This window comes from Choloepus didactylus, chromosome X (genome assembly GCF_015220235.1).
Source record: "Choloepus didactylus isolate mChoDid1 chromosome X, mChoDid1.pri, whole genome shotgun sequence".
Lineage (NCBI taxonomy): Eukaryota > Metazoa > Chordata > Mammalia > Pilosa > Megalonychidae > Choloepus > Choloepus didactylus.
The window spans coordinates 97,398,028-97,686,385 of record NC_051334.1 but is presented as its reverse complement, the minus strand read 5'-3'; the positions used below and the strand labels follow the sequence as shown (position 1 = coordinate 97,686,385).

Below are 288,358 nucleotides of genomic sequence, written 5' to 3'. Positions count from 1 at the left end.
AGCTGGTGGAACCCTGAAACTGCTGTCTTGGATCACTTTCTTTCCTTTGTCTAGTGTTTTTCATGGAGGAGATATTTTCTATGTCTCTCCTAATCTTGCATCTTCTTGGGCTCCCCCCGTATATGTCTTGAACTGTGTCTCCTTGATGTTATTCTGTTTGATGTTTATTTGACTTCTTAGATTTGCATATTTATGACTTTTATAATGGTTGGGGAATTTTTAGTTCTTATTTCCTCAAATATTCTTCCTGTCCCTTTTCCCTTGTCTTTTCGTTCTGGGACATCTATGATCCGTATGTTTGTGTGTATTGTGTTGTCAATCATTTTCCTGAAACACTGCTCAAATTTTACCTTTTTCCTCTAGTTGTTCTTGTGTCTTTTTGAATTTGATTGCTTTGTCTTCTTACTTGATCATCCTTTCTTCTTCATTTTCAATTCTGCTGTTATGTTTTTCTAGTGTATTTTTAATTTCATTGAAAATGTCTTTCATTTCCATCAGATCTGTTACTTTTCTATGTATTCTTTAAAATCCTTCATGATCACCTGATGTATTTTAATATCCTTTATCTACTTTTCCATCTCATTCAATTTGTTCATGCAGTTTGTTTGCTAATCTGTGATGGTTAGTTTCATGTGTCAAATTGGCCAGGTGATAGTGCCCAGGTGTCTGGTCAAGCAAGCACTGGCTTAGCTGTTACTCCAGGGACATTTGTGATGAGTAATAAGCCAGAAGGCTGGTGTATTATAAGTCAGTTGACTGCATCAATTGTGGCTGATTATATCAATGAAGATATGTCTTCTGCATTGAGAGAATTCTGGATTTAATCCAATCAGTTGAGTACTTTTATCAGCCAGCCTCTCCTGGGGAGTTCATCAGGGACCTTCTTTGGAGTTGCCAGCTTACTGCCTGCCCTACAGAATTTGGACTCATGTGTTCTGACCTGCAGAGTTTGGACATGTGCATCCTGACTTGCAGTTTGGACTTGTGCATCCTGCCCTATGGAAATTGGACTCATGCATCCCCACAGTTGGATGAGATACTTTTATAAAATGTCACATTTACTGATATCTTCTGTTGGTTCTCCTTCCCTAGACAACCCTAGCTAATAAAACATCTTTGATTAGTTTGTCCAAGTTCTGTGTATCCTCTGACTCTAGTTTGTTCCTTTGTCTGGACTATATCTTTCTGCTTTTTAGTATGCATTGTGATTTTTCGCTGATATCTGGGTCATGTGATTATCTTGATGGATTTATTCTGAAGATTAGTTTCTCTACCTTGTCTAGGATTTTTTTGTTGCTTGGGTTTGTATTAGGACACTTCTTTGAAAGTTGAATCATCTGTATTTCCCAGCCAAAGAGGGCCAGGTACAGGTGCTGGGGGCCTAGATGAGCTCCACTGGTTCTGGGATAGGGTCTGTCAAGATTCCAAAAAGCTCTTTTATTCTTGCACTTTCCTGGCTGCACAGCAGGTGGCTATCTTCAGCTTCTTATTTCCCTTCTTGAGCACATGAAGCAGTGGTGCCTGTCAGCCTATGATCAGGTCGAACTGAAACTGCGGAGAACCTGTTTTCTCACTTTGCCAGCCAATATCTGCCTCAGTTTTGGGATGCATTCCTCTCTGAACTTGGGGCAGAAGACTTCCACAACCATCCCAGTCTGCATCTGCCCACCTGCAAGGATTGGTCTGCCCACAGCTGCTTCCCTCCTGGCTGGGGAATGGGCAACAGGAGTCATAGATGGAGTTACATCTCTTGCCCATGTTTTCTGTCTCTTCATCTTTTACTTCTCTTGGTGTTGTACTGTTCTGCCCTCTTCCCTGGATCACCAGTTGATTCACACAGTATAAGCCTGGCTGTTGCTGCTTTTGGGAAAGAAAAAGCCATTACCTCCCTAATCCTCCAGTGTATTAGTCAAGATTCTCTAGGGAAACAGAACCAGTGGGTGATATTTGTAAGTATTAGATTTATAAAAGTTTCTCATGCAACTGTGGAGATGCATGAATCCAAATTCTGAAGGGCAGGATACACGAGTCCAAAATCTGTAGGGCAGGGTGTGAGCTGGTAACTCTGATGAAGGTCTTTGATGAACTGCCCAGGAGAGGCTGGCTAGCTGAAGAAGTGAAAGTTCTCTCCTCCCATAAAATCTTCAGCTGATTGGATTAAATCCAATTGACTGTATTCTCTTACTGTGGAAGACACTCCCATAGTTGATTGTAGATGTAAACAGCATCAGATGCAATCAATTGATAATTTAATAAAACAGCTTTCTGGTTTATTAACTAGCCCCAAAATGTCCTTGCCTTAATGGTTAGGCCAGTGTTTGCTTGACCAGACAACTGGCCCCATCACCTGACCAAGTTGAAACATGAACCCAACCATCAGAAGGTTCCTCCTTGGGTCCCTATTGTATTCAGCACTCCTCAGTGGCTTCTGTTCTGTCCTGGGTTTCTGTTGTCTTGGGTCCCTGTATCTGTCTTTGAGGGGCTCTCTCTCACTGCTTTATAAGTTTTTTGTAGTTCATGCCCCCAGTGGGAGGTGGGAGAGATCCTGACTGCTGCCTCTGGGCACTTCCCAAGCTGTGTAGAACCAAGTGAGGGGAAGGAAAGAGGACTGGTCAGTCCTTTATGGAAGTTTCCTCCCTGGTATTTTTCTCTTTCTTTAGTTCAGTATTTGTGGAAACCTTCTCCAGTCTCTACCTTCCTCTTGAGTTCTAAGCAATGGAGATTTGTCTTTTTCTTTTCACTGAACCTCTGGGAAGAGTTTTTCAGTGGCTGTCTTACATTGCCATGTTGATGACATCACCCTGTCTTTTGTATTTTTGATCTCTGTTATTGTGCCTTTCATCTCCATAATTTCTAGCATTATTTCTTTTTATATATGTACAGGTTCTACTTTATGCTCACACATTGCCTTCTTAATATCCTTTATGTATTTATCCATATTTTTCTGTACATCTTTGAATTGATTTAGGAGATTTCTTTTGATGTCTTTGATTAGTTCCAAATTCTGTGTCTTCTCTGAAGTTTTAATTTTTTCCTTAACTGAGCCATATTTGCCTATTTGTTAGTATGACTTTTAATTTTTTCCTGATGTCTGAGCATCTGATTATATTCATGTGTTATCTCTGAAGGCGTTTCTCCCTCTTGTCTACGGTGTTATTGTTAACTGGCTTTGTGTTAAGGCTGTTCTTTAACATTTGTTCCAACTTATTCTAGACATTTAGAGTAGCTCATGTTTAATTGTTCAAATTTTCTCTGCTCTTCTTCATCTCATTCTTGCTCTGGATATGTGGTACAGCTTTCAAGATTGTACTTTTTGTGCAGTTTAACCTCCAGGAAAAAGTTTCCTTTCCTCTGTTCCTTCTTTGGGAATCTTTATCTGTTCTGTTTGTTTGTTGCATGGAATGTTCTCCCCAGCTCATCAGTGCCCCTTTTCCTTCCCTATTAGGGTATCCACCCCAGGGAGCCAGAGGGGTTCAATCCAGAATACATTGCTCACTGCAGAAAAGTCTATGTTGAATTTAGGTTGTCCAGCCAACAGAAATGATTTAGTAACCTTCCTCTTGCCCACCATTTTGCCATGGTCTCCCTGTCTTTTTTGTCCCCTGGGAACCTTTTTTATATAGCAATACTTAGTGGTATGTGTTCCATCCTTGGTCTCTGTGGACTTGGGTCCCTATGCCTGGATATGCATGGAGTTCTGTCTTGTTCCTGTGAGTGACTCTGTAGTCTGTGTCTTCCCTGGGAGGGTCCTAGGCCACTGCTTCTGTGGAACTCCCAAGATGTGTGGGACTGAGTGAGTGGAAGAGTGTATGGACCAGTGGGTCTGGGATGGAAATTTCCTACTCACTTTTGTAGATTTTTTTCTCTTTTTCTTTGATTTAGCATTTGTGGAGTCCTTCTACAGTCCCTGTTGTCCTCTGCAGTTCTCAGCAGGTGGAATTGTTATTTTATTAGCTGATTGTGAGGGAAAATCTTTTCAGGGGATGTCTTATGTCATGATGTTGATGATGTCAATCCTTAACTATTAAACATGCACAAATTTTATATTGCAAATTGTGCTCTGAAGGAAAGAAAATAGGAAGTATGCTATAGGGCAATAATAAGGGTGCTATTTAGATTTGGTGGTAGGAAGGCAGGGTGGGTGGGAGATGCCATAATAATCCATTGCTAACTTCTTATCATGCATATGGGACTCTGTGGATCTTTCAGAGCTAGCATCATTCCCCCTTAATTCTTTTATAGAAAGAGTTACTTGATTTCTTACTGGAGGCAAATTTGAGTGGCTTAATAAAGCTCTTCCTCATTTAGTCACCTCAGAAATTGCATCTGCAGTTGTCTTTCAGATCAATTTTATGGTATTTTTCTGCTGTATGTAATTAACTGTACATATTTAAAGTTAAGTGAAAAATTTAGATCTGAGAACTCTGCTTCTGCAATGAAAAGACAAATACTCTTTATAGATTTTCAAAGACTATTACCTTTTATAAAAAGAAGCCAGTATTGATTCACCAGCTAATCCTACTGTGAAGTTCCTCTTCATGAGGCTTTTAGTTTGTGGAAATTGAGATCTGCTTGTTTACATCTTATTTAGGGCAACAATAAAATAACATGACTCTCTTTAAGAAAATACACATATTTGTGAATAGTTATAAGGTAGCTCAAAGATTAGTATTTGAAAGGTTTTAGATTCAAGATTCCTATAAATGGATAGGGAAATAAAAGATTATGTAACCTCATTTGGGAAAAAATATTATCTTTTATCATGAGACAAAAGAAAATAGTAAGGATGGGAAAAGTATTTTTTAAAAAGTCAAAGAATCAAGTGTCATACTAGGTTTCTCCCTCCCTTATTCCCTCATGTTCAAGACAGATTTCATGATGTTGATGGCATCAATTTATGAGCTAAAATAATTTTCATTTGCTTAAGTTAATATAGTGTTCAATATTGTACCAGTTCAATGTATTATGTCCCCCAGAAGGCCATTATCTTTGATGAAATCTTGTGTGGGCTGACATATTAGTGTTGATTAGATTTTGGAATCCTTTGGGTGTTTCCATGGAGATGTGATTCAGTCAACTGTGAACAAGACCTTTGGTTGGATAGTTTCCATGGAGGTGTTGCCCCACCCATTCTGGCTGGGTCTGAATTTAATTACTGGAGCACTATATAAGCTCAGACAGAAGGAGTGAGCTTTGCCACAGCCAAGAGGGACACTTTGAAGAATGCACAGGAGCTGAGAGAGGAACTGCAGTTTACAGAGATGTTTTGGAGATGGCCTTTGAAAGCAGACTTTTGCTCCAGAGAAGCTAAGAGAAGACAAATGCCCCAAGAGCAACTGAGAGTGACATTTTGGAGAGAAGCTGAAGCCTAGAGAGTAACATCCTGGGAGAAAGCCATTTTGAAACCAGAATTCCAGGGCAGCTACCAGCCATATGCCTTACCAGCTAACAAAGGTTTTCCAGACACCATTGACCATCCTCCAGTGAATGTACCTGATTGTTGATGATTTACCTTGGACACTTTATGGCCTTAAGACTGTAACTGTGTAACCAAGTAAATCCCCTTTTATAAAATCCAATCCATTTCTGGTGTTTTGCATTCCAGCATTAGCAAACTAGAACAGATTTTGGTACCAGGAGTGGAGTGCTGGTGCTGCTGGCTTTGCAAATAACAAACATATTGGAATGGCTTTTTAAATGGATAAGGGGAAGATTCTGGAAGAATTGTAAGGAGCTTGATAGAAAAGGCCTAAACTGCTTTGAAGAGACTGTGGAAATATGGACTCTAAAGATACTTCTGATAAGGCCTTGAACAGAAATGATGCATGTTTTGTTGCAAACTGGAAGGAAGGTGACCCTTGTTTTAAAGTGGCAGAGAATTTGGCAAAATTGAGTCCTGGTGTTGGATGGAAGGCAGAATTTGAAAGCAACAACCTGGAATATTTAGCTGTTGAGAACTCCAAGCAAAATATAGAAGTAGTCCGGCCTCTACTTGCAGCTTATAGTAAAATGTGACAGGACAGAGATAAACTTAGAACTGAACTCGTGGGTACAAAGAAACCAGAAACTGGTAATTGGAGAATTCTGGATTTCCAAAGAGAGAGACCCCAGGAGCTACAGCCCAATGTGAGGATTTAACCAAACATGGAACCCAGCCACCATTTCAGTACAAGCCAGGAGTGGAGATGGAGTTATCAAGAAAGGATTTGTGGAAAGTCTTATTGTCTGATGGCTTTGACCCCTTTGTGCTTCATTTGAAGCCAACAGAATTTTTGTGAGATCTTTGTAGACAGAGCCACTGCTGGTCTGGACTGGAGGAGACAGGCAAGGAACAAATTGAAGGAAAAACTTTTTCAAAGTTGGAGCCATGGAGGTTGAGGTCTGGAGTCAAGAGGTCTCAGGCTCAGAGAGCGGAGTGGCCCACATGCATGGAAAGGATGAGTTTACCCTGGAGGTAGAGGAGAGACTGGCTGCCACCCCACTGTTCTGAAGGGGTTGAGTGTGTACCTTGGAGATGGAAGAGAATCTGGGTGCTGCCCCGATGTTTGAGGAGGGTGGGGCTGAGAAGGTGGTCTACCCAGTGTGTGGATATGTTGGAGCACTCACCCCAGCATTTGGAGAGGAAAGGGCTGCCAAAAAGGCCCTTAGGAAGGGTTAGACTCCCACTCTCTCAAGCCCCAAGGATAAAGTGTCCAAATGACTCTCAGACTTTGAAATCTAATGGAGTTTTCCCTACCGGTTTTAGGAACTGTTTTGGTCCTATTAACCCTGTTTTCCTTTCAGTTTCTCCTTATGGCAATGGGTATGTTTACCTTATTACTGTCCCTCCTTTGTATATTGGAAGTACATAACTTGTTCTAAGTTTCACAGTTCCACATCTAGAGGAGCATTATGCCTTAGAACAAATCAAGCCTGTGACTGAATTTGATGGCTTGTACTTAACTATTGTTACTGAAATTAAGTTTCTGTGATATTGTGATGGGATGAATGTATTTTGTATATGGAAAAATAATGCCATTTTGGGGCCCAGGGGGTGTAATGTGCTGGTTTGATGCATTGTGTACCCCCAAACACCATTATCCTTGATGCAGTCTTGTGTGGGCTGACATATTAGTGTTGATTAGATTTTGGAATCCTTTGGGTGTTCCCATGGAGATGTGATTCAGTCAACTGTGGACAAGACCTTTGGTTGGATAATTTCCGTGGAGGTGTTGCCCCACCCATTCTGAATGGGTCTGAATTTAATTACTGGAGCACTATATAAGCTCAGACAGAAGGAGCAAGCTTTGCCACAGCCAAGAGGGACACTTTGAAGAATGCACAGGAGCTGAGAGAGGAACTGCAGTTTACAGAGATGGTCTTTGAAAGCAGACTTTTGCTCTGGAGGAGCTAAGAGAGGACAAATGCCCCAAGGGCAACTGAGAGTGACATTTTGGAGAGAACCTGAAGCCTAGAGAGTAAAATCCTGGGAGAAAGCCATTTTGAAACCAGAACTCTGGAGTGGATGCCAGCCACGTGCCTGCCCAGCTAACAGAGGTTTTCTGGACACCATTGGCCATCCTCCAGTGAAGGTACCTGATTGTTAATGCATTACCTTGAACACTTTATGGCCTTAAGACAGTAACTGTGTAAACAAGTGTGCCGGTTTGAATGTATTGTGTCCCCCAAATGCCATTATCTTTGTAGTCTTGTGTGGGGCAGACGTTTTGGTGCTGGTTGGATTTGCTTGGAGTGTGCCCCACCCAGCTGTGGGTGATGATTTTGATGAGATGTTCCCATGGAGGCGTGGCCCCGCCCATTCGGGGTGGGCCTTGATCAGTGGAGCCATATAAATGAGCTGACTCAGAGAGAGGGAAGAGAGTGCAGCTGTGAGTGATGTTTTGAGGAGGAGCAAGCTTGCTGGAGAGGAACGTCCTGGGAGAAAGCCGTTTTGAGGCCAGAGCTTTGGAGCGGACGCTGGCTGCCTTCCTAGCTAGCAGAAGTTTTCCGGAGGCCATTGGCCATCCTCTGGTGAAGGTACCCGATTGCTGGTGTGTTACCTTGGACACTTTGTGGCCTTAAGACTGTAACTGTGTAGCGAAATAAATCCCCGTTTTATAAAAGCCTACCCATCTCTGGTGTTTTGCGTTCTGCAGCATTAGCAAACTAGAACAACAAGTAAACCTCCTTTTATAAAATCCAATCCATTTCTGGTGTTTTACATTCTGGCAGCATTAGCAAACTAGAACAAAGATGTTCTGTGCAATTAAAGACAACTTGATGTAAACATGATAGCTGTTTAACACATATTTGCTTTGTACTTTACATATTGTGCTGGTTTGGATGTATTATGTCCCCCAAAATGCCATTATCTTTGATGTAGTCAAAGATACATGTGGGCAAGAAACATATTGGTGTTGATTGGGTTGCAGACTTTTGATTGGATGTTTCTGTGGAGATGTGTTTCTGTGGGCAAAATCTTTCATTGGATAATTTCCATGGAGAAGTGGCCCCACCCATTCAGCATGGGCCTTGATTAGTTTACTGGAGCATTTTATAAGCTCAGACAGAAGGAGCAAGCTTGCTACAGCCAAGGGGGACACTTTGAAGAATGCACAGGAGCTAAGAGAGGAGCTGAAGCTTACAGAAACATTTTGAAGATGGTCTTTGAAAGCAGACTTTTGCTATAGACTTCTGCAGCCTAGAGAGGAACATCCTGGGAGAAAGCCATTTTGAAACCAGAACTCCAGAGCAGACACCAGCCACGTGCCTGCCCAGCTAACAGGGTTTTTCTGGACACCAATGGCCATCCTCCAGTGAAGGTACCCAATTGTTGATGTGTTACCTTGGACACTTTATGGCCTTAAGACTGTAACTGTGTAACCAAATATACCTCCTTTTATAAAAGCCAATCCATTGCTGATGTTTTGCATTCCAGCAGCATTAGCTAACTGGAAGGAATATGTTATATAATTCTTATTTCAGTCCTCTATAGGAGGTATTATTTTCTCCCTTTTATAAATGAGGAAATAAACTCTGAAATTGAAATGAATTTTCCAATGTTACATGTCTATTGAGGGGAATATCCAGGATTAAATTTAGTTCCATTTGACTGCAAAGCCTATGTTCGTTTCACTGAGAAGCTGTAGGGTCAGAAAATGAGCAAACCAGCAATTTCTGGGCTTAGTGGTCAAGAGACCTGGTTCAAATCATGACTTGGTCATGACTTGGTAACTGATTATTTATGTGATTTGCTTTGTTTTGCTCAACTGTAAATGGGTCAAGTGTACAACTTACCTTGAATAGTTATTTTGAATGTACAGTGGGATACACATAAAAATTTAAGGTGTGGCTGGCAATATTTGACAATAAATTGCAGAAGGTTCTCCACAAGCTTTTTCTTTGGAATCATCAGGAAAATTTTTTGTCTCTATTTGTGAGGGCATAGTTAAAAAAATTCTTTGAAGCAATTTATGAAATTTTATGGTTTTGAAAGATTAATGTCATTTTATCTTCAGGCCAGTGAATTCCAAGTGACAGGACCTTCATATGCAAACAAAAATTCTTGAAAGAGGAGGATTTTTCACCATAGAGATCCAACAAAGGCTAGATTGATTGAGACAGCTCTTTGGAGAAATCAGGGAGTATCAGCAGCTTCTCTAGATATTACTAACTTGCTCTTGTTTTATTCAGTGGGTTTGAATTGGGATAGCTTTCACATGAACTGAAAAATTACATGTAAAGATGTATTGAATCTGCATATGCATTTTGTCACCTGTTCTGATTGGAAACTGTTATGTACTCCAGAAATTCCATGTTCTTTTCATCCAATCTTTTGGTGACAGTCCTATTGTGGGTGGAACTTTTGATCTGGTTGTTTCCATGGAGATCTGACCCACTCAGTTATGGGTGGGAACTTTTGATTAGATTATTTTCATGGAGATGTGACCCCACCCATTCAAGGTAGGACTTAGTTTACTGGCACCCTATATGAGAGGATAAAAAGGCAGAGCCATTTTGAAGAGAGTTCAGAGACAGAGAGAAAATGCCCAGACATTTTGGAGACAGCCATTGAAACCGGAACCAGGAGAAAAGCTAAGATGTGAAGTCCAGAGTTTGCTCTGGGAAAGCTAAGAGAGAACCCCCAGTAAAACCCTAGATGCTTAGAGAGAAACACCCTGGGAGAAACAGGCAAGGATGTACAGGAGCTGCAAAGAGAAGGTAAGACAGAAGCCCAGACACATTTTATGAGAAAGCAATGGAAACCAGAAGCTAACCCCTGGAGAGTCCCAGCAGACTCCTGCCATGTGCCTTGCCATGTGACAAGTGAACCCCAGATGCCATCATCCTTTCTTCAGAGAAGGTATCATCATATTGATGCCATAATTGGGACATTTTCATGGCCTTAGAACTGAAACTTGTGAACTAATAAATCCCCTTTATAAAAGCCAATTCATTTCTGGTATATTGCATTTTGGTAGCTTTAGAAAACTGGAGCATCACCCTTAACCTTTCCCATTTCCCTCCACTTAAGCAAATTTTTACCATCCTCCCTCTTTTGAAAAGAAAAAGAGAAATGTTTTCCTCATATTTCCATGTTTGTTTTGTTTTTGTTTTTTTGTTTTTTTTACTTTGAAATGTCAACTATGGCTATCAGCTCTTTGGATATTTGAAGAATATCCATCTGCTTTATAGCCAGAAGTGGAGTGATGTACAGCAATAAGGCTTAAAGCATTTTCTTTTTTGTTTTTTGTTTTTTTTGTTTTTTTAATATTCATTTTATTGAGATATATTCACATACCATGCAGTCATACAAAACAAATCATACATTTGATTGTTCATAGTACCATTACATAGTTGTGCATTCATCACCAAAATCAATCCCTGACACCTTCATTACCACTCACACAAATATAACAAGAATAATAATTAAAGTGCAAAAGAGCAATTAAAGTAAAAAAGAACACTGGGTGCCTTTGTCTCTTTGTTTGTTTCCTTCCCCCATTTTTCTACTCATCCATCCACAAACTAGACAAAGGGGAGTGAGGTCCTTATGGCTTTCCCAATCCCACTGTCACCCATCATAAGCTACATTTTTATACCATCGTCTTCAAGATTCATGGGTCCTGGGTTGTAGTTTGATAGTTTCAGGTATCTACCACCAGCTACCCCAATTCATTAAAACTTAAAAAGGGTTGTCTATATTGTGCATAAGAGTGCCCACCAGAGTGACCTCTCGGCTCCTTTTGGAATCTCTCTGCCACTGAAGCTTATTTCATTTCCTTTCATTTCCCCCTTTTGGTCAAGAAGATATTCTCCATCCCATGATGCTGGGTCTACATTCCTCCCCAGGAGTCATATTCCACATTGCCAGGGAGATTCACTCCCCTGGGGGTCTGATCTCACATAGGGGGTAGGGCAGTGATTTCACCTTTCAAGTTGGCTTAGGTAGAGAGAGAGGGCCACATCTGAGCAACAAAGAGGCATTCGGGAGGAGGCTCTTAGGCACAATTATAGGGAGGCCTAGGCTCTCTTTAAGTCCTGTGGTAGAGGTTAAAGCATTTTCTTACCACTCTAATTCCCCCTTCCCTTTTTTCCATGTGTTAACTCTTCATTCATTATTATTTTTATTTCTGCTTAATTAATTCTTAGTTGTATTGTCTTGAGATCATAGAATTTTTTCTAATACAGTTTTATTGAGATAGATTCATGTACCCTACAATCATCCACAGTGTACAGTTATTCACAGTACCATCATATAGTTGTGCATTCATCACCAGAATCAATTTTTCAATATTTGCCTTGCTCCAAAAAAAATAAAAAGAAAACAAAAAAGAAAATCTAAAACATTCTATCCCGCATCCCACCCTGTTTTTCATTTAGTTTTTGTCCCATTTTTTCTACTCATCTTTCCATACAATAGATAAAGGGAGTGTGAGCCATGAGGTTTTCATGATCACACAGTCGCACCATGTAAGCTATGTAGTTTTGCAATCATTTTTGAGAATCTAGGCTACTGGTTGCTGTTCAACAGGTTCAGGTACTTCCATCTAGCTATTCCAATACATAAAAAACTAAAAAAGGATTTCTATTTATTACCTAATAATGCTCTCCAGAGTGACCTCTTGAGTCCATTTGAAATCTCTCAGCCTCTGAAACTTTATTTTGTTTCATTTTGCTTCCCTCTTTTAGTCAAAAAGATTTTCTCAATCCCACAATGCCAGGTCCAGGCTCATCCCTAGAAGTCATGTCCCACATTGCCAGGGAGATTCACACCCCTGGGAGTCATATCCCACGTGGGGGGAAGGCAGTGAGTTCACCTGCCACAAGGGCTTAGAGAGAGGGCCACATCTGTGCAAAAAAGAGGTACTCTGTGGGAGACCCTTAGGCACAATTATAAATAGGCTTATACTCTCCTGTGCAGTAAGTAGCTTCATAAGGGGAAGCCCCAAGATTGAGGGCTCATACTACTAAATTGTTATTCTTCAATGTTTCTGAGAATATCAGTAATAACCCAGGTGGGGAATTCCAAGATTTCTGCATTTTTCCCCAGTTCCTCAGGCAGGCCCGGCAAATATGTTTTTATTCTCTGCCTAAATTACTTTGGATGTATTGGGCTTTCACACTAACCTGTACAAACCTACCAGATCTCACTTCCTATTCAAAGTTCCATGTAATTATGGCATTTGAACTGACTGTACAAGGTAAATTATTTAGTGTGCTGCAGAAAATATAGATCCTGCACCAAATAAACATCATTTCCCTTCATTTCACATGGAAGTTGAAGTTTTAAAACACAGTCAGCATGGTCCTTTACTGTTTTGCCTGTTTTGCCTTAGTCCTGACTTATCTGCTTCATTCATATCTCTAATTGAAGTCTGAACTCCTTTTTAGCTTGTTTTAACAATTGCTGAATGAGGTAGTACTGTCATTCATAGCTTCTGAGTGCTAGCTCTGAGTTTCAGGTGTCAAACAGATACCCAAGTTCCAGAGACTGGCCAGGTTATACATGAAGAGATCAGCATCTTAGAATTTAGAGATAACCATTACAACTCAGGAGTAGATGTGACTGCTGTAAGAGCTTAAAATCTAGGGATCACTACACTAAACATTCCCCTGAACTCCTGTGTTCTAAGATTCAATTCTCAGAGTTTACATGTCATAGGTAGCCATATTAGTGAAGAATTATAATGCTTTTCTTTTTTTGTTTCTGGTGTATTTCAATCAAACTGCTCTCCAAAATATCCATTCACCTAGTTCTGTGTCTCACAGCTTCATTCCTTCTTGCAGCTGCTCAATATTCTGTTGTATGCATACACCACAGTTCACCATTCTGTTCATCATTAGATGTACACTTAGGCCACCTCCATCCATTGCAAATTGTGAATATTGTCACCTTAAACACCAGTGTGCAAATGTCCACTTGTGCCCCTGTACTCAAATATCCCAAGTATATACCCCATAATGAGGTTGCAGGGCCTTATGGCTCCACATACTTAGCTTCTTTTGGAACCACCACACTGTCCTCCAGATAGACTACACCATTCTACTTCCCCACCAACAGTAAATAGGTACATACCTCTCCATGTTTTCTACAGCACTTGTATCACTGTTTATATTTTCCCTGCAATTTTATAGAGATATATTCACATACCATACAATCAGTGACAGTGTCCACTCAGTTCACAGTATCATCATATAGTCTTAAATTCATCACCATATTCAGTACTTCAAAATATTCATTACTTTAACATTTAAAAAAAGAATAATGAAAATAATAAAAGAATTAAAATACCATACAATAAAATATAATAAAAAGATCAGACAACAACACCACTACCAAGAATTCCATACCCCTCCCTTATATCCCCCTCTCATAGACATTTAATTTTGGTATATTGCCTTTGTTACATTTAATGGAAGCATATTACAATGTTACTGTTAACCATAGACTCCAGTTTGCTTTCATGTTATTTTTCCCCTATACCATCCTTTTTCAGCACCTTGCTAGGTTGACATTAATTTATTCTCCCACATGTAAAAATATTTTTATATTTGTACATTTAGTCAGAATCATTCACCACTCTAGGTTTCACTGTTATACACCCCCAGTCTTTATCCTCTATCTTTCCTTCTGGTGTCATACTTGCTACTAGCCCTCCTCTTTCAGCTTTACTCACAGACATCTTTGTTCAGTGTACTTACAATATTGTGCTACCATCAGAATGTATTATGGTATCCATTTCTGGAAATATATAATCAATCCTGTTGAGCATTCTATACTTCTTCAGCCTCAAATGCCCAATCTTGACCTCTTTCTATCCCCTGATTACCTGTGTTCTCAGCATTTGACTTGCAAAGTTTGCTCATTAATGTTAGTTCATGTTATTGAGCCCATACAGTATTTGTCCTTTTGTTTCTGGCTATCTTTGCTCAACATAACATCCTCAAGGTTTATCTACTTTATTATATGTTCTGTGACTTTGTTCTGTCTTATAGCTTCATAATATTCCATTGTTTGTATATAGCACAGTTTGTTTTTCCATTGTCCATTGATGGACATTTGGACTGTTTCCATCTCTTGGCAATTGTGAATAGTGCTGCTATATACTTCAGTTTACAAACGTCTGTTCGTGTCTTAGCTTTCAGTTCCTCTGAGTATATAGCTACTAATGGAATAGCTGGATCATACAGCAGTTATATACTTAGGTTCCTGAGGAAATGCTGTGCTACCTTCTAGAGTGGCCACACCATTCTAAATTCCCACCAGCAGTGAATAAGTGTGCCTCTTTCTCCACATCCCCTCCAACACTAGTAATTTTCTGTTTTATTGATAATAGCCATTCTAGTAGGTGTGAGATGATATTTCATTGTGGTTTTGATTTGCATTTCCCTGATAGCTAGTGAAGTTGAACATCTTTTCATATGTTTTTCAGACATTTGTATTTCCTCTTCAGAAAAGTGTCTATCCATGTCTTTTACCCATTTTTAATTGAATTGTTTGTCTTTCTGTTGTTAAGTTGTAGTATTTCTTTATATATTGTGTATATTAAACCCTTATCTGATATGTGGTTTCAAAATTTTGTCTCCCATTATGTAGGCCGCTGTTTTACTTTCCTGACAAAGTCATTTTATGTTCAAAAGTACTTAATTTTTAGGGGATCCCATTTATCTATTTCTTCTGTCATTGTTCATGTGTTGGGTGTAAAGTCTAGTAAACCACCTCCTATCACTAGATGTTTCTGATATTTCCCTCCTTTTCTATTTTTTTTCTAGTTTTAGTATTAAATGTATTTATTTTTAAATTCAGTTTTACTGAGATATATTCACATACCATGGAGTCACACAAAGTGTACATTCAGTTCTTTACACTACCATTATATAGTTGTGCATTCATCACCAAAATTAATTTTTGAACACTTTCTTTGCCACACACACACAAATAATAAGAATAAAAATTAAAGTGAAAAAGAACAACTAAAGTAAAAAAGAACACTGGGTACCTTTTTTTGCCCCCATTTTTTCTACTCATCCATCCATACACTGGACAAAGGGGAGTGTGGCCCATATTGCTTTCCCAATCACATTGTCACCCCTCTTAAGCTACATTTTTATACAATTGTCTTCATGATTCAAGGGTTCTTTGACCCACCCCAAAATGATGATCAGGTATTTACTGCTAGCTATTCCAATTCATTAGAACCTAAAAAGGGCTGTCTATATTGTGCATAAGAGTGCCCACCAGAGTGACCTCTCAGCTCCTTTTCAAATCTCTCTGCCACTGAAGCTTATTTCATGTCATTTCACATCCCTCTTTTGGTCAAGAAGATGTTCTCCATCCCATGATGCCAGGTTTAGATTCCTCCCCGGGAGTCATATTCCATGATGCCAGGGAGATTTACTCCCCTGGGTGTCAGATTCCATGAAGGGGGGAGGGCAGTGATTTCACCTACCAAGTTGTCTTAGCTGGAGGGAGAGGGCTACATCCGAGCAACAAAGAGGCTTTCAGGAGGAGACTCTTAGGCACCATTATAGGCAGGCCTAGCCTCTCCTATGCAGCAACAGTCTTACCAAGGGAAAGTCCCATCAGCAACCATCGAGGTGGGGAAGCCCAACACCCTTGCATTCTGCACCAGCTCCTCAGGGGGGCTCTGCATATCTTTTTTTCATTTTGTTTTTTGTTTTCTTTTAAATTAAAAATTTTAAATTAATAATTAACTCGATAAAAATTAAAAAAAAAAACATACAATAAAAAACATTTCAAACAAACCATAACAAGGGAGTAAGAAAAAGATGACCAACCTAAAATAACTACTTTACTTCCAACATGCACATACTCTACCCCAGGAAAATAACCTAATATAGCAACATTTCTGTGAACTTATTCCTACCATACCCACCAGAAATTAACAAACCATATCTATTCCTGTGCATTCCCAGAATGTTAAATTTACCCACAGTAGCTTTTCTGTTCTTATTGGGTTATCATTCCCCTTCCATTAATTGCCCTCTATCACTAGTTCCCCTTCATTCTACATTAAAAACCAATTATTTTGCATTTTTCAATGTTTACATAAGTGGTAGCATATAATATTTCTCTTTTTGTGCCTGGATTATTTTGCTCAGCATTATGTCTTCAAGGTTCATCCGTGTTGTCATATGTTTCACAACATCATTCCTTCTTTCTGCTGCATAGTATTCCATCATGTGCATATACCCCATTTTATTTTTCCACTCATCTATTGAAGGACACTTGGGTTGTTTCCATCTCTTGGCAATTGTAAATAATGCTGCTATGAACATTGGCGTGCAGATATCTGTTCGTGTCACTGCTTTCAGATCTTCCCTGTATATACCGAGAAGTGCAATGGCTGGATTGAAGGGTAACTCTATATCTAGTTTTCTAAGTAACTGCCAGAATGACTTCCAGAGTGGCTGAACCATTACACAATCCCACCAACAATGAATAAGAGCTCCAATTTCTCCACATCCTCTCCAGCATTTGTAGTTTCCTGTTTGTTTAATGGCATCCATTCTAAATCATGTGATATGGTATCTCATTGTGGTCTTAATTTGCATCTCTCTAAAAGCTAGTGAAGCTGAACATTTTTTCATGTTTTTATTGGACATTTGTATTTCCCCTTCAGAGAACTGTCTTTTCATATCTTTTGCCCATTTTAAAATTGGACTGTCTGTACTATTTTCATTGAGTTGTAGGATTTCTTTATATATGCAAGATACGTGGTTTCCAAAATTTTTTTCCCATTGAGTTGGCTGCCTCTTCACCTTTTTGACAAATTCCTTTAAGGTACAGAGACTTCTAAGCTTGAGGAGTTCCCATTTATCTATTTTTTCTTTTGTTGCTTGTGCTTTGGATGTAAGGTCTAGGAAGCAAATGCCTAATACAAGGTCTTGAAGATGTTTCCCTACATTATCTTCTAGGTGTTTTATGGTACTGTCTTTTATATTGAGGTCTTTGATCCAGTTTGAGTTAATTTTTGTGTAGGGTGTGAAGTAGGGGTCTTCTTTCATTCTTTTGGATATGGATATCCAAGTCTCCCAGTCCCATTTGTTGAAAAGACTGTTATGTCTCAGTTTAGTGGCTTTGGGGGCCTTATCAAAGATCAGTCAGCCATAGATCTGGGGGTCTATTTATGAATTCTCAGTTCAATTCCATTGATCAATATATCTATCTTTGTGCCAGTACCATGCTGTTTTGACTACTGTGGCTTTATAATATGCTTCAAATTCAGGGAGTGTTAAGTCCTCCCACTCATTTTCCTTTTTTAAGCATTTTTTAAGCAATTTGAGGCATCTTCCCTTTCCAAATAAATTTGATAACTAGCAATTCCAAGTCTGCAAAGTAGGTTGTTGCAATTTTGATTGGGATTGCATTGAATCTGCAGATGAGTTTGGGTAGAATTGACATCTTAATGACATTTAGCCTTCCTATCCATGAACATGGAATATTTTTCCATCTTTTAAGTTCCATTTCTGTTTCTTTTAGTAGAGTTATGTAGTTTTCTTTTTATATGTCTTACATCTTTGGTTAAGTTTATTCCTAGGTACTTGATTTTTTTAGTTGCTATTGGAAATGGTATCTTTTTTTTCTTGAGAGTCTCTTCACTTTGTTCATTTATAGCATACAGAAACATTACTGACTTCTGTGCATCGATCTTGTATCCCACTACTTTGCTAAATTTGTTTATTAGCTCTAGTAGCTGTATCATCGATTTCTCAACATTTCCCAGATATAAGATCATATCATCTGCAAATAATGACAGTTTTGCTTCTTCCTTTCCAATTTGGATGCCTTTTATTTCTTTGTCTTGCCAAATTTCCCTGGCTAGCACTTCTAGCAGAATGATGAATAACAGTGGTGACAGTGGGCATCCTTTTCTCATTCCTGATCTTAGAGGGAAGGCTTTCAATCTCTTGCTGTTGAGTACTATGCTGGCTGTTGGTTTTTTATATATGCTCTTTATCATATTGAGGAACTTTCAATTCCTACCTTTTGAAGTGTTTTTATCAAAAAAAGTGATGTTGGATTTTGTCGAATGCTTTTTCAGCATCTATTTACATGATCATTTGATTTTTCTCTTTTGATTTGTTAATATGTTGTAATCCCTCCATTTTCTTCTTAAAGTCTTAGCATCTAAGCTGTAATGTTTAGGTCTTTTATCCCTTTTGAGTTTTTTTGTATAAGGTGTGAGATGGGGTCCTCTTTCATTCTTTTGTGTATGGTGATCCTGTTTTGCCAACATTTAATGAAGAGACTGCTCTGTCCAGGTTGCCTTGGCTTGACTGCCTTATTAAAGATCAATTTTCCATAGATGAGAGGGTCTATTTCTGAACACTTAACTTGATTCCATTGTTTGGTGTATCTGTCTTTATGCTAGTACCATGCTGTTTTGACCATTGTAGCTTTGTAGTATGTTTTAAAGTCACATATTATGAGACCTCCTACTTCAGTCCTCATTCTCAAGATATTTTTGGCTATTTTGGGCACTGTGCCCTTCCAGATAAATTTGGGTATTGTTTTTCTTTTATTTCTGCAAAGTATGTTGTTGGAATTTTAATTGGTATTGCTTTGAATCAATAAATCAGTTCATGTGGAATTGACATCTTAACTATATTTAATCTTTGAATGAATGAACACAGTTTGTTCTTCCAATTTTTTAAAAGTCCTGTTTGATTTCTTTTAGCAAATTCAATTTGCAAATTAATTTTGTTGTAGTTTCCTGTGTATAGACCTTTTTTGGCCTTGGTTAAGTTTATTCCTAAATACTTGATTCTTTTGGTTGCTATTGTAAATGGAGTTTTTTTTTTCTTAATTTCTTTTTCTTGTTGCTCATAACTTGTGTACAGGAACACTACTCATTTTTGCATGTTGATGTTGTGGCCTGCCACTTTACTGTACTCATTGATTAGCTCTAGTAGCTTTGCTGTGGATATTTCTAGATATTCTACATATAGGATCATGTCATCTACAAACAGTGAAAGTTTTGCTTCATATTCTCCAGTTTGGATGTCTTTTATTTCTTTTTCTTGCCTAATTGTTCTAGGTAGAGCTTCCAGCACAATGTTGATCAACAATGGTGGTAGTAGGCATCACTGTCTTGTTCCTGGTCATAGAGGGAAAGCTTTCAGTCTTTCCCCATTGAGTATGATGTTAGCTGTGGGTTTTTCATATATTGCCTTTATCATATTGAGAAAGTCCCCTTCTATTCCTATCCCTTGAAATGTTTTCATCAAGAAAGAATGTTTAATTTTGTCCAGTGATCTTTCTGCATTAATCAAGATGATCATGTGGTTCTTCAAATTTGATTGATGTGGTGTATTCCATTAATTGATTTTCTTTTGTTGAATCAGCCTTGTATACCTGGAAAAAATCCCACTTGGTCATGGTGTATAATTCTTTTAATGTGTTGCTGGATTCTATTTGCAAGAATTTGTTGAGGATTTTTGCATGTATATTCATTAAAGAGATTGGTCTATAATTTTCTTTTTTTTTGTAGTATCTTTGTCTGACTTTGATATTACAGAGATGTTGTCTTCATAGAATGATTTTTGTAGCTTTCCCTCCTCTTCAATTTTTTTGAACATTTTGAACAGGATTGGTCTGAATTCTTCCTTGAATGCTTGTAGAATTCTCATGTGACACCATCTGGTTCTCAGCTTTTCTTTTTTTTTTTTTTTGAGTACTTTTTGATGACTGACTCAGTCTCTTTACTTGAGAATCATTTTTTGAGGTCATCTATTTCTTCTTGAGTAATTGTTCTTTCTTTGTTCTTTCCTAGGTAGTTGTCCATTTCTTCTAAGTTATCTAGTTTATCAGCATATACTTGTTCTTAGCATCCTCTCATTACTTTATTTCTGTGGGGTCAGTAGTTATGTCCCCTTTCTCATTTCTAATTGTGTTTGTTTGCATCTGTTCTCTGCTGTCATTTTTTTTCTTTTTAATGCCTAGAAAAGAGTCCATTGATTTTATTGATTTTCTCAAAGAACCAAGTTTTGGTTTTGTTGATTCTCTCTATTGTTTTTTGTTCTCAATTTCATTTAATTTTGCTCTACTCTTTGTATTTCTTTCCTTCTATTTCTTTGGGTTGGTTTTCCTTTGTTTCTCTAGTTCCTCCAGGTAAGCAGTTAATTCCTTGATTGTTGCTCTTTCTTCTTTTTAAATATTTGCCTTTAGGACAGTAAATTTCTTTCTCAGCACTGCCTTTGCTGCATCCCATGAATTTTAATATGTTGTGGTTCCATTTTCATTTTCCTTGAGGAATTTACTTCTTTTTTAATTTCTTCCTTGAACCACTGGTTGTTTTAGAGTGTGTTGCTCAGCATCCATATATTTGTGGATTTTCCAACATTTTGCATGTTATTGATTTTCAAATTCATTCCATTGTGATCCAAGAAGTTGTTTTTTATAATATCAATTTTTTAGATTTGTTGATACTTGCTTTGTGACCCACATGTGGTCTGTCCTAGAGAATGATCCATGAGTACATTAGAAGAATTGCATTCCATTGTTGTTGGATGTTCTATAAGTGTCTGTCAAGTCTAGTTCTTCTATTGTACAATTCAGTATCTCTGTTTCTTTATTAATTCTGACTAGATGTTCTATCCATTGAGGTGAGTGGTGTATTGAAGTTTCCAACTATTATTGTAGATTTATCTGCTTCTTCCTTCAGTGTTTTCAGTGTTTGCCCCATGCATTTTGGGACACTTTGGCTCACCTCACTGCATAAATATTTATGATTGTTATAATTTCTTGGTGAATTGTCCTTTTTATTAACATATGGTATCGTCCTTTGTTTTTATTAATGGTTTTACATTTGATGGATAATTTGCCTGATATTAATATAGCTGGTCCCACTTTTTTTCTGGTTGGTGTTTACGTGAAATAATTTTTGCCAGTGTTTCACTTTTAGCTTATTTTTGTCCTTGTGTCCAAAGTGAGTTTCTTGTAAACAACATATACATCATTCTTGTTTTTATCCATTCTGTCATCTTATGTCTTTTTACTGGGGAGTTTATTCCATTAAATTTAGTGTTATTAGTATAATGACAGTAATTTCTTCTACCATTTTTTCTTTTGGATTTTATATGTCATATCTTTTTTTTCTTTCTCTCTCTTCTTTTACCTTTCCTGATAATCTTTATTTTTACACTATTATCCAAGCATTTCTCTTCTGTCTTTTCCTATCTGCCTGTAGTTCTCCCTTTAGTATTTCTTGTAGAGTAGGTATCTTGTTCACAAACTCTTGCAGTGTCTGTTTGTCTGAAAATATTTTAATCTCTCCCTCATTTTTAAATTTAATTTTATTGAGATTGTTCACATATTCAGATCTATTCAGATCTATTCTATTTGGGGTATGCTGCACTTCTTGGATCTGTAATTTTATGTCTTTCATAGTAGATGGGAAATTTTCATTGATTATTTCCTCTGTTATTGTTTCTGCCCCTTTTCCCTTCTCTTACTCCTGGGACACCCATGACACATACATTCATGCACTTCATGTTGTCATTCAATTCCCTGAGACATTGCTCATATTTTTCCATTCTTTTTCCTATCTGTTCTTTTGTGTGTCGGATTTCAGGTGTCTTGTTCTCCAATTCCTGAGTGTTTTCTTCTTCCTCTTGAGATCTGCTGTTGTATGTCTCCATTGTGCTTTTCATCTCTTACATCATGCTTTTCATTTCCATAGATTCTGCCAGTTGTTTTATCAAACTTCTGATTTCTACCTTATATTCTCCCAGTGTTTTTTTATAGCCTTCATCTCTTTTTCCGTATCTTCCTTGAACTCATTGATTTCATTTTTTATTTGATTTAGCATACTTCTTTGAAAATATTTAATAGGTTGTTTCATTAATGTGAAACAATATCTCAACTGTATCTTGATCGTGGTGTGAATTTGTTCCTTTGACTTGGCCATATCCTCATTTTTCCTAGTGTAGATTGTAGTTTTCTGTTGTCTAGGCATCTGGTTCTTTGGTTACCCCAGTAAGATTTTTCACACCAGAATGGGTTCAGATCTCGGAATGGGGTTATATTCAGTTCAAGTCTCCCTGCAGTCGTGGCTTAGAGATTGACAGACTTTCCTGTGAGGTCTCTAGCCACTGTGCTTTTCCTATCCTGCCTATCTCTTGGTGCCTGTCAGCCTGCTGCTCCTGATTGGTGTAAGGAGGTTTGCCCCCTTTAATTTCTGGTTTGGCTGTTTTCCCCAGGCTCTGGCATCTGGTTCTGAAGGGAAGACTGGTCATAGAGCTGGGCCCCATCTCTTTCCTCTCAGGGAAGATGCACCCCCTAGGGAGTTATCATCTGCATTTGAATAGCTCCTCTCTCTCTCTCTGTTATCTCCTCCCCGTACTGCAAACTGAAAATGGCTGTCTCTCCACTGAGCCCCTCAGGTTGAGAGAGAGAAAAAAAAGGACAGAATACTCCCTTTCAGAGCCAGTCCATTGCCCCCCAGTTTCACCTATTGGCCAGAGAGCACCTGGTCTTCTGGGGTCCCTCTCCCAGGACATAGGAGTCCTCTGGCTCTTTAAAGTCAGTCATCACTAAGAATCTCTTTCTGCTTGTTGGGGGTTTGTAACTTGTATTCTGCAGTCCACATTTCTTAATTAAAACTGCAGTTGGAGCTAGCCTGAGCTATCTTCACTTGCTCAGAGAGTGCTGCTTTCTACTACAGTAAGGTTTTGCAGCTCAGCCTGCTGGGGGGGGGGAGGGGGCTCCTGGCACAGTTCTGCATATTTTGCTTACAGATTTTATGCTGCAATTTCAGGTATTCCTCCCAATCCAAGTTGGTGTACAATGTGTGGACAGTCACAGTTTTCCCCCAGTCATTATTTCAAATTATTTACTAGTTGTGCCTGTTTGTTTAGTAGTTGCTTCAGGGGAAATAACTAAATTCCACTCCTCTCTATGCTGTCATCTTGCCCCCTCCTGACCCCTTGATCCACTTTTAGTTAATTTTTGTATAGGGTGTGAGGGTGGGGTCCTCTTACATTCTTTTTGCTATGAATATCCAGTTTTACCAACCCCTTTTGTTGAAGAGGATATTCTTTCCCAGTTCAGTGGATTTGGGGGCCTTATCTTATCAAAAGGCCACCATGTCTTTTTATCTGTTTTGGATCTCTCAATTTCATTCCATTGATCAGTATGTCTGAATTTGTGCCACTATCATGCTTTTTTTGAATACTGTAGATTTATAGAAGGCTTTAAAGTCAGGAACTGTAAGTCCTCTCACTTTCTTCTTTTTAGGCTGTTTTTAGCAATTCAGGGCCCCATACCATTCCATGTAAATTTGATAACTAGTGTTTCCACAACTGCAAAGTAGGTTGTTGGAATTTTCATTTAGTTTGCATTGAATCTGCAGATGAGTTTTTGTAGAATTGATATCTTAAGCATGTTTAGCTTTCATACCCATGAACATGGAATATCTTTCCACCTATGTAGGTCCTCTTTGATTTCTTTTAGCAAAGTTTTGTGGTTTTCTGTGTGGAGGTCCTTTACATCCTTGATTAAGGTTATTCCTAGATACTTGATTCTTTTAATTGCTATTGTGAATGGAATTTTTTTTGTTGATTGCCTCTTCAGTTAGGTCATTATTAGTATATAAAAACATTACTGATTTTTGCAAATTAATCCTGGATCCCACCACTTTGCTGTATTTGTTTATTAACTCAAGTTGGATTGTCATCAAATTCTCAGGATTTTCCAAATACAGTATCATATCATCTGCAAATAATGAAATTTTACTTCTTCCTTTACAATTTGAGTGCTTTTATTTCTTTTTCTTGCATAATTTTTATCACTAGAATTTCCAGCACAATGTTGAATAACAATGGTGCCAGTGGCATCCTTGTCTCATCCCCAATTTTAGGGGGAATGCTTTCTGTTTCTTGCCATTGAGTACTATGCTGCCTGTGGATTTTTCATATGTTCCCTTTGTCATATTGAGGAAGTTTCCTTCTATTCCTCTCTTTTAAAATGTTTTTAGCAAAAAAAGGATGCTGAATATTTTCAATTGCTTTTTCAGCATCTATCAAGATCACCATATGATTTTTCCCTTTTGATTTGTTAATGTGTTGTATTTCATTGATTGATTTTAAGTTAAACCACCTTTGCATGCTTGGAATGAAACCCACTTGTTTGTAGTGTATAATTCTTTTAATGTGTCTTTGGAATTCAGTTGCAAGTATTCTGTTGAGAATTTTTGCATATATATTCATTAGGGAGATTCCCTGTAGTTTCCTTTATTGTAGTACCTTTATCTGGTTTTGGTATCCAAGTGATATTGGCTTCAAAAAGCAAGTTTGGTAGCTTTCATTTTACATCAATTTTTGGAAAGAGCTTGAATAGGAATGGTGTTAGTTCTTTTGGAAAATTGAAAAATTTCCCTGTGAAGCCATTTGGCCCTGGGTTTTCCTTTGTAGGAATCTTTTTGATGACTGATTGGATCCCTTCAATTGTTTTATTTATTTATTTATTTTACTGAGTTCTTCTGTGTCTTCTCAAGTCTGTCTAGGTTGTTAATGTGTTTCCAGGAAATTGTCCATTTCCTCTAAGTTGTCTAGTTTTTTGGCATACAGTTGTTCATAGTATCCTCTTATGTTTTTTTTTTTTTTTATTCTTCAGATTCCATGGTAATAGCCCACTTTGCATCTCTGTTTTTGTTTATTTGGATTTTCTCCTTTTGTGATGTTTTCAGTCTAATTAAGAATTTGACAATCTTGATCTTTTCAAAGGACCAACTGTTGGTTTTATTTATTCTCTGCAGATCACTTACTTCTGCTTTAATCTTTGTTATTTTTGTTCTTCTACTTGCTTTAGGATTAGTTTGCTGTTCTTTCTCTAGCTTTTTCATTTGTTTAGTTAGGTTTTTGATTTTAGTTCTTTCTTTCTTTTTAATATATGCATTTTGAACTGTAAATTTCCCTCATAGTACTGCCTTCACTGTATCACATATTGTTTGATATGTTGTATTCTCATTTTCATTCATCTGCAAATATTTACCAATTTCTCTTGCAATTTATTCTTTGACCAACTGTTTAAGAGTGTGTTGTTTAACCCCCATATATTTGTGAAAGTTCTGGTTCTTTGGTGGTTATTGATTTCCAGCTGCATTCCATTTTGGTCAGAGAAAGTGCTTTGAATAATTTCAGTCTTTTTAAATTTATTGAGACTTGTTTTGTGCCCCAGTACATTATCTACCCTGGAGAACATTCCATGAGCATACAGAAGAATGTGCCCTGGTATTTTTTGGTGTAACAATCTACATATGTCTGTTATGTGAAATTTATCACATTAATACTATGAACAACTGGGTTTCAACAAATTAGAAAACTTAGATGAAATGCACAAATTCCTAGAAAAAATCTGCACTGATTCTAGAAAAAAAAGAACAAAATATCTGAAAATCAAATCCAACAGCACAATAAAAGTATTATATACCAAGATTAAGTGTATTTATTCCAGGAATGCAAGTATTGTTCAACAGAAGAATATCAATTAATGTAATATACCACATTAACAGATTGAAGGGGAAAAACTACATAATCATGTCAATTTATGAAGAAAAGGCATTTGACAAAACTCAGCATCCATTCTTGATAAAAACAGTTCAAAAGCTAGGAATAGAATGAAACTTCCTCAACATGATAAAGGAAATATATGAAAATATCCTGGCTAACATCATACCCAGTGGTGAAAAGCTGAAAACTGTCCTGTTGAGATAGAGAACAAGAGACAGATGTCCACTGTGCTGGTTTGGACATATTATATCCCCCCAAAAGCCATGTTTAATGCAATCTTGTGGGGGCAGATTTATTAATTGTTTTGATTACAGTGTGACCTCTTGATTGAATGTTTCCATGGAGATTTGACCCTACCCATTCAGGGTAGATATTGAAATATAAATTAAGAAATATAACGTAAAGCCAAGGTAGTAGCCATGTCTGAATGGGACAGAATCAGATGCAGAGAGCTATGGATAGAAAGATGCAGAAAGTAGAGTGAGGAAAATGCCTTGGGATATGCTAAGCTAATAGCTAGATGCCTGCTGATGCTTTGGAGATGCTCATGAGTATCTAAGAGAGAAAAGCCCAGAGACATTTGGAGAAAGCCATTTTGAAATCAGAACCCAGGAAGAAGGGAAAGCAGATGCCAGCCACATGCCTTCGCAGCTGAAAGAGGTGTTCTGGTTGTCATTGGTCATTCTTCAGTGAAGGTACCTTCTTGTTGATGCATTAGTTTGGACACTCTTATGGCCATAAAACTGTAACTTTGTAGCCAAGTAAGCCCATTTTTATAAAAGTGAATCCATTTTTGGTATTTTGCATAATGGCAGCATTAGCAAACTGGAACATCCACTGTCACCACTGTTAAACATTGTTCTAGAAATTCTAGCTAGAGCATTTAGACAAGAAAAAGTAAAAAAAGAATCATAATTGGAAAGGAAGAAGTAAAACATTCACTATTTCCAGATGACATGATCCTTTATATAGAGGTACTGAAAAATCTACAACAAATCTACTATTGCTAATAAACAAGTTCAGCAAAGTGACAGGTTACGAGATCAACATGCAAAACTCAGTAGTGTTTTTGTACACTATTAATGAGCAATCTGAGGATAATTCCATTTATAATAGTAACTGGATAATAAAATATCTTGGAATAAATTTAACCAAGGATGTAAAGGTCTTGTACACAGAAAACTAAAAAGCATTGCTCAAAGAAATCAAAGAACACCTATGTGCTGGTTTGGATTGCCCCAAAACACCATGTTCTTTCATGCAGTCTTGTGGGGGCTGAAATATTAGTGTTGATTAGGTTGGAATATTTAGATTAGGCTGCTTCCATGGACATGTGACCCACCCAACTGTGGGTAATACCTTTGATTAGATTATTTCCATGTATGTGTGGCCCTGCCCATTCAGTGTGGGTCTTGATTAGTTTACTGGAGCCCTTTAAAAGCTCACAAACAGAGGGACATCAGAGCTGCTGCAACTTAGAGAGACATTTTGGAGACAGCCACTGAAAGCAGACTTTTGCTGAATCTTTGGAGATGCTAGCCCAGAGTTTGCCGCAGAGAAGCTGAGAGGACAAATGCCCCAAGAGCAACATTTTGAAGAATGCACAGGAGATGAGAGAGGAACTGGAACACAGTCTGGAATGAGCAGATGCCAGCCACATGCCTTCCCCACTAACAGAAGTTTTCCACATGCCATTGGCCTTCCTTCTCCAGTGAAGGTACACTTGTGTGATGCTTTAATTTGAACATTTCATAGCCTCCAGGCTGTAAATTTATAACCAAATAAATCCCCTTTATGAAAGCCAATCTATTTCTGATATTTTGCATAATGGCAACATTAGCAAATCAGAACAACCTAAATAAATGGAAGGACATTCTGAGTTTATGGATTGGAAGACAAAATATCAGTAAGATGTCAGTTCTACCAAAAATGATTTACAGATTCAACACAATCCCACACAGAATTCCAACAGCCTACTTTGCAGAAATGGAAAATAGAATTGTCTAATTTATTTGGAAGTGTAAGGGGGTCTGAACAGCCATAAACATCTTGAAAATGAATAATGATTTTGGAAGACTCACAATTCCAAACACTGAAGCATATTACAAAGCTATAGCAGTCAAAACAGCATGGAATGGAAGACTATAGTTAAGATGTCAATTTTATCTAAACTGATTTGTACATTCAATGCAATACCAATTAAAATCAAAACAACTTACTCTGCAGAAACAGAAAAACCAATAACCAAATTTATTTCAAAGGGCGGGGTGCCCAGAATAGCCAAAAATATCTTGAGAAAGAGGAATGAAGTGTGATGTCTCACACTACCTGACTTTAAAACATACTATAAAGCTACAGTGATCAAAACAGCATGGTGCTGGCATAAAAGTAGATATGCTGACCAATGGAATTGAATTGATTCTTCAGAAATAAACCCTCTCATCTATGGGCAATTGATCTTTGAAAAGGCAGTCAAGCTAATGCCAATGGAACAGGGCAGCTTCTTCAATAAATGGTGTTTGGAGAACTGGATATCCATATCCAAAGGAGTGAAAGAGGACTCCTATCTCACACCTTATACAAAAATTAACTCAAAATGGATCAAAGACCTAAACATTAGCACTAAGACCTCAAAACTTGGAGGAGAAAGTGTAGGGAAATGTCTTAAAGATCTTGTGATAGAAGGGGATTTCCTAGACCTTACACCCAAAGTGTAAGCAATGAAATAAGAAATAGATAAATGAGATCTCCTCAAAATTAAACACTTTTGTCCATCAAAGAACTTTGTCAGAAAATTAAAAAGGCAGCCTATGCAATGGGAGACAATATTCAGAAACCACATATCACATAAGGGTTTAATATCCAGATTATATAAAGAGATCATTGAACTCAACAACAAAAAGACAAACAACTCAATTTAAAAATGGGAAAAAGATATGGAGAGAAACTTTTCTGAAGAGAAAATACAAAAGGCTCAAAAATATGAAAAAATGTTCAACCTCACTGGCTATTAGGGAAGTGCAAAGCAAAATCACTATGAGATATCTTCTCACACCTACTAGAAAGACCATTAACAAAACAAAACAAAACAAAAAACAAACAATGCTACAAGTGCTGGAGAGGATGTGGAGAAAGAGGTGCACTTATTCACTGTTGGTGGGAATGAAGAATGGTGTAGTGATTCTGAAAGGCAGTGTTGTGGTACCTCAGGAAGCTAACTATAGAATTGCCATATGATCCAACAATTCCATAACTAGGCGTATACTCAGAGGAGCTGAAAGCTAAGACACAAATGGACATTTGTAAACTGATGTTTATAGCAGCATTATTCATGATTGCCAAGAGATGGAAACAGCCCAAAGGTCCACAAGCAGGCAAGTGGATAAACAAACTGTGGTATATTCATACAATGGCATATTACACAGGTATAAGGCAGAACAAAGTCACTGAACATATAACAATTTGGATGAACCTTGAGGATGTTATGTTGAGTGAAATTAGCCCAAAACAAAAGGACAAATACTGTATAGTCTCACTAATATGAACTAACATTAATGAGTTAATTTTGAGAGTCAATGCTGAGAACACTGGTTATCAGGAGTTAGAAAAAGGGTGGAGATCATGCATTTAATGCTGAAGGTGTAACAGGATTTGTTGTGTCAATCCATGGACAGCACAATACTGTGTGATGGTTGCACAATATTGTAAGTACACTGAATAAAGATGTGTTTGAGTAAAGTTGAAAGAGGAAGGCCTGGGGCATGTGTGACACCAGAAGGAAAGATAGAAGATAAAGTCTGGAACTGGATAACAGGGAAACCTAGAGTGGTCAGTTATGCTGGTAAATGTACAAATATAAGAATGTTTTTACATGTGGGAAAACGAATGTCAACCTTTCAAGGGTTTGAAAAAGGGATGGTATTAGGGAAAATATATTCAATGCAAACTGGTTCTAGTTAGCAGTAACATTGTTATATGCTTCCATTAATTGTAACAAAGGCAATATACAAAGGCTAAATATCTATAAGAGGGGGATAAAAGTGAGAGGTAGGGGTTTCTTGGTGGTGATGGTGTCTGACTTTATTATTGTATTTTATTTTATCTTTTTTTATCCTTTTTATTATTTTTGATTTTTTTCTGCAGGAATGAATATGTTCAAGTGCTGATTGTGGTGACGAATGCACAACTATATGATGATAGTGTTATCAGGTTATTGTACATTGTGTATGATTGTATAGTATGGGAATATATCTCTATAAAATTGCAGGGGAAAATAAACAGGGATACAAGTGCTGGAGAAAACATGGAGAGAGGGATGTACCTATTCACTGTTGGTGGGGAAGTAGTAGCCCATCTGGAGGACAGTGTGGTGGTCCCACAAGATGCTAAGTATGTGTGTGCAATAAGATCCTGCAACATCATTGTTGGGTATATACTTTGAAGAACTGAGATGAAGGACATGAATGGACATTTTCACACTGCTGTTTATGGCAGCAGTATTCATGATTTGCAATGTATGGAGGTGGCCTAAGAGTACATTGACTGATGAACAGAAAGGTGTACTGTGATGAATGCATACAATAGATTATTTAGCAGCTGCAAGAAAGAATGAGGTTGTAAGACATACAGCTATGTGAATGGATCCTGAGGACAGCATTTTGAGTGAAATACACCAGAAACAAAACAAATTAACATTGTAACACCCCACTAATATGGACTAAACATAATACATAAACTCTGAGAATTGAATTTTAGAACACAGTTTATTAGGGGAAGGCTTATTGTTAAGATCCCTAGATTGTAAACTCTAACAGCAGTTACATCTATTCCTGAATTGTAATGATATCTCTAAATTCTGAGATACTGAGCTCTTTGTGTATAACCTGGTGTGTCCCTGGAATTTTGAGTATCACTGTAACACCTGAGACTCAGAGCTAGAGTCTGGAAGCTATGAATGTCAGTATTACCCCTACAGCAATTGTTTATAAAGCTGAAAAAGAGGTCAGAATTCAATTAGAGTTATGAGTGAAGCAGATCTGGTTAGGACTAAGGCAAATCAGGCCAGAGGATAAAGGACAATATTGACTGTGATTTAAAACTTCAAGTGCTGTGTGAGACCAAGGGAAGAGATGTTTATTTGGTGCAGGATCTATATTTTATGTAGCACACTAAATAATTTAACTTATAAGGTCAGTTTCTTCAAACACCATCAGTAGATGAAACTTTGAATAGGAAGTGATATCTGGTAAGTTTGTACAGGTTACTGTGAAATTCCAATACCTCCCAGAGTAATTTGGGCAGAGAATAAAAATATATTTGCAAAAAATGTATTTGCAGGGCTCCCCTGAGGAACTGGGTAAAACATGGAAATATTAAACCTCCCACATGATGAATTACTGAAACTCTCAAACATTGAGGACTACCAATTTAGTAGGCCAAGCCCTTGATCTTTGGCCTTGCCCTCATGAAGCTTGCTACTTCAAAGTAGAGGCTAAGCCTACTTATAATTATGCTTAAAGGTCTCCTCCAGAGAACCTCTTTTGTTGCTCAGCTGTGGCCTCCCTCTCTCAAAGTCCAGTTGACAGGTAAACTCACTGCCCCCCCCACATTGAACATGATTCCCAGGAGTGTAATTCTCCCTTGGAATGTGGACATGAACCCCAGGGATTTGCCTTGACCTGGCATCATGGGATTGAGAAAGTCTTGACCAATAGGAAAGTGAAATGAAACAAAATTGTTTCAATGGCTGAGATTTCAAATGGAGTCAAGAGCTTATTATGGAAGGTATTCTTATGCAGTTTATATGTATACTTTTTTAGGTTTTAATGTATTCGAATAGCTAGAAGGAAATACCTGAAACTGTCAAACTGCAACCCAGTCCCAGTGTGACTGTGTGATTGTGAAACCTTTGCAGCTCACACTCCCTTTATCCAGTGTATGGATAGATGAGAAGAAAAATGGGGACAAAAATTCAAGGAAAAATTGGGGGAAGAGGACAAGATGGTATATTTTAGTTTTTCTTTTTTTTTTTTACTTTTGTTTTTATTCTTATTTTTATATTTTGGGAATGATGAAAATGTTCAAAAATTGATTGTGGTGATAAATGCACATCTATATGATGGTACCCTGAAAATTGATTGTACACTGTGGATGTTTGTGAGGTATGTGATAATTTCTCACTAAAAATGAATTTAAAATGAAAAATATGGTTATGGCATAGAGAGAGATATATTGAAAAATGGAATCAAATTGAGCATTTAGAATTATACCCTCACATCCATAGCCAATTGTCCCCGTGCACTCTACTGGGACAGGATAGTCTCTTCAACAAATGATACTTGGGTAACTGGATATCCATATGTAAAAGAATAAAAGAAGAAATAAGATCTCACATCTTATTCAAAAATTAACTCAAAATAGAACAAACACCTATATATAAGACCAGGACCATAAGACTCCTAGAAGAAAGAATAGGGAAGCAATTTCAAGATCATGTGGTAGACAATGGTTTCTTAGACTTTACACCTAAAGTAGAAGCAATGAAAGAAGAAATAGATGAATGGGACCTCCTCAAAATTAAAAAAACATTTGTACTTCAAAGGCCCTTTCAAGAAAGTGAGAAGGCAGCCTACTCAATGGGAAAAAATATTTGGAAGCCACATAGCTGATAATTGCTTAATATACATGATATATAAAGAAATTCTACAACTCAGCAATAATAACACAATTAAAAAATATGCAAAAGACTTAAATAGACATTTTTCCAAAGAAGAATTGTAGTTGGATAAAAAGCACTTGAAAGGATGCTCAACATCCCTACCTATTAGGGAAATGCAAATGAAAATAAAAATGAGATATCATTTTCCACCCACTAGAATGACTACTACTAAAAAAACAAAACAAAACAGGAAACTACAAGTGTTGTTTGGGATGTAGAGAAGTAGGAATCTTCATTCACTGCTGGTAGGAATTTTAAATGGTGCACCAATTGTGGAAGATAGTTTGTTGATTCTTCAGGATGAAAACACAGGTGTTCATACTGGCATTATTCAGAGTTACCAAAAGATGGAGGCCACCCAAGTGTCCATCAAATGATGAATGGATAAACAAAATACTGTGTACATACATATGATGGAATATTATTCAGTTGTAAAAAGGAATGAAGTCCTGATGCACACGACAACATGGATGAATCCTGAGGACATTATGTTCAGTGAAATAAGCCAGATACAAAAGGGCAATATTAGCATTGATCATATTGGTAAGAAGTAATTATAATAAGCAAACTCATAGAGTTAGAATCTTAAATATAGGTTATCAGGAGATAGAATGGGTGTAGAGAAAGGGGTCTGATGCTTAATTTGTGCAGAATTTCTATTTATGTTGATAGAAAATGTTTCAAAAAAGATAGTGGTCATAGTGACATATTATTGGAAGTTTAACTGACAGTGTTGAATTATGTATGTGGATGTGGTTGAAAGGGGAAGTTTTGGGTCATGTATGTCACAATAAGGAAAGTTAAAGATAAAACATGGGACTGGGTAACACTGAATCCTTTTGTGGATGATAGACTGTGGTTAATAGTAATAGTACAAATATAAGATGTTCCTTCATGAATTATAACAAATGTATGGTAGTATTATAAGGTGTTAATATTTACATGACATATGAGAAAAATACACCTAATGTAAAGTAGGGACTGTAGTTAACAGGGATATTTTAATATTTTTTCATCAGTTGTAACAAACTTACCACACTAATGCAAAGAGTCAGTAGGGGGTTATATGGGAACTTATATTTTTTTACATGAGCTTTCTGTTAACCTATAACCTCTGAAATTAAAGAAAAAACAATTTTGAAAAGTACTACAGCAAAAGAAAATAGGGAGATAGATGAAAGGAGATCACTTCAGATGTCTTGGTGTAGCAGCTTCTTACCTGCCTGCACAGAACTATTTTAATAACTAGGGCATCCCAATTAATATAATTCTGTGGTACATGAGAATAAATTTATTATTCTCTGCTTTTTTTGCATGAAAAGCAAAATCATGATTCACATTGTATTGATAATTTTTTAATTTAGTGTGGTGAGTTCTGAGGGTTTCACTATACTGCTTTCTTATGTTGATATAAAATAAAAATAAAATAGTGATTTTCCCCCCAAAAACACATAATCTTATAGATTTCTTGAATAAAATCCTTTATGGTATTAGGCTACTTATACTTGAATAGATCAAAAACTTAAATTTTTGCAAACAGTTATAACTCACTTCTGTCTTCCAGGAAGATGACAGATTAGCAGAGGCAAAGCAAACTTCTCCTCCATGGAAAATACTAGATAAAGGGCAGAATGTACTCCAGAAAAGCAAGTCCAGTGTGCCACTGGCTGAAAAGGGACCTCTACACCACAAAGTGTGGATTTAGATGGAGAGGCAGAGAGACTGTGCTTCAAAGGACAGAGTGAGTGTTCAGCTGGGACTGCCACCGGGAACAGGCAGCTGTAGTGAGCTGCCATGCATGAGATGGAGCAGCTTTCCTTCCCCTGTGCACCCATCTCAGCAGTTGGCTGAGGAGATAACCCTTCACAGCTCCATGTCCAAGAGCTCCTGTAATAGAACTTGTGATTTGGTGGTCTTGTGGTGACTGCACTCAGTCTTCTTCTATGGAAGCCCATGGAATGCACAGCTGAGAGGCAAAGGCACCACACTGAAGCACCAGGAGCTCATCTCCAGAGGCTCTCAGGCACATGGTAGACAGGGACTGTGGTGCATTTGAGCTGGGGGAGTGAGACATGCAGACCCACAACCCCAGAGTGGTCCACTCGCAGCCCCAGAAACTGCTGGACCCACTGTGCCCCAGAGCAGACTTGCTGCCATACTGAAAGGGCCCACCATACCTCCACAGAGCTGGCAGTCCCCAGTACACACACAGAACTGTTGTATTGATTGGATTTCCACCCTTCTAAAAGACATAAATATGCAAATCAAAGAACCCCTACAAATTCCAGATAGAATAAATTCAAATAAACCCTCTCCAAGACATATGCTAATCAGATTTGTCAAATGCTGCAGAGAAGGACAAACTCCTGAAAGCAAGAGAGAAGCAATTCTCTTACAAGGAACACCAAATAAGACTAACACTGACTATTCACTGGGCAACATGGAGGTCAGAAAGCAGTGGTATGACATATTGAAGATTCTTAAAGAGAAAAATTGCCAGCCAAGAATTCTTTATCCAGAAAATTTCTCCTTGAAATTGAGGGAGAGTTTAAAACTTTCACAAACAAATGTTGAGAGAGTTTGTTAATAAGAGACATGCCATGCATGAAATATTAAATGGATTTCTACCAGCTGAGGAAAAAAATAAATGAGAGGGAGGTCTGGAGAAGGGCACAGCACTGAAAAGTATTATTAAGGGGAACTTAAAGGAAGAAAAGAGAGGTGGAAAACAGATCTGACAAATAAAAAGCAAAGGATAAGATGGTTGATTCAAGAACTGCCTTCACAGTAACAAAACTGAATGTGAATGGTTAAACTTCCCAATTAAAGATGCAAAAGGGAAGGATGGACTAAAACATATGAATCATGAATATACTGTTTACAAGATACTCATCTTAGACCATGTGACACAAAGAGTTTGAAAGTCAAAGGATGGAAAAAATTTCCATGCAAGTTATAGTGAAAAGAAAGCAGTGGTAACTGTACTAACATAGACAAAATAGACTTTAAATTCAAAGAGGCCATAAGAGAAAAAGAAGTAAACTATATATTAATAAAAGGGACTATTCACCAAGAAGAAATAATCCTAAATGTTTATGCACCCAATCAAGGTCCTGCAAAGTACATGAGAAAAACATTGGCAAAAATGAAGGAAGTAATAGATGTTTCTACAATAGTCAAAGACTTGAAAATACCACTGTTTTCTATAGATAGAGCAACCAAAGGAACAATAAAGAAGTTGAGAACTTAAACTGTATTATACATGAATTAGACTTAATAGACATATATAGAGTGTTACATCCCAAATTACCAGGATATACATTCTTCTGTAGTGCTCATGGAACATTCTCCAAGATAGATCATGTGATGGGGCACAGAACAAGCTTCAATACATTTAAAAATATTGAAATTATTCAAAATACATTCTCTTACCATGATGCAATGCAACTAGAAGTCAATAACCACCAAAGAACAAGAACATTCACAAATATATGGAGTTTAAACAACACACCCACAAACATTCAGTGGGTCAAAGAAGAAATTACAAGAGAAATTTGTAAATATCTGGAGATGAATGAAAAGAAGACAAAAACATCAAAACCTGTGGGATGCAGTGAAGATGGTGCTGAGAGGGGAATTTAAAACCTAAATGCATGTATTAAAAAGGAAATAGCTAAAATCAAAGACCTAAATGAACAACTAAAGAAGTTAGAGAATGATCAGCAAAATAATCCTAAATCAAGTAGTAGAAAAGTAGGAGAAAAATAAAACAATAGAGAGATAAATGAACCAAAAATTGGTTCTTTGAGAATATCAACGAGACTGGCAAACCCTTAGCTAGACTGTCAAAGTAAAAGACAAGACCCAAATAAATCAGAAATGAGAGGGGTTTCATTACTGTGGCCCCCAAAGAAATTAAAATCCTAAGAGGATAATTTGAAGAACTCTATGCCAACAAACTAGACAATTTAGAGGAAATGGATAATTTCCAGAAACTCATGAACAGCCTAGACTGACATGAGAATAAATAGAAGATGTCAACACACCAATCAAAATAAGGAGATCTGATCCAGTCAACAAAAAGCTTTCTACAAAAAATGTACAGGGCCAGATGGCAGACAGATGAATTTTACTAAACTTTTGAAAACTAACTGACACCATTCCTGCTCAAACTTTTTCATAAAATTGAATGAAAAAGAGCATAAACTTACTCATTTTATAAAGCTAGCATCACTCTAATACCAAAACAGATAAAGATACAAGAAACAAAACTAAAACCCAGTCTCCCTAATGAATATAGATGCAAAAACTCTCAACAAAATACTTGCAATTGTGATCCAAAGACACATTGAAAGAATCTCACACCATGACCAAATGGGATTCATTCCAGGCATGCAAGGGTGGTTCAACATAAGAAAATCAATCAGTGTTATACAACATGTTAGCAAATTGAAAGAGAAAAATAAAATGATCATCTCAATAGATGCTGAAAAATCATTTGACAAAATTCAGCATCCTTTTTTGATAAAATCACTTCAAAAGGTAGCAGTTGAAGAAAACTTCCTCAATATGATAAAGGGCATATATGAAAAATCAACAGCCAGCATAGTACTCAACATTGAGAAATGGAAAGCTTTCCATCTAAGATTGGGAACAAAACAGGAATGGCAGCTATCACTATTATTCAGCATTCTGCTAGAAGCTATAGCCAGAGCAATCCAGCAACACAAAGAAATAAAAGGCTTTCAGACTGGAAAGGAAGAAATAAAGCTCTCATTATTTGAAGATGATATGATTCTATATTTGGAAAACCCTGAGAAATCGACAACAAAGCTACTTTGGCTAATAAACAAATTCAGCAATGTGGGGGGATACAAGATTAATGCGTGAAAGTCAGTATTGTTCGCACACACTAGAAATGGACTACTTGAAGAGACACTCAAGAAAAAAATTACATTCACAGTAACAATTTAAAAAATCAAGTACCTAGGAATAAACTTAACCAAGGATGTGAAAGATTACTAAACAGAAGATTACATAGCATTACTACTGGAAATCAAAGGAGACCAAAACATGTGGAAAGATGTTCCATGTTCATGGATAGGAAGACTAATCATTAAGATGACAATTCTACCCAAACTGGTCTACAGATTCAATTCAATTCTGATCAAAATTCCAACAATGTAGTTTGCAGACTTGAAAAATCTAGTTACCATATTTATTTGGAAGGGGAAAGGCCCTCAAATTGCTAAAAACCTTCTACAATGGAAGCACAAAGTGGGAGGACTTAAACTTCCTGACTTTAACCAACTATAAGCTGCAGTAGTCAAAACAGTATGGTACTGTCAAAATATAAACATATTGTACAATTGAATTGAATCAAGAGTTTGGAAATAGAGCCCCAGATCTATGGTTGATTGATTTTTGTAAGGCCCCTGAAGCTACTGAACTGGAACAGAACAGTCTCTTCAATAAATGGGGCTGAGAGTTCTGGATATCCATATCCAAAAGAATGAAACAATACTCCTACCTTAGACCCTATGCAAAAATGAACTCAAAGTGAATCAAAGACCTCAGTATGAGAGGTCTTATATTTTAAGGTACTTCTAGGATATAGAGCACCTAAAATGTAATGTACCATAAGACTCCTAGAACATAATGTAGGGAAACATCTTCTCAACTTAGTATTAGGAGGTAGCAGGTTAGACTTTACACCCAAAGCACAAGCAATGAAAGAAAAAATAGATAAGTTGGAACTCCTCAAAATCAAAAGCTTCTGAACCTTAAAGGACTTTGTCAAAAAGGAATAGAGGTAGCCAACTGAATGGCAGACAATATTTGGAAACCATATATCTGATAAGAGACTGATATCCTGCATATATAAAGAAATCCTCCAACTCATTGACAATAGTAAAAACAGCCCATAAATAAAATGTGAAAAGGATATGAAAAGACATTTTTTATGTAGAAGAAATGCAAGTGGCTAAAACACACATGAAAAATGTTCATCTTTGCTAGTTTTTAAGGAAATGCAAATCAAAACCAGTGTGATATCATCTCTCACAAATAAGAATGGCTGCCATTAAACAAACAGGAAACTACAAATGCTGGAGAGGATGTGGAGAAATTGGAATTCTTATTCGTTGCTGGTGGGAGGGTATAATGGTACAACTGCTGTAGAATACACTTTGGCAGCTCCTCAGAAAACTGGATATCAAGTTACCCTACAATCTGGTATTTTCTTTTCTTGGTATATACCCAGAAGATCTGAAAGTGGTGACACAAACAGACATTTGCACACTGATATTCATAGCAGCATTGTTCACAATTGCCAAGAGTTGGAAACTGTCCCATTGTCCTTCAACAAAAGAGTGGATTAAAAAAATGTGTTATATACGTATGATGAAATACTATGCAACAGTAATAAGTAACAAGGTCCTGAAACATGACAGCATGGATGAACCTTGAAGACATAATGCTGAGTCAAATAGACACAAAAGGAGAGATATTGTATGTTACTGCTAATATGAACACCTAGAAAAAATGTAAAATAAGTGTCTTTTAATGTTGAGTATAGGGGTCCTAGATATATACAGAAGCTTTGAAGGGGGAATGATAACCTAATATGTACAGACAGGATAATGAGGGTGAACTTAAAGATATGGAAATGGACAGGGGTGATGATGGTTTGTTAATGGGATTATTAGTGTCAGTGCCACATTGAAGGTGAACATGATTGAAAATGGTTGTTTTAAAGGTATATATCCCATAGATTAGCACTACAAATATGAATAATTCTTACATGATACACTTCTAAGGTATGACAGTCATACAAAGAGTTAACAACAGAGTGTCATATGGAAAAACTACACATTGCATATTAATAAGAATATCTTACCAGTGCTATACTAGTATTAGGGTTGAATAATTAGTGGCTGATAAGAGCTTTGGGATGTTTTGTGTTATAATTGTACAAAATTGAGAGTGATGATGTTTGTACAACTAAGTGAAGATAATGTGAGATACTGATTCTTTATATTGGACAGAACATATGCTATGTGAAATTTGGAACCCCCTACATAATAAGTCAAGGCCTCAATCTTGAAGCTTGCTCTTTTGAAACTTATGGCTATAAATGGAGGCTAACCTTCCTATAATTATGCCTAAGAGGCACCTCCAGAGAACCTCTTTTGATGCTCAGATGTGGCCCTTCTCTCTCTAAACCCAATCTGGCAAGTAAATTCATTAACCTCCCCCTGCATAGGACATGACTTCCAGAGGAGTGAATCTCCCTGGCAGTATGGGACACTACTCCCAGGAATGAGCCTGTTCCTGGCATTGAGATTTTGAAAATGCTTTCTTGACCAAAAAGGGGAAAATAAGGGTGACAAAATAAGGTTACAGTGGCTAAGAGATTTCAAATAGAGTCAAGAGGCTATCCTGTTGGTTACTCTTATGCAACCTCCAGCTAGTTATCCCATATAAGCACAGTATACCAAGCCCAAACCAAGAGTAGTCCCAAAATACCTAGGTCCCTGAGACTCTATAAAATTTTACTAAGTATATGTTTCAGAAACTTAAATCCACCAGAGTATTCTTATGCCAGTCAAGTCCTAAAACCCAGAGGCAACAGCCTCTTTAAGAACATCAACCTGATGCAACCCCCTTCTCCATAATGTTGACACCCCTTTTCAATATGAACAAGTTAGGGTGGTCACTGCCTCTACACCCCTGAAGATCAAGAAAATGATTAAACAAGAGCAATGGGTAGCAACAGACAAGGTTGGATTAACAAAGGATTTCAAACACTGAGTCTTTATATAAATATATATATGTTTTTTTTAGGTGCTAGGGTATTAGGGTAGCTAGAAGGAGATAACTGAAATGTTGGATTTATGATGCATATTCTTTGAAATTTCCTCTATAGCTACTCATTGAGTTGTACTTTGAAAGTTATCACCTTTCTGTATATATCTTATATTTCACAGTAAGGAAATAACTGAATCACTGGAAATGTTAGCCCATAACATTCTTTGAAATTTCCCATATAACTACCTGCTAAATTTGATTTTAAGAGTTATCACCTTTCTTTATATATGTTATATATCACAATAAAGAAATGACTGAAATTTTGGTACTGTAACCCATAGCATTGTTTGAAATTTGCTCTCTACTTTTTGGATCATACTTTGAAAGTTATCTCCATTCTGTATGTATGTTAAATTTTACAATGAAAAACATACTTAAAAAAAGCTCATTTCTTAAAATGTTTATACCTTAATAATTATGTAACAAACATGCCAAGTGAAGCAGTTGTTAGTTACTAATTCTAGCTTCCATTTCTTTAATCAAATTGAAGTAATCTTTAAGCTTCTCACCACTGTGAAATTGCTGTTGTAGGTCACTTTGAGGTTGAAAAGGAGGCACAGGTTTAAATATGGTACACATTCATTATTTTTAATCTTCCAAAACAAAAGTGCAGCATAATTTCAAATCAAAGTTTTTTCACTCTTCTGTGATATCTTGAATGCATTATTTTTAAGCTGGAATATAAATTTCAAATGTTGTTAGCTTAAATTAACATGCATTTTTATATTTTATTAATGTTTTTAGAATTTTTATGACTATTCAGAGATCCTTCAATCCCTTGAGTTTAGTTTTAAGAAACTGAGATACTTGAAATAACTCCTTTTTAATTCTTACATAATTAGGGCTTGGGAATATATTCTTATAAATATGGGCTATTAGGTTGTGTAGTGTGTTAGGCAGAAGGTAATGAGGAAATGTGCCATATTTAGTCAGAGTAAGTAGATTTGTTTCAAAAAAGTCAATTTTGTTTTTTTCTACATAATGTTGAGCTAATATAATAGTTTATAAAAATTTACCTAAGTGATAATTATTTACCCAGATTGCCTACTGACCACTTGTTTGCTCAGACTAATGGTCTAGATTGATTTCTAAGCCTCTGTTTTCTTTGTAGTAAGGCTAATTTCATTCTTGTCTTTTTCTCCCTCATTTTATGTGTAACATTTTCATTTTCAATATTTATTGTGTCGTAAACATCTAATGATATCTTGATGTATGAACACTGAAATGCTGTAGCAGTGTCCATATGGCTAAATTTAAAATGTGCTATATAATACTCTATTTAAATTATTGTTTTTACCTCACTAAGATTAAAATCAATCAACTTCCATGTGAGACCAAGGGAAGAAATGTTTATTTGGTGTAGGATCTGTATTATCTAAACACTATAACTTCTACAATCATTTTGTTCAAACACCATAATTACATGGAACTTTGAATAGGAAGTGAGATATGATAGGTCTGTATAGGTTAGAGTGAAATAGCAACATATCCCAAAGTAATTTGGGTGGAGAATAAAAATATATATTTGGGGTCCCCCTGAGGAGCTGAGGGAGGATGCACAGTTGGACCTCACCTGGATTGTTGCTGATGTTCTCACAAACTCTGGGGACTGACAGCTTGACATGCTGAGCCCTCTCTCTTGGAGCTTGCCCCTATGAAGCTTGTTACTACAAAGGAGAGGCTAAACCTGCTTATAATTGTGCCTAAGAGTCTCCCCCTGAGTGCCTCTTTGTTGCTCAGATGTGGGCCCTCTCTCTCTAACTAATCCACCTTGGCAGGTGATCTTGCTGCCTTCCCCCCTACATGGGACCTGACTCCCAGGGGTGTAAATCTCCCTGGCAATGCAGGATATGGCTCCCGGGGATGAATCTGGACCTGGCCTCATGGGGTTGAGAACATCTTCTTGACCAAAAGGGGGATGCAAAATGAAACAAAATAAAGCTTCAGTGGCTGAGAGATTTCAAATGGAGTTGAGAGGTCACACTTACACACTATATAGATAACACATTTTAGGTTTTAATGTATTGGAATAGGTAGAAGTAAATACCTGAAACTACCAAACTCCAACCCAGTAGCCTTGACTCTTGAAGATGACTGTATAACAATGTGGATTACAAGGGGTGACAGTGTGATTGTGAAAACCTTGTGGATCACACTCCTTTTATCCAGTGTATGGATGGATGAGTAGATAAATGGGGACAAAAACTAAATGAAAAATAGGGTGGGATGTGGGGGATGATTTGGGTGTTCTTTTTTGTTTTTATTTTTTATTCTTATTCTGAATATTTCAGGTATAAAGAAAATGTTCAATCATAGATTGGGGTGATGAATGCACAACTACATGATGGTACTGTGAACAGTTGATTGTACACCATGGATGATTCTATGGTATGTGAATATATCTCAATAAAACTGAATTTAAAAAATCTATCCTTCATGTACATGTTGGCAATAACCATCATCCTCACTTCTTTGAGAGAAATATATTTCACATAATTATAGACCAATAGGATTACAGAGTGCAGAGGGAGGGACCCTATAATTTGACTGTTTTGGTAGAAATGTTTCATAAATCTTTTCCCTCTCTCCCTCCTTCTCTCTCTTCTTCTCTTTTATTTTTCTTTCCTATTATTTTTGGTTTTTTGGTGGGGAGTCTAGTGGGGCTGTTCTCTTTTTAATAAATAGCTACCTTTATGTAGGCCTAGAGTCCCTTATCCAAAACCTGTGGTTCCCAGTGTATTTTGTAATTCAGGTTTTTAAGAAATTTGAGAAAGTAATATAGTGCATTTGCTGATATGCTGTGTATTATATAATATTCTCACCATGGTCTGAAGAAACAATTTATAACAGAACATCAATATTTCTTCAGTGAAATTTATGAATATTCACATTACATGGGACAGAGACAGAAGAGACATACCAGTTTTGGTCAGGCTTTGTTGCCAAATAGGTTATGTATAAACTTGCATTCAAGAGTTGAATTTCAGATAATCAATTGTAAACCTGTAATCAATTATTATGTATTATATTATTTATTGATATAATGCTTTTTAAAAATTATTTAGGAGGTGGGGCAAGATGGCGGATTGGTGAGCTGTGTTTTATTTACTCCTCCAGGAAAGTAGGTAGAAAGCCAGGAACTGCGTGGACTGGACACCACAGAGCAATTTGACTTTGGGCATACTTCATACAACACTCATGAACACATTGAACTGCTGAGATCAGCGAAATCTGTAAGTTTTTGCAGCCAGGGGACCCATGCCCCTCCCTGTCAGGCTCAGCCCCGTGGGAAGAGGGGCCATCAGCGCTGGGAAGGAGAAGGGAGAACTGCAGTGGCAGCTCTTATCGGAAACTCATTCTACTGATCCAAATTCCAACCATAGATAGACTGAGACCAGACACCAGAGAATCTGAGAGCAGCCAGCCCAACACAGAGGAGATAGGCATAGCAAAAAACAGCAAGAAAAACTCCAAAATAAAAGCGGAGGCTTTTTGGAGTTCGGGGGAACATAGAAAGGGAAGGGCAGAGCACAGGCCCTGAGGCTCATATGCAAATCCCAAAGAAAAACTAATCTCTCTGCCCCCTGGATCTTTCCTTAATGGCCCAAATTGCTTTGTCTCTTAGCATTTCAATAACCCATTAGATCTGCACGGAGGGCGTTTTTTTCTTATCTTTTCTTTTTCTGTTTATAAAACAATTACTCTAAGAAGCCCAATACAGAAAGCCTCAAAGACTTGCAATTTGGGCAGGTCAAGACAAGAGCAGAACTAAAAGAGCTCTGAGACAAAAGGCAATAATCCAGTGGCTGAGAAAATTCACTAAACACCACAACTTCCCAAGAAAAAGGGGGTGTCCTCTCATAGCCATCATCCTGGTGGACAGGAAACACTCCTGCCCGTCACCAGCCCCATAGACCAGAGCTGCCCCAGACAACCCAGTGTGATGGAAGTGCTTCAAATAACATGCACACACCACAAAACTGGATGTGGACATTAGCCTTCCCTGCACCCTCAGCTGGTTGTCCCAGAGTTGGGAAGGTGGCTCAGTGTGAATTAACAAAGCCCCATTCAGCCATCATTTCAGCAGACTGGGAGCCTCCCTACACAGCCCAGGAGTCCAGAACTGCCCTGGGGGGATGGCACTCATGTGTGACATAGCACACTCATCCCTCAGCAGAGGACCAGGAGGTGCATGGCCTGGAAGAGGGACCCACACACAAGTCTCAGGGGCCATACGCCAATACCAAGGACTTGTGGGTCAGTGGCAGAGACAAACTGTGGCAGGACTGAAATGAAGGATTAGACTATTGCAGCAGCTTTACAACTCCAGGAACACCAGGGAGATTTGATTGTTAGAGCCACCCCCCCTCCCTGACTGCCCAGACACATGCCACATATACAGGGTGAGCAACACCAACTACACCTGCAAGCTTGGTACACCAATTGGACCCCACAAGAATCACTCCCCTACTCACCACTAAGGCAAAGAAGGGAAGAACTGCCTTGTGGAGAACAGGTGGCTCGTGGACGCCACCTGCTGTTTTCTTAGAGAAAGTGTACTCCACGAAGCTGTAGATCTGGCAAATTAGAGATAAGGATTTCAATTGGTCTACAAATCCTAAAAGAACCCTATCAAGTTAAGCAAATGCCAAGTGCCCAAAAACAACAGAAAATTATAAAGCATATGAAAAAACCAGATGATATGGATAACCCAAGCCCAAGCACCCAAATCAAAAGATCAGAAGAGACACAGCACCTAGGGCAACTAATCAAAGAACTAAAGATGAACAATGGGACCATAGTACAGGATACAAAGGATATCAAGAAGACCCTAGAAGAGGATAAAGAATACATTGCAAGACTAAATAAAAGAATAGGTGATCTTATGGAAATTAAAGAAACTGTTGATCAAATTAGAAAGATTCTGAATACTCATAGTACAAGACTAGAGGAAGCTGAACAATAAATCAGTGACCTGGAAGATGACAGAATGGAAAATGAAAGCACAAAAGAAAGAATGGGGAAAAAATCAAAAAAATCGAAATGGACCTTAGGGATATGATAGATAATATAAAACGTCCAAATATAAGACTAATTGGTGTTCCAGAAGGGGAAGAAAAGGGTAAAGGTCTAGGAAGAGTATTGAAAGAAATTGTTGGGGAAAATTTCCCAAATGTTCTAAACACTATAAATACACAAAACATAAATGCCCAGTGAGCTCCAAATAGAATAAATCCAAATAAACCCACTCTGAAACATATTCTGATCACACTGTCAAACACAGAAGAGAAGGAGCAAGTTCTGAAAACAGCAAGAGAAAAGCAATTCACCACATACAAAGGAAACAGCAGAAGACTAAGTAGTGACTACTCAGCAGCCACCATGGAGGCGAGAAGGCAGTGGCATAATATATTTAAAATTCTGAGTGAGAAAAATTTCCAACCAAGAATACTTTATCCAGCAAAGGTCTCCTTCAAATTTGAGGGAGAGCTTAAATTTTTCACAGACAAACAAATGATGAGAGAATTTGCTAACAAGAGAACTGCCCTACTGGAGATACTAAAGGGAGCCCTACAGACAGAGAAACAAAGAAAGGAGACAGAGACATGGAGGAAGGTTCAGTACTAGAGATTCAGTATGGTACATTAAAGGATATTAATAGGGAGAGGGGAAAAATATATATGACAAACATAAACCAAAGGGTAAGATGGCTGATTCAAGAAATGCCTTCACGGTTATAATGTTGAATCTAAATGGACTAAACTCCCCAATTGCAAGATATAGATTAGCAGAATGGATTAAAAAAAAATGAACCATCAATATGCTGCATACAAGAGACTCATCTTAGACACAGAGACACAAAGAAATTGAAAGTGAAAGGATGGAAAAAAATATTTCATGCCAGCTACAGCCAAAAGAAAGCAGGTGTAGCAATATTAATCTCAGATAAAATAGACTTCAAATGCAGGGATGTTTTGAGAGACAAAGAAGGCAACTACATACTAATAAAAGGGGCAATTCAACAAGAAGAAATAACAATCATAAATGTTTCTGCACCCAATCAAGGTGCCACAAAATACATGAGAGAAACACTGGCAAAACTAAAGGAAGCAATTGATGCTTCCACAATAATTGTGGGAGACTTCAACACATCACTCTGTCCTATAGATAGATCAACCAGACAGAAGACCAATAAGGAAATTGAAAACCTAAACAATCTGATATATGAATTAGATTTAACAGACATATATGGAACATTACATCCCAAATCATCAGGATACACATACTTCTCTAGTGCTCATGGAACTTTCTCCAGAATAGATCATATGCTGGGACATAAAACAAGGCTCAATAAATTTAAAAAGATTGAAATTATTCAAAGCACATTCTCTGACCACAATGGAATACAATTAGAAGTCAATAATCAGCAGAGACTTAGAAAATTCACAAATACCTGGAGGTTAAACAACACACTCCTAAACAATCAGTGGGTTAAAGAAGAAATAGCAAGAGAAATTGCAAAATATATAGAGATGAATGAAAATGAGAACACAACATACCGAAACCTATGGGATGCAGCAAAAGCAGTACTGAGGGGGAAATTTATAGCACTAAATGCATATATTAAAAAGGAAGAAAAAGCCAAAATCAAAGAACTAATGGATCAACTGAAGAAGCTAGAAAATGAACAGCAAACCAATCCTAAACCAAGTAGAAGAAAAGAAATAACAAGGATTAAAGCAGAAATAAATGACATAGAGAACAAAAAAACAATAGAGAGGATAAATATCACCAAAAGTTGGTTCATTGAGAAGATCAACAAGATTGACAAGCCCCTAGCTAGACTGACAAAATCAAAAAGAGGGAGGACCCATATAAACAAAATAATGAATGAAAAAGGTGACATAACTGCAGATCCTGAAGAAATTTAAAAAAATTATAAGAGGATACTATGAACAACTGTATGGCAACAAACTGGATAATGTAGAGGAAATGGACAATTTCCTGGAAACATATGAACAACCTAGACTGACCAGAGAAGAAATAGAAGACCTCAACCAACCCATCACAAGCAAAGAGATCCAATCAGTCATCAAAAATCTTCCCACAAATAAATGCCCAGGGCCAGATGGCTTCACAGGGGAATTCTACCAAACTTTCCAGAAAGAACCGACACCAATCTTACTTAAACTCTTTCAAAACATTGAAAAAATGGAACTACCTAACTGATTTTATTAAGCTAACATCAATCTAATACCAAAACCAGACAAAGATGCTACAAAAAAGGAAAACTACCGGCCAGTCTCCCTAATGAATATAGAAGCAAAATTCCTCAACAAAGTACTTGCAAATCGAATCCAAAGACACATTAAAAAACTCATACACCATGACCAAGTGGGGTTGATTCCAGGCATGCAAGGATGGTTCAAAATAAGAAAATCAATAAATGTATTATAACACATGAACAATTTGAAAGGGAAAAATCAAATGATCATCTCAATAGATGCTGAAAAAGCATTTGACAAAATCCAACATCCATTTTTGATAAAAACACTTCAAAAGGTAGGAATTGAAGGAAACTTCCTCAATATGATAAAGAACATATATGATAAATCCACAGCCAGCATAGTACTCAATGGTGAGAGACTGAAAGCCTTCCCTCTAAGATCAGGAACAAGACAAGGATGCCCGCTATCACCACTGTTATTCAACATTTTGCTGGAAGTGCTAGCCAGGGCAATCTGGGAAGACAAAGAAATAAAAGGCATCCAAATTGGAAAAGAAGAAATAAAACTGTCATTGTTTGCAGATGATATGATCTTATATCTGGAAAACCCTGAGAAATCGATGATACAGCTACTAGAGCTAATAAACAAATTTAGCAAAGTAGCGGGATACAAGATTAATGCACATAAGTCAGTAATGGTTCTATATGCTGGAAATGAGCAAACTGAAGAGACACTCAAGAAAAAGATACCATTTTCAATAGCAACTAAAAAAATCAAGTACCTAGGAATAAACTTAACCAAAGATGTAAAAGACCTATAGAAAGAAAACCACATAACTCTACTAAAAGAAAATAGAAGGGGACCTTAAAAGATGGAAAAATATTCCATGTTCATGGATAGGAAGGCTAAATGTCATTAAGATGTCAATTCTACCCAAACTCATCTACAGATTCAGTGCAATCCCAATCAAAATTCCAACAACCTACTTTGCAGACTTGGAAAAGCTAGTAATCAAATTTATTTTGAAAGGGAAGATGCCTTGAATTGCTAAAGACACTCTAAAAAAGAAAAACAAAGTGGGAGGACTTACACTCCCTGACTTTGAAGCTTATTATGAAGCCACAGTTGTCAAAACAGCATGGTACTGGCACAAAGATAGACATATAGATCAATGGAATCAAATTGAGAATTCAGAGATAGACCACCAGATCTATGGCTGACTGATCTTTGATAAGGCCCCCAAAGTCACTGAACTGGGTCATAATGGTCTTTTCAACAAATGGGGCTGGGAGAGTTGGGTGTCCATATCGAAAAGAATGAATGAGGACCCCTACCTCACACCCTACACAAAAATTAGCTCAAAATGGACCAAAGATCTCAATATAAAAGAAAGTACCATAAAACTCCTAGAAGATAATGTAGGAAAACATCTTCAAGACCTTGTATTAGGCGGCCACTTCCTAGACTTTACACCCAAAGCACAAGCAACAAAAGAAAAAATAGATAAATGGGAACTCCTCAAGCTTAGAAGTTTCTGCACCTCAAATGAGTTTCTCAAAAAGGTGAAGAGGCAGCCAACTCAATGGGAAAAAATTTTGGAAACCATGTATCTGACAAAAGACTGATGTCTTGCATATATAAAGAAATCCTACAACTCAATGACAAGAGTACAGACAGCCCAATTATAAAATGGGCAAAAGATATGAAAAGACAGTTCTCTGAAGAGGAAATACAAATGGCCAAGAAACACATGAAAAAATATTCAGCTTCACTAGCTATTAGAGAGGTGCAAATTAAGATCACAATGAGATACCATCTCACACCGATTAGAATGTCTGCCATTAAACAAACAGAAAACTACAAATGCTGGAGGGGATGTGGAGAAATTGAAACTCTTATTCATTGTTGGTGTGACTGTATAATGGTTCAGCCACTCTGGAAGTCAGTCTGGCATTTCCTTAGGAAACTAGATATAGAGTTACCGTTCGATCCAGCGATTGCACTTCTCGGTATATACCCGGAAGATGGGAAAGTGGTGACATGAACAGATATCTGCACGCCAATGTTCATAGCAGCATTATTCACAATTGCCAAGAGATGGAAACAACCCAAATGTCCTTCAACAGATGAGTGGATAAATAAAATGTGGTATATACACACGATGGAATACTACATGGCAGTAAGAAGGAACAATCTCGTGAAACATATGACAACATGGATGAACCTTGAAGACATAATGCTGAGTGAAATAAGCCAGGCACAAAAAGAGAAATATTATATGCTACCACTAATGTGAACTTTGAAAAATGTAAGACAAGTGGTTTATAATGTAGAATGTCGGGGATCTAGCAATAGAGCGCAATTAAGGAAGGGGGAACAATAATCCAAGAAGAACAGATAAGCTATCGTGGGTAAATTTAACATTCTGGGAATGCCCAGGAAAGACTATGGTCTGTTAATTTCTGATGGGTATAGTAGGAACAAGTTCACAGAAATGTTACTATATTAGGTAACTTTCTTGGGGTAGAGTAGGAACATGTTGTAAGTAAAGTAGTTATCTTAGGTTAGTTGTCTTTTTCTTACTCCCTTGTTGTTGTCTCTTTGAAATGTTCTTTTATTGTATATTTTTTTAATTTTTTTTAATTTTTTTATTTTTCATACAGTTGATTTAAAAAAAAAACAAAGAAAAAAATATGTAGAGCCCCCATGAGGAGCCTTTGGAGACTGCAGTGGTATTGCCCTATCCCACCTCAATGGTTTCTAACATGACCACAGACATAGGGGACTGGATATTTGATGGGTTGAGCCCTCTACCACAGAATTTACCCTTGGGAAGACTGTTGCTACAAAGGAGAGGCTAGGCCTCCCTATAATTGTGCCTAAGAGCCTCCTCCTGAACGCCTCTTTGTTGCTCAGATGTGGCCCTCTCTCTCTACCTAAGCGAACTTGAAAGGTGAAATCACTGCCCTCCCCCCATGTGGGATCAGACACCCAGGGGAGTGAATATTCCTGGCAACATGGAATATGACTCCTGGGGAGGAATGTAGACCCGGCATCATGGGATGGAGAACATCTTCTTGACCAAAAGGGGGATGTGAATGGAAATGAAATAAGCTTCAGTGGCAGAGAGATTCCAAAAGGAGCTGAGAGGTCACTCTGGTGGGCACTCTTATGCACAATTTAGACAACCCTTTTTAGGTTCTAATGAATTGGGGTAGCTGGTGATAGATACCTGAAACTATCAAAATACAACCCAGAACCCATGAATCTCAAAGACAATTGTATAAAAATGTAGCTTATAAGGGTGACAATGGGATTGGGAAAGCCATAAGGACCACACTCCCCTTTGTCTAGTTTATGGATGGATGAGTAGAAAAATACGGGAAGGCAACAAACAAACAGACAAAGGCACCCAGTGTTCTTTTTTACTTTAATTGCTCTTTTTCACTTTAATTACTATTCTTGTTATTTTTGTGTGTGTTAATGAAGGTGTCAGGGATTGATTTAGGTGATGAATGTACAACTATGTAATGGTACTGTGAACAATCGAATGTATGATTTGTTTTGTATGACTGCGTGGTATGTGAATATATCTCAATAAAATGAAGATTTAAAAAATTATTTAAAGTATATTAAGATTACATATCTGTATTTAACTTTTATCAACTTTTCCACTAATTTACTTTTTATTTCATCCTCTAAAATATTTTGTTTGTAAAGCTGCTGTGTTTTTGAGGATTGCTAATTGATCTTCTGATCAAATCAAATGTGATTGGATATGCAGAGTTCAAAAATATTACTAGGATTCTTGCATTTCAAGAAGAGTGGAACAGGCACTATACTCAACAAGTATTGTAACTGGGTATGAGCTTATGTTGTGGTTCATTTTGGAAGGATTAGCAAATAAGATTGCTATTCTTCTGTTAAGGCACTACATTCCATTCCTAGATGGTGATCTATAAATTTACATGGTAAGATTGCTTAAATAGAAACAGAAACATCAGCTAGAATGTGTTAATTTTCTCATGAGTTACTCAGCAGCATGATGTCAATGATGAGAAGCTTTTAGTTTCCAGGGGAATTGCTAGACTTGTGCTATCTTTTGTTCACAGTTGGGGGTAGGAAGGATGACATACCATTGCCTTTTTCATGGCATGACAAACAACCTGATACAATTAAGAGAACTCACAATTTTATGGGCACTGAAGTCAATATAGATGATAGAACTGATAGAGAGTAACATGAAACAGCCTGACTAGAATGGAACTAATAATCCTGCTGTCCTTAAATTGGGAGAATGTTATTTGAATACTTGAATCAATAGGAAGCAGTTGTTAACTTGAAGTCATAATTTGTTTTTAGGTTCCTTATTCCAGAGCAGATGACTTTAATAGTAAACAACTTACTGTGGTAGAAAAGTGAATGTTATTTAAGTGTATTACATTTTCTATGGAGTATGATGAACATCCTGATGAATATAAATGTATTGTCATTTCATTAAATTTTGTTGTTGGTGATTGTGGGAAGAGGCAGAGTAGGCAGCTCCAGGACTCAGTCCTTCCCCCAAAACTGATAAACAGGCAGGAACTGTCTTAAACAAGTATTTTGAAATTCTGATGGCCAGAAGAACACTGTATAGCATCCAGGGATGAGCAGGAGGAAGAGGCTGTTAAACTAGGATAAAGAAAATTTAGTTGCTGTCTTCATGTGGCAACTACTGGTGCCCATCCCCAACTCTCACAGCAAGCCACCTTTGGGTCCTGCACCTGAGTAGCTCACTGGTGACAGAAAGGGACATAAACATCCTCTTCTCCAAGACCAGGAGTGGGTTTGGCTGATCACTGATCATGGCTTTTCATTAACAAATTCAGATTGCTGGAGAACCAGCTCAGAGGCAGCCTTGGTTCAACCCTCCCCAGACTGGGGCAGTGGCAGTGGAGACATAAAAATGCTGCACTCCCTCAGGGCAGAGGGGTCAGTTAGGTGAAGGACTGCATTTGCTGGGTAGGCCAGGAAAGCTCAGATTTTGGGAGCCATTGGAAAAGCTCTTGGTGTCATTCCTGACTTCCTTCCCAGGGCATTTTGGAGTTGCTCTGCACCCCCTCCATGGGTCCTTGGCCCTGTTTTGGCTGGGAAAGATGAACTTGGGAAGTCCTCTCCAGTGTGCCACTCCTCCCAGAATTTGCCTTCCAGGCAAAAGCATCCTGAGACAGCATGAGGAGTGTAAGAAACTATAGAAGCAGACAGTCTGGGGCAAAGGCTTGCCAGCATTAAACACCCAGTAGTGGGAGGTCTGTCTCCTTGGAAACAGGTGGAACAACCAAACTCCTGTAAACAGGGTATCTCCAAAACAACACACAAGCAAAAACGCAGATAAGACACAGGCCCAGAAAGACAGGGAAAACACTGCACACTATTCATCTTGGGCAGACCTTCTGGATAGGAGGGATGAAGCACAAGAAAATACCTGTCTTTATAGCAGCTGATTAGAAAAAACAAGAAATAGACATCTCAGAGACTAAATCCCAGTGTTAACATTTTAAAATATAAAATTACATATGCAACGAGAGTATAAGACAAGATAAGAAATAGGAATTGATGTCCCTTCCAAAGCAAGGGGATAAAATCCAGAAAACATGAAGATGAGAATATGGATATACTGAACAAAGTCTTTAAAAAAATGTTCTTAACAATGCTCAAGGAGATGAAGGAAGATACAGAGAAAGAACTAAATGATATCAAAAACAATGGATGAACAGTATGAGAATCTTAGTAAAGAGATGGAAATTTTAAGAAGAATCATACAAAACTACTGGAGTTGAAGACCACAATAACTGAAATGAAATATTCCCAGGAGGGTTTCAAGAGCAGATTGGAGGTATCAGAAGAAAGAATCAATATTCTCTAGGATGAGACACTTGAAATGATTTTGGCTGAGTAGCAGAAATGAAAAAAGAATTTTTAAAAGTGAAAATAGGTTAAGATCCCTCTGGGACACAATCATGTGTACCAGTTTACCTTGGAGAAGGAGGAGAAGAAAGAAAGGTGCAAAAGGAATATTCAAAGAAATAATGTCAGAAAACTACCCAAACTTAGGAAAAGATGTAAATATGCAGATTCAAGAATGCCAGAGAACACCAAACAGGATAAAATTGAAGAAAATTACAGCCTGTCATATATTGATCATACTCTCAAATCCAAATAATAATGCAAGTTTCTAAAAAAAAGTAAGGGTAAATCTATGTTTTTGGTCATATAAATGAACAGCAATAAAAGTGGTAACAAGTACAAAAAGGGGGTGGCCTGCAGGGTATAGAAAAAGCATACATGTGTGCCATTAAAGTTAACTTGCTATAAAGCAAATAAGATTGTGTGTGTGTGTGTGTGTGTGTGTGTGTGTGTGTGTACATGTTAAATTTTAACCCCATGGTTACCACAAGGGAAATAGATGAAAAGTGTATCCAGATAAATGGGAGAAGGAACTCAATATTGTACAGTACAAAAATTCAAATAAATATAAAAGCAGTTATTAATGGAAGTGAGTGACAAAAAAGTTTGACATACAAAGATAAATATCAAAATGACAGAAGAAAGTCTCATATCATCAGAAGTGAGTTTTTTAAATGTAATTTTATTCAGATATATTCACACACCATATAATCCATCCAAAGTATACAGTCAGTGGCTCACAATATCATCATATAGTTGTGCATTCATTGCCCCAATCAACTTTAGAACATTTTCATTACTCCAAACTAAAGAAAAACATAAAAACAAAAAAGAACACCCAAAATATCCCATACTCATTATCCCCCCTATGATTTATATATCTTGTCTTTATTTTATTATCAATAGTTACTTTAAATTCAAATGGATGAAATTCTCCAGTTGAAACTTAGAGACAGCAAACAGATAAAAAAGCATGATGCAACTATATGCTATTTGCAATAGACTCACTTTAAATTCAAAGATACAATTAGGTTGAAAGTGTAAGAATGGAAAAAATATATATATACCATGCAAGTAGGAACCAAAAGATAACTGGTATAGGTATACTGATATCAGATAAAATTGACTTTACATCAAACACAATTATGAGGGTCAAAGGTGGTCATTGTTTACTGATAAAATAGACAATTCAACAAGTAGACATATCAGTTATAAATATATATGTACTTTACTGCAAAACTCCAAAATATATGCATCAAATACTGATAAATTTGAAGGCACAAATGGACAGTTCTACATTAATAGTAGGAGAATCTAGTACACCATTCTCCATAATGGATAGAACATCTAGTCAGGGGATCAATAAAGAAGTACAAGTTGTGAATGATACTCTAAACCAACTAGACCTAACAGGCATATATAGAATGCTTAACCCAACAAAAATAGAATTCATATTATTGAGTGCACATGGATCATTCTCCAGGACAGACTATATGGTAGGTCACTAAAAAATCTCAATAAACTTAAAATTACTGAAATCATACAATGTATCATCTTTGACAATACTATGATCAAATATACACCAAAACACTAGATAACCTTGATGAAATAGACAAATTATTAGAAACACACAAATTAACTACATCAACTCAGAATGAAATACAAGATTGCGACAAACAAACTTCTTGTAAAGAGATTGAATCAGCAATCAAAAATGTCCAAACAAAGAAATGCCCAGGACCCAATTGCTTCACAGGGGAATTTTACCAAGCAGAATTAACTCCAATCCTGTTCAAAGTCTTCCAAAAAAACAGAAGAGGAGGGATCACTCACTAATTCATTCCTTGAGGCCAACATCACCCTCATACCAAATCCAGATAAAGTTACCACAGGAAAAGAAAACTACAGATCAATGTCTCTTATGAATATAGGTGCAAAAATCCTCAACAAAATACTAGCAAACAGAATCAAAAAGCATATTAAAAGAATTATACACCATGATCAGGTGGGGCTTATCCATGGTTTGCAAGCTTGTTTCAACATAAGAACATCAGTTAAATAACTTACCACATTAACAGAATGGAGAAAAACCACATGATCATTTCAATTGGTGCAGAAAATGAATTTCACAAAATCCACCACCTCTTCTTAATAAAGACACTTAATGCATGATGAATAATAGAAAGAATCTCCCTTAATATGATAAAGGGCATATATGAAAAGCCCACAGCTAACATCCTACTTAATGTTGAAAGACTGAAAGCTTTCCCCCGAGATTAGAAACAAGACAAGGATGCCCACTGTCACCACTGTTATTCAACAGTGTATTGTAAGTTGTTGCCAGAGAAATTAGACAAGAAAAAGACATAAAAGGCATCCAAATTTGGAAGGAAGAAGTAAAACTTTCCATCTTTCCAGATGACATGATCCTATATTCAGAAGATCCTGAAAAATCCACAGCAAAGCTCCTAGAGCTAATAACTGAATTCATCAGTGTGGTTGAGTTCAAGGGCATCTCCCCCAAATCAGCAGTGTTTCTATGCACAAGTAATGAATAATTGGAAGAAGAAATTAAGAAATGAATTCCATTCACAGTAGCAACTAAGAGAAACAAATATCTAGGAATAAATCTAGCCAAGGATGCAAAGTGCATTTACACAGAAATCTACAAAACATTGCTAAAAGCTATCAAACAAGACCTAAATAAATGGAAATATATTCTGGGTTCATGTATCAGAAGACTAAATAGCATTAAGATGTCAGTCCTACCCAAAGCAATTTATGGATTCAATGCAATCCCAATCAAAACCCCAACAACATTCTTTGTAGTCATGGAAAAGTCAATCATCCAATATTTTTGGATGTGCAGTGGGCTCCAAATAGCTAAAACCATCTTGAAAAAGAATAATGAAGTTGGCACTCACACGTCTGATCTTAAAACTTATTAAAAAACCACAGTAATCAAAACAGCATGGTACTTGTACAAAGACAGACATATAGGCCAATGGAATTGAATTGAGAGCTCAGAAATTAACCCACACATTTATTGGCAACTGATTTTTGACATGGAGTCAAAGGCTACTCAATTGGGATATAATAGTCTCATAAAGAAATAGTGCTGGGAAAACAATCTTTATTTGAAAAAAAAGGAGGCCCCTACATCATACTTGATTAAAAATTAACTCAAAATGGCTCCAAGACATAAGTACAAGAGCCAGAACTTTTAAATTTATAGAAGAAACTTTAGAGAAGCATATTCAGTATGTTGTTAGTCAGTGGATTCTTAGAGTTTACACTGAAAACACAGGTGATGAAAGAAAAATGGATCAAAATTAAAAACTTTTTTCCTCAAAGGACTTTATCATGAAATTAAAACAACCTACACAATGAGAGAAAATATTTGGAAACCACATATCTGATAAGTGAACTCTAGGTCAAACCATGGACTATAGTTACTACAGTGATAAAAACCTGGTTTCATCAATTTTAACAAGTGTTCCATACCAATGCCAGGTTTTGGTTGTGGGATGTAGTACCTGAGTCCTGTATTTTTTGTGTGATTGTTCTGTAAACCCACAGATTCTCCAATAAAGAAAAATATGTTGTTTGTAATTAACTGAGCTTTTGTATTATTTTAATGTGCTTCCCCTGATTTTTTGATCCACTCCTTAATGTTTTAAAACATGTTCTATATTCTAAATTTGTGCTGATAGTTTAGCCATTAACTACATTTAACTATTTAAATTTAACTTAATAAAAATAAAAAAATAAATAAATTCATTTCCTCATCACTGCTACCCACATTTGAAGTAGCCATACATGGCTAGTGGCTTTTGTAATGGACAGTGTTTGTATAGAAAATTTTTTCATCATTACAGAAATATAATTCAAGGTGTTAATTTTTATTCTTGCTGATTAGATATTACTGACAACTGGTTCTTCAAAAATGCTACTCCCTTTTTATTATTTCATTAGTATTTCTTAGTAATAAAAGAAATTTGTATATTTTTTTCCTTTTTCTGTGATTACATTGATGCTTAACAGAAATAAAAGAAGGTAGATGGTATCCTGGAAATATCACTGGATTAGGTCAAGAGACAATTCCTGTCTTCACTTTGACCCATCTCACCATGTGACCTTGAATACACCACCTTAGTATCAGAGCTATACATGTTAAGGTCACTGTACTTGAAAAGTCAAGCAAAATTAGTATATGCTATTGACAGTCCATTTATAAAGATACTATGAGAAGTTCAATAGTATATTTTGTTTTTATTACCAGATGGAAATAATTATCTAGCTCCTGCCCTAGGAGCTTCAAGTCTACTAGGCACTGACAAATTGTTCTCCACAGTGGCTATATAAACTTAAATTCTCTCAGTAAATTTTTAAAATATTTGTCATAGAATTTATTTTCTAGTATTGGTAGTCCAAGTACATTTTTTTTGCCTTTTATTTTATTTATTTATTTTTTTTAATCTTCATTTTATTGAGATATATTCACATACCACGCAGTCATACAAAACAAATCGTACTTTCGATTGTTTACAGTACCATTACATAGTGGTACATTCATCACCCAAATCAATCCCTGACACCTTCATTAGCACACACACAAAAATAACAAGAATAATAATTAGAGTGAAAAAGAGCAATTGAAGTAAAAAAGAACACTGGGTACCTTTGTCTGTTTGTTTCCTTCCCCTATTTTTCTACTCATCCATCCATAAACTAGACAAAGTGGAGTGTGGTCCTTATGGCTTTCCCAATCCCATTGTCACCCCTCATAAGCTACATTTTTATACAACTGTCTTCGAGATTCATGGGTTCTGGGTTGTAGTTTGATAGTTTCAGGTATCCACCACCAGCTACCCCAATTCTTTAGAACCTAAAAAGGGTTGTCTAAAGTGTGCATAAGAGTGCCCACCAGAGTGACCTCTCGGCTCCTTTTGGAATCTCTCTGCCACTGAAGCTTATTTCATTTCCTTTCACATCCCCCTTTTGGTCAAGAAGATGTTCTCCGTCCCACGATGCCAGGTCTACGTTCCTCGCCGGGAGTCATATTCCACGTTGCCAGGGAGATTCACTCCCCTGGGTGTCTGATCCCATGTAGAGGGGAGGGCAGTGATTTCACCTTTCAAGTTGGCTTAGCCAGAGAGAGAGGGCCACATCTAAGCAACAAAGAGGCATTCGGGAGGAGGCTCTTAGGCACAACCATAGGGAGGCCTAGCCTCTCCTTTGCAGCAACCGTCTTCCCAAGGGTAAAACCTGTGGTAGAGGGCTCAACCCATCAAACCACCAGTCCCCTATGTCTGTGGTCATGTTAGCAACCATGGAGGTGGGTAGGCGAATACCCCTGCATTCTCCACAGGCTCCTCAAGGGGGCACTACATCTTTTTTTTTCCTTGTTTTTCTTTTTTTTTTTTTTTAACTTTCCCTTCTTTTTTAAATCAACTGTATGAAAAAAAAGTTAAAAAGAAAACAAACATACAATAAAAGAACATTTCAAAGAGACCATAACAAGGGAGTAAGAAAAAGACAACTAACCTAAGATAACTGCTTAACTTCCAACATGTTCCTACTTTACCCCAAGAAAGTTACCTAACATAGCAACATTTCTGTGAATTTGCTCCTACTATATCCATCAGAAATTAACAGACCATAGTCATTCCTGGGCATCCCCAGAAGGTTAAATAGCTTATCTGTTCTTCTTGGATTATTGTTCCCCCTTCCTTAATTGCTCTCTATTGCTAGTTCCCCTACATTCTACATTATAAACCATTTGTTTTACATTTTTCAAAGTTCACATTAGTGGTAGCATATAATATTTCTCTTTTTGTGCCTGGCTTATTTCGCTCAGCATTATGTCTTCAAGGTTCATCCATGTTGTCATATGTTTCACGAGATCGTTCCTTCTTACTGCCGCGTAGTATTCCATCGTGTGTATATACCACATTTTATTTATCCACTCATCTGTTGAAGGACATTTGGGTTGATTCCATCTCTTGGCAATTGTGAATAATGCTGCTATGAACATTGGCGTGCAGATATCTGTTCGTGTCACTGCTTTCCCATCTTCCGGGTATATACCGAGAAGTGCAATCGCTGGATCGAATGGTAACTCTATATCTAGTTTTCTAAGGAACTGCCAGACTGACTTCCAGAGTGGCTGAACCATTATGCAGTCCCACCAACAATGAATAAGAGTTCCAATTTCTCCACATCCCCTCCAGCATTTGTAGTTTCCTGTTTGTTTAATGGCAGCCATTCTAACCGGTGTTAGATGGTATCTCATTGTGATCTTAATTTGCATCTCTCTAATAGCTAGTGAAGCTGAACATTTTTTCATGTGTTTCTTGGCCATTTGTATTTCCTCTTCAGAGAACTGTCTTTTCATATCTTTTGCCCATTTTATAATTGGGCCGACTGTACTATTGTCATTGAGTTGTAGGATTTCTTTATATATGCAAGATATCAGTCTTTTGTCAGATACATGGTTTCCAAAAATTTTTTCCCATTGATTTGGCTGCCTCTTTACCTTTTTGAGAAATTCCTTTGAGGTGCAGAAACTTCTAAGCTTGAGGAGTTCCCATTTATCTATTTTCTCTTTTGTTGCTTGTGCTTGGGGTGTAAAGTCTAGGAAGTGGCCGCCTAATACAAGGTCTTGAAGATGTTTTCCTACATTATCTTCTAGGAGTTTTATGGTACTTTCTTTTATATTGAGATCTTTGGTCCATTTTGAGTTAATTTTTGTGTAGGCGGTGAAGTAGGGTTCCTCTTTCATTCTTTTGGATATGGATATCCAACTCTCCCAGCCCCATTTGTTTGAAAGACCATTATGACTCAGTTCAGTGACTTTGGGGGCCTTATCAAAGATCAGTCAGCCATAGATCTGAGGGTCTATCTCCGAATTCTCAATTCGATTCCATTGATCTATATGTCTATCTTTGTGCCAGTACCATGCTGTTTTGGCAACTGTGGCTTTATAATAAGCTTCAAAGTCAGGGAGTGTAAGTCCTCCCACTTCGTTTTTCTTTTTTAGAGTGTCTTTAGCAATTCGAGGCATCTTCCCTTTCCAAATAAATTTGATAACTAGCTTTTCCAAGTCTGCAAAGTTGGTTGTTGGTATTTTGATTGGGATTGCATTGAATCTGTAGATGAGTTTGGGTAGAATTGACATCTTAATGACATTTAGTCTTCCTATCCATGAACATGGAATATTTTTCCATCTTTTAAGGTCCCCTTCTATTTCTTTTAGTAGAGTTATGTAGTTTTCTTTGTATAGGTCTTTTACATCTTTGGTTAAGTTTATTCCTAGGTACTTGATTTTTTTAGTTGCTATTGAAAATGGTATCTTTTACTTGAGTGTCTCTTCAGTTTGTTCATTTCTAGCATATAGAAACATTACTGACTTATGTGCATTAATCTTGTATCCCGCTACTTTGCTAAATTTGTTTATTAGCTCTAGTAGCTGTATCGTCGATTTCTCAGGGTTTTCTAGATAGAAGATCATATCATCTGCAAACAATGACAGTTTTACTTCTTCTTTTCCAATTTGGATGCCTTTTATTTCTTTGTCTTCCCAGATTGCCCTGGCTAGCACTTCCAGCACAATGTTGAATAACAGTGGTGACAGCGGGCATCCTTATCTTGTTCCTGATCTTAGAGGGAAAGCTTTCGGTCTCTCAACATTGAGTACTATGCTGGCTGTGGGTTTTTCATATATGCTCTTTATCATGTTGAGGAAGTTTCCTTCAATTCCTACCTTTTGAAGTGTTTTTATCAAAAACGGATGTTGGATTTTGTCAAATGCTTTTTCAGCATCTATTGAGATGATCAATTGATTTTTCCCTTTTGACTTGTTAATGTGTTGTAATACATTGATTGATTTTCTTATGTTGAACCATCCTTGCATGCCTGGAATAAACCCCACTTGGTCATGGTGTATGATTTTTTTAATGTGTCTTTGGATTCAATTTGCAAGTATTTTGTTGAGGATTTTTGCATCTATATTCATTAGGGAGATTGGCCGGTAGTTTTCCTTTTTTGTAACATCTTTGCCTGGTTTTGGTATTAGATTGATGTTAGCTTCATAAAATGAGTTAGGTAGTGTTCCATTTTCTTCAATGTTTTGAAAGAGTTTGAGTAAGATTGGTGTCAGTTCTTTCTGGAAAGTTTGGTAGAATTCCCCTGTGAAGCCATCTGGCCCTGGGCATTTATTTGTGGGAAGATTTTTGATGACTGATTGGATCTCTTTGTTGTGATGGGTTGGTTGAGGTCTTCTATTTCTTCTCTGGTCAGTCTAGGTTGTTCATATGTTTCCAGGAAATTGTCCATTTCCTCTACATTATCCAGTTGGTTGCCATACAGTTGTTCATAGTATCCTCTTATAATTTTTTTAATTTCTTCAGGATCTGCAGTTATGTCACCTTTTTCATTCATTATTTTGTTTATATGGGTCTTCTCTCTTTTTGATTTTGTCAGTCTAGCTAGGGGCTTGTCAATCTTGTTGATCTTCTCAAAGAACCAACTTTTGTTGATATTTATCCTCTCTATTGTTTTTTTGTTCTCTATGTCATTTATTTCTGCTCTAAACCTTGTTATTTCTTTTCTTCTACTTGGTTTAGGATTGGTTTGCTGTTCATTTTCTAGCTTCTTCAGTTGATCCATTAGTTCTTTGATTTTGGCTCTTTCTTCCTTTTTAATATATGCGTTTAGTGCTATAAATTTCCCCCTTAGCACTGCTTTTGCTGCATCCCATAGGTTTTGGTATGTTGTGTTCTCATTTTCATTCGTCTCTATATATTTAGCAATTTCTCTTGCTATTTCTTCTTTAACCCACTGATTCTTTAGGAGTGTGCTGTTTAACCTCCAGGTATTTGTGAATTTTCTAAGTCTCTGATGGTTATTGACTTCTAATTGTATTCCATTGTGGTCAGAGAATGTGCTTTGAATAATTTCAATCTTTTTAAATTTATTGAGGCTTGTTTTATGTCCCAGCATATGATCTAATCTGGAGAAAGTTCCCTGAGCACTAGAAAAGTATGTGTATCCTGGTGCTTTGGGATGTAATGTCCTGTATATGTCTGTTAAATCTAATTCATTTATCAGATTGTTTAGGTTTTCAATTTCCTTATTGGTCTTCTGTCTGGTTGATCTATCTATAGGAGAGAGTGATGTGTTGAAGTCTCCCACAATTATTGTGGAAACATCAATTGCTTCCTTTAGTTTTGCCAGTGTTTCTCTCATGTATTTTGTGGCACCTTGATTTGGTGCATAGACATTTACGATTGTTATTTCTTCTTGCTGAATTGCCCCTTTTATTAGTATGTAGTGGCCTTCTTTGTCTCTCAAAACATCCCTGCATTTGAAGTCTATTTCATCTGAGATTAATATTGGTACACCTGCTTTCTTTTGGCTGTAGCTTGCATGAAATATTTTTTTCCATCCTTTCACTTTCAGTTTCTTTGTGTCCCTGTGTCTAAGATGAGTCTCTTGTATGCAACATATTGATGGTTCATTTTTTTTTGATCCATTCTGCGAATCTATATCTTTTAATTGGGGAGTTTAATCCATTTACATTCAATGTTATAACCATGAATGCATTTCATGAATCAGCCATCTTATCCTTTGGTTTATGTTTGTCATTTTTTTCCCCTCTGTCTATTAAAATCCTTTATTGTACCCATACCAAATCTCTTTAGTACTGAACCTTTCTCCATGTCTCTCTGTCCTTTCTTTGTTTCTCTGTCTGTAGGGCTCCCTTTAGTATCTCCAGTAGGGCAGTTCTCTTGTTAGCAAATTCTCTCAGCATTTGTTTGTCTGTGAAAAATTTAAGCTCTCCTTCAAATTTGAAGGAGAGCTTTGCTGGATAAAGTATTCTCGGCTGGAAATTTTTCTCACTCAGAATTTTAAATATATCGTGCCACTGCCTTCTCGCCTCCATGGTGGCTGCTGAGTAGTCACTACTTAGTCTTATGCTGTTTCCTTTGTAGGTGGTGAATTGCTTTTCTCTTGCTGCTTTCAGAACTTGCTCCTTCTCTTCTGTGTTTGACAGTGTGATCAGTATATGTCTCGGAGTGGGTTTATTTGGATTTATTCTATTTGGAGTTCGCTGAGCATTTATGATTTGTGTATTTATGTTGTTTAGAAGATTTGGGAAGTTTTCCCCAACAATTTCTTTGAATACTCTTCCTAGACCTTTACCCTTTTCTTCCCCTTCTGGGACCCCAATGAGTCTTATATTCAGACGTTTCATATCATCTATCATATCCTTGAGGTCCATTTCAATTTTTTCAATTTTTTTCCCTATTCTTTCTTTTATGCTTTCATTTTCCATTCTGTCATCTTCGAGGTCACTGATTCGTTGTTCAACTTCCTCTAGTCTTGTACTATGAGTGTCCAGAATCTTTTTAATTTGGTCAACAGTTTCTTTAATTTCCATAAGATCATCCATTTTTTTATTTAGTCTTGCAATGTCTTCTTTATGCTCTTCTAGGGTCTTCTTGATTTCCTTTGTATCCCATACTATGGTCTCATTGTTCATCTTTAGTTCTTTGAGTAGCTGCTCTAGGTGCTGTGTCTCTTCTGATATTTTGATTTGGGTGTTTGGGCTTGGGTTATCCATATCGTCTGGTTTTTTCATATGCTTTATAATTTTCTGTTGTTTTTGGCCTCGTGGCGTTTGCTGAACTTGATAGGGTTCTTTAGGATTTGTAGACCAATTGAATTCCTTATCTCTAATTTATCAGATCTACAGCTTTGTGGAGTACACTTTCTCTAACTAACCAGAAGGTGGCGTCCACGAGCCACCTGTTCTGCACAAGCCAGTTCTCCCCTGTTTAGCCTTTTTGGTGAGTGGGGGAGTGAGTCTTGTGGGGTTCAATTGGTGTACCAAGCTTGCGTGTGTAGTTGGTGTTGCCTGCCCTGTATATGGGGCGGGTTTCTGGGCAGTTAGGGAGGGGGGGTGGCTCTAACAATCAAATCTCCCTGGTGATCCTAGAGTTTTAAAGCTGCTGCAATAGTCTAATCCTTCAGTTCAGTCCTGCCACAGTTTGTCTCTGCCAGTGACCCACAAGTCCTTGGTATTGGCGTATGGCTCCTGAGACTTGCAAGTAGGCCCCTCTTCCAGGCTGTGCACCCCGGGTCCTCTGTTGAGGGATGACTGTGCTATGTCACAAGTGAGTGCCGTCCCCCCAGGGCAGTTCTGGGCTGCTGGGCTGTGTAGGGAGGCTCCCAGTCTGCTGAAATGATGGCTGAATGGGGCTTTGTTAATTCACACTGCTCTACCTTCCCAACTCTGTGACAATCAGCTGAGGTTGCAGGGAAGGCTAATGTCCATGCCCAGTTTTGTGGTGTGTGCCTATTATTTGAAGCACTTCCGTCACACTGGGTTGTCTGGGGCAGTTCTGGGCTATGGGGCTGGCGATGGGCAGGAGTGTTTCCTGTCCACCAGGATGATAGCTGTGAGCGGACACCCCCCTTTACTTGGGAAGTTGTGGTGTTTAGTGAATTTTCTCAGCCACTGGATTATTGCGTTTTGTCTCAGAGCTCTCTTAGTTCTGCTCTTGACTTGACCTGCCCAAATTGCAAGTCTTTGAAGCTTTCTGTATTGGGCTTCTTAGAGTAATTGTTTTAGAAAAAGAAAAAAGGATTTAAAAAAAAAAAAAAAGGGCCCTCCTCAGAGATCTAATGGGTTATTGAAATGCTAATAGACAAAGCAACCAGGGCCATTAAGGAAAGGTCCACAGGGCAGAGAGATCAGCTTTTCTTTGGGATTTGCATATGCGCCTCAGGGCCTGAGCTCGGGCCTGAGCTCTGCCCTTCCCCTTTCTATGTTCACCAGAACTCGAAAAATCCTCCGCTTTTATTTTGGAGTTTTTCGTGTTGTTTTTTTTCTCTATGCCTGTCTCCTCTCTGCTGGGCTGGCTGCTCTGAGATTCTCTGGTGTCTGGTCTCAGTCTATCTATGGTTGGAGTTTGGATCAGTAGAATGAGTTTCCGATAAGGGCTGCCACTGCAGTTCTCCCTTCTCCTTCCCGGAGCTGACAGCCCCTCCTCCCACGGGACTGAGCCTGGCAGAGAGGGGCGCGGGTCCCCTGGCCGCAAAAACTTACAGATTTCGCTGATCTCAGCAGTTCCACGTTTTCATGAGTCTTGTATGAAGTATGCCCAAAGTCAGATTGCTCTGTGGTGTCCAGTCCACGCAGTTCCTGGCTTTCTACCTACTTTCCTGGAGGAGTAACTAAAACATACAGCTCACCAGTCTGCCATCTTGCCCCGTCCTCACCCAAGTACATTTTTATCTGTTCTTGGTTTAAGGATTAGTTTTTAGTGGTCCCCTAATATTTTGAGGTGTGATTATAAGGCATTAATTCTGATTCTACTAGCCACACAGAAATTAGCTTCATTACTTTTTAGTTAGAGCTCATTATTCATTTTAGTAAGAAGTATATTTTTAAAAAATCAATTATTGTTTTACCATTGTTTTCACCAAGAAATTTCCATGTTGTCATATTTATTTGTTTTCAAATATAATTATTGGCATTGGCATTGAAACTCTGCAGTTTCAATGATAAAAAATGAAAGGAGAAGAACCTAAGATGGTGGCGAGGTGAAACAGGGCAAAAAAATACCTCTGTGAAAAATACTAGATAAAAGCCAGAAAGGGATGCAGAACACCAGTTCCAGTGATGCATGAGCCAGACAAGGTCTGCTAAATCCACAGGGACCATGCATTTGGTGAAACTGGGAGTCTGTGTTCTGAAACAAGTGAATGAGCCAGCTGAAAGACTGGCGGCCGCACTGTGGTGTGGGGAAACCATGGGTTGGCATTTGGAGACAGACTAGTTCTTTTTAAACAAACAAACAAACAAAAACAAAAAAAATAGAAAACCAGGAGCAGCTGTGGATATGGTGGCAAGAACCATGCAGTTAAGCACAGCAGGAGTGGGCCTGTGAATGCCTCAATATCTGGCATAGAAGATAGCCCTTCCTGCACCCTCTGCTAATTGTCTCAGAGCCAGGAAGGCAGAGGGGAGCCAAAAGGAGAAAGAAACCACACCCCTTGCAGCCATCTTCCCACTGGGATGGAGATGCTCCTGCCTGGGTCCAGAGCCAGAGCCCAGAGCCATGCCAAGGGTCCCAGTGTGATGGGGAGTGTTTCCCACAACACATGCACATGCCATGATAATGGCCATGGACAGTGGCCTTTAGTGCACCCACAGCTAATTGTCCCAGAGCTGGGAAGGTGGAGCTGTGCAATAAGGGGGAAATTAACATGTCCCATTCAGCCATCTTTACAGCAGGATGGGAATGCCCCTGCATGGCCTGGTGGCCCAGGGCTTCCCTGGAGGGCCAGTGCACGCTTGTGACATGGCACAGCCTTCCTTCAGCAAAGGTCCTGGAAGAGCATGACTGGGAAGGGGGACCCACACAGAAATCCCAGGGACCCTATGCCAATACCAAGGACTTGTGGGTCAGTGGCAGAGAAAATCTGTGGCAAGACTGAAATGAAGGTTTAGGTTCTTACAGCAGCCTTAAATCTTCAGAAACACCTGGGAGGTTTGATTATTAAAGCTTCCCTGCCTCCCTAACCACTCAGACACACACCTACATTCAGAGCAGACAGCACCAACAACACACCCAAACTTGGTGTATCAGTTGAACCCCACAATAATCAGACCCCTACACACCACAAAGTTGGGAAGAACTGACTTGAGGGGAATAGATGACTCATGGACGCCATCTGCTGGTTAGAGAAAGTGTACACCACCAAGCTGTAAATCTGACAAATTAGAAATTGGTGTTTTTCATATCTTGAAAGAACCCTATCAAGTAAAGCAAATGCCAAGAGGCCAAAAGCAACAGAAAGTTTTAAAGTGTATGATAAAACCAGACAATATGGAGAACCCAAACCCAAACACCCAAATCAAAAGATCAGAGGAGACATGGAACTTGGAGTAATTAATCAAATAACTAAAGATAAACAATGAGATCATGGCACAGGATATAAAGGACATGAAGAAGACCCTAGAAGAGCATAAAGAAGAACTTGCAAGAGTAATTAAACAAATAGATGATCTTATGGAAATAAAAGAAACTGTTGATCAAATTAAAAAGATTCTGGATACTCATAGTACAAGACTAGAGGAAGCTGAACAATGACTCAGCGTCCTCGAGGACCATGGAATGGAAAATGAAAGAACAAAAGAAAGAATGGGGAAAATAATCAAAAAAATTGAAATGGATCTCAGGGATATGACAGGGAAAATAAAATGTCCAAATTTAACACTCATTGGTGTCCCAGAAGGGGAAGAGAAGGGTAAAGGTCTAGAAAGAGTATTCAAAGAAATTGCTGGGGAAAACTTCCCAAACCTTCTACACAATATAAATACACAAAGCATAATTGCCCAGCGAACTCCAAATAGAATAAATTCAAATAAACCCACTCCAAGACATATTCTAATCAGACTGTCAAACACTGAAGAGAAGGAGCAAGTTCTGAAAGCAGCAAGAGGAAAGCAATTCATCACATACAAAGGAAATAACATAAGACTAAGTAGTGACTACTCAGCAGCCACCATGGAGGTGAGAAGGCAGTGGCATGACATATTTAAAATTCTGACAGAGAAAAATTTCCAACCAAGAATGCTTTATCCAGCAAAACTCTCCTTCAAATTTGAGGGAGAGCTTAAATTTTTCACAGACAAACAAATGCTGAGAGAGTTTGCCAATAAAAGACCTGCCCTACTTCAGATACCAAAGGGAGCCCTACCGACAAAGAATCAAGGAAAGGAGAGAGAGATATAGAGAAATTTAATAGACATGTATAGAACATTACATCCCAAATCACCAAGACACACATTTTTCTCTAGTGATCATGGATCTTTCTCCAGAATAGACCATAGGCTGGGACATAAAATAAGCCTCAATAAATTAAATAAATTGAATTTATTCAAAGCACATTCTCTGACCACAATGGAGTCCAAGTAGAAGTCAATAACCATCAGAGACTTAGAAAATTCACAAACACCTGGAGGTTAAAAATAAGGGGGAGATGAAAACATTCTCAGATAATCAAAAGCTGAGGGACTTCATCACCAGTAGATCAGCCCTATAAGAAATGCGAAAGGGAATTGTGCAGGCTGAAAGGAAGGGACACTAAACAATTGACTGAAAGCACATGAAGAAATAAAGATTTCCAGTAATTATAACATGGTAAATATAAATACCAATAATATTGTATTCTTCATTTGTAACTTCACTATTTACTTCCTACAGGATCTAAAATACACAAACTTTAATGATAAATCAGTGGTTTTTGACTCAATGTAAAATATGTAATTTTTGACAAGAACTACATAAAGGTGGGGGAATGGAGGAGTATAGGAACATAGTTTATGTGTCCTATTGAAGTCAAGTTGGTATCAAAGAAAAACAAGATTGTTATAGATTTATGAGGTTAAATTTAAGCCCCATGGTAAACACAAAGAAAGTGTCAGAAAATATGACCATAGAGATGAAAAGTAGAGTATGGGTTATGAGAAATGGGGGAAGGGGCAATGGGGAGTTTAGAAATGAGTGTAGGGTTTCTGTTTGGGGTGAAGGGAAGTTTCTAGTAATGGATGGTGGGAAGGTGATGGCATTGCAACATTGTGAATGTGATTAATCCTACTAATGGAATGCTAGGGAGGGGTTAGAATGGGAAGATTTAGGCTGTATATATATTTCCACAATTGAAAAAAAAGGCAGTCTAAATAGATAATGACAATTAAATGCCAAGGATGATCCTGGATGGGATCTGAGGATGGAGGAGAGGTGGCTCAAAGGGACACAGTTGGGACATAAGTAAAATAAAGGAAATATAGAATGTAAGCTTTGTATCAATGTTCAATTTCTTGAACTTCTTAACTGCACTTAATGTGATTGCATAAAAGAATGTTCTTTTTCATGGTAAATGTATATGTGAACTATATTGTTTGTTCAAGGACATGTGCAGCTTACTCATATGTTCAGAAGACAGAGCAATAGATGATGGATGATAGGGCGGGATGGAGGGAGAGCAGGAAAGAAAGAAATGGTGGTGTGACAGGAAGTTAAAGTTGGTGGATTGGGGTATCAGTGGAGGGGGTCCAGGGTATGCTGGAGTTCTGTGTATGGGGTTTGTATTGTTTTTGCAACTGTTCCTGTAAGTTTGAATTTATTTCAAAATAAAATTAAAAAAAATGAAAGGAGTCATGAGTTATGTAATTTTTTCTAGTTTTTTTAAATTCATAAAATATTAAAGTTTCATTTAAAACTTAAAAATATACTATCAACCTTCATAGGTTGGTCATATTTTTATAGATTTTTTTTTTCAAAATAATGTCTTTTCAAAATGTAAACATTTTTAGATCCCATGTTCTTTGTGAATGTGATTTAAACAGATTTGATTTATTTTTGTGGGGTAGTTTTAAATAAAAGTTTAGTTTTAATTTTAATTGATAAATTTTTCTTTCTTTTCATAGCCTATGTGGTGATTACATTTTCTGAATATCTAAAAACTCAAAAATTAACACCAAACCTCCAATATTTTTTCCTGCATTCAATTGCAGTGACATCAGAGGTAGCCAGCAGTACCTAGCTACTGCTGGTAGATGGTCTCCAAGCTATCAAAAATTTTCTTCACTGTCTTCGGCAGTAAGGAAACACTCCATTTTTGTTTCCTTTGTATGGCCAAGGAGAACTCTCTCAGTGTTTCTATAAGTTTGGCATTGTTTCTCTTATCTCATTTAACAGTGATGCTTGAATGAGAGATGAGAATTAGAACATGAGTCTTATTCAAGATTTAGTGTATGTGAACATATACTCTGTTCTTTTTTTGTAATAATCTATTTGCCTTTGTCTACCTACATATCTACCTACACGACATATTCAGTTTTGCATGTTTTTGAGCTTTACAAAAATAGAATCATAATGTAAATTCCTTTTTCACTCAATATTATGTTTCAGAGTCATACTTGTTCATAATTATTTTTCATTTCTTTACATTGTCATATAGTGTTCCATTGTGAATATACCACTATTTATTTTTTCCATTTTTCTGTTGATGGACACTTAGGATGTTTCCAATTTTTTGCTATTACCATCCTTATGCATGTTTCAGAATATGTATGTTCAAGAGTTTCTCTAAGATACATTTCTAGGAATGGAATTTCTGAGTCATTGGGTATATGAAGGTTCAACAACTTTACAAGATAGTGCCTAATTGTTTCTTCAGAAGTTGTACCAATTTACATCTGACCATCAATATGTAAGAGTTCCCATAAGTCTACATATTTCTCAACATTTAGTATTATTAGACTTCTAAATTTTTGTCTAATTCACACAAAATACTATCTCATCACATTTTTATTTTGAATTTCCCTGATTACTCATAAGGTTGTGTCTTCTCATATGTTTATTGGCCATTTATTTTTTCTCTTCTAAGAAATGCTTGTTCATGTCTTTTGCTCATTTGTTTGTTGTGTTGTTTCTCCATCTTAATTGATTTATAAGAGGTTTATATATTCTGAATACTAATTTTTCCAAAGTTATGTGTTGCATATTATCTTTTCCCATTTTGGAGCTTATTTCTACAATTATTTTATAGTGTCTGTGATGACTGGAAGTTATTAAAATTAATGTAGTCAAGTTCAGTAATCTTTTCTTTCATACTTAGCACTTCTGGGGACATAGTAGTTATGAACATGGACAATGGAGCCAGGCTGTCTGGATTTAAATCACATCTTCTCCATTCATTAACCATGTAAACTTGGGCAAGATATACTACCTTTTTATTATGTTTTCAAAGAATCAACTTTCAGATTTTTTTTATTCTCTCTATTATATCTTTGTGTCTCAGTTCATTAAACTCTATTATTTCCTTTATTTTGTGGGTTTTTTTTTTTTTGCATTTTTATCCCTCACTTCCCTACGCTTGTCAGTTCTCAGTGAGTTAAGTATTTATATTTTCTTATTTTCTAATACACAGATTTAAGTTTTAAAGTTCTCTCTAGTTAATCTTCTGTATCTTACATATTTCATTGCATATTATTGTCATTGTTCTTTAGTTTTAAATGTTTTAATTTCCATTTATATTTCTACACTGATCTATGAGTTATTATGAAGTGTTTTTAAATGCTTTAAATACCTAATTTGGTTGGTTCTTCTGTTGTTAGCATCTAGTTTAATTGCATTGTTATGAGATATGATTTCATTTTCATGATTCTTTGTACCTTACTGATATTTACTTTATGGCCTAATATGTCACCAGTTTTTGTAATTTTTCCATGTGTTCTCTAGAAGAGTTGTTTGTTTACTAGTTGAGTGCAGAGTTCTTTAATTGTTGTTCTCAGGATCTGATAATCAAAGTTCAAACTATAATTTTCAAACTGTTTTTATTGAGGATGTTCTGTTTTGCTAAATCTGTCAGAATGCAAAATACCAGAAATTGATTGACTGTTATAAAAGTTGTTTATTATGATACAAATTTATAGTTCTAAGGCCATAAAAGTGTCCAAACTAAGGCATCCAGAGAAAATTACCTTCCCTGAAGAAAGGCCAATGGCATCTGGAACACCTCTGTCAGCTGGGAAGGCACAGGGCTGGCCTCTGCTGGTCCTTTGCTCCTGTGTTCTGGTTTCAAAATGGCTTTCACCAAAATGGCTCTGGGCTTCTGTTTCCCTTAGCTTCTCTCTCTCAGCTCCTGTGCATCCATGCTTGTTCACCCAGGGCATTTCCCTCAAAGCATCTGGGGGTCCTCTCTTAGCTACTCTGGGGCAAACTCTGGGCCTCATCTTTTAGCTTGGCATCTTCAAACATCTTTTTGTTGGCATCTCCAAGTGTCTGGGTCTGTGTCAGCTCTTAGCTTCTCTCAGGGGCAAACTCTAGATTACATTTCTTAGCTTCTCTCCAAATGTCTCTCCCAGCTTTTCTGAGGGCTTTCTCTCTGTGAGCTCTCTTAAAGGACCCAGTGATATACTTAAGATCTGGAATGGATAGGGTTGCACCTCCATGGAAATGATCTAATCAAAAGGTCTCATGTACAGTTGGGAGGGTCACATTTCCATGGAAACAGCCTAATCAAAACATCCCACTGTAATCAAAAGATAATAAGTCTGCCCTCACAAGATTGCATTAAAGAACATGGTTTTTGTGGGGACATAGTAGATTCAAACCAGCACATTTTGCCTCCTGGACACCCAAAAGATATGTTCTTTCCAAATGCAAAAAATATATTCATTCCATCACAATATCACAAAAGCTTAAATGATTTCGGTAATAATAGGTAAGTAACAAAGACTTATCAAAATCAGTTATAGGTGTGGTTTGTCCAAAGTCAAAATTCTCCTCTGGCTCTGTGCAAAACTCAGAACAATTTAACTGCTGCCAATATACAAAGGAGGGGCACTCATAAGATAAATGTTCCCATTGCCATAGGGACAAATTGATAGGAAAACAGGATCCCTGGACCAAAACAATTTCCAAAACCTGCAGGGAAAACTTCATTAGATTTCAAAGTCTGAGTCCTCAGAGCTTGAGAGATCAGCAGTCCCATCCTTTCCAAAGCCTTATGCAGTGTTGTTGCTTTCTCCAAACAGTGGGGTGATTGCTCCAACATATCCAAGTATTGGGGAGACCACCTTGTTCTTGGCTCCACCCTCATCAAACATCTGGGTGGCACCCAAACTCTGTGCCATTTCCGGGGCACATGCTCAACCCTTCAGAATGGTGAGCTAGTGGCTAGGCTCTCCCCAATCCCCAGGGAATGTGCTCCACCCTCTCTGAAGCCTAGATGGCAGCACTCTTCCAGAACATCTAGGTGGAAGGCCCTCCTTCTGCCTCCTGGGAAAATTCACCCTCTCCATGTGCATGGGTAGGCCCACTCTCTTGGCCCGATTTCTTGGCTCCAGACCTTAGCTTCCATGGTTCTTTTTGCCTTTGAAGTCATCTTTCCTTCAATTTCTCACTTTTCTGTCCCTTTTATAGACAGGCAGTGGTTCCATTTATACAGATATCACAAAAAATTATTGCCTTGGCATGTAGCATACAGGGTTCAAAACCATCAGACAATAGGACTTTCCAAAAATTCTTTCTGGATAGTTCTATCTCCAATCCTGGCTTTCAGTGAAATGGCTGGCTAGTTCTAGGTTTAAATCTTCATGTGGGGTACTAGCTTCTGGGGTCTTCACTTTCTGGAAGCCCAGAATATTCCAGACCATCAATTTCTGGTTTCTTTGTAGCCAGGAGTACAGTTCTTAGCTTATCTCTTTCCTCTTGCATTTTACTATAAGCTGCAAGGAGAAGTCAGGCTGCCTTTTCTACTTTTAGTTTGGAGATCTCTTCAGCTAAATATCCCAGCTCATTGCTTTCAAATTCTGCCTTCCTTCCAGCACTAGAACTCAATTTTGCCCAATTCTCTGCCATGTTAAAACAAGGATCACCTTTCTTCAGTTTACAGTGACACATTCATTATTTCTGTTTGAAACCTTTCATGTATAGATGACTTATATTCTCTTTCCAGTAATTCTAATATTTCAAGGCTGTTGTGGTCTAAATGTGCCATGTGTCATTTCTGCTGATTGATGTTCGTAGGCTATTTCCTTGTGCAATTCTTATTTTGAATTAAGAGCTTATATTTGATTAATTTTAATTTATAGAAATTTGGGGACCCAAATTAGAGAGGCTTTCATTCAGTGATTATTTGTATTTGCTAGAGCCAGGGGGTACTACCCACTTGGGGTCATTTTAGCTCTCTTCAGAGGGTCCTTGCTTAACAATGGAGTACCCAGCTATAGCTACTTCACTGTGATACTGACACAAAGCTTGGTTTCCTTATTGCCATGTTTACTGCTCAAAACTTCAGTTTTAGCTCTGTGTTTGTATTATGTGTGTGGGTGGGGGGTGTTTTTCATTTGGACATTTCTCTTATTACCTCCAGTCTCCATAGTGCAATAAAATTTATGTTTAATGCAAGATCTAGATTTTTGGTAGTAGCAAAATATCCCTTCACATAATCCAGTCTAGTATACTGCTGAAAGTAGCTATTCTCAAATCTGCATTTCCCAAATATGGGATTTTAAGAGTTGGAGGTGAGAATGTTGTTTATTCCTGAAAGTAATTTATTTCTAAATATGATAGATCTGTGTATTTCCAGACAAGCTGTTCCTCCTCTGATTACTGGTTAAAGTAGGAATGAATAGGGAGTGTCTTGTCCTCTAGGACCATAGGTCCTCCTGTCATTTTAAAGGTAAGAGGAACATTCTCTGGTTGCCTTCACTCTTTTCCCCTTTGTTTGTCACTGTCTGACACAAAAGGATTCACACTCTTTCCTCCCATGGCACCACTTGCTACATACTCTTACAGGATTTGAGACAAGTCATAAGGACAGAATGAACCAATTACTGAGAAGTGAGCAGAAGCTCACTGGCTTCTTTGCCAGCACCTTATGAAAATGGGATATTCAAAGTCATTCCTATTTTCTCACTAAATCTATATTCCTTTATTTCCTTTCCTAAGTCATGTATTTTGTAAATATGTATTTGTTTGTGTGTCTTTTTTGTTTTTAAAGGAAAGAACATTTTAAAAATCTTTCTGTCCTGTAATGATATAAAATTTCAGGATGAGACTCAAGGATTAAATCCTAAACAAAGAAAACATTTTTCCCCAAAGATGATTGTAACCTCCTTACAGCAGACTTTATCAGGTCTTCAATGTGTTTTTATCCTCTGCAAAGTTAATCATAATATTGTACATGTGGTTCAGATTTAATTTTTTTTTTATAAAAATTATACCACACCCTCTCCAATTTGAAGTGCTAACTTTCAAGGAACACTGCAATTAAATGTGTATATAGAAAAAACAACAAAAATCTTTCTGTTGTGTATGAAGTATCATATTACACTTTTGGGTGGTTCTTTGATAATTAAGATAACTCTGAGTTCTTCCTACATTTTGTATGTGCAAGTCTATATACAACTTATAAAAATGCATTTACTTAGCCTAGGGATATTAACTTTTAATTTTATATTTGATTCCATGCATAATGCTTTTTAATTTCATATAAATACTGTTCTGTTTATATCCTAAAGTAGTAAAACTGCTAACATCTAAACACCGTAGCCTACACTTTTTATTACTAGGTTATCAGAATAAGGTGTCACCTATTCTGTGATTTCTAACCCCCCATTCTATGTGCTGTTTTAATATAAACCTCTTAAGCATTTCTCACAGCCAGTTACAGTGTGTTCTCTTCAAGGCTACTGTTATAAATGGCATACATACATATTTATGTGAATGGTTCAGTCATTTGTAAATCATATCCTTGCTTTCTAAATGAATTCTGTATAAACAATGTAACATTTTAACTACTAGAGATAACTTTTATGAATAAATGTCCTTTGAGGCTTTTATCAATTTAAATAGGTAGATTTTTTTAACAATGTAAATGAAGCTTATTTATTGTACTACCTAATACCCATTAATATGTCAGAATGCATAAATTTGGCCACATTAAACAAAAAGTCATTGACACCAATATATTTTTCTAGTCTAGCAAGGCAGGGAATTTTCCCTGTTATATATTAGTTGGGTAATATTTTTTCTGACACACTAAACAGGATATGTATGCGTATGTAGGTTTTTAAACTCTCACAACATATCTTCAAAACAGAAGTCCTTTTATGCCCTAACTGACAAATTTAATTCTGTTATCTGTGAGCTTGTTTACAAAGTAGCCTTTAGAATTACTTTCTAGTTCAGAATAGGTTTTATATACTGTACCATGTATTCATAACTTGTGAAAAGGAGTAGCACTAGTGGGAGCAAACAAACTTTACATTGTTCTATCAGCAGCCTTATGATGCTAAGTGATCCTTACTTTTTTTTGTGTAAAAAAGGGTATTTAACTAGTAGTTTACTAGGTAATTCAGTCTTCATTCTTTGGCAGTCTAGATTTGATCTTAGTTTTTTTTTTTTTTCCTTTAATGTAGTAAGATTTTTGAAAGGAAATACAGATAATGTAGATATTTGCTCATATAAGTTATCACCACCAATTTTCCAGGGTTCATATTCAAATGACATTTTCCTGAGTATTAAATATAAAATTGAATGGATGCTTGATCAACCTTGGGTAGTTGTTGCATAGAAGCTGATTTCTAACTAGTGGCTTTTAAAAAGTGAGAATGAGATAAGGCCAAAGGTCAAGAACATGTAAATGAATATATGTATTTTTAAGTAGCTTGCCCAAAATTATAAGAGTAGTATGGAGGTATTGGAAAGAAAATCATTCAGTGGATGCATTTATCCAGCAATGAAAGAACGGTGCCCAAAACAGGTCAAATAGATGCTACTGTGATTTTTGTCATAACCATTGAATTTGTTTTAATTAGAGAAGTTGTAGGTTTACTGAAAACTCATGCATAAAATACAGATTTCCCATATACCCCCTTATTACTAACATCTTGCATTAGTGTGGAATGTTCATTACAGTTAATAAAAACATTTTAATAAATGTATTAACAAGAGTCCATCCTTTACAGTAGGGTTCACTGTGTTGTACACTCCTATGTTTGCTTAAAATTTTTTTCTAGTAACATTTACAACCTAAATTTTCCCCTTTTAACCACATTCAATATGTAATTCAGTGATGTTAATTATGTTCACATTGTTGTGCTACCATCACCACCATCCATTCTAAAACTTTACATTACAGTCAACCTAAATGGAAACTGTACAATTTAAAATTAAACTCCCAATTCCCTACCACAATCCTGGCCCCTGTATTATAGATTCTGAATCTATGAGTTTGCTTATTCTAATTGTTTCATAACAGGGAAGCCATATAATATTTCTCCTTTTGTGTCGAGTTTATTTCCTGTAACATGATGTCTTCAAGGTTCATCCATGTTGTCACATTTATCAGAACTTAATTCCTTTTTAAAGTTGAATAATTTTCCATTGTATGTATATACCACATTTTATTTATCCACTAATTTGTTGACAGAAACTGGGTTGCTTCCATCTTTTGGCAATTGTGAATAATGCTATGAACATTGGTGTTCTAATATCTGTTCAAGTCCCTTATTTCAAAACTTTTGGGTATATGCCTAGAAGTGGAATTGCCAGGTCATATGGTAATTCTATCGTTAACTTTCTAAGGAAATGCCAAACTGTCTTCCAGAATGGCTGCACCATTTTGCATTTCCACCAACAGTGAATGAGTGTTTCTTTCCAACACTTGTAGTTTTCTCTTTTTAATTACTAGCCATTCTAGTTGGTGTGAAATGGTATCTCATTGTGGTTTTGATTTGCATTTCCATAGGGGCTAATAATATTGAGCATCTTTTTCATGTGCTTTCTGGCTATTTGTATACCTTCTATGGAGATGTTTATTCAAGCCTTTTGCCCATTTTTAAATGGGTTGTTTGTCTTTTCATTGTAGGATTTGGTTATATATTCTGATAGTAACCCTTTATATGGTACATGGTTTCCAAATATCTTCTCCCATTGACTAAGTTGTCTTTTCACTTTCATGATAAAGTTCTTTGTGCAAAAGTTTTTAATTTTGATGAGGTCCCATTTATCTATTTTTTCATTTGTTGCTAATGCTTTGGATATAAATTTTAAGAAGCCATTGCCTTAACACAAGTTCCTGAAGATGCTTCCCTACATTTTCTAGATTTATAATTCTGGTTCTAATGTTTAGGTTTTTGATCTATTCTGAGTTAATTTTTCTATATAGAGTGAGATAGGGATCTCCCATCATTCTTTTGTATATGGATATCCAGTTCTCCCAGCACCATTTGTTGAAGAGACTTTTCTTTCCCAAGTGAGTAGACTTGACACCCTGGTCAAAAACCTTTTGGCCATGGATGTGAGGGTCTATTTCTGAACTCTTAATTCAATTCTGTTGGTCTATGTATCTATCCTTGTTCCATACCATGCTGTTTTGACCCCTGTAACTTTGTAATAAGTTTTAAAGTTGGGAAGTATGACTCCTCCAACTTTGTTTTTTTCACTATCAAGGTGGTTTTGGCTATTTGTGGCCCCTTATCCTTCCAAACAAATTTGATGATTGGTTTTCCCATTTTTGCAAATTAGTCTGTTGGAATTTTGATTTTGGTTGTGTTGAATTCCTAAACCATTTCAATTAGAATTGACATATTGACAATATTTAGTCTTCCAATCCTGAGCATGGAATGTCCTTCTCTATATTTAGATTTTCTTTGATTTCTTTTAGCAAAGTTTTGTCATTTTACAGGTATAAGTCCTTTACCTTCTTCTTAAATTTATTTGTAGATATTGTAGGTACTATTGTAAATGGGATTTTTTTCTTGATTTCCTCCTCATATTCTTCATTATTGGTATATAGAAATACTACTGATATTTGCATGTTGATTTGTACCCTGCAACTTTGCTGAATTCTTTTATTACCTCTAGCAGTTTTGTTATAGATTGTTCAGGACTATAACATGCCATCTGTGAATAGTGAAAGTTTTATTTCTTCCATTCCAATTTGGAAGTCTTTTATTTCTTTTCCTTGCCTAATTGCTCTAGCTAGAGCTTCCAATACAGTATTGAATAATAGTGGTGACAGTGGGCATCCTTGTCTTGTTTCTGTTCCTGATCTTAGAGGGAAACTGCCAGTGTTTTATCATTGATTATGATGTTAGCACTGTTTTTTTCATGTATGGCTTTTATCATTGTGCCAGTTTGAATGTATTATGTCCCCTAAAATACCATTATCTTTGATGAAATCTTGTCTGGGCAGATGTATCAGTGTTGATTAGACTGTAATTCTTTGATTGTTTCCACGGAGATGCGACCCACGTAACTGTAGATGATAACTCTGATTAGATAATTTCCATGGAGGTGTGGCTCTGTCCATTCAGCTTGGGCCTTGATTAATTTATTAGAGCACTATATAAGTTCAGACAGAAGGAGCAAGCTTGCTACAGCCAAGAGGGACACTTTGAAGAATGCACAGGAGCTGAGGAGCTGCAGCTTACAGAGACATTTTGGAGATGGCCCTTGAAAGAAGTCTTTTGCTCCTGAGAAGCTAAGAGAGGACATATGCCCCAAAAGCAACTGAGAGTGACATTCTGAAGAGGAGCTGCAGCCTAGAGAGGAACGTCCTGGGAGAAAGCCATTTTGAAACCAGAAATCTAGAGCAGATGCCAGCCATGTGCCTTCCCAGCTAACAGAGGTTTTCCAGACACCATTGGCCATCCTCCAGTGAAGGTACCCAATTGTTGATGCATTACCTTGGACACTTTATGGCCTTAAGACTGTAACTGTGTAACCAAATAACCCCCCTTTATAAAAGCCAATCCATTTCTGGTATTTTGCATTCCAGCAGCATTAGCAAACTGGAACAATCATGTTGAGGAAGTTACCTTCTATTCCTATTTTTCTAAGTGTTTTTTATCAAGAAGGGGTGCTGGTTTTTTGTCAAATGCCTTTTCTGCACCAATTGAGATGGTCATGTGGGTTTTTACCTATATTCTGTTAATACGGTGTATTACTTTAATTGATTTTCTCATGTGGAACCACCCATGCATACCTGGGATAAATCCTAATGGTCATGGTGTATAATTCCTTTAATGTGCTGCTGGATTCTCTTTTCTAGTATTTTGTTTAGGATTTTTGCATCTCTATTCATAAGAGATATTGTATAATTCTCTATTCTTGTAGTATCTTTATCTGCTTTGGAATTAGGGTGATATTGGCCTCTTAGAATGAGTTAGGTAGTGTTCCAGCCTCTTCAATTATTTGGGAGAGTTTAAGCTGGATTGGGATTAATTTTTCTTGAAATGTCTTGAAGAATTCAGCTGAGAAGCCATCTGGTCTTGGACTTTTCTTTGTATGGAGACTTATGATTGGTGTGTTCAGGTCTTCTATTTCTTCTAGAGTCAGTGTAGGTTCTATGTTTCTAGGATTTTTTCCATTTCTTCTAGGTTGCTTAATTTGTTGGCATATGGTTCATAGTATTTCTTATGATCCTTTTTATTTCTGTGCTGTCTGTAGTAATGTTTCCCCTGATTTCTTTTTTGTTTGTTTATTATGCATCCTCCAACAGTAAGTTTATTTTATTTTTTTCAACATGAACACGTGTATTTTCTTTTTCAGGTTGCACCATGAGTAGCATTTTATTTGACTGTTCCCTGTATTTTTATTTTAATGCAATTTTATTGAGATATATTCATATACCATACAATCCATCCAAAGTATGCAGAATGGCTCACAGCATCATCACATTGTTGTGTATTCATCACCACAGTCAATTTTAGAACATTTTAATTACCCCCAAAAACAAAAATATAAAAGAAAACCCAAAACATCCCATACCCCTTAATCCCCACATTTTTGACCCCTAGTATTTGTGTGGTGCATTTGTTACTGCTGATGAAAGAATATTAAGATTTTACTCTTAACTATAGCCCGTAGTTTGCAGGAGGTACATTTTTCCACACATAAAACATTATTCTTTGCTCCTTGTAATAGTGTCATAAATTTGCTCTAGTTCATGCAAGGATGTTTTTATACTTGTACGGTTAATAGTAGTCATTGTCCACCACAAGATTCACTGTATTATACATTTCCATATTTTAACTTCTAGCTTTCCTTCTGATGACAGTCATGACTCTAAACTACCTTTTTCAACCAATATCATGGATTTAAACATATCTGGTCTATTTCAACTTATACTATTGTTTTAATGCTCAGATTTTCCCAAACTTATCCAGTGAAACTCTTTACCAAGGCTTGTGTGTGCTTCTTTTAAAACAGATTTATTCACACAGCTTACAATTCATCTAAGTGTACAGTCAATAGCTCCTGGTATAATCACAGAGTTTTGCATTCACCACTACAATCTGTATCAGAACATTCCCATTTCTTCCAAAAAGAAAGAGGAAAAAAGAAATCTTATATCCCCCTATTACTGATATTTAGCTTTGCTATGATGCCTTTGTTAAAATTATTTGAAAGAATACTACAGTGTTACCATTAAGTATAGACCTTTGCATTAATTGTGTTTTTATCATATATCATTTCATTTTTAGCACCTTGTAATAGGAACATACATTTTTTATAGTCCATGTAAAAACTTTCTTATACTTCTACAATTATCCACTCTCATTGACTATTCTATGTTTTGCTAAGGCATGCAGTCCCAGTTTTTATCCTCTAGCTTTATTTCTGGTGGCATACATGCCCCCTATCCTTCCTTTTTCAACCATACTCACACTCTGCTTTTTTTTCATTATGCTTACAATATTGTGCTACTGACACACAGTATTATAGTGTCCATTTCTGAACCTTTACAATCAACCTTATTAGACATTCTGTATTCCTTAAGCATCAATTTCCCTATCTCTGCCCTCTTTCTGTGTCCTAATAACCTGTGCTCTCAAATTTAATTCTCAGAGTTTGCTCATTATAGCTAGTTCATATTAGTCAGATCATGTAATATTTGTCCTTTTGTTTCCAGCTTATTTAAGTCAACATAATTGCATAACATCATCACATGCATCACAACTTCCTTCCTGCAACTGCACAATATTCCATTGTATGTGTACACCACAGTTCATCCTTTTGCTCATCAGTTGATGAACACTTGGGCCACTTCCATCCATTGGCAACTGTGACTCATGCTGCCAAAATATCAGTGTGCAAATGTCTGTTCATGTCCCTGCTTTCAGTTCTTCCAAGAATATACCTAGTAATGGGATTACTGGATCATATTGCAATTTTATACTTATCTTCTTGAGGAACTGCCGCACTGTCCTCCAGAGCAGGTGCACAGTTCTACCTCCCCACCAACAGTGAATAGGTAGATGTCTTTCTCCACATCTTCTCCACCACTTGTAGTTTTCTGTTTCTCTTAAGCAGTTTTATTCACACACCATATAATCCATCCTCAGTGTACAATCAGTGATTCCTGTTATAATCACATAGTTATTCATTCACCACCAAAATCCGTAAGAGAACATTCCCACTTCTTCCATTAAGAAAGAAGGAAAAAATCCCATACCCCTCCCTAATATACCCCTATTATTGACATTTAGCTTTTGTATAATGCCTTTGTTATAACTCATTTAATAGTATTACAATATTACTGTTAACTATAGACCTTAGTTGGCATTAATTATATTTTCTCCATACACCATCCCAATATTAGCAACTTGTAGTGACATACATTTGTTCTAGTTCATGTGAAAACTTCCTTATATTTGTACAATTAGCCACTATCACCAAGTACTCTAGGTTTCACTAAGGTATGCAGTCCCAGTTTTTATCCATTAGCTTTCCTTCTGGTGACATACATGATCCTGGTGTTCCTCTTTCAACCATATTCACACTCAGCTTTTTCCATTATACTTACAGTATTTTGCTATCATCACACAGTATTGTGCTATCCATTTCTGAACCTTTATAATCAACTGTATTAAACATCATGTGCTCCTTAAGCATCAAGGGCCCAATGCACAAAATCACTAGTGTTTCTATATACTAGTAATGAGCAATGTGAGGGGGAAATAAAAAACAATTCCATTTAGAATAGCAACCAAAAGAATCAAATATCTAGGATTAAATTTAACCAACAACATGAAGGACCTATACACAGAAAACTATAAAACATTGCTAAACATAATCAAGCAATACCTATATAAATGGAAGGATATACTGTGTTCATGGACTAGAAGACTAAATATAGGTTTCAAGTCTATGCAAAATGATGTATAGATTCAACACAATCCCAATCAAAATACATTAATTTTTTCTTCAACAGCATTCTTTCTCCTTAACCTATTTTCTTGTAAAATCTCCCTACTATCCTGGTAGTAATATAACAACACAAAATTAGAGTTGGAAGGACTCCTTTGTCCTGTTTTGACTGGTTGCCTAATTTTACAAGTGTTGCCAGTTAAGATAAAAAGAAGCTGCTTGTGAAAACCAGATTTCCTGGTACACATTTGTTCTGGTTAGCTAGTGCTGCCATTTTGCAAAATAACAGAAATGGATTGGCTTTTATAAAGGGAGGTTATTTGGTTACAAAATTACAGTCTTAAGGCCATAAAGTGTCCAAGGTAAGGCATCAGTAGGGTACCTTCACTGAAGGATGGCCATTGGCATCCAAAATCTCTGTTAGCTCAGAGGCATGTGGCTGGCATCTGCTTGCTCCCAGGTTGCATTTCAAAATGGCATTCTCCAAAATGTTGCTCTTGGGTCATTCTGTCCTCTCTTAGCTGCAGCTCCTCTTCAAAATGTCACTCTCAGTTGCTCTCCAGTGTCCCTCTGTTTGTGAGCCCTTTTTGTAAGACTCCAGTGAACTAATCAAGACCCATCCTGAAAGGGTGGGGCCACATTTCCATGGAAGCATTCAATCAAGAGGTCACACCCTAATCAAAGGTGTCACTTACATCTCCATGGAAAAACTAAATCAGAAGGTTCCAACATAATCAACACTAGTACTTCTGCCCCCACAAGATTGCATTAAATAATATGGCTTTTTCTGGGAGTCATAATATATACAAACCAGCACAACATCCTTCATAACCTTATGTTATTTTTCTGGTCTTTGTTATAATTGTTGTGTTTGTTAGTTTTCTTACTGAAAATTAATGATGTTTCAAAAAAAAAGGGATAGGATAGGGCCATTCTTATAGTACAATAGAAATATTCCAATTCTGCATCACCCTCTAGAGAATTCTGATACACATGCATATGAAAGCTTACGAAACACTGCCCTATACTTTCTGTAAAACACAATTTCTGAGTAATACTTAGTCTACTATTTGTTTGATTTTCCATCAAATAATTAGTGAATGACAAATATACACAAGGCATTACATTGAGGGATTCCTGTACAATATACCAATATCAGAATTTTTAAAATGTATTATATTTTTCAGGAACTGTGGTAAAACAAAAGGATTTTATTACAGGCAAAAGTTGGTTCAAATGATTAAACTGGGGTTAAATGATTAAATCTGCTTATTTTTGTAAATAATGATTTTTTGAAGCAAAGCCACAATAATTCTTTTTTGTTTTGCACATTTTTGGTCTTTTATTTAATAATTCAATTTTATTGAAATATATTCACATACTATGCAGTCATACAAAGCATACAATCTATTGTTCACAGTACCACCATATAGTTGTGCATCCATCACCAAAATTAATTTTTGAACATTTTCATTACCACACACAAAAAAGTAATAAGAATAAAAATTAAAGTGAAAAATAACAATTAAAGTAAAAAAGAACACTGGGTGCTTTTTTTTGCCTCCGTTTTTCTACTCATCCATCCACACACAGGACAAAGGGAAGTATGATCCATGTGGCTCTCCCAATCACATTGTCCCCCCCCCCATAAGCTACATTGTTATACAATCATCTTCAAGATTCAAGGGTTTTGAGTTGTAATTTGATAGTTTCAGGTATTTACTGCTAGCAATTCCAAGTTATCTATGTTGTGCATAAGAGTGCCCACCAGAGTGACCTCTCGGCTCCTTTTGGATTCTCTCAGCCACTGAAACATTTCATTTCCTTTCACATCCCCCTTTTGGTCAAGAAGATGTTCTCCATCCCATGATGCTGGGTCCATATTCCTCCCCAGGAGTCATATTCCATGTTGCCAGTGGGATTTACACCCCTGGGTGTCAGATCTCACATAGGGAGAGGGCAGTGATTTCATCTGCCAAGTTGGCTTAGGTAGAGAGAGAGGGCCACATCTGAGCAACAGAGGCATTCAGGAGGAGACAGGAACAATTATAAGCAGGCTTAGCCTTTCCTTTGCAGTAACAGTCTTCCCAAGGGCAAGTCCCATAATTGAGGGCCCAGCCCATCAAACCACCTGTCCCCAGTATCTGTGAGCGCATCAGCAACCATCAAGGTGGGGAAGACCAACACCCCTGCATTATCCCCCAGCAATGTTCACATTAGTGGTAGCATATAATATTTCTCTTTTTGTGCCTGGCTTATTTTGCTCAGCATTATGTTTTCAAGTTTCCTTCAAGCTGTCATATGTTTCATGACATTGTTCCTTCATACTGCCATGTAGTATTCTATTGTGTGTATATACCACATTTTATTTATCCACTCATCTGTTGAAGGACATTTGGGTTGTTTCCATCTCTTGGCAATTGTGAATAATGCTGCTATGAACATTGGTGTGCAGATATCTGTTCACATCACTGCTTTCATATTTCTGGGTATATACTGAGAAGTGCAAAGGCTGGATCAAAGGGTAACTCTATATCTAGTTTTCTAAGGAACTGCAGGATTGTCTTCCAGAGAGGCTGAACCATTATACCATCACACCAGCAATGAATAAGAGTTCCAATTCTGCCACATCCTCTCCAGCATTTGTCTTTTCCTGTTTGTTTAATGGCAGCCATTCTAATTGGTGTGAGATGGTATCTCATTGGGGTCTTAATTTGCATCTCTCTAATAGCTAGTGAAGATGAACATTTTTCATGTGTTTCTTGGCCATTTGTATTTCCTCTTCAGAGAACTGTCTCTTCATATCTTTTGGCCATTTGATAATTGGGCTGTCTGTACTATTGTCATTGAGTTGTAGGATTTCTTTATATATGCAAGATATCAGTCTTTTGTCAGATACATGGTTTCCAAAATTTTTTTCCCATTGAGTTGGCTACCACTTCACCTTTTTGACAAATTCCTTTGAGGTAAAACAGTGTGAATTTATTCACTCATGATTTTAGGCTGGGAAAAAGTCCAAATAAAGGCAGCATCAAGGCTATGCTTTCTTTCAGAAGACTGTGGCATTCTGAGGCTGGCTGCTGGTGATCCTTGGTCCTTAATTTGTCACATGGCAAGCCACATGGTAGCATCTCCTATTTTCTCCCTTCTCTTCCAGGTTCTAATTATGTTCAGCTTCTTGCATTCTATGGATTTCTCTCTTTGACAGAATTTCATTCCACTTACAAAGGACTCCAATAATAAAATTGAGACCCATCCTCATTGAGTTGGGCCATAACTTAACTGAAATAACCTATCAAAAGGTCCCATTTACAATGGGTTCACACCCACAAGAATGGATTGGATTTAAGAACATATTTTTTCTGGGGAATATACAGCTTCAAACCACAACAGACAGTAAATACTTTAGGCTTTGCACACCATGCTGTCTCTGTTGAAACTATTCAGTTCTGCAGTTTTGGCATGAAAACCAGCATAGAAAATATCTATAAGAATGGGGACTCCCAGAAGATGGTGGTTAGGAGAGTCAGGGCAAAAGAACACCTCCGTGAAAAATACTAGATAAAAGCCAGAAAGTGGCCCAGAACACCAGCTGGACAAGGTCTGCTAAATCCACAGGAACCATGTACTTGGTGAAAACCAGAGACTGCATTCTGAAATGAGTAAGCCTGCTGAATATCCAGCAGCCATGCTGTGGTGTGGGGAAACTGTGGGTTGGAATTTGGAGTTGGACTAGTACTTTTTTAAAAATCCAAAAGTGGCTGTGGATATGGCAGTAAGAACCACAGCTAAATGTACCAGAGCTTGGAAGGTGGAGCAGTTCAAAAAGGGGGAAATTAACATGCCCCATACAGCCATCATTTAAGCAGGCTGGGAACCCCCTACATAGCCCAGCTGCCCAGAACTTCCCTTGATGGATGGAACACACTTTTGATGTAGCACAACCTTCCCTCATCAGAAGCCCAAGAAGGGCACTGCTTGGAAGAGGGACCCACATGGAAGTACCAGAGACCATAAGCCAATACCAAGGACTTGTGGGTCAGTGGCAGAGACAACCTGTGATGAGACTGAACTGAAAGTTTAGACTCTTGCAACAGCCTTAAATCTACAGGAACACCTGGGAGGTTTGATTATCAAACCTGTCCTCCTTCCTTAACCACTCAGACATATGCTTCAAATTCAGGGCAGACAGCACCAACTACAAAAGCAAACATGGTGCAATTGGACCCCCACAAGAATCAGACCCCCACACACCACAAAGACAAAGTTGGGGAGAACTGGCTTAAGGGGAATAGGTCACTCACGGATGCTACCTGATGATTAGTTAGAGAAACTGTATGCCACCAAGCTGTAGATCTGACAAATTAGAGATAAACCCTTGAATTAGCCAACATATCCTAAAAGAATCCTATCAAGTTAAGCAAAAGCCAAGAGGCTAACAACAGAAAATTTTAAAGCACATGAAAAAAACAGGTGATGTGAATAACCCAAACCCAAACAACCAAATCAAAGGTCAGAGAAGATGCAGTACTTGGAGCAATTAATCAAAGAACTAAAGACAAACAATGAGAGCATGGCACAGGATATAAAGGACATGAAGAAGACACCAGAAGAGCATAAAGAAGAAGCTGCAAGAGTAAATAAAAAAATTGATGATCTTATGGAAATAAAAGAAATTCTTGACCAAATTATAAAGATTCTGGATACTCATAGTACAAGACTAGAGGAAGCTGAACAATGATTCAGTGACCTGTAGGATGACAAAATGGAAAATGAAAGAACAAAAGAAAGAATGAGGAAAAACTGAAAAAAATTGAAATGGACCTCAGGGATATGATAGATAATATAAAACATCCAAATATAAAGCTCATTGGTGTCTCAGAAGGGTAAGAGAAGGGTAAAAGTCTAGAAAGAGTATTCAAAGAAATTGTTGGGGAAAATTTCCCAAACTTTCTACACAACATAAATACACAAAGTATAAATGCCCAGAGAACTCCAAATAGAATAAATCCAAATAAACTCACTCCAAGACATATTCTGATCAGACTGTCAAATTCTGAAGAGAGGGAGCAAGTTCTGAAAGCAGCAAGAGAAAAGCAATTCGCCACATAGAAAGGAAACAACATAAGACTGAGTAGTGACTACTCAGCAGCCACCATGGAGGCAAGAAGGCAGTGCATGTCATATTTAAAATTCTGAGAGAGAAAAATTTCCAACCCAGAACACTTTATCCAGCAAAAGTCTCCTTCAAATTTGAGGGAGAGCTTAAATTTTCACAAACAAATGCTGAGAGATTTTGCTAATAAAAGCCCTGCCCTACTTGAGATGCTAAAGAGAGCCCTACTGACAAAGAAACAAAGAAAGGAGAGAGAGATATGGACAAAGGTTCAGTACTAAAGATAATCAATATTGGTTCATTAAAGGGCAATAAGAGAGAGAGGGATAAAATATATCTGACAAACCGAAACCAAAGGACAGGATGGCTGATTCAAGAAATGCCTTCACAGTAATAACATTGAATGTAAATGGGTTAAACTCCCCAATTAAAAGATATAGATTGGCAGAATGGATAAAATATATGAACCATCAATATGCTGCATACAAGAGACTCATCTGAGACACAGGGACAGAAAGAAATTGAAAGTGAAAGGATGAAAAATAATATTTCATGCAAGCTACAGTCAAAAGAAAGCAGGATTAGCAATATTAATCTCAGATAAAATAGACTTTAAATGCAAGGATGTTATGAGAGACAAAGAAGGCCACTACATACTAATAAAAGGGGCAATTCATCAAGAAGAAATAACAATCATAAATGTTTATGCATCCAATCAAGTTGCCACAAAATACATGAGACAACCACTGGCAAAACTAAAGGAAGCAACTGATGCTTTCAGAATAATTGTGGGAGAATTCAACACATCACTCTATCCTGTTGATAGATAAACCAGACAGAAATCCAATAAGCAAATTGAAAACCTAAACAACCTGATAAATGAATATGATTTAACAGACATATATAGAACATTACATCCCAAATCACCAGGATACATATTCTTCTCTAGTGCTCATGGAACTTTCTCCTGAATACATCATATGCTGGGACATAAAACAAGCCTCAATGAATTTAAAAAATTGAAATTATGCAAAGCACATTCTCTGACCACAATGAAATAAAATTAGACATCAATAACCACCAAAGATTTAGAAAATTCACAAACACATGGAGGTTAAACAACACACTCCTAAACAATCAGTGGGTTAAAAAGAAATAGCAAGAGAAATTGCTAAATATATAGAAACAAATGAAAATGAGAATGCAACATATCAAAACCTAAGGGATGCAACAAAACTCTTTCTGAGGGGAAAGTTTATAGCACTAAATGTATACATCAAAAAGGAAGAAAGAGCTAAAATCAAAGAACTAATGGAGCAACTGAAGTGGCTAGAAAATGAACAGCAAACTAATCCTAAACCAAGTAGAAGAAAAGAAATAAGGATTAAAGCAGAAATCAATGACATAGAGAACAAAAAACAATACAGAGAATATACAACACCAAGAGTTGGTTCTTTGAGAAGATCAACAAGTTTGACAAGCCCCAAGCTAGACTGACAAAATAAAAAAGAGAGAAGACCCATATAAACAAAATAATGAATGAGAATGGTGACATTACTGCAGATCCTGAAGAAATAAAATAATATATAAGCAGCTACTACGAAAAACTCTAGGCCAACAAACTGGATAATGTAGAGGAAATGGGCAATTTCCTGGAAACATATGAACAACCTAGGCTGACCAGAGAAGAAATACAAGACCTCAACCAACCAATCATAAGCCAAGAGATCCAATCAGACACCAAAAAGCTTCCCACAAATAAATGACCAGGGCCAGATGGCTTCACAAGAGAATTCCACCAAACTTTCTAAAAAGAAGTGGCACCAATCTTATTTAAACTCTTTCAAAACATTGAAGAAAATGGAACACTACCTAACATTTTATGAAGCTAACATCAATCTAATACCAAAAACAGGTAAAGATACCACAAAACAGGAAAACTGCAGGCCAATCTCCCTAATGAATATAGATGCAAAAACTCTCAGCAAAATAATTGAAAATCAAATCCAAAGACACATTAAAAAAATCATACACTGTGACCAAGTGGGGTTCATTCCAGTCATGCAAGGATGGTTCAACGTAAGAAAATCAATGCATTACAACACATTAACAAATCAAAAGAGAAAAATCAAAAGATCATTTCAATAGATGCTGAAAAAGCTTTCAACAAAATCCAACATCCCTTTAGGCTAAAAACAATTCAAAAGGTAGGAATTGAAGGAAACTTCTTAAATATGATAAGGAGCATATATGAAAAACCCACAGCCAGCATAGTACTCAATGATGAGAGACTGAAAGCCTTCCCTCTAAGATCAGGAACAAAACAAGGATGCCCACTGTCACCACTGTTATTCATCATTCTGCTAGAAGTGCTAGCCAGGGAAATCTGGCAAGACAAAGAAATAAAAGGGATCCAAATTGGAAAGGAAGAAGCAAAACTGTCATTATTTGCAGATGATATGATCTTATATCTGGAAAAGGCTGAGAAATTGATGATACAGCTACTAGAGCTATTAAATTTAGCAAAGTAGTGGGATACAAGATTGATGCACATATGTCAGTAATGTTTCTGTATGTTAGAAATGAACAAAGTGAAGAGACGCTCAAGAAAAAAAGATACCATTTTCAATAGCAACTAAAAAAAAATCAAGTACCTAGGAATAAACTTAACCAAAGATGTAAGACATATAAAAAGAAAACAACATAACTCTACTAAAAGAAATAGAAATGGAACTTAAAAGATGGAAAAATATTCCATGTTCATGGATAGGAAGGCTAAATGTCATTAAGATGTCAATTGTATCCGAACTCATCTACAGATTCATTGCAATCTCAATCAAAATTCCAACAACCTACTTTGCAGACCTGGAGAAGCTAGTTATAAAATTTATTTGGAAAGGGAAGATGCCTCAAATTGCTAAAAACACTCTAAAAAGAAAAACGAAGTGGGAGGACTTACACTCCCTGACTTTGAAGCTTATTATAAAGCCACAGTTGTCAAAACAGCATGGTATTGGTACAAATATAGATATATTGATCAATGGAGTTGAATTGTGAATTCAGAGATAGACCCCCAGATCTATGGCTGACTGATCTTTGATAAGGCCCCCAAAGCCACTGAACTGGGACATAACAGTCTTTTCAACAAATGGGCCTGGGAGAGTTGGATATCCATATCCAAAAGAGTGAAAGAGGACTACTATCACACACCCTACACAAAAATTAACTCAAAGTGGTTCAAATACCTCAATATAAAAGACAGTACCATAAAACTCCTAGAAGATAATGTAGGGAGACATCTTCAAGACCTTGTATTAGGAGCTCACTTCCTAGACCTTACATGCAAAGCACAAGCAACAAAGGAAACAATAGATAAATGGGAACTCCTGAAGCTTAGAAGTTTAACCTGACCCATTTCATGGTATTTGCTTGAGCAGCCAAAGGAACTAAAACACTATCTGATCCTTTACAGAAAAAGTTCTTCAATCCTTGTATTGTAACACTAAATCTGGCTCAGTCCTTAACTTTACCTCATACTACTGGCATTCTATAAAACAATAGCAGCAGCAGCAGAGGAAGCAAACTGAGGAAATACTTCTGTGGACCCCATTATAATCAAGATAAAAAAAGGATTTGCTTAAAGTAAAGTGACAGAAAACTCAGGAAGAAGCAGCCATGCCATTTGTTGTAAATTTGATTTTTTATTCATGTTTTTCTCATTCAATTCAACAAATAGTTTTTTTTTTTTACTAGAAATATTTGGTTCTTTTTAATCATCTATTGATGGTATAATAAAATAAATTTAAGTGGCACCTAATTTAAACATTTAAAATAGTTCATTGAAGGATAATCTACAACACAACATGTCAAGCCTAATTATCAAAACAACACCTCTGTTTTTCAAGAAAGGAGAAATAAAGGCATGATCAAAATTATGACCAACAATATGGGTTCATTTTGATGCTTACAGATGATTTTGTAGGCATATTGGCAGGCACAATGTTGAAAGAGCATCCATTAGATTTAGGAATAATGGTAAGATAAAAAAGGAAAGATATCCATTTCAGAGTTAATGTCTGAAATTAAAGATTATCCACCAAATATCACAACAGATCTTTTAATGACTTATTTTTTAACATTAAGGTTGCTTTGGGGACCACTTTTCCTCTTTTAACATTTAATTAAATGCTCAATTTATTAATTAACTTAGGGAGAAATAAGTTCTGTATTCTGTATAAATTAAAGGACCCTTGAATATCCCCCTCTCCCAATAGCTCGATTTTGCAATGGTCTCAGCAGAAAACAAACAGTTTACAATTTGAACAGAATTTATAGCATTACAAAAGTTTACAGAACCCCTGTCATTTCATTTTTCTAACAGTAAAGATTACAATGACAAGACTGAATGATCAAAATGTAAAAATACTTGTGCAAAACAGCATTAATTGTTCTTACTAATAGGGGTAAAACCTAATATACAATGACAATAATGAAGAAAAACTACATTGAAAATAATTCTACTTTAGATTTCAAATGACAGGAATTATACTATTACTAAACATTAAAAGAAAATGTGGCACCATGAGCAGCAGGAGCAACAAATGATTTGGCAATTATGCCAGCTAAGGAATGCTGACACCAGAACATGCCAAAGTTTATTTCTGCAACAGCCATCCATCATAAAGGACTGGAAACAACTGTGGGGCTTAAAACTCACTTCAATGTTTTTATTCTTGAATTTGCAGATCATAAATGAAATGTTTAAGAAAGTCTCATTTTTCCCCCTCTCAAGGAGTGTTTCTTGTGTCACTGGAAATCCTTAGAAGAGTTGAATCATAGACTCTCTGGATTTACCTACACCAATCCATTTCACTGGAATTTGAAGCTCTTCTTCAATAAATTGAACATAATTCTGTGCATTAACAGGGAGTTCTTTAAATGTCCTTGCATTTGATATGTCTGTATTCCATCCTGGAAGAGTCTTATATTGAACTTCAACTTTATTTAAGACTTCTTGGTTTGCTGGAAAATAAGGTATGATTTCTCCATCTAACTTATAAGCAACTCCAACTTTTATTTCCGTAAACATATCCAAAATATCCAGTTTGGTAAGTGCCAATGCAGTAAATCCATTGATCATGTGAGCATATTTGACCAAAACAAGGTCCAACCAGCCATATCTTCTTTTCCTTCCAGTAGTTACACCAAACTCTACCCCTTGTTTGTAATAATTCTCCAATTTCATTGTCTTGTTCTGTAGGAAAGGCACTGATACCAACTCTAGTTGTATAAGCTTTCACAACTCAATACACTTCTCCCACATTTTGAGGGGGCATACCCAGACCAGTACAAACGCCTCCAACAGTATAATTTGAAGAGGTTACAAAAGGATAAGTCCCAAAGTCAATATCTAGCAGTGCTGCATTTGCACCTTCTACTAAGATTTTCTTTGGTGGTCCATGTAGGGCCTCATATAGGAAATAAACTCCATCTTTTACCATTGGTTTAATCCTTTCCATATAACCCTTGAGTTTTTGTAATTCACCTTCAATATCTATTTCCAAAGTCAGGTATATAGATTTGTATTGGTTAGCCAGAACTTTGAACCTGTCAGAGAAGCCTTCAAAGCCAGAAATAAGATCGCACATCCTTAGTCCACTCCGAGCAGCTTTGGAAGAATAAACTGGGCCAATGCCCTTTTTTGTGGTACCCAAATTTTTTCCTGCTTGTTCTTGTCTCTGTTGTTCCTGGATACCATCGGCTACTTGATGAAAATCAAATACAATATGAGCTCTGTCAGATATGATAAGCCTTTTTTCCCAGCCTTCTAGACCTTTTCCTTTTTGAATATTTTTCTCTGCTTCCTCAAACAATCCAGGTAGATGAATTACCACACCATTTCCAATGAATGCAGTAACATTTGGGTTAATTATTCCACTGGGTAAAAGATGAAAGTCATATTCTACAGAATCAACAACTGTATGGCCAGCATTATTTCCTCCCTGGCAGCGGCAAACGATGTCGGCGTCCTGCGCCAAGAGATCCACCACCTTCCTTTTGCCTTCATCACCCCACTGCGCGCCGAGCACCACCGTCACTCGGTTCCCTCCCGGTCGCGCCCTGGGGAGGCCACAATTGCCGTTGGGAAGGGAAGATGCCGCCGGGTTGGTTTCGGCGAACGTCATGGCTCCGGTGACGCGCGGAGAGCCCGAAGAAGACGGCGAGGAAAAGTGTACGGACTGAACTGCTCTGCGGCCACAGAGCAAGCCACATGCGGAGGAAGACGGAGCCAGATGCCGACCCCGCCCCCGCCCGGACTACCACCCTTCAGCCAGGCCCCGCCCCGCTCTCCGCCACAGCCGACTCGATGGGCTGCCCCGCGCAGGCCTTGGCAGCACCGCCCGGAGGAACGGACCTGGTGGCAGCAACCGCCGCCACCCGGGACCCGAGGCCACGCCCCTTCCGCAGCCCGGCGCGCCGTTCAAGTGCGGACCCCGGGAGCGGAAGGGGCAGAGAGCAACAAATAGTTTTTAAAAACATCTGTTCTCTGCCTAATACTTTTCTGAGTATAGTGGGTATATGTGAAAAAGAATATGACATAGACCTTGATGCTAAGAAGCTTCTAATCTAGTTAAGGAAAGAAAACGGACACACCTGGAACAATTAGAGAATAAGAAAATGTTTAATCAGGTATCAAAATGTTTGATATAGGGATGAGTGCCAACAGTACTCAGTAATGATGGGAGTCTAAACAGATATGACATGGAATTAATTTAATGAAAGTAGTCTGATGACACTTTGATAAAAATATAAAAATAATCCCAGACTGCTGTTAACCAATCCATTTTCAGAAATGAAAAAGATTGGACTCATCTCTCAGCTGAGAACCATCAGTGGTCTGATCCTACCTGTCACTGAACATGGTTTAGACCTGGGCTTCTGAACCTCAGCCCTATTCAAATTTTAGGTCAGATAGTTTTTTTTTTTTTTTTTTTCTATATTGAGAAAAGTTCTAGCCTATGCATTGCAGGATATTTAGCAGCATCCCTGGCCTGTATCCACTAGATGCCGGTATGGTCCCTTCACCCACCCACTTGTAATAGCCAAAAATGTCTCTAGACATTGCCAACTGTCCCCTGGGGACAAAACCATCCCTTTGGGGCAAAACCATCCCTTTTTAAGAAATACTGATTTAGGCCAACTCAGTGTAGATTGAGATGTTGCAGTCTATACAAGAATATAATAAGCATATGTGATTTTTCTCCTTAAGTAGAGCCCCTAAGCTCTAGGCAAATATCCAGAGGAAAGGAGAATAAAATTATCTTGCAGTCCTTTTATAATCTTATTAGTCAATTTTTGGTTCATAATCTGGAGCTATTTAAAGATCATTTAAGGAGCAAAACAGTTTAAAATATTTTGGGATTTGAATCAATGAACTAATTCTTGGGGGTCATTAAAGCAAAGTGTCTGGCACATAGGAAATGGTAAGTAGCCTTTAAAAAGCAAATTTTTGAGTAGCATGTAACATCACTAATTAGAAAAATATTTGAAAAATACTGTAAAAAAGAAAATAAAACACACACTTTCAGTTACATAAATAAATATATGCCCCATTCTCCACTGTTGAATTCCACCCGTAGGTTTAACCATTGTCAAGTTTGCTGCATATCTTCCCTTGTTTCCTATGCTTATATGGACAACTACAGGCATACCTCTTTTTATTGTAGTTCTTAGTTATTGGGTTTTTTCTTTTTTACAAATTGAAGGTTTGTGGTTACGCTGCATCGAGCAAGTCTGTAGGCTCCATTTCTCCAATAGCATGTGCTCATTTCATGAATCTTTGGCAGTTTGGTGATTCTTGCAATATTTCAAACTTTTCCATTGTTATATCTGTTATGGTGACCTGTGACCAGTGATTTTTGATGTTAATATTGTAATTGTCTTTGGGCATCACAAACCACACCCACACAAGATGGTGAACTTAACTGATAAATGTTGTATGTGTTCTGACTGCTCAATGACCCACTGTTCCCCTGTTTCTCTCTTCTTGGGTCTCCCTATTTCCTGAGACACAATGATATTGAAATTATGCCAAATAATAACCCAACAATGACCAAAGTTCAAGTGGAAGAAAGAGTTACATGTTTCTCACTTTAAATCAAAAGCTAGAAACTATTAAGCTTAGTGGGGAAGTCATGTTGAGATAGGCCAAAAGCCAGGCAGGTCTTTTGCTCCAAACAGATATCCATGTTGTGAATGCAAAGGAAGAGTTCTTTAAGGAAATTAAAAGTGCTCCTTCAGTGAACACTTGAATGATAAGAAAGCAAAACAGCCTTGTTGCTGATATGGAGAAAGTTTCAAGAGTCTGGATAAAGGATCAAACCAGCCACAATATTTGCTTAAGCCAAAGGCTAATCTAGAGCAAGGTGCTAATTCTCTTCAATTTTATGAAGGCTGAGAGAGGTTAGGAAGCTGCAGAAGAAAAGTTTGAAGCTAGCAGAGTTGGGTTCATGATGTTTAAGGAAATAAATCATCTCCATAACATAAAAGTGCAAGGTGAAGCAGCAAGTGCTAATGTAGAAGCTGCAAGTTATCCAGAAGATCTAGCTATGATAATTGATGATAGCGGCTCCAAGAAACAACAAATTTTCAGTGCAGAATAAACAGCCTTGGATTGGAAAAAGATGCCATCTAGGACTTCATAGCTAGAGAGAAGAAGACAATGCCTGTCTTCAAAGCTTCAAAGGACAGGCTGAGTCTCTTCTTAGTGGCTAATGCAGCTGGTGACTTTAAGTTGAAGCCAGTGCTCACTTATCATTCTGAAAATCCTAGGGCTCTTAAGAATTATGCTGCATCTACTCTGCTAGTGCTCTATAAATGGAACAAAGCCTGGATGATAGCACATTTGTTTACAACATGGTTTCCTGAATAATTTAAGTCCACTGTGGAGACCTACTGCTCAGAAAAAAAAATTCCTTTCAAAATGTGACTGCTCATTGACTATGTACCTGATCATGCAAGAGCCCTGATGTGGCTATACAATGAGATTGATGTTGTTTTCATGCCTTCTAACACAACCAATCTCTGCCCATGAATCAAGGAGTCATTTTGCCTTTCAAGCCTCATTGTTTAAAAAATACATTCTGTAAAGCTACAGCTGCCATAGACAGTGAATCCTCTGATGGACCTGGGCAAAGCCAATTGAAAACCTTTTGGAAAGGATTGTCCATTCAAAATGCCATTAAGAATATTTATGATTCATGGGAGGAGGTCAAGATATCAACATGAACAGGAGTTTAGAAGAAGTTGATTCTAACCCTTATGGATGACTTTGAGGGGTTCAAAACTTCAGTGGAGGAAGTAACTGCCAATGAGTTCAAAATAGCAAGAGAAGTAGAATTAGAAGTGAAGCCTGAAGATGTGACTGAATTGCTGCAATCTCATGATAAAATTTTAATGGATGAGGAGTTGCTTCTTATGGCTGAGCAAAGAAAGTGACTTCTTGAGATGGAATCTATGCCTAGTGAAGATGCTGTGAACATTGTCAAAATGACAACAAAGGATTTATGATATTACATAAACTTGATAAGCAGCCACAGAGTTTGAAAGGATTAACTCTAATTTTGAAAGAAATTCTCTGGTGAATAAAATCTTATCAAACAGCATTGCATGATACAGAGAAGTCTTTTGTGAAAAGAATAGTCAATTGATGCAAGGAACGTCATTGTTGTCTTATTTTAAGAAATTTCCAGAGCCACCCCAGCCTCCAGGAACCACTACCCTGATCAGTCAGCAGCCATGAACTTTGAGAGAAGATCCTCCATCAGTGAAAAGATTACTAGTCATTAAACATTCAGATTATGTTTAGCATTTTTTAGCCATAAGATATTTTTTTCACAAAATATGTACATTGTTTTTTTTAGACATTATGCTATTGCACACTGAATAGATTACAGTATAATGTAAAAATAACTTTTACATGCACTGGGAAACCAAAAATTCATGTGACTCACTTTATTGAGATGGTCTGGAACTGAACCCATTATATCTCCAAGGTATGGCTGTAATATATATGTGTACATATATACATACTTTATAAAGCATTAAAATTGCTGAACAGTACCCAAATATATGGATGCATGTGACATAATTTATTTAACTATTTTTCTATTGTTTATGTCATCACTTCAAAATTTACTTCTTTACTTATTTAAGAAATATAATTTCATATTGAGAAAAATTGCAAAACAAGAACAGGAAAAATATTAACTTAAACCCCACTGGCTATTAGCAATATTTTCTTATTTTTATTTTCTCCTACTTTTTTTCAGTTCACACAATTTCAATAATATACAAGTTCAGTCTTCTTGTTTTTGTGCATTTGTAGATATTTTATTATATTATGAGCAAACTTATAGTCATCATTTTAAAAACAACTGTCTCAGCTTAAAGAATCCAATACCATGAAAGAATCACGTCATTTTCAGGAAATTAGGGGTTGAATACACTGAAATTGCAAGTGAAATATTGCATGTATAATGTGTACAGCTGTCTTTATCTAGGATGGCAGTCTATAGTTTCTCAGTGTCTCAAAGGAGACTGTGAACATTTTCCAGTGCAGAGCAGATTAGCCAAAAGCTTGTGTACCAAAAGTTTGAGAACTGCTATTTAAATGGAATTTTTATAAGCTGTGGAGTTCTGGATGGTAAAATTCTCACAGAGACATATGTCATTTTCTGAGTCACTTATAAATGATTATAAAGACAGTTCTCCCCATAGTTAATAGTTTATGTTGTCATAGAGTTGATAAATAAATTGCATGATTATGTGCGTATGTTTTTTTTTTTTTTTTCCTTGAGGAGAGAGTGTTGCATGGGATAAACAGCATGGTGGTGAGATAATCCATCATTTTGAAGCCTGTTCTCTGGTGATAGATGGATAGATTGGTAAAGTAACTCAATAATTTTCATTTTTTCCAGGTTATTCACAGATTATTGAACATTGTCATTAATAAACCAGTGGAATGCTTTGTGTCCTTGCCTACATTATTCCTCATGTAAAGACTTTTAATTTAAGAATAACCTTTTATTAAAATGTACATTATATGTAAGTTTATAGTATTGGAACATTTATTGTGACTCTCATGAATATATTAGAATTCCGTTGGCATCGCAAATTAAACATTTTGACTTCCTATGTTAGTAATAGCCCCCTTCAATGCCAAGTAATTCAAATACTTGATTCACCTCATAGGTAGGTACAAAAACCCATCCAATCCAGTTTTCTCCCCAGGTTACATATGTGTACTACCCCAGATTGAAAAATAATTCTAATAATTTTTATTAGTATGACAGGTGTCTCCTTATAAAGCAAGGCTGATCTTTGAATTAAGACCAGTGTTTGGAGCTGAAATATTTGTTTTATTGAAATGAAAGGTGACACTTTATTATTGCACAATCTAACATAGAAAATTCTTAAATATCTTTCAAAATATTTTTTTCTTTTTTTCACATTTTAATGCAATTTTTTAAGATATTCATGCAACAAATAATCCATCCAAAGTATAAAATCAATGGCTCTTGGTATCATCTTATAGTTGTGCGTTCATCACCATAAGAAATTTTAACATATTTTCATTACTCTAAGAAAAAAAAAAAAATAAAAAGAACACCCAAAATATCCCATATTCCTTATCCTGCCTCACTATTTATTTATTTATTTTCTTTATCAAAATAATTCTTGACCCATATCTTTGGGATCAAAATAATATTATGCAGGTATAATAGAAATTTGTGAAGTGTGTTTATTTGCAAGCAAAATTAAAGATAATTTCTTTAGGAAAAAAAAAGGAAGCCAAATTGGAAAGGTTAAAGGCTTTCCTTGCTGGAAACTAAAAGTCTATGCTAAATAGCTAGGTTTCCATGTTTTCTCTACTACTATTTAACTTTAACTTTTTTTTTCCAGATTAATTCAGACAGGTGATTGTATAAAATTGTAGCAATGCTATTCATTTCCAGTCATCAGTTTACCTTCTACTTTGGTAGGGAATGCTCAAAATTGAGTCTTTTTAGATAAAATTTCTTGTCATGTTTCATGAAAATTATTAGGTTTCCCATTTGTTATAAAATCATCAGTCTCAGAATTGGAATTTGGTTGTGTTTTAGTTTCCTAGGCTGCTCAAACAAATACCATGAAATGGGTTGGGTTAAACAATGAGAATTTATTCATTTATGGTTTTGAGGCCAGGAAAATGTGCAAATCAAGGCATCATCAGTGTGATGCATTCTTTCTGAAGACCCTCTGCCAAAGATTCTTGGCTCCTCTGTCACAGTGGCAAGGTACATGGTGGCATCCATTGTTCTCTCCAGTTTCTTCTGTTTTTTGTTGATTTCACCTTCCTTCCATGGCATTCTCTTTCTGTCTGAATTTAATTCTCGTATATAGAACTACAGTAGTAAGATTAGACCCTAGACCCATCCAGATTTAAGTGGGACACACCTTAACTCAAGTAACCTCATCAAAATATCCTACTTACAACGGGTTTACGACCACAGGAATGGATTAGATTTAAGAACATGTTTTTCTGGGGTACATACAGCTTCAAATCACCCCAGAATAATTAAAGTTCTATCATGTTATTACTTGCATGAAGTTGAATATGTCATTTAACTTCCTAGAACTTCAGCTGTTCATATATACCTCCCTGGGCCACTTTGAGTCTCAAATGTGATTATACAAGAGAAAATTCTTTGAAAATTGATCAGAACCATTGTGAAGTATCATTAAAAGTTGTATGATTTCAATCAGTATTTAGAATGAAGGCTTTTTATACTTATCAATACATTAATTTATACAGCCTTATCTAGTTTATATAAACTAGAGCTTCTGTTTTGGAATTTAATGATGTAATTAAATTACCTGAAAATTTATTTCTGTTGAAGGTTATTATTTGCTGTAGCAAAGTTAGTCATCTATCTTACCTATAGTGCTGAGCATATAGCCTTCTACAAAATGGGTACTCTATAATTTTCCCCCTTACTATTGAATTTGGCATATTTTACTCATACACTGTTAACTGTTTAGAACTTTGGCTGGCACATAGTAAGTGATTAATAAAATGGGTACTCTTTTTATTGAATTAGAAATTACCATGCATAGAAATTAAATATTAAAAAACAGAACCTGTATTTTACTTTCATGCACTTGAGAAATAATTTGTAAAAGTTAACTCTTGGGGCTGAAATAACTAATATGGCTTTTCACCTTTCCTCCTCCTTGCTTTTCTTTCCCTCCATGCCTCATCTCCTCCCCTTTCCCCAAATTAGGCAATACATTCTCATTTGCCTAATATGATAAAATGATACAAAAGTTTTGGGGAAAAATAAAACTATCAGTGTTAAAACCTAACTGATATTGATTCAGTTTTCAGTCATAAAAATTTGAATGCCTTTACTTTATATTCTTCTGTAAACAGAGTTTGCTGAACAAATGAGTTGGACACACAGTAAGGTATATTTACCCTACTACTATAGAACCAGTTTCAGCCAGTTTTGAAATTGCCATAGCAATCTTTATTGTACTCAATGTACTATAAGGCAACACTTTAGAACCATAAGTTGGTATTATTATATTCCCTAATGAGATTGGTAGCCCTAAATTATTTCAAATAAGTTATATTTTATACAGGTGTACATGTATGTGTTTGTAATCAACCATATCTTTCAAACATTTTGCTTTCACATCTGGAGTTTTTAAAAAGAAAAATATAACCCTCAAAATGGCTCTTTTCCTTAAGTAAATCTCTTTTGACACAATTACAATCCAACAATACTCTTTCTTGAACCTACAGTTTTTATACCCTATGGAAGCTCGTTCCTTATGGAAATTTCTAATCATAGACCCATGGACCCATATTATTAGATCTTTTTGAAGAGGGAATAAGCTCTAAACTTCTTTTGAATAATAAACATTTATTGAATGAATAATGAATTTTGTTGCTAATTTTGTTTTAACTTACATTATAACTTATATAAAGTAGCATAGTGTGGTGATTAGGAGCACAGACTCTGGAAACAGACTTCCTGGGTTTGAATCCTGGCTTTGCACCACTTTTCTACTGAGTAACCTCTCTATATTTCAGTTTCCTAATTTGTGGAAAGGGAATAATAAGAGTACCTACCTCATTAACTTCCATAATAAAAATTAAAGATTAATAAAGTTAATATTTGCAAATATTAATATTTTCAAAGTACTTAGAACAGTACTTGACACATAATAAGCAATATATAAGCCACTGGTATATAAAATAAAATAATTCCCAAGTTGTGTTAAGTTGTCAATATATGAATTCAAGTTTTTGGATATAATAAAGTAGACAAAAATGCCTAATGGATTAAGGATTAAGCTTCTGACTGGAGTGTTTCTACCATGTCCTTTCATGATGTTTCAAGATCTCCATTTTAACTTTAACTGTCAGCCTGTATTTGTTATATGACAGAGGGGTGTGTATCCAGATCATAGCTTCTACTCTCTCAAATCTAGTACAGCATCTGCTCTCCTTCCTGAAAACAGCTTTTTGCTTGTCCTTTTTCTTCATAAGTTCAGACCTCAGACCTCACTCTTTTCTCTTGTATTGTGGTACTAGTGTGTTATAATGTCATCTTTCAAGAAAAGACATAAAGACCAGCAAACTAAGGCAGTTTCTGTATGGAACAGGTAAATCAAGTGTGAATTAGAAGCATTTGGCCACCTGTTTTTACACTTTAACTTAATGTAATAAAAAAAGGTGTAATTAAAAAATGAGACTTCAATACCTATCCCCAGTGTAGTTTCTGTTTTATGAGAGATCTAATAATATCACAACTCACATGATAAAAGAAATATTGTTTTCTTTCTGATTTCTTGTGTAGAAAATAACTTTCTTTGAACTTGTATATTTAGGAAATGGTGTTTCTAAAGCTCCAATAAACATATTGCTTATTTATAGTCACAACAATTTGGATAGGACAAATATTTCTCCTGTTCAATTTAGCCATTCTTTATGGAGATGATTTTAGTCACAGAAATTTACTAATACAATTGGCCTGATCATTGCATTCCCAGGAATATAGCCAGAGTTTTTAAAGTCTTTGGCATACATACAGAGGCTATAGACTTTGCATAGTTCCTTTGGTAAAGCTACCTTGTTTTGTTTTGTTTTGTTTTTCTTCATTTTCACAGACTTGAGTCACATTGGTTCTCAGAATATCAAGGTTACAAACCACCACATTATTCAACTAAGCATGAAATTCATAATAGAGCTGTAATTCATCTAAGAGAAATGGTTTTTATTAATCTTGTTAAGGGAAAGTTGGCTTATTAACAACCAATATGTATGTTTTCCTTGTGTCTTAAGTTAAAAGGAAAATGTAATTTTAGATGTCTTGCTAGGAATCAAAAAATAGCATCTAAGATATATGAACTGTAGTCCTCTGTGGTTCTAAATTGTTTCATATCTTTAGTTCCATAAAGCAAATTGAAAAGATGTATTTTGGGCAGTGCATTTGTTAAGTAATCATAGTATTCTGTTTACTCTTTGCTATTTTCTTTCCTAACTTGTTGCTGCACAATTTCTGGTTATACCTCAGAACAAGTTGACCATTTTTCTTCTCCCAAAAGAAAATAGTTTTCATTTTTCTGCTTGTAAAAATAATGCATGCTTATTAAAAAGAATTTCAACAGTACATAAGGTGTGAAGAACATAAACATGAAATTGATGAGATAATTCTTATTATCAGAAAAAATCAGGTAAAATTACTTCCATAGGTTCAACATTGTTACTCAGACCATACTGTTATTTACTTAATATACCAGCCTTAATTTATGCAGAGAGCCAGACTACTAATACATTAAAACCAGAACATTTCTTCTAGATCGATGTGACAAATATTTTTTAAACAAATTGTTTGAAATTCTAAAGCTTTTCCCCCTACCATGGTTTCCAGTGTTGCATATATGTTTTGCCTTTGTGAATATTTACAGGCAAAGAAAATAACTCTCATCTCACCACACACACACACACAAAAAAAATACCTGATAACTTGAATTTCCTTACCATGATAAAAAGAGTTACAAGAGATAAGAACAGGTCCATATACAGGGGAAATTAAATTATGTGAAAGGATTATACACTCTCTTTAAGTGTTAATAATAATGTTCCAGTGAGGACTAGGAAAAAGAGTAGAATTCAGAGCTCAAGTTATCAAAGTTGAGTCATTTTTGCCCTAAAATACAGGAATAGAAAACAGTTGAATGTTTATATGCTTATGTGCTACTTTTAGCAAGAGTTTTTGTGACTATTAAATTAGAATCTAGGAGTTTCAGTGAAATCAACCTTTTCTGCCTTAGAGTTTCTTTAAAAGAAACTTATACAAGAAATATAAAAAGGATCTTAGTCCCTTCATAATTAGAGGCTCACTTTAATTATACTTGCGTTGGCTCTGATTTCACTTTCTCCTATCCACTAAATATATCCCTTTTTGAAACAGATCTCTTCCTTGATTAAAGATTGAACCCCCTACACCTGTCATTGAAAAATGTACTATTGGACACAGTGGGACCTAGTAAGAGTGGGATGGTTCATTGCATCTGTTACCACCAATATGTTTGTGACTTTCTAACATTCTTTGCTAGTCATATGCATTTTGTCCATATTAGTACTGCAATGTGTGCATACATATGTGTTTACACACATGCATATGCACATGCATATACACTCACTGAAGGCATGTTAGATGTGGATAACAGTTATCATGTGTTGGGGATTGAATCATGTACCCCACAAAAGGCATGTTCAGATCTCATCGCCTGGTCTTGTGGGTGTGGACCCATTATACATGGGATCTCTTGACGATGTTACTTCAATTAAGATGTGCCCAACTGAATCAGATTGCACTTTAATCCAGATTAATCCAGATCACTGGAGTCCTTTATAAGCAGAATAAAATTCAGACAGAGAGACAATTAGTCACAGGGAGCAGCCAGAAGCTGGAAGTCAACAGAAACCAGAAGAGAAAGAAGATGCTACCATGTGCATTGCCAAGTGATGGAAAAGCCAAAGACCAAGGATTGCCAGCAGCCAGCCCCAGAATGCCAGAGTCTTCAGGGAGAATTCATTGCCTTGCTGACAACTTGATTTTATTTCATTTTATTTTTTAATATGCACTTTTATTGAGATATGTTCATACACCCTACAAGCCATCCAAAGTATGCAACCACTGGCTCATAGTATGATCACATAGTTGTGCACACATCCCCATGATGAATTTTAGAATATTTTTATTACTCTAGAAAAGAAATAAAAAAGAAAACCCAAATCCTCCCATACCCCTTATCACCCCATATTATTGACCCATGGTATTGGTGTGGTACATTTGTTACTGCTGATGAAAGAATATTAAAATATTACTGTTAACTATAGTCCATAGTTTGCAATCGGTACTATTTTTCCCGTATACCACTTGTGCTGGTTTGGATATACTATTTCCCCCAGAAAAGCCATGTTCTTTAATGCAGTGTTGTGGGGGCAGACTTATTTGTCTTGATTAAGATGGGACTTTTTGATTAGATTGTATCCATGTGGATGTGACTCACCCAAATGTAGGTGAGACATTTTGATTAGAGATATCCATGGAGGTATGGCCCTGTCCATTCAGGGCGGATCTTAATTAGATCATTGGAGTCCTTTAAGAAAAGCCAGAGCCAATAGAGTTGCTTAGAAATGCTCGGAGATGCAGACAGAAGGAAGTTTGGAGACGCTAAGCTAAGAGATGAAGCCCAGAGTTTTCACTAGAGAAGTTAAGAGAGGATGCCCAGATGCTTAGAAATGCCCTGGGAGAAAGAAGCAAGGACACACAGGAGCTGAGAGAGAGGCACTAAGACAAGCCCAGAAATATTTTGGAGCAAGCCATTTTGAAATATAAATTGGGAGCAAAGGACCAGCAGGTGCCAGCCATGTGCCTTCCCAGCTGACAAAAGTGGTCTGGATGCCATCGGCTGTACTTCAGTGAAGGTATCTTCTTGTTGATGCCTTAGTTTGGACACTTATGGTCTTTGAAATATAAATTTGTAACCTAATAAATCTGCTTTATAAAAGCCAATCCATTTCTGGTGTTTTGCATAATGGTAGCTTTAGCAAAGTGGAACACCCCTCTGTTATTAACTCCTTGTGGTAGTGTCATACATTTGTTCTATTTCATCAAAGAACTTTTTTTATATTTGTACAGTTAATCATAGACATTGTCTACCACAAAATTCACTGTGTTATACATTCCCATGTTTTAACCTCCAACTTCCCTTCTGGTGACATACATGACTCTAAACTTCCCCTTTCCACCACATTCACACACCATTCAGTACTGCTAATTATTCTCACAGTAACATGACACCTTGATTTTAAACATCTCATAGCCTAAAAATCATGAGCCAATAATTCCCATTGTTTAAACCATCCCATTGTATGGTACTGTTTTGGCAGCTAGGAAACTTAAACACTGATATTCTTACTAAAGGCCTAAAACTGATATTTTATTACATGAAAAGTTAGGGGAATATTGACTATAAACTTGAATTCTCTTTTCTATTATATCCAAAATTATAATAAATTGAGATTTTATTTTATTAAATAAGTATATAGAATGCTTTATACTAACTCTTCTGTAGGTGCTAGGGATGGATATATTGTTGAAAACAGAAAAAGTCTGATTGCAGGGGACACTGAGTGATGTTGGGCAGAGAGCTTGTAGACAAACAACACAATTTAGGAGACTGATATATGCTGTGAAGAAAATAAAACTGATTTGGCACAGAGTAACTATTGGCAGAGAGTGGGGATGGAAGTGCCCTTTTAGATAGGTTGATAGTCAGGGAAGGCCACTCCAAAGGGTAGTGTTTGAGTGCAGTGATGGCAGAATATGATGGTAAGGAATAAGCTTTTGAAGATTTGAGGGAAGAACTTTCTAGAGAGAGAGAGTTTTAAGTGTCTGAGCTCTGAGGTGGGATCTTTTGACATACAGAAAGGTTATTGTGAATGGAACAAAGTTAGTTAATAAGGTCTGGGGTTTGTGACACTGCCCCAATTGAAGCCCTCAGTGAACTGCATTGCTATACTTCAGGCTTTTCTTATATTCAAACCTTATAAATGTGATTTCTGAGTTTGAGGATTACTTTTTTACCTCTGTGGTAAATTATGCATTATATTTAATTTGTTTTAATGGTTTGATGCTGTTATATGATTCAGCAGCTTTGAGGACAGAACCTCAGTAAATGCTGAAGGTCTAGAGAACTTTAAAAATAATGAAATGAAGCATTTAATCCAGGATGCAAAATGCTGTAAGGTAGAGAGGAGCTAAGATGGCAGCATAGAGAGGAGTGGAAGACTGTTAGTTCCCCCTTGGAACAATTCATAAATGACCAAAAAACTAGTAAATAACCTGGAATAACTGTGGGGAGACAAATGTGACTGTCCACTCATTATCCACCAACCTGAATTGGGAGGAATGTCTGAGACCACAGCATAAAATCTGTAAGTAAAACTGCGGACCTGCACTGAGAGCTGAGAGCTGAGAGCCCCTCCCTCATGGAAGCCTCATGGTGCTAGAGAGCAGCACTCTTTCAGCCAGCTCCAACTGGGGTTTTAATGTTAACTGCTCAATACAGACAGTAAATCCTCAACAAGCAGACAGAGGCTTTTGGTGACAACTGACCTTGGGAGAGTTGGGGACATATCTGTCTCTGGATGGGGAGCCCAGAGGATCAGGTGCTATCTCTGGCTGATGGGTGAACCTGGGAGCTTTTCTGTCCCTTTCTCTCTCTGTGGAGAAAACCTCAGCCATTTTCAGCCTGCAGTGCTTTGCAGTAAAGACAGCCTCAGCCATTTTAAAATCAAAACAATTTGATCAGCAGAGTCAGAGAAACCAAGAACATATTGATATGCAAATGACCTCTCTGGAGGGGGCATAGATTCCCAAGAGGAAAGAGAGGGGCCCAGCTCTACTGCCCACCTTTCTGGAACCAGACCCCAAAGCCTGGGGGAGGAGAGCTGCAAGTCAAAGCCTCTTACACAGGCAGTGACAGGCTGACAGGTGCACCTGCTGGGCAGAAAAGCACAGATGTATCAATCCTCTAAGTAAGACCATCAGGGAAACCAGATACTGAATATTACCTCCTTCTGTGACCTGAGCTTGTTCTCATCTGGGAAAACCAGATTGGGGTGGCCTAGGGGGTCAGATGCCTAGACAACAGAAAACTACAACCTACACTAAGAAAAATGAAGCTATGGCCCAGTCAAAGGAACAAATGTACACTTCAACTGAGATACAGGAATTTAAACAACTACTGCTAAATCAATTAAAAAAGTTTAGAGAATCTTTCACAAAAGAGGTAGAAGCTGTAAAGAAAACACTGGGCATACATAAGGCAGAAATCAAAAGTTCAAAAAACAACTAGTAGAATCTATGGAAATGAAAGGCACAACACAAGAGATGAAAGACACAATGGAAACATACAACAGCAGATCTCAAGAGGCAGAAGAAAGCTCTCAAGAACTGGAGAACAAAACACCTGAAAGCCTACATGCAAAGGAGCAGATGGAGAAAAGAATGAAAAAAATATGAGCAATGTCTCTGGAAACTTAAAGATGAAACAAAGTACAAGAATGTACATATCATTGGTGTCCCAGAAGGAGAAGAGAAAGGAAAAGGGGCAGAGGCAATAATAGAGGAAATAATCAATGAAAATTTCCCATCTCTTATGAAAGATATAAAATTACAGATCCAAGAAGTGCAGCATACCCCAAACAGAATAGATCTGAATAGGCCTATGTCAAGACACTTAATAATCAGATTATGAAATGTCAAAGACAAAGAGAGAATCCTGAAAGCAGCAAGAGAAAAGCAATCCATCACATACAAAGGAAGCTTAATAAGACTATGTGTGGATCTCTCAGCAGAAACCATGGAGGCAAGAAGGAAGTGGTGTGATATATTTAAGATACTGAAAGAGAAAAACCACCAACAAAGAATCCTATATCCAGCAATGCTGTCCTTCAAATATGAGGACAAACAGACAATGAGAGACTTTGTGAACAAGACACCCACCCTACAGGAAATACTAAAGGGAGCACTACAGAGTGATAGGAGAAGACAGGAGTGTGTGGTTTGGAACACAATTTTGGGAGATGGTAGCACAGCAATGTAAGTACACTGAACAAAGATAAGTATGAATACAGTTGAGAGAGGAAGGTTGGGAGCATGTGAGACACCAGAAGAAAGGAGGAAAGATAAAGACTGGGACTGTGTAACTTGGTGAAATTGAGAGTATTCAACAATTGTGATAAAATGTACAAATATGTTCTTTTATGAGGGAGAACAAGCAAATGTCAACCTTGCAAGGTGTTAAAAATGGGGAGGCATTGGGGGAGGTATGCAATCAATGTAAACTAGAGACTAACTTACAGAATCATTGTATTATGCTTCCTTTAATGTAGCAAAGGCGATATACCAAGGTAAATGCAGATAAGAGGGGGGAATAGGGGAGGCATGTTGGACACTTGGCATTGGTGGTGGTGTCTGACTCTTTACTTTGATTTGGGGTTATTTTCCTTTGGCTACTTCCTAGCTGTCATTTTTTTTTTCCTCTTTCTTTTGCCTCTCTACCTTCTTTGACTCTCCCTCCTACCTTGTGGAAGAAATGTAGATGCCCTTATATAGATAGTGGTGAAGGTGGTGAACACATAAATATGTGACCATACAGAGAACCATCAATTGTTTACTTAAGATGGAATGTATAGTGTGTTAACAAAACCATCTTAAAAAAAATGGGTCGATGACAAAACCTCAAGGGTAATACACTGAGTGAAATAAGCCAGACACATAAGGACAAATATTGCAGGGTCTCACTGATAAGAACTAATTATAATATGTAAACTCATAGACATGAAATATAAGGTATGAAGATATAGGATGAGACTTAAGAATGGGGAGTGGTTGCTTAGTATGAGCAGAATGTTCAACTAGGATGAACTTAAATGTTTGGAAATGAACAGAGGCTTTGGTAGCAAGATGTGAGAATAACTAACAGTGCTGAATGGCACGTGAATGAGGTGGAAAGGGGAAGCTCAGAGTCATATATGTCACCGGAAGGAAAGTTGGAGGTCAAAAGATGGGAATGTATAAAACTGAATCCTATGGTGGGCAATGTCCATGATTAACTACAAATATTAGAAAACTCTTCCATGAACCAGAAAAAATGTATGACAGTAGAACTAGAAATTAACAATAGAGGGGCATATAGGGATGAAATATATACCTACTGCAAACTGAATCAAACAGTTGGTAGTATTTCAACATTCTTTCATAAACAGTAACAAACGTACTATACCAACACTATGAGTCAACAATTGAGGGTGGTTGATTAGGGATATGGGAGGATTCGAGTTTCCTTTTCTTTCCTTTTTTTTTTTCTTTTTACATCTTTCACTTTATTTCTTGTCTGGAGTGATGAAAGTTTCTAAAAATTGAACAATAATTAAGTGCGGTGAAGGATGCACAGCTGTATGAGGGTACCAGGGGCAAATGATTGTACTCTTTGGAACTCTGGATAGTTGTATGGTATCTGAACAATCCCAATAAAAATTAAAAAAAAAATGCTTTAAGGTAAGGAGATGGAAAAAGAGAAAGGCACCAAAGCCCAAAGAACTCTGCTCACAAAAATTAAACCACTCTGACCTAAGGTGCTGGTGAGTGAACTAGGAGCAGGAGCCTCTTCAGGGGTGTCTAGCTCTGAAGCCATCTGCCCATTTCAGTGCTGACCCAGTCACAGGAGATGTGGTCACACCTGCCCCAGAGGGGAGGGGAGGGGGGCTTTTCCCAGGCAGAGAATGCTGCTGTCTTAAGCTTCTAGGCATAGAGTGTACAGTTCAAAGAGGATCCATTTATAACATATCTGACAATCAAATATCAATATTTACCTAGAAACTGAGACTTCCCTTGTTTCTCATTTTAACTACTCAAATATTCGTTATTCCTGATATCAGGAAAGTGGGGGAGAAAGAATGGAAATTGAAGGTAGAGATAAAGGAAGAAGTATAGAAAGAAAAAGAGACTAAATATGAAGAGATGAAGTTGGGGTTTCTTGGGGAACAAGGTACAGCTACAGTGGAGCTGTATGTCATTACATAGAAATTTAGCCATTTCATCCACACGCAGTAAATTTTGTTCTGCTGTCTTCTCACAGGACTCTCCAGTCAGTCATGCTGAGTGGTCCTGGTGAAGTCCTGCACTTAACTCAGTAGAAAAACCCTTAGTAAACAGTCTGATGGTTACAAACATGAGACAGGTTTCCTTGTTCAGATTATTGCTATGCAAATGCAAGATGGTGAATTTCCCCCCACCTCTTCTGTCCTGTCCAGGCAGGTAACGAATTCTCTGGAGTTGCCTACAGCATAATGATATAAGGTATAACTTATCCCCTTTTCTATTTAAAAGCTGGCAATGCCAGACCATGAGTCTGACTAATTCAGAAGTGTCCCAGGGTGCAAGTCATCCAGTAGTGTCCAACTAAGGAGACATCAGGTGGGGACAACCCCTGATTCCTAAGGCGAGGTGTTCCTTCATCTCTCTGGGAACATGCTGGGCTCCAGTGTCAGCCAGTTGACCTCTTTGGAACCAAAATAGTGCATGACCACTCCATTGGGGTATCTTCCAAATGCACTGTTCCCAATCTGTTTCTTAGACACCATGCTCACCTTCACCTCTGTAATGATGCACTTCAACTACTGGTGTAAAATCAGTTCTTCCTGGCCCCTGGGAACTCAACATGAAGAAGGTTCTTGAGCACTGGATTGAACTGTTTCTTTTGCATATTTTCTTTCATGACCTTTCCCAGAAAGATGCATTATCATTAATCTGATGTTTGCTGGCAGAATGTTGATGGCCTTTTGGTTTCTAGTTTGTTGTGTTGCAACTCGAGGACATGAAGAGTGGCCCGGAGGTTGACCTGCAGCTTCAGCAGCTCCAGCTTGTTTGGTCCCAGGCAGTGAACACTGGGGGAGTGACAGATACATCTGAAACAGGAACAGATCTTTGCTGCCATCTTTGCTTTAGTCAGAATGCTTGTGGCAGTACTTTTCAGTCATTCTTGTATACTTCAAGATGTGGATGTAGATAAAGAGGCCTTGTTCATGTTCCCTCATGCACCACAAGAGGAGTGCTCATTATTCTAAGGGGCCATCAAAAGGAAAATCACAGATTAGCCAGCCTGGATTATAGTAGCTGGAAATCTCCAAAAATATGAGGAGCTTCTGCCAGTACCCTCCCAGCTCACCCTCTTCCTCTCCAGCAGGGACTGGAGCTTTGTCTGCAGGGAAGGAGAGGATCAGCAGTTGTGGAACCAAGAGCCTGATTCATCCCAGACTTGGATGACATATTCCAGATAAGGAATAGCTAGATCCCTAAAATTCTTTAAGAAGGTGAGCACATGATCTTGTGTCAGGGACCCCACCTCTGGGCGATCTTCAGTACATATCTTAAGGCCATCTTCTGGGAAGTCCCTTAGCACCCACACTGAGTAGGAAAAAAAATCAAATGCAGATTTTCTGTGCCCAGATGTTGCAGATACTGCACTGTCCTCTCATGGCCTCTCAGAGGGGAGTTTGCTTTCTTGGACTGGTTCACCACCACCTGCAGAGCTTTATCATGGAGTCCTGTCTTCTCATACAGGATTATCAGTTCACTGTACTTGCTTGCTTTCTACAAGGTAGCAGTGATTGTTCTCCAGATGCAGCAAGGAGGCCACCAGGGCTATGTTCATGTTGAGGTAGCACTTGAACAGCATGGTGTCAATGACTTGCAACAACTTCTTAGATTTAATGGTGTGAGTGCTTTCCATGAGCAGGGAACTACTAGACTGGTGATTGGAGTCATTCAGCTTCTTTACTGGTTGACTTTGTTTCTGTGTCAGGTAGTCAATGAGAGCTAATTGAGCCTTCTCCAGTACAGCCTTGGAGAGCACAGGCAACGGGTTAGGATACTGTAGCTCTTTCCTATAGTCTGTGGCAGGAGGGTGGAGTACAGGCCCATCAGATGGGTGAGACCTGTGCCAAGCTTTGGAAAGACCTGCATAGACTAATCAAAATGCTTCTGGCAGAAGAAGTTGAAGGCAGGTTCCGGTTTGATAATGCTGCCATTTTGCAAAATACCATAAATGGATTGACATTTATAAAGGGGACTTAAGTTACAAATTTATAGTATGAAGGCCATAAAAGTGTCAAAACTAAGGCACCAACAAGAGCATACCTTCACTGGAGAAAGGTTGCTGGCATCCAGAGAACCTCTGTTAGCCGAGAAGGCATGTGGCTGGTGTCTGTAGATCCCGGGTTGTGTTCCAGCTCCTCTCTCCTTTCCTGTGCATTCTTGGTTCTTTCTCTAAGGGCTTTTCTTAAGTGCCTGGGGGTTCTGTCTTAGGACCCGGGGCAAACTCTGGACTTCATCTCTTAGCTAATATCATTCTCTGTGCATCTCTAAGCATCTCCAAATGTCAGAGTCAGATATTGGCTTCTCTTCAAAATGTCCATCTCAGCTGTTCTGTGCTCCTTCTGTTTGTGACCTCTTTTATAGGACTCCAGTGATTAAATTAAGAACTACCCTGAATGGGCAGGGCCCATATCGCCAAGGAAATAATTAAATCATACATTTCACCCACAGCTGATTGAGTCACATCACCATGGAAACAATAAAAAAATTCCCACTTAATCAACACTAATACAACTGTCTCCACAAGATTTCATTAAAGAATATGGCTTTTTCTGAGGGAATAATACACAAAGCTTGGCACAGGCACAGGCACAAAAGTTCTTTCTTTTATTTAATGCAATTTTATTGAGATATATTCACAAACCATACAATCACCCCAAGTGTACAATCAGTTGTTCACAGTATCATCATATAGTTGTGCATTCATCACCACAATTTTTGAACATTTTCATTAGTTCAAAAAAATAAAAATAAGAATAAAAATAAATGTAAAAAGGAATACCTAAAACATCCCACCCCCATCCACCCTATTATTCATTTACTTTTTGTCCCCATTTTTCTACTCATCTATCCCTACACTGCATAAAGTGAATGAGAGCACAAGGTTTTCACAATCACATGGTCATACCATATGTGCCAGTTTGAATATATTGTGTCCCCCAAATGCCATTATCTTTGATGTAATCTTGTGTGGGCAGACATTATCAGTGTTGATTAGATTGTAATTCTTTGAGTTTCTGTGGAGATGCTCTCCACCCAACTGTGGGTGATGACTCTAATTGGATAATTTCCATGAAGTGTTGGCCCACCCATTGGGTGGGCCTTGATCAGTGGAGCCATATAAATGAGCTGACAGGCAGAGGGAACTCAGTGCAGCTGTGAGTGACATTTTGAAGAGGAGCTACAGCCAAGAGGGACACTTTGCAGAAAGCACAGGAGATGTTCCTACAGATGAGAAACAGTTTGAAGATGGCCGTTGAAAGCAGACTCTTGCTCTGTAGAAGCTGAGAGAGGACAAATATCCCAAGTGCAACTAAGAGTGACATTTTTGAGGAACTGCAGCCTAGAGAGGAACATCCTGGGAGAAAGCCATTTTCAAACCAGAACTTTGGCTCAGACACCAGCCATGTGCCTTCCCAGCCAACAGAGGTTTTCCAGATGCCATTGGCCATCCTCCAGTGAAGGTATCTGATTGCTGATATGTTATCTTGGACACTTTATGGCCTTAAGACTGTAACTGTGCAACCAAATAAACCCCCTTTGATAAAAGCGAATCCATCTCTGGTGTTTTGAATTCCAGCAGCATTAGCAAACTACAACAGATTTTGGTACCAGAAGTGGGGTGCTTTTGCTGCTGAGTTTGCAAATACCAAACATGTTGGAGTGGCTTTTTAAATGAATAAGAGGAATATTCTGGAAGAATTGTGAGGAGCTTGATAGAAAAGGCCTAGACTGCTTTGAAGAGACTGTTTGTGGAAATATGGACTCTAAAGATACTTCTGATGAGGCCTTGAACAGAAACAATGATTGTGTTGTTGTGAACTGGAAGAAAGGCAATCATTGTTTTAAAGTGGCAGAGACTTTGGCAAAATTGAGTCCTGGTGTCAGATGGAAGAAAGAATTTGAAAGCAACAACCTGGAATACTTAGCTGAGGAGACCTCCAGACTATGTGTGGAGGATGTACCCTGGCTTTTCCTTGCGGCTTATAGTAAAATGCAAGTGCAGAGAGATAAACTTAGAACTGAACTCTTGGGTTCAAAGAGACCAGAAGCTGATGGCTTGGAAAATTATGGGATTCCAGGGGGTGGAATCCCAGAAGCTACAGCCCAACATGAGGATGTAACCCAACATGGAACCCAGCCACCATTTCAGTACAAGCCAAGATTGGAAAAGGGGTTCAGCAGAAAGGATTTATGGAAAGTCCTATTGTCTGATGGCTTTGACCCCTGTGTGTTTCATGTGAAGCCAACAGAATTTTTGTGAGATCTTTATAGACAGAGCCATTGCTCATCTGGACTGGAGGAGACAGACAAGGAATAAATTGAAGGAAAAAATTCTTCAAAGACAGAGCCATGGAGGTTGAGGTCTGGAGTCAAGAGGTCTCAGGCTGGGAGAGTGGAGCAGCCCACATGCATGGAAAGGGTGTTTGCCCTGGAGGTTGAGGGCGGGCCTTCTGCCTTGATGCTCAGGAAATGTTTTGCCACCCCAAGCCCCAAAGAGGGTGGAGCACATTCCCAGGGAATTGGGGAGAGCCTGGCTGCCACTACACTGTTCTGAAGGGGTTGAGTGTGTGCCCTGGAGATGGAAAGGAATCTGGTTGCTGTCCCAACGTTTGAGGAGGGTGGGGCCAAGAAGGTGTTCTCCCCAATGTGTGGATGTATTGGAGCACTCACCCCAGTGTTTGAGGAGGAAAGGGCTGCTGAAAAGGCCCTTAGGAAGGGTTAGACTCCCACTCTCTCAAGCCCCAAGGATGCAACATCATTCTGTAAATGACTCTCAGACTTTGAAATCTAATGGAGTTTGCCCTGCGGGTTTTAGGAACTGTTTGGTCCTGTGAACCCTGTTTTCCTTACTGGGAATGTTTATCCTATGACTTTCCCTCCTTTGTATATTGGAAGTACATAACTTGTTCTAAGTTCACAGATCCACAGCTAGAGGGAAATTATGCCTTAGGACTGACCATGCCTACAATTGATTTTGATGGGGTCTTGTACTTAACTATTGTTACTGAAATGATTTAAGTTTCTGTGATATTGTATTTTGTATATGGAAAGACAATGTCATTTTGGTGTCCAGGGGGTGGAATGTGCCAGTTTGAATATACTGTGTCCCCCAAATGCCATTAACTTTGATGTAATCTTGTGTGGGCAGACATTATCAGTGTTGATTAGATTGTAATTCTTTGAGTGTTTCTGTGGAGATGCTCTCCACCCAACTGTGGGTGATGACTCTAATTGGATAATTTCCGTGGAATGTTGGCCCACCCATTGGTGGACCTTGATCAGTGGAGCCATATAAATGAGCTGATGGGCAGAGGGAAAGTGCAGCTGTGAGTGACATTTTGAAGAGGAGCTACAGCCAAGAGGGACACTTTGCAGAAAGCACAGGAGCTGCAGATGAGAGACAGTTTGAAGTTGGCCATTGAAAGCAGACTCTTGCTCTGTAGAAGCTGAGAGAGGACAAATATCCCAAGTGCAACTAAGAGTGACATTTTTGAGGAACTGCAGCCTAGAGAGGAACATCCTGGGAGAAAGCCATTTTGAAACCAGAACTTTGGCTCAGACACCAGCCACATGCCTTCCCAGCTAACAGAGGTTTTCCAGATGCCATTGGCCATCCTCCAGTGAAGGTACCCGATTGCTGATATGTTATCTTGGACACTTTATGGCCTTAAGACTGTAACTGTGTAACCAAATAAACCCCCTTTTATAAAAGCCAATCCATCTCTGGTGTTTTGAATTCCAGCAGCATTAACAAACTACAACACCATATAAACTATATAGTTATACAGTCATCTTCAAGAATCAGTACTACTGGATTGCAGTTCAAAGATTTCAGATATTTCCTTCTAGCTATTCTAATACAGTAAGAACTACAAAGGGATACCTATGTAATACATAAGAATAACTTCCAGAATGACCTCTGAACTCCATTTCAAATCTCTCAGCCATTGAAACTTTTTTGTTTCATTTGTCTTCACACTTTGGTCAAGAAGGCTTTCTCAATCCCATGATGCCAGGTCCAGACTCATCCATGGGAGTCATGTTCTGCATTGTCAGGGAGATTTTCACCTCTGTGAGTCATGTCCAACATAGGGCAGAGGGCAGCAAGTCAACTGCTGAGTTGACTGAGGGAAATAGACCACATCTGAGCAACAAAAGAGTTTCTCTTGGGGTGACTTGTAAGCACAATTATAAGTAGGCTTAGCCTCTCCTTTGTATTAACAAACTTCATAAAGGCAAGCCCCAAGATTGAGGGATCAGCCTTCTAAATTGGTATACCCCAATGCTTGTAAGAATATCAGGAATTCCTCAGGTGGGAAAGTCCAACCTTTCCACATTTTTCCCTAGCCCCTCAGGGAGGGCCTGTATAAACACTTTTTTGTTCTATGCCCAAATTGCTCTTGAATGTATCTGGGCTTCACATTAACCTGTACAAACCAACAAGATCTCACTCCCTATTCAAGGTTCCATGTAATTATGGTGTCTGAATAAACTGACCATACAACTTAAATTATATAGTGTGCTACAGGAAATATAGATTTTGCATCAAACAAGCATCTCTTTATTTGGTCTTACACAGAAGTTGAAGTTTAAAACACAGTCAATATCATCCTTTATCTTTACTCTGATTTGCATTTGTCCTGATCAAGTCCATTTAATTCATATCTCTGATTGAAATCTGTTCTCTTTTTCAACTTCTGTAATAGTTGCTGTATGGGGTAGTGTTGACATTCATAGATGCCAAACTCTGGCTCTGAGTCTCAGGTTTCACACAGTTACATGAAGTTCCAGAGACTGACCAGGTTGCACACAAAGAGCTCAGCATCTCAGAATTTAGAAATAGCCATTACAACTCAGAAAGAGATGTGAATGCTGTAAGAACTTACCATCTAGGAATATTTACAGTGAGATTTCCCCTGATAACCTATGGTCTCAGATTCAATTCTCAGAGTTCACACATTATAGCCCATATTAGTGAAGAATTATATTATCCATCTTTTCATTTCTGGCTTATTTCACTCAACATACTGTCCTCAAAGTCCATTCACTTAGTTTCATGCCTCACAACTTCAGTCCTTCTTGCAGCTGCTCGATATTTCATTTTATGAATACACCACAGTTTACTACTCTGTTTATCAGTCTATGTACCCTTAGGCCTTCTCCATCCACTGCAAATCATGAATACTGCCTGTGCTGGTTTGAATGTATTATGTCCCCCAAAATGCCACTATCTTTGATGCAGTCTTTTGTGGGCAGGAAAAGTATTGGTGTTGATTGGGTTGTAGACTTTTGATTGGGTATTTCCATGGAGATGTGATCACTCAATTGAGGGTGAAATCTTTCATTGGATAATTTTCATGGAGGTGTGGTCATGCCCATTCAGTATGGGCCTTGATTAGTGTACTGGAGCACTATATAAGCTCAGACAGAAGGAGCAAGCTTGCTACAGCCAAGAGGGACACTTTGAAGAATGCAGAGGAGCTGAGAGAGGAGCTGCAGATGAGAGATATTTTGAAGATGGCTGTTGAAAGCAGACTCTTGCTCCAGAGAAGCTAAGAGAGGACAAATGCCCCAGGAGCAACTGAGAATGACATTTTAAAGAGGAGCTGCAGCCTAGAGAGGAGCATCCTGGGAGAGGGCCATTTTGAGATCAGTGCTTGGAGTGGACGCTGGCCACATGCCTTCCCAGCTGGCAGGGGTTTTCTGGGCAATGTTGGCCATCCTCCGGTGAGGGTGCCTGATTGTTGATGCATTGCCTTGGACATTTTATGGCCTTAGGACTGTAACTGTGTGACCAGATATACCCACTTTGTAGGAGCCAATCCATTTCTGGTGTTTTGCATTCTGGCAGCATTAGAAAACTAGAACACTGTCAAACACCAGTGTGCAAATGTCCATTTGTGCCCTTGCTATCAGTTCTTCCAAGTATACACCCAATAATGCGGTTTCAGGACCATATGGCAACCCCATAGCTTCCTGAGGGACCACCATACTGCCCTCTGGATGGCCTGCCCTATTCTACTTCCCCAACAGTGAATAGATATATCCCTTTCTCCACATTTTCTCCAGCACTTTTATCTTTCTGTTTATTTTTTCTGTTCATTTTTAAAACTGTTTTATTTCAACACCATACAGTCCATCCTAATTAACAGTCAATGGTTCCCAATATAATCACATAATTATGCACTCACCACCACAATCTATATGAGAACATTTCCATTTCTTCCTCAAAGAAAAAGTAAGAGGATAAAACTAATGAAGAATAAAAAAATAAAATAGAATAGATTAAAAAGGTCAGACAGCAATATCAAGAATCCTGTACCACTCCCTTACATTCCCCTGTTATTGACATTTAGCTTTGGTATATGGCCTTTGTTACAATTAATGGAAGTATATGACAATGTTACTCTTAACTATAGACCCTAATTTGCTTTGATTTTATTTTCCCCTATACCATCACATTTTTAACACCTTGCAATTTTGACATTCATTTGCTCATCATGTAAAAATATTCTTATATTTGTATACTTAATCACTATCATTGTCCACTCTAGGTTTCACTAAGTAATACAGAGTCTTCATCTACTATCTTTCCTTCTAGTGCCATACATGCCCCTAGCCTTCCTCTTTCAACCATACTCACAGTCATCTTTGTTCAGTATACTTACAATATTTGAACATTCTGTACTCCTTCAGCATCACATGTCCAATCACTACCCTCTATCTCCTGATAAACTGTGTTCTCAAGTTTAACTCTCAAAGTTTGCTCATTAATGTTAATTCATATTAGTGAGATGATGCAGTATTTGTCCTTCTGTTTCTGGATAATTTCACTCAACACAATGTCCTCAAGGTTCATCCACATTGTTTCAAGTATGATTTTATTCTGTCTTACTGCTGTGTAGTATTCCATCATATGTATATTCCACAGTTTGTTTATCCACTCATCTATTCATGGATATTTGGGCTGTTTGCATCTCATGGCAATCATTAATAATGCCACTGTAAACATTGTGTAAATATCTATTCATGTCCCTACCTTCAGTTCCTCCAAATATATACCTAGTAATAGGATTTTAGGATTGTATGGCAATTCTATACTTAGCTTCCTGAGGAACCACCAAACTTCCTTCCAGAGTGGTTGCACTATTCTACATTCTTACCAACAGTGAATAAGTGTGCCTCTTTCTCCGCATCCTATTCAGCACTTGTAATATTCTGTTCTATTTTTTTATAATGGCCATTGTTGTAGGTGTGAAATGATATCTCTTTCTTGTTTTGATTTGCTTTTCCCTAATAGCCAGTGAAGTTGAGCATCTTTTCATATGTTTTTGAACCATTTGTATTTCCTCTTCAGAAAAGTATCTGTTTATGTATTTTGCCCATTTTTAAATTGGGTTGCTTTTCTTTGTTGTTGAATTGTAGGATTTCTTTATATATTCTGGATATTAAACTCTTATCTGATATGTAGTTTACAAATATTGTCCCTCATTGCATAGGCTGTCTTTGTACTTTTCTGACCAAGTCTTTTGAGGCACAAAAGTGTTCAAATTTTAGGAGATCCCAATTATCTATTTCTTTTTTCATTGTTTGCACTTTGTGTGTAAGATCTAGGAAACCACCTCCTATCACAAGATCTTAAAGATATTTCCCTACATTTCCTTCTAAAAGTTTTATATTCTTAGCCTGATGTTTAGGTCTTTTATCCATTTTGAGTAAATTTTTGTATAAGGTGTGAGGTAGGAGTCCTCTTTCATTCTTCAGGGTATCAATATCCAGTTCTCCAAACACCATTTATTGAAGAGGCTCCTTTTAGTTCTTTTGCCTTGACTGCCCTATCAAAATCAATTGTCCATAGATGGGAGGGTCTCTTTCTGAACTCTCAATTCTATTCCTTTGGTGAGTATATTTATTTTTATGCCAATACCATGCTGTTTTGACCACTGTAGCATTGTAAAATGTTTAAAGTCATGTTGTATGAGACCTCCAAGTTCACTCCTCTTTCTTAAAATATTTTTGGAAATTTGGGGCAGCCTGCCATTCCAAATAAATTTGGATAATGGTTTTTCTATTTATGCAACATAAAGTTGTTGGGATTTGAATTGGTATTGCATTGAATTTATAAATCAATTTATGTAGACTTGATATCTTAACTATATTTAGTCTTCCAATCAATAAATACAGTATGTCCTTCCATTTATTTAGGTCCAGTTTGATTTCTTTTAGCAATTTCTTGTAGATTTCTGTGTATAAGTCTTTTGTGGCCTTGATGAAATTTATTCCTAAGTACTTGATTCTTTTGGTTGCTGTTGTAAATGCATTTTTTCTTGATTTCCTTCTCATATTGCTCATATTACCAGCATGCCAGTTTGAATGTATTATGTCCCCCAGAAAAGGCCATGTTCTTTGATGCAATCTTTTGGGGCAGACCTTTTAGTGCTGATGGGATTGGAATCCTTTGACTGTTTCCATGGAGATGTAACTCACCCAACTGTAGGTGATAACTCTGATGAGATAATTTCCATGGAGGTGTGGCCATGCCCATTCAGCCTGGGCCTTGATTAGTTTACTAGAGCACTATATAAACTCTGACAGAAGGAGTGAGCTTGCTACAGCCAAGAGGGACATTTTGAAGAATGCACAGGAGCTGAGAGACGAGCAGCAGATGAGAGACAGTTTGAAGATGGCTGTTGAAAGCAGACTTGCTCCAGAGAAGCTAAGAGAGGAATAATGCCCCAAGAGCAACTAAGAGTGACATTTTTTGAGGAACCACAGCCTAGACTGAAACATCTTGGGAGAAAGCCATCTTGGAAGCAGAACTCTGGAGCAGAAGCCAGCCATGTGCCTTCCCAGCTAACAGAGGTTTTCTGGACACCATTGGCAACACTCCAATGTAGGTACCCAATTGTTGATGACTTACCTTGGACACTTTATGGTCTTAAGACTGTAACTTTATAATCAAATATACCCCCTTTATAAAAGCTGATCCATTTCTGGTGTTTTGCAGTCTGGCAGCATTATCAAACTAGAACAACTAATGTGTAGAAACACTAGTGATTTTTGCATGTTGATCCTGTACCCTGCCATATTGCCATATTCATTTATTAGCTCTAGTAACTTTGCTGTTGATTTTTCAGGATTTTCTACATATAGTATCATATAATGTGCAAACAGTGAAAGTTTTACTTCTCCCTTTCCAATCTGAATGCCTTTTATTTCTTTTTCTTCCTTAATTTCTCTAGCTAGAACTTTCAGCACAGTGTTGAATAACAGTAGTCACAGTGGGCATCCTTGTCAGTTCCTGATCATAGAGGGAAAGATTTTAATCTTTCCCCATTGAGTATGATGTTAGCTGTGGGTTTTTTATATATTGCTTTTATCATATTGAGGAAGGTCCCTTCTATTCCTGTGTTGTTTTAGAGTTTTCTCCAAAAAAGGATGCTGAATTTTGCCAAATGCCTTTTCTGCATCAATCAAGATGATCATGTGGTTTCTCTGCTTTGATTTATTGATGTGGTGTATTACATTAATTCATTTTCTCATGTGAAACCAGCTTTGCATACCAGGAAAAATCCCCATTGGGCATGATGTTTAATTCCTTTAATGTGCTGCTGGATCCAATTTGTGAGTAGTTGAGGATTTTTGCATTTATGTTAATTAAAGAGATCAGTCTGTAATGTTCTTTTCTTGTAGTATCTTTGTCTGGCTCTGGTTTTTGGGTGATGTTGGCTTCATAAAATGAGTTAGGTAGCTTTCCCTCCTCTTCAATTTTTTTTTTGAAGAGTTTGAGCAGGATTTGTACTAATTCTTTGTGGAATGCTTGGTAGAATTCACAAGTGAAGCCATCTTGTCCTGGACTTTTCTTTTTTTTGGAGCTTTTTGATGACTGATTCAATCTCTTTACCTGTGATTTTTTGAAGAGGTCCTCTATATCTTGTTGAGTCAATGTTGGATGTTCATGCTTTTCTAGGAAAATTTTCCATTTCATCAAATTTTTCTTGTTTTTTAGCATATAGTAGGTCATTGTATCCTCTCATTATCTCATATATTTCTGTGGGTCAGTTGTTATTACCCCTTTCCATTGTTGATTTTATTATTTGTATCCTTGCCTCTCTCTCTCTCTCTCTCTCTCTCTCTCTCTCTCTCTCTCTCTCTCTCTCTCAGTCTCTGTCTCTGTCTCTCTGTAATCCCAGCTAAGGGTCCATCAATCTTATTGATTTTCTTAAAGAAACAACTTCTGGTTTGATGATTCTCTCTATTGTTTTCATGTTCCCAAATTCATTTATTTCTGCTCTAATTTTTGTTCTTTCTTTCTTTTCTTTCTTTCCTTTTGTTTGCTTTGGGGTTAATTTGCTGTCCTTTCATTTCTCCTGTTGAACAGTTAATTCCTCCATTTTTGCTCTTTCTTCATTTTTAATGTGGGCATTTAGGCAACAAGTTGCCCTCTCAGCACTGCCTTTGTTGTATCCCATAAGTTTTGCTATGTTGTGTTTTCATTTTCATTTGTCTCAAGATATTTAGTAATTTCTCTTTTAATTTCTGCTTTGACTCACTGGTTGTTGATGAGTGTTTTGTTTAGCCTCCATATATATGTGAATATTCCAACCTTCTGTGTGTTATTGATTTTGAACTTCATTCCATTACAAGACAAGAAAGTGTTTTGTAGAGTATCAATATTTATAAATTTATTGAGACTTTGTTCTTGACCCAACATGTGATCTATCTTGGAGAATGATCCATGAGCACTTGGGAAAAATATGTATCCTTCTGTTTTGGGGTGTATTGTTCTATAAATATCCATTAAGTCTAGTTCATTTATCATACTATTCAAAATCTCTGTTTCCTTTTTGATCCTCTGTCTATATGTTCTATCCACTGATGAGAGCAACGTATTGAAGTCTCCAACTATTACTGTAAATGTGTCTTCTCACTTCAGTGTTTTCAGAGTGTGCTGTATGTATTTTGAGGCACTCTGGCTCAGTTCATAATTGTTTATGATAGTTATGTCTTCTTGATGAATTGCCTCTTTTATTAGTATATAGTGTCCTTATTTGTCTCTTTTAAGTTTTACATTTGAAGGCTAGTTTTTCTGATATTAATATAGCTACCACCACTCTTTTCTGGTTGTTGAAAGGTATCCCTGAGCACCTGAGAGGAGACAGCTGAGGAGTTCAGGCAAAGACATTTATTCTGAGAGTGGAAAGGAGCCTGCCTGGGCAACACACAAAGTGGCATCTGCACTGGCCATGGCAGGGAGAATACATTATATAGTCAGGTTTGCATGTGTGGGAACCTATGGAGGGAGGAGGAGGATGAAGAAAAGTTTGTAGCAAAAAGTTTTTTAGTTGATGTCAGTTCTGGATAAGGGGGGTTAATCTCCTATTGCCATGGGCTGGTTTCCGTCAAGGTCTCAGAGGCTGCTGTTATATTTCTGCTGTGGGCTGGTTTTCTTCAAGGCCTCAGAGTCTTCTGTTATCTTTCTGCTGAAGGCTGGTTTTCTTCAATGCCTCAGAGGCTGCTGCTGCTCTCTGCATTTCTTGAGGAGTCCAGACTTATCAGTTGTTTTTTGCATGAACTCTCTTTTTCCAAACTTTCTTTTATCCTCTTTTTGTCCTTGTGTCTAAATTGAGTCTCTTGTATACAGGCTATAGAAGGGTCCTCTTTTTTAATCCATTCTGCCAGTTTATGTCTTTTGATTGGGAGTTTACGCTGTTAACATTTAATGTTATTACTAGAATTGCAGGATGTCTTCTACTATTTTGTCTTTTGGATTTTAAGTCATACCTTATTTTTCCTTTCTCCTTTTAGCCTTCCTAAGAGTGTTTGTTCCTACAGTCTTCACCAAAACTCTCTCCTTTGTCTTTTCCTATTAGCCTATATCACACCCTTTAATATTTCTTGTAGAACAGGTCTGTTGTTAAGAATCTCTCTCAGTGTTTGTCTGAAAATATTTTAAACTCTCCCTTATATTGGAAGGACAGATTTGACAAATATCAAATTCTTGTTTGGCAGTTTTTCTCTTTCAGTGTCTTATATATATTATACCACTGCCTTCTCACCTCCATGTTTTTTGTTGAGAAATCCATACATAGTCTTATTGAGCTCCCCCTGTATGTGATGCATTGCTTTTCTCTTGCTACTTTCAGCAGTCTCAGTCTCTCTTTGTCTTTAATATTTGACAAATCTGATTAGTAAGTGCCTTGAAGTAGGTCTACTCATTTCTTTTTTTTTTTTTTTAATCATCATTTTATTGAGATATATTCACATACCACGCAGTCATACAAAACAAATTGTACTTTCGATTGTTTACAGTACCATTACATAGTTGTACATTCATCACCTAAATCAATCCCTGACACCTTCATTAGCACACACACAAAAATAACAAGAATAATAATTAGAGTGAAAAAGAGCAATTGAAGTAAAAAAGAACACTGGGTACCTTTGTCTGTTTGTTTCCTTCCCCTACTTTTCTACACATCCATCCATAAACTAGACAAAGTGGAGTTTGGTCCTTATGGCATTCCCAATCCCACTGTCACCCCTCATAAGCTACATTTTTATACAACTGTCTTCGAGATTCATGGGTTCTGGGTTGTAGTTTAATAGTTTCAGGTATCCACCACCTGCTACCCCAATTCTTTAGAACCTAAAAAAGGTTGTCTAAAGTGTGCGTAAGAGTGCCCACCAGAGTGATCTCTCGGCTTGTTTTGGAATCTCTCTGCCACTGAAGCTTATTTCATTTCCTTTCACATCCCCCTTTTGGTCAAGAAGATGTTCTCCATCCCACGATGCCGGGTCTACATTCCTCCCCGGGAGTCATATTCCACGTTGCCAGGGAGATTCACTTCCCTGGGTGTCTGATCCCACGTAGGGGGGAGGGCAGTGATTTCACCTTTCAAGTTGGCTTAGCCAGAGAGAGAGGGCCACATCTGAGCAACAAAGAGGCATTAAGGAGGAGACTCTTAGGCACAAATCTAGGGAGGCCTAGACTCTCCTTTGCAGCAACCGTCTTCCCAAGGGTAAAACTTATGGTAGAGGGCTCAACCCATCAAACCACCAGTCCCCTATGTCTGTGGTCATGTTAGCAACCATGGAGGTGGGGTAGGCGAATACCCCTGCATTCTCCACAGGCTCCTCAAGGGGGCACTACAACTTTTTTTTTTTTTCCTTGTTTGTCTTTTTTCTTTTTTTTTTTTTTAACTTTCCCTTCTTTTTTAAATCAACTGTATGAAAAAAAAAGTTAAAAAGAAAACAAACATACAATAAAAGAACATTTCAAAGAGACCATAACAAGGGAGTAAGAAAAAGACAACTAACCTAAGATAACTGCTTAACTTCCAACATGTTCCTACTTTACCCCAAGAAAGTTACATAATATAGCAACATTTCAGTGAACTTGTTCCTACTACATCCATCAGAAATTAACAGACCATAGTCATTTCTGGGCATCCCCAGAATGTTAAATAGCTTATCTGTTCTTCTTGGATTATTGTTCCCCCTTCCTTAATTGCTCTCTACTGCTAGTTCCCCTACATTCTACATTATAAACCATTTGTTTTACATTTTTCAGAGTTCACATTAGTGGTAGCATATAATATTTCTCTTTTTGTGCCTGGCTTATTTCGCTCAGCATTATGTCTTCAAGGTTCATCCATGTTGTCATATGTTTCACGCGATCGTTCCTTCTTACTGACGCGTAGTATTCCATCGTGTGTATGTACCACATTTTATTTATCCACTCATCTGTTGAAGGACATTTGGGTTGTTTCCATCTCTTGGCAATTGTGAATAATGCTGCTATGAACATTGGCGTGCAGATATCTGTTCGTGTCACTGCTTTCCGATCTTCCGGGTATATACCGAGAAGTGCAATCGCTGGATCGAATGGTAGCTCTATATCTAGTTTTCTAAGGAACTGCCAGACTGACTTCCAGAGTGGCTGAACCATTATACAGTCCCACCAACAATGAATAAGAGTTCCAATTTCTCCACATCCCCTCCAGCATTTGTAGTTTCCTGTTTGTTTAATGGCAGCCATTCTAATCGGTGTTAGATGGTATCTCATTGTGGTCTTAATTTGCATCTCTCTAATAGCTAGTGAAGCTGAACATTTTTTCATGTGTTTCTTGGCCATTTGAATTTCCTCTTCAGAGAACTGTCTTTTCATATCTTTTGCCCATTTTATAATTGGGCTGTCTGTACTATTGTCATTGAGTTGTAGGATTTCTTTGTATATGCAAGATATCAGTCTTTTGTCAGATACATGGTTTCCAAAAATTTTTTCCCATTGAGTTGGCTGCCTCTTTACCTTTTTGAGAAATTCCTTTGAGGTGCAGAAACTTCTAAGCTTGAGGAGTTCCCATTTATCTATTTTCTCTTTTGTTGCTTGTGCTTTGGGTGTAAAGTCTAGGAAGTGGCCTCCTAATACAAGGTCTTGAAGATGTTTTCCTACATTATCTTCTAGGAGTTTAATGGTACTTTCTTTTATATTGAGATCTTTGGTCCATTTTGAGTTAATTTTTGTGTAGGGGGTGAGGTAGGGGTCCTCCTTCATTCTTTTGGATATGGATATCCAACTCTCCCAGCCCCATTTGTTGAAAAGACCATTATGGCTTAGTTCGGTGACTTTGGGGGCCTTATCAAAGATCAGTCGGCCATAGATCTGAGGGTCTATCTCTGAATTCTCAATTCGATTCCATTGATCTATATGTCTATCTTTGTGCCAGTACCATGCTGTTTTGGCAACTGTGGCTTTATAATAAGCTTCAAAGTCAGGGAGTGTAAGTCCTCCCACTTCGTTTTTCTTTTTTAGAGTGTCTTTAGCAATTCGAGGCATCTTCCCTTTCCAAATAAATTTGATAACTAGCTTTTCCAAGTCTGCAAAGTAGGTTGTTGGAATTTTGATTGGGATTGCATTGAATCTGTAGATGAGTTTGGGTAGAATTGACATCTTAATGACATTTAGCCTTCCTATCCATGAACATGGAATATTTTTCCATCTTTTAAGGTCCCCTTCTATTTCTTTTAGTAGAGTTATGTAGTTTTCTTTGTATAGGTCTTTTACATCTTTGGTTAAGTTTATTCCTAGGTACTTGATTTTTTTAGTTGCTATTGAAAATGGTATCTTTTTCTTGAGTGTCTCTTCAGTTTGTTCATTTCTAGCTTATAGAAACATTACTGACTTATGTGCATTAATCTTGTATCCCGCTATTTTGCTAAATTTGTTTATTAGCTCTAGTAGCTGTATCGTCGATTTCTCAGGGTTTTCTAGATATAAGATCATATCATCTGCAAACAATGACAGTTTTACTTCTTCTTTTCCAATTTGGATGCCTTTTATTTCTTTGTCTTGCCGGATTGCCCTGGCTAGCACTTCCAGCACAATGTTGAATAACAGTGGTGACAGCGGGCATCCTTGTCTTGTTCCTGATCTTAGAGGGAAGGCTTTCAGTCTCTCACCCTTGAGTACTATGCTTGCTGTGGGTTTTTCATATATGCTCTTTATCATGTTGAGGAAGTTTCCTTCAATTCCTACCTTTTGAAGTGTTTTTATCAAAAACGGATGTTGGATTTTGTCAAATGCTTTTTCAGCATCTATTGAGATGATCAATTGATTTTTCCCTTTTGACTTGTTAATGTGTTGTAATACATTGATTGATTTTCTTATGTTGAACCATCCTTGCATGCCTGGAATGAACCCCACTTGGTCATGGTGTATGATTTTTTTAATGTGTCTTTGGATTCGCTTTGCAAGTATTTCGTTGAGGATTTTTGCATCTATATTCATTAGGGAGATTGGCCGGTAGTTTTCCTTTTTTGTAGCATCTTTGCCTGGTTTTGGTATGAGATTGATGTTAGCTTCATGAAATGAGTTAGGTAGTGTTCCATTTTCTTCAATGTTTTGAAAGAGTTTGAGTAAGATTGGTGTCAGTTCTTTCTGGAAAGTTTGGTAGAATTCCCCTGTGAAGCCATCTGGCCCTGGGCATTTATTTGTGGGAAGATTTTTGATGACTGATTGGATCTCTTTGCTTGTGATGGGTTGGTTGAGGTCTTCTATTTCTTCTCTGGTCAGTCTAGGTTGTTCATATGTTTCCAGGAAATTGTCCAGTTCTTCTACATTATCCAGTTTGTTGCCATACAGTTGTTCATAATATCCTCTTATAATTTTTTTAATTTCTTCAGGATCTGCAGTTATGTCACCTTTTTCATTCATTATTTTGTTTATATGGGTCTTCTCTCTTTTTGATTTTGTCAGTCTAGCTAGGGGCTTGTCAATCTTGTTGATCTTCTCAAAGAACCAACTTTTGGTGATATTTATCCTCTCTATTGTTTTTTTGTTCTCTATGTCATTTATTTCTGCTTTAATCCTTGTTATTTCTTTCTTGTACTTGGTTTAGGATTGGTTTGCTGTTCATTTTCTAGCTTCTTCAGTTGATCCATTAGTTCTTTGATTTTGGCTCTTTCTTCCTTTTTAATATATGCGTTTAGTGCTATAAATTTCCCCCTTAGCACTGCTTTTGCTGCATCCCATAGGTTTTGGTATGTTGTGTTCTCATTTTCATTCGTCTCTATATATTTAGCAATTTCTCTTGCTATTTCTTCTTTAACCCACTGATTGTTTAGGAGTGTGTTGTTTAACCTCCAGGTATTTGTGAATTTTCTAAGTCTCTGATGGTTATTGACTTCTAATTGTATTCCATTGTGGTCAGAGAATGTGCTTTGAATAATTTCAATCTTTTTAAATTTATTGAGGCTTGTTTTATGTCCCAGCATATGATCTATTCTGGAGAAAGTTCCGTGAGCACTAGGAAAGTATGTGTATCCTGGTGATTTGGGATGTAATGTCCTGTAGATGTCTGTTAAATCTAATTCATTTATCAGATTGTTTAGGTTTTCAATTTCCTTATTGGTCTTCTGTCTGGTTGATCTATCTATAGGAGAGAGTGATGTGTTGAAGTCTCCCACAATTATTGTGGAAACATCAATTGCTTCCTTTAGTTTTGCCAGTGTTTCTCTCATGTATTTTGTGGCACCTTGATTGGGTGCATAGACATTTACGATTGTTATTTCTTCTTGCTGAATTGCCCCTTTTATTAGTATGTAGTGGCCTTCTTTGTCTCTCAAAACATCCCTGCATTTGAAGTCTATTTTATCTGAGATTAATATTGCTACACCTGCTTTCTTTTGGCTGTAGCTTGCATGAAATATTTTTTTCCATCCTTTCACTTTCAGTTTCTTTGTGTCCCTGTGTCTAAGATGAGTCTCTTGTATGCAACATATTGATGGTTCATTTTTTTTGATCCATTCTGCGAATCTATATCTTTTAATTGGGGAGTTTAATCCATTTACATTCAACGTTAAAACCGTGAAGGCATTTCTTGAATTGGCCATCTTATCCTTTGGATTATGTTTGCCATATTTTTCCCTCTCTCTATTAATATCCTTTATTGTACCCATACCGAATCTCTTTAGTACTGAACCTTTCTCCAAGTCTCTCTGTCCTGTCTTTGTTTCTCTGTCTGTAGGGCTCCCTTTAGTATCTCCAGTAGGGCAGGTCTCTTGTTAGCAAATTCTCTCAGCATTTCTTTGTCTGTGAAAAATTTAAGCTCTCCCTCAAATTTGAAGGAGAGCTTTGCTGGATAAAGTATTCTTGGCTGGAAATTCCTCTCTCTCAAAATTTTAAATATATCGTGCCACTGTCTTCTTGCCTCCATGGTGGCTGCTGAGTAGTCACTACTTAGTCTTATGCTGTTTCCTTTGTATGTGGTGAATTGCTTTTCTCTTGCTGCTTTCAGAACTTGCTCCTTCTCTTCTATGTTTGACAGTGTGATCAGTATATGTCTCGGAGTGGGTTTTTTTGGATTTATTCTATTTGGATTTCGCTGAGCATTTATGATTTGTGTATTTATGTTGTTTAGAAGATTTGGGAAGTTTTCCCCAACAATTTCTTTGAATACTCTTCCTAAACCTTTACCCTCTTCTTCCCCTTCTGGGACACCAATGAGTCTTATATTCGGACGTTTCATATTATCTATCATATCCCTGAGGTCCATTTCGAGTTTTTCAATTTTTTTCCCCATTCTTCCTTTTATGCTTTCATTTTCCATTCTGTCATCTTCCAGGTCACTGATTCGTTGTTCAACTTCCTCTAGTCTTGTACTATGAGTGTCCAGAATCTTTTTAATTTGGTCAACAGTTTCTTTAATTTCCATAAGATCATCCATTTTTTTATTTAGTCTTGCAATGTCTTCTTTATGCTCTTCTAGGGTCTTCTTGATTTCCTTCATATCCCGTACTATGGTCTCATTGTTCATCTTTAGTTCTTTGAGTAGCTGCTCTAGGTGCTGTGTCTCTTCTGGTCTTTTGATTTGGGTGCTTGGGCTTGGGTTATCCATATCGTCTGGTTTTTTCATATGCTTTATAATTTTCTGTTGTTTCTGGCCTCGTGGCATTTGCTGAACTTGATAGGGTTCTTTTAGGGTTTGTAGACCTATTGAAGTCCTTATCTCTAATTGGTCAGATCTACAGCTTCGTGGAGTACACTTTCTCTAACTAACCAGCAGGTGGCGTCCACGAGCCACCTGTTCTCCACAAGCCAGTTCTCCCCTGCTTAGCCTTTTTGGTGAGTGGGGGAGTGAGTCTTGTGGGGCTCAATTGGTGTACCAAGCTTGCGTGTGTAGTTGGTGTTGCCTGCCCTGTATGTGGGGCGTGTTTCTGGGCAGTCGGGGAGTGGGGGTGGCCCTAACAATCAAATCTCCCTGATGATCCTAGAGTTTTAAAGCTGCTGCAATAGTGTAATCCTTCAGTTCAGTCCTGCCACAGTTTGTCTCTGCCACTGACCCACAAGTCTTTGATATTGGCGTATGGCTCCTGAGACTTGCAAGTGGGCCCCTCTTCCAGGCTGTGCACCCCGGGTCCTCTGTTGAGGGATGACTGTGCTATGTCACAGGTGAGTGCCGTCCCCCCAGGGCAGTTCTGGGCTGCTGGGCTGTGTAGGGAGGCTCCCAGTCTGCTCAAATGATGGCTGAATCGGGCTTTGTTAATTCACACTGCTCCACCTTCCCAGCTCTGGGACATTCAGCTGAGGTTGCAGGGAAGGCTAATGTCCACGCCCAGTTTTGTGGTGTGTGCCCGTTATTTGAAGCACTTCCGTCACACTGGGTTGTCTGGGGCAGCTCTGGGCTATGGGGCTGGCGATGGGCAGGAGTGTTTCCTGTCCACCAGGATGGTGGCTGTGAGCGGACACCCCCCTTTTCTTGGGAAGTTGTGTTGTTTAGTGAATTTTCTCAGCCACTGGATTATTGCCTTTTGTCTCAGAGCTCTCTTAGTTCTGCTCTTGACTTGACGTGCCCAAATTGCAATTCTTTGAAGCTTTCTGTATTGAGCTTCTTAGAGTAATTGTTTTAGAAAGAGCAAAAAGGATTTAAAAAAAAAAAAAAAAAAAAAACGGCCCTCCTCAGAGATCTAATGGGTTATTGAAATGCTAATAGACAAAGCAACCAGGGCCATTAAGGAAAGGTCCACAGGGCAGAGAGATCAGCTTTGCTTCGGGATTTGCATATGCGCCTCAATGCCTGAGCTCCGCCCTTCCCCTTTCTGTGTTCACCAGAACTCCAAAAATCCTCTGCTTTTATTTTGGAATTTTTCGTGTTGTTTTTTTTCTATGCCTGTCTCCTCTCTGCTGGGCTGGCTGCTCTCAGAGTCTCTGGTGTCTGGTCTCAGTCTATCTATGGTTGGAGTTTGAATCAGTAGAATGAGTTTTCGATAAGAGCAGCCACTGCAGTTCTCCCTTCTCCTTCCCGGAGCTGACAGCCCCTCCTCCCCCGGGACTGAGCCTGGCAGGGAGGGGCGCGGGTCCCCTGGCCGCAAAAACTCACAGATTTCGCTGATCTCAGCAGTTCCACGTTTTCATGAGTGTTGTATGAAGTATGCCCAAAGACAGATTGCTCTGTGGTGTCCAGTCCACGCAGTTCCTGGCTTTTTACCTACTTTCCTGGAGGAGTAACTAAAACTTACAGCTCACCAGTCTGCCATCTTGCCCCGCCTCTCCCAGGTCTACTCATTTCTATTCTGTTGGGGGTATGCTGTGCTTCTTGGATCTGCAATCATATGTCTTTTATAAGAATTGGGAAATTTTCCATGATTATTTCTTCCATTTTTCTTTCTGCCCCTTTTCCTTTCTCTTTTCCTTATGGGATACCCATAACATGTAGATCCATGTGTTTCATGTTTTATCCAATTTCTTCAGGAACTTCTCAAATTTTTCCATTCTTTTCCCTCTCCGGTCTTTTATGTATATTACTTCTGTTGTCCTGTACTCTAGTTCACGAACCCTTTTTCTGCCTCTTCATATCTACTGTTGTAGGTCTCCATTGTGTTTTTCATCTCTTCTGTTGTGCCTTTCATTCCCATAGGTTGTGCCAATTGTTTCTTCAAACTTTCAATTTCTTCTTTTATGTTTTCCCAATGTCTTCCTTTTATCCTTCATCACTTTTGCCATATCTTTCCTCAGCACATTGTTTTGATTTTTGATATGGTTTTTCATGTTTGCTTGAACATCTTTAATTAGTTGTTTCAACTCCTGCATCTTCTTTCAAATGCTAGCTTGTTCTTTAGACTGGGCCCTATCTTCATTTTCCCTAGATGACTCATAATTTTGTTGCTGTTGTCTTGGCATCTGATTCCCTTGAAAAGTTTATTCTGGAGGTCATTTTCACTCTTTTACCTAGGGTTTCTTTTTGGTTGTCTTTGTTCTCTATCTGGTCTTTGATATTGCATTCAACTTATTTTAGACCTTTAGCATATCTTCTGTTTAATTTATCAGAATTTTTCTGTTCTTGTTTTTCTGGTTATTGTCCTGACTATATAAAACCTTTATTTTTAAAGCAGGGTCTCCCCAGATATGATCAACCCCACTCTGATTTTCCCAGACCAGACATGCCCAGGTCTGAGGAGGAGGGCATAATCAGTATCAAGTTTCCCTGAGGATGAGACCCAGTATGTTTTCAGACTTTCCTGTGAGACCTCTAGACTCTGTTCTTTTCCTGTCCTGCCCAGCAGATGACCCTTTTCAGCCCACAGCTCCCCACCAGCATAAAGAGTTTCAGTACATTTAATTCTCAGCAGACCCTGTCACTGCCAGGTGTGTGGTTAAGTCAATTTACACTGTTTCTGTTTCTTGTTCTTTTTTTCCAGCCACTGGTGTCTGAATTCCCTGAAGGAGGTTTTCCACTTGTGCTGTGCCCTGTCATCCCTTTTTTTGGGTGAAGGTAGGCATTTTAGGAAATTATTGCCTTCACTTGACTCCCTACTTTGTCTCTCAGACCTATATTAATTCCACCCTTGCCTGGGTCAATGCTGACAATTCATAATGCCTGATGCTTTCTCTAATGAGCTACTTAGAATAGTTTAGAGAAAAAAAGTAAGGAAATACCATTTTGAGAGCCAGTTCCCAGCCCCTAAGTTTCACCAGTCAAGATCCATAACTTGTCCCCAGCTTTATGTGGCCCTTTTCTTGGGGCAGAGCCCTTTTCCCATATTCTGAGCTCATTCAATTTCCAAAGTATGGGTTTTTTTTGTTAGCTCCACCTCCTCTCTGTTGGGATTAAAACTGCAATTGGAGCTTGGCTGATGTAACTTCCCTTGCTCCCAGTAGAGACCACTTAAGATATGCCCTTTAGGGAATTATCTCCTTCACCTGACTAGCTACTCACAGACACAGCTTAATTCTGCCATTTCCTGGGGCAATGGTGAAACCTGAGAATATCTGCACCTCTAATGGGCTGTTAAAAAGTAAAAGTAAGTAAATAAATAAATAATAAATAAATAAATAAATAAATGAGAAAAGAATTAAAAAAACATTTTCAGACTTGGACCCCAGACCCCCAGTTTGCCAATCAAGTGCCATCATTTTTACCCAGCTCTATATGTTTCCTTTTCTTGGGTCCCAGCCCTTTTCCAATATTCTGAGCTCCTCCAACTCCAAAAGCCTCTGTTATTTTTGTTGTTGTTAGCCCTGCCTCCTCTCTCCCAGGGTGAGACCTCCTGGTTCCTTTCATTCTTACTGTCAGTTTCTCTGTGCTCAGAGCTTTTATTCAATGGTCCAAATTTTGTTAATTAATTCTGCAATTGGATCTTGGTTGAGCCACCCTCCTTTCTAACAGTAGAGACTGCTTCTTTTTCCTTTGGGGAACATCCTCCAAGATAGCCTGCTGTGCCAGTTGGGATAGGGAGCCAGCCTCCATGGCTTGGGAGCCTTATAGTTCTTTATTGCTATCTTAGCCATTCCACCCACTCCAGACTAGTGTACAATGTTTGTCCAGTCACAAAAGTCCACCAAACAGCTGTTCCACATTGTTCCTGGATATTTAACAATTTTCCTAGAGAAGTAAGTAAATTCCATACCTCACTACTCCACCATCTTGCCCTGCTTCCCACAAATTCTTGATGTGGTGGATCTGCTTTTGCTTTTCATTTTTGGAATTATCTTTCATTTCTGCCAGCTCTAGAGCCAATTCAAACTGCTTGTCCTGGAGAAGCTGTTGGATTTGGGTTGCCATGGGTTCAGTAATTAGTCTCTAAACAAAATGATTGCTGGCCACATAGGTAATGTTTGGTCCCCCAAGAAAATTAAACTGGGTCTCTGCAATTCACTGCTCTGGACTAGAATCCTCAGCTCAAATGTTTGCATCTGTACATATCAAGGCAACATTGCAACCATGTAGGGAGGTTCATGCTCCATGGCAGCATGTATGTCTGTTCAGTTCAGGTCATCTTTCTATGTGCAGATCCCCTCATTGAGCACCAAGTTGAGGCCACCCTGACCCATGGCCACTATACCATCTGTTAGAGGTGCAACTAAGGGATCTGTTTTCCTGTTTGAAAGAGCTCTTTGATCAAGCCCTTTCCATCCACCCTTATTAGGTAATAATCTCTCTCTTGAAACCCACACAGATAGAATTTTGACACCCTGCCATGGACTTGGGCATGTTTGGTACACTAAATTTCCTCAGCAATTCATAAAATTCCCTGTCCTTCCAGAAATAGAGCTGCATCTTATTTTTCACTGCCACATACATATTAATACATCCTCACTAGTCTCTGTTTTCTAGAGGTCACATGTGATCAGTGATGCTCCCTTTGTCTTTGATATGTAGTGGTATGTTGAAATGTCAATAGATCATGGACATAAATTTTATTTTCTAACAAGCTGACCAGAATCTTAAACTGGGAAACCATGTGGATCTGCTGAATTTTTTGTAGAAGTTCTTCCTGGATTTCTCTTGTATCACTTCAAACCAGTTGCAACAAACTTCCTTCCAAATCCTGTAGAGATGTCCTTGTTTGGTTACAACAAGAAGCCATTCCTCACAGCATATTAAGAGGCAAAGTGTATTTCTCCTGTTTGGTGGGAGATCAAGGAAGGCCAAAATCTACCTGCCATTTCATGACTGTATTCTCCATAGACAAGACAATTGATCTGCAGAAACTGCTTTTCTAGTATCAGCACTGGCTCAAAGGCATCATGCATGGTGGCAAGAAGAGTCCACACTGCAGCCACCTCACCCTGAGGGGGTCAGGCCAGGCTTGGTGTGGACACCTCACCAGGGTAAGGGCAGACTGGGATCTGGTCAGGGACCCCCAACTAAAGGCCCTATAGCAACAGAGCCAGCATCAACTCTGGACTTCCTGCTAGATTAAGCCCACCCTGTAAAAGGCCATTTTGTTTATTTTGTTTTTAGTGGCTTTTGATAAAGTGTTTCAAATGTATTTTTATAGTGACTTTTTTAAATACTACTATTCTATTTAGTACATTCATAGGATTTTTTTGAGGTAAGCCCCATAAAGTTAACACTCACTTGCCTCTAGGCCCCATGTTGTGCTGTAGAAGGTAGGTATTCAGAGCTGCCTTGCCAGGCCTTATGTTAGGCCCCAGGTAGTATTTCTTCTGAAGTTCAGCCTAGGATGTCTGTTATGAACTGCACCAAAGCTAGGGTTTAATTGACATCTCAGTAGTTGTGCCATCTCTGATAGCTTAATTGTCCATTTTGGAAGGTGCTTTAACCCTTGGGTCACTAGGCTACCATTTAATGCACTAGAAGAAAATACACATAATATGGAGACTTATTACCCTACTCCAACCCCAAAATTCATGGTGAAGTGTTTGCCACCTACTAACAGCATTTCCTTTATGTAAAATTTCTGGCTTAACAATATACATTATAAATGACTTTTAAAATGTCATTTAGTGTTCAAAATTTGCTAGGTACTTAAAGACAAGTATTCCCATGGTTATACTAACTTTGAGCTTGTGTTTTATCTAAAATGAAATCACACATGATCCATTTAACACATGCAGGTAGAGCACAAACATGTACTTTTGGGAGACAAAAATGTGTAGAGGTTGAGATGTGAAGAGAATTGGCTTTTTAAAAAAATGATATTGCTGTAGGGTTATATCCAGATTTTGCTACTTAATAGATTTCTCATCTTGGACAAATTACTAAATCTTCTGTGCTTCAATTTCTGAGGATAAAACATGGGGATAATCCCTTATAAGGTATTATGTGAAAGTATAAATATATATTACTTAGAACAGTGCCAGGCACATAGTAAGGGACTGGTAAGTAGTACAGTCTATGATTATTGTTGTTGTTATGTTATCACTGCTCTTCAACTGTAGGAATACCTAAAACTTTACTTCACACTTTGTAATAATCTTTGCAATTTGACAGGGATTAAAACTCTTAGAGCAACTTTGACTGACTCTATGTTGCCAAAAGATCATTATGCCAAAAGATGTTACTGACAATGAGACAGTTTGGTATGATGGTTAATAGAGAAACCTCTGTTGTTGTTTCTTTTTCTTTAATCACAGTAATGCCATTTACTAGTATTGTGACTTTGAGCAATTCACATGATCTCAATTTGCCTGTTTCCAAATCTTTAAAATGGGAACAATAATTGTTCCTACCTCACAGGATTGTTGTGGGATGCAATTTGTCAATACATGTAAAGCATCTGACACATAGTAAGTACTCCATGATACCTATGATTATTATTTCTATTGTTTTTATTAGTTATTATTGATTATGTGCCCCAAAGTCCAGTGTATACCAAGAGTTATATCCATACTTCTCATGTAAATGACTACTATTTAATTTTTGAGTGCAGCTCTCAATAACTGCTTGCTATTGTGCTTCTTACCCACTTATGAAAGGTTTCCCCAATTGCTTATTTCCACCAATAGCCCCCCAACCAAAAACTCACAAATTCACAAAAAACACTGTAAGTATGAAAATGATTGATAAGAATAGCACATGAAGGTAACTTCATCAATACCCTCATTTTTGCCCCACACTTCTTACAAACCACTGTTTTTAGTCACTTGGGTATAAAGTACAAGAGGAACATACAGACATGAGAGAGAGAACAAAGGCCACCATTGTGAGCAACATATATCCACTGTCTAACAGGCAAGAATGCTATAGGAAAAAAATCTGATGGCAAGCAGTATGAAAAACGCATATGCACATGCAACTGTGTGCTTTAATGGTTGAAAAATTTATAGTAGGTATCAAGTCATTCTTTCCAAGAGCACAAATTTCTTCCTATGTTATCATTTAAAATAAGAGGGATTTTAGTTGGATTATCATGTCAGTGCCCCTTTAGTCAACCTCCTCTACAGTATTCCCCATCACCCACACAAACCAGTTCTTAACATTGTTTATATGATTGCGTTTCTTCCATAAAGTAAATGCCCACTGTTAACAAATCATATTGTTGTAAACTAGGTATTTTTTTCATGGCTTATTAAAATAAATAATTACAGATGCCTCTATTGCATTTTATATTTAAATATCTTTTCCAGGGGCTCCCTGTAGCCTAAAAAGCTTCAGAAAAAGTAATTTTCAGACAGGAGGACACTGATGATATGGTGTATTAATGTAGCAATGTTTCATAAGCATTGTATTAAAAGGAGATAAGATATAATAAAAGGAGATCTTTATAGAAAATTGCATTTAAGTGAATTTCCCATGCTTTTGGTAATTCTGCAATGGTCTGTGGTACAAAGATTTATAATTCTTTAACTTTATGCAACTTCCAACTCATTCTGAATTTGGTCTATTTGCTTTTTTTGAAATGTGGGAAAATATTTAAAAATGGTTTTTCCACAAGGGGCAATTGATGTGCCACACGATTAAACCATCACTAAAGCTGTGTGTGGGTGTGTTTATGTGCATGTGTGTGCATATGTGAATGGTTGCAACTATGTGTGAAGATGGATTAGTATACTCAAAGGAAAAATTCAGTAGGACCATTAGTAGCAGATAATCTATAACCTGCTTATGAGGAACCTGGAAACACTGGTGATACCACTCACATAAATATATCCCCAGGCAAATGTAAGAACACTAATTGTGTGGACAACAGTTTAACATGCTCATCCATTTTGAGAGCTATGTCTAATTGAACTTATGTTTAGTGGGCTACTAATATTGTCATGTACACATGTGCTCTTTCAGTAGCAACAGGAAATCGATAGTGAAGATTTGGCTGATTATGTTGATCACACCAACTTTCTCTGAATCTTTATTCCCTTATCAACAGGAGGCAGAATGCCACTTGGGAAATGTTGCTAAATAGTCCAACAGAGATTCTTTCTTTTAACCCTTTTTAGAATCTGAAAGGGTGTGATGCCTAAATAATACTAAGCATACCAGTATTGTTCTATAATAAAAGTTTGTATATATAAAGTTTTGTATATTGTTCTGTAATTTGATATGTGATTTGTGAACAAGGCTCTCAAGAAGGGATAATATCTTCTAGCTGTTGTCCAGGCAAAATTTGTAGACTAACAGGTTTTCAAGCACATGAAATTTCGCTTGCTTGCTCTAATGCACCCTTTACTGCATTATTCTAAAATTTTCAATGGAAAATAAGGCTGATTTCTGTGTATTAGTGTTGTTCTATACCAGAAAGAAATAGTACTGAACCTCATCTACCCTAACTAGCTTTGTCATGTCCACTAAAATGACTAAATCTAGAAAGATTATAGGAATATTATGCCATACTTACAAAATTTCACTTACCTCTGCCATTCACTCATGTTTTTCTTCATATTTACTCCTATTATATTTTTAAAGAGATTAAACAATTGAAACCTTCTGTATAACTTGCTACTAGCCTCTCTTTATTCCTTCCCTTCCCAGAGGTAGCTACTATCCTAAATTGAGTGGTTATAATTCCATTTAATATTTGTGTCCTTTTACTATATATATCCTTAAATGGTATATGGTATTTTTTTGCATATAAAGTTTAGAAACTTTCTATAAATGATATTACTCCAGAAGTATTCTTCCACAGCTTGCTATTATCACTCAATTTTATGTTTTGGACATTTATCAATGTTGATATCATTAATTTAAATTGGTCTATAGTATTCCATTGTACTAATATACCACATTTTCTTTCTCCATTCTAATTTTGATGAACATGTGGGTTGTGTGTGATGTGTATAAAATAGTACCTATTTTACTTATTAATTTAACAAATTTATATAATAATACTATGTGCCAGACACTATTTTAACTTCTTTACAAATATGAACTCACTTAATCCTCAAAAGAATCCTTTAAGTGAAAAATGCTATTATTCTCATTGTACAGATGAGGAAACTAGAGTACAGAAGATAAATAACTTGTTCAAGGTCACACAGCTAGTAAGTGGCAGCTGGGATATGAACCCTGGCAATCAGAATACTTTCTCTTACCTACTATGCTATGCTGCCTAAAAACTGCAGCAACAAGTATTTTTATACACATCTCCTTGTATACATATATGAGAGATTTTTCTAAGATTTATAACTAGCAGTAGAATTGGCTGTACCTACTCTACCAGGTATTGTGAAATCATTATTCCAACTGATATTTTATATGTCCGTCTGCATTAAATGAGAATTCCCTTTGTTTTATGGTGTGTAATGTTAATCTAGTTAATGCTTTCTTATTGTTTCCATTTAGTGAGGTTGGACACCTTTTCAAATCTTTATTGACTATCTGGGTCTCCTCTTTTATAAGTTGCCTGTTTATATACACTTTGCCCATTTTCCTTTTGAGTATTTTGTCTTTTATAAAAAGATAAAAAATGTTTGTATAATATTTGCATGTATCTTTCCCAGTCTGTGTCTTGTCTTTTATCTTTCTTTTGTTGTCCAGATGTTTACAATTTTAAAATATACTGTTTTTCCAATATTTTCCTTTATGGTTTTTGTTTTTTGCATTTATTTAAGAAATATTTCTTTACCTTGAGTTCATAAATATATCCACCTATATTTTCTTCTAAAAGTTTTGCCTTTTTATATTTATGCCTTTCATCTACTTGGAATTAATTTTGAATATTTTGAAAAACAGGGATATTATTTTCCACATATGGATAACCTATTGTCCATAAACCATTTTTAAGTGGTCCATTCTTTCCCACTGGTTTGTAATGCAACTTCTGTCATAATCATTTCTGTATTACTTTGTATTAGTTTCTGTGGGTCTTTGTATTAGTTTCCATTGCTACCATAACAAATCACCACAAATTCTGTAACTTAAAATAACACAAATTTATTATTTTACACTCCTGGAGACCAGAAATCTGAAAATGGGTTGGCAGGGTTTGATTGCAACTGGAGGCTCTAAGGGAAAAATCAGTTGCCATTTCCCACTTCTAGAAGTTGCCCTCATTCCTTGGCTTGTGGTTCCCTTCTGGCAGTGGCATCAGTTGACCTCTGCTTCCACCTTGACATTTTCTCTGACTTTGATCTTCCTGCCTCCCTTTTATAAGGACTCCTGTGATTATATCTGGCCCACTTGATAAACAAGTATATTCTCCCCACCTCAAGATTCTTAATTTAATCATATATGCAAAGTACCTTTGGCCATGTAAGACAACATATTCATAGATTTCAGGGATTAGGATATGGACATCTTTGGGAGGCCATTATTCAGCCTATTACAGTCATCTTCTGGGCTTTTCATTATTCTTTTTTTTCATCCATTTTAAATATACTAGTTTTATGATCTCTAACTGATAGTTCAATCTGGATGAAACTCTTGTGAATCATCCTGATGTTTGCTGTCTCTGCTAACTCTCAGGAAAGATTATTTTTTTATGTCTTGTATAATTATAGATTGTAAACTCATCTTCAGGAGATTACATCTGTGACAATCTCATGTGGTTGAGGTCATGTCCCGCAAAAGAGCTTTTGCAATTGCTTCTAAGTCCCCAGGAGTACCATTGATCTAGAACAACTTTTTGTGATATTTTAATTGTTAGGTTTCTGAGATCATGTAATAGCACAGTTTCAAATTCCCAACCTGTGTGTGGACAGATCACTGGTTATAAATGCTGAGGTGTAACCTACCTCCACCCAGGGCTCAGGGTAAGACAAACTCTCTTTTAATAAATGGATTTTTTTCCTAAATCACCCTTTCATTGAGGATACAGCCTTTAAAGAGCCAGATGTTAGGAGAGAATATTTAATCTTCTGCTTCCTACCTTGTTTGGATCCCAAGGTCTTTCCTGTCTTCATGTGTGCATTAAATCCCAAGCCCTTTGATTACTGAGCTAAGCAAATTACTTAGAGCTTCAGCAGCATTCACTCATGTTTTCTGCTCTGGTTTTCAGTTCCCAGTTTAGTTTGACTTCTGGAGATTTTGCTTACTTTCATGGAAAGCAAAATCTGCAGGTGCTCCCAGAATCTGTTCCCTTCTTGGTTCATCCTTAATTCTTCTCTGTGGTAATGGTTAGGTTTGAGTCCTGGGCCCTTCCCCCATTTCCCTCTAATGTAAAACCAGGCCACCTTTTGCTGTCTCCTCCTCTCCTTTTGCTGCCTCCTCCCTTCCTTTCCCCATTTGGAACTACCAACTTACTGCATTTGCTAAGAGTCCATCACCACCCACTTTCCTTTCCCCTACTTCATGCCACACAGTTGCTCCCTCTCTTTCTCACCTCTCCTGTTGGAATCTGCAAAACACGTATTGCCAAAAGTTACAAGGTAAGTTGCTGTAATTCCCTATTGGCCAAAATTCACATATCTTACATGTCCAAAACACTGGGTAATCTTCTGGTGGACAGAAGGCCATATAAAAGAGAATCCCATCACCTGACTGCATGGTTCTTGAGCAGTTTTCTCCTGCTGACTCAGGGCCACCCTGTGGCTTCTCTCAATATCTTTAATAAAACTTCTCTGCTGCTTGCCATTTGGCTTCATCACTCATCTTTCAAACCAAACTACTTTACAGTAACTTCAGTTGGGCATTTCCTAATCACCTCTTGAAGCTATTTGTAGTCTACTGTGCCTTAAGTAGTCACCAGCTGATTTGCAGGGCATGCCTTGTGCTTGATTAAGGACACTCTTGGCTTGGTTACAATTCTAGGCTTCTCTAGAATTACTAATCTTACATCTTAGGGACTCTAAATACCATGATGAAGAAAATAATAAATTATCAAAATATTTTTTTCTGTCAGACCAATTATTATATGTAAGATTCTTAAAATAATGTTCAACTTTAATTTTCAACATACCAATTAACCTAATGCACACTTTCCTTTTCTCTATCTAGGATGAGTGCTGTGTTTGGTGAAATCTATTGTCTTCACCATTCAATACAGTGCCTTGTAGTGGACAAAGAATCCAGAAAGTAAGAATGATATAAGTGACCTCCCTATATTTACATCCTAAGCACAGGTGAAAAATTCTAAAGTTGACTTAAAAAATGGTTCTTCAAAGATCCTCCTTGATATTAACAACATATCAACTTTGATTAAAAGTAATTTGTGTTTATGTCCTCCAGAACAAGGAAAGAGAGTTCAGAATATAAAAACTGAATTGATTTCTCTGCATTATGACTATAGCTTCTGATCATCCAAGCTTGGAAGACAAATCATTGCAGCTGCTGGGATTTGGTGATGAGTGATGTTAGTTTTCTTTGTGTCCTTACCTCCTCTAATTGATTTTCATCAGATGACAGCAAATCCTTCCATTATTGCATTTTTATAAATGAAGCTCACCTAAAGACTTATCAGATTAATCTCTGCTGATAATGCATATCACTCTAAGAGAAAAGACTTTAATGAGCTTTTAGGTAGATTGTTGTCATAATCTATGCTGCCCTCTTACCCAAGTATAAACTCTCTTACAACAGAATCAAGCCTGCAGTCTGGTTTAGGATTGAAATAAAATTTACCTGCTTTTTGTGTATGTTTTTTTAAATACACTTATCTGTGTATTTTATAATTTAAACAATTTTTTTATGTTTTATTATTTAGTTATTAAGATCCTGTCTGGATTACACTAAGTGAAATAGTATTCTATAATTTTTGGGTTTATATTGAAGCTCAAATGAGTCAACTGAATCAAATTTTTGGTGCCATTTAAATTGCTATGCATTTTCCTTTTTTGTTACTGTTAGGTTTTTCAATCAAGATGAGAAGAGATGAAAACTTGATCATCAAAAGGAGTTTTATTGTCTGGTTGTGCAGAGGTGGGCTGAAGTCTAAGAAAATGGTGACAGCCCTGATTCAAGGGACAGTAGGGCTTATAAAGGATGGTTGGCAGGAAGTTCTTTGTCCAGGGAAGGGGAGGCTGTCAAGTCTAGGTATGGCTGTTTCTCAATGGTTACATTTGGGAAAGGGGGTAATTGGCAAGTTTCCATTGGCTGGTTTGAAAGCAGGGGCTTGGAAGCAGGAAAGTTTAAAATTTTAACCTTCATGATTCCTAAGGGTGGGGGCAGTGGCTTATTGCAGATCTGCAGGGTTCCTAGGGTGGGGTGAGGGCCCAGGACCTAAATCTAATATTCCAGGATTTTCTTTTATTTTTCTAGGGATGTTGAGGGACTCAGGTCTGTTCTGTATCTGCTTCAGGCTGGTGGGGGGTGTAGAGTTGTGGGGTAGTGATTGGTAAGGGTGTTTTCACTGGAGGAGTAGCCTGGTTTGTTACAGCTGGAACAGTTTCACAAATAAATCTGGTTAGAAGTTGTATGAAACAAGGTCCCAGAATGAATGCAGAGGAGATGAGAAGTAGGATGAGAGAGCTAAGCTAGAATGTGTTGTTAGCTGCATTTTCTTTAGCTTATTTTATGATGTCTGTATTCTCTTTTAAAGTTAATTAACTGAGCAAAGTATAGGTTTTTCCCAATTTGGTGAGGGATAAGTGAGGTAAAGGCTCGAGCTTGAGACTTTTATCTACTCCCACTATGGGACAGGTTTTAGATGAGAGAGGGCTAGAGTGCAAGGTTAAGACAGAATAGGTGGCTCCAGTATTAATTTAAAAAATTAATGGTCTTACCTACCATGTCAAGAGACACCCAGGGCTCAATGATCTTGATGTTCTTTGGTGAGATCCAAGGAGCCCTATGCCCCAGGCCCATTTAGTCCTGATCAGGGGTAGCAAACAGGGCTTTTGGAGAGGGCTTGCTCCCCCTTGGGAGCTCAGTGCACTCTCAGGCCCAGTGTTCTGGCTTCTGACACCATGGACAGGGGCCAGGAGGCTCTCTGTTTTCAGGGCTCCTTTTATTCTTGGGGGCACTCTCATTTCCAGTGCCCTCTCTGCATTGATGACAGGTTTCTGGTGTCTTCTACCCCCAAGTGACCTTGAGATGGCTAATTGCCATTTACAGCTAAAGCTATGAGCCTTGCCTTATCCATTCCCATCTTGCTCTCTCTTCCTTTGCAGTCCTGTCCCAATTATTAAAGACAGAAAAGGCAGTATTTATAAGGTCATTCATAGGTGTTTGAGGTCCTGAGGCTGACTGCCCTATAAGGTAGGTTTTTAACATGACTTGTTTTTACCTTCTATTAGACAAGTAATTATATGGTTCTTTTCTTTCAGGTTTTATTGTCCCCTGTGATAGTTCTAGACAGGATCTGTGCTAGGGACTTCAATCCCAGTCCCATACCATGTAGGCTGTTTCCCTTGCAGTTTATCTGCATGTACTTGGGTATCTGCTCAGATCTTCTGCTTATTCTCAGGAGTGCAGCAGGAGGAAAGAATAATTTGCATGTTTCCCCAAGTAAACTCATAATTTAAGACTAGATTTTTGAACTCCTCCATAAATATTGAAGGGTTTTCAGAAAATTTCCCTAACTGTCTCCTATATTGTCTTAGGTCTGTTATAGAAAACGGGACATGGATCCTTTTAGTTCCCTTATTCCCATTTGCTCTAGGTCTGGTAGGCTCAGAGGCTAGGTTTAGGGGATTTTTATTCCTGAGCCTTTTGAATGCTTTAAGTTGTGGAGGTTTGACTACCTGAGGTAAAATGATTTATTTCTTTTTTTACCTTTAAGATAAAATACTTTACAAGCCTCCATTTTACCTTTAAGATAATATACCTTACAAGCTTCCATTTTACTTTCAAGATAGTATACTTTACAAGCTTTTCTCATGGTCCTGTCCTGGTAGAGGATTATAAAAGTTGGGCATACCTCCCCCCTACGTGGGATCAGACACCCAGGGGAGTGAATCTCCCTGGCAACGTGGAATATGACTCCCAGGGAGGAATGTAGACCCGGCATCGTGGGACGGAGAACATCTTCTTGACCAAAAGGGGGATGTGAAAGGAAATGAAATAAGCTTCAGTAGCAGAGAGATTCCAAAATGAGCCGAGAGGTCACTCTGGTGGGCACTCTTACGCACACTTTAGACAACCCTTTTTAGGTTCTAAAGAATTGGGGTAGCTGGTGGCGGATACCTGAAACTATCAAGCTACAACCCAGAACCCATGAATCTCGAAGACAGATGTATAAAAATGTAGCTTATGAGGGGTGACAATGGGATTGGGAAAGCCATAAGGACCACACTCCACTTTGTCTAGTTTATGGATGGATGAGTAGAAAAATAGGGGAAGGAAACAAACAGACAAAGGTACCCAGTGTTCTTTTTTATTTCAATTGCTCTTTTTCACTCTAATTATTATTCTTGTTATTTTTGTGTGTGTGCTAATGAAGGTGTCAGGGATTGATTTAGGTGATGAATGTACAACTATGTAATGGTACTGTAAACAATCGAAAGTACGATTTGTTTTGTATGACTGCATGGTATGTGAATATATCTCAATAAAATGATTAAAAAAAAAAAAGTTGGGCATACATTATTTTAGACTATTTCCCTTTTCCTTTTTATGCAAAATAAGATCTAACTGGTGTATGGCATTGGAGCAATGTGGTGATGTTTGGTACAGATGGTTAGGAGTCATGCAGAGATAGATTATGATGGTGATTTCTCACTGGGCAGGTGCAGCATTTGCAAGGGAGTTGGCTGTGTGCTTAAAGAAGCATCTGAGCAAGTTATAAGGGTTTAAGACAAAGACATTCCTAAGGGTGGGAGAGCACAAAACCCTGTTCTGTGACATGGGGGTTATGCAGGAAGGAGAGGAGAATTGTAGGATGGGGATTTGTAGATAACCTCAAGAGTGATAACATGTGGGCGCCAGGAAGTAGGTGAATGAGATTAACATTTTTTATTCCTTTTTTTTTTATCTTCATTTTATTGAGATACATTCACATACCACGCAGTCATACAAAACAAATCATACTTTCGATTGTTTACAGTACCATTACATAGTTGTACATTCATCACCTAAATCAATCCCTGACACCTTCATTAGCACACACACAAAAATAACAAGAATAATAATTAGAGTGAAAAAGAGCAATTGAAGTAAAAAAGAACACTGGGTACCTTTGTCTGTTTGTTTCCTTCCCCTATTTTTCTACTCATCCATCCATAAACTAGACAAAGTGGAGTGTGGTCCTTATGGCTTTCCCAATCCCATTGTCACCCCTCATAAGCTACATTTTTATACATCTGTCTTCGAGATTCATGGGTTCTGGGTTGTAGCTTGATAGTTTCAGGTATCCACCACCAGCTACCCCAATTCTTTAGAACCTAAAAAGGGTTGTCTAAAGTGTGCGTAAGAGTGCCCACCAGACTGACCTCTCGGCTCCTTTTGGAATCTCTCTGCCACTGAAGCTTATTTCATTTCCTTTCACATCCTCCTTTTGGTCAAGAAGATGTTCTCCGTCCCACGATGCCAGGTCTACATTCCTCCCCGGGAGTCATATTCCACGTTGCCAGGGAGATTCACTCCCCTGGGTGTCTGATCCCACGTAGGGGGGAGGGCAGTGATTTCACCTTTCAAGTTGGCTTAGCCAGAGAGAGAGGGCCGCATCTGAGCAACAAAGAGGCATTCGGGAGGAGGCTCTTAGGCACAACCATAGGGAGGCCTAGCCTCTCCTTTGCAGCAACCGTCTTCCCAAGGGTAAAACTTATGGTAGAGGGCTCAACCCATCAAACCACCAGTCCCCTATGTCTGTGGTCATGTTAGCAACCATGGAGGTGGGGTAGGCCAATACCCCTGCATTCTCCACAGGCTCCTCAAGGGGGCACTACATCTTTTTTTTCCTTGTTTTTCTTTTTTTTTTTTTAACTTTCCCTTCTTTTTTAAATCAACTGAATGAAAAAAAAAGTTAAAAAGAAAACAAACATACAATAAAAGAACATTTCAAAGAGCCCATAACAAGGGAGTAAGAAAAAGACAACTAACCTAAGATAACTGCTTAACTTCCAACATGTTCCTACTTTACCCCAAGAAAGTTACATAATATAGCAACATTTCTGTGAACTTGTTCCTACTGTATCCATCAGAACTTAATAGACCATAGTCATTCCTGGGCATCCCCAGAACATTAAATAGCTTATCTGTTCTCCTTGGATTATTGTTCCCCCTTCCTTAATTGCTCTCTACTGCTAGTTCCCCTACATTCTACATTATAAACCATTTGTTTTACATTTTTCAAAGTTCACATTAGTGGTAGCATATAATATTTCTCTTTTTGTGCCTGGCTTATTTCGCTCAGCATTATGTCTTCAAGGTTCATCCATGTTGTCATATGTTTCACGAGATCGTTCCTTCTTACTGCCGCGTAGTATTCCATCGTGTGTATATACCACATTTTATTTATCCACTCATCTGTTGAAGGACATTTGGGTTGTTTCCATCTCTTGGCAATTGTGAATAATGCTGCTATGAACATTGGCGTGCAGATATCTGTTCGTGTCACTGCTTTCCGATCTTCCGGGTATATACCGAGAAGTGCAATCGCTGGATCAAATGGTAACTCTATATCTAGTTTTCTAAGGAACTGCCAGACTGACTTCCAGAGTGGCTGAACCATTATACAGTCCCACCAACAATGAATAAGAGTTCCAATTTCTCCACATCCCCTCCAGCATTTGTAGTTTCCTGTTTGTTTAATGGCAGCCATTCTAACCGGTGTTAGATGGTATCTCATTGTGGTCTTAATTTGCATCTCTCTAATAGCTAGTGAAGCTGAACATTTTTTCATGTGTTTCTTGGCCATTTGTATTTCCTCTTCAGAGAACTGTCTTTTCATATCTTTTGCCCATTTTATAATTAGGCTGTCTGTACTATTGTAATTGAGTTGTAGGATTTCTTTATATATGCAAGATATCAGTCTTTTGTCAGATACATGGTTTCCAAAAATTTTTTCCCATTGAGTTGGCTGCCTCTTCACCTTTTTGAGAAATTCCTTTGAGGTGCAGAAACTTCTAAGCTTGAGGAGTTCCCATTTATCTATTTTCTCTTTTGTTGCTTGTGCTTTGGGTGTAAAGTCTAGGAAGTGGCCGCCTAATACAAGGTCTTGAAGATGTTTTCCTACATTATCTTCTAGGAGTTTTATGGTACTTTCTTTTATATTGAGGTCTTTGGTCCGTTTTGAGTTAATTTTTGTGTAGGGAGTGAGGTAGGGGACCTCTTTCATTCTTTTGGATATGGATATCCAACTCTCCCAGCCCCATTTGTTGAAAAGACCATTATGATTCAGTTCAGTTACTTTGGGGGCCTTATCAAAGATCAGTCAGCCATAGATCTGAGGGTCTATCTCTGAATTCTCACTTCGATTTCATTGATCTATATGTCTATCTTTGTGCCAGTACCATGCTGTTTTGGCAACTGTGGCTTTAAAATAAGCTTCAAAGTCAGGGAGTGTAAGTCCTCCCACTTAGTTTTTCTTTTTTAGAGTGTCTTTAGCAATTCAAGGCATCTTCCCTTTCCAAATAAATTTGATAACTAGCTTTTCGAAGTCTGCAAAGTAGCTTGTTGGAATTTTGATTGGGATTGCATTGAATCTGTAGATGAGTTTGGGTAGAATTGACATCTTAATGACATTTAGCCTTCCTATCCATGAACATGGAATATTTTTCCATCTTTTAAGGTCCCCTTCTATTTCTTTTAGTAGAGTTATGTAGTTTTCTTTGTATAGGTCTTTTACATCTTTGGTTAAGTTTATTCCTAGGTACTTGATTTTTTTAGTTGCTATTGAAAATGGTATCTTTTTCTTGAGTGTCTCTTCAGTTTGTTCATTTCTAGCTTATAGAAACATTACTGACTTATGTGCATTAATCTTGTATCCCGCTATTTTGCTAAATTTGTTTATTAGCTCTAGTAGCTGTATCATCGATTTCTCAGGGTTTTCTAGATATAAGATCATATCATCTGCAAACAATGACAGTTTTACTTCTTCTTTTCCAATTTGGATGCCTTTTATTTCTTTGTCTTGCCGGATTGCCCTGGCTAGCACTTCCAGCACAATGTTGAATAACAGTGGTGACAGCGGGCATCCTTGTCTTGTTCCTGATCTTAGAGGGAAGGCTTTCAGTCTCTCACCCTTGAGTACTATGCTTGCTGTGGGTTTTTCATATATGCTCTTTATCATGTTGAGGAAGTTTCCTTCAATTCCTACCTTTTGAAGTGTTTTTATCAAAAACGGATGTTGGATTTTGTCAAATGCTTTTTCAGCATCTATTGAGATGATCAATTGATTTTTCCCTTTTGACTTGTTAATGTGTTGTAATACATTGATTGATTTTCTTATGTTGAACCATCCTTGCATGCCTGGAATGAACCCCACTTGGTCATGGTGTATGATTTTTTTAATGTGTCTTTGGATTCGCTTTGCAAGTATTTCGTTGAGGATTTTTGCATCTATATTCATTAGGGAGATTGGCCGGTAGTTTTCCTTTTTTGTAGCATCTTTGCCTGGTTTTGGTATGAGATTGATGTTAGCTTCATGAAATGAGTTAGGTAGTGTTCCATTTTCTTCAATGTTTTGAAAGAGTTTGAGTAAGATTGGTGTCAGTTCTTTCTGGAAAGTTTGGTAGAATTCCCCTGTGAAGCCATCTGGCCCTGGGCATTTATTTGTGGGAAGATTTTTGATGACTGATTGGATCTCTTTGCTTGTGATGGGTTGGTTGAGGTCTTCTATTTCTTCTCTGGTCAGTCTAGGTTGTTCATATGTTTCCAGGAAATTGTCCAGTTCTTCTACATTATCCAGTTTGTTGCCATACAGTTGTTCATAATATCCTCTTATAATTTTTTTAATTTCTTCAGGATCTGCAGTTATGTCACCTTTTTCATTCATTATTTTGTTTATATGGGTCTTCTCTCTTTTTGATTTTGTCAGTCTAGCTAGGAGCTTGTCAATCTTCTTGATCTTCTCAAAGAACCATCTTTTGGTGTTATTTATCCTCTCTATTGTTTTTTTGTTCTCTATGTCATTTATTTCTGCTTTAATCCTTGTTATTTCTTTTCTTCTACTTGGTTTAGGATTGGTTTGCTGTTCATTTTCTAGCTTCTTCAGTTGATCCATTAGTTCTTTGATTTTGGCTCTTTCTTCCTTTTTAATATATGCGTTTAGTGCTATAAATTTCCCCCTTAGCGCTGCTTTTGCTGCATCCCATACGTTTTGGTATGTTGTGTTCTCATTTTCATTCGTCTCTATATATTTAGCAATTTCTCTTGCTATTTCTTCTTTAACCCACTGATTGTTTAGGAGTGTGTTGTTTAACCTCCAGGTATTTGTGAATTTTCTAAGTCTCTGATGGTTATTGACTTCTAATTGTATTCCATTGTGGTCAGAGAATGTGCTTTGTATAATTTCATTCTTTTTAAATTTATTGAGGCTTGTTTTATGTCCCAGCATGTGATGTATTCTGGAGAAAATTCCGTGATCACTAGAAAAGTATGTGTATCCTGGTGATTTGGAATGTAATGTCCTGTATATATCTGTTAAATCAAATTCATTTATCAGATTGTTTAGGTTTTCAATTTCCTTATTGGTCTTCTGTCTGGTTGATCTATCTATAGGAGAGAGTGATGTGTTGAAGTCTCCCACAATTATTGTGGAAACATCAATTGCTTCCTTTAGTTTTGCCAGTGTTTCTCTCATGTATTTTGTGGCACCTTGGTTGGGTGCATAGACATTTACGATTGTTATTTCTTCTTGCTGAATTGCCCCTTTTATTAGTACGTAGTGGCTTTCTGTGTCTCTCAAAACATCCCTGCATTTGAAGTCTATTTTATCTGAGATTAATATTGCTACACCTGCTTTCTTTTGGCTGTAGCTTGTGTGAAATATTTTTTTCCATCCTTTCACTTTCAGTTTCTTTGTGTCCCTGTGTCTAAGATGAGTCTCTTGTATGCAACATATTGATGGTTCATTTTTTTTGATCCATTCTGCGAATCTATATCTTTTAATTGGGGAGTTTAATCCATTTACATTCAACGTTATAACCATGAAGGCATTTCTTGAATCAGCCATCTTATCCTTTGGTTTATGTTTGTCATATTTTTCCCCTCTTTCTATTAATATCCTTTATTGTACCCATACCGAATCTCTTTAGTACTGAACCTTTCTCCAAGTCTCTCTGTCCTTTCTTTGTTTCTGTGTCTGTAGGGCTCCGTTTAGTATCTCCAGTAGGGCAGGTCTCTTGTTAGCAAATTCTCTCAGCATTTGTTTGTCTGTGAAAAATTTAAGCTCTCCCTCAAATTTGAAGGAGAGCTTTGCTGGATAAAGTATTCTTGGCTGGAAATTTTTCTCACTCAGAATTTTAAATATATCGTGCCACTGCCTTCTTGCGTCCATGGTGGCTGCTGAGTAGTCACTACTTAGTCTTATGCTGTTTCCTTTGTATGTGGTGAATTGCTTTTCTCTTGCTGCTTTCAGAACTTGCTCCTTCTCTTCTGTGTTTGACAGTGTGATCAGTATATGTCTCGGAGTGGGTTTATTTGGATTTATTCTATTTGGAGTTCGCTGAGCATTTATGATTTGTGTATTTATGTTGTTTAGAAGATTTGGGAAGTTTTCCCCAACAATTTCTTTGAATACTCTTCCTAGACCTTTACCCTTTTCTTCCCCTTCTGGGACACCAATGAGTCTTATATTCGGACGTTTCATATTATCTATCATATCCCTAAGGTCCATTTCGATTTTTTCAATTTTTTTCCCCATTCTTTCTTTTATGCTTTCATTTTCCATTCTGTCATCTTCCAGGTCACCGATTCGTTGTTCAACTTCCTCTAGTCTTGTACTATGAGTGTCCAGAATCTTTTTAATTTGGTCAACAGTTTCTTTAATTTCCATAAGATCATCCATTTTTTAATTTAGTCTTGCAATGTCTTCTTTATGCTCTTCTTGGGTCTTCTTGATTTACTTTGTATCCCATACTATGGTCTCATTGTTCATGTTTAGTTCTTTGAGTAGCTTCTCTAGGTGCTGTGTCTCTTCTGGTCTTTTGATTTGGGTGCTTGGGCTTGGGTTATCCATATCGTCTGGTTTTTTCATATGCTTTATAATTTTCTGTTGTTTTTGGCCTCGTGGCATTTGCTGAACTTGATAGGGTTCTTTTAGGATTTGCAGACCAATTGAAGTCCTTATCTCTAATTTATCAGATCTACAGCTTCGTGGAGTACACTTTCTCTAACTAACCAGCAGATGGCGTCCACGAGCCACCTGTTCTCCACAAGCCAGTTCTCCCCTGCTTGGCCTTTTTGGTGAGTGGGGGAGTGAGTCTTGTGGGGTCCAATTGGTGTACCAAGCTTGCATGTGTAGTTGGTGTTGCCTGCCCTGTATATGGGGCGTGTTTCTGGGCAGTCAGGGAGGGGGGGTGGCCCTAACAATCAAATCTCCCTGGTGATCCTAGTGTTTTAAAGCTGCTGTAATAGTCTATTCCTTCAGTTCAGTCCTGCCACAGTTTGTCTCTGCCACTGACCCACAAGTCCTTGGTATTGGCGTATGGCTCCTGAGACTTGCAAGTGGGCCCCTCTTCCAGGCTGTGCACCCCGGGTCCTCTGTTGAGGGATGACTGTGCTATGTCACAAGTGAGTGCCATCCCCCCAGGGCAGTTCTGGGCTGCTGGGCTGTGTAGGGAGGCTCCCAGTCTGCTGAAATGATGGCTGAATGGGGCTTTGTTAATTCACACTGCTCCACCTTCCGAACTCTGGGACAAACAGCTGAGGTTGCAGGGAAGGCTAATGTCCACGCCCAGTTTTGTGGTGTGTGCCTGTTATTTGAAGCACTTCCGTCACACTGGGTTGTCTGGGGCAGCTCTGGGCTATGTGGCTGGCGATGGGCAGGAGTGTTTCCTGTCCACCAGGATGATGGCTGTGAGCAGACACCCCCCTTTTCTTGGGAAGTTGTGGTGTTTAGTGAATTTTCTCAGCCACTGGATTATTGCCTTTTGTCTCAGAGCTCTCTTAGTTCTGCTCTTGACTTGACCTGCCCAAATTGCAAGTCTTTGAAGCTCTCTGTATTGGGCTTCTTAGAGTAATTGTTTTAGAAAAAGAAAAAAGGATTAAAAAAAAAAAGGCCCTCCTCAGAGATCTAATGGGTTATTGAAATGCTAAGAGACAAAGCAACCAGGGCCATTAAGGAAAGGTCCACAGGGCAGAGAGATCAGCTTTTCTTCGGGATTTGCATATGAGCCTCAGGGCCTGAGCTCTGCCCTTCCCCTTTCTATGTTCACCAGAACTCCAAAAATCCTCCGCTTTTATTTTGGAGTTTTTCGTGTTGTTTTTTTTTCTATGCCTGTCTCCTCTCTGCTGGGCTGGCTGCTCTCAGATTCTCTGGTGTCTGGTCTCAGTCTATCTATGGTTAGAGTTTGTATCAGTAGAATGAGTTTCTGATAAGGGCTGCCACTGCAGTTCTCCCTTCTCCTTCCCGGAGCTGACAGCCCCTCCTCCCACAGGACTGAGCCTGGCAGGGAGGGGCGCGGGTCCCCTGGCCACATAAACTTACAGATTTCGCTGATCTCAGCAGTTCCACGTTTTCATGAGTCTTGTATGAAGTATGCCCAAAGTCAGATTGCTCTGTGGTGTCCAGTCCACGCAGTTCCTGGCTTTCTACCTACTTTCCTGGAGGAGTAACTAAAACATACAGCTCACCAGTCCGCCATCTTGCCCCGCCTCTAGATTAACATTTGATGGCAGGAGGTCTGGGGTACATTTGCAACTTGCTCTTTTGTGAGATCAAGAGATTTTCAGTTCCTGCTTACTTCCCATTTCAAGTTTTAAAGTTACATTTTAATGTTAATTTACTATTATCTATTTACTGGCTTACAAAAAATGATAGGTAAGCATTAGCTGCCTAGGTCATGCAGACTGCTGTGCATAAGGTCCACAGGCCTGTTTTGCTCAGGCCAGGGACTGCTACAATTTACTCCTGCACAACAGTTTGCATTGGCTATAGGACAGATTTTGCATTTATAATTTATAGCAATAGTATGATAAACAGCAGAGTACAAGTAACTAGTACATATGGGCAGCAATTGTATTAATAAGTGACACTATAGCCAAGTTAATGTTACTATTTAAAAAAGATTATCAGATAAATGATTAATACTTTGTGATTTTCCATATGATTAAGAGCATGAGTTTCATTTTGTGAATTATAAGGCACATACACACAAAGCACAAGTACTGCCTTGTGTGGCAGTCAGAATATTTAAATGACATTCTGTTTTGCAAAACTACTTCTTAAGCTGTGAGGTTTTATTATTAAGCAGACTTTTTTTTAAATAAACTACTTTCCTTTTCCTTTCAATAAAAACATCTCTCATATGCTTTACATTTAAGTTATTAAAACAATTTTGGAAACTTTTCTTATGCAAGTATTTTAGATCATACTATTACCATTAAAATTAAAGTTGTTAGAATAATGCTAAATATTTAAAATACTTTAGTTAATGCATTATTGGAACAGAATTACATAATTTTAATAAGAATTCCCAAGATAGGAGTGAGACATTTTGGGATTATTAAGAAAGAATGAGGAAAATGTATACTATGGAGGGCTTAAGGTAGTGGAGGGGTTTCCATCTATTCCCGTAATAGAGACTGAGAAGCAGGTCAGTGGCCTGGAAAATTTAGGCATAGCAGAGGAAGTGACTTTTGTGTTTAAAAGGAATGAAACATTTTTACCTTCAATTGAGAGGGCATTACCCATGGTTCCACCAGGATGATGGTGGTGACTGGAGCCTTTTCTGTACCTGGGCATTTTCAGTTGTCCATGGTGAGCCCCAGGAGACTGGGGAGCTGGGGTCATAGATTGGATTGGCTTTCAGAGTTTGATGTTCTCTGGCTGGGAGGGGCCTGAGAATAGTCAAACTCAATGTCTTCACTCTTTGTAAGGCTCAAGGTTTTATTTTTAAGGTTTTTGCTAGTAATTGACAGGTGCATATTTAGGAGTAAGGTAGCCTCAGGCTTATTAGGCTAGAGATTAGCATGACACAGGAGAGCATTTCTGAGACAGGAGAGAAAAGTGGTAGAGTTTTCAGAGTATGAATTTAGGTGCTATTTAATTTGGGAAAGGTCAGAAAGAGAGAAAGGAACATGGATGCAGATGGGCCCCTCCAGTTCAGACACTTCTCTCAAGGAGAGGATAGGCTGAGGATCAGAGGAGTGGGTCCTTTGCAGGGAAGGAAAGGAGGGTTGAGACTTTGAGGTGAAATTTGGAGATGGGGTTGGGTTTTTTAGTGGCCATGATTTAACAGCAGTTTCATTTCAGCCAGGAGGGGCTGCATAAAGAGGAAGAGGGGAGGAATTTCAGCAGCTGCAGCTACAGCCCTGGTGGGGGTGGGGCACAGCAGCCACCCTGGTGTGGAGCCCCCAGGGCTGGGTGGGTGCCAAGCACAGTGAAGGCTTGGGGATGAAGCCAATTGAGGAGCTCAAGGAAAATTGAGGAAAAAAGTTATGGAAGGATTGAATAAAGAGTTGGGAGGAGGAGGAGGAGAAGGATTTGATGATTGGAACAGGTTTGTGTGTGTGTGTGTGCAAGAGAGAGAGAGAGAGAGAGACTGAAGAGAGAGAGAGAGAGCAAGAGCAACAGAGGAGGGGTGTCTGCACAGTTTGAAAAAGTCCTGGACATATGGGACTTCACTCCATTTGCTGAGATACTGACAATAATTGTCAAGGTTAAAAGAATTTGGGGATCAAGCATTCCTTTTTTTGGCCAGGTTGATATATTATCTAATTTGCATTGTGGCCATGTGGCCCATGATTAAAATGAAGGTGTACAGGGTAAGGAGAAATCCCAGCTCCAAAGCTTAGGAACAATTGAGAAGGTGACCCCTCTTGATAATTCCCAACTTCAGTGCAGTGATGGAGGAGTGCATAGTGGCATCCCTCTGTCCTACTCACCCTTAGTGTCCAAGACACCAACAGAGGCAGCTCTCACCTAGTACTAGGAATCCCATGAGTGCTGTCCCAGACAACATAGGAAGAGAGTGCCAGAGAGAGAGAGAATGTGCTTTCTCCTTTCCCTGAGGTTATTTGCCAGTGGTGGATGTTGGAGTCAGGCAAATGGGTTCCAACCCATCTGTTGGAGATTTCATCTCTTTTCTCAATCCCGGGTTTCAGTGCCAATCTATGTTAGGTTTTACAATCAAGAAGAGAAGAGATGAAAACTTGATCAAAAGGCATTTTATTGTCTGGCCATGCACAGGTGGGCTGAAGCCTAAGAAAATGGCAACAGCCCCAAGCCAAGGGACAGTAGGGCTTGTAAAGGATGGTTGGTGGGAAATTCTTTGTCCAGGGAAGGGGAGGCTGGCAAGTCTATGTATAGCTGTTTCCCAGTGGCTACTTTTGGGAAAGGGGGTAATTGGCAAGTTTCCATTGGCTTGTTTGAAAGCAGGGGCTTGAAAGTGGTAAAGTTTAAAATTATAATGTTCATGATTCCTAAGGGTTGGGGGTTGGCTTATTTCAGGCCCAAAGAGTTCCTAGGACAGGGCAGTGGCTTATTGCAGACCTGCAGGGTTCCTAGGGTGGGGTGAGGGGTGGGGGATCTGTGGCAAAATTCCTAAGGGCAGGGGTGGGATGAGGGCCCAGGACCTAAACCTAACAGTTACATGTTCTTAAGAATCTTCTAACCTATATCTCAGGGATGACTGTTTTTAGGGGTATGTAAAGAAATAGTATTCTTTAGGTCATGAAATACTTTAATATCTTTGACTGGAAGCTTAAACAGGATAAATTTTAAGCTGTTTCTTTCATTTTCCAATAGTTTTGTAGTCTAGTGGCATTAAATGTGTATTAATTTCTTATATAACTAGTGTATAGCATAAAAACTAGTATTTTGAGATATGCTGAAGAAAAACTCACAACTCCAGAAATGAATAATATTTAGGCAGTGAATTTGCTTCAGAAAGGTATTTCTGTAGTGTAAAATAAAAAATGATACATGGTTTAAAGTCTTGTGAATTACCCCTAGCACTTTAACAGAAAGGTACTGCATAAATGAAAAATGATAATCTACAATGGAAAGTCTATCTCTAAAGGCCCAGGATATTCATATTTAGTTCATGAAGAGCTCTGTGGAGGTTCATGAAGGACTGATAGTCTTTATGACACTAGTATTTAACTTCTCTGTTTCCTTTTTTTTCTGTCTAAATTTTCTATCTTTTGATGTGAGTCATGTATTGTAGTCTCCAACTGTCACTGTAGAGGTGTCTGTTTCTCCCTTCAATTGTGCCTATGTTTGTTTCATATATTTTGAGGCAACCTGATTAGGTGCATACTTTTTTATTATTTTATTTCTTCTTGGTGGATTGCCTCTTTTAATAATGTATTGTGTCCTTATTTGTCCCTTATAACAGTTTTTGACTTAAAGTCTATTTTGTCCAATATTACTATAGCTACCCCTGCTCTTTTTTGGTTACCATTTGCCTGGAATATCTTTTTCCAACCTTTCAATTTCAACTTATTTGTGTCTTTTAGCCTCAATTGGGTCTCTTGTACACAACATATAATTGGGTCATGCTTTTTTAAATTCATGCTACCAATTTGTTTTGTTTTTATATGTCATATCTTATCTTTGTCTCTCTTTTTACCCTTTTACTTACTTTACTGATACTTTTTGTTTCTACACTTTCCTCCAAGACACTCTCCCCTATTTTTTTTTCCTTTACCCTGCAGAATTCCCTTTAATATTTCTTGTAGGGTAGTCTCTTGTTGATGAACTCTCTCAGTCTCAGTTTTTGCTTATCTCTGAATATTTCATACTCTCCCTCATGTTTGAAGGACAGTTTTGACAGATGGAGAATTCTTGGCTGGCAGTTTTTCTCTTTCAATACCTTAAATATATCATAACCACTGCCCTCTCTCCTCTATGGTTTCTGATGTGAAATCTGCACTTAATCTTATATATGACATATCACCATTCTCTTGCTGTTTTCAGAATTCTCTCTTTATCTTTGGCATTTTACATTGTGATTAGCATGTGTCTTGCAGTAGGTCAGTTAGGATTTATTCTGTTTGGAGTATGGTGTGCTTCTTTTATGTGTATATTTATGCTTTTCATAAGAGTTGGGAAATTTTCAGCTTTTATTTCCTCAATATTCTTCCTGCCTCTTTTCCATTCTTTTATCCATCTGGAACATCCACGATATGTATGTTTGTGGCTTTCATGCTGTCATTCAATTCCTTGAGATGATTATCAATTTTTCCATTCTTTTCTCTTTCTGTTCTTTATTTTAATCATCCTGTCTTCCAATTCACTGATCCTTTTTTGTGCCTGTTAATATCCACTGTTGTTATGCTTCTAGTGCATTTTTAATCTCTTCTATTGTGCCTTTCATTTCCATAAGTTCTGGTATATTTCTTTTCATACTTTCAAATTCTTCTTTATGATCACTCAGTGTCTTCTTAATATCCTTTATCCTTAGGTATCATTTATCTCTTTAGCCATATTTTATTTAATCTCCTTCAGTTGATTTAGGTGATTTGTTTGAACATCTTTGATTAGGTGTTCCAATTTCTGTGTCTCTTCCAAAGTTTTAATTTGTTCCTTTGAGTGGGGCAAATAATCTTGTTTCTTATTATGGCTTGTAATTTTTTGCTGATATTTAGGCATCTGATTATCTTGATGAGTTTACCCTGAATGTCAGTTTCTCTCTCTTGCCTATGGTGTTATTGATGAGTGGCTTTGTAGTAAGGCTCTTTTTTTTATTCATTTTATTGAGATATATTCACATACCACACAGTCATACAAAACAAATCGTACATTTGATTGTTCACGGTACCATTACAAAGTTGTACATTCATCACCAAAATCAATCCCTGACACCTTCATTACCACACACACAAAAATAACAAGAATAATAATTAAAGTGAAAAAGAGCAATTAAAGTAAAAAAGAACACTGGGTGCCTTTGTCTGTTTGTTTCCTTCCCCCATTTTTCTACTCATCCATCCATAAACTAGACAAAGGAGAGTGTGGTCCTTATGGCTTTCCCAATCCCATTGTCACCCCTCATAAGCTACATTTTTATACAATCATCTTCAAGATTCATGGGTTCTGGGTTGTAGTTTAATAGTTTCAGGTATCTACCACCAGCTACCCCAATTCATTAGAACCTAAAAAGGGTTGTCTATATTGTGCATAAGAGTGCCCACCAGAGTGACCTCTCGGCTCCTTTTGGAATCTCTCTGCCACTGAAGCTTATTTCATTTCCTTTCATTTCCCCCTTTTGGTCAAGAAGATATTCTCCATCCCATGATGCTGGGTCTACATTCCTCCCTGGGAGTCATATTCCATGTTGAGTAAGGCTCTTTTTGACACTCAGTTCACCTTATTCTAAATTTTTAGAATAGCCATTAATCTGTTTAACTAATCAGATTGTTTCAGCTCTTTTTCATCTGATTCTTGCCCTGAGTATGCAGTCCAATTTTTAGATTTCACTATTTGTGTTATTCTTTCACCCCCAGGGTATGACTTCATTTCCTCTGTTCCTTCCTGGGAATCTTTATCTGTTCTGTATGTTTTTGTTTTGTCTCTATGTTTGTTTGCTTTTTAACTCTCTTTTCATTGCCTCTCTTTGCTTTGGCCTGGAGGGTGAATTCCAGGAATAGGGTCACCCCTGGAGGACTTCACCAAGTCAGTATTTTCTTGACAAAGCATGTCCAGGGACTCTTGAGGGATCACAGACCAGTTCCAAATAACCCTTGTAAAAGGGTAAGGAAAGCTGCTAAAAATACTTTTTGATGGCTCCCAAAGCTGCATGTGCCTGGCTTGCCCAGCACATAGTGCTCTTCAGCAAACTCTTCCCTGCATCCCTCAGGGGTCCTGTGTCCTTGAACTTCCACCAGTTTCACTGATTTTGTGGTCCTGGTGGTGGTTCCTGTCCAGGCCAGGCTGAAACCATGGTTCCCAGTCTGGAGCCATTGATCCCAGTTTGGAAATCAAAAGCTGTGATCAGTACTCAGCCATGCCCCACCCCCAACACACACCACTGTACTTGGGGAAGAGGTCTTCCATGTCCCTCTCTACCTGCTGCTGCCAGGAAGGAACTGAACCTGAGGTGGGGTTGGGTGCTGGCAGTTGCTGCTGAGCATTTACCCACTGTTCTTTACTGCAGTGTCTCAGCCTCTTCTTTCTGCTCTTCTCTAGATGCTGTACTATGATCCCCTGGCCTGCAGAGCTCCAGAACAGTTTTTCAGTCAGTTTCTGCCTTTCCACTAGCTGTTTTTGGAGTACTGCAGCTCCCTACTCCTCCATCTTCTCTGTAAGTTCTCTGTCACTTTTTTTTATGCTTTCAAATTCTTTTTGTGCTCACACTCTGTCTTCTTATCTTTTATGCCTTTATGTGTTTTTTTCACTCATTTCCTTGAATTGATTTAGGAGATTTGTTTGAAATTCTTCAATTAGTTGTTCCAAATTCTGTGTCTCCTCTGAAGTTTTAATTTGTTCCCTTGATTGAGTTGTATCTTCCTGTTTCTTTGTATTGATTGTAATTTTTTGCTGATGTCTAGTCATCTGATTATCTTGGTGAATTAACTATGAAGTTCAGTTTCTCCCTCTTGTCTAGACAGAGTTTCCCTCTTGCCTGCTCCTTGAGAATAGCTCATTTAACTTGTCAGTTTTCTCAGCTCTTCTGCATCTGATTCTTGCCCTAGATATGTGGTACAATTTTTAAAGTTGGGTTTTTCCACAATTGTTTCACCTCCAGGAGAAAATTTCCTTTCCTTTTCAGGTATGCTGATCTGTTCTGTTTGTTTTTGTGCAGAATTTTTTCTCCAGGTCCTATGTTTTTTTTTAATTGTCTCTCACACTGAATGACCCATTTTTCTTTCTCTTCTTAGTTCTGTGACCCTCCTGTCTTACATCAGTTCAGTTATATGCACACACACTGTTCTAGTTTGCTAATGCTGCAGAATGCAAAACACCAGAGATGGATTGGCTTTTATGAAAAGGGGGTTTATTTGGCTACACAGTTACAGTCTTAAGGCCATAAAGTGTCCAAGGTAACACATCAGTAATCGGGTACCTTCACTGGAGAATGGCCAATGGCGTCCGGAAAACCTCTGTTAGCTGGGAAGGCACATGGCTGGTGTCTGCTCCAAAGTTCTGGTTTCAAAATGGCTTTCTCCCAGGACGTTCCTCTCTAGCAAGCTTGCTCCTCTTCAAAACGTCACTCACAGCTGCACTGAATTCCTTCTCTTTGAGTCAGCTCATTTATATGGCTCCACTGATCAAGGCCCACCCTGAATGGGTGGGGCCATGCCTCCATGGGAATATCTCATCAGAGTCATCACCCACAGCTGGGTGGGGCACATTCCAAGCAAATCTAATCAGCACCAAAACATCTGCCCTACAAGACTACATCAAAGATAATGGCGTTTGGGGGACACAATACATTCAAACTGGCACACACACACCCTTTTCTCCTCTTTTTGTGAGGATTCTCTTCCTTCAATTTCTTCTCCTTTAAAGTATCTCTCCCTGGGTTGCTAGATGGGATCAATCCAGAAAGGTGGGTCACTCCAGAAAAGCACATTTTGTGTTTAGGTGTTCCAGTCAGCAGAAACTGCATTCAGTGAGTGCAGCACTTTCCAGCCAGTTTTATCATGGTCAGTCAGTCTCTCTCTCTCTCTTTTTTGTTAACCTCCTGAGGGCCCTTTTGTATGTGGCTCTCCTCAGTGGCTTGTATTCCACCTTGGGTACTTGGGTCCCTATGCCTGGATATGTTTGGGATTCTATCACTGCTGTCCCTGGTGGGAGGTGGGTGGGATCTGGGCCACTGACTCTGAGCAAATACCATGCTGCAAGGGACCAAGTGAGGGAGAGGGAGTAGACTGGCCAGTCCAAGATGGAAGTTTCCTCCCTGGTATTTTCCTTTTTCTTTGATTCAGCATTTGCAAAGTCCTTCTCCAGTGTATACCAGCATTCAGAATCCCGAGGAAGTGGGATTTGTCCTGTTATTTACTGAATCACTGGGGAGGTTTCTTCAGGGGATGTCTTATGTCAACTTGTTGATGACATCACCCAATGAGGTAACTTATTCTTAATACCCTTTGTAATTTTGGGAAAATTGCTGAATCTCTCATTTAATATGTCCCATTTGCAAAATGATAGTGATAAAGTTTTAGATATTTAACTTCTGCCAATATCCATGGTGGTTCTGATGGGGATAAAAAGATGAATAAGACATGGATCTTGCTCTTGTGTACAAGGATATTACATTAAGGAATACAGGCACTAAAGTCAGACAGACATGGATTTGTATCCTGGTCTCACCACTTACTAGTGTGTGAACTTGAGCAAGATGCTTAAACTCTGTGTGCCCTGGGTTCTTTATCTGTAAAGAGGGACAATGCATAATACATACCACAAAGGGTTATTATGCATATTAAGTGAACAGGTGCAGCTCATAAAGCAGTTTATTATGTAAAGCAAGATATCAATAAATGCTAGCTCTTCCTGTTTGCTAATGTTGCCCTTTTGCAAATCACCAGAAATGGATTGGCTTTTATAAAAGGGGGTTTATTTGGTTACAAAGTTACAGTCTTAAGGCCATAAAGTTTCCAATGTAAGGGGGTACCTTCACTGAAGGATGGCCAATGGCATCCAGAAAACCTCTGTTAGCTGGGAAGGCACATGGCTAGCATCTGCTCCAAGTTCTGGTTTGTAAATGGCTTTCTCACAAGATGTTCCTCTCTAGGCTTCAGCTTCTCTCCAAAATGTCACTCCCAGTTGCTCTTGGAGTATTTGTCCTCTCTTAGCTTCACTCAGCTCTGAGCTCTCTCCAAAATGTCTCTGTAAACTACAGCTACTTTCTCAGCTCCTGTGTGTTCTTTAAAGTGTCCCTCTTGACTGTAGCAAGCTTGCTCCTTCTGTGTGAGCTTATATAGTGCCCTTGTAAACTAATCAAGGCCCACACTGAATAGCAGGGCCACACCTCCATGGAAATTATCTAATCAGTGTTATCACCTACAGTTGGGTGAGTCACATCTCCATGGTAACACTCAATCAAAGAATCACAATCTAATCAACACAAGACTGCCCACACAAGACTGCATCAAAGATAATGGCATTTGGGGGACAGAATACATTCAACCCAGCACACTAGCTAATAGCAATGTATAATGTAATTGTATGATTTGGAATCCAGTGACAGGGACTGTGCTGGTTTGGATGTATTATGTCCCACAAAATTCCATATTCGTTGATGCAATCTTGTGGGGACAGATGTGTTAGTGTTGATTATGTTAGAACTTATTGATTGTTTCCATGGAGATATGACTCAATCAACTGTGGACGAGAGCTAGATTGGATCATTTCCATGGAGGTGTCACCACACCCATTCAGGGTGGGTCTGAATTAAATCACTGGAGCCATATAAAGAGCTCATACAGAAGGATCTCACTTCTTGCTGCAGCTGAGAGACATTTTGAAGATGGCCATTGAAAGCTGATATTTTGGAGAATGCCATTTTGAAATGCAACTTGGGAGCAAGCAGATGCCAGCCATGTGTCTTCCCAGCTAACAGAGGTTTTCTGGACACCATTGGCCATCCTCCAGTGAAGTTTCCCAATTGTTGATGCCTTACCTTGGACACTATGGCCTTAAGACTGTAATTGTGTACCAAATAACCCCCTCTTTTATAAAAGCCAATCCATTTTTGGTATTTGGCATTATGACAGCATTAAAAAACTGGAACAGGGAAATAATGTGAAGATCCTTCTATGCTTTTCTAAGGAGCTTTAACTACAATCAGTGGTAGTTTTAAGTGAGTAAATAACAAGATTAGATTGCTATTTTTAAGTTAGTAATTCTGGCAGTCATTTGGAAGAAGCACTCTGATGGAAAGAGTCTTTCCCTCCCAAATCAGAGATTCTGCATCTCTCCTTTCTGTCTCTATGCTGTTGATATTCCATCATCATCTGTCCATTGAACCATCCATCCAATAAGATTAGATGTTTTCTGGGTACCAGACACTAGGGATACAGCAGAGGAAAAGATAATCATGGCCTTTGTTCTTATGCTGCTTATAGTCTACTGGGCACCATTAAAGAATAAATAAATTAACAAGGTAATTACACATTTATAACTTCTCAGTATGCAGATCTGGCTCTTTTGCTGCCTGTTTAAAAAACTTCAGTTAAAGAATAAATAAATTAACAAGGTAATTACACATTTATAACTTCTCAGTATGCAGATCTGGCTCTTTTGCTGCCTGTTTAAAAAACTTCAGTGGCTTGCTATCACCTCAGAATAAAGTCTGAGACCCTTTATATATCATGTGATCTGCCTTCTGCCTACCTCTCTAGCCTATTCTCTCTTCCCTCCCTGTTTCCCATTTTATGGTCACTTATTATTGAACTGCTTGTGGTTTTTTGTATACTTGCTCTTCATTTACTTCCTTCTGTACTACATAAATGCTGCCCTGGTTTCTGAAAATTTCTTCCCCTTACTTGCTCATTTGTTTTTCATCCTTTAAAAGTTGCTAATGTAGCACTTCCTCCAGAGAGCATTCCCTTATACTCCACTGCTGCATGCTAGGCTGAGTTAAGTACCTCTCTTTAGTACTCTCTTAATGCCTTCTCCTTATCTTTTACTGTTGGGCTTTGGCATTGTCTTGTAATTGTCTGCACCTTCACTATATTGAGATTTCCTTAAGTAAAAGATGTTTTTATTCTTACCTCCTAGAAAAGTGCTTGGCACATGGTTGTTATGCCATTCCTTTGTGTTGAACAAATGAGCTACCAACTTGTTAGCTACCAACTTGTTAGCAGTCCATGTGAGGCATAAGATTTGAAGGCAGTGTCAGTCAGGATGAAGAGAAGTGGCTAATTTCAAGAAATATTTATAACCTGGAATCAAAATTTAGTAGTAAAGTAGATATGAGAATAGAGATTCCAACATAGAGAAAATCTGTGACTGCTGGTCATGCCATTACTTGAGATAGGGATTACAGGGGGGAAGCAGGTGAGGAGTGATGATGATGAGCTCTGTTTAGGACATACTATGTTTAAAGGGCTTGGAATCATTTCAGAAAGAAATAGATAATAGAAGTTAATAATATGGATATAGTGCTTGGAAGAGGTCAAAGTAGAGAAGCATAGTTTTGGAGGTCTACATGTAAATCACGTTTGAAACAATTGGAGTAGATTTTTATCCAAGAAAAATGAGTGAGAAGTGTTTTGGGATAGTTTCATGGCAGAGGTGGCATTTGAGCTGATGGGTTTGAGAAATCATGGAAGGGCAAAGTGAATAGGAAGAATTCTTTTGTTTCTTTCAGTGACTATGAATTTTCTAATTTCTTTAAATAACGTTTCCCTTTTAGTTATCTCACATGTGATTTCTGCTTTTGTTATGCAATTAGTTGAGATATTAATTTTGAAGATCACAGAGACTGGATGCCTGTTTTAATTTTATTTTTCTTTTCTGGACCAAATTCCAGATATTAAGTTTTCATCTTGCTGAGCGTTTTCTTGCTTACCATCATTTTTCTATTTATGTTCTCATATCATTGAACCAGGAACTGAAAATCTGTTGTGATTTGCTGATTTAGAAAGCTCAGCTCTAGAAATGTTTGTTTCTAGTTTGGTGATTCTTATGATCCACCTGGTCATTGTGTCCCTGTAACTGGGAATTTCTATCATGTTCCTCCTTAATTTGCTATTTATGAGGCTCAGTAAGGCCCTCAACCAAATCCTAAATGTTGTCCATCATTATTGGCTTCCTCATGTTTAAGTGGGAAGAGTGGGAAGGTAGGAGTTTCATGTCCATGACAGCACTGCTTTATTTTGCTGTTTTCTACTACTTGAATGTCATCTAATATTTTATATTAATATTTATAATACAAAGTCTAAGTCCAGGTTCCAAGTCAATATTCCTATCTTCATTTTTCTCCCAGTTAGGCCTAATACATGACAAGTCAATTATCTGAGGAGAGAATAAATTTTATAACTTAAAATTTTGTTAGTTTGAACAGCTTTACTTAGACCAAAAGCCTTAGCACTTCAGGGTGAAATGATCAGGTGAGTCATGTTATTATTATATACCAGATTGAAACTGAACCTATGTAACCATCACCTCAATTTCTGCAGAAATAAACTTTTTTCTCTACTAGTAGGTCTTTTCTCTGCCTACCACAACAGAAAGATATAACAGTAGCCAGTGGCATGCTGTGGCAGTGATTCTTTCCTGGGATTTGGGAGCTTATCAGACTCTCCAGGGGTACATATAATGTGAAAAAGTCCCCCAGGTGTGATTCTGATTTGCTTCCTTCTCCTCCTCCTCCTTTGAGAATCACTGTTTTATCTAGAAGCATCAGAATAAATAGGCAGGTTTATTAGTATTGTGTCCTTACATATTGAGCTCCCTAATAACCCTCCAAAACATCCCTTTTGAGTTATCCCCAGTAGTCCTTTCTAATACTGTAACTTCTGAAACCAATGTGTACCATCTACCATAGGTGAAGCCACCACCAAAGCAGCCCTGTGAGTATTTGGAAGCCTACAAAGCAAGGAGGTTTCCACAAGATTGGGTGCCAAATTTAGTTACATGGCTTATTTAAATAGGAGCCTTTTGCATAGACATAAACTAGAGCCCAAAATTGATGCTAACCTCACTTTTCCCCTCCAGTTTTATTCCAACATTTATGATGAAAATTTCCAAACATACACCAAAGTTGGAATTTCAGAGTGAACACCTGTGTATCACAACCTAGATTCTGCCATCAACAGTTTAATATGCTTTCCTAATCACATACCTAACAAAAATATTCAACCTTGCACCCACCTATTCATCTTGATTTTTTGGTACATTTAAAATTAAATTGTAGGTATCAGTACACTGTTCCCTAAACACTTCAGCATGCACATCATTAACTAGCATTCAATATTTGTTTACAGTTTTTCCTTTTGATGTTAAATTTATATATAGTGCCCAAATCTTAAGTGCACATTAGCTGAGTTTTAGCAAATGATAAACCTGTATAAGGCAAATGCCTATTGAGATATATGACATTTAACATCCTGTTTATTTCTGCCTAAGTTATTCCCTCTTGACTTTCTATAGTCTCTGAGCTAAAAGTAAAAAGAAAAAGAAAAATAAAGATTTTCTGTGGTTACAGAACAAATAGCGATCAATGATTAATGACAGATCAGCAGAGTTCTCAATAGCTTAAAGTACCCTTTGTTTCAATTAGTATATGAAATTTTTAAAACAAAAGATTGAATGAATAACTTATCTTTTCAGTTCTGAAACAATTATTTTGGAAAATAATGTGTATATTTATAAATACAGTACATTTATTTAGCTAAGTATTTTATAAGGCAAGAATTCAAATGAAGTATTAGAAGGTATGCATAGAAACAGGAGTGTAGAAGTGAGGAGAAGTGGAGGTGAGATGGGAAAAATCACATGAACATTAATGTAATATAATGTATGTATTAAAAGGTCATGAATTGGTTACTGGACATCATAGCCTATCCTGACAATGGTAGTATGCCATTTATTAAAAAATATCAGCATATCATACTCTGCCTTCAGGAAACACAAATTAAATTTCCTCTCACTGTTGGTCTTGGGTCTTAGTTATTTTAATGCCTTTATGCCTGTAAAATATTGCTTATTTGGCTTGTTTTTAGAATGATTTAGCATATTTTATTTTATACCAGTATATTTCAAATATGGTATAAGCTTGAAATTATTTGCTTGAATTTAATCAGGAGCAACATATAATTGCATATCTAATAAAATAATTCTGTTTCCAAACGGAGAATCTCTGATGAAAGTAAATTGATATTTCCATAATAAAAACATTCAGCAAGCATGCAGTCATTTGCATGTAGTTCCTGAAATATTGCATACTGGCCTTTTCTGTACTGGTAAGTCCATTTCAAGGATGTCACCCTTAGTCCATTAGTTTGGATAATGAGCTCTATAAAGCACATTTATAACTTGTGGCACTGCAAGGAGATGGATTCTTATTAATCCTTTTATCTAGACACATTGAAAGAAGGTCAGTGGAGGGTTCTATATGATTCATGTCCCAAAACATATCAGATGACAGAGACCTGATAATGTCTGTGCATAAGTGTTTTCCTTATTTGGAAACAGCACTTGAAAGAAATCTTTCTATGATCACCCTTTCAGGTGAAGTGGAAAGAGATATTAAATGAAGCTCTAACCCCTTTTTTTCTGTTTAAAACATTCTCAAACATGTGACTAGATAGCTATTCTTAAACAAAAGAAAAAACAACACAACAGAAAAATAAAAAAAGCCTTTAGTGACTTTTACTGTCTGTGAATGTTATAACAAGATATTTAATCAACTTTTCTCTTCCCCCTTTCTTAGGGCTGTTAGAAAAAAGGAAAGTCTTCTATGTCCCTAAACATTAGAGAAGCTTATAATTATACTATAATACTTATTCTGACTTTACATTTCTTATTAAGGATATTCAAATAAATAATTTAAGTAGTATTCAATGTTTATTTTATAGTTTAAAAGACTTCAAAACAGTGACTAGAGTATATACAGTGGTACCTCAGTATTTGTCATTAATTGGTTCTGAGAAGTGCAATGAGTACCAAAAGCAATGAATACCAAAATGATGAGTACCACACAAGTTTTTCCCATAAGGAATAATGTAAATAAATATAATGCATTCCCAAACCAAAGACAATGCACATTTTTGAGGCAATATGTAAAAAGATATGGTTGTATACCATTCCTTTACATGAGAAATAAACCTAAAAATAAATACTTACATTAAATAATATAAAAACTTCACTTTACCTGTATTGAGAAGAGTTCATGGCCTAATGGGATGTGGGAGGAGATTGGTGAGGAGGAGAGCTTACATGGAATGATGCTTGGAAGTAGAGTCCCCCTCCAAGATAATATCAGGCACTTGCACTTCAGGTATTCTTTCTCTTTTCAACTTGCACCACAGGTTCTGATACACTCTTTGTCACCTTCACTGAAAACTTGTCCAGTGAGGACTGCTTCTGTCTTTTCAGAATTCCTTGAAAATGTGAAATTGGTCATTCAATAAATTCACATTTCTACTTTTCAGAGCTTTTCCTGGATGGTGCTTCTCCACAAAGTTTTGAATTTCTGCCCATTTTGCACACATTTCTTTTATCAAGGAACTGGGAACATCCTCCCTTATCTCCTCTTCACCTGAAGAAATCTCTTCGGCCACATATTGTTTCTGCTCCTTCTGTAGTTCCTGCAGCTCCTCAGTGCTGATCTTCACTGTATTCCTCCACTAACCTCAACATCAGCCTTTTTTATCACTTCTTTATTATTAGTGATGGTGGAGACCATTGTTCTAGGCATGCCGTATTCCCTAGTAAGATCAGTAATGTGAACACTGCTCTCGTATTTGCCTATTATTTCTTTTTTTGTTTGTTTGCTCAATGGTGGTGTGAAGTAATTTTCTTTTCACTCAGTGCTATCACTGCTTATTTTCTTAGGGCCCATATGAGAAAAAAGTGCAAAAATACACAAAATGACCACAGAAACTATGGTAAGACTGGAAGGGGAAGTGCACAGGTCAAGAGCTACTGCATGACTAATGCTTGACCCTTTGTTTTGGCTGGAAATGGTAGCAAGTCAGGCAACTGACACCAACAAGTTCTAGCTTGCATATCAAGTATCAAATAAATGTGTACCAGGACAAAATTTTCACATCAAAATGCATGGAGTACCAAATTTGATGAGTTTCAATGCAATCAAGTACTGATGTACCACTGTATTCTATAATTGTCAGTTTTGTGTTGGAAAATGTTAAATTGTAGGCAATTTTTAAATCTTGTCTTCAGAAGAAATTGGTTTTAGATTCAAGAATGGTAGCTGATTGCTTCTTGTCACAATTATTTAATCATTGATGTGAAAGTTTTTGCTATGCTTTTCTTCTTTATAGATATAAAGCAACCATAGATCAGTTTGGTCAGAGAATAATCTCTAAGCATTTCTTTGTGGAGGACAGTTACTTTTCTGAGAACCCATGCTTGAATGTGATATACAGGTAAGGTATTCCTCCTCTCACTATACAATGGAAGGTGAAACTTGGGAAAATTTAGCTGTGATTATATTGACATTTCTATATGATGCAAAAGTCTGTTCTTCAAGTGGGGTTCACATGTATACTAAACCAAAGATATATGTAATATCTTACCAGTGTTTTCTTATAGAATCTGGTTTGGGGGGAGACAAACATAATTTCATCTCTTTTGTTTCACCTGGGGTTTGTCTGCATGTCACACACCCTTCTTTCATGAACCAAGAAAATATAAAAATAGAACTTGATTTGGTTTTGGGAGGTGACACTTTTCTCTTCACTTAAATATTTGAAATATGTCTTCTGGTGGTTATATAACTATAAATGAGAATTATCCATGGACTTTGAATTACTGGTTTACTGTTTCATTCATTACAGACAGATCGTCAGGGCAGTCCTTATTACAGATAGATCTGTACTAAAAACAGATTCCAATCAACAGGAAATTTCAGTTCTGCACTTTGTAATAATGGGTTTGTAATTTAATCTAAATGGGAATATGTATGAATCAATATTAGTGAAATCAAATGTATTAGGCCATATGTACTTGCACTTTTTAATGCATTTAAAAATGCATAATGGCAATAATGCCTTGGTTCCTTAAGTATTTCTATCCAATGGAACAAATAATTTAATTTTTTATAACACTTAAATTCTAGGAAAGTTGAACCAAATCCTAGTTTTCAACAACTATTTCTATGTAATTGAAAATACATTGTTATGGAAAGAAAAAGAGAATGCCAAAAGAACACATTAAAAATATTGGAGTCAAAGGCTTTACTGTAACCAACCTATAGCAATGAGGGGAAACCCACCATTAGTAGTAGGCCTGGTGTGAGTGAGCTGCAACACCCTCGGAATATTATATTCCCAGTTCTGATGTTTCTTTTTATTTCTCATGACTTTTTTTTAATTTTTTGAGATTGTTCAGATACCATACAACTATCCAAAGATCCAAGTGTACAATCAATTGCCCATGGCACCACCATACAGCTGTACATCCATCAACACAATTAATTATTTTCAATTTTTAGAACATTTTCACTACTCCAGAAAAGAAATAAAGACCAAAAAAAGGAAACTCAGATCCTCCCATATCCCTAACCATGTGTGCCTCCATTATTGATTCATAGTTTTGTTATAGTACATTTGTTACTATTGATGAAAGAATGTTAAAAAACTACTAACTGTAGTATATAGTTTGCAATAGGTATATATTTTTCCCTATATGCCTTGCTATTATTAACTTCTACTTATAGTGACATACATTTTTTCTAGTTCATGAGAGAGATTTCTAATATTTCTATAGTTAATCACAGACATTGTCCACCACAAGATTCATGTTTTATACGTTCCCATCTCTTAACCTCCGACTTTCCTTCTGGTTACATGCATGACTCTGAGCTTACCCTTTCCACCATCTTCACATACCTTTCAGCACTGTTAGTTATTCTCACAACATGCTACCATCACCCCTGTCAATTTTCAAACATTTACGTTCACCCTAGTTGAACATTCTGCTCATAATAAGCAACTGCTCCCCATTCTTTAGCCTCATTTCTATATCCTGGTAACATATTTCATTTCTATGAGTTAACATACTATAATTAGTTTATATCAGGAAGACCCTGCAATATTTCCCTCTATGTGTCTGTCTTATTTCATTCAATATAGTGCCCTCAAGATTTCTTCATCAACCCATTTCTTTTAAGATGGTTTTCTTCACACATTATATATTCCATCCTAAGCAATCATTGCTTCCCCATATAGTCATCTATTTATGTATTGAGCACCATCACCACCCTCTATATAAGGACATCTCCATTTCTTCCACAAAGATGGAGTAAGAATCAAAGAAGGCAGAAAGGCAAAAGAAAAAGAAAAGAGAAAGAGAGAAAAACAAACAAATAAAAAAACTTGATAGCTAGAAAGTGACAAAAGGAAAGATAGCACTAACCTAAATTAGAATAAAAAGTCAGACATCACCAATGCCAGGAGTCCCATACCCTTCCCCTATTCCCCACCCCCCCATATGCATTTCACTTTGGTATATTTCCTTTGTTACATTAATGGAAGCATAATACAATGTTTCTGTTAATTCTAGCCTCTACTTTGCATTGGTTGTCTTCCCCCCCCAATCCCATCTTCTTTTTAACACCTTGCAAAGTTGACATTCATTTGTTGTACCTCATGTAAAAACATATTTGTACTTTTTATTGCAATCATTGAGCACCCTAGGTTTCCCTGAGTTACACAGTCCCAGTCTTTATTGTTCATCTTTTGTTCTGGTGTCCCACATGGTCCGAGCCTTCCTCTTTCAACCATATTTGCAGTCATCTTTTTTCAGTGTACTTACATTGCTGGGCTACTATCTCCCAAAATTGTTTCCCAGACCTCTCACTCCTGTCTTTTCCTTTCTTTCTGCAGTGCTTCCTTTAGTGTTTCCTGTAGAGCAGGTATCTTGCTCACAAGCTCTGTAATTGTCTGTTTGTCAGAGAATATTTTAAGCTCTCCCTCATATCTCAAGGATAGGTTTGCTGGATATAGGATTCTTGGTTGGTGGTTTTTCTCTTTCAGTATCTTAAATATATCACACCACTGCCTTCTTGCCTCCAAGGTTTCTATTGAGAAATCCACACATAGTCTTATCAAGCTTCCTTTGTATGTGATAGATTGCTTTTCTCTTGTTGCTTTCAGGATTCTCTCTTTATCTCTGACATTTGATAATGTGAATATTAAGTGTCTTGATGTAGGCCTATTCAGATCCATTCTGTTTGGGGTACACTGTGCTTCTTGGATCTGAATTTTATGTCTTTCATAAGAGATGGGAAATTTTCATTGATTATTTCCTCTATTATTGCTTCTGCCCCTTTTTCCTTCTCTTCTCCTTCTGGGACACCAATGACATGTAAATTCTTGCTTTTCATTTTGTCTTTAAGTTCCTGGAGACATTGCTCATATTTTTTCATTCTTTTCTTTATCTGTTCTTTTGTGTGTAGGATTTCAGGTGCTTTGTTCTGCAGTTCCTGAGTGTTTTCTTCTGCCTCTTGAGATCTGTTGTTGTATGTTTCCAGTGTGTCTTTCATCTCTTGTGTTATGCCTTTCATTTCCATAGTTTCTGCCAGTTGGTTTTTTGAGCTTTCAGTTTCTAACTTATATACACCCAGTGTTTTCATTATATGGTTCAGCTCTTTCACCATATCTTATGTAAACTTTTTGAATTGACTTATTATTAGTTGTTTCAATTCCTGTATCACAGTTGAAGTGTAAGTTTGTTCCTTTGACTGGGCCATAACTTTATTTTTCTTAGTGTAGGCTGTAATTTTCTGTTTTCTAGGCATGGTTTCCTTGGTTACCCCAATCTTGTTTTCCCAGATCAGAACAGGCTCAGGTCCCAGAAGGAAGAAATATTCAGTATCCAGTTTCCCTGATGGTATGTCTTAGAAAATTGGTACACCCTGTGATGCCTCAAGTTACTGTGATTTTCTGCCCAGCAGGGGGTACCTGTTAGCCTGTAATTCTTGACTAGTGTAAGGAGGTGTGGCTCTTTTCCCCCAGGCTCTGGGGTCTGGTTCAGAATGGAAGGTGGATAGCAGAGCTGGGCCCCACCCCTTTTCTCTTAGAGAAGATAGACCCCCTAGGGAGGGGTCATTAGAATTTCAATGGTCTCTCTCTGCCTGTGCTATCTCCACCTTTCTCTGGGTCACAGCACTGGGAACTGAAAATGGCTGAGGCTTTCTCCACTGAGCCAAAAAAGGAACAGATAGTCCCCTTCAAAGCTAGTCTGAGGCAACACTCTGGCTCTCCAAGGTGAGTCATCACCCAAAGCCTCTGTCTGCTTGTTGGGGATTCATACCTCATAGGGAGCAGTTCACACTCACTAATTAAATCCCCTGTTGGAGCTCAGCTCAGGTATATTCACTTGCTGGGAGAGAGCTTCTCTCTGGCACCATGAGGATTTGCAGCTCAGGCTGTGAGATTAGGGGTTTCCTAACTTGGATCTGAAGATTTTACCTACAGAATTTATGCTGTGACCTCAGGCATTCCTCTCAATTCAGATTGGTGTATGATGAGTGGACAGTCTTGTTTGTCCCTCCCCCAGTTATTCCAGATTATTTACTAGTTGTTTCTGTTTTTTTATTTTTTTTAGTTTTTCCAGGGGGACTACTTAGCTTCCACCCCTCTCTATGTCACCATCTTAGATCCTCCTTCCTCTGATGACTTTTATTGTGAAATTTAACATATATACATAACAGTGTTAACTTTCAAAGTACAATTTAATAAGTAGAGATCAAATTTCAAAGAATGTTATGGGTTACAGTTTCACAATTTCAGTTATTTCCTTATTGTGAAATATAGCATATATACAGAAAAGTGACAAATTTCTAAGTACAATTTAACTAGTTACATAGGTAATTTCAAAGAATGTTATGGGTTACAGTTCCACAGTTTCAGTTATTTCCTTATTTTGGAATATAAGATATATACAGAAAGGTGATAACTTTCAAAGTACAATTTAATGAGTAGCTATAGAGAAAGTATCAAAGTATGTTATGTATTACAGTTCCACCATTTCAGTTATTTTCTTCTAGCTATTCTAATACCCTAATACACTAGCATCTAAATATATATATAGTCAGTATTCGTAATCCTTTGTTAAATCCTATCTTGTCTATTGCCACCCCTTCCTCTCATTTAATCACTTTCTCAATCTTCAGGGGTGTCTAGGCAGTGACCACCCAAACTTGTTCATATTAAATGGAGGGGGCTTCCAGAAGATGAAGTTAGGAGAGACAGGGAAAAAAACATTTCCATGAAAAATACAAGATAAAAGACAGAAAGTCACCCAGAGCACCAGTTCCAGCAATGCACCAGCTGGAAAAAGTCTGCTAAATCCACAGGGACCATGCACTTGGTGAAACTGGGAGTCAACATTCTGAAATGAGTGAGTGAGCCTGATGAATAACCAGCAGCCACACTGTAGTCTGGGGAAAACATAGATTGGTGTTTGGAGTTTCAGATCCACAACCAAAAGCAGTTGCAGATAAGGCAGTGAGAACCACACAGTGAAACATGGCAGGAACTGCATCCCCACAGCCTTTAGGCACACCTAAATATCTGGCATGAATGATAGCCTTTCATGTGCCCATTGCTAGTTGTCTCAGAGCTAGCAAGGCAAAGGTTAGCCTAAAGGGGAAAATAACCAGACCCTATACCACCATCTTTATGGTGGGCTAGGAACATTCCTGCCCAGCACCACTGCTGCAGCCCAGAGCTGTGCCAAACAACCTAGTGCAATGGGAAGTGTTTCCAGTAATATGCACAGATGCCAGAATATCTGGTGATGGTAGCCTTTTGTGCACCCACAACTAATTGTCCTTGAGTTAGGAAGGCAGAGGGGTGTGGAAAGTGAAAATTAACATGCCCCATACAGCCATCCTTCCAGCTGTGGCCCAGAATTTCCCTCAGGGGACAGTGCTAACTTGGGACATAGCAGTCTTCCCTCAGTAGAGGCCCTAGGAGGGCACAGTTTGGAAGAGGGACCCACAGAGAAGTCCCAGGGACTATATGCCAATACCAAGGACTTGTGGGTCAGCAGTGGAGACAAGCTGTGGTGAGACTGAACTGAAGGGTCACTCTCTTGCAACAGCTTTAAATCTCCAGGAAAAATTAGGAGGTTTGATTATTAAAGCTGCCCTCCCTCCCTAACCACTCAGACACATGCCCCACATTCACAGCATGTGACACCAAAAACACATGCAACTTGGTGCACCAATTGGACACCCACAATTCACAGACCCCCACTTACCACAAAGATAAAGTTGGGGAGAACTGGCATGAAGGGAATAGGTGTCTCACAGATGCCACCTGCTGGTTAGTTAAAGTGTATGCCAACAAGCTGTAGATCTGACAAATAAGAGACAAGTGTTTGAATCAGCCATCATATCCTAAAAGAACCCTACCAAGTTAAGCAAGTGCCAAGAGGCTAAAAACAACAGAAAATTTTAAAGCATATGAAGAAACCAGAATATGGATAACCCAAACACAAACACCCAAATCAAAAGATCAGAGGAGACACAGTACTGGGAGCAATTAATCAAAGAACTAAAGACAAACAATGATAGCATGGCACAGGAGATAAAGGACATGAGTAAGACCCTAGAAGAGAATAAAGAAGAAATTGCAAGAGCAGATAAAAAAATAGACAATCTTATGGAAATAAAAGAATCTGTCAACCAAATTAAAAAGATTCTGGATACCCATAGTACAAGACTAGAGGAAGCAGAACAGGGAATCTGGAACCTCAAAGACAACAGTATGGAAAAATGAAAGAACAAAAGAAAGAATGGGGGAAAAATTGATAAAATTTATATGGAACTTAAGGATATGATAGATAATATAAAATGTCTAAATATAAGAGTCACTAGTGTGCCAGAAGGAGAAGAGAAGACTAAAGGTCTAGGAAAAGTATTCAAAGAAATTGTTGGGGAAAAGTTTCCAAACCTTCTAAACATAAATACACAAATCACAAAAGCCCAGTGAACTCCAAATAGAATAAATCCAAACAAACCCACTCTGAGACATATTCTGACCTATTGTCAAACACCAAAGAGAAGGAGCAAGTTCTGAAAGCAGCAAGAGAAAAGCAATTCACCACATACAAAGGAAACAGCATAAAGCTAAGTAGGGACTACTCATCAGCCACCATGGAGGTGAGAAGGCAGTGGCATGACATATTTAAAATTCTGAGAGAGAAAAATTGCCAACCAAGAATTCTTTATCCTGCAAAGCTCTCCTTCAAATTTGAGGGAGAGCTTAAATTTTCCACAAACAAATGCTGAGAGAATTTGCTAACAAGAGATACTTAAGGGAGACTTACTGACAAAGGGACAACTAAAGGAGAGAGAGATATGGAGAAAGGTTCAGTACTAAAGAGATTCAGTATGGGTATATTAAAAGGCATTAAGAGAGAGAGAGAAAAAATATATCTGGCAAACATAAAGCAAAGAATAGGATGGCTTATTCAAGAAATGCCTTCACAGTAATAATGTTGAATGTAAGTGAATTAAACTCCCCAATTAAAAGATATAGATTGGCAGAATGGATAAAAAAATATGAACAATCAATATGTTGCAAAAAAGAGACTCATCTTAGACACAAGGACAGAAAGAAATTAGTGAAAGGATGGAAAAATATTTCATGCAAGCTACAGCCAAAAGAAAGCAGGAGTAGCAATATTAATCTCAGATAAAATAGACTTTAAATCCAAGGATGTTATGAGAGACAAAGAAGGTCACTACATACTAATAAAAGGGGCAATTCAGCAAGAAGAAATAGCAATCGTAAATGTTTATGCACCCAATCAAGGTTCCACAAAATACATGAGAAAAACATTGGCAAAACTAAAGGAAGCAATTGGTGTTTCCAAAACAATTGTGGGAGACTTCAATACATCACTCTGTCCTATAGATTGATCAACCAGGCAGAAGACCAATAAGGAAATTGAAAACCTAAACAATCTGAGAAATGAATTGGGTTTAACAGACATATGTAGAACATTACATCCCAAATCACCAGGGTACACATTTTTTCTCTAGTGGTCACAGAACTTTCCCCAGAATAGATCATATGCTGGGACATAAAACAAGGCTCAATAAATTTAATAAAAATTGAAATTATTCAAAGCCCATTCTCTGACCACAATGGAATACAATTAGAAGTCAGTAACCATCAGAGACTTAGAAAATTCACAAATACCTGGAGGTTAAAGAACACACTCCTAAACAATCAGTGGGTTAAAAAACAAACAGCAAGAGAAATTGCTAAATATAAAGAGATGAATGAAAATGAGAACACAACATATCAAAACCAATGGGATGCAGCAAAAGTGGTACTGAGGGGGAAATTTATAGCTCTAAATGCATACATCAAAAAGGAGGAAAGAGCTAAAATCAAAGAACAAATGGAGCAACCAAAGAAGCTAGAAAATGAACAGCAAACTAATCCTAAACCAAGTAAAAGAAAAGAAATAAGAATGATTAAAGCAGAAATATCACATATAGAACAAAAAACAATATAGAGAAAAGAACACCAAAAGTTGGTTCTTTGAGAAGATCAACAAGATTGACAAGCCCCAACTAGACTGACAAAATAAAAAAGAGAGAAGACCCATATAAACAAAACAATGAATGAGAAAGGCGGCATTATTGTGGATCCTGAAGGAATTAAAAAAATATATATAAGAGGATACTATGAACAATTGTATGCCAACAAACTGGATAATGTAGAAGAAATGGACAATTCCTGGAAACATATGAACAATCTATACTGAACAGAGAAGAAACAGAATACCTCAGCCAACCAATCACAAGCGAAGAAATCCAATCAGTCTTAAAAATCTTCCCACAAATAAATGCGCAGGGCCAGATGTCTTCACAGGGAATTCTACCAAACTTTCCAAAAAGAACTGACTCCAATCTTACTTAAACTCTTTCAAAACATTGAAGAAAATGGAACACTACCTAACACATTTTATGGAGCTAACATCAATCTAATACCAAAACCAGGCAAAGATGCCACAAAAAAGGAAAACTACAGGCCAATCTCCCTAATGAATAGAGATGCAAAAGTTCTCAACAAAATATTGCAAATTGAATCCAAAGATACAGTAAAAACATCATACACCATGATCAAGTGGGGTTCATTCCAGGCATGCAAGAATGGTTCAAAAAAGGAAAAGCAATCAATGTATTACAACACATTAACAAATCAAAAGAGAAAAATCAAGTGATCATCTCAATAGATGCTGAAAAATCATTTGACAAAATCCAACATTCCTTTTTGATAAAAACACTTCAGAAGGTAGGAATTGAAGGAAACTTCCTCAATAGGATAAAAAGCATATATGGAAAACCTACAGCCTGCATAGTACTCAATGGTGAGAGACTGAAAACCTTCCCACTAAGATCAGGTACGAGACAAGGATGCCCACTGTCACCACTGTTATTCAACATTGTGCTAGGAGTGCAAGCCAGGGAAGTCTGGAAAGACAAAGAAATAAAAGGCACTCAAATTGGAAAGGAAGAAATAAAACTGTCATTATTTGCAGATGCTATGATCTTATATCTGGAAAACCCTGAGAAATCAATGATACAACTACTAGAGCTAATAAACAAATTTATCAAAGTAGCAGGATACAAGATTAATGTACATAAGTCAGTAATGTTTCTATATGTTAGAAATGAATGAAGTAAAGAGATACTTAGGAAAAAGATACCATTTTTAATAGCAAGTAAAAAATCAAGTACCTAGGAATGAACTTAATCAAAGATGTAAAAGACCTACACAAAGAAAACTACATAACTCTACTAACAGAAATAGAAAGGAACCTTGAAAGATGGAAAAATATTCCATGTTCATGGATTGGAAGGCTAAATGTCATTAAGATGTCAATTCTACCCAAACTCATCTACAGATTCAATGCAATCCCAATCAAAATTCCAATGACCTAATTTGCAGACTTGGAAAAGCTAGTTATCAAATTTATTTGGAAAGGGAAGATGGCTCAAATTGCTAAAAATTCTCTAAAAAAGTAAAACGAGGTGGAAAAACTTACACTTCCTGACTTTGAACCTTATAATAAAGCCACAGTAGTCAAAACAGCATGGTACTGGCACATAGATAGACATATTGATCAATGGAATTGAACTGAGAATTTGGAGATAGACCCCCAGATCTCTGTCCAAGTGATCTTTGATAAGGCACCCAAAGCCACTGAGCTGGGACATAACAGTCTTTTCAACAAATGAGGCTGGGAGAGTTGGATAGCCATATACAAAAGAATGAAAGAGGACCCCTACCTCACACCCTACACAAAAGTTAACTCTAAGTGGATCAGAGGCCTCAATATAAATGACAGTAGCATAAAACTCCTAGAAGGTAATGTGGGGAAACATCTTCAAGACCTTGTATTAGGTGGTCACTTCCTAGACCTTACACCCAAAGCACAAGTGACAAAAGAAAAAAATAAATGGGTACTCCTCAAACTTAGAAGTTTCTGTACCTCAAAGGAGTTTGTCAAAAAGGTGAAGAGGCAGCCAACTCAATGGGAAATACTTTTTGGAAACTATGTAGCTGACAAAAGACTGATATCTTGCTTATATAAAGAAATCCTACAACTCAATGACAATAGTTCAGACTGCCCAATTATAAAATGAGTAAAAATTATGAAAAGACAGTTCTCTGAAGAGGAAATACAAATGGCCGAAAAAGCATGAAAAAATGTTCAACTTCAATAGCTACTAGAGAGATGCAAATTAAGACCACAATGTGTTACTATCTCACACCAATTAGAATGGCTGCCATTAAACAAAAAGGAAAATACAAATGCTAGAGAGGATGTGGAGAAATTGGAACTCTTATTCATTGTTGGTGGGACTCTATAATCGTTCAGCCACTGTGGAAGACACTCTGGCAGTTCCTTAGAAGACTGAAATTAGAGTTACCTTTTGACCCACCTTTTGTACTTCTTGGTATATACCTGGAAGACCTGAAAACAGTGGCATGAACAAATATCTGCATGCCAATGTTCATAGCAGAATTACTCACAATTGCCAAGAGGTGGAAACAACTGAAATGCCCTTTAACAGATGAGTGGATAAATAAAATGTGGTATATACACATGATGGAATACTATGTGGCAGTAAGAAGAATGATATTGTGATACATATGACAACCTGGATGAACCTTGAAGACATAATCCTGAGTGAAATAAGCCAATCACAAAGAGAAATATTATATGCTACCACTAATGTAAACATTGAGAAATGTAAAATAAAAGGTTTATAATGTAAAATGTTGAGAATCTAGCAATAGAGAGCAATTAGTGAAAGGGGAACAATAACCTAATAAAATCATATAAGCTGTTGTGGGTAAATTTAACATTCTTGGAATGTCTAGGGATGACTATGGTTTGTTAATTTATGGTGGTTATGATAGGAAAAAGTTCACAGAAATGTTGCTATATTAGCTTATTTTCTTGGGTTAGAGTAGGAACATGTTGGAAATAAAGTAGTTATTTTAGGTTAGTTGTCTTTTTCTTATTCCCTTGTTTTGGTTTCTTTGAAATGTTTTTTTATTATGGTTTTTTATATAGTTAATAGTTAATCTAAAAATAAAAACAATGAAATACTATGCAGAGCCCCCTGAAGAGCTCAGGGAGAATGCAGGGGTATTGGGCTTCCCCACCTCAGTGGTTGCTGATGTACTCACAGACATTGGGGACTGGTGGTTTAATGGGCCAGGCCCTCTATCATGGGACTTGCCCTTGGGAAGACTGTTACTATAAAGGAGAGTCTAGGCCTGCTTTTAATTTTGCCTAAGTGTCTCCTCCTGAGTACCACTTTGTTGCTCAGATGTGGCCCTCTCTCTCTAGCTAAGCCAACTTGGCAGGTGAAATTAGTGCCTTCCCCTGTACATGGGATCTGACACCCAGGGGTGTAAATCTTCCTGGCAATGTTGAATATGACTCCCAGGGAGGAATTTATACCCAGCATCATGGGATGGAGAACATCTTCTTGACCAAAAGGGCTATCTGAAATGAAATGAAATGTTTCAGTGGCTGAGAGATTACAAAAGGAGCCAAGAGGTCACTCTGGTGGGCACTCTTATGCACAATATAGAAAACCCATTTTAGGTTCTAATGAATTGAAATAGCTAGCAGTAAATACCTGAAACTATCAAACTACATCTCAGAATGCTTGAATCTTGAAGATGATTGTATAACAGTATAGCTTATGAGGGGTGACAATGTTATTCAGAAAGCCATGTGGATCACACTCCCCTTTGTCCAATGTATGGATGGATGAATAGAAAAAAGGGAGCAAAAAAAAAAAAAACTAATGGCAGAATGGAGGGGGGTGGACAATTTGGGTTTTCTGTTTTTACCTTTTTTTATTCTTGCTTTCGCTTTTACTGGTACAAGGAAAATGTTAAAAAAAATTGATCATGGTGATGAATGAATAACTATATGATGGTAATGTGATCAGTGGTTTATATACTTTGGATGATTGTATGGTATGTGAATAAATCTTAATAAAAAATGAAAATGGGGTGTTGACATTATGGGGAAGGGGGCTGTGTCTAGTTGCTCTTTCTTTATCATCATTTCTTGTTTCAATACCCTGTTCCTTCTTCTCACCCCCAGTTCGATAGGAATGTCTTTATGCCTGTGGTTTTCCCTCAGTCTGAACACTTATATCCCAGAGTATGTCCCACTCTCCTTATGATAATATTGTATAGTGACTGACAATATCATCTTAGTGTATATGACTGTCAGTATGTATGTCATGTGCTATACTGCTAAAAATGAACTCCTAAAATGCCTAAATTGAAAGCTATTATATAAACCAAATATTCTTGTTATCCACATATGAGTGTAAATACTTTCATTTAATCATTCAGCAGATAATGAGTGTTTTCTATGTGCCACCTAGTATGATGGGTACTGAGGAAATAGTGGATACCACAATAGCATCTTTGCCCTCAGAGAACTTGCAGTCTGATAGAGGATACTGATACAGACAAATAAATCACAACTATGGTTCATTGTGACAAGTATGAGCATGGTGTATGTTCCAGTTTGCCTAGCTGCCAAAAGAAGATACTATAAAATGTGTTGGCTTCAATTGTAGGAATCTATTAGCTTGCAAGCTTACAGTTTTGAGGTTGAGAAAAAATGTCAAAATCAAGGCATTTTCTTTTTCCTAGAAGACAGGTTATTGATAATCCTGGACTCCTCTGTCATATGACAGGGCCCATGGTGGCATCTGCTGCTCTGTCCCTTCTCTTCTTGGTTTCATGGTTTTCAGCTTCCTACCTCTATGGCTTTCTCTCTCTTTGTCTGAATTTCATTCTCTTATGAGGGACTCCATTAAGGGTATTAAGACCCACCCTAACTGAATGAGGTGGTTCACATGTTAAGATCCTACTTGCCAAAAAATCCTACTTACAATGTGCCCACATCTACAGGAATGGACTAAATTTCAGAACATACTTTTCTGGGGTACATACAGATTCAAACCATCCCAGTGTATTATAAAAAATGGTATAATAGCTATCATAGCATTTACCACACTGTCCTGTAACTCCTGGTTGAAATATCCGTATCTCCCAGTAAACCATGAGTTTTCTGGGTTGGTTGAAGTGTGACAAGAAAGCAGAAAAGTGAAGAGGAAAAATAGAGACAACACTTTGAAGAAGCTGTGAAAAATAAGAAAGAGGAATTTGTCCCTGAAGAGGGATGTGTGGGTAAAGAGTATTTTTTCCTTCTCTATTCTTTTAAAAATTAGTGACTATTTCAGCACTGATGGGATGGAGACAGTAGAGAGGGAGTGGTTGAAGATAGCAAGGAGAGGAGGAGGATAATTGATGGAGCAAGGTCCAGTTAAAAGTAGGGGGATATGGAATTTGGTGAACAGGATAAAACATTGCCCTTAGTAGGATGTGAGATGCCTTGAAACAAGATGGTGAATGCAGGACCATTTGTAATTTGGGAGTTCCCATCTGATGGGTTCCATTTACTCTTTTATTAGATGAGGTTATCTACTAAGAATGGAAGTATGAAAATAGGGAGAGGTCAAAGATCAAGGAGAAAGGTTTTAAATAATCACAGTGATGAGTTGGAGAGTGATTTATTTCATGATTGGATTGCTGGGTAGTGTTCAGGGCCCAGTTGAGGCTGTAGGTCATGGATTTATTGTGGCATTAATCTGTTCCTTTCCTTTCAGCTCTTTCATTCTCTTATCCTGCCCAGCCTGCTTATTGACCTGTTAGAGACCTACAATTCTTTTTACCTTCCTTTTCCTCCCTATCAGCTCTGTCCTTCCCTTTTCCTTTACCATGTCCCAGACCATCTGGTGTTTTTTCTGACCTGCCCTTACTCCATTCACCTTCAATTCCCCTACAACCTTGTCCTGCACTCACAGAGGAAAGTCCCATGCCTAGGTCAGGTTCTAATATTCACCTGGATAAGTGAGGGCTGCTTGAAAAACCACACAACCAGAAAGACTACTGCCAACACAAACTCATGTACGCCAACCTCACTCAGCTGGGCCTTCAGAACCCATTACCATTTAACTCTACCTGCTGGCGCTCAGATAGCACCCTCTCCCTTTCCTTTTATTGCCTAGCCCATCTTCACTCTTTTATTACAACACCTTTCCTATCCCCTGCCTTTCTCAACACCACCCTGCTTCAATGAGAAATTAAGGCCACCCAACACCTGCAATGGCCCTTAATGAAGTCTACTTTTTCTATTTTTTCTTTTGTTCCTTTTTGCTTTTGATGTCACTGCCAAATCCAAGGTTATGAAGTTTTCTTCCTATGTTTTCTTTTAAGAGTTGTATAGTTTAACTATTTATGTTTAGGTCCTTTATCCATTCAAAGTTAATTTCTGTATTTGATGTGAGGGAGGAGCCCAACTTCATTCTTTTGCATGTGGACATCATGTTTTCCCATCACCACTTGTTGAGGAAGTTATTCTTTTCCTATTGCGTGTACTTCATACACTTGTTGAAAATCAATTGGCCATAGTTGTATGAGTTTACCTCCAAACTCTCAATTTGATTCTAGTGGTCTATATGTCTATCTTTATACCAGTACCACACTGTTTTGATTGCTTTGGCTTTACAATCAGCTCCAAAATCAGAAAATGTGAGACCTCCAATTTTATTCTTTTTCAGTATTGATTTGGCTATTACAATTCCATGTAAACTTAATGATGAGCATTTTCCATTTTGGCAAAAAAGTCTGCTGGGATTTTGTTAGGGATTGCATTGAATCTACATACCACTTTGAGAATTATTGACAACTTAACAAAATTAAGTCTTCCGATCCACAGGATGTCTTGCCATTCATTTAGTCTTCTTTAATTTCTTTCAACAGTGTTTTGTAGTTTTCAGTGTACAAGTCCTTTTCTTCATTGGTTGAATTTATTCCTAGAAATTTGATTATTTTAGATACTATTGTGAATGGCATTGTTTTTTTTTTTTAATTGCCATTTCAGGTTGTTCTTTGATGGTTCATAGAAACACAACTGATTTTTGCATGCTAATCTTGAGGCTTGAAACTTTGATGAATTCATCTATTAGCTCTAGTAATTTTTGTGGACTCTGGGATTTTATATACATACACACACACATAATGAGCAAATAAAGAGAGTTTTACTTCTTTTCCAAGTTGGGTGCCTTTTACTTCATTTTCTTGCTTGATCACTCTGGCTAGAACTTCCAGTACAATGTTGAAAAGCAATGGTGAAAGCAGGCATCTTCATCTTTTTCCTGACCTCAGGGGGAAGGAAAGTCATTCTTTTAAAAATATTTCAATGTATTTTCACTTTGACTACTTGGTTTGATATCATTGGAATTGGTAACATGTATGATTTTTAGTATTCTATAACTTGCGAGAGGTAGTGGGAGTGACTGCTAACAGGTATGGGGTTTCTTTTTTTTTTTTTTTTTTTTAGTTAATTTCTGATTTTTTTTTTTAATCATCATTTTATTGAGATATATTCACATACCACGCAGCCACACAAAACAAATTGTACTTTCGATTGTTTACAGTACCATCACACAGCTGTACACCCACCACCCAAATCAATCCCCGACACCTTCATTAGCACACACACAAAAATAACAAGAATAATAATTAGAGTGAAAAAGAGAAATTGAAGTAAAAAAGAACACTAGGTACCTTTGTCTGTTTGTTTGCTTCCCCTACTTTTCTACACATCCATCCATAAACTAGACAAAGTGGAGTTTGGTCCTTATGGCATTCCCAATCCCACTGTCACCCCTCATAAGCTACATTTTTATACAACTGTCTTCGAGATTCATGGGTTCTGGGTTGTAGTTTAATAGTTTCAGGTATCCACCACCAGCTACCCCAATTCTTCAGAACCCAAAAAAGGCCGTCTAAAGTGTGCGTAAGAGTGCCCACCAGAGTGATCCCTCGGCCCGTCTTGGGATCTCTCTGCCACCGAAGCCCACTTCATTTCCTCTCACATCCCCCTCCTGGCCAAGAAGATGTTCTCCATCCCACGATGCCGGGTCTACATTCCTCCCCGGGAGTCATATTCCACGCTGCCAGGGAGATTCACTTCCCTGGGTGTCTGATCCCACGCAGGGGGGAGGGCAGCGATCCCACCTTTCAAGTTGGCTCAGCCAGAGAGAGAGGGCCACATCCGAGCAACAAAGAGGCATTCAGGAGGAGACTCCTAGGCACAAATACAGGGAGGCCTAGCCTCTCCTCCGCAGCAACCGTCTTCCCAAGGGTAAAACTTATGGTAGAGGGCTCAACCCATCAAACCACCAGTCCCCCATGTCTGTGGTCATGTTAGCAACCATGGAGGTGGGGTAGGCGAATACCCCTGCATTCTCCACAGGCTCCTCAAGGGGGCACTACATCTTTTTTTTTTTTTTTCCTTGTTTGTCTTTTTTCTTTTTTTTTTTTTTTAAATTTCCCTTCTTTTTTCAAATCAACTGTATGAAAAAAAAAGTTAAAAAGAAAACAAACATACAATAAAAGAACATTTCAAAGAGACCATAGCAAGGGAGTAAGAAAAAGACAACTAACCTAAGATAACTGCTTAACTTCCAACATGTTCCTACTTTACCCCAAGAAAGTTACATAATATAGCAACATTTCAGTGAACTTGTTCCTACTACATCCATCAGAAATTAACAGACCATAGTCATTTCTGGGCATCCCCAGAACGTTAAATAGCTTATCTGTTCTTCTTGGATTATTGTTCCCCCTTCCTTAATTGCTCTCTACTGCTAGTTCCCCTACATTCTACATTATAAACCATTTGTTTTACATTTTTCAAAGTTCACATTAGTGGTAGCATATAATATTTCTCTTTTTGTGCCTGGCTTATTTCGCTCAGCATTATGTCTTCAAGGTTCATCCATGTTGTCATATGTTTCACGAGATCGTTCCTTCTTACTGCCGCGTAGTATTCCATCGTGTGTATATACCACATTTTATTTATCCACTCATCTGTTGAAGGACATTTGGGTTGTTTCCATCTCTTGGCAATTGTGAATAATGCTGCTATGAACATTGGCGTGCAGATATCTGTTCGTGTCACTGCTTTCCGATCTTCCGGGTATATACCGAGAAGTGCAATCGCTGGATCGAATGGTAGCTCTGTATCTAGTTTTCTAAGGAACTGCCAGACTGACTTCCAGAGTGGCTGAACCATTATACAGTCCCACCAACAATGAATAAGAGTTCCAATTTCTCCACATCCCCTCCAGCATTTGTAGTTTCCTGTTTGTTTAATGGCAGCCATTCTAACCGGTGTTAGATGGTATCTCATTGTGGTCTTAATTTGCATCTCTCTAATAGCTAGTGAAGCTGAACATTTTTTCATGTGTTTCTTGGCCATTTGTATTCAGAGAACTGTCTTTTCATATCTTTTGCCCATTTTATAATTGGGCTGTCTGTACTATTGTCATTGAGTTGTAGGATTTCTTTGTATATGCAAGATATCAGTCTTTTGTCAGATACATGGTTTCCAAAAATTTTTTCCCATTGAGTTGGCTGCCTCTTTACCTTTTTGAGAAATTCCTTTGAGGTGCAGAAACTTCTAAGCTTGAGGAGTTCCCATTTATCTATTTTCTCTTTTGTTGCTTGTGCTTTGGGTGTAAAGTCTAGGAAGTGGCCTCCTAATACAAGGTCTTGAAGATGTTTTCCTACATTATCTTCTAGGAGTTTTATGGTACTTTCTTTTATATTGAGATCTTTGGTCCATTTTGAGTTAATTTTTGTGTAGGGGGTGAGGTAGGGGTCCTCTTTCATTCTTTTGGATATGGATATCCAACTCTCCCAGCCCCATTTGTTGAAAAGACCATTATGGCTCAGTTCGGTGACTTTGGGGGCCTTATCAAAGATCAGTCGGCCATAGATCTGAGGGTCTATCTCTGAATTCTCAATTCGATTCCATTGATCTATATGTCTATCTTTGTGCCAGTACCATGCTGTTTTGGCAACTGTGGCTTTATAATAAGCTTCAAAGTCAGGGAGTGTAAGTCCTCCCACTTCGTTTTTCTTTTTTAGAGTGTCTTTAGCAATTCGAGGCATCTTCCCTTTCCAAATAAATTTGATAACTAGCTTTTCCAAGTCTGCAAAGTAGGTTGTTGGAATTTTGATTGGGATTGCATTGAATCTGTAGATGAGTTTGGGTAGAATTGACATCTTAATGACATTTAGCCTTCCTATCCATGAACATGGAATATTTTTCCATCTTTTAAGGTCCCCTTCTATTTCTTTTAGTAGAGTTATGTAGTTTTCTTTGTATAGGTCTTTTACATCTTTGGTTAAGTTTATTCCTAGGTACTTGATTTTTTTAGTTGCTATTGAAAATGGTATCTTTTTCTTGAGTGTCTCTTCAGTTTGTTCATTTCTAGCATATAGAAACATGACTGACTTATGTGCATTAATCTTGTATCCCGCTACTTTGCTAAATTTGTTTATTAGCTCTAGTAGGTGTATCGTTGATTTCTCAGGGTTTTCTAGATATAAGATCATATCATCTGCAAACAATGACAGTTTTACTTCTTCTTTTCCAATTTGGATGCCTTTTATTTCTTTGTCTTGCCGGATTGCCCTGGCTAGCACTTCCAGCACAATGTTGAATAACAGTGGTGACAGCGGGCATCCTTGTCTTGTTCCTGATCTTAGAGGGAAGGCTTTCAGTCTCTCACCATTGAGTACTATGCTGGCTGTGGGTTTTTCATATATGCTCTTTATCATGTTGAGGAAGTTTCCTTCAATTCCTACCTTTTGAAGTGTTTTTATCAAAAAGGGATGTTGGATTTTGTCAAATGCTTTTTCAGCATCTATTGAGATGATCAATTGATTTTTCCCTTTCGAGTTTTTAATGTGTTTTAATACATTGATTGTTTTTCTTATGTTGAACCATCCTTGCATGCCTGGAATGAACCCCACTTGGTCATGGTGTATGATTTTTTTAATGTGTCTTTGGATTCGATTTGCAAGTATTTTGTTGAGGATTTTTGCATCTATATTCATTAGGGAGATTGGCCGGTAGTTTTCCTTTTTTGTAGCATCTTTGCCTGGTTTTGGTATTAGATTGATGTTAGCTTCATAAAATGAGTTAGGTAGTGTTCCATTTTCTTCAATGTTTTGAAAGAGTTTGAGTAAGATTGGTGTCAGTTCTTTCTGGAAAGTTTGGTAGAATTCCCCTGTGAAGCCATCTGGCCCTGGGCATTTATTTGTGGGAAGATTTTTGATGACTGATTGGATCTCTTTGCTTGTGATGGGTTGGTTGAGGTCTTCTATTTCTTCTCTGGTCAGTCTAGGTTGTTCATATGTTTCCAGGAAATTGTCCATTTCTTCTACATTATCCAGTTTGTTGCCATACAGTTGTTCATAATATCCTCTTATAATTTTTTAAATTTCTTCAGGATCTGCAGTTATGTCACCTTTTTCATTCATTATTTTGTTTATATGGGTCTTCTCTCTTTTTGATTTTGTCAGTCTAGCTAGGGGCTTGTCAATCTTGTTGATCTTCTCAAAGAACCAACTTTTGGTGATATTTATCCTCTCTATTGTTTTTTTGTTCTCTATGTCATTTATTTCTGCTTTAATCCTTGTTATTTCTTTTCTTGTACTTGGTTTAGGATTGGTTTGCTGTTCATTTTCTAGCTTCTTCAGTTGATCCATTAGTTCTTTGATTTTGGCTCTTTCTTCCTTTTTAATATATGCGTTTAGTGCTATAAATTTCCCCCTTAGCACTGCTTTTGCTGCATCCCATAGGTTTTGGTATGTTGTGTTCTCATTTTCATTCGTCTCTATATATTTAGCAATTTCTCTTGCTATTTCTTCTTTAACCCACTGATTGTTTAGGAGTGTGTTGTTTAACCTCCAGGTATTTGTGAATTTTCTAAGTCTCTGATGGTTATTGACTTCTAATTGTATTCCATTGTGGTCAGAGAATGTGCTTTGAATAATTTCATTCTTTTTAAATTTATTGAGGCTTGTTTTATGACCCAGCATATGATCTATTCTGGAGAAAGTTCCGTGAGCACTAGAAAAGTATGTGTATCCTGGTGATTTGGGATGTAATGTCCTGTAGATGTCTGTTAAATCTAATTCATTTATCAGATTGTTTAGGTTTTCAATTTCCTTATTGGTCTTCTGTCTGGTTGATCTATCTATAGGAGAGAGTGATGTGTTGAAGTCTCCCACAATTATTGTGGAAACATCAATTGCTTCCTTTAGTTTTGCCAATGTTTCTCTCATGTATTTTGTGGCACCTTGATTGGGTGCATAGACATTTACGATTGTTATTTCTTCTTGCTGAATTGCCCCTTTTATTAGTATGTAGTGGCCTTCTTTGTCTCTCAAAACATCCCTGCATTTGAAGTCTATTTTATCTGAGATTAATATTGCTACACCTGCTTTCTTTTGGCTGTAGCTTGCATGAAATATTTTTTCCATCCTTTCACTTTCAGTTTCTTTGTGTCCCTGTGTCTAAGATGAGTCTCTTGTATGCAACATATTGATGGTTCATTTTTTTTGATCCATTCTGCGAATCTATATCTTTTAATTGGGGAGTTTAATCCATTTACATTCAACGTTAAAACCGTGAAGGCATTTCTTGAATCGGCCATCTTATCCTTTGGATTATGTTTGTCATATTTTTCCCCTCTGTCTATTAATATCCTTTGTTGTACCCATACCGAATCTCTTTAGTACTGAACCTTTCTCCAAGTCTCTCTGTCCTGTCTTTGTTTCTCTGTCTGTAGGGCTCCCTTTAGTATCTCCAGTAGGGCAGGTCTCTTGTTAGCAAATTCTCTCAGCATTTCTTTGTCTGTGAAAAATTTAAGCTCTCCCTCAAATTTGAAGGAGAGCTTTGCTGGATAAAGTATTCTTGGCTGGAAATTCCTCTCACTCAGAATTTTAAATATATCGTGCCACTGCCTTCTCGCCTCCATGGTGGCTGCTGAGTAGTCACTACTTAGTCTTATGCTGTTTCCTTTGTATGTGGTGAATTGCTTTTCTCTTGCTGCTTTCAGAACTTGCTCCTTCTCTTCTATGTTTGACAGTGTGATCAGTATATGTCTCGGAGTGGGTTTTTTTGGATTTATTCTATTTGGAGTTCGCTGAGCATTTATGATTTGTGTATTTATGTTGTTTAGAAGATTTGGGAAGTTTTCCCCAACAATTTCTTTGAATACTCTTCCTAGACCTTTACCCTTTTCTTCCCCTTCTGGGACACCAATGAGTCTTATATTCAGACGTTTCATATTATCTATCATATCCCTGAGGTCCATTTCGAGTTTTTCAATTTTTTTCCCCATTCTTTCTTTTATGCTTTCATTTTCCATTCTGTCATCTTCCAGGTCACTGATTCGTTGTTCAACTTCCTCTAGTCTTGTACTATGAGTGTCCAGAATCTTTTTAATTTGGTCAACAGTTTCTTTAATTTCCATAAGATCATCCATTTTTTTATTTAGTCTTGCAATGTCTTCTTTATGCTCTTCTAGGGTCTTCTTGATTTCCTTCATATCCCGTACTATGGTCTCATTGTTCATCTTTAGTTCTTTGAGTAGCTGCTCTAGGTGCTGTGTCTCTTCTGATCTTTTGATTTGGGTGCTTGGGCTTGGGTTATCCATATCGTCTGGTTTTTTCATATGCTTTATAATTTTCTGTTGTTTTTGGCCTCGTGGCATTTGCTGAACTTGATAGGGTTCTTTTAGGGTTTGTAGACCAGTTGAAGTCCTTATCTCTAATTTATCAGATCTACAGCTTCGTGGAGTACACTTTCTCTAACTAACCAGCAGGTGGCGTCCACGAGCCACCTGTTCTCCACAAGCCAGATCTCCCCTGCTTAGCCTTTTTGGTGAGTGGGGGAGTGAGTCTTGTGGGGCCCAATTGGTGTACCAAGCTTGCGTGTGTAGTTGGTGTTGCCTGCCCTGTATGTGGGGCGTGTTTCTGGGCAGTCGGGGAGGGGGGGTGGCCCTAACAATCAAATCTCCCTGATGATCCTAGAGTTTTAAAGCTACTGCAATAGTCTAATCCTTCAGTTCAGTCCTGCCACAGTTTGTCTCTGCCACTGACCCACAAGTCTTTGGTATTGGCGTATGGCTCCTGAGACTTGCAAGTGGGCCCCTCTTCCAGGCTGTGCACCCCGGGTCCTCTGTTGAGGGATGACTGTGCTATGTCACAGGTGAGTGCCGTCCCCCCAGGGCAGTTCTGGGCTGCTGGGCTGTGTTGGGAGGCTCCCAGTCTGCTCAAATGATGGCTGAATGGGGCTCTGTTAATTCACACTGCTCCCCCTTCCCAGCTCTGGGACATTCAGCTGAGGTTGCAGGGAAGGCTAATGTCCACGCCCAGTTTTGTGGTGTGTGCCTGTTATTTGAAGCACTTCCGTCACACTGGGTTGTCTGGGGCAGCTCTGGGCTATGGGGCTGGCGATGGGCAGGAGTGTTTCCTGTCCACCAGGATGGTGGCTGTGAGCGGACACCCCCCTTTTCTTGGGAAGTTGTGTTGTTTAGTGAATTTTCTCAGCCACTGGATTATTGCCTTTTGTCTCAGAGCTCTCTTAGTTCTGCTCTTGACTTGACGTGCCCAAATTTCAATTCTTTGAAGCTTTCTGTATTGAGCTTCTTAGAGTAATTGTTTTAGAAAAAGCAAAAAGGATTTAAAAAAAAAAAAAAAAAAAAAAGAAAACCGCCCTCCTCAGAGATCTAATGGGTTATTGAAATGCTAATAGACAAAGCAACCAGGGCCATTAAGGAAAGGTGCACAGGGCAGAGAGATCAGCCTTGCTTAGGGATTTGCATATGCACCTCAAGGCCTGATCTCCGCCCTTCCCCTTTCTGTGTTCACCAGAACTCCAAAAATCCTCTGCTTTTATTTTGGAGTTTTTCGTGTTGTTTTTTTTCTATGCCTGTCTCCTCTCTGCTGGGCTGGCTGCTCTCAGAGTCTCTGGTGTCTGGTCTCAGTCTATTTATGGTTGGAGTTTGAATCAGTAGAATGAGTTTCCGATAAGAGCAGCCACTGCAATTCTCCCTTCTCCTTCCCGGAGCTGACAGCCCCTCCTCCCCCAGGACTGAGCCTGGCAGGGAGGGGCGCGGGTCCCCTGGCCGCAAAAACTTACAGATTTCGCTGATCTCAGCAGTTCCACGTTTTCATGAGTGTTGTATGAAGTATGCCCAAAGACAGATTGCTCTGTGGTGTCCAGTCCACGCAGTTCCTGGCTTTTTACCTACTTTCCTGGAGGAGTAACTAAAACATACAGCTCACCAGTCTGCCATCTTGCCCCGCCTCCGGGGTTTCTTTTAGAGGTGATAGAAATGCTCTGGAATCAGATAGTGGTGATGGTTGCATAACATTGTGAATATACTAAAACCCACTGAATTGTACACTTTAAAATGGTGAAGCTTTATATTATGTGAATTTTATCTCAATTTTAAAAATTGCCAAAAAAAGTCAATGTTCCAATAAAGAGCATCATGGTATCAGTATGGTAGTAACTAGGAGGATAAGAAATGGGTTCTCAATCATGAAGATGTCACATGGGGAGAATTACGAGACAAAGGAAATTTTGGTGAATTTTTTAAGGGCACATTAAAGGATAAAACTGCTATTGCTTTTAAAATGTGTAAAGATCTTTCCCAGGAACTGAAATTATTTTTTTTACCAGAAGCCAAAATCCTCAAGCAATATGAGCATCCCCATTTTTTCAAATTTGAGTTCACACACAAAGACAGCCTATCTACATCATTATGGAACTGGTTCCAGGAGGCGATTCCTTTCCTTTCTGAGAAAAAAGGATGAGCTAAAACTCAGTTAATGAAATTTTCCTTAGATGCCTCTTCTGCTATGGCATTTCTTGAATAAAAAACTTATACACAGAGACCTTGCTGCAAGAAACTGCCTGGAGGTGAAAATAATGTTCTGAAAATCAGTGACTTTGGAATGTCTTGTCAAGAGGATGGTGGTGTATATTCATCTTCTGGCTTAAAGCAGATTCCCATTAAATGGACAGCACCAGAAGCTCTTAATTATGGGAGAAATCATTCTGAGAGTGATGCATGGAGCTTTGGCATCCTCCTCTGGGAGACCTTCAGCTTAGAGGTCTGTCCATACCCTTGATTGAAAGTCTTCATTATCTGTGCTTGTCCGAGAACTTATGATGTTTCTTTTCTTCCTTTCCTCCTGAACTGTCCCGTTTCTCTTTCTTTTCTATTTTTTCTTTATCATGCCTGGATTCCTTTTTGCCACCGGATGAGATTTTATCCATCTTTTCAGATTTAAAAGAATCGCCGCCTTTTTCCTTGCCTGAAGATTTTGACTTATTTTTTTCCTTGTCTTTCTCATTTGCGTAAGGAGACTCACATGGACTTTCACTTTTGTGTTTTGAAACCCCCATTGTTCCATTTTCCTCTTTACGCCTCTTGGTTAAGTCCAGTGGCACTTCACGGTCATTGTTTGAATGATCCCTTTTCTGCTCTTTCCTGTCCTTTTCATCTTTTTTTTCTCTCTCTCTTGATCTTTCCCTCGACTTGTCCAAATCTTTCTTGTCCATTTCTCTCTCCTTACTCTTGGACAGTGGTGGAGGAGTATGATTAATGTAGAGCTTTGTTGAAGACTCCTTGAGTTTGATGAGCCTGTCCTGTAGTAAATGAATGGAGATGACAGGTGAGCTGGCATAGTTCTCAGAACCCAGAGGAAATTTGGGAAGTATGGCTGTTCCCTTTACTGTTGAGGAATGTGATGGAGAAGGGTGAGTATCAATTTTGCTGCGTTTTTGTTCCCTTTCAGGCTCTGCAATATCTGATCGGGGAACAGGTGACTTCAAGGACCCAGAAACTGCTGTTTTTTCTCCTCCTTTAACATTTTCCTTGGATTTCATATCCTTTGCTATATCTCTTTCTCTGGATGGCTCCTTCTCTCTTTCCTTTTCTTGAGTTGATTTTGATTCTACATTGGGAACAGCGGCGGTCTTGAATTTTTCATCTTTAGCTTTTTCTTCCTTCTTGAATTTTTCTTTCTCTTTGTCAGACTTAGGTGTTCTTTCCTTGGTCTCTCTTGCTTTTTCATCTTTATTTGGCCTCTCTTCCTTTGGTTTTTCTTTACCATCTTTACCAAGTACCCTGGCCTCTGGAGTAGTAGCTGGAGTCTTGTCTTTTTTCTCTTTTTCTTTTTCTTTCACTTTTTCTTTGTCATTTTCTTTAACAGCTTTGCTGCTGTTAGAGCCACTATTTCCATTGCTTGAATTCCCTTTCAGTGTGGCACTAGAAGCTTTATTAACTGCTTTCACACCACACTGAGATCTCTCCCTTGATTTATCAGTCTCCTCAGTATTGCTTTCATCCGATTTAGATGCACTTCCTACTGATGATGAAGAAGGCCCACCACCAGGCCCATTTTGTACACTGGCAACTGCATTCCTCAGAGGGGGGGGGTCTTTGCTATGAACCTCATTTTCAGGGATCATGTATGGCTTTCTACTTTTCAACTGCCCAGAGTAGCCCATAGCCAATGCATATAGATCAGGCCTCTTCTCTTTTTCTTCTTGGCAGATTTTATGCACTCTTCTTTCTACAGCCTGACCCAGATTCAAAACTTTTGGGTACCAAGCAAGTATTTTTGTTAGCACAATCAAGATATTCCTGATGTGAGTATATTCACCTGTTTCAAGGCAATGTACTGATGCCTTTGTTAGTTTGTAATGCCACTTATGTACATGTCAAAAATTTTCATAGTCTAACTGATCAGCTCTATTTCCACCATCAAATCCAGTTGCCCATAATATGGTAAGGAATCCTGGATAGTTTCCACATTCCTTTTCATATGTGGCTCTATCACTGTGCCATCTGGTCATGGTCTCTAACATGCAGCAAAGAAATCTCCCATACTGACTAGCTTCATTTTCAGTACAGCTTGCGATGGTGTAAATTATGTCAGAGAAAACTCGATCATAGCAAAGAAGTGTTGAAAAATTTGGAGTTTTCTGTTGATGTACCAATTCAACAAAATGAGCACAGTAAACAGCATCAATTGCTGAGAAAATACATTGAGGAAATGTACACAGCTGTAGAAATTTTGTGATGGTCTCATTTTTGGTAGATTTTGCTAAAAGCCAGTTGTCCTTTTCCAGTTTCAGTCTCTGTAGAACTCGCTGTACATATTCCATCTGTTTCTTTTCTTCTTCAAGAAGCTTGTCCTGAAGGGCAGTACAGTGCTCCTTCTCTGTTTTCTTTTTATTTGGAGGCATTTCCTGATTGTCATCAATTGCCTTCATCTGGACTTTAAGCTTATTGACTTCTCTTTCATAGCTGGTATGTGGAACTGCAAGGTCATACATTGTCAGTGACCAAAACGTGGCATAGAATTGAGGGCTGATGTCATCCCAGACTTTGGAAACATGCAAGGAAACCACTGCTTCATGGACAGGAGCCATCACCATCTCACATGATGTGATGTACTCATGAACTTTATGTTGCTATTTACTTCCCTTTTCTGATTTTTTAAGTTCATCATACTTTGATGAAATATGGTGTGCATACATTGGCCTAGACAGGAAAAATGCTGCATCATGGGGTGTATGAAATTCATTACAGAGCACAACAATTGAAGGCACCCGCTTTATATAATATTCTGTGCTTAGATTAGATGCTAAAAACCCACCAAACTGTACCAGGGTATCATGACACTGATCATAGAGCTTTCCCACAAGTTTCAAATGTTTCTCTCCTCCTTCCTGAAAGATAACCCCATTCCTCTGCTGGGCGATAAGCAAACAGAGAGGAAGAGCAAGATCATGGTCCAACAGTGCATCCTTTAATCTCTGAGAGGATTTTTTAGTATTTCTGATCTGGCCAAAATAGCCACCCTCAGCTTTAAGCTGTTCTCCACCAGTCATGGCCTCAGCTAGCTCAGTCTGTAGAGCATGAGACTCTTAATCTCAGGGTCATGGGTTCAAGCTGCACATTGGGCACCAATTGTGAAAGAAGGGAGCCCACTCTATCCTCTGTGTTCCTGCAAAAGAAAGTTTCATTATACTCATTTCTACAGGTTTTTATAGCATACAAGGTAGTTTCCTATGTGACTGTTTTCAGGTATTTCAGGGAGGGTACATTTTTTGTAAAGCCATAAGGTGTATTTACATATCTTTAATCTCAAGGGACAATTTCTTTGGGGCTAGACAGGAAACAGTGGGAGTGGGAGACAGGAGCACGGAAGGAGCCCAGCAAGAGCCCAGAGACTATTCCGTTATCTAAATTGCTGCCTGCCTTCAGGCACGCAAAGGTTTGGCCTTCCCCCAGCCTGGTGCCCGCCTTCAGGCTTCCAGATTTTGGGAAATGGGCCCTATGTATAATCTATCGAGCCAGGGGACCTTCCGTGTCTCCACAAACCATTATGAATAATCAAAATTAATTTAATATTGTCTAATTTCTAATACTGAAGTACATTAAGTAATGTCATAAGTGTCAGGACCTGATAAATCATAACCATAATTCCATCCTTTGAAAATAATAAATGAAGAACTTAGTAAATATTAAAGATAGTTGAAATATGTCTGTGAATTATATTATGATATATATTATATATAAATATAAAAAATGCAGAAATTGGAATCCAAGATACCTGTGTGCCTGCTATCTTTTCAAATTCTCTTCCAAAATTAAATCATTACACTCCAATTTTTTTCATATATCAATGCGTGTTTGACAAAAGACACTGAGTTTGGCAGTTAATAACACTCTAATGATTGAATAATGAAGATGATACCTGACAGCTATGTCTGATATTTTTTTCTGCCTTTTAGATTTCCCTTTTGACTGTACCATCAGAGGAACCAGGAACTTTTGCTGTTTGGGTCATTGAGTTATGTTCTTCCGCTATGACATGCACGAAAGGCACCTGTAAGCACAGTAAAGTCTGATTATTTGTCTGAAATGTATAGCACAATATACATTTTTTTTTAGGGAGTAAAGGGGAAGGTATTGTTACAGTCATCAAGGTTGTATTAATAGAGATTTTCTGATATTTTTTCTTATTCACAGTATTATTTTCACACAGTTCATACAGTAACTCATCTTATACCTTCTCCTTACCTCTAAACATATCTGTGCCTAAGTCGTCACAGGCTCAATTTTTAAGTTCTCCAATGAAGGAAATCCTATTACCAATTATTTCTGTATTTTTTCCTAAGTTTTTTAAAACCCTACTTTCTTATTGGTAGTTTTCCTCATTTCTTTCTTTAGAATTCTAAATCCTATTAGTGAACTTTTTCTGTGTATAAATACTCAATTGGTTTCCTCTTTTTATGAGAATAAAGCTAAGTACTATTTATTTACCTGTGTTTTTTGTACTTGTACCAAAATTTCTATCTACAGCAGTTTAAATATCATGTCTTCTACAAAATATTTCTTGAAGATATTTCAGTAAGAATGAGCAAGTATACATTAAGCATCACTATGCCTAGACCTAAACAATGTACCATGAGTATTATAAAGAAGCAAAAGCTAGGATGAATGTTTTGATGTTTTCATAAACTTATTGCACACCTGATGCAATAAATAAAAATATGTTTATTAACTATGTTCAAACTATTGTGCTATACATTCCAGGGTAGATCAAGCTAAATAAGACTACTAGGCCCTGACCTTATGCACTGACAACTTAGTGGGTTCAAATTAGATGAATACAAATCTAGTTGTAAGAGGTAGAATATGAAAGTATCACAAGACAGGTAAAACAAACAGTGGACTCTATGGATTCATAGGAGGGAAACTTAACAATATCATTAATTACAAAATAATTACTAATTTTGTAAACTTATATACTATGTGTTATTCAAAATATATGAATTCTGAGATTAGGAATACTAATATTGTTTGACACAGTGAAGGAAATTATAAGTGGGGGAAGTGTAGAGGTACTGCTAAAAATGACTAAAATGTGGTTAGATGGAGAAAAATATGGAGACTTTTGCCTGTAGGGAGAGTGTGAGAAAGATTTCTCCAACATTGCTATAATCACAAGATTCTATCTAAAGAGTAATTCAGAGAAGGCTTTATCCATCTTTTCTCTTTTTATAGCAATTTGTGATATAAATAAATATTTACCATGACAATTATTTTTTCTCCTTTTTTAAATAGAGACATTGTAGGTTTACAGAAAAATCATGTAGAAAATACACAGTTTGAATGTACTCGCCCCCCATTATTAACATTTTGCATTAGTGTGGTACCTTTGATACAATTGATGAGAGAATATTATTATAATTGTACCACTCTCTATAGTCCATAATTTACATTAGGTTTCACTGTTTGCATTGTGAGTCCTATACTTGTTTTCTTTTTTAATGTCTATTCTAGTAATATATATACAACCTGAAATTTCTCTTTATAGACACATTCAGATATATAGTTCAATGGTATTAATTACATTCACAATGTTATGTTACCAAAACATTTGCATCACTCCAACAGAAATTCCATACAAATTAAGCATTAATATCCTATTGTCTACCACCACTTCTGCCCCTGGTAACCATAGTCTATTTTCTGACTCCATGAATTTTCTTATTCTATGTATTTCTTATTAGTGAGACCATAGAATATTTGTCCTTTTGTGTCTGGCTTATTTTACTCAAACTGATGTCTTCAAGGTTCATCCATGTTGTGGCATTTATCAGAACTTCCTACCTCTTCATGGCTGCCTGAAATCATATAATATCACATAATATCACCCACACAACATTTTATTTATCCATTATCTTTTAGACACTTGAGTTGCTTCCATCTTTTGGTAATTGTGAATGTTGCTGCTGTGAACATTAGTGTGCAAATATCTGTTTGAATCCCTGCCTTCAATTCTTTTCAGTATATATTTAGAAATGAGATTGCTGGGTTATAAGGCACTTCTATTTTCAGTTTTCTAAGAAACTGCCAAAATTGTTTCTGCAGTGGCCATACCATTTGTTTGTTTTTACTTTCCAAGTGGTTATTCATTTATTTCTCCACATGTAATTGAAATATACACCCATTTTGTACTTCAAATTCCATTTATATATTTAGATTACTACTGGGCTTTGTTCCTTTTCCTGATTAAAACATTATGATATTTACTTTAGTGTTTTAATACCTGTAAATAGTTGGTAGGATATATATATATATATATATATATATATATATATATATATATATATATATACTATCATTGCTTTTATTTTCCACATTTTTGCTCTTTTAGCACAGGTTTATTATATCAGAAAAAAGTAATGTTACTATATCATTGTTTCAAATAGCCTTCATATTTTAAAATAGAACTGCATTGAATTTATAAGTTAATTTAGGCAGAAGTGATGGTTTTATACAGTTCCAGCTGTGGTGAATGTTGTTCATTTACATTTCTGGATCCAACGATCACCCTCTCCACTTTGCTCTCTGCACTGAGAGGCTGACCCTTGGGGAGAGCATCAGGGGGTTTCTTGTTCTCTGTTTTCTTCATTAGGACTGACCATGAGAACCATCAGAACATGGGAAGGGATGGCTGGATCACACTGGTTGGTAGTGGCTATATCCTTCCACCGAAGGGCAAAGATTCTGTCCAAGCCCCAGGCCTACAGCTATTAATCCCACACTCCACATTTGGCAGATATTGCAGCCCTGGCTCTTCAGTTCTGGAATGTGGAGCTGGTGCCCCTCCATCTGTTGCTATTCCCAAATGCTTCATTATTTATCCCTTTTTGATTTCCTTAACCCTGCTGACAGCTTTGCAAATAGTCCTCTCATGAAACTCTCCTTAATCCCTTGCCCCTTTGAATGTGCCCTCTATTTCTACCAGGTCCCTGACCCACACAGAATACCCTGAGGATCTCAAGTACTCTTAATACAGTTCATTGTGAATCACAGGCTGATTATAGACCCTAGATGAGAATTGGGGCCAAATCATTTTAAGATGACAGTGGCTGTACCATTTTATATTCTTGCCAACACTGAATGATTCTCCAAATCCTCTCAAAACTTGTTATATATTGCTTTTTAATAGCAACCATTCTAGTGAATGTGAAATGTATCTAATCTCATGTTTTTTTCTACTTTATTTTTTATTAGAGAAGTTTGGGTATTACAGAAGAATCATGCATAAAATACAGAATTCCCACACAACACATCAACATCAACACCCTGCATTGGTGTGGCTCATTCATTACATTTGATGACAGCACATTTTACAACTATGCTATTAATTAAAAAGTCCATGATGTAACTTAGGTCTCACTGTTTGTGTAGTATATGCCCATGGACTGTTTTTATTCTGTTACCATTTATACTATCTAACATTTCCCATTTTAATCATATTCAAATATGTAGTTAAGGGCTGTGGATTGCATTCACAATGTTGTTCTACCATCACCACCATCCATTACCTAAATATTTCCATCATTCCAAACAGGAGGCCTGTACATATTAAGTCTTAACTTCCCATTCCTACCCCTACCCTGTCCCTTGGTAACCTATATTCTAGATTCTGACTCTGTGAAATTGTTTATAATAATAATTAGTTCATATCAGTGAGAGCATACAATATTTTCCTTTTGTGTCTGGCTTATTTCACTCAGCATAATGTCAAGGTTCATCCATGTTATCGCATGCATCAGGACTTCATTCATTTTTATGGCTGAATATTAGTCCATTGTATGTATATACCACATTTTATTTATCCATTCATCGGTTGATGTATACTTGATATGCTTCCATTTTTTGACAATTGTGAATAATGCTGCCCTGAACATCAGTGTACAAATATGTGTTTGAGTCTCTGCTTTCATTCCTTTGAGGTATATACCTAGTAATGGTATTGGTGGGTCCTGTGATAGTTCTATACTTACCTTGCTGAGAAACTGCCAGACTGTCTTCCAGAGTGGCTGAACCATTTTACATTGCCACCAGCCATGAATGAGTGTTCCTATTTCTATACATCCTCCCCAACACTTGTTATTTTCAATTTATAAAGCAGCCATTGTAATGTGTATGAAATGGTATCTCATTGTGCTTTTGATTTGCATTTCCCTGATGGCTAATGATGTTGAGCCTCTTTCCATGTGCTTTATGGCCATTTTTATTTCCTCTTTCAAAAAATGTCAATTGAAGTCTTTTACCCATTTGTTAACTGGGTTGTTTATCTTTCTAGTTTTAGGTTGAAGAATTTCTGTATAAATTCTGGATATTAATCCTTTATCAGTATCAGACATGTGGTTTCCACATATTTTCTCTCATTTTGTAGGTTGGGTTTTACTTTCATAGTAAAGTCCTTGAGGATCAAAAGTTCTTAATTTTGATGAGGTCCCTTAATTTTTATTTTGTTGCTTTTGTTTTTGTTGTAAAGTCAAAGAAACCATTGCTTAACACAAGATCCTGAAGGTACTTCCCTACATTTTTTTTCTAGGAGTTTGATAGTTCTAGCTTTTATATTAAGGTCTTTAATCCATTTTGAGTTGAGTTTTGTATATGGTGTGAGGTAGGGGTTCTCTTTCCTTTTTTTTTCAAATGGAGATCCAGTTTTCCCAGTACCATTTGTTGAAGAGACTATGCCTTGCTACCTTGTCAAAAATCAGTTGGCTGTAAATGGGAGCGCTGATATGTGAGCTCTCAATTTTATTCCACAGGTCTGTATATCTGGCCTTTTGCCACTACCATGCTGTTTTGATTATTGTGGCTTTCTAATAAGTTCTATGACAGGGAAGAGTGAGACCTCCAACTTTATCCTTCTTTTTCAAGATAACTTCAGCTATTTGGGTCCCCTTGCCCTTCCACATAAATTTGATGATTGTCTTTTCCATTTCAGCAAAGAAAATTGTTGGAATTTTGATTGGGATTATACTGAATCTATAAATTGCTTTGGGTAATATTGAATCCTAAAGATACTTAATCTTCCAGTCTATGAACACATAATATTCTTCCATTTACTTAGGTCTTCTTTGATTTCTTTTTATCATTTTTTTTTATTTCTGTGTACAAGTCCTTTACATCCTTGGTTAGATTTATTCCTAGATGTTTAATTCTTTCAGTTGCTGTTGCACATGGAATTTTTTCTTGCTTTCTACTTCTAATTGTTTATTGCTTGTGTGTAGTCTGATATATGCATGTTGATCTTGTACCCTTCTCCCTTTGCTGAATTCATTTATTAACTCTAGGGGCTATATCGTTGATTTTTCAGGATTTTCTGTGTATGGAATCATATCATCTGCAAATAAGTAAAGTTTTACTTCTTCCTTTCCAATTTGGATTGTGTATAATTCTTTTGTTTTTTTGCCTAATTGATCTGGCAAGAACTGTCAGTACAATGAAGAATAACATAGTGGAGACCATTGCCATCTTGTTTTGTTCCTGATCTTAGAGGGAAAGCTTTCATTTTTTCACCATTGAATAGGATGTTAGTTGTGGGCTTCTTCTATATGCTCTTTTCATATTGAGGAAGTTTCCTTCTATTCCTATTTTTGTGAGTGTTTTTATCAAGAAATGGTGCTATATTTTGTCAAATGCCTTTTCTGTATCAATTGAGATGATCTTGTGGCTATTTTCCTTCATTCTGTTAATGTAGTATATTACTATAAATTGATTTTTTTTTATTTTGAACCAACCTTGCATACCAAGGATAAATCCAACTTGATCATGGTGTATAGTTCTTTTAATATACTGTTGGATTTGGTTTGCTAGTATTTTGTTGAGGATTTTTGCATCTATATTTACAAGAAATATTGCTCTGTAGTTTTCTTTTCTTGTGGTTTCTTTATCCAGCTTTGTTATGAGGGTGATGCTGGCCTTGTAGAAAGAGTTAGGGAGTGTTCCCTCCTCTTTAATTTTTTGGAAGAGTTTGAGCAGGATCCATGTTAAGTCTCCTTGGAATGTTTGTTATAATTCCCCTGTGAAGCCATCTGGTCCTGGGAATTTATTGGTTGGGAGATTTTTTATTTTTTCTGTAGGGAAGTTTTTGATTATAGATTCAATTTATTTACAAGTAATTGGTCTTGTCTTCTATTTCCTATTGAATTTCTGTCTAGATGTTTTATCCATTATTGAAAGAGGTGTGTTAAATCTCCTACTATTAATGTAGAACTGTCAATTTCTTCCTTCAATTCTGTCAGTATCTGCTCCATATATTTTGGAGCCTTGCTGTTAGGTGCATATACAGTTATATTTGTTACATCTTTATTAGTTCCCTTTATTAGTATATAATGACCATCTTGACCATTGTTCTGGTTTACTAGAGCTGCCATTATGCAAAATACCAGAAAAGATTTGGCTTTTATAAAGGGGATTTATTAGGTTACAGTTCTAAGGCCATAAAACTGAGGAAAGGCCAATGGTGTCCAGAATACCTCTGTCACATGGGAAGGCACATGGCTGGTGACTTTTTGTCCTTTGCTCCTAGATTGCATTGCTTTCAGCTTCAGATTCCAGTGGCTTTATCTTTAAGCATCTGTAGGTTCTCACTTTACTTCTCAGGGAAAAACTCTTGGACTTCATCTCTTAGCTTAGCATCTCCAAATATCTGGTTTCAACAGCTGTCTCCAAAATGTCTCTGTGCATTTTCTAAGTATCTCTGAGCTTTCTTCAAACTCTCTCTGCCTTTTATCCTCTCATAGAAGTCACCAATAATCTAATTAAGATCCACCTTGAATGGGTGGGGTCACACCTCCATGGAAATAATCTAATCAAAAGTCCCACTCACAATATGTCTGCCCCCACAAGTTTGCATTACATAATATGGCTTTTTATGGGATACATAACAGATTCAAACCAGCACAATTGTCATAACAGTTTTTGACTTAAAGTCTATTTTATCTGATATTAGTACAGCTACCCCAGTTCTCTTTTGGTTACTACTTGCATATGGTATATTTGTTTCCATCCTTTCATTTTTATGCTACTTGCATCTTTGAATGTAAGGTGAGTCTTTTGTAAACAGTGTTAGTTAGGTTTTTCATTTTAATCCATTCTGCCTATATCTGCCTTTTGACTAGAGAGATGAATCCATTTACATTTAAAGTAACTATTGATAATGCAGGACTTTCTTCTGCTAGAACTTTCTTCTATCAGTGTTACAAATTGTATCTTTTTACAATTTATTTTCCAAATCATATTTATTACTACTTTTTAATTGCAGATTTCATTGAGATATATTCACTTATCATATATTCCATCCAAGGTATATAACCAGTACATCATAGTCTCTTCACCTAGTTATGCAGTCTTCATCATACTCAAGTTTAGACCATTTTCCTTGCTTCAAAAAGAAAATTATCAGATAAACACAAAAAAAGAAAACCCAAAACACCCCATATCCCAAATCCCCTCCTATTATTGACTCCTAATATTGGTGTGGTTCACCAGTTACTGTTGATGAAAGAATTTTAAAGTATTGCTGTAAAGACTCTGGCTTGTAGGTGTGATGGGTCTGGTGATTCCCAGACTCCTGTGTGGAGAGACTCCAGGCTGTGGGACTGAGAGGTTCAGCTTCACCAGCCAGCAGCCAGCCCAGGAGTGCTCTGCTTTTCACCAGCTGGCAAGACCTCCTTGTGGGTGGGTGAAAGGCACCTGGCATTGCAGTGCAGCTCCCTCACCCCTGCCTCACTGCTTGTGTAAACAGTGAGTACCCTGAGCTCCTGTGCAGAAGGGATTTTGGTAGCAGTACACAGGGTATCTCTCTCACCAGCCAATTTTCAGATCAGCTGTGTTCTGCATCCCCCTGTCCTCCCTGGGGGTGGGTTTCCAGACTTCTCCAATTCCAGGCACCCACAGCAGCCTGCCTCAGGGATGGTGGGTAGGCACTTGACACCACAGCAGGGTCTCTGTATGTGGTTAAAATGAGTCTAATGGATCCCAGGTTCCCACAAGGGGAATGCTAGGCAATGGGACTGAGAGGATTGCCTCCCCCACCTCTCCAAAGTAGGGATGTACCACTTTTCAGCTGCCTGATCCAGCCATTGCACTGTGGCAGATGTTAGCAGTGGTCACAATTGAGTGCACTCACCCCAATTTCTCAGGTGTACTTTCTCTGCTTTTCCATACAGGTCTTCCTTATATAATGCAGAAGTCCTTCTCTGATCACTGGACTCCAGAACTGCTGTTTTGGTCATTTTTCTGCCTGTTCTCTTGTTTTATGGTGGAGGAGTGAGTTTTGCCTATCCTTTTCCACCATCTTCCTGGAAGTCTATCATTACTCTTTATACATTTGCAATTTTGATCAAGTAAAAGTAAAAAGCAGAGTTACATATCAAAAATACAGTACACTAGTAGTGACATTTATTGTTACCCATATGGTTAGCTTTACCAGATATCTTTTTTCTTTTTGTCACTTTGATCCACTGTTTAGTGTCCATTCCTTTTAGGCTGAAGTACTCCCTTTACTATTGCCTCTAGAGCAGATCTAGTTGTGACAAACTCCTCCAGATTTTGTTTATCTAGGGATATCTTTATCTCACCCTCATGTTTGAAAGTCAGTCTCAACTTATATAAAATTCTTGGTTAGCTATTGTTTTCTTTCAATGCTTTAAGTATTTCATCACTCTATACACTTGCCCAAATGGTTTCTGATGAGAAATTGTCACTAAATTGTATATGTACTCTCTTGTACATAGCACATTTCTTTTCCCTTGTAGCTTTAGGAACTTTCTCCCTGTCTTTTGTATTGGACAGTTTGATTGCTATGTGTTTAGGTTTACTTCACTTTGAGTTTATTCTAGTTGGGGTTCAATGAGCTTTTGGATGTGCATATTCATGTCTTTTGTTAACTTTGTGTATTTTCTGCCATTATTTATTTGAATATCCCTTCTACCCCTTTCACTCTTTCTTTTCCTTCTGGGACACCTATAATGCATACATTGGTACCCTTCATGATGTCTCACACAGCTCTTAGGCTATTTTAACATTTTAAATTTCTTTAATCATTCTGCCCTTCAGCCTGACTCATCTTGTTTGTGTTTTCTTCTAGTCCACTGATTCTTTCTTCTACTAGCTCTAGTCTGCTTTTGAAAATTCCCCTCTAGGGAATTTTTCATTTCAGTTATTGTCTTCTCCACCAGTAGTTCTGTTTGATTCCTTTTTAACATTTCTATTACTTTATTGAAGTTCTCATATTGTTTGTTCATTGTTTTCCTGACATCCTTTAGTTCTTTCTTTATATTTTCCTTTACCTCCTTGAGACTATTGAGGATCTTTTCTCTAAAGTCAGTTGCTCTTCACTGATGTTTTCTTGATTTTTCTCTCTTTCCTTTGGATGGATCTTCCTTTTTCTATGTTTGCCTTGTAATCTTTTGTTGAACACTATATATCTTAATATTTTAAAGTGTTAACTCTGTTCCTTCAGTTTATATACAACTTGTGTTAGACAGATTTTTTTTTGCCTTCCAGGAGCTAACCAAACCAAACAATCCAATGCAAAGATCACTTTTCATAGGCTTTGTAAATTGGCTGTATCCTTGACCCATGCTCTCCTTCTGAACTCAGCCCTCCTGTCAAGAAGATCAGCTTGAAACTAATGTTTAAGGCAGGTTCCTATCTGTTTTTTCTGAGCCTGTGTCTAGCCCTAGGCTTGCGCTTCCTAGTGGCCTTAGGAATTCCCTGTTTATAGGAATTTGAATGCCCCTTCTATTCCCTATATAATAGACTTTCTATCTCCCCTGTGAGCTCTATTGTATGACTTGAAGCAGGTAATACTTTGCCCAAGGCTGCTTTGACTTAATTAATTCTTACCCGCTTTAGGTATTCAAGCTATTTCTGCCAGGAAGGAAAATTCTGTAAGGGTCAGCCCCAGAGGACCTTCCTAGGTAAGTCAGGTTTTCTCCTAATTAATTGGCACTGACATACAGGCTCCACATTATGCCCATAGAGTCAGAATCTAGAATATATTTTACCCAGGGATGGGGTGGGGATAGGGAATGGGAAATTAAAGCTTAAAATGTACAGCATTCCTATTTGGAATGATGGGAATGTTTGGGTAATGGATGGTTATGATGGTAACACAACTTTTTTTTTTATTTTTAGCACAACACTTTGAACAAAATTAACAGCACTGAGATATATATTGGAATAATGATTACAAACGGCAATGGTAGATTGTATATATTGTAACAGAAGAAAAATTTTAAAAAATTGCTGGAATTACACTACACAAATGGGGAATCCTAAGTTAAACCTCAGACTTTAATTCATCGTATAATTATAAAAATGCACTATTGTCAGCTGTAACAAATGTTCCACATCAGTGCAAGGCAAATGGGAATCCTGTATTTTATGCATGATTGTTTTTTAAACCAACTTGTTTAATTAATAAAAGATAAAAACAATAAAAGAATGATAACATCTTGGGGCCCCCTGGCTGGCCCTTCCCCCATGCCTTACTGGCTCTGCATGGAGCCAACCCATGCTCCCAGTACAGATGCCTTGTCCTGGTTCTGGAGGGACCAGAGTAAACCTCATACACATAACAGGGGCATCTTTGTCTGGTGTAATCTATCTTGTGGCAGAACTGAACCAGAACACTGGTCATGGCTTCACCATCTCATAATTTTCCCTGTGTGTAGAAGGCAGCTCACAGAGCTCTCCTACAGATTGTTTTGGGAAAGCAGTCAAGTGATGGCTGTCTGGGGGAAGTGATTGCTGACTATAGGACAGTCAATGCAGAGCCTAGGTCCATGAGGAAACTCTTTCCTAGGGAAGAAGGAGCATTCATATCCTTGTAAATGGAGGAATTTCTAGGGTCTTTCATGCATGTCTAAGACAAGAGCTTGCATGGCAAGGACCAGGGAGGACTTTATGCTTTGGCCTCAACTGTTCTCTAAATTCTTTGTGTGGGTGAGTGCTAAAGAAGAGCACTTAGTTCAATCTGCAAGGACTGGGAAAGCTCTTTTCCTTTTATTACTTCTTTTTATTATATTGTTATTTCCTAGCATTCAGGGAAAGCTCTGTCATAACACTACCTGGATATAAGCTTAAGGAGCAGATCCTAAGAGTCTGAATTCCTGTGATAATGTGTTAAAATATCAAAATGTCCAGGTTTCAGCAAAACATACAAAGGAATAGGAATTTATGGCCCAGGCAAAGAAGATTAAAGCATTAGAAACCATCAATGAGGAGGACCAGACTTGAGACATACCAGACAGACTTTTAAAAAGTGATCCTAACTATGCTCATAGAACTAAGGGAAAAGAAGGGAAATCAGTAAACTGATAGATGAACACAGAGTATATGAATAGGGAGATGGAAATTATGAAAAGGATCTGAACATAGCTGAAGACCAAAGTAACAATTTCAAAATTACCTAGAGAGGTTCAACAGCATATTGGAACTGGCAGAAGAAAAAATCTATGAAATTGAACATAAGAGTTGAAAACATTTAGTCTGAAGTGCAGAAAGAAGAAAGAATGAGGAAAAGTGAACAGAGCCTGAGGAACCTATGGAACACCATCAAGCATCCTAGTATACGCATTGTTAGAGTCTCAGAAGGAGAAAAGAGAGAGAAAGGGGAAGAGAGAATATTCAAAAAATAATGGCTGAAAGCTTTTCATATCTAGTGAAAGACATGACTATATACATCTAAGATGCTCAATGAGTTCCAAACAGGATAAACACAAAGAGACCCATGGGCAACATATTATAATCAGTGTTGAATGAATAATGTTGAATGCCAAAGATAAAGAGAGAATTTGGAAAGCTACAAGAGAGAAGCAATGCAGCATGTATAAGGGAACCTCCATACAATAAAGTGCTGATTTCTCATTGGAAACCATGGAGACAAGGAAGCAGTGGGATGACATATTTAAAGTGCTGATAGCAAAAAATTGCCAGCCAAGAATTGTATAGCCAGCAAAACTGTCTTTCAAAAATGAGGGCAGAGACATTCCCAGATAATCATAAGTTGAGTGAGTTCATCACCACTAGACCAGCCCTACATGAGATGCTAAGGGGAATTCTGCAGGTTGAAAGGAAAGGACAATAGAGATTAGAACAAAGCTGCATGAAGAAATATGGCTCTCCAGCGACAGTAATGACATGGTTCAATATAAATGCCAGCACTATTGTATTTTTGGTTTGTAACTCTACTTTTTACTTTCTACAGGATCTAAAACACAAATGTAATGATAGATCACTGTTTTTGGACTCATAATTATAAACATAATTTGTGACAATAATTACATGAATGTGGGGGAATGGATGAGATATAGTAACAATTAGTGTGTACAATTGAAATTAAGTTGGTATCAAAGTAAATAAGATTGTTATAGAATTAGGATATTAAATTTAAGCACTATGTTGACTATAAAGAAAATATCAGAGAATATACAAGCTCAGAGAGAGAGAAAGTAGAATATGGGTTGTCATGGATGAGGGGTAGGGAGAATGGTGTCTTAATGCATGATGGGTGTCAGGTTTCTGTTTGGGGTAATAGAAAAGTTCTAGTCACAGATGTGGTGAGGGTAGCACAACATTGTGAATGGGATTAATCCCACTGATGGTATGCTTGTCAGTGGCTGAAATAGGAAAGTTTATGTTGCATATATGTTCCCACAATTTAAAAAAAGTGCAACTGGAGAATAAATGGCTATTAAATGCAATATGTGATTCCAGACAGAATCTAACAAGAGGACAAAACACCAAAAAGGATGTTATTGGGACATATAAAAAAATGGAATAGAGGCTGTAAACTTTATATCAATGTTAAATTTCTTGAACTTGATAACTGCACTTAAGGTGGTTACATAAGTGAGTACCCTTGTTTTAAGAAATGTACATGGCAGTATTGTGTTCAAGCAGCATGATGAATACAGCCTACCCTCAAGTGTTCAGAAAATGGATAGATGGATGAATGGATGCATAGATCAAAAAAAAAAAAACAATATGTCAAATGTGACAAATCGTCAGAATTGGTGGATCTGGGTATCTAATGAGATAGGAGTACATAGGAGTTCTCTGTATTTAGTTTATATTTCTTTTGTAACTGTCCTGTAAATTTGAAAGTATTTCAAAATAAAAGGTTTTTGAAAATGATGATGATGACAGCATTAATAATAATGCCATTGCTGATATACTGGGTTATGGATCCTACATATAATAAAATATTGTTCTATTTAATACTACCATATTTTCTCTCACCTTTGTGTCTTTGTACATACTGTTCCCTTAATCTAGAATGGGCTTGACAATCAGCTAAATGTTTCTTCATCCTTCAAATCTTTACTCAAATACCTTTCCTTGACTCCTTTGTGAGGCTAGGCTTTTGATCCTCAGCATTAGCTAGAACCCAGCATGTACCTCTAGGTTAGCATTTATTCCTTTTTAATAATAATGATACCTAATATTTATTAAGTACTTATTATATATAGGCATTATTCTAAGAACTTTACATGAATTAACTCAATTTATTACTCACAGCAACTCTATGAGGTATGTCCCATCATTATCTGTTATTCAGTGGGAGAAACTGAGTCATAGAAAAGTAACTTTATCCATGGTCATGGAACTAGTTATTGGCAGAAGCAGGATTTGAACTCAGGCAATCTAGATCTAGAGCTTGTACTTTCAACCACCATGCTATACTGCCTCTCAGAGCAATTTTAACAAGATTAACTTTGCATTCCTTGTCCAATATGAGGAACAGAACCATGGCTTAAGTACTGCCACTAGTACTTCAGTAAGTACATTATGCTGAGGAATTTTTTAGACTAAATGAACAAAAATTAAACTATGTGCAAAGTCTTGTTTCTAATGTGACATTTCATGCCTTTAAAGTTAAAAACAAAAGTTTCCTGGAAACATGTACTGATTAGGAAATGAAGGGCAAAGAAATTTTAAACACTGAATTTTCATACTTCATGAAATTGAAAAGGAAAATTTTTTAACAAGTACTTTATTGTTTTGTTTTTGTTTTTGTTTGTTTTACTTCATGTACCTAATGTTGTGGGAATCAATTTCTAGATTGAATTTATGGGAAATCTAATGAGAAGACTGGTATAATGGAAAGAATATTGGCCCAGGAATCTATAGAAATGCTTCAAACTAGTTATTTGGCCTTGGGCGAGTTCTGTAATCTCTTGGATGAGTTCCTTAATCTCTTGGATCTTGGTTTCTTCTTTGCAAATTGGGTGATTAGTTTAAATGATTTTGAAAGATCTCTTCCAGATCTAACACCCTTAGTGGTCCAGATTTAACTTGTGTGGAAAAATCCACACTCCAGTTTATGTATTTGATAATGTACATGAGCATTATTTTAAGCAAGATGGCTAAAGTCATTTTCCTTCTAAAGCCATTTCCAACTCCAGCATTCTCACATCTTTCTTCCATGATAAAATTACCCCCGTTCTTTACTATAACTCACTCAGTTTATATATGGAAAGCTAGTAGTATAGACAAATGGACTGAGTTTGGTTTTCTAATTCCAATAGTAAGGCTTGCACCAGGAAGACTGACTTAAAGAGATGTTTGAATTTATTATTCATATCTTGCTTTGTTCCAGAGAAATTCATGTTCATTAAAATCTCATGCATTTTTATTATAAATAATGTGTACTATTTTTAAAAGTCCTAATTAGTAGTTATAACAGAGTTAATGTTTGATATAATATAAGAACAAAATTTAAGAAATACGCTGAGATAGAAACTGAAATTTTTGTATCATTCACTTGTTTTACTTAGTTTGGCCTTTTTTTCCCCTTCCTTTCTTATGCTTTGGGTCTTTGCATAGATTTTCAGGATCAACTTGTAACTTGCAAATGTAAAGTCTTTAATTATGCATTTTCCTGGTACTGCCCTAATTGAGAGTCATTGATGTTACAACTAGTTGCATGTTCTGTTCTTGATGATTAACTGTATCTCTTTTGAAACAAAACTATTTTGATAGTATCAGGGAAGGTTTTTAACTACCCTGTCCCTTTCTCTTCATTTTTCCTGTTTCAAGTTATATTAAAGAAGAAAAGGAGAATATACAGTGTGTCTAGTTTATATATCCTAACCTTTTCCCAACTCATTTATTTTCCTCTTTTGAAGCCCTCTGTTATAGGCAAATTACTTAGCTTAGAATGTTATACAATCATCTGTTCCCCGACTACTTCTAGTTCTTCTAAATATCTTTAAAGGGCTTTATCTTTTTTCCTGAACCTTTTTAATAAAGGCACAGAGCTAATAGAATAGGTTTTTTGAAAGTTACATAATTGTTTCATAACAGAGTAATTTAGAAATATAATTTCATTGTTTTCCCCAGGTTAAAGACCAAACACTGTAAGTGCTGAATATGATAATTTTTTATGTAAGAACCCACTTTCAGGGGAAGGGGGTAAAGAATTTAAATTACTCATACTTGAAAAAAAAACATGTTTTCAAATGAATCTGTTTCAATTAGGATTCTTGAGGAAAAGCTTTTTTAGCATTCTGTCTGAATGTTCTTGATTTTATATATCTAGATACAGCTATGCTGTGAATTTCTCATACTAATTATGATGTTGAGGTAATAATGATCATCTATTTGCTCATGCTTTTGTGGAAATCAAAAAATAAAATATAGTATTTAGGAAGAATAAATTCAAATTGCTCTATACATTTTATAAATTTTTAGATCTTTAAATCTAAATTCATTTTATTGTGACTTATTTTCCCTTTCAAACAGGTACTTAACATAAATTGACAAATACATCTAGACTTTGTCCCATTGTATAAGTGACAGGCATGTAATTGGTATTGCCAGCAGAGTGGAACCAAACACCTTTCACTTGGCCCAAAAATTGAGACTGTAATGATGAAATCATGAACTAAATTCATTGTTCTTCCTCCTAGAAAATTCACTCGATGAAAAATGTTGACAACCACTATAACTAATTCAGTTATACCTGAGTAAATCAAACATAATCAATATATATACTGATGAGACTTTGTGACTTGTACACATTACTCAAAGTTAACAAAAAGAAATTTATGGAAAGTAAATGATGTGAGGTTTGGAGATTAATAGTTCAGTTGAATTAAAAAACCTTGCATTTTAAAGAAATATTATTCATGAGCAAATTATCTTAGTTGTAAGATGTACATTTTACAAAAATTGTGGCTTTTAGAGAGAGGATGGGAGTTCTTTGTAAAAATTTGTCTTTTTAATTTTAAATACTAGGTTTCATTAATGTTTAAATCAACTATAGTCAATTCTTTATTAGCTATATCAATATTTATGTAGTTAAAGATTTATTTTTCCTTTAAAAGTTTTACTTTATTTCAAAGTAGTCCTCACCCCCTTAAATCAATCTGGGAAAATGAGGGAAGTAACACAGGACCATAAGTTGAGATTTGTCACAGGTACTCTGTTCTTAGCTAAAGAAGGTTTTATGTCATTCTTTCTGAGCGCATACTACTCACTTGTTGACTAATTCTGATATTCACTTTATATTCACATCTATTCAGTATCTACTGCTCAAATTCACCCATTTTTGTATCAGCACAAGTTTTTACCTTCTTCCTTAGATAAAAGGTGTACTAAAGAATAGGGTAGATATTTGTGACCCTTTGTTGTGTAATTCAGGGTTGACCACTACTATGGTATTTTATATTAAATTTATTATTCACTTTCTGTTTTTCATTCAGTGGGATATAATACATAACATTTATTTTGTGGTCTTTGTTGTAGAATATATGCTTCTCAATGTTTTCAATTTTTCAACATTTTTTTTCTTTTGACAAATCACACTTGTCAGACTTTTTATTCTTCATCCTTTGCTATGCAAATGCTGCACAGTAGTCTTAAGTGTATGGCCAAGAATGTGTTCAAGACATTAAAATACCTTATAGTTCATTTTCACTTTTTAGCATCTTTCACTTTTCATGAATGTCACATTGCCTTAAATTTGGACTTACCTGATTTAGAATTTATGAAACTATATATAAGCAACTGAAGTTTACCTTCCTATAGTATGGGAGTGGTATATACAAAAGATACTTGCAAGGAAAATAAATAGTTCAGTTAACAAGGAAGATATATTCTGCCAACACAGTTTATTGTCACGGTGATATTGTGTAGTGGTTGAGAACATAGGCCAGGTTCAAATTCCATCCATTTTACTTACCAGCTGACTGATTTTTGGCAAGTTACTTAATCTTTGTGCCTATCTGTAAAAGCAGAATTATTATCAGTATCAAGTGTGTTAATTCATGTAAACAGTGAATAGCACTTATAAGTGCTTAATAAACATGAGATTTTTTAATTAAAAATTAATCACTAGAGGTAGAGAGAACTCTAGGAGCTATGGAGGTATGTTCAGAACATGGGTAGATACACTTGGAGACATGTCTTAGTGGGTTAAGCCACTGATTGTCCCTCATTTACCTCAGAAAAATTCCCTGCTCCAAAGGCAGAATTCAGGCTTGAGTAACAGAAGCCTTTAGGGGAATTCCTTCCTAAGGAAACCAGAAAAGTCTTTTCTGTGATTTGTTAAATCATAGAAATTTTTAGGTGATTTGTTAAATGACTTTGTTTACAGTGGAAATGAGGTTAGATAGGATAGGTTTTAAAGCCATTTAAAAGTACTCATTTGCATTTAAACACTGTTCAATAATACACACTTTATTTAGCACTTCCCCAAGTGTGATGTTTTCTCCCCAAATATATTCTTCAGATAGCTTAAATGTATCCTTTAGGACTAAAATTTTAATGTGTTTTGTTTTGTAATTATCTTTCTTGCATGTATTATGCATTTATCTGCATTTCTACACTGAACATACTAAACACATTTTTTAACTTTTTTCTTTATAATTCAGGAGTTTCATGACCTTTATTTGTTATAGTCTTTCTTTATCATAGTCTGTTGTAATCCAGAGAGGCCCTAGGTGCCTTTATTGAGGTGTTTAGGCCTTCTTGCTCCTATGCTAAATGACCCCATACTGTTGAGTTTTTATCATTTCTTCCATCTAAATTTTTCTGTCTTCCTCCTCTTCCTCTGTTTTCATATAGCTGTTAGGATGCTCTGTCTGACAGCTCTTTATACTGACACCCCTTCCGCCTTACTTGCTGCTTTTAATCTGCAGCAGTCTAGAAAATAGGATAACCAAGCTTGTTAAAACTGTCATATTAACATGTTTAAGTTCTAAGTAAGTGGATGTGTTAGTCTATGGTCATTGTAACATCTACCTTGGGTACTAAAAAAACTTTTTTTGAGTGGGGGTGTGTCACATTTCCTAGTTTTTAGCTGGGCTTAAAAGAATTCTGAATAAGTGAGATATAAGTGCAACATAAAGAGGTCAATATTGCTTAAGCCTGTATTTTGATATACTAATAGCCAGTCATTGTTATCCATTAATGCAGGGCTTTTCTAAACAACCCTGAGCTAGCCTAGTTATTCTATATTTTAAAAATAGTAATGTTACATTTTTAGAAATTCTATAAATCAACTTGTTATCCTCCTCTCAGCTAACTGAATTTTACTTATTGAGAAAAATATTTGAAATTTATTTGTCTTTTTCAAAGCTAAACAAGTCACATTTTTCACAAGTATAGTTCATCTTTTAAACATACATTATCTATTTTCTACTCATCTTCCATTATATCCTAAATGAATTTAATATGGGGTTTATTTTCTTTCACAAATCATTTGTAATTGAGCAAAAAATCTCTGCAGACCTTCCATTTGGTGTTCAAGTTTCACACTCTTTTCAAAGATTATTCATACCTTAGGCAGTTTGAAATCTATCTTTTGCACATAATCAGGCAGTAACAGCTATTTTATTTTTGAATTCAATGTTACAGGATGCTATTTATCTGTCATATGATTGTATATTTGCAAATGTATAATGTGAATATATAAATATATTTTTAATAATGAATAATCAAGATTTTCATGTAGATACAGGTTTATATGAAAACCATTATAATCTTTTCTGGTTTTATGACCCTATTAAGAAAATGTTATATACCTTTCATAGAAAGGAGTTTAGATAATGATTTAAAATAATCACTAGTGTCATTTCTTTTTTATTTTCTTTTTGAAAATATGTATTTTTTGTTTAGTATTGTCATGAAGCACAGATTTGATATTTCAAGTAAACTTATTTTTCCTCATGATTTTAAGTTGACATTCTAGGATTTTTTTCTTTCCTAAACTCTATTGAGAATATGCAAACTTACCCTGGACTTTTTCATGATTGGATTTAAAGAACCAAATTGTGTGCCATATGTCATCAAGCTGAGTTCCTCACTTAGTACCATAAAGAAAATGTGTTTCTGACCTTTTCTATCTTGTTGACCCAGTCATTTATTATAACTTGTGCTATACTACATAAATTACATTTGGCCTTTATGCTTATATGAAAGACCAATCACAAGTCACATAATTCCCTATACATGTAAATTATATAGTCCTAGTTTTGCACAGCAAAATTCACTTGTTGGCTAGCCCATACATAAATATTCTTTAAATGCATTTGAATTAATGTTGCCTACTTGTAGAGTAAATACCTGCTTTATGTAGTAAGCTCAGCTTGATAAATAGGCTTCCTACATTTTTCATCAAGCATTTACTTAAGTTTTATATTCAGGTTTGTATTCTGGTCAGTTTTTTATTTAAAATCTGTCATCATTGAAAGAGCCATGGCTGATGATTAGGGTCTTAGATTCATAAAGCTGTTGAACTATAAGAAGGCTTAAAGATGAACTAATTCACACCCATTCCATATAATCATGAGGACACTGAGGTGAGAGAGATAAAATTACTTGGCCAATCAGATACAGAAAGAAGTAATACCAGAACCCATATAACAACCCTAATACTCTGTCACTCTGATACTGTACATTAGATGTAACATCACCTTTAAATGTGCTCATTATTTAGTTGTGCAAATTCTGAGTAGAAATCTCACTTCTCATTGTTAAAACAAAACATGTTAAGGGTACAGTAGCTCATTATGTGAGTGATCAGAGTTCCAAGTCCAGCTGTAGAGAACTAAAAGTAGTATGAGTGATTTCTGACTTCCAAATTTCAGATGCTCTTGTTTCAGTGGTAGTTGTTGTGACTGACTCCATTCATCAAAGTTTCTCAAGTATTATCCTCACATTCTGTGAATTAGAGCTTATTTTGCACTAGGTTTCTTTAATACCAATAACAATCTAAGTATTCTGCCAACAGTGGAATTGTAATAGAGAACACTTTTGTCATCTTTGAATCAACTAAGTCTTTTAGAACAGTTGCTAAATGAAGTAAAAGGAGCATGGTTTATAAAAAGTAAAACTAAAGTTTAAAATCTTTTTGAGTCAGTTATACTCTCATGTGATGCCAAAGGGACATGTTTACACTGCTATTACATCTTCCAGAAACTTAATAAGAGTAATAATTATTAATTGGTACTAACATGAAATTTTAGAAAGGCATTTACATCACCTAATCTAATTTACAGTTGTTTATAGAATTTACTGTGCACAGTTAATTCTATAGAAAAGAATGAAAGTCACAGGATGCAAAGAAGTACATAGATAGTAGAATTTTAGTAGGAATGTGATATGTGCTACACATTTGGTTTAAAGGCAGTAGTCTTCATGCTGTTTGTTCGTGTACCCTCTTGAACACTTGTAAGTTGACATATACAGTTTTTCACCATAAAGCTAAAATAATTCTGATTTTATAAATTGATATAGTAAAACTGTAACATCACTCTTAAACATATCCAGTGGAATCTAAATATCAGGGATATTTGATACCCAGTGTATTAGCCAGTCTTCAGGGAAACATAATCAATAGGATATATATATATATATATATATATATATATATATATAATGTAAATGTTATGAATTGGTTTATGCAGCTGTGGGGATTGGCTAAGTCCAAATTCTGTAGAGCAGGCTGCAAGCAAGGAGTGCCAATGAAGGTTTCAATAAATTCCCCAGGAGAAGCTGGGTAGCTGAAGTAGAGATAGAAATTCTTCTTTCTGACTGCTTAAATCATCAGTTCTCCCTTTAAGGCCCTCAATTTATTGGGTGATACTTCTCTCTTTGCTGAAGGCATTCCCCTTTGTTGATTTTGGATGTAAGTAGCCATAGATTCAATCAATTCACTGAAGATTTTAATCCATGAAATATCCTTTCAGTAACAATCAGGCCTGTGCCTGATCATCATTGAAAGAGTCATGACTGATGAGTAGGGTCTTAGCTTCATAAAACTTTTGAACTAGAAAAAGGCTTAAAGATGAACTAATCCACACCATAACCTAGCCAGGTTGACACATGAACTTGATCATCACACCCACAGTCACCCCTTTATAAAAAAATGGAAATATAATTTTTTAAAAATGTCCTGGGACAATAAGCTTTTAACTATTAAAATTTTCTTCTGGATTGAATAATTATTACAATTACTATTGTGTAAAATTAATCAAGACATAAATACATTTCAAATGATAATTTATTAAACACAAAAAGTAAAATTTACTGGAGCACATTGCTTTATAAAGAGGGAGGTGGTGTTGAACATCTGGAAGTTGACTCCCTTATAGTCATGTACCTTGTGAAATGTTCTCATGTATTCTTGTGCGCATCCCAATTTGAAGACCACTGCCTAAAGTGACTGGATGCATCTTCCACAGGAGATTATTGCAATTATGCAATATCATTTAGTGATTCAGAACAGGAACTCTGGAAGCAAACAACCTGGGTTTGAATTCCAGCTCTGAGTCCCAGTTCTTCCTTTTACTAATTAGAGATTTTGGGAAATCTGCTTAACCTCACCATGCCACTGTTTTCTTATCTGTAGAATGAGGATAATATTAGTGTCTACCTCTGTTAGCTGTTGCACAGATGAAAGAAATAGTACTTGTGACATACTTAAAATAGTGCCTGACACATTCCTCTTAGCTCCATAGTCAGTTCTAGATATTTTTAATGCAACCTTATTAAGATATATTCACAAACCATACAATCATCCACAGTGTACAGTCAATTGTTCACATTACCACCATATAGTCATGCATTCATCACAATGAACTTTTGAACATTTTCATTACCACACAAAAGAATGGGTACAAATTAAAGTAAAAAAAGAACATCCCTCCCTATTATTCATTTACTTTTTATCCTCATTTTTCTGCTTATCTGTCAACACACTGGCTAAAGAGAGTGGGAGCCACAGGGTTTTCACAATCACACAGTCACACAGTGTAAGCTATATAGTTATGCAATCATCTTCAAAAATCAAGACTACTGAGTTGCAGTTCAACAGATTGAGTTATTTCTCTCTATTACAACACTGTAAAAACTAAAAGGGGATATCTATATAATACATAAGAATGACCTCCAGAATGACCTCTCAACTCCATTTGAAATCTGTCAGCCATTGAAACTATATTTTGTTTCTTCTCTCTTCCCCTTTTTGGTCCAAGAAGTCTGTCTCAACCCCATGATGCCAGGGCCAAGCTCATCCCCACGAGTCATGTCCCACATTGTTAAGGAGATTTATATCCTTGGGAGTCATGTCCCATGTAGGGGGTCAGTGAGTTTACCTGCAGAGTTGGCTCAGAGAGAAAGGCCACATCTGAGCAACAAAAGAGGTTCTCTGGGGTGACTTTTAGGCACAATTTTAAGTAGGCTTAGCCTCCTTTGCAGTAACAAACTTCATAATGGCAAGCCCCAAGATCGAGGGCTTGGCCTTCTAAATTGGTAGACCCAATGCTTGTGAGAATATCAGGAATTCCCCAGGTGGGAAAGTTTAAATATTTCCACATTTCCCCCCAGTCCCTCAACGGGACTTTGGAAATATATACATGTAATTTTTATTGGGATTGTTCAGATACCATGCAATTATCCAAAGATCCAAAGTGTACAATAAGTTGCCCCTGGTACCCTCATACAGCTGTGCATCCATCACCACACTTAATTTTTGTTCAATTTTTAGAAACTTTTCATTACTCCATACAAGAAATAAAGTGAGATGGAAAAAAAGAAAGAAAAAGAAAAGGAAACTCAAATCCTCCCATATCCCTAACCAACCCCCCTCAATTGTTGACTCGTAGTGTTGGTATAGTACATTTGTTACTGTTTATGAAAGAATGTTGAAATACTACAAACTGTAGTACATAGTTTGCAATAGGTATATATTTCTTCCCTATATGCCCCTCTATTATTAACTTCTAGTTGTATTGTCATACATTTGTTCTGGTTCATGGAAGAGTTTTCTAATATTTTTACAGTTAATCATGGACATTGCCCACCATAGGATTCAGTTTTATACATTCCCATCTTTTGACCCCAAACTTTCCTTCTGGTGACATATATGACTCTAAGCTTCCCATTTCCACCTCATCCACATGCCATTTGGCACTGTTAGTTATTCTCACATCTTGCTACTGACACCTCTGTTCATTTCCAAACATTTAGGTTCATCCTAGTTGAACATTCTGCTCATACTAAGCAACCACTCCCCATTCTTAAGCCTCATCCTATATCTTGGTACCTTGTATTTCATGTCTATGAGTTTACATATTATAATTAGTTCTTATCAGTGAGACCCTGCAATATTTGTCCTTATGTGTCTGGCTTATTTCACTCAGTATATTGCCCTTGAGGTTTTGACATCAACCCATTTTTTTTAAGATGGTTTTGTTCACACCCCATACATTCCATCCTAAGTAAACAATCAATGGTTCTCTGTATGGTCACATATTTATGTGTTCACCACTTTCACCACTATCTATAAAGGGCATCCACATTTCTTCCACAAGGTAGGAGGGAGCATCAAAGAAGGTAGAGAGGGAAAAGAAAAAGGAAAAAAAAATGACAGCCGGGAAGTAGCAAAAAGAAAAACAACCCCAATTCAAAGTAGGGTAAAGAGTCAGACAGCAAGACCAATGTCAAATGTCCAACACTCCTTCCCTATCCCCCCCTCCTATCTGCATTTACCTTGGTATATTGCCTTTGTTACATTAAAGGAAGCATAATACAATGATTCTCTTAGTTACAGTCTCTAGTTTACATTGATTGCATCCCTCCCCCAATGCCTCCCCATTTTTAACACCTTGCAAGGTTGACATTTGCTTGTTCTCCCTTGTAAAATAACATATTTGTACAATTTATCACAATTGTTGAACACTCTATATTTCACCAAGTTACACAGTCCCAGTCTTTATCTTTCCTCCTTTCTTCTGGTGTTTCACATGCTCCCAATCTTCCTCTCTGAACCATATACATAGCTATCTTTGTTCACTGTACTTACATTGCTGGGCTACCATCTCCCAAAATCGTGTTCCAAACCACGCACTCCTGTCTTCTCCTATCACTCTGCAGTGTTCCCTTTAGTATTTCCTGTAGGGCAGGTGTCTTGTTTACAAAGTCTCTCATTGTCTGTTTGTCAGAAAATATTTTGAGCTCTCCCTCGTATTTGAAGGACAGCTTTGCTGGATATAGGATTCTTGGTTGGCAGTTTTTCTCTTTCAGTATCTTAAATATATCACACCACTTCCTTCTTGCCTCCATGGTTTCTGCTGAGAGATCCGCACATAGTCTTATTAAGCTTCCTTTGTATGTGATGGATTGCTTTTCTCTTGCTGCTTTCAGGATTCTCTCTTTGTCTTTGACATTTGGTAACCTGATTATTAAGTGTCTTGGCGTAGGCCTATTCAGATCTATTCTGTTTGGAGTATGCTGCACTTCTTGGATCTGTAATTTTATGTCTTTCATAAGAGATGGGAAATTTTCATTGATTATTTCCTCTATTATTGCCTCTTCCCCTTTTCCCTTCTCTTCTCCTTCTGGGACACCAATGATATGTAGATTCTTGTACTTTGTTTCATGTTTAAGTTCCCAGAGATGTTGCTCATATTTTTTTCATTCTTTTCTCCATCTGCTCCTTTGCGTGTAGGCTTTCAGGTGTTTTGTTCTCCAGTTCTTGAGTGTTTTCTTCTGCCTCTTGAGATCTGCTGTTGTATGTTTCCATTGTGTCTTTCATCTCTTGTGTTGTGCCTTTCATTTCCATATATTCTACTGGTTGTTTTTTTGAACTTTCAATTTCTGCCTTATATATGCCTAGTGTTTTCTTCACAGCCTCTATCTCTTTTGTGAAATATTCTCTAAACTTTTTGAATTGATTTAACATTAGTTGTTTAAATTCCTGTATCTCAGTTGAAGTGTACATTTGTTCCTTTGACTGGGTCATATCTTCATTTTTCTTAGTGTAGGTTGCAGTTTTCTGTTGTCTAGGCATCTGATCTCCTAGCCCACCCCAATCAGGTTTTCCCAGATGAGAACAGGCTCAGGTCACAGAAAGAGGTAATATTTCAGTATCTGGTTTCCCTGATGGCTTTTCTTAGAGGATTGAGACACCTGTGCTTTTCTGCCAGGCAGATGCACCTGTCACTGCCTGTGTAAGAGGGTGTGGCCTGTGGCTCTCCTCCCCCAGGCTTTGGGGTCTGGTTCTGGAAAGACTGAAAGATGGACAGTAGAACTGGGCCCCTCTGTTTCCTCTTGGGAAGCTATGCCCCCTCCAGAGATGTCATTTGCATATCAATAAGTTCTTTGTTTCTGTGACTCTGCTGATTGAAGTGTTTTGATTTCAAAATGTCTGAGGCTGTTTTTACTACAAAGTGCTGCTGGCTTAGAACAGCTGAGGTTTTCTCCACAGAGAGAGAAAGGGACATAAAAACTCCCAGGTTCACCAGTCAGCCAGGGATAGCACCTGATCCTCTGGGCTCCCTGTCCTGAGACAGATATGTCCCCCAACTCTCCCAAGGTCAGTTGTCACCAAAAGCCTCTGCTTGTTGAGGATTCACTGTCTGTATTGAGCAGTTAATATTAAAACCTCACTTGGAGCTGGGCTGAGAGAGTGCACCACGTGGCTTCTGTGAGGGAGGGGCTCTCGGCTCTTGGCTCTCAGCTCTCAGCACGGGTCCGCAGTTTTACTTACAGATTTTATGCTGTGATCTTGGGCATTCCTCCCAATTCAGGTTGGTGGATGATGAGTGAACAGTCACATTTGTCTCCCCACTGTTATTCCAGGTTATTTACTAGCTTTTTGGTCATTTATGAATTGTTCTGAGGGGGTACTAACAGTTTTCCACTCCTCTCTATGCCACCATCTTAGCTCCTCCCTGGAAGTATATTTTTATTCTCTGCCCAAATTACTCTGGGTTGTATCGGCACTTCAAACTAACCTGTACAAACCAACCAGATTTCACTCCCTATTCAAAGTTCTGTGTAATTATTGTGTTTGAATAAACTGACCATACAAGTTAAATTATACAGTGTGTTACCAAAAATACAGATTTTGCACCAAATAAACATCTCTTCCTTTACTCTCACACAGAAGTTGAAGTTTAAAACAATTTCAATATGAACCTTTACCCTTTAGCCTGATATACCTTAGTCCTAACCAAGTCCATTTCATTCATATCTCTAATTGAAGTTCATATCTCTCTTTTTCAGGCTCTTTAACATTTGCTGTATGGAGTAATGCTGACATTCATTGGTACTGGATTCTGGCTCTAAGTCTCAGGTATCACACAGATACCCAAAGTTCCAGGGACAGACCAGGTTATACACAAAGAGCTCAGCATCTTGGAATTTATAAATAGCCCTTACAATCCAGGAATAGATGTAACTGCTGTTAAGAGCTTACAATCTAGAGATATTCTTTTAAAATTCTTATGAGAATTTTATAGGCTTATCTGAATATGCCTATGACCATTTCTCAGGCAGATTTAAATTATCTGAGGATTATCTGTTAATACTTCCCTTTTCTCTATCCTGGTGGATATGATAGTTTCCTACATTACTGATAAGACACAAGTCAAATTTTCACCATGCATGTGTATGCATTCATATATTTGCATATCTGTATCTATTCAAGCATGTTAGTAGTTCATATTTGCCTATGACAGGGAAGTAAATTATCATTAACAACAAATATTTATTGAACAACTTTTGTAAGCAGAAGTTCTATTTGACAGGCAAAGAAAAGAAAATTCCACTCTAATGTTTGCCTCTGCAAAGGGGTTACAAGAAATATGAAGATGAATCCACCAATTTTGAAAATAATCTTAATTTAAAAAAATAGCACAATCAATCTCTGATTTGAAGAGAAACAAAATGAATTCAGAGTAATATACACAAGGAGGTGACCAAGATAACAGGAAAAGCAGGAAGTGTAGGGGAAATATTAGTTGTTGGTATCTTAAATTTGTAAATCAAGTAGTGGTAATGTAGCATCTAAACCAAATGAAGGTAGACACATAGAATTCAGGTTAGTGAATGACTTTAATTTGTCTTTTAAGAAGAGTTGTAAAGCTCAATAAGTGTGAAATAGTTATCTGACTTCACTACTAGAAAATTTTGCTTGCATTCCCTGAACTGAACTCTGTTATGTTGTTAGGAAATATGAAAATGAAATTGCCCCAGTGTATTTCTTTTATATACCTTGTTTAACAGGACAAATATTTTAGCTTTTAAGGTATTTTTCAAAGTTTTGCTTCCTTATTTATATTCACATTCATATTCCTTTTCCCTAGTAAGTGTTAATCAAAAAGAAAAGAACTGGAAAATTGAAAACATGGCATAAATATTAATATTTTATGAGACTATGGGATGAGGGGCAGGACAATTTCTCTTACATATTATGTCAGGATTTCTGACTTTTGCATTGCATATGCTGTTTAATTTGGTGATTATCTAGGGAGGTTACGTACCTTCCCCACCAAAGCTATATGGCATTTGAAAAATGTAAGTAAAGTAGGAAAAATTTTTGTTATGAAGTTTATGATACCTTTTGAAATAATTAGTACCATACATCCTAAAATGTTCCAGAACCAATGGAGATCACTGTTAAATTAATGTATAAACAGTGCTTAAATAATGCAGATCTCTTATTAGGTTATAAATAAGCAGGCACCTTCTTAGAATATCACTTTCTCTGATGGGCCCTGAAAAAAAGAAAAAAAGATACAAATTCTGGTTTTTGCTTATATGATTGTTAGAGTCTCTCAATTTTTGCTTATATATATCTAAGAGAAGTTGAATGCATAATGAATTTTTATAATGAGAAACCTATTCTAATGTCAACTTCCATGATAAAATTTGAACTGTCTTCCCATGGTTTAAAAACATTCTAGTAGTTGTTATAAACCTTTGGAAAAGAAGTGGGTATGCCTTTCTACTGGTGTATTTGGGGAAGGAATTTGTCAGTATTTTCTGTTCTCTAATGTATTATTTCTGCCATTATTCTAACCTCACCCTAACCCTTTCCAGGACCAAAAGAATTTCTCCCATTTAAGGATCCCCATAGTCCTTTCTTTCAGTACACAGAAATTTTCTTCCTTCCTTTATCTTTCTGTGTGTGCTTTTAGAAATTCTAACAGAATTGGACTACAGTATCTTACTTCTCTGAAACACCTTTTTAGTACATGATATTCTCTACCCCAAAATTTCTCCAAAGCCAAATTTCCATGAATCTGTAAATACAAAGGAGAGTAAAGTCTAATTAATTTCAATTAATCAAAAGGAAAGTGATTTGGAATTCCAGAAAAACATTATAGAGTATTTTAAATGGGGTTGTTTTCAAGTCTATGTATGCCTCATATTAAGCCAACAGTCAGTTCTCTCAAAAGGTTTTTAGAGACTCCTATGATGAATAGATTATTTGTTATCTTATTAGCAATGTGTGTATAAGTGGATCCTCTGTCTGAAGTATATGAAGAGTGCTTTTAGGTAAATAAATACTCCACTTTCAGCCTTGTTTACACAATCATTTTGTTTAGCAATACTTTATGCACCCTCTTTGGGAATGTCAGAAGAATAACTTAAACTCTATGAATAAATGGTTCCTAAACTTTTCTGCTCTGCTTTACAAAGTTAACATCAACTGTTACTTCTTTTGGGGTCTTAGTGTACTTTCCTCTAGCAATTAGCTAACATATTTTAGCTATTGGTTAACACATATAGTCTAAATTTTTGCTTTTTTGTATTTCTCTATCACTAGATTATAAACAACTTGAAGGTAGGTACCATGACTTATTCAGTTCTCTGCTACATACAGCACCCAGCTTATGCCCTGAATATGAATAAACAGTTTAATTTGTGAAAAGCAGGAACCCAAAATATTATTTTTAGCAGATTTGGTTCATTTGACTTATACGTCTTCTAAAACTGCAAGAGATGATTTAGAACCAGTTGTGCAAAAATTGTTCATCCATATACTGTAATGGAGATAGGCATGAAAAAAATTGGTGATTCGTGATGGGAAATGTAATGTAACTTTTTGTTCCCCTTGGATATTTTATGAAGGTTTCTGCCACATGAAAAAGGACTGTGATGTATTCAACAAAGCACTCACATGTTTTACCAGGATGGTTGAGCATAGTCTTTTCCCTAAACATGGGAAAATATCTACTCTATATAAACATGGGAAAAATACATACATGTATACATATGTACATATGTATTTTATCTACATTTTCCAGGTGTTGTACAATAAGCATATATTACTTTATCAGAAAATTTATCTTCCTTTAAGGAAAATAAGTTTCATTCACTAAGAAATTAAAATATTAATTAGAAAAATAATCTCTGACACTTTCAAATGAGTTTTGACAAAAATTTAGAATTCAATACTATCCCATTTATTTAAGAATAAAAATTTAATTTTTATTACATTTGAATGTGCCAAGTTCAGTACTATGTGATTATGTAATTTAGGAAATAGTTCAGTATTTGACATTTCCTTTACTGTGTCTAACATGATTGGAGTAGGAGTTTTCCTACAGATAATTAATGATTGTTCTTTCCTTGACAGTTTCTGGTGATATGGTACTACAGTATTTTGATAATCATGGTTACACACTATAGTTAATACACTATATACATTGCATTCAAAGAAAGTTAGTACACTATATACAAAGAAAGAATTATCTACATTCAATAAACACTGCATAGCTGAGATTCTTTTCAAGATATAGAAAAAGATAGATAAGAATGCTAGAGTAGGTCTCTTTGTATATGTGGAAAATAATTGGATATCTTTTTTATATTAGTAAGATGTAGGAAGTTCTAGGAATGTTTTCCAGTCAGAGAGTACTCATGTTGAATTATCAAAAGTTTCCCTATATTGAGAATAAACAGCATAAATAAAAATAAAACTCTTAATTTCCATGGAGCCTTGCTGAAATCCTTTCATGATATCAAGATCTGTAAGGTTTATATTCTCCAAAGAGCTAACATAAATCTATGCAAGATACTCCATATTTTTTTCTATCCAATAAATTTTAGGCTTTACTGTCATGTAAAAGGTCTAGTTATTCAGCAGGAGAAGAATTGATTTCCTCTTCTTCTACTAAAAGAATTCTGATTTTCCACTGGGTAACCATCTTCTTTTACCCTCAGTATATGTATTACAGATGGAGCTGAATCCACCTCAGCTCCTAAGATCAGCACTTGGCTGAAGCCCTAGTCATTCAGAGCTTTGCATACTCTGCCCACAGAATTAATACAGGAAGAGGAAAAAGGTACAAGTCAACACGTTTGAATCAAAGCTGATCCCAAGATATTTTCTTGAGTTGCCAGGAAATAGGAGTTCTCCTTTCTGTTAGACTTGTAACTTAGAGGATATAAGCCCTGGGTTGCTAGGGTAACACTAGGTAGAGGACCTGCACCAAAATAAAGCCAACACAGATAAGTCATATATCATATATATTGATTAGGGTAAAGCATTAGTTAGCAAATGTAGGATTCCTTCCTAACTAATAATTGTCTTTTTATTTATAGCATTTTAGTGATGTGATAAATACTTAGCTCTCAGAAGTATATATGCTGCTATGTTGCTTATTCATGGTAGAAAAAATGCTTTTCAGCCATGAATTTTTAAGTTTTCTCCCCATGTAATAGAATAGATCTTGTAGCTGTGGATGCAACAAATTTAGTGTATTTTGTGTTAGTGACTAAAGCATATTCTAATGGATCACCTTCATTTTTATGAAGTGAAAGTGATTTTCATTAGAGGATTTGCATGTTCTCTTGTACCTTGGTCAGTTTCTTCGATTCATCTATCTTCATTTTTTTTTTTTGGATATTACCTTTGTTCACACTACCATTTATTTACTCCTAAATATTCTAGTTCCTTTTAGTTCATCTCCTGTGTGTGTTGTTTTCTGTCTTAATGCAGATATGGTCCATAGAGAGGCATTTATATTTACATAAGAGAACACAATGCTCCATACTCAGGAACTATCAATATAATTTCATTGTGAGCTGCCTGAATAAAATCCTCCAATATGAAAATATACTTCATCTTAGTTTTGGATTTAACCTCTTTCCTATTTATGTTTTCTACATTTGAAAGTACATAAATGTCTGGATTATTGTTAAAAACTTGATCACAAAGTTATTATGGTACATGACAATATTCTTAATTTTGATATGTCATAGTTTTATCCTTTGGATTTAATTACAACTAAACCTTGCTTTTAAAATCTGAATTTCTTTTCTCTTCCTGAATTTTTTCATGTATTTTCTTCTCTGCTTTCATTGTGTAGTGGTTTCATATAATACACTAAATTTGAATATTCTATCTTTATTTTTCATTTTTTAAATTCATATAATTTTATCCTTTTAAACAATCAAGCTTGGAGAAATTACATGTTCATTACTTAGCATCCTATGCCATTTTAGATTTTAAACATTAGTCTTTATGGTTAAAGTGATCCCATTTTGAAATGATGTATTCTTTAGAACCTGAGTGAAATTCTTTAGTAAGAACTACATGCTCAGAGAGGTCCTCAGGTGTACTGAGGAACTGAAAAGCTAGTGTTTACTCTCACATAGGACTTTTTATCATCAGGATGAAGCACTAGTCATATTTTAATTAAAATGTCAGAACAAATACTGTTGGAGTTACTGAAAATGAATCACCAGATAAAGTCAGCACTGAGCCATGGCAGGTCAAAGAGGCAAAGTCACCTGGAGAAAAGAACTCAATTCATTCTCCTGCCTAAATGAGGAAGAAGGCTTTATGAGCAATATGAAATTTTAATACATCAAAGCACATACTTCTTTGTAGCAAAGGTCCATATTTTTGGACTGATGGCTTTTATTATTATTGTATTTTAATTCTTTGACAATGATATGAAACCCTGTGCTTTGGAGAATTGTTAATATTTTGTTTTAAGACACATGCCAAAGGAATAACATTATTTGGGCTTATTTTATTTTTCATTCTATTTGCTTTCTACATTCTCTGTAGTGCTGTGCTTCATAAGCATTTGTGAAAGTCAGCCTAGTCACATTGTAAGGACATTTATTTATTGTAAAAGATAATATTGTCTTCTCAAGTAAAGTACTTCTTTGCCAATGTACCTGAGAAATTCCTGTAGGGTTCTGAAGGTATTCCCTCTCTTTCTTGCTTTTTCATTTTTAGATGTCAGCCAGAGCACTGGGGATATGCTCTAGCTCAAGAATCAGTTGTACTGATACTGCCAAGAAATGTACTGTGCTGGTTTGGATCTGTTATGTATCCCAGAAAAGACTATGTTCTTTTTATCTTGAGAGGGGCAGACTTATTGTGAGTGTGGTCTTTTGATTTGGTTGTTTCCATGGAGATGTCACCCAACCCCTTGAAGGTGGGTCTTAATTCCCTTGCTGGAGTCCTTTATGAGAGCATAAAAGGCAGAGACATTTTGGAGAGAGCTTAGAGAAGCTAAGAAAAGAAATCTAGAGTTTGCCATGGGAGAAGCAATAAAGACTCACAAGAGAAGCTAAGACAGTAGTGCAGAGACATTTTGCAGAAAGTCACAAAACCATAAGCCAAACCCAGGAAAGGACTAGCAGACTCCAGCCATATGCCTTTCCATGTGACAGAGGTACCCCAGATGCCATCAGAATATTTTAAAATACTTCTTCAGAGAAGATATCATCCTGTTGCCTTAATTGTGATATTTTCATGGCCTTACAACTGTAAATTTATGAACTTATAAACCCCCATTGTAAGAGCCAGTCTATTTCTGGTATAGTGCATTTCAGCAGCTTTAGCAAACTGGAACGCCTACCTTCCAGGCTCCTTTCATCAAAGATCTCTAAACCCTTCTCTACTTCCCATTCCAAAAAAATAAAATAAAATGTTTTATGCATAATGAACCTGATTCTGCTGATGAGAAATTAAGGGGATTGCTCACCATTTATATGTGCATTAATTCTTCCAGTCTTCAGAATACCCTTTAAAGCACTGGGAGAGATCTGTGATGTGTACAGCATTTTCCAATATCACTGGTAGAACTATCCTAAGTGGTTTCTTATTTTACTCAGGAAAGTGAGATTTTCCAATACCAATTGAAACAAGAATTTCATTAGTACTATAATCTTGAAATGTCATTATTGCACCATCTTTTGCTTTTTCTGTCTATTGTACATGGCATGTGGGTTTTCTCATTTCATGTCATTTGCTTCCTGTCTCCAAAAAGTATGATTGCCTAGAAACAGAAATTCCTATCATTAGTTTAGTTGGAAGTCTGTGGCTGGTAAGGTTCTTAACTAATTTGGGGGCTGAGAAGGAAAATGCCTGATCTTAATTCTTTCTTGTACATGTTGTGTCTGGATTCAGTTGGGATTTTGACAGTCTCCTACATTCTTGGTCTCATACTCTTCTGCCATTGTTACTAAAAATAATTTCCTCTCTCCCTAAATATGACATACAACTATAGTCCATTCCTTGCTTTTATTTGGTGTGTCATTGTTGATTTTTTCTGCCCAACTTATGCTCTACTTGCTCCAGTTTAATTTGCCCAAGATCTTATTCTAAAGTACCTATTACTTGTTTAGTCCTTTGAATCATCTAAAGAAATTAAATGAGGTATTGCAGATACCTTATTCTACCTCTGACAACTTGTGATGTACTCCTAGCCGAATCTCAAGAACTTTAATATTTCTTGACAATTGTACACTTCATACTGAATTTTTTCCAACTGTCTCTCTGTCTTACAGTTAACCACAAGTAAAGATGAAACAATTATATAGATATATATTTGAGGGTTTTAAGGTCAAAGCCAGATAACTTACTTTTCAGAGCATTTAACTTCAGCTTATATCAACTATTCACATTCCTTGTGTTTTCTTTTCAAAGCCTCAACATGTATGAAATTTCCTGTGATCTATTGGATTATTCATTTTTCCAAACTTTTATTGAGGGAAAGCCTTTCTCTGGGCCAGAACTTTCATGAAATACAAGATAAGCTTCCTAGTGTATACTTAGAAATGGACCAGGCCATATTAAAGGCCTTCCAGACATTAACACACTTCTTTGCAGTGCTCCAGGTATCTGATCTCACAAATCATAGGGAACTGTTTAGGTATCTTCCTGCAAGATTTAGTGAAACTAAACTCACTGATAAATTTACTAAGAGCTGTAGGTTTTAGCTGTGAAATGAGTCCCTTATATTCTTCATTTTATCAGTAAATGGATCTGGCCACCTATTGTCTGACTACATGAAAGTTGTGATATTTTAGACACATAGATCTTAACGTTAGAAAGGGGGAACTTAAGAGATCATTTCTTCCATTCATAGTTTCTTAATTTTATCACACCAACAGTTATGAACTGGTAAGTGTAACAGGAAACATCTTGGAGATGTTAACTGTGGCTAGTGACTACTATTGTAGTGGATATATTTTAAATTAAATATAATAAAATCCTATTAATCCTGAATTGGGGAATGGGGCATTCTGATTAACTGAATACTGCAATTACCTGAAAATTTCTTAACATAGATTACCAATTTGACAATAACAGTTCATTAACCATATAACTATACTTCTGGCATTTTCCTTGATATACAAGGTGCTTCTTGGTCTTCAGTAATCTTCATAAACTTCCATTATTATCATCATTATCATTGTATGTAATTATGGAAAAATTCAAGACTGAATTTTCTTTTCATTCAAATATAAGCTAAAGAATACTCTGTAGTCAATAAATACTTGAACAGCAATATTTTTATACTTTCAAAGAAAGAATTAAATTACAGAAATACTAAGGAATAGAGACAGAAATAATAATTAAGATGGCAAGAATTAGGCTTTATGTATTTAAGAAGGTTGGAGCTTTTTATAAGAACGTCATACTTTCTGCTTGAAAACTGGATTAAAATCAATTCAGGAATTATTTATTGAGCATCTGTTGTGTGCTAGTCCCTGAACTATGGAACATAAAAAAGGAGGAGAGTAAGGACTAAAGTATACTTCACTTATGTAGCCCTAGCTCCTAAGCCAATGCCGAACTTACATAATAGATGCTTGTTGTTAAATGAGAGAATGCATATTCAAAATCACTCTCAGCCTCATAACCTCATTTTTTATTTGTTTGTTGGTTGCCATTAATTTTGTAATCCATTTATTTGAATGTGAGTTAAGATATCAAGGTTGTAATCCTGTATATACTATGTTTAATAACAGCTTTATTTAGATATAATTCACATACCATACAATTCATGCCATGTAAAATTTATCCTCCAGTGGTTTTTAGTATACTCACAGAGTCATTCAATCATCACTACAATCAATTTTAGATTATTTTCATCACCCAAAAAGAAACCTCAAACCCATTAGCTGTCATCCCTCATTTGCCCCAATCCCCTCCAGCTCTAGGCAACCACTAATCTATTTCCTTTCTCTATAAGACTATTCTGGACATTTTATAATCCTGCATATGCTACTGACTTAGTATATAATTTGCCAAGTTGGTTTGTCCATTTGAAACCTAAGATAATCAGTTTATGTTATCTTCTCCCTTCATAGGGATAAGGATGAATGTGATCATAAATACTTTGTTCCAGAAGAGGAAAAGTAATAGAAATCCATGAAACATGATATGATTAGAGTTAAATCTAATGTATTTGTTAGTAAAATATTTTTAAAGTACAATTTGTCTTATGTTGAAAAGTCATCATTGCTGGAAATAGCATACACAGACATTAGAGTGCATGGATGCAGATTTACTAACTGTTAACATGCAAAGATGTGATTTACTCCAATGTCTGGTTTTGGATTTTTTAGTAAATAACTATATATTGGAGCTCTGGCAAATGTATTGTGCTTTAGATGTGAATAAAATTTATGTCTTACATTTAGAAAATGAAGAAATTGAAAAGCCAAGATTTCTGTGGGCTCTTTGCTTCAATATGAGAGATTCTTCAGACATCAACAGGAACTCTTATAGCAATTTACCATCCAACATTTATGTCTCCTCCAGCCCAGACTGTGGTTTAGGAAATGACAATGCATTCAAACAGGTAAGGCAGTTGATGTTTCTTGGTTTTGTAATAAGAAGTGAATGTTATCTGCTGTGACAGGTAGGAAAAGGGTAGAAAATTTTCTCTCTCATTTACTACCATCTCATCAATTTGTCCCTGAACTTTTTTGTATGAATTACAAAGCTACTTTTTTTTACAAAGCTACTTTTTTTTTACAAAGCTACTTTAAAAAAGTGTCAGGGAAGATGGGTAAGATTATGGCATAAAGAGGTGTGGAATTTAGTTAGTCCTCTAGAGAAACATGTAAATAGCCAGAAACAACTAGTAAATGGTCTGGAACAACTGCTAGGGGACAACCCTGAGTGTCCACACATCATACACCAGCCTGGAATAGGTTTAATGGCTGAGATTGCAGCACAAAAGCTGTAAGTAAAAACTGTTGGACTGTGCTGGCATCCCCTCCCCCAAGGCAGGCTAAGGTGCAAAACATCACTGTGGGAGAAAGAAGCCATTCCTGCTGGAAGCAAGTGAATACAGCTCAACCAAGCTCCATCTGGGGCTTTAATTAACAAGTGTGGACTGCTGAATACAAGCTACAAACACAGACAAACCCCTAACAAGCAGCAAAGTATCCTGAGGTCACTCCCAGTGGAGAGGAGGTGGGGCTGATGGAAAAAATATGGAAGTTTTTGGATATGGCTGAGCTTAGACTACTGCAAAATGGCTGTGTATCAAGAAAAGAAGCACAGAGGACTGGGTACTATCTCGGGTCAACAGGAGAACACAGGGGACTGGAAAATGGCTCTGAAAGGGGGCTTTCTTTCCCCTTTTATCTTTCAGTCTGAGTGGCTCAGTGGAGAAAGCCTTAGGCATTTTCAGTTCTCAGCTGACACAGGCAGGGGTGGAGTTCACAGAGCCAGAGAGACAAAGGAGAAATACAAGTGCAGAAGATAACCTTAAGGGGGTGTATCTTCCCTAAGAGGAGGGAGGTGGGGCCCAGCTCAAGTGGCTGCCCACCCTTCATAACTCAGACCCCTGGGCCTGGGGGGAAACAACAATCAAACCAGAAAAAACCTAAGCTGAGAATTAAAGGGACCACACCACTTTACATAAGTGGGGAGCAACTGGCTGACAGGTGTAACCTGCTGGACAGGTTAGGAAAGCACAGCATCTAGATGCCTCATGGGAAAGTCTGTCAATCTTCCAGGACACACTTTCAGGGAAACCTGATATGAATATAGCCCCATCCTGAGACCTGACCCTGTTCTGGTCTGGGAAAATCTGATTGGAGTAATCAAGGAAACCAGATGCCTAGAAAACAGAAAACTATAAATCACACTAGGAAAAACAAAGCTATGGCCCAGTCAAAGGAACAAACTCACACTTCAACTGAGATACGGGAATTGAAACAACTAATTAAAGATCTTCAAATAAATATGCTAAATCAATTCAAAAACCAATTCAATGAGTTGAGTAAAGATATGGCAAAAGAGATGAAGGATATAAAGAAAACATTGGGTGAACATAAGGAAAAACTTCTTTTTTTTCTTATTTCTTTTCTGTAGTCATGAGTATATTCTAAAATTGAAAAAAATTAATTAAGATGATGAATGCACAACTATATGATGGTACCATGAACAATTGATTGCACACTTTGGATGATTGTATGGTATGCCAATAATCTCAATAAAATTGTATTTTAAAAAGCCAAAAAAGTACCAGATGTCTTTATTTCCTTAAATATAATGATGAATTATGAGATTATTTATTAATTCCTCTGGGGGAATAAACATCAAATATATTAGAAATACATATTCATGAAATGAATTTGTGAGTGTTGTCATCAAGATGGTAGCCTAAGACATCCCCAGGAAAGTATTTCCTTAGAGACAGCTAAATAAAAGGGCAGGTTCCACTCACCTGGAACTCAGGAGGACAGTAGAGTCTAGAGAAAGAGTCCTCAAATGCTGATTCAAAGGGGAAAATTAAAACCTCACCAAAAAGGAAGGTAGGATGTCTATGACTTGGTAGTCACAGGTTGTACCCCTCCCCCATCCTCAGCCCTGAACAACTTAAGCAAAATACAGCCATGGCATTCTAGTCTAGGCACCTCCTGTCATGGTGCCTGACCACACAGCTGTTCACAGTAATAACTTGAGTCTCTGGCACATTCAGGAACAGGGAACCAATACCACATAGACCCAAGGTGGTGCCCTTGTGGTCCTCAAATGCCTGCATAAAAGAAGCCACCAGGAAACAAGAGTTACCCTGGTGGAACTGTTAGTAAGCAGTGCACACTCACTACCCAGTGTCTAATTGCTGGTGCACCTAAAGAAAAAGTTAGATATTTTTTAACACTGACCCCAACTAGCTCCCTCAGGTGAGATACTCTAACATGGAAGTTACTGGAGGCAGAAAAGCTGCATAGAAAAAAATGGGAAAATTGTACAATTGTAAGGTAGGGTGGACATAAGACTGAAAGATATAAGACTGAAAGTATAGTGAAAAGACAGCTCTTAGTATGGGAGAGCAGCTGAGCAAATCACAGCCACTGGGGAGGAAAACTTGCATAATACAAACACCAGCCCAGGACTTCTAGAGGAGAAACAGAGGAAAGAAAATAGTCCCCTGGAGGGAAAACAGTCAAATATAATAAGGTACTCATAAAGCTACAATGCATTCCCAAAGCAGGTGACTGATGCAAAAGACCTGAGAAAAACTGAACTGTTAAACCTAGGCTGCTCTGAAAGCTCAGTATAAGCAGGGCCAAGTGTTGGAGAACATTAATGCACAGCCAATTTGTAATAAAACCCTAGGCAAAGGGAGAAACTGTCTCCAGAATTAGCACATCAAATTTTTCAAATGCCCAGACATCAACAAAATATCACAAGACATACAAAGAAACAGGAAGATATGGTCATTCAAGGAAAAAAATTAAAATGTCACAGGAAACACAGACATTAGAACAACCAAAGACATCTTGTTCCAACAGATCTTCTAAATCAATTAAAAAAGATGAAGAAAAATTGGATTGAAAAAAAATAAGAAGAAATAGAAAGCTTAAAAAGAAGCATAAACAATTATGGAGATGAAAGGCAAAATAATTGAGATTAAAATACACTAGAGATGCGTCTGGGAAGATGGCAGAATAGGAGAGGCAGAGCAAACTTCTCCCCCATGGAAGAACTAGAGAAAAGTCAGAAAACTACCAGGACAGCAGTTCCAGGGTATAAGAGACAAAGAAGGACCTCTACAATATGTAGTTGGGGCTTGGTTGAAAGAGCAGAGAAATTATGTCTGAAAGGATGGGGTGAGTTTATTCAACTGGGACCACTGCTGGGGCTGGCAGCTGCAAGCCAGCCAGCCAAGCAGAGAAGGGAGAAGCTCTCCACTCCCACACACTTGTCTCAGCAATTAGCTGGGGAAATAACCATTCTCAGCACCACAGGAAGGGGCTTCTGTGATGGAACTCAGGAACCAGCTGACCTGTGTTGACTGCACACAGAAAACTTGGTACATTTACTCTTCCTCCACAGAAGCCTTCAGTGTTTCCAGGCAAGAGGCAGTGATAAGTAAGGGTGCCACATGGAAGAACCAGGAGCCCAAGAGGCTCATGGGCAGGGACCTTGAGGGCTAAATAAATGTGGGGTGCTTTTGAGCTGGCTGAGGGCTGGAAAGGGTGAGACTCACAGCCCCACAGCCTGAGGGTTGTCCACTCAGAATCCTGGAAATCACCAGACCCACTATGCCCTTAAGGGGACTCTTTGCCAAACTGCACAGGGCCCAACCCCCACACCCAGGGCTGGTAGTTCCCAGAGCACACAGAGAACTTGTGCACTGATTAGATATACACTTAGCTTGAACCTCACCCAGCACATACCCACAGTCAGAGAAAGGGGCTTGAGGGGGAAGAGGTGGTTCAAGAGTGTCATCTGCTGGGAAGACAGGGAACGTGCACTCCAGCAAGCTCTGGTTATGCCAAACTTTTTATAAATGCCCAAATAATCCTGCATTTACAAAAATTGCCTTATGAATATAAAAAAATGCCCCAAAGTCAACAGAAAATCACAAAGAATATGAAGAACCAAGGTGACATGGAAAAGCCAAGTGACAAAATTACAAAGCCAAAAGAGACAAAGAACTTGAAGCACTTAATCAAAGAAGTACATACAAATCTCCAAAACAACTTCTATGGGTTAACTAAAGATATAAAGAACATCAAGAAGACTTTAGAAGAGTATAAGATGAATTTGAAAGACAAAATAGAAAAATAGCAGATCTTATGGAAACAAAAATGCTGTAGATTTAATTAAAAATATACTAGGTACACAGAGAAGCAGATTTGAGGAGGCAGAAGAAAGAATAAGTTAACTAGAGTACATACAGCTGAATTCAAATACACTAAGGAAAAATGGTGAAAAGGATGGAAAAATTTGAATTGAATCTCAGGGAAATGATGGACAAAACAAAGCACACAAATGTAAGAATCATTGGTGTCCCAGAAAGAGAAGAGTAATGGGCTAAGAAGAGTATTCAAGGAAATAGTTGGGGAAAACTTCCCAACCCTTATAAAGAACATACATATTCTAATCCAAGAAGCCCAATGAACTCAAAATAGAATAAATCCAAATAGACCCACTCTGAGACATATGCGAATTAGATTGTCAAATGCTGAAGAGAAAGAGAAATTCCTGAAAGCATCAAGAGAGAAGCAATTCAGCACATACAAGGGAAACCACATAAGACTAAGTGCTGACTACTCAACAGGCACCATGGAGGCAAGAAGGCAGTGGTATGACATATTTAAGATCATGAAAGAGAACAATTGCCAACCAAGAATTCTTTATCCAGCAAAGCTCTCCTTCAAAATTAAGGAGGAGGTTAAAATTTTCACAAACAAATGCTGAGAGAATTATTAACAAGAAACCTTCCATGCAAGAAATATTAAGGGAAGTTCTGCCTGAATAAAAAGTAAGAAGAGAGAGGTATGGATAATTGTTTAGAACTGAAGAGTGTTAGTAAGGGTAACTTAAATGAAAAAGAGAGAGGGGGGAAATAAATCTGACAAAAACCAAAGGATAAGGTGGTTGGTTCCAGAACTGCCTTAGAGTAATATCTTTGAATATGAATGGATTGAATTCCCCAGTTAAAACATACAGACCCACAGAATGGATTCAAAGTTTGATCCATTGATATGCTGTTTACAGGAAACCCATGTTAGACCCAGCAACACAAAGATATTGAAAGTGAAAGGATGGAAAAAGTATTCCATGCAAGCTGTATCCAAAGAAAGCAGGGGTAACTATACTAATATCAAATAAAATAGACTTTAAATTTAAAGAAGTCATGAGACAAAGAAGGACACTATATATTAATAAAAGGGACAATCTACAAAGAAGAAATAACAATCATGTTTATGCACCCAATCAAGGAACTCCAAAGTACATCAGATAAGCATTGGCAAAACTGAAGGGAGCAATAGATGTTTCTACAACAATAGAGGGAGAATTATAATACACCACTCTCTTCTATAGACATAACAACTAGACAGAGGACCAATAAGGAAATTGAGAACTGAAACAATGTGATAAATGAATTAGACTTAAAAGACAAATATATATAATTGCACCCCAAAACACCAGGATATACATTCTTCTCTAGTACTCATGGAACATTTTCCAGGATAGATCATATGCTGGGCATAAAACAAGTCTCAAAATTTAAAAAGTTTGAAATGATTCAAAGCAAATTCTCTGACCACAATGGAATGCAGCTGGAAATCAATATCCACCAAAGAACCAGAACTTTCACAAATATATGGAGGTTAAACAACAGACTCCTAAGCAATCAGTGGGCCAAAGAAGAAATTACAAGCGAAATTGATAAATATCTATGGATGACCAGGGGTTGGGGAAAGGGGAGGTTGGGCAGGTATTGCCTCCTGGGTGCAGGGTTTCTGTTTGGGATGATGAAAATGTTCTGAGAATAGCAGTGGGAATGATCACACAACACTGTGGATGCAGTTAATGCCACTGAATTGTAAACTTAAAAATGGTTAAGATGGTAAATTCTATATTATCTATATTTTACCACAATATAAAAGCTAAACAACAAAACAAAATAAAAATCTATGGATGAAAAAAAATGAGAACACAATATCTCAAAACATATGGGATGCAGTGAAGGTGGGGCTGAGAGGGAAATTTTTAGCTCTAAATATCTACATTAAAAAAGAGAAGAAAAATAAAACCAAATACCTAATTGAACAATTTAGAAAGCTACAGAATGAACAGAAAACTAACCCTAAAGCAAGTATAGGAAAAGAAATAAAAAGATTAAAGCCAAAATAAATGATTTGGAGAACAAAAAGCTATAGAAAGAATTTAAAAAACAAAAGTTGGTTCTTTGAGAAGATCAACAAGATTGACAAATGCTTAGCTAAGCTGACAAAGTAAAAAAGAGACAAGACCCAAATAAACAAAATCAGAAATAAGAGGGGGGCCAATTACTATGGATCCCAAAGAAATTTTAAAAATCATAAGAGGATACTATGAATAACTGTGTGCAAACAAACTAGACAACTTAGAGGAAATGGACACTTTCCTGAAAACACACGAACAACCTAGAACAACCAGAGAAGAAATAGAAGACCTCAACAAACCAATCACAAGTAAGTAGATCCAGTCAGATGACATAACAGGGCAATTTTACCAAATATTCCAAAAAGGGCTGCCATCATTCCTGCTCAAACTGTTTCAAAGAATTGAAGAAAAAGGAACACCACCTAACTCATTTTATGAAACTAACATCACTATAATACCAAAACCAGATAAAGATACTACAATAAAGGAAAACTACAGGCCAATCTCCCTAATGAATATGGATTTAATAATTCTCAGCAAAATACTTGCAAAACAAATCCAAAAGTACATTAAAAGAATTATACACTGTGACCAAGTGGGATTCATTCCAGGCATGCAAAAGTGATTCAACATAAGAAAAATCAATCAATATAATACAACACATTAACAAATTGGAAGGGAAAAATCAAATGGTCATTTCAATAGACACTGAAAAATCATTTGACAAAATTCAGCATCCCTTTTTCATTAAAACATTTCCAAAGGTAGGAATTGAAGGAAACTTCCTCAATATGATAAAGGGCATATATTAAAAACCAACAGCCACCATAGTACTCAACAGTGAGAGACTGAAAGCTAAGTTCAGAAACACAAGTATGCCCAATATCACCACATTATTCAATATTGGGCTAGAAGTTCTAGCCAGAGCAATATTCCAAGACAAAGAAATAAAAAGTGTCAAGATTGGAAAGGAAGAAGTAAAACTGTCATTGTTTGGAAATGATACCTTTTATGTGGGAAATCCTGAGAAATCAATGAACAAATTCAGCAGAGTGGTGGGATTGACAAGATTAATGTGCATAAATTACTAATGTTCCTATAATTTAGCAATAACCTAACTGAAGAGGCAATCAGAAAAAAAAACATTCAAAATATGAACTAATAAAATCAACTACCTGGGTATAAATTTTAGTGAGGATGTAAAAGACCTCTACACAGAAATTATAAAGTGCAAATAAAAGAAGTCAAAGGGGATCTAATTAGGTAGAATGATATTCTGTGTTCCTGGATAGGAAGGTTGAACATCATTAAGATGTCAATTCTACCCAAACTGATCTTCAGATTCAATGCAATTACAATCATAATTACAACAACCTACATCACAGACTTGGAAAAGCTAGTTATCAAATTTATTTGGAAGGGAAAGGGGACTTGAATTGCCAGGAACTTTCTAAAAAAGAAAAACAAAGTGGAAGGATTCACACTTCCTGGCTTTAAAACCTACTATAAAGCCACAGTAGACAAAACAGCACGGCACTGGCACAAAGATAGACATACTGATCAATGGGATCAAATCAAGAGTTCAGAAATAGACCCCCGGATCTATGGTCAACTGAGTTTTTGATAAGGTCTCCAAATCCACTGAACTGGCACACAGCAGACTCTTCAACAAATGGGGCTGGGAGAACTGGATATCCATGTCCAAAAGAATGAAAGAGGACCCCTACTTCACACCTTATAAAAATGGCTAAACAACAAATGAAAAAAAACGTTCACTAGCTATTAGGGAAATGCAAATCAAGACCACAATGAGATATATCTCACACCAATAAGAATGGCTTATTAAACAAACAGGAATCTAAAATGTCAGAGAGGATGTGGAGAATTTTGAAATCTCATCTGCTGCTGGTGGGAATGTATAATGGTACAGAGACTGTGGAAGACAGTTTTGTGCTTCCTCAGAAAACTAGATATCAAGTTATCCTACTATCTGGCAATTCCACTACTTGGTATATATTCAGAAGATCTGAAAGCAGTGACATGAACAGACATTTGCACACTGATATTCATAGCAGCATTATTCACAATTGCCAAAAGATAGAAGTAAACCAAGTGTCCTTCAACAGAAGTGGATAAACAAAATGTGGTATATATACATATGATGGAATACTAGGCAGCAGGAAGAAGAAATGAGGTCCTAAAATGTGAAAACAAGGGTGAAACTAAAGGACATAATGTTGAGTGAAATAGCCACAATAGGAAAGATACTGTATGTTATCACTAATATAAACCCCCTGAATAATGTAAAATTAGTGCATTAAAATGTAGAAAATAGGGGACCTAAAGATAGATAGAAGCTAGAGAATGGGAAATGATTACCTAATATGTACAGACCTATAAACAAGGTTGAACTTAAAGGTTTGGGGATGGACAGTGTTGATGATGATCTGTTTATGGGATTATAGGAATCAGTGCCAGATTTAAGGTGAGCATGACTGAAAGGGGTTGTTTAAAGGTATGCATCCCTCAGATTATCACCAAAAATATAAATAACTGCTTATATGATCTACTTCTAAGTTATGACACTGGTACAAAGTGTGAAACCGAGGATATATGGGAAGACCTATCTGTTGCATATTATGGACTATATTTAATATGAATAGCTTACTAGTATGTCACAAATACTAGGAGTAAATAATTAGGAGCTGATAAGAGTTTTGGGGTGTTTTGGGTTCTGATATTTTTTTTTAAAATTAGAGTGATAATGATTGCACAATTAAGTGCAGATGGTGTGAGACATTGATTGTTTATCTTTGACAGAGTATAAGCTATGTAAAATTAGGAACCCCCTACTTAATAAGTCAGGTTCTCTATCTTGAATCTTGATCTTGTGAAACATATGGCTGAAAAGGAGAGGTTAAGGTTACCTATAATTTTGCCTAAGAGTCACTTTCAGAGAACCTCTTGTTGCTCAGAAGTGGCCTTATGCTCTCTAAGCCCAACTCTGAAAATATATTCATTACCCTCCCCACTATGTGGGACATGGTTCCCAGCAGAATGAGTCTCCCTCACAACATGGGTCACAACTCCTAGGAGTGAGTCTGGCTTGGGAATTGAGGGATTGAAATTGCCTTCTTGACCAAAAGTGGGAAAGAAAGGTAAAAAAAAAATAAGGTTTCAGTGGCTAGGAGATTTCAAATATAGCCAAGAGGCTATCCTGGATGTTATTCTTATGCAAGCTCCAGCTAGATAATTCCAAATGTTCACAGTATGCCAAGCCCTAATCAACAGTAGTGCCCCAAATCCTAAAGATATCCATGTCCCTGCATGAGACTTTTATAAGTTTCACTCACTAAGTTTATTTTTCAGAAACTTAAATCCTCCAGAATTTTCCTATGTCAGATAAGTACCAAAACCCAGAGGTAACAGCCTCTTCCAGAACATCAACCAGATGCCTCTCCCTTCCCCATAATGTTGACAGCCCTTTTCATTATGAACAAGTTAGTATCACTGTCCAGATATCCCTGAAGAATAAGACATTGATCAAATGAGAGAGAGCAGCAGATAAGATAGGATTTAACAAAGGATTACAAATACTGGACCTTTAAATAAACTTTTTTTTTTTTAGCCTACAGAATATTAGAACAGCTAGAAGAAAATAACTGAAATATGGAACTGTAACCCATAATATTCATTGAAATTTTCTCTATAAATGCTTATTAAATCATACTTTGAAAGTTATCACTTTTCTATAAATATGTTATATCTCACATTAAGGAAATAACTGAAATTGTGGAACTGTAACCATAACATTCTTTGAAATTTGTTCTATAACTACTTGTTAAATCATTCTTTGAAAGTTATCACTTTTCTGTATATGTTTTAAACATCACAATTAAAAATGTTAAAAAGAAAACAAAAAAAATACACTAGCACCATAAAACAGCAGATTTGGGCAAGCAGAAGTAAGAATCAGTGAATTAGAAGACAGGAAAATCAAAATCATACCTTTGGAAGAACAGAGAGTAAAGAATCTTAAAGTGAGTAGAGCCTAAAGTACCTGTGGGACAACATGAAGTGTACCAACATACACATCCCAGAAGGAGAAGAGAAGGGAATGGGGCAGTAAGAATATTTGAGGAAATATTCACTGAAAATTTCCCAACTCTTATGCAAGACTTAATATAAATGTCCAGGAAGCACAACATAATCCAAACAGAATAAATTCTATTAGACCTACACCACAACATATAATAATCAAAATGTCAAATGACAAATATAAAGATAGAATTCTGAAAGCAGCCAGAGAAAAGTGATTCATTAAATGCAAGTAATCCTCAAGAAGAATAAGTGCAATTTTCTCATCAGAAACTATGAAGGTGAGAAGGCATTAATATGACATATTTAAGGTAGTTTTCTGGTTTGCTAATGCTGCCATTATGCAGAATACCAGAAATGGATTGGCTTTTATAAAGTGGGTTTATTTGGTTACAAATTTACAGTTTGAAGGCCATGAAAATATCCAAATCAAGGCATAAACATGAGTATACCTTCACTGAAGGAAGGCCTATGGCATCCAGAAAAATCTCTGTTATCTGGGAAGGCATGTGGCTGGTGTCTGCTGATCCCAGGTTGTGTTCCAGCTCTAGTCTCAGCTCCTGTGCATTCTTCAAAATGTTGCTCTTTGGACATTTGTCCTCTCTTAGCTTCTCAGGAGCAAACTCTGGGCTAGTATCTCCAAAGTTTCAGCAAATGTCCGCTTTCAGTGGCCATCTCCAAAATGTCTCTCTCAGCTGCTCTCCAAAATGTCACTCTCAGCCACTCTGAGGTCCTTCTGTTTGTGAGCTGTTTTATAGGGCTCCAGTGATTAAATCAAGACTCACCCTGAATGGGTGGGGTCCATATTTCCATGGAAATAATTTAATCAAATTTTTCACATATAGTTGATTGAGTCACATCTCCATGGAAACAGTAAATCAAAGGATTCAATGTAATCAACACTAATACATCAGCCCCCACAAGATTGCATTAAAGAACATGGCTTTTGGGGGGACATAATATGTATTAGTTAGGGTTCTCTAGGGAAACAATCAACAAGAGACATCTGTAAATGTAAGAATTTATAAAAGTGTCTTACACAACTATGGGGATGCATGAGTCCAAATCCCATAGGAGAGGCAGCAAACTGGCAACCCTGATGAAGGTGTTTGATGGACTTCTCAGGAAATCCTTTGCTGGCTAGCCAAAGGAGAAGTGAAGGTCCTCTCTGTCTCTTGTTTAAAAGTCTTCACCTGATTGGATTAAATCCAGCTGATTGAAATCTCTCATTGCAGAAGACATGCCCCTTGATGTAATCAGTCACAGCTGCAGCCAATTGACTGATGATTTAATAAACCAGCCTCCTGGTTTATTAACCAGCCACAAATGTTGCAGTAATGGTTATGACAGTGCTTGCTTGACCATACACCTGAACACCATGACTTGGCCAAGTTGACACATTAACCTAACTATAACAGTCCACCCCTTATCAACTTGGCAGTTATACTCATCACCTTAAACCATACTTTATCTCTAAGTAGAGCATAACAGACATATTTCACCTAACAATACTCAGCTGTCCTGAATACAACTGGAAATGCACTAAATCTCTCCAGAATAGGGTGCAATTCCTTGAGACACATTGACTCTTAAACTTGATTTCCTTTAACTTAAATACTGTGAAATGAATAATACAGCTTATGTCATATGATAAGGGGATAAGATAGAGAAGGAAACAAAGATATCTTCTTTACAGGAAAATACAAACATACTCATAATAAAACAAGGAGGAAATATTCATGCCATCATAGTCCTCATTTCTGTAACTGGTCACATGGTCAAAGTTCATATTTATCACAACCTTCTTCCACTACCCATTCCATGTTCCCTTTACCCTCAGCAAGCACTTCAGCTGGCCATAGTTCTTTGCCTGGTGGGGTGAACCAAACCTTCATTCCTGAAGATTCTGGGCCATTGGTAGTCCTCCCTGGATTGGGTTGTTGCAGGTTTCCATTGACTTTAATCACAGGGTGTTGTAGTACTAAGACATGCCCTGGGGGATCTCCTGTATTCCAGGAAAACTCTTCTTTACCTCCACTCTGTAGTTGCAGTGCTATTTCCTCTTTGTAGTCAGGATCAATCACCCCAGCCAGTACAGTAAACCCCTTCCTTGCCTGTTGATTCACAAGCATGAGCAGCCCAAAGAGGCCAGGTGGCATTCAACTTCCAATTCAATGGAATCATTGTTGTGTCTCCTGGTGGAAGCACTCCTCCTTTTGGAACTAAGACTTGTAGAGCAGCAGAGCTTAAAGTGGCAGGGAAAGGAAGCAAAAATTTCCATAGTGGATCACTAGGAATGATAGTGAGTGGTGCCACTCCTATTTCTACCCCATGATTCCTGGAACTTTGAATCCTGGCTATGAGTGAAATAGCCCCATAGAGAGGATGCTGATTCAGAGAACAGCTGGAGAACACTGCCCCAGCCCTGCAAGGTATTGCCACTTGGTGTCATAATTGAGTCTTCAAAATGCCATTCCACCATTCTATCAACCCAGCTGCCTCTGGATGATGGGGAACATGGTAAGGCCAGTGAATTCCATAAGCATGTGCCCATTCCATCACTTTATTTTCTGTAAAGAGTGTTCCTTTGTCAGAAGCAATGCTGTGTGAAATACCATGATGGTTGATAAGGCATTCTGAAAGTACATGGATGGTAGTTTTGGCATAAGCATTGTACACAGGGAAGGCAAACCCTTATCCCGTGTATGTGCCAATTCCAGTGAGAACATATCACTGCCCCTTCATGATGTAAGTGATCCAATGTAATCAACCTGCCAGCAGGTAGCAGGCTGATCACCTCTGGGAATGGTACCATACTGGGGACTGAGAGTGAGTCTCTGCTGCTGGCAGGTTGGACATTCAGCAGTGGCTGTGGCCAGGTCAACCTTGGTGAGTGGAAGTCCATGTTGCTGAGCACATGCGTAACCTCTTTCTCTCCCACCATGACCACTTTTTTTCATGAGCCCATTGGGCAATGACAGGAGTGGCTGGGGAAAGATTCTGACTGGTGTCCACTGAACAGGTCATCTTATCCACTTGGTTATTAAAATCTTCCTCTGCTGAAGTCACCCTCTGGTGAGCATTCCCATGGGACACAAATATCTTCATGTTTTTAACACACTTGGAAATGTGTATCTACATACCTCTTCTCCAGACTTCTTAGTCACTAATTTTCCAATCATGTCCCTTCCAAGTCCCTGACCATCCAGCCAAACCATTAGCAACCACCCACGTATTGGTATACAAACACACCTCTGGCCAGTTCTTCTAAGCAAAATGAACTACCAGTGCACTGCTTGTAGGTCCTCCTACTGGGAGGATTTCCCTTCACCACTGTCCTTCAGGGACATCCCAGAAAGGGGCTGCAGTGCTACATCTCTCCACTTTTGGGTAGTCCCTGCATATTGTGCAGAACCATCTGTAAATGAGGCCCAAGTTTTCTCTTCCTCAGTTAACTGATTGTAAGGAACTCCCCAAGATGCCATAGCTGTGGGCTGAGAAAGAGAAGGTAAGGTGGAAGGAGTGGTGGCCGTGGTCATTTGGGCCACTTTCTCATGTAACTTGTGCCTTCAGGACCTGCCCTATCTCAGATATACCATTTCTATTTTATGATGGAGTGCTGCTGTACATGCCCAACTATATGGCTTGGTGGGTTGGACAACACCCAGCTCATAATAGGTAACTCAGGTCTCATAATAAATTGGTGGTCCATGGTGAGGTGTTCTGTCTCTATTAGGGCCCAATAGCAGGCCAAAAGCTGTTTCTCAAATGGAGAGTAGTTATCTGCAGAGGATGTTAAGGCTTCACTCCAAAATCCTAAGGGCCTGAATTGTGATTCTCCTATGGGAGCCCACCAAAGTCTCCAGTCATCATCTCTATTTGCCACTGACACTTCCAGCACCATTGATTCAGCTGGATCATATGGCCCAATTGGCAGAGCCACTTGCACAGCAGCCTGGACCTTTCATAGAGCCTCATCTTGTTCCAGTCCCCACTCAAAACTAGAAGCTTTTCTGGTCACTCAGTAAATGGGCTGGAGTAGCACACCCAAATGACAAAAATGTCTTGAAAATCCATAGGGGCCAACTAGTTGTTGTGCCTCTTTTTTGGTCATAGGAAGGGCCAGATGCAACAGCTTATCTTTCACCTGAGAAGGAATATCTCAACATGCCCCAAATCACTGGACACTTTGAAATTTTACTGAGGTGGAAGGCCTCTCTGTTTTTGTTGGATTTATCTCCCATCCTCTTTCACACAAATACCTTACCAACAAATCTAGAGTAGTTGCTACTTCTTGCTCACTGGGTCCAATCAACATGATATCATCAGTATAATGGACCAGTGTGATGTCTTGTGGGATGGAAAAATGTTCAACCTCCCTGTGGACAATATTATGATATAGGGTTGGAGAGTTGATATGCCCCTGAGGTACCACAGTGAATGTATACTGCTGGCCTTGCCAGCTGAATGCAAACTGTTTCTGGTGGTCCTTTCTAACAGCTATTGGGAAAAAAGCATTTGCTGGATCAATACCTGCATACCAGGTATCAGGGGATGTGTTGATTTGCTCAGGGGATGTGTTGTGGTATCAAGCAATGATACCATATCTGGAAAAGCAGCTGCAATTGGAGTCACCACCTGGTTAAGCTTACTATAATCTAGTGTCATCCCTCAAGAACTGTCTGTTTTCTGCACAGGCAAAATAGGAGAGTTGCATGGGATGTAGTGGGAATCACCACCCCTGCATTCTTCAAATCCTTGAGTGGCATTAATCTCTGAAATTCATCCAGGATTCTGGTATTTCTTCTGGTTTACTCTTTTGCTAGGCAGAGACATTTCCAGTGACTTCCACTTGGCCTTTCCTACCGTAATAGCTCTCACTCCACAAGTCAGGGAACAAATGTGAGTGTTCTGCCAGATGCTGAGTATGTCTATTCCAATTATGCATTCTGGAACTGGGGAAATAACCACAGAATGTGTCTGTGGACCCACTGGACCCACTGTGAGGCAGACCTGAGCTAAAAATCCATCAATCACTTGACCTCCATAAGCCCAAACTCTGACTGCTACACCAGAGTGATGTTTTGGGTCTCCTGGAATTAATGTCACTTCTGAACCAGGGTCTAAATAATCCCCCAAATAGTTGATCATTTCCTTTTCCCCAATGCACATTTACCCTGGTAATAGGCCATAGGTCCCCCTGGGGAAGGCTTGGAGGAAGATTAAAAGTATAAATTTTGGGGAGTCTAACTGAGTCCTTCCCCTCATTCAAGGGGCTCTGGATCTGTAAACTGTCTCAAATCTGGGAATTGATTAAGTGGCCATGACTCTCTTCTTGTAATTCAAGGTAGACTTTTGTTCACTTGACCTAGAATTCTTCTGCTTATGCAGATCAAACAAGAATTTAGTAGACTAGAAGAATTTTACTTCTGGGTACTCCATGATCTACTAGCCAATGCCATAAGTCTTTGCTAGTCAAATTATTTTGGCTGCTGCTTTGAGCCTGTTTTCCATTATGGTAGTCACAGCCACCTTGTCTTTGGTTAACTGCTCCCACATGGCCTCTGCCAACTCAGGATCTGATTATCCCCATTGTGTTTAAGGATCCCAGTTCAGTGACAGCAGTTCCCACGGTAATATCTGACCTACAGAGAAGGGCAACTACAAAGCTCTTCAGGGATGATGGGGCTAGTCTCACAATTTTATTCCTCACAGTCCTTGTAAAAGGTGTGTCCTCTTGAAACTCCAGGGGTGTTAGAGTAGGTCTTCCATGATAAATCCCCAATAACATTCTAATCTCTCTAAGCCTTAGAATCCCCTCCTCTATGTTATACCAGGGCAGTTCTGGCATTTCGACCTCAGGTAGTGTTGGCCACCTTTGATCCATTTTTCAGCCAACCACCCAAGCAATCTGATAACACCTTTTCTAACCTTCAAGCTAAAACACTGAATGCAGAATCTCTGCTTAGTGGGCCTATATCAGTAAATTCAGCCAGATCCAACTTTATATTCCTTCCACCATTTTCGCACACCCTTAGTATCCATTCCCACACATATTCCCTGGATATTTGTCTAAATAAATTGGAAAATTCATACAGTTCTTTTGGAGTATAGCATACTTCCTCATGGGTCACACTTTGTACCTCACCCTTTGAGGCTGTTGGGACTTCAGTCTAGTTATAGATTTTGAAGCAAAGACTGGTGTTGGGGATGGGACATGAAAAGTATTAGAAGTATCCCTTAAGCCATTTACCTCAGGGCATTCCATTGCAGTTCATTTCCTGAAACAGAATTAATCCCTGCAGACAGAAGAGTGAGGGCTGCTTCCTCAGGGGAGGTGATTTACAGGTTTAGCAGGCACTGAAGGTTTAATCTTTTCAGGTGGAGGTTGGATTGCAGGCTCCTTAGTGCAGAACGGAGTCTGGGAGGCTGTTTCCTCAAAGCATGCTGGGGGTGGGTAGCTGTCTCCTCAGGGCAGACTGGAGGTGGGGGGGGGCTGTTTTCTCAGTGCAGATCATTACAGGTATATCTAGCAAAGACTCAGCAGAATCCAGATTTCTGGTGTCCTCACTGCCATTATTATTAATCCTTATGTCCCCATCCCAAGTTTCAGGATCCCATTCTTTTCCAATCAATGCCTGTTCTTTAAAGCAGACACCCTGTGAGGTTAAGATTTTAGTTTATATTGTAAATCTGCTACTTGCACAATAAGACTCTGGGTCTGGTTTCCAGAAATCTCAAGTCTGCAGCCACAGGAAATAACATTTTCTTTCAAGGCACACATAGAAACTTTTACATCTGTTATATGGTGCTTAAGTTTCAAATTTTAAGCCTTTATTTCTTCCCATTCTCTTATAACTTTATGCAGTATATCTAAGAAACTAACCAACATCATTACACCTCTTAACTCTGCAAAATTCTGTTAAGGTGTCAGAAACACTGTCACCCAGAGCCTTGATTCATATAAGAGTATGATTAGACAAATCAAATGGTGATATTTTGCATATCTCCATTGCCAACCCACACTATGGAGTGTCAGTACCATCTTGAGTATTGTAAATGGAGTCATTAGTGCCTTTAAATCTAATCAGAGTAGAAAACCAATTGTAAATGACCATTTTAAGATTCTGTCTCATGAACCACTCCCAGTGCCCAGCTGTATTAGTTAGGATTCTCTAGGGAAACAGAATCAAGAAGAGCTATCTGTAAATACAAGATTTTATAAAAATGTCTCACACAACTGTGGGGATGCATGAGTCCAAATTCCATAGTGCAGGCAGCCTGAGATCTCTTGACTCCAGACCTCAATCTCTGTGGCTCTGTCTTTGAAGAAATTTTTCCTTCAATTTGTTTCTTATCTGTCCTATCCATTTCTGACTGGCCATGGCTCTGGCTATACAGGTTTCTCAAAAATCTCATTAGCCTGGCATGAGGCACACAGGGGCCAAAGCCATCAGACAACAGGAGCTTCCACAAATCCTTTCTGGATGACTCCATCTCCAATCCTGGCTTATATTGAAATGGTGATTGGGTTCCATGTTTCATTAAATCCTAACATGGAGCTGTAGTCACTGGGGTTTCATTTTCTGGAAGCCCAGAATCTTCAAAACCATCAAGTTTTTGTTTCTTTGTACCCAAGAGTTCATTTCTCAGTTTATCTCTATCCTCTCACATTTTACTGTAAAGGGAAAGAAGAAGCCAGGCTACATCCTCCACATGTAGTCTGGAGATCTCCTCAGTTAAGTATCCCAGATCATCACTTTCAAATTTTCCCTTCCATCTGACACCAGGATGCAATTTTGCCAAATTCTCTGCCACTTTAAAACAAGGATCACCTTTCTTCCAGTTTGCAAAGACACATTCAACATTTATGTTCAAGGCCTCCTTGGAAGTATCTTTAGAGTCCATATTTCCACCAACAGTCTCTTCAAAGCAGTATAGGCCTTTCTATCAAGCTACTCACAGTTCTTCCAGAATCTTCCCCTTATCCATTTAAAAAGCCATTCCAACATGTTTGGTATTTGAAAACTCAGCAGCACCAGCACCCCACTTCTGATACCAAAATCTGTTCCACTTTGCTAATGCTGCCATTATGCAAAACACAAGAAATGGATTGATTTTTATAAAGGGGGTTTCTTTGGTTACAAAATTACAGTCTGAAGGCCCTGAAAGTGTCCAAGATAAGGCATCAACAATAAGGTACCTTCACTGGAGAAAAGCCATTGGCATCCAGAAAACCTCTGCTAGCTGGGGAGGCATGTGGCTGGCATCTGCTTGCTCCTAGGTTGCATTTCAAAATTGTTTTCTCCCAGGATATTTCTCTCTAGGCATCTGGGTGTATTCTCTTAGTTTCTCCCAAGGAAACTCTGAAGTAGCAAAAGTCTACTTTTAATGGCCGTCTTCAAAATGTCTGCCTTAGCTACAGCACCGAGGGTCTTCTATTTGTAAGCCTTTATAAGACTCTGGTGAACCAACCAAGACCCACCCTGAATGGGTGGGGTAACACCTGTATGGAAATTATCCAATCAAGAATTCACACACTAATAAAATATATCAATCATTCTGCCCCCACAAGATTACATCAAAGAACATGACTTTTTCTGGGGGACACAATATATAAAAACCAACACGTGATATATCCAAACCAGCACAGGTACTGAAAGAAAATCTACCAGCCAAAAATTCTTTATCCAACAAAACTGTCATTTAAAAATGAAGGAGAATTTAAGACATTTGTAGATAAACAGGAACAGAGAGTTTGTCACAAAAGAACTGCCCTAGAAGAATTGCTAAATGGAGTTCTTCAGGTTGAAAGGAAAATACAGGAGAAAGCTGATTGGAGGAGTATGAAGTGAAGGTTTCCAGTGCAGGTAATTAAATGGGTAAATGGAAAACCCAATAGTACTGTATCCTCAGTATATGTCTTTATTCTTTATTATGTCTGAGTTAGTATTCAATTAAATAAGAAACAATCATATTTCCTTGTAACAGACACAAAATATAATATGCAGGTAATGTGTGACAAAACCAAAAAATGAGGAAATGGAGGAATATATGAGCAGAGACTGTATGCTATTGAAGTGGGGTTTGTGTTTTCTCAAATCAGTGGGTTATAGACTTAGGATGTTTAATTCAAATCCAAGTGCAACCACAAAGAAAGTATTTTTAAAACACCCAGAAATGGAAATAAGAAAGGGATCAATCAGTTCCATCATAAAAAATGAACTATGCAGAGAACCCAAGATGGTGGCTAGGTAAGACAGGGCAAAAAAACACCTCCGTGAAAAATACTAGATAAAAGCCAGAAAGTGACCCAAAAAACCAGTTCCAGTGATGCACCAGCTGGACAAGGTCTGGTAAATCCACAGGGACTGTGCATTTGGTGAAACTGGGAGTCTCCATTCTGAAATGAGCTGGGAATGCCCCGGCACAGCCCAGTGGCCCAAGGCTTCCCTGGAGGGCTGGCATACACCTGTGACATGGCACAGCCTTCCCTCAGCAGGAGTCCTGGAAGAGCATGGCTGAGAAGGGGGACCTGCTCAGAAATCCCAGGGACCCTAAGCCGGTGCCAGGGACTTGTGGGTCAGTGGCAGAGATGATCTGTGGTGGGACTGAAGTGAAGGCTTGGACTATTGCAACACCCTTAAATCTCCAGGAACATTTAGGAGGTTTGATTTTTAAAGCTGCCCTGCCTCCCTAACCACTCATACACACACCCCACATTCAGGGTGGACAGCACCAACAACACACCCAAACTTGGTGCACCAATTGAACCCCACAAGAATCAGACCCCCACAGAGCACAAAGACAAAGCTGGGGAGCACTAACTTGAGGGGAATAGGTGACTCGCAGACACCATCTGCTGGCTAGTTAGAGAAAGTGTATGCCACAAAGCTGTAGATCTGACAAATCAGAGAATGGCATTTTACAGACCCTGAAAGAGCCCTATCAAGTAAATCAAATACCAACAGGGCAAAAACAACAGAAAATCTTAAAGCATATGATAAAACCACATGATATGGAGAACCTGAACCCAAACACCCAAACCAGAAGATCAGAAGAGGCACAGTATTTGGCACAATTAAAGAACTAAAGTCAAACAATGAGAGCATGGCACAGGATAGAAAAGACATAAAGAAGACCCTAGAAGAGCATAAAGAAGAAATTGCAAGAGTAAATAAAAAAAAATAGAAGATCTTATGGAAATAAAAGAAACTGTTGGCCAAATTAAAAAGACACGGCTACTCATAATACAAGATTAGAGGAAGTTGAACAACGACTCAGCATCCTTGAGGACCTCAGAATGGAAAATGAAAGAACAAAAGAAAGAATGGGAAAAAATTGAAATGGATCTCAGGGATACGATAGATAAAATAAAACATTCAAATTTAAGACTCATTGGTGTCCCAGAAGGGGAAGAGAAAGGTATAGGTCTAGAAAGAGTATTCAAAGACATTTTTTTGGGAAAACTTCCCAAACTGTCTACACAATATAAATACATAAAGCATAAATGTCCAGTGAACTCCTAATAGAATAAATCCAAATAAACCCACTTCAAGACATATTCTGATCAGAATGTCAAATACTGAAGAGGCACAAGTTCTGAAAGCAGCAAGAGAAAAGCAATTCACCACATACAAAGGAAACAACATAAGACTAAGTAGTGACTACTCAGTGGCCACCATGGAGGTGAGAAGGCAGTGGCATGACATATTTAAAATTCTGACAGAGAAAAATTTCCAACCAAGAATAATTTATCTGGCAAAGCCCCCCTTCAAATTTGAGGGAGAGCTTAAATTTTTCACAGACAAACAAATGCTGAGAGATTTTGCTAGTAAAAGACCTGCCCTACTTCAGATACTAAAGGGAGTCCTACCAACAGAGAAACAAAGAAAGGAGAGAGAGATATAGAGAAATTTAACACACATATATGGAACATTTCACCCCAAATCACCAGGACACACATTCTTCTCTAGTGATCACAGATCTTTCTCCATAATAGACCATATGCTGGGACATAAAACAAGCCTCAATAAATTTAAAACATAAAAATTGAATTTATTCAAAGCATATTCTCTGACCACAACGGAATACAAATGGAAGTCAATAACCATCAGAGACTTGGAGAATTCACAAACACCTGGAGGTTAAAAATGAGGGGGAGATTGAAACATTCCCAGAAAATCAAAAGCTGAGGGACTTCATCAACAGTAGGTCAGTCCTATAAGAAATGCTAAAGGGAATTGAGCAGGCTGAAAGGAAGGGACACTAAACAATTGACTGAAACCACATGAAGAAATAAAGATTTCCAGTAAAGATCACATGGTAAATATAAATACCAATCCTACTGTATTTTCAATTTGTAACTCCACTATTTACTTCCTACAGGATCTAAGATACAGAAACTGTAATGATAAATCAGTGGTTTTGGACTCCATGTAAAATATGTAATTTTTGGCAAGAGCTACATAAAGCTGGGGGAATGGAGGAGTATAGGAACGTAGTTTATGTGTCCTATTGAAGTTAAGTTGGTATCAAAGAAAACAATATTGTTATAGACTTCAGATGTTAAATTTAAGCCCCACAGTAAACACAAAGAAAGTATCAGAGAATATGACCATAGAGATGAAAAGTGGAGTATGGGTTATGAGAAGTGGGGGAAGGGGCAATGGGGAGTTAAGAAAGGAGTATAGGGTTTCTGTTTGGGGTGAAGGGAAATTTCTAGTAATGGGTGGTTGGAAGGTGATAGCATTGCAACATTCTAAATGTGAGTAATCCCACTAATGGAATGCTAGGGAAGGGTTGGAATGGGAAGATTTAGGCTGTATATATGTTTCCACAATTGAAAAAAAAATAAAAAGACAGTCTAAAAAGACAATGACAATTAAATGCCAAGGATGATCCTGGATGGGATCTGAGGATGGAAGAGAGGAGGCTCAAAGGGACACAATTGGGACATAAGGAAAAAAAAAAGGACATATAAAATGTAAGCTTTGTATCAATATTGAATTCTTGAACTTCTTAGCTGTGCTTAATGGGAATGCATAAAAGAATGTTCTTGTTAATTGTAAATGTATATGTGAATTATATTGTTTGTTCAAGGATGTGCGCAGCCTGTTCTCATATGTTCAGAAGACAGAGCAATAGATGATGGATGATAGATAGGGAGGGAGGGAGGGACAGTAAGAAAGAAATGGTGGTGTGACAGGATGTTAAAGTTGGTGGATTGGGGTATCAAGGGAGGGAGTTCAGGTTATGCTGGAGTTCTGTGTATGGGGTTTGTATTGTTTTTGCAATTGTTCCTGTAAGTTTGAATTTATTTCACAATAAAATTTAAAAAAGTGAACTATGCACAAAAGGAGGCTGCAATAAGGGAAAGAGAAACATAAAAGATATAATATGTACAAAAACAAGGTGCAAAATGAATGATGTCCTGCCTTATCAGTAGTTACAAATATAAATGGATTAAATTCCCCCATCAAAATATGCAAGCTGGCAGATTGGATAAAAAATATGATTGAACTATATGTTCTAGTCACCTTAGACCCAAAGACACAAATAGGTTTTAAGTGAAAGGGTGGAAAAAATATACCAGGCAAAGAGTAACCGAAGGAGAGCTGGGCTAGCTATACTAATATTGGATGAAACAGATACTAAATCAACACTGTTTTAAGAAGTAAAGAAGGACACTATATATTAATTAGAGGGTGAATACACCAAGAATAAATAACATTCATAAACATTTATACACTAACCACAGCACCTCAAAATACATGAGGCAAAAATCAACAAAACTGAAGGGGAAGATATTTTATGCACCATTGTTCTGTAAACCCACAACTTCTCTAATAAAAAAAAACAACAAAGGGAGAAATAGACATCTCTACAATAATAGTTGGAGCCTTTAATACATCACTTTCTTCAGTGCATAAAACATCTAAAGAGAAGATCAATAAGGAAATGGAGAACATAAGCAATACTATAAATGAACTAGATCTGACATATACAGAAGACTGCAAACAAAAACAGCAGAATACACATTCTTGTCAAGTACACATGGATGAATCTCCAGGATAAATGCCATGCAAGGCCACAAAATGAGTCTCAATAAATTGAAACATCAAAATTATACAAAGCATCTCTTCTGATCACAATGGGATGAAGCTGGAAATCAATAAGAGCGAGAAAGTTCAAAACGGAAAATGCAAATGGAAAATTCAAAAACACATGGAAGTTAAACAACACTCTCCTAAACAATCAGTGGGTCAGAGCAACTCACAAAAATAATCAGGAAATATCTTGAGACAAATGAAAACGAGAGCATCACATGTCAAAATACATGGGTTGCAAAAAAGGCAATGCTCAGAGAGAAATGTATAGTCTCCAATGCCTACATTAAAAAGGAAAGTAGAGCTCAGAGACATAACTGTATACCTGAAGAAACTAGAAAAATAACAAGAAACTAATCCCTAAGCAAGCAGAAGGATGGAAATATCAAAATTAGAGCAGAAATAGATGAAATAGAGAATCAAAAAAAAATAGAATCAGAAAAACCAATAAGTTGGTTCTTGGAAAAATCAATAAAATTGACAAACATTTAGCTAAACAGAAAAAAAGAGTACTAAAATAATTAAATTCAGAAACAAAAGTAGGGACCTTCCTAGCAAACCCACAAAAATAAAAAGGATCATAAGAGGATACTGCGACCCACGGTTTGCCAAAACTTAGGTAACCTAGATGAAATGAACAAATTCCTAGAAGAATACAACATACCTAAACTGACTCGAGAAGGAAAAGAAGAATTCAACAGACCAAAAACAAGTAGAGATTGAATCATTAATCAAAAAACCTCCAAAGAGAAGTACTAAACCAGCAAGCTTCATTCATGAATTTTACCAAACATTCAAAGAATTAATAACAATACTGCTCAAACTCTTCCCAAAAGTCAAAGAGGAGGGAACATTTCCCAACTCATTCTTTTAGGCCAGTGTCACCCTAATACCAATGCCAAATAAAGATATCACAAGAAAATAAATCACAGATGAATATTCCTCAAGAATATAGATGCAAAAATCCTCAAAAAATTACTAGCAAATAGAATCCAATAGCACCTTAAAATAATTATACACCATGATCAAGTGGGATTTATCCCAGGAAAGCAAGGGTGGTTCAACATAAAAAAATCAATTAATGTAATACTCCACATTAATAGAATGAAAGAAAAAAAGACATGATATCTCAACTGATGCAGAAAAGGCATTTGACAAAATTCAGCACCCCTTCCTAATAAAAACACTCAGAAAACTAGGAATAAACAGAAATATCCTTAATATGATAAGGTGCATGTATGAAAAACCCACCACTAACATCATATTCAATGGTAAAAAATGGAAAGGTTTCCCCCTAAGAACAGAAAGAAGACAAGGATGCCCCCTGTCCCTCATTTATTCACCATTATGCTGGAAGTTATAGCCTAATCAGCTAGCCAAGAAAAGAAATAAAAGGCATCCACATTGGAAAGAAAGAAATAAAACTCTCTGTATTAGTTAGGGTTCTCCTTGGAAACAGAATCAATGAGAGATGTCTCTGATTATCAAATTGTAAAAGTGACTCACGCAACTGCGGGAGTACACGAGTCCAAATTCTGCAGACCCGTCAACAAGCTTTCAACTCCAAGGAAGACGTCCGACGAACTCCTCGGGAAACGAACCGACAACTTTGACGAACTCCTCAGGAAACGAACCGGCAACTTTGACGAACTCCTCAGGAAACGAACCGACAACTTTGACAAACTCCTCAGGAAATGAACTGGCAACTTCGACGAGCTCCCCAGGAAAAGCTTCACTGAGCAGCTGAAGAAGAAGTGAAGGTTCCTCTAACCGTCCAGCTTATAAGCCTCCAACTGATCACCCGGACCAAATCCAGCCAATTGCATTCTCTCACTGTGGAAGCACGCCCCTTGATGAGTCATCAGTCAGCTGCAGTCAACTGACTGATGATCCGACAAACCAGCCTGTTGGTTTATTAACCAGCCTCAAATAGCCTCACAGCAATCGTCAGGCCAGTGCCCGCTTGACCAGACAGCTAGGCCACCTAGCCAAGTTGACACATGAACCCAACCATCACAGTCCACCCCTTGTCAACTTGGCAGTTGTACACATCACCTAAAACCATATCTTCAAAATGAACATTACAGCTTATGCCTTATGATAAGGGGATAAGACAGAGAAGAAAGCAAAAATATTTTCTTCACAGACAAATACAAACATAATCATAACAAAACAAGGAGGAAATATTCATATCATCATAGTCCTCATTTCTGTAACTGGTCACGTGGCCGTAGTTCATATTTATCACAACCTTCTTCCACTACCCATTCCATGTTCCCTTTACCCTCAGCAAGCACTTCAGCTGGCCGTGGTTCTTTGCCTGGTGGGGTGACCCAAACCTTCATTCCTGAAGTTTCTTGGCCATTGGTAGTCCTGCCTGGATTGGGTTGTTGCAGTTTTCCATTGACTTGAATCACGGGGCATGGTAGTACTAAGAGACGCCCCAGGGGATCTCCTGTATGCCAGGAAAACTCTTCTTTACTTCCATTGTGTAGTTGCAGTGCTGTTTCCCCTTGATAGTCAGGATCAATCACCCCAGCCAGTACAGTAATCCCGTTACTTGCCTGTTGATTCAGAGGCATAAGAAGCCCAAAGTGGCCAGGTGGCAGCCTTAACTTCCAGTTCAATGGGATTATTGTTGTGTTTCCTGGTGGAAGCACTCCTCCTTTTGGAACCAAGACTTGTAGACCAGCAGAGCTTAAACTTGCAGGGACAGGAAGCAAAAATTTCCCTAGTGGATCACTAGGAGTGATAGTGAGTGTTGCTACTCCTGTTTCCACCCCTTGATTCCTGGACCCATGAATCCTGGCTATGGGAGAAACAGCACCATAGAGTGGACGCTGATTCAGAGCATACACAGCCTCCTGGAGAACACTGCCCCAGACCTGCAAGGTATTGCCACCTAGTTGGTGCCGTAATTGAGTCTTCAATAGGCCATTCCACTGTTCTATCAACCCAGCTGCTTCTGGATGATGGGGAACATGGTAAGACCACAGAATTCCATGAGCATGTGCCCATCCCCTCACTTCATTTGCTGTGAAGTGGGTTCCTTGGTCCGAAGCAATGCTGTGTGGAATACCATGATGGTGGATGAGGCATTCTGTAAGTCCACGTATCGTAGTTTTGGCAGAAGCATGTCATGCAGGGAAGGCAAACCCATATCCGGAGTATGTGTCTATTCCAGTAAGAACAAATCGCTGCCCTTTCCATGATGGAAGTGGTCCAATGTAATCAACCTGCCACCAGGTAGCAGGCTGATCACCCCAAGGAATGGTGCCATATCGGGGACTGAGTGTGGGTCTCTGCTGCTGGCAAATTGGACACTCAGCAGTGGCTGTGGCCAGGTCAGCCTTGGTGAGTGGAAGTCCATGTTGCTGAGCCCATGCATAACCTCCGTCCCTACCACCATGACCACTTTGTTCATGAGCCCATTGGGCAATGACAGGAGTTGCTGGGGAAAGAGGCTGATTGGTATCCACCAAACGGGTCATTTTATCCACTTGGTTATTAAAATCTTCTTCTGCTGAAGTCACCCTCTGGTGAGCATTCACACGGGACACAAATATCTTCATGTTGTTTGCCCACTCAGAAAGGTCTATCCACATACCCCTTCCCCAGACTTCTTTGTCACCAATCTTCCGATCATGTTCCTTCCAAGTCCCTGACCATCCAGCCAAACCATTAGCAACAGCCCGGGAATCAGTATACAGACGCACCTCTGGCCAGTTCTCCTTCCAAGCAAAGTGAACAACCAGGTGCACTGCTCGAAGTTCTGCCCACTGGGAGGATTTCCCCTCACCACTGTCCTTCAGGGATATCCCAGAAAGGGGCTGCAGTGCTGCAGCTGTCCACTTTTGGGTGGTACCTGCATATCATGCAGAACCATCTGTAAACCAGGCCTGAGTCTTCTCTTCCTCAGTCAGCTGAGTGTAAGGAACTCCCCAAGATGCCATAGCTGTGGGCTGGGAAAGAGAAGGTAAGGTGGAAGGAGTGGGGGCCATGGGCATTTGGGCCACTTCCTCATGTAACTTACTTGTACCTTCAGGACCTGCTCGAGCTCTATCTCGTATATACCATTTCCACTTTATGATGGAGTGCTGCTGTGCATGCCCAACTTTATGGCTTGGTGGGTCAGATAACACCCAGCTCATGATAGGTAACTCAGGTCTCATGGTAACTTGGTGGCCCATGGTTAAGCGTTCTGTCTCTACTAAGGCCCAGTAGCAGGCCAACAGTTGTTTCTCAAATGGAGAGTAGTTATCTGTTTCTCAAGAGCCACTCCTGGTACCAAGTTGTATTAGTTAGGGTACTAATACTCTCCTATTTACATATGATATGATTCTATACATAGAGAATCCTAAAAAATGTCCAAAATAAAGCTACTAGAGCTAATAAATTCAGCAAAGTGGTGGGATACAGGATTAATGTGAAAAAATTGGTACTCTTTCTATACTCTAGTAATGAAAAGTCTGGAAAATCAAGAAAATTTACATTTATAATAGTAACAATGATAAATATAATTTCTTGGAACAAATTTAACCAAGGGATATAAAGGACTTGTACACAGAAAACAACAAGACATTTCTGTAAGAAGTTGAAAAGAACTACATAAATGAAAGGACATTCCTGTGTTCATGTATCAGAAAACTAAATATTGTCAAGATGTCTATTCTACTAAAAGCAATATACAAATTCAACAAAATCCCAATCTAAATTCCAACAGCCTACTTTGCAGAAATGGAAAAGCTAATTATCAAATTCATATGGAAGGGCTCAACTTCACTGGCTATTAGGGAATTGCAAATCAGAACCAAAATGAGATATCATTTCACACCTACTAGAATGATCATTATCAAAAAAAAAGAAAATTACAAGTGCTGGAGAGGATGTGAAGAAAGAGGCACACTTATTCATGGTTGGTGGATTGTAGAATGGTGCAGCCACTCTGGAAGGCAGCATGGTGGTTCCTCAGGAAGCTAAATATAAAATTTCCATATGATCCAGAAATTCCATTACTAGGTATATACCCAGAGGAACTGAAAACTAAGACACAAATGGACATTTGTAACAGATGATTATAGTAGATTATTCTCAGTTGCCAAGAAATGGAAACAGCCCAGATGTCCATCAATTGATGAGTGGATAAACAAACTGTGGTATATACATATGATGGAATATTAGGCAGTTGTAATACAGAGCAAATTCATGGAACATGTAACAATTGGGATGAACCTTGAGGACATTATGTTGAGCAAAGCTAGCCAGAAACAGAAGGACAAATACTGTATCATCTCACTTATATGAACTAACATTAATGAACAAACTTTGAGTGTTAAAACTGAGAACACAGGTTATCAGGAGATATAATGAGACTAGAGACTGAGCAATTGATTCTGAAGGATTATAGAGTGTTCAACAAGATTGATTGTGTAGATCCAGAAATGATAGCACAATAATGTTTGATGGTAGCACAATATTCCAAGTATATTGATCAAAGATGCCTTTGAGTAAAATTGAAAGAGGAGGGCTAGGGGCATGTATGACACCAGAGGTAAAGATAAATGATAAAGATTGGGAGTGTAGAATGTAGCAAAAACTAGAGTGGCCAACAATTGTGACTAAATGTACAAATATAAAAATATTTTTACATGTGGGAGAACAAGTGAATGTCAACCTTGCAAAGTGTTGAAAAAGGGATTTTACTGGGAAAATATATAATCAATGCAAACTGGAGTTTATGGTTAAAAGTAACATTGTAATATGTTTCCATTAAATGTAACAAAGGCAATATACCAAAGCTAAATGTCTATGAGAGGTAGATATGAGGGAGGGGTATTGGATTGTTAGTGAAGATATGAATAACCCAAATTCCCAAATTAGAAAACCAGAGGAGACACAGAACTTGGAGCAATTAATCAAAGAAGTACAAAGATGTAGAATATAAAATGTACAAAGATGTACAAATATAAGAATATTTTTAAATCTGGAAGAGCAAGTGAATATAAACCTTGCAAGGTGTTGAAAAAGGGATCATATTGGGAAAAATATAATCAGTGCAAACTGGAGTTTATGGTTAACAGTAACATTGTAATATGCTTCCATTACATGTAACAAACACAATATAACGAAGCTAAATGTCTGTGAGAGAGGGAATAAGGGAGGGGCATTGGATTTTTGGTGAAGATACAGATAACACAAATTCCCAAAAGAAAATACCAGAGGAAACACAGAACTTGGAGCAATTAATGAAAGAAGTACACACAAACGTCAATATCATGGCTCAGGATCTGTAGGACATGAAGAGGACCCTAGAAGAGCATAAGAAGAATTTTCAAGAGTAAATAAAACCATAGCAGATCTTATGGAAATTAAAGATACTGTTGATCAAATTAAAAATAATCTTGAGACACATAACACCAGATTTCAAGAAGTAGAGGAAAGAATTAGTGAACTCAAGGATACAGTGATGGAAAGTGAAAGCTCAAAAGAACGAATTGTGAAAAACAATCTAAAAATTTGAAATGGAATTCATGGAAATGATGTACAACATGAAGTACACAAATATAATAATCATTGGTCTTTCAGAAGGTGAACAGAAGAGTAAAGGGCTAGGAAGAATATTTGAAGACATTCTTGGGAAAAATGTCCCATCCCTTCTATGATATAAATATGCAAATCAAAGATGCCCAAGAACTCCAAATAGAATAAATCCAAATAGACCCACTCTGAGATATATAAAAATCAGATTGTCAAATGCTGGAGGAGAAATTCCTGAAAGCAGCAAAAGAGAAGTGATTCACCACATACAAGGGAAACAACATAGGACCAATAAGTGACTACTCAGCAGGCAACATGGAGGTGAGAAGGCACTGGTATAACATATTAAATTTCTGAATGAGAAACATTGTCAGCCAAGAATCCTTTATCCAGCAAAGTTCTTGTTCAATATTGAAGGAGAGCTCAAAATTTTCAAAGACAAACAAATATTGAGATAATTTGTTAACAAGAGACCTGCCCTACAAGAAATACTAAAGGGAGCTCTTCTGGCTGAGAAGGAAAAAAAGGAGAGAGGTCTAAAGAAGGGCACAGCACTGAAAAGTTTTAGAAAGGGTACCTTAAAGGAAATATAGAGACAGAAGGGAAAACTATATCTGACAAATAAAAAACAAACAATAAATGGCTGATTCAAGAACTGCCTTTACAGTAATAACATTGAATGTGAATGGATTAAATTCCCCAATTAAAGGATATAGATTGGCAGAATGGATTAAAAAATATAAACCATCAATATGTTGTTTACAAGAGGCTCAGACACAGTGACACAAAGAAATTGAAAGTCAAAGGATGGAAAAAATATTCCATGCAAGCTACACCCAAAAGAAAGCAGGAGTAGCAATACTAATTTCAGATGAAATAGACTTTAAAGGCAAAGATGTCATAAGAGACAAAGAAGGGCACTATATACTAGTAAAAGGGACAATCCATCAAGAAGAAATAACTATAAATGTTTATGCACCCAATCAAGGTGCTCCACAATACATGAGATAAACATTGGCAAAACTGAAGGAAGAAATAGATGTTTCCATAGTAATTGTGGAAGACTTCAAAACATCACTCTCTCCTATAGATAGATCATCCAGACATAAGACTTATAAGGAAATTGAGAACCTAAACAATGTGATAAATGAATTAGATTTAACAGACATATATAGAGCATTACATCTGAAATTAATAGGGTATATATTCTACTCTAGTGTTCATGGAACCTTCTCCAGGATAGAACATACACTGGGGCATAAAACAAGTCTCAATAAATTTAAAAAGATTGAAATTATTCAAAACACATTCTCAGATCAAAGTAGAATGCACATAGAATTCAACAACCATCAAAGATCTAGAACATTCACAAATATCTGGAGGTTGAACAACACTGCCAAACAAGCAGTGGGTCAAAGAAGAAATTGCAAGAGAAATTGCTAAATATAGAGAGATGAACGAAAACAAGAACAAAACATATCAAAACTTATGTGATGCAATACAGGCAGTATTGAGGGGGAAATTTATAGCTCTAAATTCATACATTTAAAAGGAAGAAACTGATAAATTTTAAGAATTAATGGAACAACTGAAGAAACTAGAATATGATTGGCAAGTAATACCAAAGCAAGTAGAAGAAAAGGAATAAAAAGCATTAAAGCAGAAACTAATGATATGGACAATAAAGAACTATAGAGAGAATAAATAAAACCAAAAGTTTGTTCTATGAGAAGATCAACAAGACTGACAAACCCTTAGCTAGACTGACAGAGTCAAAAAGAAAGAAAACCCAAATACAAAAAATAATAAATGAGGGGGGAGCATCACCATGGATCCTGAAGAAATTTAAAAAAAAATTCATGAAATATGAACAACTGTTTGCCAACAAACTGGATAATTTACAGGAAATTGATAACTTCCTAGAAGCACATGAAAAACCTAGACTGATCAGAGAAAAATAGAAGACGTCAACAAATCAATCACAAGCAAAGAGATCTAATCAGTCATCCAAAATCTTCCTACAAATAAAAGCCCAGGGCCAGATGGCTTCACAGGGGAATTCTACCAAACTTTCCAAAAGGAACTGACACCAATCCTACTTAAACTCTTTCAAAAAGTTGAAGAAAATGGAACACTACCAAACTCATTTTATGAAGCTATTGTTACTCTAATACCAAAACCAGATAAAGATACTACAAGAAAGGAAAATTACACTCAATCTCCCTAAAGACTATAGATGAAAAAATTCTCAACAAAATTCTTGCCAGTTGAATCCAAAGACACACTAAAATAATCAAATACCATGACCAAATGGGCTTCATCCCAGTCTTGAAAGGGTGGTTCAACATAAGAAAATCAATCAATGTAATACAAAAAGTTAAAAAATCAAAAGGGAAAAAGCAGATGATCATTGCAATAGATGCCAAAAAAAAGCATTAGACAAAAATCTTTTTTGATAAAAGCACTTCAAAAGGTGGGAATTGAAGGAAACTACCTCAAAATGGACAAAGGGCATATATGAAAAGCCCACAGCCAGCATAGTACTCAATGGTGAGAGACTGAAAGCCTTCCACCTAAGATCAGGAATGAGTCAAGGATGTCAGTTGTCACCACTATTATTCAAAATTGTGCTAGAAGTTCTAGCCAAAGGAATCCTGCAAGACAAAGAAATAAAAGGCATCCAAATGGAAAGGAAGAAGTAAAACTGTTATTATTTGCAGGTGATATGATATATTTGGAAAACCCTGAGAAATTGATGACACAGCTACTTGAGCTAATAAACAAATTAAGCAAAGAGGCAGGATACAAGATTAATGCACATAAGTCAGTAATGTTCCTATACACCAAAAATGACCTAACTGAAGAGACACTCAAGAACAAGATTTCATTCAGAATAGCAACTGAAAATATCAAGTATCTAGGAATAAAATTAACCAAGGATGTAAAAGACCACTACACAGAAAATTACATAACTTTACTAAAAGAATTAAAAGGGGGCCTAGAGAAATGGAAATACATTCCATGTTTATGGATAGGAAGGCTAAACATTGTGAAGATGTCAATTATACCAAAACTGATCTACATATTTGATGCAATTCAACACAAAGTTCCAACATCTTACTTTTCAGATGTGGAAAAGCTAGTTATCAAACTTATTTGTAAGGTAAAGATGACTCAAATTGCTGCAAACCTTCTAAAAAGAAAAATGTGGGAGGACTTCAACTTTGTGACTTTGAAAATTACTATAAAGCTACAGTAGTCAAAACAGCATGGTAGTCATACAAAGATAGACATATAGATCAATGGAATCAAATTTAGAATTTGGAAATAGACCTCAGATCTATGATCAACTGATTTTTGGTAAGTCCCCCAAATCCACTGAACTGGGACATGACAGTCTCTTCAAAAAATGAGGCCTGGAGAAACTGGATATCCATATCCTAACAAATGAAAGAGGACCCCTACCTCACACCCTGTAAAAAAGTAACTCAAAGTAGATCAAATACCTCAATATATGAGACAGTACCATAAAACTTCTAGAAGATAATGTAGGGAAACATCTTCAAGACCTTGTATTAGGAGGTCACTTCTTAGACCTTATACCCAAAGCATAAGCAATGAAAGAAAAAAAAAACAGATAAATGGGAACTCTTCAAAATATAAAGCTTCTGGACCTCAAAGGAATTTGTCAAAAAGTTAAAGAGGCATCCATCTCAATGGGAGAAAATATTTGGAAACCATGTTTCTTATAAGAATGATATCTTGCATATATAAAGGAATCCTACAACTCAATGACAGCAGTAAAAACAATCCAACTATAAAATAGGCAAAAGATATGAGGAGGATGGCGGCATACAGAGGAGTGGAAGACTGTTAGTCCCCCCCGGAACAATTCATAAATGACCAAAAAACTAGTAAATAACCTGGAATAACTGTGGGGAGACAAATGTGACTGTCCACTCATCATCCACCAACCTGAATTGGGAGGAATGTGTGAGATCACAGCATAAAATTGTAAGTAAAACTGTGGACCCATGCAGAGAGCTGAGAGCTGAGAGCACCTCCTTCATGGAAGCCTTGTGGTGCTAGAGAGCAGCACTCTTTCAGCCCAGCTCCAACTGGGGTTTTAATGTTAACTGCTCAATACAGACAGCGAATCCTCAACAAGCAGACAGAGGCTTTTGGTGACAACTGAACTTGGGAGAGTTGGGGTACATATCTGTCTGAGGATGGGGATCCCAGAGGATAAGATGCTATCTCTGGCTGATGGGTGAACCTGGGAGCTTTTCTGTCCCTTTCTCTCTCTGTAGAGAAAACCTCAGCCATTTTCAGCCTGCAGTGCTTTGCAGTAAAGACAGCCTCAGCCATTTTAAAATCAAAACACTTTGATCAGCAGAGTCAGAGAAACCAAGAGTGTATTGATAAGCAAATGACCTCTCTGGAGGGGGCATAACTTCCCAAGAGGAAAGGGAGGGGCCCAGCTCTACTGCCTGCCTTTCTGGAACCAGACCCCAAAGTCTAGGGGAGGAGAGCCACAGGCCACACCCTCTTACACCAGCTGGTGACAGGCTAACAGGTGCACCTGCTTGGCAGAAAAGCACAGGTGTCTCAATCCTCTAAGAAAAACCATCAGGGAAACTAGATACTGAATAATTCCTCCTTCTGTGACCTGAGCCTGCTCTCATCTGGGAAAACCTGACTGGGGTGGCCTAGGAGGTCAGATACCTAGACAACAGAAAACTACAACCTACACTAAGAAAAATGAAGCTATGGCCCAGTCAAAGGAACAAATGTACACTTCAACTGAGATACAGGAATTTAAACAACTAATGCTAAATCAATTCAACAAGTTTAGAGAGTATTTCACAAAAGAGATAGAGGCTGTAAAGAAATCACTGGGCACACAAAAGGCAGAAATTGAAAGTTCAAAAAAACAACAAGTAGAATCTATGGAAATGAAAGGCACAACACGAGATGAAAGACACAATGGAAACATACAACAGCAGATCTCAAGACGCAGAAGAAAACACTCAAGAACTGAAGAACAAAACACCTGAAAGCCTACACGCAAAGGAGAAGACGGAGAAAAGAATGAAAAAATATGATCAACATCTCTGGGAAATTAAAGATGAAACAAAGTAAGAATGTATGTGTGCCGGTTTGAATTATTATGTCCCCCAAATGCCATTATCTTTGATGTAATCTTGTGTGGGCAGATGTTATCAGTTTTGATTAGATTTCTTTGAGTGTTTCTTTGGAGTTGTGCCCCACCCAACTGTAGGTGATAACTCTGATGAGATAATTTCCATTCAGGGTGGACCTTGATCAGTGGAGCCATATAAATGAGCTGATGGGCAGAGACAACTCAGTGCAGATGTGAGTGACATTTTGAAGAGGAGCTACAGCCAAGAGGGACACTTTGAAGAAAGCACAGGAGCTGCAGATGAGAGACAGTTTGAAAACAGCCATTGAAAGCAGACTCTTGCTCCAGAGAAGCTGAGAGAGGACAAATATCCCAAGTGCAACTAAGAGTGACATTTTTGAGGAACTGCAGCCTAGAGAAGAATGTCCTGGGAGAAAGCCATTTTGAAACCAGAACTTTGGAGCTGACTCCAGTCACATGCCTTTCCAGCTAACAGAGGTTTTCTGGACACCACTGGCCATCCTGCAGTGAAGGTACCCAATTGCTGATGTGTTACCTTGGACACTTTATGGCCTTAAGACTGTAACTGTGTAACCAAATAAACCCCCTTTATAAAAGCCAATCCATCTCTGGTGTTTTGCATTCCAGCAGCTTTAGCAAACTAGAACAGTATGTATCATTGGTGTCCCAGAAGGAGAAGAGAAAGGAAAAGGGGCAGAGGCAATAATGGAAATAATCAATGAAAATTTTGCATCTCTTATGAAAGACATAAAATTACAGATCCAAGAAGCACAGCATACTCCAAACAGAATAGATCTGAATAGGCCTATGTCAAGATACTTAATAATCAGATTATCAAATGTCAAAGACAAAGAGAAAATCTTGAAAGCAGCAAGAGAAAAGCAATCCATTACATACAAAGGAAGCTTAATAAGACTATGTGTGGATCTCTCAGCAGAAACCATGGAGGCAAGAAGGAAGTCATGTGATATATTTAAGATACTGAAAGAGAAAAAATGCCAACCAAAAATCCTATATCCAGCAAAGCTGTCCTTCAAATATGAGGGAGAGCTCAAAATATTTTCCAGCAAACAGACAATGAGAGACTTTGTGAACAAGACACCCACCCTATAGGAAATACTAAAGGGAACACTACAGAGTGATAGGAGAAGACAGGAGAGTATGGTTTGGAACACAACTTTGGGAGATGGTAGCACAGCAATGTAAGTACACTGAACAAACATAACTATGAATATGGTTGAGAGAGGAAGGTTGGGAGCATGTGAGACACCAGAAGAAAGGAGGAAAGATAAAGAATGGTACTATGTAACTTGGTGAAATCTAGAGTGTTCAACAATTGTGATAAAATGTACAAATATGTTCTTTTGTGAGGGAGAACAAGCAAATGTCAACCTTGCAAGGTGTTAAAAATGGGAAGGCATTGGGGGAGGGATGCAATCAACATAAACTAGAGACTGCAACTAACAGAATCATTGTATTATGTTTCCTTTAATGTAACAAAGGTGATATACCAAGGTAAACGCAGATAAGAGTGGGTGATAGGGGAGGCATGTTAGACACTTGACATTGGTGATGTTGTCTGACTCTTTACTCTACTTTGATTTAAGGTTACTTTTCCTTTTGCTACTTCCTAGCTGTCATTTTTTTTCCTCTTTCTTTTGCCTCTCTATCTTCTTTAACTCTCCCTCCTGCCTTGTGGAAGAAATGTAGATGCCCTTATATAGATAGTGGTGAAGGTGGTGAACGCATAAATATGCGACCATACAGAGAACCATTGATTGTTTACTTAGTATGGAATGTATGTTGTGTGAACAAAACCATCTTAAAAAAATGGGTCGATGACAAAATCTCAAGGGCAATATACTGAGTGAAATAAGCCAGACACATAAGGACAAATATTGCAGGGTCTCACCGATAAGAACTAATTATAATATGTAAACTCATAGACATGAAATATAAGGTACCAAGATATAGGACGAGGCTTGAGAATGGGGAGTGGTTGCTTATTATGAGCAGAACGTTCAACTAGGATGACCTTAATTGTTTGGAAATGAACAGAGGTGTCAGTAGCAAGATGTGAGAATAACTAACAGTGCTGAATGGCACATGAATGAGGTGGAAAGGGGAAGCTCAGAGTCATATATGTCACCAGAAGGAAAGTTGGCAGTCAAAAGACGGGAATGTATAAAACTGAATCCTATGGTGGGCAATGTCCATGATCAACTGTACAAATACTAGAAATCACTTCCATGAACCAGAACAAATGTATGACAATACAAGTAGAAGTTAATAATAGAGGGGCATATAGGGAAGAAATATATACCTATTGCAAACTATATACTACAGTTTGTAGCATTTCAACATTCTTTCATATACAGTAACAAATGTACTATACCAACACTACAAGTCAACAATTGAGAGGGGTTGATTAGGGATATGGGAGGATTTGAGTTTCCTTTTCTTTTTTCTTTCCTTTTTCATCTTTCACTTTATTTCTTGTCTGGAGTAATGAAAATTTTCTAAAAATTGAGCAAAAATTAAGTGTGGTGATGGATGCACAGCTGTATGATGGTTCCAGGGGCAACTGATTGTACACTTTGGAACTTTGGATAATTGTATGGTATCTGAACAATCCCAATAAAAATTAAAAAAAAAAAACTTATCAAATGTGAAAAAGAAAACAAAAGGACATTGACTCATTCAGTAATATGCAGAAATAAAAATATTAAATAAAAAAGTGATTCATTTGTTCCAAAAAAAGATATGAGGAGACATTTCTCTGAAGAGGTAATACAAATGTCTAAAAACAGATGAAAAAATGTTTGTCTTCACTAGCTTTTAGGGAGATGCAAATGAAGACCACAATGAGATATCATCTCACACCAATAAGAATAGCTGCCATTAAATGGGAAACTACAATTGCTGGAAAAGATGTGCAGAAATTTAAACTATTATTCGTTGCTGGTGGGATTGTATAATGGTACAGCCACTCTGGAAAACAGTTTGGCAGTTCCTCAGAAAGCAAAATATCAGTTACCCTATGATTCAGAAATTTCACTTCTCAGTATATACCCAGAAGATCTGAAAGCAGTGACAAGAACAGATACTTGCAAACCAATGTTCACAGCAGCATTGTTCACAATTGCAATGAGATGGAAACAATCCAAATAACCTTCAACAGATGAGTGGATAAACAAAATGCAGTATATACACATGATGGAATACTGTGCAGCAGTAAGCAGGAACAAGGTCATGAAACATGACAACAAGGATGAATCTTGAAGATATAATGCTGAGTAAAGAAGCCAGACACAAAAGGAGAAATATTGTGTGTTACCACTGATGTGAACTCTTTGAGCAATGTAAAATTAGTGTCTTATTATGTAGAATATAGGGGGCCTAGAGATAGTCAGAAGCTAGTGAAGGGGCAATGATAATCTAATATGTACAGATATGATAATGAAGGTGCTCTTAATGGTATGGGAATGGTCAGGTGTGACTAAAGTTTGTTAATGAGATTATAAGTATCAGTGATGAATTGAAGGCAAACGTGTTTGTAACTGGTTGTTTAAAGGCATGTAACCCAGAAAGTAGCACCACAAACCTAAATAATTTTTAGAATGGTATACTTATAAGGTATGACACTGGTGCAGAGGGTTAACAACAGAGTGGTATGGAAAAAGTATCCATTACATATTTAATAGGAATATCTTACCACCTCTACACTAATACTAGAGATGAATAATTAGCAACTGATAAGAGCTCTGGGATGTATTATGCTATGATAATTGTTTAAAGTTGAGGGTGATGATTGTACAATTGAAAATAATAGAAACTGTTTATCCTGGGATAGAATATAAATTATGTGAAGTTAGGAAACCACTACTTAATAAATCAAGTCTTCAACTTGAGGCTTGCTCTTGTGAACTTAGGGTGTCTAAGAGGTACCTCCAGGGAACCTCTTTTGTTGCTCAGATGTGGCCTTTCTTTCTCTAAGCCCAACTTGGCAAATAAATTCATTAACATCCCCCTGCAAGAGGGACATGACACCAAGGAGAATGAATCTCCCTGGTGATGTGGGACATGACACCCTTGAATGATCCTGATCCTGGCAGTGATGGATTGAAAATGCCTACTTGACCAAAAGGGGGAATAAAGAAAGGTAACAAGCTGAGGTCACAGTGGCTAAGAGATTCCAAATAGAATCAAGAGTCTATCCTGGGTTTTCCTCTCATGCAAGCTCTAGCTAGACATCTCAAATGGCCACAATATGTCATGTCCTTACCAAAAGTAGTCCCCAATACCTAGGTCCTACCTGAGATTCTATAAAAGATTCCCTCACTGTTTTTTCTTTAGAAATTTACATCCGCCAGAGTGTTCCTATACTAGACAAGTCCTAAAACCCAGAGGCAACAGCCTCTTTAAGATCAACAGTCAGATGCAGCTCCCTTCCTCATAGTGTTTACACCCCCTTTCAATATGAACCAGTTAGGGTGCTCACTGCCTACACACACCTGAAGATGGAGAAAGAGATTAAGTTATATGAAGGGGTAGCAACAAACAAGATAATGTTTAACAAGGTCTATGAATACTGAAACTATATATATATATTTATATTTGTATTTATATTTATATTTATATTTGGATGCTGGGGTGCTATAATGGCTGGAAGAAGAAAAATGACATGGTCGAACTGTAAGCCTATAGCATTCTTTGGCATTTGCTCATTGAATTTTGCCTTGAAGGCCTTCACCTTTCTGTATATACCTTGTATTGCATAACAGGGATGGGACTGAAACTGTGGAACTGTAATCCATAACAACTTTTGAAATTACCTATATAACCGCTTGTTGAGCTGTACATTGAGAGTTGAAACCTTTCTGTATGTATGTTATATTCTACAGTAATGGAAATGGTTGAAGTTGAGGAACTGTGACCCATGATATTCTTTGAAATTTTCCCTCTAACTACTTGTTTAATTGTACTTTGAATGTTATCACTGCTATGTGTTAAAGTTCACAATAAAAAAAATCAAAAAAAGTGTTTGATACAAGGAAAAAAAGAGAAAGAAATGAAAAGAAATTGAGACTAGGTGAGATTCAACAGCAAGATTCAGTGGAGAATTCAGGCTTTGGTGCCAGACACAGTTGGATTCAAATATTGGCACCATCATTTTCAAACTGTTTGCCCTTGAACATGTTATTTAATCTATTTCTTTATGTCTATACCCATTTCATTGGGTTGTTGTGAAGTTCAGAAATACTATCTATGAAGAATCTCACATATTTTATGCATTCAACATATTTAATTTCTTTTCTCAATTGCCTGTTTATATCCTCAATCCATTTTTTTCTGAGTTGTTCTTATTGAGTCGATGGAGCTCTTTATATATTGTGGATCTAATCTTTTGTTACATATGTTAGGTTTTATTAGGTATGTTACAAATCTTTCATCCAAGTTTGTTGGTATTCATTCAACAAATATTTACTGTGCAAGATGCTCAGAATAAAGTGCTAAATGAGGCAACAATTGGTGTGGGAGAGCTGGATAGCCATATACAAAAGAATGAAGATGGACCTCTACCTCACATTATATAAAAATTTAACTCAAAATGGATGAAAGACATAAATATAAGAACTATGACTACAAATCTCCCAGAATAAAATAGAGAAATACCTTGAGGGCCTTGTGTTGGGTGGTGATTTCTTAGACTTTACACCAAAGGCATGAGCAATGAAAGAAAAATTAGATAAATGGGACTTCATCAAAATTAAAAACTTTTGTGCATTAAAGGGCTTTAACAAGAAAGTGAAAAGAAAACCTATATAATGGGAGAAAACATTCAGAAACCATATATCTTATAAGGTTTTAATAGCCAGAATAAAGAGAACTTCTACAACTCAAAACAAAAAGACATAAAACTCAACTCAAAAGTATGTAAGACTTGAATAGCTATTTTTCCAAAAGAAGATTTACAAATGTCCAATAAGCACATGTAAAGATTCTCACAATCATTAGCCTTCAGGGAAATGCAAATAAAAAACACAACAAGATACCATTTCACACACACTCAAATGTCTCCTATTTTAAAAAATAGAAAATAACAAGTTCTATTGTATTAACAACAGAAAATACATCCATATAGAGGATGCAGAGAAATACGTACACTCCTACATTGTTTGTGGAAATGTAAAATGCTTCAGACACTATGGAAAACAGTATGGTGATTCTTCATAAAGTTAAGTATAGAATTAGCATATGACCTGGCAATCCCACTTCTAGGTATATACCCAAAAGAATTGAAAGCAGGGACTTTAACAGATATTTGCACACCAATGTTCATAGTGGCATTACTCAGAATTACCAGTGTGGAAGCAACCCAAGTGTCCATCAACTGATGAATGGATAAACAAAATGTAATATATACCCATAATGAAATATTATTCAGACCTAAAAAAGAATGAATTTCTGAGACTTGCTACAACATGGATGAATCCTGAAGACATCATGTTGAATGAAATAAGCCAGACATAAAAGGAAAAATATTGTGTGATCACACAAAAATATTGTGTGACTTCAACATAATTGAAGTCAAAAACTAGAATACAGTTTATCAGGGACCAAATTGGATTGGAGAATGGGGAGTTAATGTTTGATTGTTATGGAGTTTCTGTTTGGGGTGATGGAAAAATTTTGGTAGCATATGATAGGGATGGAGGCACCACTTTGGGTATGTAATTAACACCACTGAATTTTATATTTGAAAAGGCCAAAAAAAAAGAACCTGAAATTTTTGGTTGTATAAGTTACCACACACACACACACTCAAAACCATAGAACTGTGCACCACAATAAATGAACTTTAATGTAAGCAGTGTGCTACAGTTAATAGTGTCATAATATGCAGATGCTATACTTTATGCATCATGTTTCTTTAAACCTACAGCTGCTCTAATTAAAAATAAATGAATTGATGAAACAAGGATTCTAAAGAATCACTGCTTCTAATTTAAACTGTTGGCCTATAGGTGTATTATTTTGAAATATGCAATCATATGCAATCATTTTTTTCCTGATAACCTGAGTAATTTCAAAACTGGTGTAACTACTAATGGATATAAAATATATTTTTGAAATGCTCTTAGTGCATTTTTTAATCTTTGGAAAAGAACATATAACATATGGTTTTTCACAATTGACATGTTTCCATTAATGTTTTTACACAATTCAGTATCCAGGAACTATTATTAAAGTGGCTGAAGGGTGTGGTAAATAGAGGCAGAACTTTGTAACCACACTCTTGTAGAGTACTGTGGAAGTGATACAGGGCAGCCTGACACAGCTACCAAAATAAGCTATGATTCCAGTAAGTTTAAGCTTCATATGCATATACAAATACAATTCTCTGCACTTGACAGGAAGGGAAAAGCAGAGAATATCATTTATTAAGGCACAAGTCTAAACTTTTAACAGGCAGCATCAGCACATCTGTCTACTGAATCAATAAATATGTAGTTTAACATTGTTCCAAGACCACAGAAGGAAGTTTAGTTCCCACCAATGGTAGGGATCTTATAGTAGCAAATATTCTCTTTGAGCCTTTAATCTATTTTTTAGTCACAGCAACAAGGCTATGAAACTATGGTACTGACTCATCTACAGTTTTTCAGTCGAAAGTCTTTGTGTCACATATTCAGATTCTAATGGTGATCTTGGATAATGGTGATCTTGGATAATCGTGATTTTGGTTCAGCCAATGATACCAAATGAAAACAGGACATCATGTTTCTTATCTGTCATTCATTCTATAAGTTTAATAGTTACTTAAGATGGTTCAAGATCTGCATTTGTTACTTAAAATGACCAAGTCAGTTTTACTTTGATCTTTCAATTTCTTTCCAAACAGAAATGGCCAACCATTTTTAAGCCAGGTAACTTATCTTTTTTTTCCTGTATTAACTTTAATTTTTTTAAAACTAAAATGAAAGGCCTTTTAAATAAGGGCTTATAATACAAGTGCTAATATGATCTAAATTGCAGGCTAGAAGATTATAATTAAGGAATTATTTTATCATGAGGTAATCTGCTTCCCAAAAATACAGACTCCAAGAGTAAAGTAATATCACAGTAGAAAACAGCAAAAGGCTAGTTCTGTAACTATTTTATTATATGCTTAATGTTAAATGTAAGTACTTTTAAATTTGCTACGTAGCTTTTAGCCTCAGATGCCCATTTTTGTGGAAATATTATAATTCCTACTTTAAAGGGCATAGATAATAATTATGAGTAGCAAGTTTGTTCAGATAAATTGAGTTCTAATTCTAATACATCATCCTGTGTTCATCCCAATGACTAATTGATGATTTATGTTTTTCAAAAGAAGCATATTATCTATAAAAGCTCTATTTTATGTATAAAAGCTTGGCCTGTATAGAAAACATAAGTACCTGCAGAACACCAGTTGGCAAGTTTGCATCTGCTCTTCTTATTTGTAAATGTATAAGGTTTGAATAATGTTGTCCCATCTCCCATGTGTTCAAATGGAACTATATATGATTTGAAGACACACTGAAAATATAAAGTCATCTGTGTTTATATCCACAAGTTAAAGTTGCATGTAGGAGCATACCAAAATATTCTCTATTATCTCCACAATCATGCTAACGTAAGTGATATTGGTGATTCTTTCTGTGACGGTGCTTGTTTTTGTAGTTTATGTTACTTCCATTTTTTTTTCTGAACTTTATATATGATATGTCTTCTTAATACAAGTAGTGTTCCATTTAGCCATACATAATGATGAACAGACTAGTTCATAGTTCCCAGATAAGACATTGATAGCTCACTCCTGCTCCTTCAGGAACCCACATCCCATACAAAGTAGCTGCCACTACCATGGGAAAAAGTGTGGTTAAATATCCCCATACTCTTTGAATTATACTTTAGGTATAAAATGAATTAAAATGGCTGCTATGGGATAAGCAAGTCACTTATGAGTTTTGGAACACAATCCATTTGTAAGTTGAGAAATAGCTTTATAGATTATATGAACTATCAAGTTGCTCACATATAGCATTATTATTCATCATCATGATGTATTTATCATTTCATTATCATAAGTGAGAGGGAAATTTTAGGTGCCATATTTTCTGTAGCTACACTTCATAGCATTTTATATGTGCCAGACACTATTCTTAGCATCTCATATACATTGTCTTATTTGGTCCTCACAACAACCCTATGAGATAAGTATTCATAATCTCCTAATTTTACAGATGAGGATGCTAAGGCCAAAAGGAGCTAAATAATTTATCTAAGGTCACATAGCTAGTGAAATTCTGAACCAGGATTCTGCCTCAAGTCTATTGGACCACAGTGCTTGTATATTCTTCCTGTGTGTTATGCTACTTTCATCTGGTTAATGAGGATACATCCTAAATACATTAAAGTGCTTAATTAGCAAAATGTTTACTTTTGTGCAGGTGAATATACATTAAATATTCACAGGGATACTTTAAATCACTCATCTTGTCCTCTATGTACCTCCCAATGTAAGGAAACCAGACCACAACATAATTAGTTGTCCTTTTTCATTTTTTTTAACCACATGAAACTCTTTATCCTTTGAGCTGCCCTTTGTCTTTAAAAGTAGGATGATGGTTAAAAATTTATAGACAGCTACTCTGAATTAACAGCTTTCTGACAACTGTCAGAACTGGAGCTTATTTGGCAGTGAAATGCACCAGACCAGGAAACATTAGATAGATCTTTCAGAGGATTGCAGTTGACCCTGAAAGGGTCCAACAGTTAGAGAGATGAGAGGCTGGAAAAGTTTGAGTCTGGCAGTATGAAATTGGCATCAGCAATAGCCAGTGGTGGATAGGCTAAAGGTGGTAGTACCACAGGACCTGGAGCACAAGTAAAGATAGTTTGGCAGCCTACAACTGGTGACCATCTTAGGAGGCAGGTTGTTCATGACAAGGAGGTAAACTGCTCCAGCAGGGTGAAATCTTGCTTGAGGAGGGGGTCACTGGGAAGAGGGTGACACAATATTAGACAAAGAAGAACAGAACTGGAGAAGAAGTTAAAGTAAGAATAAGAATAATATTTATACTTCACATCTGTGTAATACTGTAGTTTTTAAATTCTACTTATCAAGAGAACACATATTGAAATTTCACTATGTGCCAGGCATTAAGGATCCAGAATTGACCAAAACATGAGCCCTGGAGGAATCATCTAGTAAAGGAAAAAGGCATATAAACAAATGATAATGCAGTGCAGTGCATGCAATAATAGAATAATATCCAAAGTCCAGAAGTAACACAAAGGAATGATGAGCTATATCTGGGAGTTGGAGAAGCCTTGCAGAGGGGGATATAAAAGATGAGTAACAATTCTCCATCAAAATGGAAAAAAGTAGAGAAACATTCCAAGTATAAGGAATAACATCTGTATTAGCCCCAGATGTAAACTTCATGGTGTGTTTAAGAAAGTATAAATAAACAGGTATCAATGAAGCAAAATCTCTGAAATGCAAAGTGAGAAGACCAGAGAAGATAGGCTTGGTTTTGGATGCCATATTAGGGATCTTGGATTTTACCCTGTTGGTCATAAGGAGCCATTGAAGAGTTTTAAGCTTAAAAGTGTCTTAAATATGTTCATTTTCCATTGATCACTCTAAGGGCAGCATAAAGATGGGTTATGGGGGTGTGGGGAGCCCTAGAGGCAAAGAAACTAGTCCAGTTCTGAGATTGTTTCAGTTATCAAGAGGAAAGATGGTACATGCCTGGGCTATTTCAGTGTAGAAAGAACAGATGGAGTCAAGAAATAGAAGATAAAATTAAGAGTTTGGTGGTTGATTACATGCAGAGAATGAAGGTGAGGAAGGATTTACAGTCAGACAAGATAAATAACTGAAGTGGAACTGAAGAACTGAAGTGTGAGGTAGGAGCTTTGACCTAGGTCACTCCTACTTCTACAGTAGGGACTAAGTGTCTCCAGCTAAAATGTGTGGCATGATTCCAGGGATGAAGAGCAAAGCAGACATCTTTAAGAGTTAATTTCAAAATATTCATAACTGGTACCTCCAAATATACCCTTTGAAGTATAACCCAAGAAGAAAATAAGCCATTAATTTTCTTCTCCCTGTCCCCTTTTTAAATTCTATATCAAAACTCAAATTTTTCTGGTTACTACCCTTATGCTTTCCTCCAGAATATCAGTTGTAATCACCTGATGTAGGAATTTGCCAATTGTAGAGGGCCAGATGGTAAATATTTTAGGTTTTCAGCCCATACTATCTCTATTGCAGCTACTCAACCTGTCACCATAGTGCAAAAGCAGCCATCCAAAACACATAATCAAATGAGCATGGATGTGTTCCAATAAAACTTTACAAAAACAGGTAGCAGCTCCCCCCTACATGAGACCTGACTTCCAGGGGTGCAAATCTCCCTGGCAATGCAGGATATGACTCGAGGATGAATCTGGACCCAACATCTTTGGATTGAGAACATCTCCTTGACCAAAAGGGGGATGCAAAATGAAACAAAATAAAGTTTCAGTGGCTGAGAGATTCCAAATAGAGTCAAGAGGTCACTCTGATGGGCATTCCTATGAACTATGTTGATAATCCTTTTTAGGTTTTAATGTATTGGAATAGTTAGAAGTAAATACCTGAAACTATCAAACTGCAACCCAGTAGCCTTGACTCTTGAAGACAATTGTATAACAATGTAGCTTACAAGGGATGACAGTGCTGTTGTGAAAGCCTTGTGGATCACACTCCCTTTATCCAGTGTAAGGATGGATGATTAGAAAAATGGGGACAAAAAGTAAATGAAAAAGAGTGGGAGGGGGGATGATTTGGGTGTTCTTTTCTACTTTTATTTTTTATTTTTTTTTTTTACTTTTTATGGTATAAGGAAAATGTTCAAAAAATAGATTGGGGTGATGAATGCCCAACTGTATGATGGCACTGTGAACAGTTGATTGTACACCACGATGATTGTATGATATGTGAATACATCTCAATAAAACTGAATTTAAAAAAAAAACAGGCAGCAGGCTGGATTTGAACTGCAGGCTGTAGTTTGTCAACTCCTGGCCTAATATATGACCTTGAGTGTACAGTGGGACTAAGGGTGCAATGGTCTTGAAAGACATTATAGCCTTAAAACCCTTTAATGACTGCCTATTTTCAAGGGAATAAAGTACAAGTTCACAGTGAGCTTCATTTGTCCAAATAAAAGTAGGAATATGTTTAGTATAGCATAGCAATGCTACCACCACATTTACTTTCATATATATTTTAATCACATTTTAGATCAAATTTACTTTCTTATTTTCTTATTCTGCCATAAAAAACTCAACTTAAATCTTGATATTTTTGCTTATGTTATTAATAATAATAACAGCTACCCTATTTAGAGACTTACTTTGCCATTTTGCAATTGAGGTAACTAAGGTTTAGAGGTTAAGAAAGCATTCTGCAAATCCAGAGTTGCCAAGTGACAGAGTCAGCATTTGCACATAGGCCATGTATTCAAAGTCCATACTCTTAAACACTTTGCTGTATTCCTTAAAGACTGAAGGGGGAAGAGGCAGAAAAATTGTATCAGAAAAGCAAATTATTGAGCAAATAATGAGGACTTTTCATGATTTGAACAATGACTTGTTAAAATAACCGTATGCTGAATTCAACCAGTACAAATATGGCAAATAGGCTTTATGGGAAATTATATAAAACTATTAAGGGAAATTGTATTTCTATTGATACATAGAATGAAATGTCTTCAAATTATCAACAATCTGATCACTTGATAAGGAATCTTATAAAGTGCTGACATCCTTGAATGATAGACCAGATATGCATATATAGAATTACAAGGGAAAAGAAGACATGGAAGTCTGAAGGCAGATATTTAGAAGGTCATGTGTACTGGTAAAGTACTACAACTTGGTTAAAGACATTTTTAAGTCATTTTTAATTTTTTCTAAATAATACCAGAAATGCACATACAGTTTAAGCTGATGTCCAAGAACTTTTCTGTCTTTTCTTCCCTGGCCAGGCTGACACACTTTTCCAGTACATCTTCCCCAATGAAGACTTCTGTCCACACCCACCAAACTCCTGAAGACATTGTCCTTGATGGAGACAGTTTACAACCAGAGGCTTCAGAATCCATTTCCTTACCAGAGGCCAACTCAGAAACTCCCAAGGAAAGTCCAAACCTGGGAAACCCAGAAGAGTTCTCTCAATAATGGTTATACAGCAAAAAGGGCACTCCACTTCGGAAATTCCTCCTTACCTGAAAGGTTTTTTTTTTTTTTTTTGATAGAAGAATTGATTGAAAAAGTGTTTAAAAAACAGCTGTCAGTTAACATGCAGAATTACAGATATAGACCATAGGAATCCCAAAGGGGATTTTCCTTAAAGAGGACATTCCAGGAACACAAAGCACATGTAAAGCACATTGGCTTCGCAGATTTAAGATATTAAACATTTGAAATTAGAAGAAAATTATAAATGCATTGACTCCCAGGAATACAGTTATGGATATAAAAGTGACCCTATACATTGTAAATAATTGCATGGTATTAGGACAACTTTTGCTTACCACATTGAATCTTTGTTTAAAAGCCACATCTTCAAAAGCAGATCACATATTTCCTTTGATTACTTGAATTATATTTTCTTGATGGACATCAACATCATGATATAAATGATATAAGCATATGTTAAGTGCATTTGAGAAAAACTATCATAATCCATGCAGGAGCCTGTTTGGAGTAGAAGTTTATTTTTGTTTGTTTGTTTTGTTTTGTTTTCTATCTTCAGAAGCATTGAACATGCTTATTTTAAGGTATACAAAGAAATCATGAATACATTACTTCATAGTGTTTTTTTAATAATAGTGATATTAGTATGTAGAATTATTTACTCACTAGGAAAGCTCTATAATGAAGAAATGAAAGAACTGGAGGAAAATTTTGACAGGTTCATAGATATTTTGAGATTCTGTCTAGTCAAGTAACTGAAGCATGAGCCAAATAGTCTACAGACCTAATTTAGTCTTGGCTGTGCTACTGATGATATTAGGTAAAAGGTTTAACTTCTGAGCCTTAGTTTCTCCACATGTGAGGTAGAAATTGTAATACCCTCCCTACTGTGTGAGCATGATTATTAAGATGAATACATCACCATATGTAGAACACTTTTTCTGGAAGAAAACTTGTTTCAGAATTTTCCCATTACTTTAGGATGAATATCAAACATCTCATGCAACAAATAATTGTTTGCTAGCAAATCCCTGACAAAAAAGATTGCAGTGATTTTATATATACCCTTAATTAAGCTTTTGAAATGAAAATTTGTTTCATAAATGAGTATTTTATAGTCTCATAGACCAGTACACATAGTAACATGTGGAGTTGTGGTTTTGAAATATTACTAAGAAAAACAATCAATAAATACTTAATATTCCTTTGTGATAGGTTAACCTGGAACCACCAAGGTCTCTGAAGAATTTGGCAATTGGTATACTCTAAGGTGCACTTAACATAAAGATAGTAGGGCTGTATATAACAGCAAATCTAGTTACAGTGAAAATGTGTGTATTAAAAATTTTCCTTATACCAAGATCTGATAGTCCACTTGTTTTGAGCAATAGTTTGGACTTGCAAATTGCAATACAATAAAAGAACTCAGAGTTTATTGTCATGCAGTCTGGCCTATATTGCCTGTCAGAGAGCCATGGCCACAGTGAAAAGCCTGTAGTTCTTACACACTTCAATGAAAACTGGTCCCTGACCTCTCCAAGTTTCAGTGAAGATCTTAAAGAAAGCTAGTGATGGAAGGCCAGAGAGTCATGGTAAATGGGAAGAGCCAAGGGATGTAGCTCTTGCCTCACATTTCCCACTTGGGCAGATATAGCTGAATCCAGGAGATGGATTTCATCCTTTAGCTGGAATCAGAATCTTTCTTTCAGGTTATTTAAAAATACTGTTGAAATGTTACAAATCTCCTGATTATGACTAATGGGAATTATAATACTGCACAGCTGTTGTAAAAACTAGGGACCTTTAGATACTTTCTGTTGCCCCCAAATGTAATAGAAAATATTCTAAGTAAGAACTTTTTTCCCAGCTACTAAATTACTGAAAATACATATTTGTTTTCATAGTTTTAGGTCAAAAAAGAAGGGAAAGGGGGAAGAGCAAGATGGCAGCACAGAGAGGTGTGAAATTTAGTTAGTCCTCTAGAGCAACTAGTAAATAACCAGGAACACTAGTAAATAATCTGGAACAATTATTGGGAGACATCCATGAATGGACACATATCATACACCATCCTGGTATAGGTGGAATGGCTGAGATTGTAGCATAGAATCATAAGTAAAGGTCCACAAACCAAAGCTGGTGCCCCTTCCACCTTGGGCATGGCAGGCTGAGCTGAAACACTTACCTGTGGAAAAAAGAAACAGGTTACAGGGAACATAACTCAACCAAGCTCCAATTGCAGTTTTAATTAACAAATTTGGACTACTGAATACAATCTACAATCACAGATCATCCTGGACAAAACAAGAAAGGAAACACATTACTTTCAGCAAAGAGGAGGCAAGGCTGATGAAAAAATAATACATGAATAAATAAAAACAGAGGCTTTTGGAGATGGCTGAGCTGGTGTATTGGAAGATGACTGTGTCTCAAGTAAAGGGGCACAGAGAACTGGGTAACAACCCCAGTAGATCAGCAAAACTGAGGGCCTGGGAACTGGCTCTGAAAAGGGGATTTTGCTCCTTTTCCTTTTTATCCCCTCACTCTAAGTAGCTCATTAGAGAAAGCCTCAGGCATTTTCAAATTGTCAGTGCTGATCCAGGAAAATGTGGAGTTAATAGAGTCAGAGAGACAAAGGAGAAATTCAAGTGGAGAAGGTAATTCCCTATGGGGTGTATCTTCCCTAAGAAATGAGGGTTGGGACTAACTCAAGTGGCTACTCACCCTCAGAGAATTCAGACCCAGGGACTGGAGAAAAACAAACAAACCAGAAACAACTTAAGCTTGGCTTCTGACACCCTTGACACCTGACCAGGAAAGGGTCTGCTGAGAATTAAAGTGACCACACCTCTTTACACCAGTGGGGAGCTGAAGACTGACAAGTGC

General features: G+C 37.4%; 1 protein-coding gene and 3 pseudogenes across 1 annotated transcript; 1 reads left to right on the top strand and 3 right to left on the bottom strand.

The window, feature by feature from the left end:
• The first annotated feature begins 51,197 nt into the window (after window positions 1–51,197).
• Window positions 51,198–285,454, top strand: LOC119522268 (annotated as a pseudogene).
• On the bottom strand, window positions 93,383–94,847 carry LOC119523453 (annotated as a pseudogene).
• Window positions 112,295–137,472, bottom strand: LOC119523247 (annotated as a pseudogene).
• On the bottom strand, window positions 196,018–200,194 carry LOC119523245 (THO complex subunit 2-like). The gene is given in 2 exon segments (XM_037822023.1): window positions 196,018–199,619; window positions 200,177–200,194. Coding segments are annotated over 2 exon segments (2,796 nt in total). The 3' UTR covers window positions 196,018–196,841.
• Window positions 285,455–288,358: the final 2,904 nt, after the last annotated feature.